Below are 288,358 nucleotides of genomic sequence, written 5' to 3' on the forward strand. Positions count from 1 at the left end.
ATATTCAGAAACAAATGTTATAAATGTCTTTACTTATAGCCCCTTGCATCTATGCGACCCCAACTTGGGAAGCAGGTTCAGAAGCAACATTGCCCTTGGTTATTATTCTAGCAAAATGCCACTCAAGCTCAATAAATTCATGGAAGTACCTGAGCACAGGACACCAGCATCCTGTCCATGGTTACAGTCACGTATTCCCCAACGCATTGCTGGGCACTGATGCAGGGTTGATTCATTCCCTGTACAGCGGACATTATCCAGCCAGATGGGACCAACTCCTGCTCCAAAGCGGGCTCCCCTTGCGGCTGATCTTGCCTCTCCACAACCCATCTGCTGGCAAACAACTCTGGCGTCATTAATGTCCCATTGATAATCACAAATGGTGCCCCACTGGCCATCATGGAACACTTCCACTCTCCCGCTGCAATTATTGGAACTGTCCATTAGCCTGATCTGAGCTTCGGCATTTGTCTCTAAAGTCGCACCTAAGGGAAATCAAATTTCAGAGTGAAATTCAGTAAGTGTACAGCTGGATGTGGGGAAGCAAACGAAAATGAAATTCAGCCATGATAGCCATTTTCTGATCAGAACGTCCACCAACAAAGTGTTAGTCTGCCCTGCAAGTGATTGTGCTCCTCTTGGAGGATCATGTTGTAGAGTTTAGGAGTACTCCTAGATAAAATAGTACTCTTGAACTTATATAGGGCAGGTATGGCCCAGAGTCCACTGCCTTGGTTAGGTTGGCGTGAAACATCTGCCATTCCTGTCACAGGTAGACCTGGCCTGACCTGGTTAATCATGTCTTTGTTACCTCTCAGTTAGAAGATAGTAACACATGCTATGTGGGGTCAACTGTTACCCTGCACATGCCTGATCTCGACTGATCTTGGAAGGATCAGGCCTGGTTGGTACTTGGATGGGAGACCACCTAGGAATACTGGGTGCTGTAGGCTTATATACCATAGTCTTTCGAGCTATGTGGGGCTGCCCTTGAAGACCTTTCGGAAGTAACTGGTATGTAATGCAACCACATTCTTGTCTGACTGCCAAGCATTGTCATAACATGACAAGAGTCCTTTACTGAGCTTTGCATGATACACTTTCACACACATTCCAGATGTTAACAGTTGCTTGCAGTGGTGTCACTATACCCTGTAGTGCAGATGTGCCCTGCAAAACTTAAAAGTGCTGTCTGTCCATCCGTCCGTCCATAGCTATGCTATTGCCTCTGAAACATCTGAGCAAGAAGGGGGCCAGGAAATGACTAGGAGCACAAACGGATGAACTTCCAAGGAAAAGGAAAGACAAAATAAGAGAGGGACATGAAAGAGGAGCCGGAATGCTTCAGGAAGAGCAGTCAATGTTCACCCATTTCCATGTTGGATTTAAAAATTATGCTTTTTGACAGGCATCATTATTTCAAAGAAAAATATACATTTAATTATTTACATTTTACATTGTATTTACATATTTACTTATTGTATTTATTGTATTTATTTACATATTTACATTTATACATTTTGCTTTCTTTGCAGCTTTGCTAACCTTTTATCCTGTTAAGGTTTCATTCTCTTTCTTGAGTGACTGTGATGTAAAAGCTACATAGCCAATCAGAATGTGTTGCGTGCTGACAGGGCAGCCCTGAGAACAAAAATATCCCTTTACCCAATATTAATTCATCTGTGGAACTACTTGCCACAGGGTGTTGTGATGGTCCTTGGTCCAGATCCTTTTAGGTATGAATTGGATAGATGTATGGAGCAAAATCCAACACAGGTTACAAGTCATATGCATAATGCATAATTCAAATAGTAGAATGCAAATGCTTCTACTATTTTTAGAAGTAGCCTATCTCTGAATGCCTAGATGCAAGGGAGTGGCAATAGCTTACAGGTACCTTGTTGTCTTAAGTGGTCCCAGAGGCATCTGGTGGGCCACTGAGAGATACAGGAAGTTGGATTCGATGGTCTCATGGCCTGATCCAACAGGGTTCTTCTTATTCTCTTAATTTATGTTCTTAAATGAAGCCAAGATCAGAGTGAGGGCATTGCTTCCTGTACAGGTCACAAGCAGATCTGATGCAATCAGAGATCACCCAATGAACATGTTTTATTTGTTTTATTGATTTGATTGCTACTGTGATAAGCTGCCTTTCCTGCTTTTTGGAATGCTGCTATTCCGCATGTGGCCTGTTAAAATGTGTTGCTGCTGGCAGTGAGTAACAAAGTCGAAACGGAGAAGCCCTGGGAGTTAGAGATGGGAAAACTGATTGAAGAAGAAGGAAGCTGCTTCTAGAAGCCTCAGGGAGAAAAGGAGAGTCCAACACAGGTGAAGAAGGTACTTTAACAGTAGCTCTGTAGAAGCACAAGGATGTTCAGCAGATGCTACTCTTTGGTTATTATCAGTGTATTAGAAGATGCACTCGCTAAAATTCCTGTCTTGTAGAAATAAGGATACAGGTATCCTATATTCCCTTTCATCTATTCAACTTAAAAGGGAGACTTCTGGAGCAAAGAGGCAGAGGACTAGGATGCTAGCTAGAGAAATCTCAGGGCAATCAGCTGATAGATGTTCTATCTCCTTTGATTTTGCAGCGCTGATAATGATGGATGGCTGCATTTCACAGTCTCTTTTTAATTTTTTTTTTATCCAGCAGGCAGGAAGTGTGCCTTGACCACAACTTTCTCATGTGTGAACAAAACCTGCAACATGCAGCTCTTTCTAGTGCATGAAAATGGAAGCATCTTCCCTAAGGCATCTTCAAAAAACAAAAGAGGCTCAACTTTCCATTAATTTCTATGAGAAAGCTAAAGGCTCATCTAGTCCAACTTCCTGTATCTCACAGTGGCCCACCAGCTGCCTCAGGGAACACACAACACTAGACCTACGTCCTGGTGTTCTCCCTTGGACCTGGCATTCAGAGGCAGACATGCTGAAGACATGCTCACTGGCCTTCAGGACCTCCAGAACTTTGAGGAAACTCTGAGAATGAATGAATGAAAGTATGGTGGGGAGGGACCCTAATGATTGACAATGTTTTGGACAGAGTGATGACAGTTGGGGGATGCCCACCAAGAGGACTCCCCTCCCTACACTATACTGTGAAGTTTTAGGAGGAAGGAATGGGGAAAAGGATGCCTCTCCATGAATGTCTCACTCTCAGGGCGTTGGAACAAAGTACTCAGTTTTAGGTCTGGAAGCTGGTCCCCAAGGTGAATCTTGCAGTGCTACAGCATATGCTGGAATCTTGCAGGATAGAGGGAAAGGGAGTTTCTGCCTTTTTCTTTCCCCAAAGCCACCTCTTCCCTGCAAGTTCCAAGTACTGCTACAAGACTCTTATTCCAGAGCAGGGGTGTCCAAACATTTTGGCAGGAGGGTCACATCATCTCTCTGACACTGTGTACACTGGGGCAGGGACAAAATAATTAATTTACATTTAAAATTTGAATAAATCTGCATAAATTTACATAAATGAATATATTAGAAGTGAACCTTATATGAATGAATGAATTTCAGTAGCTCAAAGCCTATAAAAGGCCTTGCACAAAGCAAGGCCAGCCTTTCCTTCACTGTCACTGCTGCATCACAGATGTGAAACAGCAAGTAGTGGAGGGAGCCCTTGTCCCACAGCTCACGTGAGAGGTCGAACAGTCGTCCTCAGCTGAGAGCGGTTGCATCGGGCCACTGCAGGCTCCAGCATGTCTCCAGAGGGCCAAAGGTTCATGGGAGATGGGGGGCTCTGCCGCAAGTCCCTGAGGGCCGCAAGTGGCTCCCAGACCGGGGTTTGGGCACCCCTGTTCCAGAGTCTGTGGAGTGCACAACAGAAAAAAAAACCAAAAACATACACACACACACACACATACACACACACACACACACACACACACACCTGTTAGGGATGTACCAGAAGGTTTTGTTGCGAGTCCCCACTTGTTTGATTGGTATTAACCAAGCAGTATGACTGTGTAAGCATTCTGGCAAACAGTAATTATAACAAAACAGTCATGCCATTAATTGCACGGGAAGTCACATTGGTTAACCTCAGGGATGGGAACTCAGGAATGGTGAGTCCAAGTTGCAAAAACACATGTTTTTTGCTGACTCGTGTGCACTCAAGTCACCTGCATCGATGACTCTAACACTGACTCGAGTTTGAGGCCATATACTCAGAATAGGGTCCCACATTGGATTGGAGTCTCTCTGTGTCTGGCTGTGCCTGCTTACTTTTTTGCAGCATGAAAGACCCCATGGGGCCATCATTCAGACCAAGCAGGCAGCAGGGAAGTCGATCCGAGAGGCAGGGAAGGGTTAACATTTTGCTTTTGCATCAAGTGGGGGGGGGAGGAGGGAGCAGACTCTCTTGTCCATCTCTGAAGGAACCAATGATAATTGGATGAAGAATGGGCAGTCTGATTTTTTTTCTTTGGATGAGGGATGGCAGAAGGAGCCCAAGGAGGTTCTTGCCTAAGAATTGACTAGAGAAGCCCAAGGAGGAGAAAAAAGGAAGGGGGGAAGGTGGATTGTAGTGATTATACTTTCCAACGTCATGGCTCCGGGGCTGCATTGCTACTTGGGAGGAGGAAGTTTCACTGAATGACCTGCACAAATGGGACTATTTCTGAGTAGAGCTGCAAAGGATTAGGTCATACTGGCAAGCCTTCCAGCTGCTGCTGCATGTAACCCTTCTCCCTCTTGCTGCTTCAGTCCCCACTCTCACTCAGTCCAACCCACCCCTTCCTGACTTGTTTACAGATGAGATGGGGACATCAGGGGAGTGTTTAAAGAGAACTCCAACATACACACAGACATAGATGTATACCGGCAGCAGCTCTGTTTTTTACCATGGAACCACAGCTGGCTTTTTAAAGGAAAGACTCGTGACTCAAATCTTTTTGAGTTGCCAAAATGCTCTGGATGATTCAGAAAGTCCACTCATTAGGACCCATTTTCAAGTTGAGTCAAAGTAGGTGGAAACTCGTGACTCGACTCTAGTCAAACTGCACTGGATTTGCCATCCTTGCTTAACATGAAGCTTAAATGAGATGAGAAGCTTCACTTACCCCAAAGACAGGCCTGGAGGAAAAGGATCATTCCCTTCTCCATCAGCTCTCTCCCAAGAGATCTCACCAATGAGGGGAAAATGCTGGCAGCAATCAGTCCCAGGGACCCAGCTAAGTGGAAAAAGAATCCTCACTTGTATAAGAGTGGACACGGTCTAAACACCGAGACTGCAGCTTGTCCTAATGCGACAGTTATGGAGGTCAATGCCCCGGGCAAAGGTTGGGGAGAAAAATGCTGGAAAGGGGCTGGGTGAAGCCTGGGAGGGAGCAGATTAATCAAGCTCAAATTGGCCAAAGGCTTAACTCTGTAGTTTACTCCATATGTTAACATTGTGTAACAAAGACTTTCAGAGCCCAACCTGTGGTCCGTGCTGTGCCTCCATGGTGTGGACCACAGTCGCAAATGTGCCGTAATGCACATTTGCCGGGCTTACTGCCGGGCTCCCACCAGAGGTTGCTCATTGCCAGCCAGAGCTGAGCCACCGCCCGGTAGGTGCCCAAGTTCCGCAGCTTGGTGGTGCCTGCGACCGCTGGGCTGTGGAACGGGGAATGGGGGCGTTCCTGGGGGTGTGGGAGAGGCATTCTGGGGAGGGGGGAGGTGTTCCTGGGGACGTTCCCGGGGGAGGGGGAGAGGTGGGTCCACGGAGCCGAGCTCTGCAGGATCCCAGGTGCTCGTGGAGGGCTGCACACCCTACACGAGCGCCTTCACTTTAGCAGCAACCAAACAGTCGCCACTAAAGTGAGTAGTCCCATTGCAGGACTGCTTCCCTTACTCGGGGGAAGTGGACGAACGTCCCCTTCTCCCAAGGAGCCTCCCGCGTTAGGGTGGGAGCCCTTTGTGGAGCCGCCATGTCCCACAGCTCCAGGCAGCTCAGGATTGGGCTGTCAGCCCCCAGTTATATAAGAACATAAGGAGAGCCCTGCTGGATCAGGCCCCAGGGCCAATCTAGTCTAGCTTCCTGTAACTCACAGCAGCCGACCAGATGCCTCAGGACATAAAACCATGAGATACTTGCATCTCACTGCCACTTACCTGCATCTGATTTGTTTCCAGCATCTGATCGTTATGACTGATTTGAAAAAAGACTTGTGCATTGAGCTCAGGTTAACAGATTTACAGATTAACCCTGTCAGCATAATCAGGTTTACAGATTAACCCTATCAGCATACTCAAGGCATAACTGGGGTTAGGATATAGATGGATAATGCAGAGTGCTTGTTTACAGGTGTCAAATCATTTAGAATAGGAAATTTTGGCATATTGTCAAATCATTTAGAATAGGGAACTGAAAGTCATTGTAACACAACGTTACACAAGAAGTAAAATGCAGTGTCAAGTTTTTGACAATTTATTGTCAATTAATCTCCTTCCTCCCAGGCTTTACCAGTCCCTTTTCAGCACTCTGCTCCTCAATCTTTGCCCACAGCCTTGATCTCCATGACTCTTCCAACAGGATAAGCTGCAGCCTCAGTGTTCAGACTGTGCTCACTCTTGTCCAAGTGAGGTACCTGCTTCCACTTAGCTGGGTCCCTTGCTGGGTTGATGGCTGTCAGCATTTTCCCCTCTCTGGTGAGACCAATAGGAAGAGAGCCATGGGAGATGGCTTCGATCCTTATCCTCCTGGTCTATCTTTGGGGTAAGTGAGGCTTCTTATCTCTTTTAAGTTTCAAGTTAACCAATGTGTATCTGCAGTTCCTGAAATTCATGGCATGACTGCTTTGCAAGAATCACTGCTTGCAAAATCTTACTGTTTGGTTAATACAGGTTAGGAGTCCTGGGTTCTGTTCCTGCCTCCTCCAGGCCACATCAAATGTCATCTACTCCACAGAAGAAGAAACACCCTCACAGTAGATCAGGAACATGAAGAGCTGTACCTGACCACTGAGGAGGAAGCACAGTCTCTATTTTGGGCTATGCCACTCACATTAATTCTAGCTGTATCTCTTCTGTGTGTTTTTTTAATCCCATTCACCTCTTTATATGACTAATAATCACTATTCAGCCCCCCCCCCCATTCAGAATACTCAGTAGTGTATCCATCCTAGGCTGCTACTGCTCTCACAGAACACATGAGAGGACAGCAGTCAGAGGGAACATTCCTGAATACCGCTCTCATGGGTGGGTAAATCTGCACCAGGAGGTCTCATTGAAATACACATCTGGAAAGGTGTAACAATTGAAGCTTCAGTATAATGGGAATCCTATCCCTGGCTTTTTTTTCTACACATGCCTGTTGAAGGGATGGGTAGGTTTGAGTTTCAAAGGGAGTAGCTCCACAATGGAAAAAAATGTCAAATACTGAAATTCTGTCCCAGTTGTAACAAATTGCCTGGTGGTTGAATTTAGGATATATTATAGAAATTATTAGGAAGTGGAGACTCTTTTGAAGCGTCTTAGTGAAGAGGCTTCAGTTTCCAGTACTAGAAAGAGCTGTACGTTGCTGCTTTGTTCATATATGAGGAAGTTGTGGCCAAGGCTCTCTTCCTGCCTCTTGGATAAAAAAAATTAAAAAAAGAGGCTAAGAAATGCAGCCCTGAGTAGGTTAAGAAAGGAGGCTAAGAAATGCAGCACTGACTGCAAAATCAAAGCAGGCATAACATCTACCAGCTGGTTGCCCTGAGATGTGTCTTGCCACCTTCCTAGTTCACTGTCTCTTTGCTCCAGAAATCTCCACTTTAAGCTGAATGGAAATCTGGTTCCTGTGTCCTTATTCATTGTATGACAAGGCAGGAATTTTAGCGGGTGTATCTTCCCACTTTGTTACTGTCAGCAGTGAGTTATCTCTATGCCATCAAATGAAACAATTTGGACTGGGGATGGCATACTGCTGGAACACACGTAGGCTGAGCTGCCACTTTTCTGCTGAGCCAATCCCACAGAGGTGTTGGCTGCCTCGGCTAGATGCTCTGCCCTCCCTGCTAGCAGATGCTTCACTGTCCAGGTGAAACAAGCCATGGTCTCTCTGTTTAACTCACTGGACCTCATGCTGCCCAGCTTTTTGATGTAAACCTTGCAGTAGTATCCATCCAGACCAACATGCTTTGGCCCACAAGATAACTCTGGAACGACTGGTGCGCCACCCACAGCTCCGGGACACTGATGTGCTGTTCCTGTTCCTCCTTGGACCAGGTGCCCTGGGTCATGGCTCTTGCCATGTGGGTTCCCCATCCCAGTAGGCTAGCATCTATAGTTATTACCATCTAGTCGGGATCCCCCATCTGGACCTCCTTGATCAGGCTCTGCACTCTGGACAACCATTTCAGCACTTGGTGCAGGTTGGCCGGGACTCGTAGAGTCATGTGGGCATGCCTCTATATCGCTGTCTGCCAGGGTCAGCCCAGGAGGGTCACAAACATGCTGTAAAGCACATTTGTGCCTCCTCTAGAGTTGGCTAGGCTGTGCAGGGAGGCCTACCGGCCCGCAGAGGCTGAATCCAACCTCTGCGTCAACTTGGGGATGGAGCCTTGGGTTGGCTAAGCTCAGCTGATGCAATGCTCTGGGGTGGGTGGGGAAAACGTGGGGAGGAGGTGGGAGGGAGGCATTCCGGGGCAGGGTGGGTGGAGGGCAGTCCTGGGGACAAGTAGAGTGGGATGCGGGTCTAGGAACTGGCTCTTATGCTGAATCCTAGCCCCTGTTCCTGAGTAGCATGGAGTAACTTCAAGCTGTTATTCTCTCCTCAGACTTATGCCACCTCTGGAGATGGCACAAGTCCGAGGAGACCCATTGGGGCTGCAGTGGCTTACCAGGGGGTGAGTTTCCCCTTGTCTCTGGCTGAGCCACTTCTGGCCCCAATCTTTCGCTGGATACAAGCCTGGTCTGCCTCTTCCAGCACAAGATAGGATTGCGCTGCATGTCTCACAAACTACAGAGCAAGAATGATCTTGGAGATCAGTGGACGTAAGATCTGGAGCCTGTCAGTGGCTATATATTGTATAATATGTCATTTCTGAGAAGTGAGTAAGGCATTGTCAATCATGAGCAAGGACACTTGGGAGAGGAAAGGCTCAGTTTAGCCTCAACTGGGCAAGATAACTTTGGGCCATAGCCATAGCCAACTTAATGTCTATACATTAAGTCGGAATAGGACCTTTCAAATGGAATGCAACTACTACCTCAGACTTGGTAAAGTCAGTGGGCCTCCTCCATCAGAAATCCTCTGCCATGTGTGAATTTCATTTCAGCTTGTTTGCACACATCCAGGAATTTGCTTGTTGACCTGTCACGTCCATGGCGGGCGGTGGACCCTTCCCTGGGGAGGTAGGTGATCGCGAGGGGCTTACCCGGTCCTTGGACGACAGTCGGCGGCGCGCTAACAGACGGGAGGCAGGTGCAGATGTTTGATACAGCCGGTTTAATAGGGTCAGTCGCTTTACATTCATCAGGGCTGTTCCTTCACAGCCTTACATGCATTATGCCGACTGGTGCCGTCGGCGCTGAATGGTCCCTGGAACAGGCCCCTCCCGTCCCTGGAGGTTCTCCGTACAAGCCTTCAGTTCTGGTTCCTGTGGCCCTAGGTCTGGGCTCTTGGGGAATACCCCCCTGCTGGCCTGGGTCAGGGTGTCTGACCTTGGGAGGGCCCCTGCTGGTTCTGGGCTGGTTCCCCAGCCAGCTGGTCCCCACTGATTGTGGTCCGCTTCAATCCCCCCTTCCCACGGTCCTGTTTCTCCGGAGGTCGCTCGCGGGGTCCAAGAGGGCCCTGGGCCAGGGAGGCTTTCCCTCCAACTTCCTCTGGTCAGGGTGGACCCCCGTCCCCTGCCTCTGGGGGTCTCCAGCCTTGCTCCTAGCCTGGGAGGCTGTTTGCCCTTTAGTTGTCCATGGGCCTTGCTCCCCTCTGGAAAGGAGCCACCCCCTCCTTCCCTTCCAGGCTCCTTATGAGGTCTTTTCCCTCTTGGGCTGGCCCCACCCTTCCGGCCCACGTGCCTGCCAGGTGTTCCCAGTGGGCCCTCATTCCCTCTCCTGGGTAGGTGCTCGGTGCTGGACCCCAGTCCTGCGCGCACTCTGGTTTTACTCTCGAGGAGGTCTCTACCCCAGAGGAGACCCCTACTCCTGGGAAGTTCCCAGCCACCTGGGCTGGATCCAGGTGACACACCCCCCCCCGCCAAGACCGGGGCCACAGAGTCAACTGGCCACGGGTTCCGGTTGTCCTGTCAGGAGAGAAAGTCAGCGTTAGCGTGCGCCCTTCCCTTTCGATACTGCACTTCGAAGGCATACGGTTGCAGGGACATGTACCACCGTGTCAAACGGGGGTTTGTGTCCTTCATCCTGTGCAGCCAGACCAGCGGGGCATGGTCTGTGACCAGGGTGAAGGGGGCACCCAAAAGGTAATACCGGAGGGACTGGAGGGCCCACTTGATGGCCAGGGCCTCTCTCTCAATGACTGAGTAGCAGCGTTCAGCAGGAGTGAGTTTTCGGCTCAGGTACATTACCGGACGATCGTAAGGGGGATCCCCTTGGGCCAGCACAGCCCCCAGCCCAACGCCTGAGGCGTCCGTTTGCACTATGAAGGGGTGGCCGAAGTCAGGTGCTTGCAGCACCGGTTCGGAACATAATGCCGCCTTGATGTCCTGGAAGGCCTTTTCGCAGGACCCAGTCCATTCTATCCGCCTTCCGGGCTTCCCTCTCAACAGGTCCATGAGGGGGGCAGCCTTCGAGGCGTAATGGGGGATGAAAGTCCGGTAATACCCCGATAACCCGAGGAATCGCTGGACTTCCCGGCGATTTCGGGGCCTTGCCTGGCCCCGCAGCGCATACACTTTGTCCATCACGGGCCGTACTTGACCCCCCCACCACATGTCCCAAGTATTGGGTCTGGTTCAGTCCGATGGCGCATTTAGCGGGGTTCGCCGTCAGCCCCGCTTGTCTCAGCGCTTCCAATACGGCTTCAAGGTCTCGCAGGTGCTGTTCCCAGCTTGGGCTGAAGATGATGATGTCATCAATGTACGCTGCCGCGTAGGCATGGTGTTCCCGCAGCACCTGGTCCATCAGCCGCTGGAACGTGGCCGCTGCCCCATGCAGTCCAAAGGGCATGCGTGTAAACTGAAACAGCCCTTGGGGGGCGGCGAATGCCGTCTTTTCCCGAGAGGACGGGGTCAGGGGAATTTGCCAGTATCCCTTGGTCAGGTCTAGTGTGGAAAGATACCGGGCACCCCCTAACCGCTCTAACATCCCTGGGACGGCGGGCATGGGGTAGGCGTCGAACCTCGACACCTCGTTAACCTGCCTGAAGTCAATACAGACCCGAGTCGAGCCGTCTGGCTTGGGCACCATGACCGGGTGGCTGCGCCAGGGGCTCCGTGAGGGTTCTATCACCCCCAGGAGCCTCATCGCCTCTACTTCATGGCGGAGGGTCTCCTCCAGATGTTTAGGCCACCGCCGGGAGGGTGCCCTGACCACCCGCCCTTCTTCGGTAGCGATATGATGGGATGCCAGGTGGGTATGCCCCAGGGTGGTCGAGAACACGTCCCGAAATCGGGTCTCAATGTCCCTTACCTGGTTGATTTGGCTGGTGGTCAGATCTCCTCCCAGCTTCACGGGGTGGATGCTTCCGGCCTCTGCTCCAGAGGGTCCGAACTCTTCCTCCTCGCCGAGGAGGCAATCCTGCTCCCGCCAGGCCTTCAATAAGTTTACATGATAGACCTGTAAATCTGGGTGGTGATCTGGCCGACGCAGTTCGTAATCAACCGGTCCCACCTGGCGTACCACTTCATATGGTCCTTGCCACTGAGCCAACAGTTTGGAGTCTGTGGTGGGCAACAGTAGCAGCACCCGATCCCCAGGATGAAAGACCCGGGGCCTGACCCGGCGGTCGTATTGGCCCTTTTGGACTAGCTGGGCCTCTCTCATATGCAGCCCTGCCCAGTCAGCCAGACGGGCCAGCCGTTCCCTCAGCTCTGCCACATACTGTATGTAGGACTTGGGTTGACCTCGGGGTTGCTCCCAGTCCTCTCGGACTAAGTCCAGCACGCCTTTGGGCTTGCACCCAAACAATAATTCGAACGGGGAGAACCCGGTGGAAGCCTGTGGTACCTCCTGGACCGCGAATAACAAGGGGTCTAACAACTGTGCCCAACTGCCAGGCTGCTCATGGACGAACCTGCGTAGCATCCCCTTTAAGGTGCTGTTAAACCGCTCTACCAGCCCGTTCGTCTGGGGGTGGTACACTGAGGTCCTCAAGGGCCTTACTCGGAGGAGGTCCCAGAGTTCCTTGAATACCCTGCTCATAAAATTGGTACCCTGGTCTGTTATCACTTCCTCTGGGAACCCCACCCGCGAGAAGACTCGTAAGAGCTCTCGGGCCACGGTTGGAGCCCCCGTCTTCCGTAATGGAACGGCTTCCGGATACCGGGTGGCATAGTCTACGATAACGAGAATGTGGGTAAAGCTGCCCTTGGCAGCTGGGAGCGGTCCCACCAGGTCAATCCCTACCCACTCAAAGGGGACCCCTACCACGGGCAAGGGGATCAAACCCCCCCCCGGGTGGTCCACGTGGTTGTACGCGCTGACATTCCGGACAACTAGCACAGTACCTTTGTACCTGACCGTGGATGCCCGGCCAGTAGAACCGCTGTGTCAACCGTTGCAGAGTGTTTCCTGCTGCCAGATGACCTGCGGTGGGGATGCTATGCGCTATTCGGAGTGCATAGGCCCGCAGGGACTGTGGCACTACCAATTGGTCCACCTCCCGGTTGGACTGGGGGTCACGCCCCACCCTATAAAGAATATCCCCTTTGAAAACGAATTTGATGCCCCCCTCTCCCGGGGGAGGGTTAGCTGCCTGGGCTAGTGCCGGCCCTAGCGTGGGGTCCTCCCTTTGTAGTTCCCGTAAGTCCCTGCTGGGGTGCAAAGGTTCCTCCATGGTCCTGGTCGCGCCGTCCCGTACTTCCTCCCCTAGTGCCCCTTCCTGGTCTTCGCCTTGTGGTAACAACGACTGGTAGCGAGGCCAGTCGCGTCCTATTACTGCCCCGTAATTGAGCTGAGGCACGACCCCGACTGGCAGGGACTGGCACTTTCCCCCGACCCTGATCTCCGCCCACCTCAGGCTATAGGGTCGGACATCTCCGTGTATGCACCGGACCATCAGGGTGTCCCCCAAGGGGGGGCCCTGGGCTTGCTGGACTAGGGTTCGGGTGCAACCCGAGTCTACCAAAGCCCACACGGGTTGCCCGTCCACCCATGCCTTCACCAGTGGGCGTGAGTCCTCTCGGGTCCCCCTTACCTGGGCAGCGGCCCAGGTGTCGGCGTGCGAGCAGTCCATCACTGGGCAGTCCCGCCTTATGTGGCCCGGCTGTCCGCAGGTAAAACAGATGACTGGGCTGGCCTGGGGGTGTGCACAGTGCGCTGCGCCTTCGGACCCTCGTTCCGGTCGAGGCCCAGCATGCAGAACTCATGTGGGTGGAAGGGGTGGCGGCACCCCGAGATGGCGTGTCCGTTGCTCGTCGCGGTGTCCGCCTCGAACCACAGATGCTGAGACGGTTGCTCTCCTGCTGCAGGGCCTTGGGCTAGTTCTGGGCTGTAAGCCTTGTACTCCGCTGGCGAAGCTGGTACTGGTCGCAGCGTCGTAAGTTTCCATCAACGTGATGGCTTTTTCTAAGGTGGCGGGCTGGTTGCAAAGTACCCAGTTCCGGGCAGCTTGCGGTAGGATCGATAGGAAATGCTCGATCATCACGAGCTCCGCTACCTCTTGTGCCGACCGTACAGCTGGCTTGAGCCATCGCAAGCCGTTGCTCCGGATGCGATTTCCCGCCAAACAGACACTGCCTCCTCGAGGCAGGTCGACTTCGCGTAGCCGTCGTCGATACGTCTCCTCGGAGATGTTCAGGGTCCCGAGTATAGTGGCTTTGACGGTGGCATAGGTGGAGGCCTCCTCGGGAGTGAGGGTATCCACGGCCTCCTGGGCGACCCCTGTAAGGCAAGGAGTCAAGATGGCCACCCATTGCGAGGGGGGCCAGGCCGCCGCTGCCGCGATCCGCTCAAACGTATTTAAATAGGCCTCGGGGTCATCCTCAGGCCCCATCTTCATTAGGCGGATGGGAGGGGTACGTTCAGGCCCTCCAGCGGGGACGGTCGGCATCGCCGGGGTTGCTGAGGTTGCCAGTCTTTGCAGCAGGGCCTGTTGTTGGTCAGCTAGAGCGGCCAGCAGCCGCTGCTGTCCCTCTGCCAGGCTCTGCTGTTGCACCATCCACCAATGCATCCACTCCGGTGGTCCCGCCCCGTCGGGCTCCCCAGGGCCAGCAGGGACGCTGCCCGCATTCTCCACCATTGTCACGTCCATGGCGAGTGGTGGACCCTTCCCTGGGGAGGTAGGTGATCGCGAGGGGCTTACCCGGTCCTTGGACGACAGTTGGCGGCGCGCTAACAGACGGGAGGCAGGTGCAGATGTTTGATACAGCCGGTTTAATAGGGTCAGTCGCTTTACATTCATCAGGGCTGTTCCTTCACAGCCTTACATGCATTATGCCGACTGGTGCCGTCGGCGCTGAATGGTCCCTGGAACAGGCCCCTCCCGTCCCTGGAGGTTCTCCGTACAAGCCTTCAGTTCTGGTTCCTGTGGCCCTAGGTCTGGGCTCTTGGGGAATACCCCCCTGCTGGCCTGGGTCAGGGTGTCTGACCTTGGGAGGGCCCCTGCTGGCTCTGGGCTGGTTCCCCAGCCAGCTGGTCCCCACTGATTGTGGTCCGCTTCAATCCCCCCTTCCCACGGTCCTGTTTCTCCGGAGGTCGCTCGCGGGGTCCAAGAGGGCCCTGGGCCAGGGAGGCTTTCCCTCCAACTTCCTCTGGTCAGGGTGGACCCCCGTCCCCTGCCTCTGGGGGTCTCCAGCCTTGCTCCTAGCCTGGGAGGCTGTTTGCCCTCTAGTTGTCCATGGGCCTTGCTCCCCTCTGGAAAGGAGCCACCCCCTCCTTCCCTTCCAGGCTCCTTATGAGGTCTTTTCCCTCTTGGGCTGGCCCCACCCTTCCGGCCCACGTGCCTGCCAGGTGTTCCCAGCGGGCCCTCATTCCCTCTCCTGGGTAGGTGCTCGGTGCTGGACCCCAGTCCTGCGCGCACTCTGGTTTTACTCTCGAGGAGGTCTCTACCCCAGAGGAGACCCCTACTCCTGGGAAGTTCCCAGCCACCTGGGCTGGATCCAGGTGACATGACCCCTTCTCTGAAATCTGATTTGCCTAGGTGTAACTCTGGAGTCAGATACTGAAGTTCCGATCAGGCTAGTGAACGGTTCCAGTAACTGCAGTGGGAGAGTTGAAGTGTTCCATGATGGCCATTGGGGCACCATTTGTGATAGTGACTGGAATCTGAAGGCTGCCACAGTTGTATGCCGTCAGATGGGTTGCGGAGTGGCAAGATCAGTCACAAATGAAACCCATTTTGGAAGAGGAGCTGACCCCATCTGGCTGCATTTGGTTAGATGCACAGGGAGAGAATCAGTACTCAATAAATGCTATATGTTTTCTTGGAGAGCCAAAGGCTGCAATCACGGAGAAGATGCTGGTGTAATCTGCTCAGGTAGGTTCATGATCTTGTAGAGGCTGATTATGCTTTACCAGACTGATTTCCTACGGCACGTATTTCTTCTGAACCTTCTCACCATGTGTTCCTAGAAGATGAAAGGGGATAGAAGTAAAATATGGAGTGTTCCTTTCTGAGAACTAAATAGCTAGTTTCACGTTGACACTAGGTTTGGGAGCAGGATGCTCTTGATTGGAACAGTATCAATGGCAGAGGTGTTGCAAGCCAACCAAGATAATTATTCTGCTGCTGTTGGTGTGCTTATCTGAGAGCCCAGTGATTCATGAGCATCCTTTCTTAAACACATGCATCAGAATAGGATCTCCAGTGGGATGGGCTCTTTCGATATTTTGATGCAAAGATGATATTATAATGATAATAATTTCAGCTTGTTTCGCCACATCCAGCTGTGTACTTGCTGACCTCCTCTCTGAAATTTGCTTTCCATTAGGTGTGACTTTAGAGTCAAACACAGACTCTATCAGGCTAGTGAACAGTTCCAGTAACTACAGCGGAAGAGTTGAGGTGTTCCATGATGGCCAATGGGGCACTGTTTGTCAGGATTACTGGGAAATACAAGAAGCCTTAGTTGTATGCCGTCAGATGGGTTGTGGAAAAGCAATATCAGCCCACAAACGCGCCTATTTTGGAAGAGGAACTGGTCCCATCTGGTTGGATAATGTCCACTGCACAGGGAAAGAATCAGCCCTCAGTCAGTGCCTAGCAAATCCTTGGGGATCCAACAACTGCAAAACCTTTGGCGATGCTGGTGTTATTTGCTTAGGTAGGTTTCAGAACCTATTGCAATTCACTGACATTCTTCCAGGTAAGTGTCCCTCATTCCATTTTTCTTCTGAATGTTCTCCCACACTGGTCTAGTTGATGCAGGAGGATACAAGAAAAAATGGAGCATTCTTATGGTATGAGAAAATGGTAGAACCAACATTCAAGCCTGCCTTTCATGCAGTGGCTTGTGGCAGTGCCTAGCTCTGTGGGTGGGAGATTGACGTTTCAGTGCTCCCTGTTTGCCACATACCTTTCAGCCCTCCATTCAGATCTCTGAGATCTAACGAGTGTCACTAACTCATGCAAAGGATTAATTCCATTTCCTTACCAGTATTGCTGCACGAGTTGCTGCGGTAGGTATGTTCAGATTGCTGTTTCTTCTGAAAGTGTTGCCTATTGCATGCAAGAGGATACAAGCAGTGGCATTACTATGTTTTGTGTCACCCAGTGCAGGAGGCCGGCACATCACCCCCATGATGGATCTCAGTCCCATTCAGTGGGCAGAGCAGTGCCCTGGGTGATGGGTGTGACGACAGAGTAGAGATTTTTCAATGTGGGTTGTTTCATTGCATTCTGCATGAAATTACGCATCAAATGATATATAACATGATGGTTTTATTCAAAAATAGTGACGCTACCGGATATGGCACACTCTTTTCTGACTTTCAAGTAATGAATCCGTAAGAGTTGCATTTTACACTAGGACTTCACCATGCTTGCTGTATGTGCACATGTGGGAGGTGTGCTTTATCTGTAACAGCGGTAGGGGTGGTGCTCGTCAGCCAAAAGAGGTGCTGTGCCTCTGCTCCTGACATCCCATTAACAAACCAGAGTGTCAGCCATGCATCATTGTGCTGACTCTAGATTGGACTGAACACCATAAAACAAATTGTTTTATGGTGTTCCAATTTGGATTAAAGCAATTAACAAGGATATTGAAACATCTTTTTTTTGCAGAATTCTAGGGATCCCAAATTTAATTCATGTATCCACAATTATCCTAGAATTAGGTATTCATTTACCAACAACTACAGCCTGGTTACTCACCTTTAAATATTGGCTTAAATTGTTTTTAAATTCTTATTCAGGTTCCTTTTTATATGATTTGTTAAGTGATTCTTATTCTTCTCCTTGGTTTCGGTTGATAGAAAATAAACTTGTTTCTCTTGATCTCTCTTTAGAATCCTTGGCAGATTTGAGTCTTACAAGAGCATATTCATTGATAAAAGACAAGCTCTTAGCATTTGAATTTAATTATTTAAGTATTAATCTTAACCCTATTTGTTCCCCTCTTTCTTTTGGCTTGGCCCCATCCTTTAATCATGTATCAAATTATTTTTATACATTAATCAACCCGTTACATAGGCGAGCCTTTATGTTAGCTCTTTTTAACATCTTCCCCTTGGCAGTTCATTCTGGCCGTTTTTTTAACATTCCACAGGAGAAAAGGCTCTGTCTCTTTTGTCATGAGTCGCCTGATTTTTTGTTTCATATACTCTTTTTTTGTCCAGTTCATCTTGACATTTGTAATCATTATTTAAATTCTTGGATTTCTCCTGACCTAACCCCTTCTGATATTACCCTCTCTAGGTTCATGAGTGATGTTTGTGAATCTTTAACCGCAGCTGTTGCTGGTTATTTATCCGAGATTCTTAAAATAACGTTGTCAGAATTTAAATAATTCTGGTATTTTGTTTTTAAGTTGTTGGGACGGTATGCAAGTTGTTGCGACAATTGTAAAGTATAAGTCTTAATTGTGTTGTGTTGATATGCCAATAAAGGTTTCAGACAGACAGACTCTAGATTGCTCCCAGATTGGCCAGTGTGGAAGTTCAGAAGAGCCAACAATATTTTCCACCCATCATAGGTTACCCAGTACAGAATTTTGCCACCAGACCTTCAGCAACCTATTGCCAATACTTTTGAGTGTACATGCTACTCTTAAGTCTTTTCTAGGAGCAGCAACCCTCTGACATTAGGTCAGTAGACTTCCCTGAGCAAGACACATTGTATCCTATCTGAATTTCATTCCAGATCAAGATGTTTCCTTGCCAACCCTCTATCTGAATACATAGGCACACCTTTAGAGCCATTCCCTCCACCTGAGATCAGGCTAGTAAACTGTTCTATTCACTGCAGTGGGAGAGTTGAGGTGTTCCATAATGGCCAGTGGGGCACCATTTGTGATTCTAACTGAGGTATCAAGGATGCCAGAGGTGTTTGTAAGGAGATGGGTTGTGGAGAAGCAAGAGTAGCTCCACTTCAAGCCTACTTTAGAAGAGGAGATGGCTTCATCTGGCTGGATAATGTCCAATGCAGGTCAAATAACTCCTAACAACAAATGGGCAGAAATTGAAGTTTCAACAGCAATGGTGACACCTTATCATAAATTATAGTGCCTGTCTGTCTGAACACAAGGGATTGCATTATGTGCCAGAAGTCATTTCTGAACAATATTCAAGGGCAGCTTCACACAGGGTGCATTACCTTACTACAACTGAAAGGTGACTAAGGCATGAATAACATTTTATGATCCGCCCTCGGAGGCTGATGGATTCAAATGGATTCCTAAGGGCTCTGGGGAATTTTCCTGCTGCCAGAGCTGGAGACCCACCCGGCGCTCTGGTCGATCTCTGGAATATGGAGATGGCCAGGGCCCTGGCTGAGATTGCTCCCGAGCGTCCTCTGCCCAGTCGCAGAGTCAGAGCGGCTCCTTGGTTTTCTGAGGAGCTGCGAATGATGAAGCGGCAGGGCAGATGTCTAGAGCATCAGTGGCAAAAGACTCGTACCGAATCTGACCGTACATGGGCTAGGCCCCAGTTGAGAGCGTATTCTAAGGTGGTGGTGGCAGCTAAGAGGGCGTGCCTTTCTGCCACCATTGCATCTGCAGAGAACCGTCCAGCTGAGCTCTTTCATGTGGTCCGTAGCCTTTTACATCTGGCCCCCCCACTGGTGGGGAGGAGCACACGGAGGCTCGCTGTGACGAGTTTGCAAAACACTTGGCAGAGAAGGTCGATCAGATTCGGCATGACTTGGATGCCCTGTGGGCATGTCTAGTGATGCCCCCGGGGCACCTGTCTTTCCTGCTATTTGGGATTCTTTTCAGCTTGTGGAGCCTGAGGATGTGGACAGGATTCTCTGGAGTGTGAGACCTGCTGCTTGCCCGCTTGACCCATGCCCAGCATGGTTAATTAGGGCTGCCCAGGAAGGACTGGCCGAGTGGACGGGGAGGGTGGTGAATTCATCTCTGAGGGAGGGGGTGCTCCCGCCTGCCTTGAAGCAGGCGATGGTTCGCCCCCTCCTGAAGAAGCCCTCCCTGGATCCCACTAATTTAAACAACTTTCGGCCGGTCTCAAACATCCCATTCCTGGGCAAGGTGATTGAGCGGGTGGTGGCGTCCCAGCTTCAGAGGGTACTGGAGGAAACGGATTATCTGGACCCATTCCAATCTGTCTTCAGGCCGGGGTTCGGGACGGAGACTGCCTTGGTCACCTTGGTGGATGACCTTCACCGGGCGATAGACAGGGGGAGTGCAACCCTGTTAGTCCTGCTGGACCTCTCGGCGGCTTTCGACACCATCGACCATGGTGTCCTTCTGGATCAGCTGGCCAGGTTGGGGCTTGGAGGCACTGTTCTGAAGTGGTTCCATTCCTTCCTGGCTGACAGATCCCAGAAGGTGGTGCTGCGGGACACCTGTTCAGCACCCCGACCTCTTAGGTTTGGAGTGCCACAGGGTTCCATCTTATCCCCCATGCTTTTTAACATCTACATGAAGCCGCTGGGAGAGGTCATCTGGGGGTTTGGAGTGGGTTGCCATCAGTATGCTGATGACACCCAGCTTTATCTCTCCTTTCCCCCTGATTCTGAGGAGGCGGTTGGGGTCCTGGATTGCTGTCTGGAGGCGGTTAGGGGCTGGATGTGGGCAAACAAGCTGAAATTAAATCCGGATAAGACAGAGGTGCTCTTGGTTTGGAAATCCACAGCGCAGGTACTGGACTATTGTCCTGCTCTGAATGGGGTTGCACTCCCTCTGAAGGAGCAGGTCCGCAGCTTGGGGGTTCTCCTGGATCCACAGCTGCTCCTGGAGTCCCAGGTGGCGGCGGTGGCCAGGGGAGCCTTTGCTCAGCTTAGGCTAATTCGCCAGCTGCGACTGTACCTGAGCTGCATGGACCTAGCCACAGTGACCCATGCCCTAGAGACATCTAGATTAGATTATTATAATGCGCTCTACGTGGGACTGCCTTTGAAGACAGTCCAGAAATTACAACTAGTACAGAACATGGCTGCTCGTGTGGTTGCCGGGGCACGTTGGTTTGACTCTGTCGAACCGTTGCTTTGGTGGCTACACTGGCTGCCGGTTCTGTTTCGGGCCCAATTCAAAGTGCTGGTTTTTGACTTTTAAAGCCCTTTACGGCTCAGGTCTGGGGTATTTGAGGGACCGCCTCCTTCCCTACAGTCCTGCCTGTGCTCTTAGATCATCTAGGGGGGCCCTTTTGACTGTGCCGCCACTAAGAGATGTGAGAGGGGCGGCGGCCAGGAGGAGGGCCTTCTCGGTGGTGGCCCCTGAACTGTGGAATACCCTCCCCTTAGAATTGAGAACTGCTCCCTTGTTGCTAATATTTCGGCGTGGACTGCAGACCTTTTTATTTCAGAAAGCTTTTAATTGTTGACAGGCTGGCTGGCATTCTTGCTTTTTTATATGAGAATCCTTGGGGTTTGTTTGTTTTTAGATCTTTAATTATTGTTAATTGTTTTAATGATTGTTTTTAATGTTGTATTTTAAATTGTTTGTAAGCTGCCTTGTGTGCTCTTTGGGCAAAAAGGCGGGGTATAAATTAATAACAACAACAACAACAACAACAACCATGTCTCAGATCTACCTGAGAAAGCAATGGCACATTTTCTGTGCTGAGCTAACCTATGTAAGAGGATTCTTATCCCATTTACAAATGAAAGTGTTCTCCAGAGGCCACTGCATCATTCAGGTGTATCTCAGGATGCTCTCATTGGTCAGGGTAGAAGGTGAAGGAACTATGACCACCTACTACCATTAATGAATATCCTTGGGAAGGACTGGTGTTGTTTGGGTCAAGCACAGACTGAGTGCCTCTGCCCATTAGAATGTCCACACAACCAGGTCAGCTCTCAGAACTTCATTGTATATTGACCCAAATAACAGAAGCAGACAAAGAGAATCACATCACCTCTCTGCCCAGTACTCCATTGGTTTACAGGTTGTTGTTGTTGTTGTTGTTATAGAAATTTATATCCCACCTTTCTCATACTGAAGCAAATGTCCAAGGTGGCTTACAAAGCTCCATAACAAAGTACACATAACACAATAGGCAAAAAAATATATATCAAAGAAAGCATTAAAGACGTTCGATTTAACAATAAAAACAGTCATCATGGACATAAGACAACGTTCCCATTGTTCAGTAGCAAGAGTGGGAGAAGCCATCACTACCAGCAATCTATCACAAGCTACCATTACTCTTGTAGTGTGTATGGAGACCCAAAACATCCAGCTGTTCACTTGCTAACCCATTATCTGAAATTTGATTCACCTAGATGTGAATGCAGAGCCAGGTACTACAACTGAGATGAGGATGGTGAATGGTGAAACTAACTGCAGTGGGAGAGTTGAAGTGTTCCATAATGGCCAATGGGGCACCATTTGTGGACATCGGTGGGATATCCATGACGCTACAGTTGTATGTCGGCAGATGGGTTGTGGAAAAGCAAGAGTTCCCCCAATTGCAGCCTACTTTGGATTTGGAACTGGCCCCATCTGGTTAGACTATGTTGAATGCACAGGAACAGAATCAGACCTCAGTCAATGTCTAGTGAAACCTTGGGGAGAGACGGACTGTTATCATTCATCCGACGCTGGTGTTATCTGCTCAGGTAGGTTCCTGAACTTATAGAGTTTGATTAGCAATTTACTTACCAGATACCTTTCCAATGGCCAATGTTCCTTTTGAATTTTCTCTCCCATATGGTATCTAGTGAATGCAAAAAGATACAAATAAAAGATGGAGCATTCCTTTCTGAAACTAGAACAACTCATTCCTAGAATTGTATATCAGACTATGATAATTGCAGTTTAAGGGGAGGGGCATGCTCAATGCCAGTGACCAAGATGGGGCAAATTGGCTGGGAGAGTGGTGCTTTCTCTATCCTTGGAATCCCATCTACAAGTAGAAGGGTCATCCAGATGCCCACTGCATCACTGAGGGGCCCTCTAGGTTTTAAGGGCCAGAGAAACTACCACCACCTGCAACAGAATCTCAGAAGGTGGCAGCACACAAATGGCCTTCCTACAAATACTTGCTTTATAACAGTGCTTGCTTTCAGTCTCCAAGACAACTGAGATTTAAAGCAAATATAATACTTTATCAAGATTAACTGCAATAGAACCCTTCCCATGTTGGCCTCTAGTTTTGCTAGATGAAAATGGCTAAGGTTGGGCTAAGGTGGTCTCCACCTACAATGGGTACAGCCCCCTTCCAGGCCAACCCTTAAAATCTAATCTTCAAATCCACAACTCATTGTTCTCTCTTTCATGCAGAAAGTCAATAATTGGTTTCCAATTCTTCATAAAATTTTCTGCTGATTTCTCTTTAAGTAAGGTTGTCAGTTTGTCCATTTCTGCAAAGTCCATAACCTTTGTCCACCATTCTTCTATTGGCGGAATATTGCGCATAAAGTCAGATAGCCTTCTTGATTGCACAGCTTTCAAAGGAGCCTTGGAGAACAGCATCAGTCCTCAGTGAATGCCCTGCAAGGATTACAACTACAATGAAGATACTAGTGTTGTATGTTCAGATAGGTTTGTGATTCTAGAGAGATGGATCGATACTGCAACGGCCTAAACCGGATCCTATCCCCTCTTTAGCAGACTCCCTGCCTCCTTTCTCCCCTTGAACAACTCCCAGCTAAAGAGTTTATGCAGGTTCAAGGAAACAATTGCAGATCAGGACACTTATGGAGGGGCAAGAGGATTTAAATCACCTTTCTCCTTCAAAGCCCCCCTCCAATCCCCCACCACCCCCTGCTGGGTACAGTGTGCTCCTTTTGGGCGCAGTTGCACCAGTAAGGGGGGGGGGAAGGCTAGGATTGGGCTATAAGATGATGAAATCCTCCCAAGGATTGCTGAAAAGGGTATTGTGTGAGTTCCTTCTCAGGCCACATGGGTGAAGTGGTTTTCCTAACCTTTTCTGTTAGATATGTCATCAGGGTTTGGTCAACTAGGGCACTCTGGAAGGGGTCAGGCCTATCAGATGACCCAACTAGCTACTCCAAATCCTGAACCCTCCAGTACAGGAGGCAATTGTAAGGTAAATACTAGAGGGCATTTGCCCCACCGCTGAGTCCAACACCCCACCCTGAGAACATCCTAGTAAGGCCCCTTGTATTGAAAATCCCTGCCTTTTCTCTCTTTGTTTGCCATTTTTCCCCCATCTATTATTGACATTTCTAGCATCCTAGAGGTTTCTGTGGTATCCTAGTATTTTTAAAATGCTGCTGAATCATCCAGATCCTTTGTTCTTGGTCTTCTTCTTCCCCAACTGACTGGTAAAAAAAGAACTGGGTTTTGAACCATTGGATTGTGGGTTTTTTTAAAGAGCAGTCCCACATACACTGTGTTGCAGTAATTCAGTTGAATGATGGAGGCATGGTGAACCATGGCCTGGTTTGCTTGAGTCAGATCCAGGTGCCGTTGACACATCAGCTTAAGCTGGCCAAAAGGAATCAGGCACAGTAGACAGCTGTACATAAAAGAGTGCAAATCCAGAATAACTGTCAAACTTTAAACCTGCTCCTTCAAAAGGGGTGGGGTGGGAATCTTATTCACAGCAGGCTGAAACACCATCAATCACAGTGCAATCCTAAAGCGCTGGCTTTGCTGGCACAGCCGCTATGCTGCACAAGCCGAGAAGGTTGCAAATGTGGCGTAAAGAAGGTTTGTGGCACCTGGAGAGCAAGCAGCACTGGCGGGGAGGCCTCCACTGTATCTTGCCTCCTGTCCTGGCCTGAACATGCTCAACAGGAGCATGGAGATCCCCAAGACTGCATGCTGGAGATCCCCAAGATCTAATGAGACATTCAGCTCCTTGCCCTGGGGAAAGCCACACCAGCAACAATGGGGCAATTTGGACCTGGAACTGCTAAATAGCTGGCAGAAGTCCACCATGCCTCCATCGGGGTATCGGGCCCACGACTGGGGCTAGAATACTGCATGCAGCAGCATTATCAATCCTGCTGCTCTCTGCTCTAATCTGCCAACCCCACCCCACCCCCATCGCTCCCCTCCCCCATACTGTTGCGCCCTTTCATAACCTCCCCCCCCCAGCATTGCTAGCAGCAACACATACGTGCTCTGGCACGTGCTGGATCCTGTACTGGTGCTGGCAGAAAGGTGAGGTGTTCCTGCCAGTGCTACTACTACACTGTTACACATTTTGTGACAGCTTGATCCAACGGAGTGCATGCTCCGTTGGTGCGGGGGGGGGGACAGGATGGGGGTGTAATTTGAGCAAGCTATCTCTGGCCCATAGTCACCACATAGAAATCCAAGAGCAAACTGGGTTGAAGAATACTCCCAATGTGTGAGTCTGATATTTCAAGGAGAGTACAACCCTTAGCATAGCAGGCTGGCATCCTAGCACCTAGTCCAAAGATTTTTTTATAAGAAAACCTCTATGATGCCTGAATTTAATTTCAGTTTGTTCACCTACATGCAACACTTATCGACTCACTCTCTGTGATGTGATTTACCTAGGAGCCACTTTGAAGTCAGACACTGTTTGGATTCGGCTTGTGAACGGTACAAATAACTGCAGTGGGAGAGTTGAAGCGCTCCATGATGGCCAGTGGGGCACCGTTTGTGATAATATATGGGACATGAGGGAAGCCAGAGTTGTGTGCCACCAGTTGGGTTGTGGAGAAGCAAGAACAGCCCCAATTGGAGCCCACTTTGGAGGAGGATCTGGTCCCATCTGGCTTGATATTCTCTATTGCGATGGAACTGAATCAGTCCTCTATCAATGCCTAGGAAGATTCTGGGAATCAAGAAACTGCGACCATGGAAAAGATGCTGGTGTTATATGCTCAGGTACTTCCATGAACTTGTTGAACTTGAGTGTCCTTGCCCTGAGCGGTTCTCATAGATTTATCACAGAGACCCACTTTTTAGAATGAGAATCTGTCAAGGCCTACCGGAAGTGATGTCATGACCAGAAGTGACATCATCAAGCGGGAGCATTTTTAACAATCCTAAGCTACAGTCCTACCCACACTTACCTAGGAGTAAGTCCCATTTACTATCATTGTTAATAGAATATACATAGTAGCTTCTTAAAAGTACAGGTCTGTAACACTTCCCCAAATGCAGTCACATACCATGGTAGCATCTAATATATTAAAAATAAAATATTGAAAAGAATGTGAACCCACTGAAATTGGTTCATAACCCAGCTAATGGGTCCCAACCCACAGTTTGAGAAACACTGCTCAATAGTGTCAATGGTAAAGAATTTACCTGCCACTTGTACATCCATGAGTAAAGTTCCATCCAGTGACCCTGATCTTTTAAAAGAAGTACAGCTCCTATTCACAGGCTAATAGACTTCTTTACCACCAGTCCCACTGCCTTATCTCCTCTCTCAGCAGTGCATCTTCCAATCTGGACAGCACAAGAGGGGATCATGTTCATCATCCAATCTGTTCTAGTCTGTTTGGATTAGTACCAATAGAAAAGGAGGTTGGAAGTGGCCATCTTCTTGAATGTGCTTCTAAGAATAGGATCATGTGAATCCCTCCTTCTTTACCATCTACACAGTCATGATTCTTGGCAGTCATGCTGAAGTTGAAAGATAAGCTTTCTTGCTTTGCCCTGCCGGCTTGCTGCTTCTTCTAGGCAAGCACTTTGGTCAGCCTTATGGCTGGACCCCAAGTCAGTACATCTGCTGTCTAGGCAAATGTTGGTCTTGGCCAAATTTACGTTCTGCTTTTCACACACAGTGAGCTCTACATTTGCTGAATGAAACTCTAAAATATGATTAACCTAGGTGGGACTTCGGAGTCTGATGATGCATTTGAGATCCGACTTGTGAATGGTCCAAGTAACTGCAGTGGGAGAGTTGAAGTGTTCCATAATGGCCTATGGGGCAACATTTGTGACGATCACTGGGATATCAAAGAAACCACAGTTGTATGCCAGGAGTTGGGGTGTGGTGAAGCAAGAGCAGCAACCTCTGGAGACCCCTTTGGAAATGGCGCTGGTCCCGTCTGGCTGTATAACGTTCGTTGCACAGGGAAAGAATCAAGCCTCAGTCTTTGTCCAGCATGGGCATGGGGAGAACATTCCTGCAATTCGAGAAGAGATATTGGTGCTGTGTGCTCAGGTAGGTTTGTGACTCTAAAGACATGGACACTTTATCAAATGACTTTCCTATGGATGGTATTTCACCTGAACCTTCTCTGCCATGTGGAGCTTTGTAGGTTCAAGTTCTATCAGTAAAAACACAAGGAGTTGCACTATCTACAAGGAATAATTCCGGAACAGTCTTTCAGGGCAGCCCCCAAAAGATCATTCTAGAACTAATTGAAAGGTTACCAAGGTATCAGAATCTTCACCAGAGCAGTGCTGTCTGCAGCAGAGACATTGTGTCACCACTTCCTCCAGAGGATGATGATGACAATGGCAGTGGTTTCTCAATCATGCTGCTACTCCCTTCATTCTTCTTTGGAGGCTCTTGTTCAGCGATGCCCCTCCCATTCATCCATGTTGAACCCTTCACTTGCTGTCCCTGTTTCTGAAATATGATTTACCTAATTGCAACTTTAGACACTGCCATTGGAAGTCAGACACTGCCATTGAAATCCAGTTTGTGAACGGTTCAAGTAACTGTAGTGGAAGTGTTCCATAATGGCCAGTGGAGCACCATTTGTGATAATCACACAGGCCAACACACATTTTGCTTCCTTAAACGTTATACCAATTCCTGGGTATATTTGGGGTGCCGATTCCAAAAATGGCATCTGTTCTTCCCTGTTGTTGGCATCCTTCAGTCTCGGAGGACTATGGTGTCACGCTCTGAATGGTGGTTCTGGAACAAAGTGTCCTCTCCAGTGCGCGAAGCCTGGGTAAAGTAGGTATGGAGGATGGGCTGTTACCCATGCAGCAAATCCCCCCTCTCCACGTCGCTGAAATGGTCCAATGGAAAGACAGAGGCCAATACGGTTGGTTCCAGCAGCGTCACAGGAGTTGCCAGAACGTGACTGTGTTCAGCCATGAACTGCCTCAGGGACTCCGGCTCCGGATTTTGCCTCGAGGTTGACTTCTGAAGCCTTTTCCATAACTGGATGTAGCCACAAGGCAGTGGAGGTTTGGGATCAGAGTTTTCCTTCTCTCAGATGAGCTGCCTTCCCAGGCTGACGAGTCCCATCTACCCGATGGCTGTTTAGTCGCCTCTTACGACAAGTACAGCCAAACTGAGGGCCTATTCTTATCCCCAGCCCCCAGGGGACAAGCCTACACCATGGCTTCCTCATGAGGAAGCTGCTTGAACCATTCACTAATGAGGCTATACTGTATCTCCAAAACTAGACATGATAGGGCAAAACGGATGCCATTTTTCGAATCGGCACCCCAAATTCATGTCAAACCACCATAAATTTTTGGGAAAAACTTTTCTGACCCTCAATTTTGTAGGCCTGTGTAATTTAGGGCGCAATCCTAACCCACTTTCCAGCACCGACATAAGGGCAATGCAGCTCTGAGGGAAGGGAAGAAACATTCCCTTACTTTGAGGAGTCCTCTGTGAGTGCCACCCAACTGCAGGATGCAGCACATATCCCATTGGCACTGCTATGCTAGTGCTGGAAAATTGGTTAGAATTTGGGCCTTAGGCAGTAGGGAAGCTAGAATTGTATGCCAGCAGATGGGTTGTGGAATGGTACAGAGATGGGGTATAGAGATGGGGTATAGAGCTAGAGGTATAGAGCTATGGCAGGACAGTGCTATCATAAGGTTGCTGAAGAGCTTGTGGATAATTCTAGGACTGGCCCTTACATGTCACATTGAGGTCTCTCTCTCTCTCTCTCTCTCTCTCTCTCTCTCTCTCTCTCTCTCACACACACACACACACACACACACACACACACACACACACACAAGTGAGACACCAGCCCCATTGTATACCCCACCACCACCAGCACCGATGCAGCCGCACCAAAAAGTCATACACTGCATCACGTAGTGGGGAGGGCAACATGAAGGCAAATGGAAGGTATGTATTACCTCCATGTAAGCCTTGGAGCCACCTATGGGTCTCCTTGTACTTATACCACCTCTTTTGGCAGCATTTTCACAACTGGACTCGTCATGATTCAAGTGTTCATCCCTCCTGGTCAGTCCAGCACAATAATGCCTGAAGTACATTCCGGAACGCATTCCTGAAAGGGCATCAAGGGTAACCCCACACTGAGAGATGACAAAGGCGTGTTTAACCTGGGTGGGTCTACCTGAGAAAGGAACAACAGAAGTTGCATGCCAGCCTAAACTGGGCAAGAAGATGCTGGCCCATGTCAAAACCCAGGAGCACAGTTTGTTCCAGGAGTACTCCCAATCTGTGCATCTGATCCTCTAGGGGAGCACAGTCACATTCAAGCAGACTTGCACATTGACAGTGTGCCTCTTGAGCAGGAAATCCTCTGATGTCTGAATTTGATTTCACCTTATTTCCCCACACTCAGCTGTGCACTTACTGACCATTTCTCTGAAACTTGATCTCCCTTAGGTGCGACTTTAGAGTCAAATACAGACCCTACGATCAGGCTAGTGAACGGTTCCACTAACTGCAGTGGGAGAGTGGAAGTGTTCCATGATGGCCAGTGGGGCACCATTTGTGATGATCAATGGGACATGAAGGAAGCCAGAGTTGAATGCCAGCAGACGGGTTGTGGAGAAGCAAGATCAGCCCCAAGGGGAGCCCAGTTTGGAAATGGAACTGGCCTCATCTGGCTGGATGATGTCCGCTGCACAGGGAGAGAATCATCCCTCAGTAAATGCACAGCAAGGCCTTGGGGATCCAATGACCGCAATTACTTTCAAGATGCCGGTGTTATTTGCTCAGGTAGGTTTCCAAACCTACAGCAGTTCATTGACATTTTTCCAGGTCAGTGGCATTCTCAGAGAGGGGTACAGTACTACATTTTGCAGGGTGCCTCAATGTGCCATGTAAACTGCCCTTCCCCTTTGCCGCCAGAGCCATTCTGGGCATTTCTGAACAAGGGTACATTTCTAAACAGGGTACGCTACTGTACTGCAGTTGAAAGGTGACAGGCAGCCCAATCCGATGCTGCCCAGAGCACGGGGCTGCCATGGTGCTAAAAATGGCTGCTGCTGCATCCTGAGCATACTTTGAGAGAAGGGGACTTTCATCCCCTTCCCCCGGGTAAGGCGAGTAGTGCCTCAATGGGGCTACTCGATTCTATGGCAACTCTTGGCTCACTGTAGAATCAAGAGCCTCTGTGTTGGTTGCTGAACCCAACACGGAGGCTCAGGATCCAGTGGAACAGAGCTCCACCTGTCCTGCCTCCCTCCAGCCCTACTCCCTCCCCCAAACGTCTCCTCCCAGCCTCCCCCCACACCCCCACCTACTGAGCAACCACTAAAGCACCAGTGAGCTAGCACAGATGCTCCACTGGTGCTAGGACCTCGCAAACATGCTTTATGGCACATTTGAGACAGTGCACGCTGGTGGTAAGCCAGTGTGCACTGTTTAGGATTGGGCCCAAATAGCACAATCATGTGCATGTCTATTCAGAAGTAAGCCCCATTGTCTTCAGTGGGGGTTCCTTTCAGGTGAGTATAGTATTTGAGGCTAAAGCATGGTGAAGAAGGTTGGGGCTATCTGAGACAGAAACAATACAGTTTGTATGTCAGCCTAATTTGAGCAAGCTATCTCTGGCCCACTGCGGACACGTAGTAACCAAGAACAAAGCTGGATGCAAAAGTATTCCTGATCTGTGAGTCTGATATTTCAAGGGCAGTAAAATTTGCTTTGCAGGCTGCCACACTGGCACTGAGTTAGTAAGTTCCTGATCAAAATTCTCTGTCATGTCTGAATTTATTCCATTTTGTTCGGCTACATCCTACACTTCGCTTGCTGACTTGCTCTCTGTGATGTGATTTACTTAGGAACTGCTTTGCAGCCAGACACTAATTTGGAGATCCGACTTGTAAATGGTCCAAGTAACTGCAGTGGGAGAGTTGAACTATTCTTTAGTGGCCAATGGGGTACCATTTGTGATGACAACTGGGATATCAGGGAAGCCAGAGTTGTATGCCAGCAGATGAGAAGCAAGAGCAGCTCCAGGTGGGGCCCACTTTGGACGAGGAAGCAGCTTCGAATGGCTGGATTTTCTCCGCTGCTCAGGGACAGAATCATTCATCCAAGCGTGCCCAGCAACGTATTGGGGATCACTGCAATGGAGATATGATATCTGCAATCAAGGCGGTAATGCTGGTGTTGTGTGTTCAGGTACTTCCATGAACTTTTTGAGCTTGAATGATATTTTGCCAGAATAATTACCATGGCAATGTTCCTTCTAGACGTGTTCCCCAAGTTGTAATCTCATAGGCACGAGGGACTGGAGGTAAAGTTGTAGCATTTGTTTCTGAATACAGCATAACCAAACTTTGGTACAGCATTTCATACTATGGTTTTTGCATGGCTTGTTCTGTAGGCAGGAGTGTGCCCTTGTCCTCTATAGTCCCCATGGTGAAAACTATACCTGCCACCTGTACATCTAGGAGCAAAGCTGCATCCATTAATATTCCCAGACTGTGACCCTGATCTTTTAAAAGGAGTACAGCCCCCATTTACACAGGCTGACAAGCTTCTTCACAACCAGTCTCGCTGCCTTATCCCCTCTCTCACTAGCATATCTTCCAATCCGGGCAGCACAAGAGGGGATCATGGTCAAAATCCAGACCTCTCTGGCCTGTTTGGCTCAGTACCAGCAGAAAAGGAGTTTGGAAGTGGGCCATCTTCTTGATTAACCTAGGTGGGACTTTGGAGCCTGACAGTGCCTTTGAGATCCGGCTTGTGAACGGCCCAAGTAACTGCAGTGGGAGAGTTGAAGTGTTCCATAATGACCTATGGGGCACCATTTGTGGTGATGACTGGGATCTCAAGGAAGCCACAGTTGTATGCCAGCAGATGGGTTGTGGAGAAGCAAGAGATGCCCCAGTTGGAGCTCACTTTGGAAGAGGAGACGGTCCCATTTGGCTGGATAATGTCCATTGCACAGGGAATGAATCAACCCTCCATCTTTGTCTGGCAAGGCCATGGGGAGAACATGATTGTAGTCACAGAGAAGATGCTGCTGTTGTGTGCTCAGGTAGGTTTGTGACTCTAAAGATATGGTTTGAGACTAAGTTGGAATATACTTATACATGCAGGAGCAAAGCTGCTTCCATGAATATTCTCAGACTTTGACCCTAATCTTTTGAAAAGCGTACAATCCCCTTTCATAGCAGGTTGACATGCTTCTTCACTACCAGTCCATTGCCTTATCTCCTCTCTTACCAGTGTAACTTCTGATATGGCCAGCAAGGGACTTCAAGTTCTGTCTGTCAGAACAACAAGGATTTGCCTTATGTATTAGGTATGAGTTCTGAACAATCTTCAAGGGCAGCCCCAAATAGAGTGTTTTCCATTAAGCTGAAAAGTTTCTAAGGCATGTTTAACTAGGGAGAGGACTGTCCAACCCAGATTGTGCAGTTTCTCTGCCAGCCCAATCTGAGCAAGAGGATTGTCACTCATAACTGCAACCTAGATATCCAAGAACAAAGCTGGATACAGGAGTATTCCTAAACTGATTCTCCAAGGTGAGTACCATCCCACCTGCAGACCATCACTGAGACTGAGAACAAACCTGCAAAAAGTCACATGGAAGTTAGCATTTCCCGTGTCGGTAACGAGCACATTTTGATGCAAAACCCATGTGGGTTGCCTTATGATTGCATCTACAAAGTGCAGGTTTATGCTATTCTTTACACAGTCAGTGAAATGGAAAAGTTTCATAACCTTTGTACTGTCCAATACTTATTACATATCTCTTGAACATGGGCAAATCCTTGGTGTAAACTCTCTCCCCTTCTGGGAGAGGTGCTGCTGGGTTACATGCAGACACAGGAAGGATGATTGACATTACTGAAGGAGGGACTACCACAGGTTTCCCCCAGAGATTAACCCATGGATTGAACTCCTGGTTGACAATTCCATATGGGTTGAAAGTGACAGATGTGCTATCCCACAGATTAAGTGCACATTGGGGTCAATAGGGCTCCTTGAATAGGAAAATCTCTTTCATGACTGAATTCCATTTCAACTTGTTGATTCACAACTAGCTCTTGTTTTTCTGACCCTCACTCTGCAATATGATTTACATAGGTGTGTCAAACGCAAGTACTGGAATCCGTCTTATGAACAGTCCAAGTAACTGTAGTGGGAGAGTTGAAGTGTTCCATGATGGCCAGTGGGGCACCGTTTGTGATAATAACTGGGACATGAATGAAGCCAGAGTCATATGCCAGGAGATGGGTTGTGGAGAAGCAAGAGCAGCCCAATCTGGAGCTGCCTTTGGGCATGGAACTGGTCCCATCTGGCTGGATGACGTCCACTGCACCGGAACAGAATCAGCCCTCAGTCAGTGCCCAGCAAATCGCTGGGAAGATCATAATTGCAACCATGGAGAAGATGCTGGTGTTGTTTGCTCAGGTAGGCTTGTGGCTCGAAAGAGATGGATTGTAACTTTGCCAGGCACTGGCATTGCTGGAGAGGGTACAAAACACTAAGTTTCTTCAGTCTTCTTTACTTATAAGCCTGACCACTGGTGTAAAAAGGCCTTCCTAGCCTCTAGAGCCAGCTGCAACTGCAAAAGCTCCAGGAACCCACCTACCACCCCCACCCCCGTCCAGGAATGCCAGTGTTGCAAAATAAATTGTCTATAGTTAACATTTCTCCTGAACCTTTCTCCCCCATGTGATGCCCAGTAGATGCAAGAGGATATGAGTAAAGATCATAGAATTATACAATTGTAAGGGTTCCACAATGTCATCTAGTCCAACCCCCTACCTCTACTAGGAAAACCTCCTAGACCATCTCTAGCTAGTGCCTGTTACGCCTCTGCTTGTAGATTCCTGTTGAGGGATAATCCACTACCTCCTTTGGCAATCTGCTCCATGGCCAAACCACCCTGACCATAAAGAATCTCTTCCCGATGTTCAGACGGAATCTTCTCTCTTGCGGTTTGTACCCAAATTTGTTCCTCCTTCCATACAACAGTCCATTAGGTATTTGAAAAGTGGTATCATATCCCCTCTCACCCTTCTTTTCTTCAGACTAAACATTCCAAGTTCCCTCACATAGTGCACTTGGATGGTGCATTTGACTGCTCCAGTTAGGGTGACAGAGGTGGAGCAATTCAGCTGGAAGAGTTGCTGTACCTCTGTGCTTGCATCCCATGTACATATAAGAGTGTATTCCCGACTGCCACTGCATTTTCAAGGGTCCTATAGTGATGCTCCTGGTAGTTAGTATGGAGGATGAGAGAAAGGGTTAACCCACCCAGAGCAGGCTGACATTCTGATTAACTGCTGATGCTATCCTACCTCTTTTCTCACCAGTGCATCTTCAAAACTGGCCAGCAGTATTGGTGTAGGAAGTTTTCCTATGAGACATTAGACTCAATATTTGAGAGTTTAAATGTGAACCCTCCATTCTCCTACATAAATATTTAACCCTGGCCTTTCTCATTCTCTATCATTTTTTTTCAGGCAATGATTTGAGTTCCTTTCATTGGTCTCCCTGGGTTCCTACTGCCTGTGTGTTGCTGGCACTGGTCCTTCTAACTATCGGAGGTATTATTTGGTATCGCCAATCTAAATGGAAAGGTATTCTAATGACTGGCCTGTTGAGAATGTTTTTTTTAAAATTATAATACATTGGCTAGAAATTACAGTCATACTGTATGTCAGTCGCTCCCAAATTGATGGGTCATGACCCACAAACTTGGAAAACACTTGTCCCTGATCTTTTAAGGGCAAGGAGGGTGGGAAGGCGGCAACACAAACCCCAGGATTGCATTGCTGCCAGAGGGGGGTTAACACTTACCTGGGGGAGAGCTGGCCTCAAAGGGGTGAGGGGAGCCCTGAAGACACCTTTGCAGGGCTCCCCAAGCCTCTGTAACGCTAAAAAAAAAAAAGCAATCGAAAACTACTTCCTGTTTTCAATTGAAAACTGGAAGTGGTTTTCGATTGTGTTTTTTACTTTAACAGAGGCTTCGGGTTTTCAATCACTGATTCATACATGAATTGATCACCAAAAATTAGCTATTGGTGGGTCTTTCACAGTCAACTAGCAACCTCCCTTCCTGCCTTGCTGGCTCTGCAAGGTATTCTGGAGCACTACTTGCCTTTTTCTGCCATTATTCAATTACCCAGCACCCCCCAATAAAGACACAGGCAAGGGCATATGGTACAAAGGGCCACTTTATTAACTATTTAAATATACTTCAGATTGCAACAGGGCCTAACAAATAAGTCATGCGGGTTCTACATGGGGGAAACGGAGCTGCCCGTCTACTTCCCCCTATATTGATTTGGGCGACCACACCAGACTCTGGGCAGCGTCAGTACAAGCCTGCTGCCCCCTTCATTGTCACCCCGAAGGGGCAGGGTGGCAGGCTAGCTCAGGCCACCTGAGCGAACCCGCGGTGCGCCTTTACCACCAGGCCGAGGTTCATCCAGCCTGCGTCACCCAGCCGGGAATGCCAGCATGACCAAGCGTGGAGTCCACCCGGCCCTTGCCACCCTGCGGTGTACACCAATATGACCTTACCTACCCAAAACCCGCACGACACCTGCCACCCGGGGGGTCAGCCTAGCGCTTGGCCCCACCGCCCCACACGGAAAGAAATTTCTGCAGGCCCTGTTGCAAATCACGAAGAAAAACATCATTGCCAAACACCGAAAGGTGTACTCCATCGCTTCTGAACAATTGGGGCACATCATAGCTGATGCCTGGGTGAGAAATGACACCGACTCCGTGACGGAGCACCGCCCGCCTCACATACGAATTTACTTTCTTCCTAGCCAGTTCGATCTTTTTAACATTAGAGGCATGACGCCAAACCCTGCGAGGCAAGAGGTCAGACCATAAGATGACCATCCCGCGAAAACGCAGACTAATGTGGAGAATATCGCTGCAGGCCTGAAGCCTCAAAGACAGAGTCGTCCTCTGGCCCAGGTCGTTCTCCCCCAAATGAATAACAATGATGTGAGGCGGGGCATGGGCATGCACAAACTCATAAAAAGCGGGAAGAAGCTGATCCCACAGCATTCCCCGCCGTGCAACCCAATGCACAGTAGCCAATGAACCGAGCTGCAGCTGTGTGCCAAAGCTACTGGAGGCCGCCCTCTTCCTTGCCCAGAAAACGATGGAGTGGCCGCAGATAAGGACCCAAACTGCTCCCGCCCTGGAACCTGTGGACAGGAAAAAACAGGAATCACAATTCCAGAAACATGCATCACTTAACTATACAGCACCTGGCGAAGCCAGTGCAAGAGAGCGCCCAACCGCTGTCACGGGACAAACCCGGAAATATAGCATGCAACACAGGAACATGTGGCAGTGCCACTATAAACACCTGGCAATGCCAGAACAAAGAGCGCCCAACCGCTGTCACGGGCCATGCCCGGAAATTTCATGTGGTATCTGCATCACCCCTCGCCCCTACCACCAGGGCGAGGGGGAAATAGCGGAGCCCATCCCACTCAGCGCTCGTCAGGCTCTCTGACGTAATATTTAAATGCCCAGGAGCGCCAACGGCCAATCCTCTGAATGTCCCGAGCTGGGAGGCCGATATCAGCTGCAGCCGATGCAGCCCCAATCCTGAAAGAGTGCAGGCCGTAATCTTCCGCCTGAAACCCAAGGTCCGCCACTGCCCTGCGAAAAAGGACCCTAAACTGAAAAAACGTAACAGGTGAGGCATCAACATGGCAGAACAAGGCACCCCGAACCGCAGGACGTGCAGCCAAGTAAGACCGAAGTGTCCTTACTGGGCACAAGGCTAGGTTCTGCGCCAGGCCCAGTCGCACTTTAAAACCCACCCCCCGCTGGTCGGTTTTCGAACGACGGAGAGTGATAATGACCACATCAGCCTTAATAAGTACATCCTGCAGCTGTAAGGCTCTCCCAGACTCGTCGCCCGCTGAGGCATATAAAACCTCACTGGGGCGGAAGGCACCAAAAAACATAATGATGCTGATGGTTCTAAACAACAAGGACTCATAAGGAGTCGAACACAGCACCTCAAAACGATTAATCAACCTAACTAAAATCCCAGGGGTAATGGGCTTACGCCGGTCAGGCGTAGGGGGACAGATCCTCTTCAAACCCTTGACCAACTTGCGTACCCTAAAGTCTGCAGTAGCATCAGCAAAACCTGAGGCCTTGGCACAAAATGCCAATGCCGCCAAGTACACTGATAAAGACCTACAAGCTACATTAATGCTATGCAGGTATAACAGGAACCGCATCAGGTGTTCCGGAGGAATAGGCCAGACTTGGGGTAAGGCCAGGGCTGCCCGAAAGGCCTCAAATTCCCTTGCCTTACTTTGATAGCTGTGACGGGTAGAAGGCGCGAGCGCAGACCAAATTACATGTTGCGCTCTGCACAGCCAAGGGTCCAAAGCCAAAGGGGCATCGAGTCGGGCTCCCGCAGTGCCCCCGGTGCCAGCTGACGGAAACGCTCCACCTGAAAACGAGATAGGGCGTTGGCTATGCCGTTGTCAAGACCTGGGACATGCTTAGCCAAAAACAAGATGTTATTTTTAAGGCAGTGCAAAACGAACACCCTCACCAGCCTCATAACCCGTGGGGACCGGGACGTCTGCTGGTTAATGACAAACACCACAGCTTGGTTGTCGCACCAGAAACGCACGGTGGAGTTGGCAAATTCCTCTGCCCATAAATGAACTGCCACCACAAGAGGGAAAAGCTCCAAAAAAGTCATGTCCGCTGTAACCCCCTCTGAAACCCATGCATCCGGCCAAGGGGCGGAACACCATCTCCCTCTAAAATAAACTCCAAACCCAAAACCACCCGCAGCATCAGAGTGAACTTGCAGCTCCGCCTCAAGTAAACACTCCTGCCGCCAAAAAGATACACCATTATAAAATTCCAAGAACTGTAACCAGGTTACCAAATCTGCCTTCATGTCCTGTGTGATCTGCAGGCGGTGGTGAGGCTTCTTGATACCCGCCATGCAATCACACAGCCTCCGCAAAAAGGCTCGACCAGGGGCAACTACCCTGCAGGCGAAATTCAAATGCCCCACCAGAACCTGCAAATGCCTCAAGGACAATTTCCGAGCCCGGAGGCCAGCACGAATTAACTGCTGCATCCTAACCAACTTATCACCAGGCAGTCTACTGCACTGCTGTACAGTGTCCAATTCAATACCCAAAAACGTAAGGGTAGTCGAGGGGCCCTCAGTCTTTTCATGGGCAAGGGGAACCCCCAACTCCTTGCACACAGCCACAAAGGTATGTAGCAGGTGCATGCACTGATCAGATCCGCCCACGCCCACGAAAAGAAAATCATCAAGATAATGGACCACTGAGGCGAGTCGTGCCCTGCTCACCACTACCCACTCCAAAAAGGAGCTAAATTTCTCAAAAAGGGCACAGGAGATTGCGCATCCCATTGGCAGCGCTTTATCCTGGTATAGGGAACCGTTAAACTGAAAACCAAGCAAACAAAAATCATCGGGTGGACGGGCAAGAGTCTGAATGCAGACTCAATATCCGCCTTGGCCATGAGGGCACCACAGCCACAGCCACGTACCACCCCGATAGCTTGGTCCAACGAAGTATAGCGCACTGAACAAAGGTGCGCAGGGATCCTATCATTAACTGAGTCCCCGTAAGGATAGAACAGATGGTGAATGAGACGGAAGGTCCCAGGGACCTTCTTGGGGACTACACCTAAAGGGGACACCTGAACCTTGTGAAACGGAGGAGACTTAAAGGGGCCCGACAAATGGCCGGCTCCCAATTCCTTATCTATCTTAGCTTGAACTATCCCCTCCATTCCCTTGACAGATGGGAGATTCCTGGTCCAGGTAGATCTGGAGGGAGGGGTCGCAGGAATCCGAAATCCTTTAGAAAAACCTTCCAATAATATCTGAGCATCTTGAAACTTCGGATACCCCTTCAAAAATGAAGCCAACGCCTCTACTCTAATCGGGGTGGGCCCCCTTTCCAGCTTGAGGGGGCTGACCGCCCCCTCTCTTGGCCTGCCCAGCTTGGGGCCTGGGACCCCTCCTAAAACCTGCCAACTTGGGGCACACGGACACTGAGTGCTGACCGTTGCACTGCCCACAGACATGTGCAAAAGTGCAGCCTGCCTTACTGCACCGCCCTGTGGAGTTAAACTCGTAGCAAGAGCGGGGGGGTTGAACCCAACGCACTCCTGACATCCCTGCCACTGGCCCGGTGGTGCTCCGAGCAATCAAATGCCCACTATCAGATCGGTCACCCAAATTGGACCGGGCCGGCAGGACAATTTGGTCCCACAATTCCCACTGTGGAACCCGCCAGTCAAGGGCGGGGTCGTGCGAAGCACGTAAACGAAAATGTTCATCATATGCAAGCCAGGCCGCGCCCGCATATTCACGGAAAGCCCTGTGGATAATATCCAGGTACTTAAAAAGCGCAGTTGCCCGTGCTGGCTGCATCTGAACAACTACTGCAGCATAAATAATGTATCCATTCAACCAGTTATTCCAATTCTTATCAATTTTCCGCCTTCATGCCACTTGGGGATCAGGCGCTGGGTCACCCACCTTCAGGGCTGGCTCAGGTTCCTTATGCAATAAAGTAAAAACATCAACAAACTCGCCCCTCCAAATTTTCTCTTTAACTGCCAAGGCAAGGTGACCACCCAAAGGCAGGGCCACATCCCCATAAGCCACTCGCGGACGCTGACCTGACCCTTCTGTGGCTCCCTGAGAAAAAACCCCATATGGGACATTGGCATAAGGGGCGAGGTCATATGGGACACCGGAGACTGGGGAAACCCCCATAAACGGCAGAGCGGCAGCCACGGTCTGCCCCACTTGGAATGCTGTCGACCCTGAGGAGATCCCAGGTTGCTGCCATATTCCTGGTGAATATGGAAAGGGGGGGACTTGCAGCACCTGAGAATAACCCCAAGTCGGCCAATACGGCAACGGAGTCGCAGGTGCCAACACTGGGGAAGTCACACCTTCACGCTCATCCCATACACCAGCCCAGGCTGAGCTATCCATCTGCCCGCTCTCACCCGTTGAAGGCATGGGTACTGCCTGGCAAGATGCTCCTTGCGAATGCTGCTGCTCCTCAGGGTCTGATGCCTGCACCTGAACAACAGGAGGTCCAGGCGGAGCGTGCCGCTCAACGGGTTTCTCCAAAGCAGTTAACCTGGAAGAGAGGATGTCCATGAGCTTTGCACCATGCCCTTTTCTGGTAGACCTTCGACTGGGGGGAGCACCTGATGCGCTACCACCATCTCCCAACCCAGCGTCACGCATTGCTTTCTCCTTCTCAAGAGCCTCCACCCGTGCAACCAGGGCCCGCAGCTCAGCTGTATCATTCTCCTCATCCGAGGAGGAAGCTGGTGCGGGATTGGGGGGGGTGCTTTGGGGCCTTCCCCCCAGATTTCTTGTTTCTCTTAGGCATAGTGACGATTGAACTGTGGGGGGGAAGCAGTGATAACTAACCAATCAACCTTATAATACTTACCACTAAGCTACTCTAATTCTCCCACGCCCTTGATCTTATTTTTATTCAATTTTAATTTCAAAATTTTTTTTTTGTTATTAATTTATATTTTAACTACAACTTCCTTAATTATGGAATTTGTTTTTTTTTAATTAAATTTTTTTAATTATTTATTATTTTTATTAATATTATTATTATTATTATTCTTCAATCTCACCTCTTTATTTATTTATCCAATCAACCTCTTGCTTTCTCCCCCCCCCTTTTTTTTTTTTTTAAACTAGCATGCAAATGACACAGCAAAACAGCTATCCAACATGCTGTCTCCCATTCAATTTTCAACCACAGCTGACTCTGCTTAGCTTTGCTCAATGTTGAGTGTAAAATACCACTCAGCCACCAGGCCTTACAGACAAGCAAAGGAAGCAAAATCCTGATAAAATGCCCTTCCCAGCTATGTGCTGGGGAGGAGGCTGGCAACCTCTGAAAGCCCCAAACACACGGAGGAAGGCGCAGAGAAAAGCTCCTGGTGCCTCTGCCGGCAGGCTCAAAAAGCAGCCTGGTAGGAGGCAGAGCAACCCCAAGGGCGGCAGGCACCAGCTGCAGCCAGGCACGCGCCCAAACCAAGCAGGCGACCCGTTTCACACAGGCACCCCAAACGACCAGCAGGCTCAAACACGGACCCGTGCAGAGCCGCCAGGCGCCCAAGCGCTGGCCACCCAAACTAGCCTGGGGAGTGGGGGGGGGGTCGGGCGCTGAGCGAGGGAGGTGGGGGGAGGTCGGGCGCTCAGCAGCTCCCGCTGAGCACTCTCGCTGAGCGCAGGCAGTAGCCTCGAGGAGAGCAGCCAAGCACCAGCCCCAAGGCACACCAAGCCCACCGGAGGCGTGGGCACACCAGCCGCACACACACGGCCAAAGAGGGGCGCAGCTGGACCGCCGCCCCTGCAAGGCAGCCCACCGCAACCCAGCCAAGAAGCCCAACCCAGGCGACACCACCAGCAACCGCTCGCTGCCCACAGGTAAGCTGAGAGGGCAGGCGGGCTCCCGCAGCCAAGTCTGCTGGGCTCGAGGCCCCAGCAACGTGGCCTGAGTCGGGGAGCAGCGTGCAAGAGGTCCTTCCCTGACTGCTGCCTGGTCCCAACTGCGCGGGCTTCTCCGAGCAGCCTGCACGTGGCCCCAGACCAATTAGCCCCCAGCCAATCGGCTGCGAGGCTGGCCCGTCCTGTGTCTCGTGAGGGGGCAGGGTAAACGCTGGTGGCGCGCTAATACACGTGCCACCAGAATTCTTTTTCAAACACTCCTAGAGGTTCTGTCAAGTGCCCCAGGGGTACATGCACCCCAAGTTGGGAACAACTGTTCTACTGGTATGTTGCTTACGGTGTACTTACTCTGATAGGTTTACAAAAAGGTTGTGAAGACCAACATTTAAAAAGTTAAAGAATAAAAATGTATCTTATGAACTTTTACTAAATTTTTTAATAAATTTGAGACTACAGTTCTTAGCTAACTGTTACCGGTAGGTTGTTTTTTCAGGATCTGGTCTCAGGTAAAATCAGACAAAACTATAATCAGATACCCACCCACCCCCCAAATTTAACCTCCCACTTATCAGAGGGTCATAGAAAATTCCATGATTTTGGCATAAACACCTGCCCTCATCTGTGAGATCGACTTATAGGTGAATGTCTGCGGTATTTACCTTGGGGTAAGCACCACTGACCTCAGTGGGACTCAGTTCTGAGTAAACATGTCTATGCTTATGCCAGAGCTATTCAAACACCTCAGCCTGACAGCCATGGCCTCTGCCCCCTTAAGGGGCAGGGGCAGGGGCAGGGGGGAGGCAGCAATGCAATCTCCAGCTCAGGGGGCTGCAGGGACTGGCATTTACTCACCAGTCCCTGCAGCAGCCTCCCTGGGGTGCAGGGAGCCCTGGCGAGTGTCTGCAGGGCTCCCCGCAGCTTAAAAAGTGAAAGCGGAAACCTTCCGGAAACCTCCAAACCGGAAACCTCCAAACCGGAAATGGAGCGGGATCGCTCCACTTTCAATTTGTAAGTTGCAGGGAGCCCTGCAGGTGCTCACCCAGGGCTCCCAGCACCACAGGCTGCTGCAGGGATTGATGAGTAAACGCCAGTCCCTGCAGCCCCCCTGAGTGACACGACCCTGTGGAGTGCATCGCTGCCTTCCCCCTGCCCCCCCTGCCTCCCTCCCCTCCCCTGAAAGAACTTACTGTGGTCCTCAAACTCCCTGACAGCTTGAGAACCACAGGCTTATGCTGTAGGTTCATGGTCAGATGATATATGACCAACTGGATGGTTTATGGCATGGTCTTCCTTCCCCTGTGGACATTTTCCCATTGTCTGTGTGACCTTTTGCCAGTGTTTTTTAAATAATAGTAATAGCAATGGAATCAAAGATTAATTTTGTTCTGGTTTAGTGCTCAAATGTGCTCATTCTTTATAGGGAGAAGGAGTTGTGAAATCCCCTTGGAAAAAATTACGATAATTGATGTAAGGATATTTTATATATTCTTTCTCCCGTTTTTCCCTGTGTCCTTAAAGACCTGACTGGGAAACAGAAGTCACCAGGTCTTTCCCTTCGGTACTACTGAGAGAAAGGTGGTCAGGAATGGGCTGAGTTCCATGCTCCTTTTTCATGTGTCATAAAATGTCATAAAATTTTTGCTGTCAGAAGATGAGCAGAGATCCTCTCCTCCAGATTCAGATGTATATTCTGCTTCTTGAAGCTCTTAGATCTATCTTTTAAGAAACTGTGCACATGTTTAGAGAACTATGAACAGAAAACTAAGAGAAACAGACATCCTATAAAGGCATTGAAATAATTTAAATTGTCCACATGGTATGCAGAGAATAACCCCAGGGGAGCCAGAGGCCAGGATCCCCCTGTTGGAAAGCATTGAGTGGGGCTGACTCCCTTTTCTCCTTCAGGAGAGGAAGAAACCTTCCAAATTACACAGCAGTGTAATTCTCATATGCATCCTGTCTTTGCTATTAGATAGAGGAATTCTTGTTGGACGTTAAAGCAGTGGCAGAAGTGAAATCACAAGTCATTTGGCCATCCAGGAGACTTTTTCTATGATCCATCTTTTCTTTGAGAATGAGCACACACACACACACACACACACACACACTTATGAACACACAAATGTTATCATGGTATACACATACAATGTGATACCTGTCCAGGGCTAAAGAGTCAAAACGTTGCCAGTTTCCTTTCTGTTGTTCCAGTGGTCTTTAACCCTTTGTTCTGCCACAACTGCCAATACAGGCATGTAGGCATACAAACATAAAGCATGAGACTGGGGACCCACCACTGGTCCCACCCGTCTCCTGGGACATAATCTGCCCACTCCCACCTCATCACTGCCAACCTCCCAACCCCGTCTGCCCCTTTCCCTTACCTTTTGTGTTTCCACAGCAACCCTGTGAGGCAGCAGCCTGAGCAGGGCCAGCCTTAGGAGCTCTGGGGCAAGACAATGAGAGGGAGCTGTGCAGGATTATATCAAGAGTTTTGATAAGGCCATACCATTATCCATGCCCTTTCTTGCACAGGCTTTGAAAAGTTACTGCGACCCCCCCCAACTGAGGTTTTGTGACCCCATTGGGGTCACAACCCACAGGCTGAAGAACACTGTGCTGTCCCTCTAGTCTATGATCACAACAGATGTACAATGAAAAGTGAAAAAGAGATCCAGAACCGTAGTAAGTCTAATGACCTTCCCTAAAAAATTATAGATATATTTTGTATCTATAGTAACTATAAATTCTTTGTAACTCCCTGAAGATGCTTTTCCACAGTTAAAAGAGAAACATTGGGACTAGATCCTACTGTGTATTTTAACCCGAGGCTTGAAGACTTGAGCAATGTTTTAAATTATTTTTTAGATTTATAGATATCTCAAGTACATGCAAGGGGGTGGGCGTCACATGGGAATTTTTTTATCAGTATTCTGCTAACTTCATTATTTCCTATGCAACTTGTCTAATATAGTTTTGTGTGTTTTTTCCCCTAGGGTGACAAGTGATTTGCAGTTACCTGAGTGAATTCTTGTGAACCATAGCCATGAACTCTCTCAAATGCCTTTGGATGATGAATTGATGAGTGCTCTGCTGAAGAAAGCAGTTAATTATGATGATGATGAACTGGGCTTGCTCAGTAGGCAGTTCATTAAAGGATATATCCTAAAGGTTGTAACAGAGTTATGCGAGTTCATGACATCTCATATCATACTACAGGTGCATGACATGACCTGTACCATCTCCCCAATAAAGAAAGAACCATGACTCACAGACCCAAGAATTAGAAGGATTCTGTCATCTGCAACTAGCAATGCTAGGCTAGCTCGTTTTTAAGAGCTCCTACCACTTTGTAATTATTATTATTTTTTTATAAATTTGATTTTGGTATCTAATGGATGTATTGCCTCAAGAGCTGGGTCCAGTTACAGCATGTAAAACAACCAGAGCACCACTGAGTGTGTGCTCATATTCCTATTATTTATCCTTATAATGAACAACTTGAGTTGCAGCTTGAAGGAGGAGAATTCATGAGAATTTAAGACATAGCCATGCTATTGCCATTTGTAACACTGCAGTGGTCCCATGTCCAGTCCCATAACTCCCAGAACACATTTACGGGCATCCAAATGGCCTTCCATGGGGACACTACATCTCACTAAGAACAACACAGGGTGATTTGAAGCTGAGGGAGGTCTAAAAAGGAGTAGGGTGGGAGAAGGGCAAAAATGACCAGAATTGCAATTCCAATGGATAGCTAAGAGGTGCAACACATTTTCAGCACCCCTCCTACCTGCCAGTTCTCTGCCATAAACACCACCTCACACATCACTAGTGTTTGCCTCCAAACATAAGTCTGGAAAATCACTATTCACCTGAATTGCATACACATGTGGGACAATCCCTTTCTGACCTTTTGGATTCTCCATCCAGGGAGCCACTCTATTCAGAATGGACTAACCAGTAATCCTGTCAGCATTTCTAGCCACCAACTGTTCCTCTTTTACCCTTTGACAGGCTGCAAGCAGCCTTAACACACAATGCAAAAGTATCTCTTAGGCCCAAATCCTAACCAACTTTCCAGCACTGGCATAGCAGTGCCAATGGGACATGTGCTGCATCCTGCAGTTGGATGGCAATCACAGAGGCCTCCTCAAAGTAAGGGAATGTTTGTTCCCTTACCTCGAAGCTGCATTGACCTTATGTCAGTGCTGGAAAGTGGGTTAGGATTGCGCCCTTAAATGGTTAACAGAGGCTTTCCCCCTCTGGCAGCCATTTCACATAGTGTCTCCATCCTTGTTACCACAGAAGGCTATTTTCTCTGTCTCTTAGGCGCATCTTCAACATAGGCATCTGAGCAACCAACACCAACAGGCAGTATCCAAGATGGGTTTCTGGGAAAGGTCAGCTCTCCTTCCCACTTTAGTAATCAGAGAGAATGAGGCCCCCTAAGGACCAGTTTGGACCATACTTAAAGTTGATCCAGTCCCTCATGGTAAACCAGAGGTGCACTCACAGAGTTTACCACTCCTGGTTCCTCTCCTCCTCTTCAGGGCATTTTGATTCTGCATTTCCCATACAGTGAAGAACTTACTTTAGGCTTACCAACCTTCAGAGGGGCATTTTGAACTAAACAGCTCCCTTCATACTCAATTAGAAAACAATGCCTCAAACTCTCTCATAGAAGTGGCAAGGCTGACAGTGAATGTAGAACCATTAAAACTCTAAGGGCAGACCAACCTATTACCATCCTTCCAGTGGACAAAGGGAACGCAACAGTAATTATGAAGATTGAAAACTATCAGGGAGATACCTGATCCTAAAACTTACGAGAAACTATCAAGAGAGGCAACCACCCCGGTGGTTCACCGGATGAATGAGCTCATTAAAACCTCAACTCTTGAACCTGATGTAAATAAAAGTAAATCTGAGGCATTATCCTCGTGCTTATATGGACTACCAAAAATACATACAAAGCAAATACTATTACTACATTTCATTGTCAGTGCTACTAGATCACTACGCAAAGTATCTGAGTACATTACTCCAACCACATGTGGTAAACACCACTACATATATTAAAGACTTTACTCATCTGATTGCAGCACTTAAAGAACTTTGTATTGGACCAAATGCCTAGATCAGTCGTTCTCACACATTTAGCATGGGAACCCACTTTTTCAAATGAAAATCTGTCAGGACCCACCGGAAGTGATGTCATGACTGGAAGTGACATCATCAAGCAGGAACATTTTTAACAATCCTAGGCTGCAATCCTACCTAGACTTACCCAGGAGCAAGTCCCATTTACTATCATTGTTAAAAGCATATACATAGTAGCTTATTAAAAGTACAGGTCTGTAACGTTTCCCCAAATGCAGTCACATACCAGAGTAGCATCAAGTCTGATATATTAAAAATAAAATATTGAAATGAATGGGGACCAACCTGAAATTGACTCGTGACCCACCTAGTGTGTCCCGACCTGCAGTTTGAGAAACACTGGCCTAGATTATTAGTCTTGATGTGGTATCATTATCCACCAGGGTACTGGTGATGTAGTCCTGCAATTGATAGGAGGATTCCCCCCCCCCCAAAAAAAATAAAACATTATAGAACTATTCAGGTATTGCTTGAAATCAACCTACTTTGTATGGGAACAGCAATACTATAAACAAAAAGAGCGAGTGGCTATGGGAAGTCCCCAAAGCCCAGTAGTAGGAAAGTAGTGGCAAACTTGTTCACAGGTAAGTTTGAAACCAAGGCTCTGAATACAGCACCGCAACAAACAACTATCTGGCTATGGTATGTAGATGACACCTTTGTGATATGGGATCAGGATGAGGCAGAGCTGAATAAGTTTCTGCAGCACATTAATAATATCCATCCATCTATAAAGTTTACTATGGAAAAAGAAAAAGAGGGATTGTTGATTATTAGACAGGAGGATCCCATGTTGCTGTGGGAAGGTATACATTGGCATTACAAAAAGGAGTATATATATATAAACCCGGGTAAAGGAACATGAAAGACATTGTTGCCTAAAACAGACTGAAAAATCAGCAATTGTAGAACACTCAGCGACAACAGGACATAAAGTGGATTTTGAACACATGGAGGTGTTATCTAAGGGCCCAATCCTACCCAATTTTCCAGTGACGGTGCTGTTGTGCCAATGGGGTATGCTGTGGTTAGGAGACAGTCACAGAGGCCTCCTCAAGGTATGGGAACATTTAGGGAGCCCAGGCCACTTTCCCCTTAAGGGGCAGGGGCAAGGGGGAGGCTGCTATGCGATCCCCAGGAGTGCATTGCTAAGGGGGCTGCAGGGGCTGGCATTCTTACCAGTCCCTGCAACAGCCTCCGGGGGGTGTGGGTTGCCCTGCAAGACTCTCCACAGGGCAACCCAAAGCTTCAAAAGTGAAAGTGGAGCGATTGCGCTCCACTTCCGGTTTTGTGGAAGAGGGGCACATTTGCTCCTGTTTTTAAGCCCTGGAGAGCCCTGCAGAAGGTCACACAGGGCTCTCTGCACCCCTGGAAGGCTGCAGCAGGGACTGGGGATTGCGGCACTGCCTCACCCCCCCCCCACTTACTCTCCTAGAGAGTTTGAGGACCACTGAAGTAATGCATCGTTACCAGCCCTGAAAAATGCTACTCAGATAGTAGGGAGCCAGTTGGGGTTAACAGCTGACAATGATGTTCCTAACTCAATAGGCAGTGAGCTACAACCTGTATAAGAACAGATTAGCTCCAGGTTCTAGTGCCTGAGGAAAACTGAGGATGCTTGCCAAAGCCGTGGGTGAAATATTAGGCATTCTGTTTCTTTAAAATTTTAGTTTTAATCCTTGTTTTTAGTATTCTATTTTAGTTGCAGTTGTTTTTAGTATTTCAGTTGAGTTGCTGCCTTAATTTTAATTTGATTTTAGTTCTAAGGTTTTAGTTTTTAGGATACTGTTTTTAGATTAAGTTTTAGCCTTTGGTTTTAGGCTTAGTTCTGGTTTTAGGTTTACTTTTTAGTTCTTTATTTTTAGATCGAGCTTTAGCTTATAGTTCTTAGTTTTAACCTTTAGTTTTAGCCAAACACAGGAGCATCTCTAATGTGCAGGTATGGCTATTCACATGATCAAACACATATATCTTACTCCTTCATGTCTTCCACAGTAGACCCCTGTCTCTTAAGACAACTCCTGGGGCTGTGACCTGATTCCTGTTATGCCCCAAGTGTGTGTTCACAAGACTCATCTGCAATCATCCCAAGTTCAATGCAGAAATCAGAGGGAAGCAAGTCATTTTGGGGAATTGAAAGTTATTACACAAGGTTACAAATGAAGAAAACTGCAGTGTCAAGTCTTGGCCAATGTTTGCTTGATTAATCTCCTCCCTTCCAGGTTTTACCAGCCCCTTTCCAACATTTCGCTCCCCAACCTTTGCCCACGGCATTGACCTCCATGACTGTGCCAACAGGACAAGCTGCAGATTCAGACTGCATTCACTCTGCCCAAGTGAGAATCTGGGTCCCTAGGACCAATGCCTGTTGGCATTTCTCCTTCTTTGGAGAGACCTCTAGGAAGAGGGCTGATGGAGATAGCAGTGATCCTTATCCCCCTGGCCTGCTTTTGGGGTAAGTGAAGCTTCTCATCTCCTTTAAGCTTCAAGTTAATCAATGTGTATCTTTGACCCTTCCTTGCAATTATTGGCATGACCACTTTGATCAAATCACTGCTTACAAAATCATGCTGTTTTGCTAATAAATGGGGACTCGCAACAAAAAACTTCTGGTGCATCCCCAGTTCCTAATAGGTGTTTTTCTGTTCTGCACTTCAGACACTTTGGAACAAGAGTCTTGTAGCAATACTTTGGGACTTGCAGGGGTGAGGTGGCTTTGGGGAAAGGAAAAGGCAGAAACCCTCTTTCCCTTTCCCCCACTGCTGTAAGATTCCAGCACATGCTATAGCACTGCAAGACAGTGGCAAACTCACCCAGTCCTGCACCCCGGACAAAGGTCCGTGATGCCGCTCCCGTGCAAAGCCACCCCCCCCCTCACCTGGAGCAAAATGGAGCCTCACACGGCTCCGGGACTGACCTTCTAAGGCTTCCCCGCAGTCTTAAATTATACTTCCAGCAAACCGGAAGCACCATTTCCAACTATGTTCAGAGCCTCAATGAGGCTTCCTGTGTGGTCCTAAAGGCATAAGGACTCTGCATTTGCCCCTTTCACAAAGTGCTATGTCCACTGCTGCTGCAAGGCTCAGCTTGGAGACCAGCTTTCAGTGCAGACTTTGAGTACTTTACTGCAACAAACTGGGAGTGAGACGCTCATGGAGAGGCTTCCTTTCTCCTTTCCTCCCTCCTGAAACCTCTCATTACAGTGCAGGAAGGGGAGCACCCCCTTTTTTGGTGGGCATCCCCCCAACCCTCATCTCTCCATCCAGGACATTGTCCATTGTTAGGACCTTCAACTGATCAAATGTTTCCCCACCCCATTTTAATTCTTTTTTTCTTGGGTGTCCAAAAATTCTGGAGGCTGCATGCCTTGTTGGATGGATTTTTAAAATTTTAAAATTCCTTTTCTTTGACTTTGGGGTATCCAGAGAGTTCCATGAATATATAGAAACCACTACTATATTCTTGGGCGCCTGCTCTCACTTCCAGATTGACAAGTAAGGGGGCATGCTAGTTTTATGTAGAGCAAACAAAGTGGTAGGAAGCAAACATGATAATGCTAAAATGCATTCCAGCCCTTAGCAGGAGTGCACCTGTTTATTGCTGTCAAGTCAGCATGGTAGTACTGTTCAGAAACCCTTTCCCATTCTTCTGAAGGGAATGCGAGATTTTTAAAAAGAATCTCACAGCATGCACTCCCCAATCCTAACCACCAATCCCAGGACACTTAATGCAAGCTGTTACATGCTTGAACAGTTCTATATTCTGCCTCTATTTACCCACAGCGATAAGAATCTGTGGGTTTAGGACTCACATGCTTAAGAATCTGTACACCCATGGTCTGCACAAATCTTATCCCCCCAGTCCATTTGCCCAATCTTATTTGTTTAATTGCCTGGGGGAGGGTGTCTAGTTCATCCTTTATATACAGTGAAACACTCATTTCCTAGAACCACCCCACTATTCAATTAAGCTACATCACCTGCAAATGCATGGAGGGCATATACATCTGAGCATGTATATATTTAAAGACTTACAGTTGCATCCCAGCTCCAATTCTGGGCATTACTGGTTACTGGTGGTTATTTATCCATTTGATAAATCTTGTCTTTTGCTCATCCAGCCAAGCAAGTTTGGACTTGTATCTATCTCTGAACCTGATAGTTCTAGATAGGCTCAGATAGGACCAAACCATTAGTTGTGCTATTAATATGTGCAGGATCTCCCAGGTTGTGTACTAGATTATGACAGTTTAGTAATATGACTGCCAGGATTCCTGGATGCTGCCCCCCCCCGCCTACTCCAGACTAAATCAAATGCCAACTACCCCATAGCTGAATAAACACCCTAGTTTAGGGTGTCGGGTCAAGAACAATGAGGTGTACATGGAGAATGCAGTTCCACTGAAAACTGAGCTATGCCATTCACAATAATTCTAGCAGTATCTATTCTGTCCCCCCGTTCCTCTTTATGAGATAATTAATCACTATTCCTACATGCTAACCTAGAACGCGCAGTGAGGGATACTGTGTAGCCTGCCTATTCCAGCTCCCTTCCTCTCTCACTGAATGTATGAGAGAGCAAGAGTCAGAAAGAGTATTCCTAAAAACCACCCTCATGCACGTGAACTATAAAGTCCCATTCAAATGCATGCCAAAATATGCACAAAAATTGAAGCTTCGGTGGTAACTGAAGTCTGTTTCTTAGCTTTCAACAATACATGCTGATTAAAGACTAGGGGTGGGGTTGTGTTTCAAGGGCAGCAACTTTGCAAGGAAAATTTGCAGAAGACTGAAATCATGTTTTAGCAAATTGCCCATGTTTAGAGGTGGGTGAGAACTGTTTGATTTGTTCATGGATCTCAGTGTTTTCCAAAGTTAGAAGTGCAGAAAGTAACATTATATGTTTCTTTTCCAAGGACACATTTTTATAAACTATAATTATAAATTTTAATCACTTTAAAAGTGTACTAGGTAGGTTATAGAGGTGGTATAGTGTCAGCAGAAGTTTTAGATCATTTTTTTTTTTTTGCAGATCCAGCAGATTTGGTTTTGTTTGTTTTACAGAAATGAGAAGTGCAGAAAGTTGTGTTATGTGCTTTTATTTCATTATTGCCACAATTAAAAAAAACCTCTACCCATGTTACAAAGTGAATTTGTGGCTATTTCTCTCAATAGTTTTTTTTTTCCCCCTTTGAATTGTAAGCAAACCAACAAAAACCTCTGATTGGAAACTAATAGGAGGTGGAGACTCCTTGGCCCTGAAGGCTCTTAAGTACAGCACATTTGATTTTTGTGCAGTAGAAAGGAAGCCATGTAGGGACTTTGTCCAGACTGAATGCTTCCTGGTTACAGGATTTGAAAAATAAACAAAGGAGGCCCAGGAATACAGCCCTCCATTATTATCTACAACGCTGACTACAAAACCAAAAAGGCATAAAGTCCATAAGGTGGTTGCCCTGAGATTTCTCTGTGGTTCTCACACATTTAGCATGGGGACCCACTTTTTCAAATGTGAATCTGTCAGGACCCACCGGAAGTGATGTCATGATTGGAAGTGACATTATCAAGCAGGAAAATTTTAACAATCCTAGACTGCAATCCTACTCAGACTTACCCAGGAGCAAGTCCCATTTACTATCATTGTTAAAAGCATACACATCATAGCTTATTAAAAGTATATGTCTGTAACATTTCCCCAAATGCAGTCACATACCAGGGTAGCATCAAGTCTGAAATATTAAAAATAAAATATTGAAATGAATGGGGACCCACCTGAAATTGACTCGTGACCCACCTAGTGGGTCCCAACGCACAGTTTGAGAAACACTGCTCTAACTAGCTTCCTAGTTCTCTCCTCTTTGCTCCAAAATATCTCCCTTTTTTAGGCTGAATTGATGCAAGGAAAAATAGAGCCCTCAACGTAGGAAAATTCTTTTTAGTTGCATTTCAAGGCAGGTGTTTTAATAGGTGTATCGACTCAGATGCTAATAACCAACAAGCAGCACCTGGCTCTGAGACTTCAGTGAGTGGCTTCCCTATGCCTGTTTGTCTCCCCATCTCTATTGCTCTGGCTTCTCCCCCCCCCCCCATTACTTCCAGGAGCAACTTGTTTTAGTTGCTTTCAGCAGACTTTCCAAAAGCTGTTGACAAATCTCATCAGGGGCTCTTGAGCAGCAGTTGTGGAATAAGAGTTCCTGGTTAACTGGTTAAAGGTCAGAAAGAAGGGAGTGTGAATAAATGGACAATTTTAACAGTGGTGAGGAAAAAAAAAACTGCGATCCCTCAAGGATCTATACTGGTATCTGTGGGTTTTTTTAACTTGTTTATAAGTGATCTGGAGTTAGGTATAAACAATAAAGTGATGGGCAGCCCAATCCTATCTTCCCCAGCACCTTTGGTTACAGCAGCACCAAAATGGCTACAGCTGTATCCAGTGGGGCCAGGAAGTCTCTGGAGGTCTTCTCGGGGAAGAGGAATTACATCCCCTTCCCCTGAGGAAAGCCCTATGCCCCACATTGGGGCTACTCAGCTATTTTGCTGGCACAGACTTGAGAAGCTCCATGTTGGGCTTTGCAGCCTGACACAGGGCATAGGATCTCGCAGAGGCATTCTCCATCAGTCCTGCCCCCCACCTGGGCCAGTACCTTCCCGGTCCACCCTCTCTCCACCCTGGAACACGTCCCCCACCCAAACACCGGCACTCCTTCCTCTCCAGGTACTGCAAACGTGCTTTACGATATGTTCGCGACACTCAGCGCTGGCAGTACACTTGTACCACCGGTGCTGCTGACATTAGGATCGGGCCAGCTTAGTGAACGGCCAGCCAAATGTGGTTCATTGTCAATAGTGATCCACCCTTGCAATAGTGATGTAAAGTGACGCAGCCTCGGTCAATGCATCCCAACTTGACAGATAACATTGATGGGGTCTGTGGTGTCTGTCACAAACCAGGAATTAGAACTTGGGGTTGTGGCAGACAGTTCAATGAAAACATTGACCCAGCGTCTAGCCACTATGAAGAAGAAAAATTCCACGCTAAAAGTGATTAGTGAAAGAATCAAGAATAACTGCTGACATTATATTGTCCCTATGTAAAACTGTAATGCAGCCATAAATGGAATGCTGTGTACAATTCTGTTTGCCCCACCTCAAGAACGAAACTATAGATGTACAAAAGAGGCAACCAAAAGGATTGGAAGCCTAGATCAGTGTTTCTCAACCATTGGTACAGGTACCTCCAGCAGTACTTGAAGTTGTGTCTGGCGGTACTCACACAACCCCTGCAGCCTGGCAGCGAGACCAGGAACACGACACAACAAGCAGTGGTAGGATCAACTTGGTGGGCAGAGCCCCAAAGTGTGCTTTTCTGCACTCGAAAAAGTCCTCCTGTCCTCCCTGAGCCTCTTACTAGTGTTTGTCATGTAGAATCTGGCCTCCCAACCCAGAAGTAATTGGCAATGATGTCATCGTCAGTTACTTCCAGCGGTACATCAAATCGGTGAACCATGTGAAGTGGTACAGTGAAGGACAAATGTTGAGAAACACTGGCATAGATCTGGGGTCTCTAAACTTTTAGGACAGAGGGCCACATCAAATGTTTGGCATGGTGTAGAGGGCTGGAAAAAATAAATAAATTTTAAATATAAAATTTAAATAAATACATTAGAAAGCCTCAGAAAGCTTAAGGCCTTCAGACGGCCCAAAAAGTCACTTCTGGTTTTTCAGGAAAACCAGGAAGTGGTGTTTTTAGGCCTTTCGAGGACATTCTGAGGGGAGGCACATGGTCTTCCTGGCACTTAGAACAGCCTCCAGATGCAGCTGGAGCTCTGGTCACATTCGGTTGAGTGGGCCACAGGCTTGCCGTGGGCCAGATAGAGGCATGTCACGGACTGGGACGGTGTTTGGAGACCCCTGACCTAGATCAACATCCTTATCAGCATTTGGGGCTTTTTTTTAGCTTGCTGAGAAGGTGAGTGAGGCTTATAAAATTCCTCATGCTGGCTTCTCTCACAAACCAGGTCTCATTCAATGAAACTGAGTGGGCGGGCAATTTAGAATGGGCAAAAAGATTTATGCCTTCACACAGCCCATAATTAGTCGGTGGAATTCATTGCCACAAGATGTGGTCATGGACATTAGCTTGGATGGGAGGATTGGGCAAAAACATGGAGGACAGGTCTATCAATGGCTACTAGTCATGATGGCTGTGCACTACCTCCAGGTTAAGCTGTTATTTGCTTCTGAATGAGGAAGAGCAATGGCAGGAGAGAATTCCTCTCCTGCTTGTGGGGTCCCCAAAGGCAGCTGATGGACTACTGTGGAAAACAGAATACTGGACTAGATGGGCCTTTGGCCTGATCCAGCAGTGTTTTTCTTATGCAATTATCTCTCTTACATATGAAATTCACATATTCTTTTGACTTTGAGCAACACTTATGCTTGCTGGGTGCTGTTACTGTATTGTGAAACAAGAGCTGTTGCCCAAGCAAGAGGTCATTGTTGAGAGGCTAAGTGGGGCTATCAACGTTATGTCCTTCGAAATATTCATGGAAGAGCAATAATTTGGAGAACTAGAACTTGCACTTGAAACAAGCAGTGCTGAAAGAGCAAAATAAACTGAGGACGCAGGTTAAAAAAATGCAATACTCATGTTCAAAATGGGAACTGAGACTGCAGTCCAAAGACTGCTGAATACACTGGGATTGTGATGCAGCCTGGTCTTGGGGAGAGCTGCGCAATGCGCACATGATGCTGAAACTGCTGTGCTAATGAATTTTCCCCCCAAGGTTATGGGAATGCTTCCCAAGCAACAACTGCCACTCTTCGGGCTATTTATATTTATCATAGAATCATAGAGTTGGTAGGGACCTAATAGGTCATCAACTCCAATCCCCTACCTGTAGCAAGAAATTCTCCTAGAACATCTCCAACAGCTGCTTGTTGAGCCTCTGCTTGAAGTTCTCTAGTGAGGGAGAATCCACCACCTCCCTTGACAATCTTTTCAACTGCCTAACCACCCTTACCGTCAGGAATTTTTTCCTGATATCCATCCAGAGTCTCTTCTCTTGCAGTTTGTACCTGTTGGATCTAGTTCTTCTTTCAGAGGCAGTTGAGAATAAATTTGTCCCTTCTTCCATATGACAGCCCTTTAGGTATTTGAAGCGAGCTATCATATCCCCTCTCAATCTTCTCCAGGCCGAACATAACAAGTTCCCTCAATCTTTCCTCATACAGCTTGTTCTCCAGCCCTCTGATAATCCTTGTCGCTCTCCTATGAACCTGCTCCAGTTTGGCTGCTTCTTTCTTAAGGTGAGGTGCCCAGAATTGGGCACAGTACTCCAGGTGAGGTCTAACCAATGCAGAGTAAAGTGGAACCACGACTTCTTGTGACTTGGAAACTACGGTTCTACTAATGCAGGCTAAAATTGCATTAGCCTTCTTTGCAGCCACATCACACTGCTGACTCATGTTCATCTTGTGATCCCTCTCACAGCTAGTGCTGCCAAACCAAGTATCTTCCATTTTATACCTTTGGTTTTGTTTTTTTGTTTTTTTTGGCCTAAGTGCAGAACTTTGCATTTGTCCATGTTGAGCTTCATCATTTCAGCCCAGTATTCCATTTTGTCTAGGTCTTCCTGAAGGCTTCTACTGTCTTCTGTTGTGTTTGCTACTCCTCCCAGCTTGGTGTCATCTGCAAATTTGATGAGGCCCCCTTGTATCCATTCATCCAAGTCATTGATGAAGATGTTAAAGAGAACTGGGCCCAAGACAGAGCCCTGGGACACCCCACTCAAAACTGTCTTCCAGGTTGATGCAAAGCCATTGACAAACACCCTTTGGGTATGGCTGTCCAACCAGTTGCAAATTCATCTAATGATTGTATCATCTAGCCCATATTTTACAAATTTGCTGATTAGGATGTCATGTGGGACCTTGTCAAATGCTTTACTGAAGTCAAGGTGGTTTACATCCACAGCATTCCCACCATCCAGTAAACTAGTAACCCAATCAAAAAAGAAGATGAGATTTGTCTGGCAAGATTTATTTTTGTCAAATCCATGTTGGGTTGTATTGATCATTGAACTGTGGTCTAGATGTGCGCAGACTGTGTGTTTTCTAATTTGTTCTAATATCTTCCCTGAGATGGAAGTCAGGCTGACAGGTCTGTTATTTCCTGGGTCTTCTTTTCCCCCCTTTTTAAAGATTGGGACATTAGCCCACTTCCAGTCCAGGGGTACCTAGCCTGGGTACGTAGGAATCAAATATAATTGATCATTGAACTGTGGTCTAGATGTGTGCAGACTGTGTGTTTTCTAATTTGTTCTAATATCTTCCCTGAGATGGAAGTCAGGCTGACAGATCTGTTATTTCCTGGGTCTTCTCCCCCCCCCCTTTTTTTAAAGATTGGGACATTAGCCCGTTTCCAGTCCAGCAGTACCTAGCCTGAGTACCTAGCCTGGGTACCTAGGATTTATCAAATATAATTGACAAAGGCTCTGCAAGTACATCTGAAAGTTTCTTTAGTACTCTAGGATGTAGTTCATCTGATCCAAATGACTTGAATTCATTTATGTCAGTTAAGTGGTTTCTAACTAATTCCCAAACAGTTCCCTATCTGTCCTAATCTGTAGACTTGTGCTGTCCAGGTTTTCATTACCTCTGTGGGGATGGAAGCATATCCCTCCATTAGCCAAGGATCCAGCATTCACATTTGCACAATCTTCCTTCCAAGAGAAGACGGATGCACAGTAGGAGTAGGATTTATCCCATAGAAGAGACTCATGCAAGGGTTTCTATCAGTATTGTTCTTGAGCAAGATTTTGAGATTACTCACCAATATCCCTGGCCACAGGAGTCTTCCCAGATCTTGACTTCTGGATAAAGAATTATCCCATCCTATTGTAATTTCATTCCAGATTGTTCCCCCACATCCAGCTTTATAAAAATTATTTAATTTACTACATTTATAGCCCACTTTTCTCTCCAAGGTGCACCCAAACAGCTTACAAACATTAAAACCATATTTAAAACATTAAGGGAAATCCTAACCAACTTTTCAGCACTGACACAGCTGTGCCAATGGGACATGTGCTGAATCCTGCAGTTGGATGGCAGTCTCCGAGGCCACTTCAAGGTAAGGGAATGTTTGTTTCCTTACCTTGGAGCTGTACTGCCCTTACCTCGCTGCTGGAAAGTTGGTTAGGATTGTGCCCTAAGCTATATATAAATAATAATCTTTATTTACAATTATTAAATATTTTTATTATACAAAAAATTATTATACAATCTGTATAATTATTTACAATAATCTTAAACTTTAAAACAACCTTAAAATCATAATAAAACACAAAACCAGCAACATCAAGAAAAGGCAAAACTTTTAAAATCTAAAATAGTAAAATAAAAGACCCAGATTTAAAAAATATCTTTACGCCCTGCCAGAAAGCCTCTAAGCTCATAAACTGAGAGGGGAAGCTCATAAACTGAGAGGGAGGGAGTTCTATAAAGTTGAAGACACTAATGAGAATGCCATATTTCTTGCTGCTGCCCCTCCCACCTCCATAGGTGAAGATCTATAAAAGGCCTTCTCTGATGACTGGAGGGGATGAGCTGGATTGTACAGAAGAAGCCTGTAATACCCTGACCCTAAGTCATACAGAGTTTAAAGGTTAAAACCAGCATCTTGAATTGGGCCCAGAAATGAATTGGCAAGCAGTGCAATAGCTGGAACAATGACCTAACAGAGTCAAATTGCCTACCTCCAGCCACCCCATTCTGCATTAATGGAAGTTTTGCAACAATTTTCCAAGGCAGCCCCATTTACAGCATGTTACAATAGTCTAATCTTGTTGTCACCATGGCATGAATTGAGTCCAGATGTTCCTGGTCTTTACCGACTAATTGTTCTGAATCCTGGTTTGCGTAGGTGCAACTTCAGGCGCTGCACTTGAGATCAGGTTGGTGAACGGTCCGAATAACTGCAGTGGAAGAGTCGAAGTATTCCATGAAGGGCAGTGGGGCACCGTTTGTGATGATCACTGGGACATCCAGGAAGCCAAAGTCGTATGCCGGCAGGTGGGATGTGAAGCAGCAATAGCAGCCACAAACGAAGCCCGCTTTGGAAGCGGAGCTGGCCGCATCTGGCTAGACGATGTCCAATGCACAGGGACTGAAGTGGCCCTCAGCCAATGTCCAGCAAGATCATGGGGAGTAAATAACTGCAATCACAGAGAAGATGCTGGTGTTGTCTGCTCAGGTGGGTTCATGAATCTGTAGGGATTTAGCATATATCAGATAAATAATATTTCCTATAGTCAATATTCCTTCTGAACTTTATCCCCCTCTTGTCCCTTGCGGGTGCAAGAGGATACAAGTAGATGATAGAACATTCCTTTTAAAATCAAGATAATGCAATCCTAGGCTACTTAAATGGGATTAAGCTCTATGAAACAGCATAGGTAAACATGCATCAGATTGCACTGTAGGGCTGTCGCAGTACTTGCTCTATAAGGAGGTTGGCACAGTGAACTGCTGTGCCAATGCTTCAGGCAAGGCTCGGAACAGAACTAACAGCCCAATCCTGTTGTATAATGCATGTCGCTATTGTGCACGCTGGAACCACCAGTGCAAATAGCTGGAGGCTCTGCAGTCCCTCCAGCAGCTTCCAGAGTGGGTAAGGCAGTGGCAGGGGTGATTCATGGGTGATTTGGGGGAGGATCAGAATTGGGATTGGGAACAGGGAGGCCAGGAGGTGTTTTGAGAGTGGGAGGGGTGGACCTTGATGACACTGGCACATGTCAGATCCTATCCCCCTTTTCCCAGCTCAGTGCACATCCTCCCTGACCTTGAACTTACACCAGCAAAATAGCTGCCATAGGTTCGGGGAGACCTAGGGACAACCAGGTGGCCTACAGACAGGTAAATAAAAGTATTTTTTTATTTTGGCAGCATGGTCACATCATGTAGGATGGTAAGGTAGTATTGGGCCATTAGTTAGAGCAGAGCGGTTCAACTTTCGGCAGGCTGGGGGCCGCGTGACCCCCTGGCTGTGCCAATCTGGAAGTAATTGTCAGTGATATGATGTGTCACCTCCAATTACTTCTGTATTCTGAGCCCACTTATGAAGTGGGAGGAGGCAGTGGGGGGCTGCAGCTGAGCACCAAAAGAGCTTTGTGGGCTGCATGAAACCCATGGGGCCTCCTGTTGGACCACCATGAGTTAGAGAGTAACGCACAGCTTCCCCAGTTTTCAGAAGGGTTGCCAGAGGCCTTAGAAAGAGCAGCATTTACTGGTTAGCAAGTGCACACCCTTTCCTGCTTTTCACATTCCCTTTATTGAACTAGTGTATGAATGGGTAAAACCTTGGTAGTGTGTATCCACTGCTACTATCCCAGACCACTCAGGGGAGGGTGCCTGGGGGGAAAAAAACTTTCTCAGAACTCTGGACCCCAGAGGTTCTTATTAAAAATCATCCCACAGTCGTGTCTGCAAAGCAATGAGATGTGACAACCAATGAATTACCTATGAACATGGACCAGGCAGACCAGGAGTCAAAATATAACTAGTTTATTAAAAGTCACCCTAAACAAAAAGGGATTAAACAAAATGGAAAAAAGAAAGGCAAGTAATGGTTGGACTAGATGAATTATTAGGCCCCTTCCAACTATATGATTCTATGATAATAAAGGTACAGCAGGGTGATGAAAAATGCTTGGTGGGAAGCAGGAAGAAAAGGTTTTCCCCACAAAGGAAGAAATAACCATTAATGATCGTCAGGTGGAGACAAAATGCTTTTGGGTTTCACACCTCACTGGAGACATTGTAAACATACTAGAAAGATTGCAAATAGAAAAAAAATAAGACACCAAAGTCCTTACCACACTCCTACATGACAAAGAATCTCCTGTCCCTTTTGCTCGTATTTGAGCAAGTGGGTGATCCTGTATGAGCTCCCAGGAAATGGGTCACTCAGTTGACTAACATAGAAACACCCCCCCCCTTCCTATGGTCTTGGAAATTTATAATTTGGCTATATTGATGTCATCAGGTTGATTGATTGGAGGACTGGAATCCTCCAGTCCCACCCCTTGGGCCCAGATAGACAGGATAGCTACCAATTGCTAAGTGAAATTTCAGCAGGGAGCTAGCCTACTCAGATGGGAAGACAAGCTGAACAGACATCTAGCATATTGCAAATAGCATTTGCCAAAGAAAGGACAAAGGCTACCTGTAGAAGATATCCCAGCAGCTCAATGGCACAGAAGCAGTTAGGCAGTTAAAAACTATCCAAAAGACAGAAAAAATAGCAAAAAATAAAATAAAATAAGGGGAAGAACCAGGGGGAAATGTAGGGGATCCACACAGCCTTGCATCCCAACTGCAAGTGAGAGTGTCCTCCAGAGCTCACTGCATCCTTGAAGGGTCTCCAAAGATGTTCCTCTTGACCAGTGTGGTGGGTTAGAGGAGCTACCACCACCTGCCACTCATCAAATTATCACTGAAGGGCAGAAATGTCATCCAGGTCAAAGAGTGAGCCAGGACCTTGCAGTGTTCATGGCCACTCCAAGGCCATGACTGTTCTTTATCAGGAGGCAGCAGGGGGTACCTTGGGTGAGTTGGGGCCTAGTAGTGTCCATGGCTACTGTGTCCTTCTTATCAGGAGCAGCATGGTGTCCCATGGGGAAGATTGCATTATTTTAAACCGCTGTGGCCCTGGACCCCCTTGAACTGAGGAGAGCTACAGCTCTGCATAGATAATTTATTAAAGTCAATGCTTTCACAGTCATGTGGGGAGGTCATGTTGCATCATGGACCCCACAGCCTGTAGTTCTTTAATGAGAGTATCTTCTTCTGGTCCTTCCAGGTATCAGCGAGGGTCCCATCAACATTGGTGGCCCAACAGGGTTTCCCCTGACTGGTGAGTATGGGTTGTGGCTGAGGAGGGTGTGGAAAGAGGCCATCCCTGGGGTAAGGGGTGTTTGTGCTCCTGAGGTTGTTCCACTGGTCTCAGCCCCACCACCAAAGGCCTGTTCATGCGCCACCTTCCCCTGGGATGGCTCATGCCCTACAGGGGCTGCCTGCCCTGACAGCCTGCCCTGAGTCTGCCCTTGGCCTAACTAGGGTTGCATCCCTGTCTAGTTTCCCAGGGCCAAGGTCTACCCTGGCCAAGGGAAGGCTGGACCTGTTTATCCTGGCAGTTCACTCCTGTCTGTGTGCCTGCTGAGTGAGTTGAATAGTGACCTCTCTTCTCGGCCACCCAGTCCTATTTGAAGCCAACAACTTGGGCAGAAGGCCCTGCCCCTGCCAGTCCCATCCTGGCCTCAGCCCTCTAATGGGGGCCAGCATGAACAAAAAGCCGGGAGGAGCTATGACCTGCTATCTACTTCTGCTCCCCCTCCCAGCTGTTCGGTGGTCATATTGAACCGCACTCCAGGATCAATCCTGGAAGGAGGTTATCAGTGGCACCATCGCCTCCCATACCCAATTTGTCCTCCCCTGCTCTTCTCCGCTCTCCCTCACCCTGTTTCATTCCCTCTCTGGCCCCATTCCACCCTCCAAACACTCCTTTCACCTTCACTGCTGACTTACCTTCATTGGCAATTGGTAGGTGACCCTCCAGCAGTTATGGGAAGGTGCAGGCCTTCCATCTGGAGCTCCCAGCATGCACTGTGTAGCATGCTGTCAGAGCACCTTTTGAGACAGGTGTTGACTGCTTTATGTCAGTCAGCACCAACAGAGGGGTGCAGCAGCCACAGACCATTCCAATGGAGACCTCCGCCCCGCTTACAAGCGGCACAGAAGACTTCAACGAGGCCTTGGAAGTGGCATGCAATTCCTCCGAAACTGAAGAAGGCATATGCGGTGCCCAAGATCGCTGCTGGAGAGGCAGCGAAGTGCCAGACTGGACCACCCTGATCTCCCCTCCTCCTTTATAGGAGAAGAGTCAAGGGGTGCCCTAGGAAGGCAGTGTAATGGGAGTTGTGACTCATGGCATGCTGCCTCTCTAGGGCTCCCGTTTCCTATCCTCCAGAGGAGATGGGATGGTGCCCGAGAGAGGCAGTGTGCTAGGAATTGCAGTGCTGCCTCCCTAGGGTGCTCTCTCCACTCCTCCGGAGAGGAAACAGGTGCCCTAGAGCATCTGTGCAACTCCCGACGTGCTGCCTCTTTAGGGTAAGAATATAAGAACAGCCCCACTGGATCAGGTCATAGGCCCATCTAGTCCAGCTTCCTGTATCTCACAGCGGCCCACCAAATGCCCCAGGGAGTACACCAGATAACAAGAGACCTCATCCTGGTGCCCTCCCTTGCATCTGGCCTTCTGACATAGCCCATTTCTAAAATCAGGAGGTTGCACATACACATGATGGCTTTGAACAAAGGGTACCCAGCAGTGATCTTGGGTGTCCCTCCTCCATTGGGAGGAGGGGTTTTTTTTTTAAAGGGTCAGAAGCTAGCAGAGCTGCCTGCTTCTTTCCCTTTAAAGAAAAAAGGCAAATGGGCAGCAGGGGGGGCGAGGCTTGAGGAGGTGCCCCTCGGAGGGTTGGCGCTTGGCACATTTGCCCCACTTGCCCCCCTCCAGGTGCGCCACTGGGTACATGTTTGTAAAGCCTAGCACCAGGAAGTCAGACGTTGAGCAGGTAAACTATGAAACAGAGGAAGACTTCAAGGAAATCTTCAAAGGATCTTCAAGGAAAGCCTTAAACAGACTTTTGGCACAATTCTAATAGGACCTTATGCTGCAAGCAATGAAAGTTCTAGCAGAGTAATGTCCTTTAGAGTTGTCAAAAATATGACACACCATGTAGCATGGCCTGGTTACTGCTGCAGACAACAAGTGTCTGGGTCCACGTGGAATGGGGAGGAGACTGGGGCGGGGAGAAGGATGGACTGAGACCATGAAGGGGGCGATATTGGTGGCAGCAGCACTACCGATATTCTGTCCTATTCCTGGATTCAGGCATCCACCTTCCTGGGTCCACTTGGACTTGCACCAGCTATACAGCTGGCTCAGATAGACCCAGCAGGGCGACCAGGGCTTACTCCTGGGCAGAGGCACAAATTTTCACTTACCTCCATGAGGCCTTTAATGCTTGAAACTCCTCCACGGAATGCAGCACGTGCCCTGTAGATGCTGCTGCATTGCTGCACAGGGAATTGGGTAGGATCTGGCTGTGCATTATAGGAATCAGTTTTAAAGGTGATGCATGGCCCTATTCTGCCTTCCTCCATTAATGACGATGCAGCCATGATGTTAAACCTGAGGAGATAAAAAGAATGGGGAGTGGGATTGGAAAGAGGGGATAGAGTCTTGGCACACACTGGTGCTGCCTGGACCCACTCCAACACTCTCTGCCCCCTGTTTGTATAAAGAAGACTTATCAAGCTGCAAACCTGATCCTTCCTGGATCCTTCCACATCGCCCAGAACAGGCTGGCATACCAGTGGTGAGTCAGCTGATGTCCTGGGCAGGAAACCTCTGTTGCACCTGAAAGTCATTTCAGCTTGTTTGTCCCCATTTCTGAAATTTGGTCACCCTAGGTGCAACGCTGGAACCAGAAAGTGCAATGCAGATTGGGCTGGTGAACGGTTCAAGTAACTGCAGTGGGAGAGTGGAAGTGTTCCATAAAGGCCACTGAGGCACCATATATGATGACAACTAGGATATCAAAGAGGCCAGAGTTGTATGCCAGCAGATGGGTTGCGGAGAAGCAAGATTAGCTGTGGCCCGAGCTGCCTTTGGCAGAGGAACTGGCCCCATCTGGCTGGATGATGTGCTATGCAAGGGGACAGAATCAGCCCTCAATCAATGTCCAGCTGGATCATGTCCAGCAACCCCATTTTGATCTTCCTAGATGCAGGCATATACATGTAAAATATAGAACCTTTATTTCAGAATACACCTGTACGCAGTAACTATGGCTATATTTCTTAGCCAGGCCAAAGATGAAAACTTGGTTTTTGTGGGGAGTGCCACACCATCCAGAACAAGTTCGCACAGCGGCAGTGAGCCAGAAGGTCTCCTGAACGGGAAACCTGTGTTACATTTGAATGTCATTTCAGCTTATTGCCTTCATCCAATCTTTCACTTGGTGATCAATTTTTGGAAATTTGGATATCCTAGGTGTGATGTCAGAACCAGAAACTGCAGCACCAATCAGGCTGGTAAATGGTTCAAGTAACTGCAGTGGGAGAGTTGAAGTATTCCATAATGGCCAATGGGGCACCATCTGTGATGACAACTGGAACATCAAGAATGCCAAAGTTGTATGCCAGCAGATGGGTTGTGGAGATGCAAGAGCAGCCCTACCTGGATCTTCCTTTGGCAGAGGAACTGGCCCCATCTGGCTGGATGATGTGCTATGCAAGGGAACAGAATTAACCCTCAGTCAATGTCCAGCAAGAGCTTGGGGAGCACATAATTGTAATCATGGAGAAGATGCTGGTGTTCGCTGCTCAGGTAGGTTCTCAGAGGCTGGTTGAGATTACTTCACAAGACAAATATCCTGTGTTCAGTTATTCTTTAGAAATCCATCCCATGCTTGTTGTTATAGGGGATGCAACCGAATGAAAAGGTGAACATTTATTTATGTAAACAATATTGCTAATAATTAAGTCTGCGTTTCACAGTGACTAATGACTGTGCTTCCTCTCTTGATGGGCGTGTGTGGAAGCAAAGACTTATCACCTATCTTGGAGCCCTTGCTTAACTAGTTTAGAACTGCAAGGTCCAAGAACTGGCTCTGACAAACTCTGGAGGTGGTGATCAAGAATTAAACAGAAACTCTTTGCTAGCAGTCGACAAACACCTTGGCACAGAATCCATGCATATTTGAATAGGCAAAACTCTACCTTCTCTCCATTTCATTTAAATGTATTTCCATGTATTCAACAATTTGCACAATGACACAATTTCTGCAATTGGATTTATCTAGATGGAACTTCAGAGTCAGACCCTGCACTTGAGATCAGGCTGGTGAATGGCCCAAATAACTGCAGTGGGAGAGTTGAGCTGTTTCACAATGGACAATGGGGCACTGTTTGTGATGATAAATGGGATATCATGGATGCCAGAGTTGTATGCCAGCAGATGGGTTGTGGAGCAGCAAAAGCAGCCCCTGTTGGAGCCCACTTTGGAAGAGGAGCTGGTCGCATCTGGCGAGATGATGTCCAGTGCACAGGGACAGAATCAGAGATTGGTCAATGCCCAGGAAGTCCTTGGGGAGCAAATAACTGCAATCATGGAGAAGATGCTGGTGCCGTCTGCTCAGGTAGGTTGACAAAGTTGATATAGAAGTTGATTGACACCCCTTCATTTAATCTATCCCTACAGTCCATATTTCTTCTGAACCTTCCTCTCCCATGGGGCCCTACCAATACACAATTATGCCAGCCAAAGATGGAACATTCTTTTCTCAAAATGTGGGCCTGCACTTCATTGTACTTTTACCATTGGTGAGGTGGTGGAATCTGATCTGCAGAGTTGTGCTGATTTTCCACTTGGCATTTTTAACAAAATGAGATTGTTCTGCTGAGGTCATTGCATCATTGAGAGATATCTATGGAGGTGCCCAATAATGAGTGTGAACAGCCGGAGGAGCCATCACCAATATCATCCAATTTAACCACTGGATGGCGGGCTATATCCTGTGAAGGATGCATTAAACCAGTGGTTTTCAAACTAGGGTGTCACGATGCCCAGCCTGAAGGCCCTGGCCTCTGCCCCCTTAGGGGGTGGGGGGCAGGGAGGAGGCAGCGATGTGATCCCCAAGATCACGTTGCTAAGGGGGGCTGCAGGGATTGGGATTTACTCACCATCCCCTTCAGCAGCTTTCCTGGGTTGCGGGGATCCCTGCCCAAGCATCTGCAGGCTGCCCAGCTCGTCAGAAGTGAAAGTGGAGTGAACACACTCCACTTATGGTTTTGTCGGGGTGGAGCGTGATCGCTCCACTTCAACTTGTGAAAACCTGGGGAGCCCTGCCGATGCTCACACAGGGCTCCCCGCACCCCGGGAAGTTTGCTGCAGGGACTGGTGAGTACATCCCAGTCCCTGCAGCACCCCATTAGCTCTTCCCCCTCCCCCCACCAAGACTTACTGCAATTCAGACTCTCCCTGAGAGTTTGAAAACCGCTGCATTAAACTGATCAGCTCCCTTGAACCTTCTGTTATGGTACAATTGGTGGTGAAAATTAGTCAAGAGACTAGCACTTTCATTTTGTCACCAGGACTTCATCTACATAGGAGAAAATCATTTACAAGCACTTCCAGCATCACTGGACAACTAGAGGGGCTGTTCCCAGGGCTTGGTGGACAGTATGGGAGGATGCAGTGTTATGCTTCGAGTGTGTGTCTGCGTGTGGGGGGGGGGGGGAATGAGCTTGAGCGCACAGGACATTCTCTTAGAAAACCACCTGACCAAAGAAAGTTCTATCTTATCTAAATTTCCTTCCAGATTGTTCTTCCATGTGTAGCTGCTTACTGACTAACCAGTTGTTTTTTGTTTTTTTTTAATTCTTTTTTACATAGGTGCAGCTTCAGAGTCAGACACCATGCTTGAAATCAGACTAGTGAACAGTTCAAGTAACTGCAGTGGGAGAGTTGAGTTGTTCCATAATGGCCAGTGGGGCACCGTGTGTGATGATAAATGGGATCTGCAGGACGCCAGTGTTGTTTGCCGGGAGATGGGTTGTGGAACAGCAACAGCAGCCCTGTCTGGAGCACAATTTGGAAGAGGAACTGGTCCCATCTGGCGGGATGATGTTCAATGCACAGGGACAGAATCTGCTCTCAGTCTATGTCCAGCAAAATCTTGGGGAGCAAATGACTGCAATCACGGAGAAGATGCTGGCGTTGTCTGCTCAGGTACATATTGAATCTCTAGAGGCTGATTGACAGTACGTCACCAGATAAATGTCTTATGTTCAGTTATTCCTTTGAACCTCCTCCCACGCATTCACTAGGGCAGTGCTACAGTGTGATTTTTTTTTGGAATAGTTGCTGACTGGCAAGCCATTGGCTGCATGCTGTCGCTCCTGCCCCTTCTGGCTTCCAGCTTCTCAACGTCCCCCGAGGTTTGCTGGCAGACCTGGACACATGTCAAGCCTCTGGATAGTCTGTTCAGAATAGCCATTGTAGCAGATTTGCCTATTTCCACCCCCCCCCCCCCAAATGTACCATGGACCAGTTCTCTATATTACTGCTCCGAGGCACGTGGGGGGAAAATTGCTGGTCTGCTACAACACATTCTTTGAAAAGCAAGGATGTAAGAAGATAGAAGGAAAGGATGGAACAATCCTTTCTGTAAAAGGTAACACTAACCATTAAGCCTCGATTGGACACAGGAACTTTGCCTGTGCTTGCTCTGTGGATGGGTGTGTGTTGAAGTTGTTCTATACCAGTGGTTCTCAAACCAGTGGGTTGTGACCCACTAGTTCATGTAAAGCTTCCCCGTCCCTTTAAGGGGAGGGGGAAGGGGAGGGAGGAAGTTACACAATCCCTAGGATCACGTTGCTAAGGGGGGCAAAGGGATCCTGGGGTACGTTAAGCATCTAGACACAACAGGGAGATAGACTGGATATATGAGACCGGGGACCAATCCTTTCCAACTTTCTAGCACTGATGCAGCCATGCCAATGTGGTTTGCACTGCATCCTGAGGAGGGAGGCCAGTCACAGAGGCCCACTTAAGTTGGGGGAATGTTTGTTCCTTTACCTTGGGACTGCATTGCACCTGCATTGGTGCTGAAAGGTTGGTTAGGACTGGGCCCCAACAAAGTTGAAAACCTGGTTTTTCCTGGGGAGTACCACACCACCCAGAACATGTTCACACATCAGCAGTGAGCCAGAAGGCCTTCTGACCAGGAAACCTCTGTTAAATTTGATGTCATTTCAGCTTATTGCCTTCATCCAATATTTCACTTGCTGATCAATTTTTGGAAATTTAGATACCTTAGGTGTGATGTCAGAACCAGAAACTGCAGCACCAATCAGGCTGGTAAATGGTTCAAGTAACTGCAGTGGGAGAATTGAAGTATTCCATAATGGCCAATGGGGTACCATCTGTGATGACAACTGGAACATCAAGAATGCCAAAGTTGTATGCCAGCAGATGGGTTGTGGAGATGCAAGAGCAGCCCTACCTGGATCTTCCTTTGGCAGAGGAACTGGCCCCATCTGGCTGGATGATGTGCTATGCAAGGGAACAGAATTAGCCCTCAGTCAATGTCCAGCAAGAGCTTGGGGAGCACATAATTGTAATCATGGAGAAGATGCTGGTGTTCGCTGCTCAGGTAGGTTCTCAGATTACCAGAGGCTGGTTGAGATTCCTTCACAAGACAAATATCCTATGTTCAGTTATTCTTTAGAAATCCATCCCATGCTTGTTGTTATAGGGGATGCAACCGAATGAAAAGGTGAACATTTATTTATGTAAACAATATTGCTAACAATTAAGTCTGCATTTCACAATGACAAATGACTGTGCTTCCTCTCTTGATGGGCGTGTGTGGAAGCAAAGACTTACCACCTGTTTTGGAGCCCTTGCTTAACTAGTTTAGAACTGCAAGGTCCAAGAACTGGCTCTGACAAACTCTGGAGGTGGTGATCAAGAATTAAACAGAAACTCTTTGCTAGCAGTCGACAAACACCTTGGCACAGAATCCATGCATATTTGAATAGGCAAAACTCTACCTTCTCTCCATTTCATTTAAATGTATTTCCATGTATTCAACAATTTGCACAATGACACAATTTCTGCAATTGGATTTATCTAGATGGAACTTCAGAGTCAGACCCTGCACTTGAGATCAGGCTGGTGAATGGCCCAAATAACTGCAGTGGGAGAGTTGAGCTGTTTCACAATGGACAATGGGGCACTGTTTGTGATGATAAATGGGATATCATGGATGCCAGAGTTGTATGCCAGCAGATGGGTTGTGGAGCAGCAAAAGCAGCCCCTGTTGGAGCCCACTTTGGAAGAGGAGCTGGTCAGATCTGGCGAGATGATGTCCAGTGCACAGGGACAGAATCAGAGATTGGTCAATGCCCAGGAAGTCCTTGGGGAGCAAATAACTGCAATCATGGAGAAGATGCTGGTGTCGTCTGCTCAGGTAGGTTGACAAAGTTGATATAAAAGTTGATTGACATCCCTTCATTTAATCTATTCCTACAGTCCATATTTCTTCTGAACCTTCCTCTCCCATGGGGCCCTACCAATACACAATTATGCCAGCCAAAGATGGAACATTCCTTTCTCAAAATGTGGGCCTGCACTTCATTGTACTTTTACCATTGGTGAGGTGGTGGAATCTGATCTGCAGAGTTGTGCTGCTTTTCCACTTGGCATTTTTAACAAAATGAGATTGTTCTGCTGAGGTCATTGCATCATTGAGAGATATCTATGGAGGTGCCCAATAATGAGTGTGAACAGCCGGAGGAGCCATCACCAATATCATCCAATTTAACCACTGGATGGCGGGCTATATCCTGTGAAGGATGCATTAAACCAGTGGTTTTCAAACTGGGGTGTCATGACGCCCAGCCTGAAGGCCCTGGCCTCTGCCCCCTTAAGGGGTGGGGGGCAGGGAGGAGGCAGCGATGTAATCCCCAGTATTGAGTCTCCAAAAAGGGGCTGCAGGGATTGGGATGTACTCACCAGCCCCTTCAGCAGCCTTCCCAGGGTGCGGGGAGCCCTGCGCACGCATTCTGCAGGGCTCCCCAGCTCGTCAGAAGGGAAAGTGGAGCCAACACACTGCACTTCTGGTTTTACTGGGGTGGAGCGTGATTGCTCCACTTTCACTTTTGAAAGCCTGGGAGCCCTGCCGATGCTCACACAGGGCTCCCCGCACCCCAGGAAAGCTGCTGCAGGGACTGGTGAGTACATCCCAGTTCCTGCAGCCCCCCCCCTTAGCCCTTAGCCCTTCCCCCCACCCCCACCAAGACTCTGGTTCAGACTCTACCCGAGAGTTTGAAGACTGCTGCATTAAACTGATCAGCTCCCTTGAATCATCTGTTATGGTACAACTGGTGGTGAAAATTAGTCAAGAGACTAGCACTTTCATTTTGTCACCAGGACCTCATCTACATAGGAGAAAATCATTTACAAGCACTTCCAGCATCACTGGACAGCTAGAGGGGCTGTTCCCAGGGCTTGGTGGGCAGGATGATAGGATGCACTGTTATGCTTCAAGTGTGTGCTGGGGGGGGGGGATTTTAGCACACAGGACATTCTCTGTGTACCTGTAATTCCTACCTGTCTGCTAGGGCCAGAATAATATAACAGCAGAAAATTAGTAAACCACCTGACCAAAGAAAGTCCTAATTTATCTAAATTCCATTCCAAATTGTTCTTCCATGTGTAGCTGCTTACTGACTAACCAGTTGTTTTTTGTTTTTTTTTTAATTCTTTTTTACATAGGTGCAGCTTCAGAGTCAGACACCATGCTTGAAATCAGACTAGTGAACAGTTCAAGTAACTGTAGTGGGAGAGTTGAGTTGTTCCATAATGGCCAGTGGGGCACCGTGTGTGATGATAAATGGGATCTGCAGGATGCCAGTGTTGTTTGCCGGGAGATGGGTTGTGGAACAGCAACAGCAGCCCCAGCTAGAGCCCACTTTGGAAGAGGAACTGGTCCCATCTGGAGGGATGAGGTTCAATGCACAGGGACAGAATCTGCTCTCAGTCTATGTCCAGCAAAATCTTGGGGAGCAAATGACTGCAATCACGGAGAAGATGCTGGCGTTGTCTGCTTAGGTAGATATTGAATCTCTAGAGGCTGACTGACATTACATCACCAGATAAATGTCCAATGTTCAGTTACTCCTTTGAACCTCCTCCCACGCATTCACTAGGGCAGTGCTACAGTGTGATTTTTTTTTGGAAGAGTTGCTGACTGGCAAGCCATTGGCTGCATGCTGTCGCTCCTGCCCCTTCTGGCTTCCAGCTTCTCAACGTCCCCCGAGGCTTGCTGGCAGACCTGGACACATGTCAAGCCTCTGGACAGTGTGTTCAAAATATCCATTGTAGCAGATTTGCCTATTTCCACCCCCCCCCCCAAATGTACCATGGACCAGTTCTCTATATTACTGCTCCAAGGCACATGGAGGGAAAATTGCTGGTCTGCTACAACACATTCTTTGAGAAGCGAGGATCTAAGAAGATAGAAGGAAAGGATGGAACAATCCTTTCTGTAAAAGGTAACACTAACCATTAAGCCTCGATTGGACACAGGAACTTTGCCTGTGCTTGCTCTGTGGATGGGTGTGTGTTGAAGTTGTTCTACACCAGTGGTTCTCAAACCAGTGGGTTGTGACCCACTAGTTCATGTAAAGCTTCCCCGTCCCTTTAAGGGGAGGGGGAAGGGGAGGGAGGAAGTTACACAATCCCTAGGATCACGTTGCTAAGGGGGGCAAAGGGATCCTGGGGTACGTTAAGCATCTAGACACAACAGGGAGATAGACTGGATATATGAGACCGGGGACCAATCCTTTCCAACTTTCTAGCACTGATGCAGCCATGCCAATGTGGTTTGCACTGCATCCTGAGGAGGGAGGCCAGTCACAGAGGCCCACTTAAGTTGGGGGAATGTTTGTTCCTTTACCTTGGGACTGCATTGCACCTGCATTGGTGCTGAAAGGTTGGTTAGGACTGGGCCCCAACAAAGTTGAAAACCTGGTTTTTCCTGGGGAGTACCACACCACCCAGAACATGTTCACACATCAGCAGTGAGCCAGAAGGCCTTCTGACCAGGAAACCTCTGTTAAATTTGATGTCATTTCAGCTTATTGCCTTCATCCAATATTTCACTTGCTGATCAATTTTTGGAAATTTAGATACCTTAGGTGTGATGTCAGAACCAGAAACTGCAGCACCAATCAGGCTGGTAAATGGTTCAAGTAACTGCAGTGGGAGAATTGAAGTATTCCATAATGGCCAATGGGGTACCATCTGTGATGACAACTGGAACATCAAGAATGCCAAAGTTGTATGCCAGCAGATGGGTTGTGGAGATGCAAGAGCAGCCCTACCTGGATCTTCCTTTGGCAGAGGAACTGGCCCCATCTGGCTGGATGATGTGCTATGCAAGGGGACAGAATTAGCCCTCAGTCAATGTCCAGCAAGAGCTTGGGGAGCACATAATTGTAATCATGGAGAAGATGCTGGTGTTCGCTGCTCAGGTAGGTTCTCAGATTACCAGAGGCTGGCTGAGATTCCTTCACAAGACAAATATCTATGTTCAGTTATTCTGTAGAAATCCATCCCATGCTTGTTATTATAGGGGATGCAACCGAATAAAAAGGTGAACATTTATTTATGTAAACAATATTGCTAACAATTAAGTCTGCATTTCACAATGACAAATGACTGTGCTTCCTCTCTTGATGGGTGTGTGTGGAAGCAAAGACTTACCACCTATTTTGGAGCCCTTGCTTAACTAGTTTAGAATTGCAAGGTCCAAGAACTGGCTCTGACAAACTCTGGAGGTGGTGATCAAGAATTAAACAGAAACTCTTTGCTAGCAGTCGACAAACACCTTGGCACAGAATCCATGCATATTTGAATAGGCAAAACTCTACCTTCTCTCCGTTTCATTTAAACATATTTCCAGGTATTCAACAATTTGCACAATGACACAATTTCTGCCATTTGGTTTACCTAGATGGAACTTCAGAGCCAGACCCTGCACTTGAGATCAGGCTGGTGAATGGTCCAAATAACTGCAGTGGGAGAGTTGAGCTGTTTCACAATGGACAGTGGGGCACTGTTTGTGATGATAAATGGGATATCACGGATGCCAGAGTTGTATGCCAGCAGATGGGTTGTGGAGCAGCAAAAGCAGCCCCTGTTGGAGCCCACTTTGGAAGAGGAGCTGGTCAGATCTGGCGAGATGATGTCCAGTGCACAGGGACAGAATCAGAGATTGGTCAATGCCCAGGAAGTCCTTGGGGAGCAAATAACTGCAATCATGGAGAAGATGCTGGTGTCGTCTGCTCAGGTAGGTTGACAAAGTTGATATAAAAGTTGATTGACACCCCTTCATTTAATCTATTCCTACAGTCCATATTTCTTCTGAACCTTCCTCTCCCATGGGGCCCTACCAATACACAATTATGCCAGCCAAAGATGGAACATTCTTTTCTCAAAATGTGGGCCTGCACTTCATTGTACTTTTATCATTGGTGGGGTGGTGGACAGAACATTCTCTGTGTACCTGTAATTCCTACCTGTCTGCTAGGGCCAGAATAATATAACAGCAGAAAATTAGTAAACCACCTGACCAAAGAAAGTCCTAATTTATCTAAATTCCATTCCAAATTGTTCTTCCATGTGTAGCTGCTTACTGACTAACCAGTTGTTGTTTTTTTTGTTTTGTTTTGTTTTTAAATTCCTGTTTACATAGGTGCAGCTTCAGAGTCAGACACCATGCTTGAAATCAGACTAGTGAACAGTTCAAGTAACTGTAGTGGGAGAGTTGAGTTGTTCCATAATGGCCAGTGGGGCACCGTGTGTGATGATAAATGGGATCTGCAGGATGCCAGTGTTGTGTGCCGGGAGATGGGTTGTGGAACAGCAACAGCAGCCCCAGCTAGAGCCCACTTTGGAAGAGGAACTGGTCCCATCTGGAGGGATGAGGTTCAATGCACAGGGACAGAATCTGCTCTCAGTCTGTGTCCAGCAAGACCTTGGGGAGCAAATGACTGCAATCATGGAGAAGATGCTGGTGTTGTCTGCTCAGGTAGGATCTTGAATTACTAGAGGCTGACTGGGGTTTCTTCACCAGATAAATATCCTATGTTCAGTTATTCTTCAGAAATATTTTCTCATGCTTGTTCTGTAGGAGTCACTGTATCATTGAGGTTTCTCTTTGGCAGCTCCTACTGGCCAATGTATAGCATTAAAGGAATCACTGCCCTACAACATGAATATGATTGGTTTGGACAGGTTTGGCCCAGATAAACACTCTTTTACTGCCAGGGTCCCTTGTAAGGCTGCCCAGCCCCAATGACCCTCAGAACCTCTCTTTATTGTGGCACTAGTGGGATAGGTTAGCCGAGAAAACACACCTGCTCTCTGGCCAGTAACCATCTACTTATGAAAACATCCTTTATTGGCTGAGCTTCATTTGACATCTGGGTTCCTGTTCCTATTGGACAATGCCAATTGTGGGAGGAGACATGTCCACCCATCACATGGTACTGTTATGCTTGGAGTGTAAGTGTGGAAGCTCAACGCATTAAAGGTGGCCCAGTGCCAGTCTAGGTTCTGCACACTATTCTTACATTGATGGCATTACACAATGTTTCAGCACTGAGATGCTCCTTTTCCGAGTCACTGCCAAGCATGAACTCTGTGCAACAGAAGGTGGCAGAAAATGCAAGAGCCCTGATTTAGAAGTTGTGAGCAACAAGTCCTAGGTTATAGTCATCAATTAGATATTTTGGAGCAAAGCAGGACCCAGAAGACCTCCCAGTTTGCAGGCCTTATTCTTCAAGTTTACTACAGCTATTTGCAGAACAGGTTGAGTCAGTAGACCTCCCAAACTGAAAACTCTGCTGTGTCTGAATTATTTCAGCTCTTTTGCTTTCATCCAATCCTTCACTTGCTAGCAACTTGCTGAAATTTGGTCACCCTAGGTGCAACACTGGTACCAGAAAGTGCAGTGCAGATCAGGCTGGTGAACAGTTCAAGTAACTGCAGTGGAAGAGTGGAAGTGTTCCATAATGGCCAATGGGGCACCATATGTGATGATAACTGGGATATCAATGAGGCCAGAGTTGTATGCCTGCAGATGGGATGTGGAACAGCAATAGCTGCCCCAGGTGGAGCTCGCTTTGGAAGTGGATTTGGCCCAATCTGGCTGGATGATGTCCACTGCACAGGAACAGAATCAGACTTCAGCCAATGTCCAGCCAGATCTTGGGGAATACATAACTGCAATCATAGAGAAGATGCTGCTGTTATCTGCTCAGGTGAGTTCATGAATTAGGAGAACTAAATCATTTAGTACTCAATCGTACTAAAGGCTGATTGAGATCCCTTCACCACATAAATTTCCAATGTTCGGTTATTCTTCAGAAATCAATTCCATGATTGTTGTAGGGGATACAAGAGGAGAAAATGAAAAGGTGAAACAATTCTTTCTGTAAACAATAGAGCTAATGGTTAAATCTGCATTTCACAATCTCAAATTTCTGTGCTTCCACTGTGGATGGGTGTCTGCAGAGGTTCACTGACTGAACTTTACCACTTATCTTGGAGCCCTGGCTTAACTGGTTTACTCCTGCAAGGTCCAAGAATGCCTCCAACACACTCTGGAGCAGTGATGAAAAGTTAAATAGAACCTCTTTCCTGGAAGCAGGCTAGCACCTCGGCACTGAGTTCATACATTTCTGAATAGGGGAAACTCAACATTCTTCCCTTTTCATGTAAACTTGTTTTCCAATATTCAACAATTTGCACAGTGATACACTTTCTGAAATTTGATTTACCTAGATGGAACTTCAGAGTCAGACGCTGCATTTCAGATCAGGCTGGTGAACAGTCCAAGTAACTGCAGTGGGAGAGTTGAAGTGTTACATAATGGCCAGTGGGGCACCATTTGTGATGGAAACTGGGATATCAAGGATGCCAGAACTGTATGTCAGCAGCTGGGCTGTGGAGAACCAAGATCAGCCCCAATTGGAGCCCACTTTGGAAGAGGGTCTGGTCCTGTCTGGCTGGATGATGTCCAATGCACGGGAACAGAATTAGCCCTTAGTGAATGCCCAGCAAAACCTTGGGGATCAAATAACTGCAATCATGGAAAAGATGCTGGTGTTGTCTGCTCTGGTAGGTTCATGAATGTAAAGAGGGTGACTGACACTTTGACAGATATGTTTGCTATGGTAAATTATTCCCCAGAAACTTCATCATGTGGGGCATTGTTGATGCAGTAGGATACAAAAATGGATGGAACTTTTGTTTCTGAAAATGGTAGAGCTAACCTTTATACCTGCATTTCACATTGGGCCCATCACAATGCATATTGTGTTTACATGTGAGTGTCCATGTGCACATATGTGTGTGTGTGTGTGTGTGTGTGTGTGTGTGTGTGTGTGTGTGGATGGTATGCTCTCCCTTTATCCCATATCTCTCAGCCCAGAAGCTGATTTCAAACTGGTGTGTGAGAGCAAGAGAGAGGAGAGACATTTGGGTCCAGGAGGCATTCGTGGGGGTGGATGGAGGGAGACTTAATTTTCATTTTCTGGGCTGCACAACACTGGGACACAAAGAGGAATGAGAAGTCAGGGTAGCCAAGATAGATTGGAACTGGCTTCCTTGTCCAACTCAGAAGGAGCAAACCATCCACTGGCCGAATAGATTGCCATATATATTTTTTTTTCAGTGTGCAAGGGAGGAGAGAAGGAGGAGCCTAATTGCAGAGAGGGGTTCTTGCTGTCTGGATACAAGCTCAGGGAGGGGGCAAAGCCTAGGGAATGAGTGAAGACAAATTGAGAATGAATGAATGTGCATTCTCCTTCACTACTATCCTCCACAGTCACCTTTAAGGAAGCCTCATTGACAGCAATGAGACAGCCCAATCTTATGCTTGTCTACTCAGAAGTATGTCTCACTGAATTCAATGGGACTTGCTCCCAGGTAACTATGCATCCTCCACAGTCACCTTTAAGGAAGCCTCATTGACAGCAATGAGACAGCCCAATCTTATGCTTGTCTACTCAGAAGTATGTCTCATTGAATTCAATGGGACTTGCTCCCAGGTAACTATGCATAGGGTTGCACCCTTAGCCTGCAATCCTAAACACACTTTTCTGGGAGTAAATCCCATTGAACATACTGGGGCTTACTTCTGAGTAGACATGGATAGGCTTGTGTTCGCCAGACTTCTAAGTACAGCTGCAAAAGATTGGGTTGTAAGCGTGCCAACTACTGCAGGCAGCGCACTCACCTGCCCGCCAGCCCACTGCTTCTGTCCCTTCACTTGCGCTGCCTCCTGCCTTGCTGATCTGGGGTGTCTCCTCCCTCCCTGTCGGTCTGTGCTCAGTGCTCTTTCTGAGAGTAGAATCAGGAGTCGTGATGTGAACAGGGTTTCGTGGCTGGGGTTCATAAGGAACCAATCAGCTCTTTCTGCACTGCTCCCCTCACTCGAAGAACAGCAGAGCTTTGTTTGCAGATGGGATGCAGACATAAGGGGAATGTTAAATGAGAAATCCAGCATGCACACACACCATGCTGGCAGCTCCTTTTTTTTCACAGAGCTGCCCCTGATTCATTTGCCAAAAGGGTTCTGACTCCAATCAAATGGACGAGTTCCCATGGTTGCCCATTAAGAGTCATGAATGGGTGGAGTCAAAGGAGATGGGCCAGGGCTAGACTCCAGTCAAGCTGTGGTCGATTAGCACATCCCTGCCATGTTCTGCCTGTTGGATGCAACATTATAATGTAAAAAGTAGCAGATTCATCTTTGATAATGTAATCGCTAGTACTGCCTTTCATACCAGCACCTTTACACTGCTTGCTCTGTGTATGTATGATTCATTACTCCTGTAAGAGTGGCAGGGATAATGCATAGTGTTCTCTTGCATCAACCATGTGGTGCATAGTTGATGCAAAAAGAAACAATGAGAAGATGGAACATTTTTTTTCTGAAAAAAAAGCAGAACTAACCTTTATACCTGCATTTCAAGTGGTGACAATCCAAGTGCTTGTTCTGTGTCCGTCTGTGTGTTCTTGATAATATTCATGGTGACAAATGAAGCGTGAACAGAACGGTGAGAAGTGGTGGAACAAGCAATATGGTGTTCTCAGATGTTAAAGCACAGCAGAAACACAGGGAGGAAGGCAGCCCTTAAAACAGCAGACTTGCACCCCAGCATTGTCAGAAGGTCTCCTGAATTTTTGTTGAAATTTCATTAAAGCTGGTTTGTCCCCATATAGCATGTATTGATACACTTCCTGAAATACGATTTCCCTAGGTGCAACTTCAGAGTCAGATGCTTCATTTCAGATCAGGCTCATGAGTGGTCCAAATAACTGCAGTGGAAGAGTTGAAGTGTTCCATGATGGCCAGTGGGGCACCGTTTGTGATGATCAATGGGACATGAAGGAAGCCAGAGTTGTATGCCAGCAGACGGGTTGTGGAGCAGCAAAAGCAGCCCCAGTTGGAGCCCACTTTGGAAGAGGAGATGGTCCCATCTGGCTGGATGATGTCCACTGCACAGGGTCAGAATCAACCCTCAGCCAATGTCTAGCAAAACCTTGGGGATCAAATAACTGCAACCATGGAGAAGATGCTGGCGTTGTCTGCTCAGGTAGGTTGATGATGTTATACAGTAGAAGCTGATTATTTCACCTAATAGACCTCAGTGGCTGATATTTCTTCTGCATGTTCCTTTCTGAAAATGCAATAATCGACTTTTAATACTACAGTTCAGCTAAGACAGTTACAGTCCTTTTTCTACTTGAGAGTGTGGCCTGCATTTCATTGTTCTAGTTCCAGTGGCGGGATGGTGCAGTTTGACCCAGGGAGTTGCTCCTCCTCTGCCTTGCTTCTTGACAGAGATAGGAGCATACTCCAGAGGTCACGGCATCACTGAGGCTTCTCGAAGGAAGCTCCCCCTGATGGGTGTGGAAGGCAAAAGGTGCCACCTTTGCCCACCAACAATCAAAGTATAATTCAAGTGCAGAGCACTGAATGGGGATCATGTATCCTGTGGATACAGCTCCCCACACCTTCTATTATGGCACCAGTGATCGTGGAAGCTAGCCAAGAGTGTTGCATTTCCACTCTGTCACCTCAGGGCCCTGGACCCCACCTATACATGGGGAAATCATTACAAGCACCTCCAACATTGGGGGCATCTAGGGGTTCCCAGTGCCACTGCAACACAGCCCCAAAGTAAGGGCACAAAGATTCCCTTGCCTTGCCTTGACTTTTTTTTTTTAATTTTATTCTATTACATAAACAGAACAAAACACAAACACAAAAAAGAGAGTGTATTACATTGATACATGCTTATGAGTTACTTAAAAAAAGGGGAAAAAATTTATACATATACACGACCAGAGTATCTGCATATCAACAGTTCTTGCAGCTCATGTTATTATATCTAGGAATGGCCTCCAGATATCTTCAAATATATCCATACGCCTTGCCTTGTCTTGAGCAGGCCTCCATGATTGAACCTCATTGCCGAATGCAATTGATGCCCCGTTGGCACATCAGCATCAGTGCTGGAAAGTTGGATAGGACTGAGCCCTAGGTAGGATGGAAGGATGCAGTGCTGCCAAGCATGCCTGGAGTGTGTGTGTCTGTGTGGGAAGTTAAGCACACCATGCACAGGAAGTGCAAGACTTTCTCTGAATGCATACTATTCCTATCTCTGTGCTAGTGCCAGATTAACACACCAGTATGACATCAGTAGAACAAAATTTGATCTCTAATTTTCATTCCAGATTGTTCTTCCACATGCACTTGCTTACTAAACATTCTTTTCTTTTTTAATTCTAATTTAATTTTAATTTAATTCTAATTTAATTCTAATTTAATTTTACATAGGTGAAACTTCAGAGTCAGGCACTGTGCTTGAGATCAGACTAGTGAACAGTTCAAGTAACTGCAGTGGGAGAGTTGAGCTGTTCCATAATGGCCAGTGGGGCACAGTTTGTGATGATAAATGGGATATGCAGGAAGCCAGTGTTGTGTGCCGGGAGATGGGTTGTGGAACAGCAACAGCAGCCCCAGTTGGAGCCCACTTTGGAGAAGGATCTGGTCCCATCTGGCGGGATGAGGTCCAATGCATAGGGACAGAAACATCTCTCAGTCTGTGTCCAGCAAGACCTTGGGGAGCAAATGACTGCAATCACAGAGAAGATGCTGGCGTTGTCTGCTCAGGTAAGTACTTGAATTTCTAGAGGCGGATTGAGATTTCTTCACCAGATAAATGTCCCATATTCAGTTCTTCAGGAATTTTTCTCATGCTTGTTGTATAGGAGATGCAAGACGATAGAAGGAAAAGATGAAACATTCCTTTCTGTAAACAAAAGAGTTGAGAAATAAGTTTGCATTTTACACTGGGACTTAGAGGATGTGTTGCAGTGAGCTAGCAGCCCAATGCTCAGCGTGACTATCTCCCAAGGCCAGACCGCAGTACTCCCGGGAATGAAGACGACACACGGCAGATGTCCTCCACCAAATGTCCTTTACTATGTACAGTATATACAGATCAAGGCAGACTTGTTAAGCAAACAGTTAAGCACGCGAGTCACGAAACACACTGATGTAGCCTTCGGCACAAAATCCACTCTGCATCTTCCACACGGGAGCTTGCCCTGGCTGGAGTATATACTCGCTTCTGGCTGATGAGCCATTATCAGAGCGAGCCATTATCTGCTGATGTGCTGAGTCATTGTGGGGTGACATACCAGGTGACAGTCCCTGCTGCCTTGGTGTTGCATCAGCCACTCCCATGATGCTATGCTCAGTCAGGCCAAGACATCAGGGCCTGGTTCTATCCAGCCTGCAAATTACCAGCAGGCCTGGGGATGCTATCTTAACAGGATGCTTTCTCTGTGGATGGCTGTTTGTAGGTTCAGTAACCCCCTTTTCCCCCTTATCATTGAACTCTGACTTAACTGCTTCAGGACTCCAAGGTCCAAGGGCTGGCTCCAACACATTCTTTAGATGGAGACTGCAGTTCTAGCCACACTTACCTGGAGTAGGCTTCACTGACTATAATGGGACTTACTTCTGAGTAGACATGCAGCTGATTGGTCTCTACTTCTACTAACCCACAAGGAGATCAGTGTCCTTGCATGATTTTCTGAAATGGGTATGTTATAAGCTAGGGGTCATATTTCTTTCAAACTTGTGGTGCCTGGTTGATGCAAGAGGCAACAAAATTGAAGATGGAGCATTCCCTCCTGGTAACAGCACAGCTAGTCTTTGACTGCTTTTCACTCTGGGAGTGTGAGAGTGCTCTGTGTGCATGTTTTTGTATGTATGGAAATGTGCTTTGCTGTTTTTAGTAGCAGTAGCAGGAGAGGTGCATGCTGCATGAGGGAGTAGTTCGGTCTGTGTGCCTGAAATCTCATCTAGGCAAGATGTGGGCCCCAGTAGATCACTTTATCAATGAGGTTCCTCTTTGGCTGCTCATACTAGCCAATGTATAGCATTTGACGAATCACTGCCATCCATCATTATTATTATGGGAAAAATTTTGGCCAGATAAGCACTCCCTGACTGCCAGTATCCCTTGTAAGGCTACCCAGCCCCAATGACCCTCAGAATGTCTCTTTATTGTGGCACTAGTGGGATAGGTTAGCCGAGAAAACACACCTGCTCTCTGCCCAGTAGTCAACTACATATGAAAACATCTTTTATTGACTGTGCCTCATTTGACATCTGGGTACCTGTTCCTATTGGACAATGACCATTGTGGGAGGAGACATCTCTACCTATCACATGCTATTGTTACGCTTGGAGTGTGAGTGTGGAAACCCAATGCATTAAAGGTGGCCCAGTACCAGTCTAGGTTCTACACACCATTCTTAGATCGATGGCATTACACAGTGTTTCGGCACTGCAATGCTTCTGTGTCGCTGTCAAGAATTACCTCTGTACAACAGAAGGTGGCAGAAAATGCAAGAGCCCTGATTTAGAAGATGTGAGCCACAAGTCCTAGGATATAACCACCAACTAGATATTTTGGAGCAAAGCAGGACCCAGAAGACCTTCCAGGTTGCAGGCCTGATCCTTCAAGAGTCCTACAGGCATATGTGGAGCAGGTTGGCACTGAGTTGGTAGGCCTCCCAAACTGAAAACTCTGCTTTATATGAATTGTGTTTCAGCTTTTTTTGCTTTCATCCAATCTTTCACTTGCTGGCCAGTTTTCTGAAATTTGGTCACCCTATTTGATCAGGTGCGACGCTGGAACCAGAAAGTGCAGTGCAGATCAGGCTGGTGAACAGCTCAAGTAACTGCAGTGGGAGAGTGGAAGTGTTCCATAAAGGCCAATGGGGCACCATATGTGATGACAACTGGGACATCAAGGAAGCCAGAGTTGTATGTCAGCAAATGGGTTGTGAAGAAGCAAGAGCAGCTCCAGTTCGAGCCTACTTTGGAAGAGGAACTGGTACCATTTGGTTGGATGATGTCCAATGCACAGGTTCAGAATCAGACCTCAGCCAATGTCCAGCAAGTCCTTGGGGTGTGAATGATTGCAATCATGGAGAAGATGCTGGTGTTATCTGCTCTGGTACGTTGACTAGTGAATAGAGGTTGACTGACATACCTGATTAATTTCTTATCATCATATGCCCTCTGAGCCTACATCCCCATGTCGTGCCTAGTGGATGCAAAAATATGCAAATAATGGCCTAATCCTAAAGGACGTGTCCACTGACGGAACAAGTGTTCCCACCAGCACAGACTGCCTTATGTCAGTCTTAAAACAGTCTCTGGCAGTGCGTGAAGCTGTGTGCTTCCAGAGATTTGGAGGGGGTGTTGCAGTTGCCTCACATATGGTGACAGCTCAAGATTGGCCCACTGTCCCAGGTAAGGTGGTCAAGGAGGCCAGATGGGACAGGGAGGAGAGAATGAGGGGAGAGGGAGGTTGGAACTGGATGGTGACAGGGCCAGGAGGAGGGTGGATTGGTTCCAGGAAGGAGGAGGGCAGCACAGAGCACAGAATCCAATCCTCCTTCCTGGATCTGACCCTGTGGCCCGTCCATACGAACCTGAATCAGCAATTTCAGTTACCACTGCGTAAGGGTACAAATGTTCCCTTACCCATAGGAGACATCCATGACTGCCCCCTGCCACCATTTGATGCAGTACAAGGCTCTTTAGGGTAGCTACGTGAGCTGGAAGGGGAAGAATAGGATAAGGCTGTAAAACATGGAACATTCCTTTCTCAAGATCGAGAACCAAACTTAACAATATTTCGCAGTTGAACTTGTATAGTATGTATGTATGTATGATATGTATATGGGAGCAGCGTATCATGGGTGTCTCAGCGAGGGAGTTTGTTTCAGAGCCTTCAGGAAAGAGGATCCAGCATTGTTCTCACCACTCACAGCTCCATGGTGTTACAAAGTGGTTCAGCATGGGTCCTGTTCATTTATCACCGGACATGCTTTTGACATCTGTATGATGTGCGTACCTTGAATATTTGTTGCGTGTGGAGGGACTAATAGTGCAGCGCCATGGAGTGGCATGTAATAATACAATAATGAACAGGGGGCGCTCACTACGAAAAGCAAAGTAATATGTCTAGGAATCACTCACATACCTAGAATGGAAGCCTAAGCAGTTCCTAAGTAGAAAGTGGAAAAAAGAGGAAATCTTTTCAAAGTGAAAAGAAGTGCGTAATGGTGCAAATAGAGGAGGAGAAAAGAAGAAGGAGCAGTATGTATGGAAATCAGGAGGGCAGGGCCTAGGAGAGGGGGGCAAAGAGGGTAATTTGTACCCAGGCCCAGCGTCAAAAAGGGGCCCTGAGAGCCAAAGGAGGGGGCCCAGAAATTTCCTGGGATCTTACTTTTCTCCAGTCTGTTCAGACTTGTTGCCTTCATGGGATGCTGGGGACACTATCACAAGCATGCAGCTGCAGTTACTGGCAAACCATATACAGGTTGAGCCTCATTATTCGCGTGGGTTCCATTCCAAGCACTCACATGGATGGCAAAAAACACACTATAGCAAATCAATTAAAAAAACAAAGTTTCTTTGCTCCAGAGATTTAAAAACAGCCATGCTGACCTTTAGGATGTAAGATAAGAGTCATTAAAAGTCATCAATCCTCCTCCAATCACAAAGGTGGTTCACTCAGCCCCTCCCTTCACCAATGCAAAGTGATCACCTTTCTTTCCAGTGCTAAGGGGGAAGGGAGGGGTCTGCTGGGGAGAGAAGGACTGATGGATAGCCAGCCAGCTGCCCCCCCCCCTCTCATAATAAGGAGGCTATTGTTAAATGACTGTTCAGTTTTTAAAACTGATTTTAAAGGGATGCATTTTTCCCCTTCTCCAGGGATCAGCACATTCCTTCTCATTTGCAGTGGCCATTCGTGTTGAGTCAGATCCGTGTGTAAAAAATCCGTGTATAAATAGGCTGGACCTGCATGCTTAGGAGTGTGTTTGGTTCTCCATATTACTGTATCTATCTGGCGATGCCACATGGGTGGGTAGACCAGGGCTCAGAAGACTTTTCCAGCTGTCTCCACCCTCCCCCCATCCTGTTTTGCCCGTCCCTGCCCCCATTCTGTTTGCCCATCACCACCCTCCCCCGCTCTGTTTCACCCCTCTCCCTTTGCAAAGGGGCCCCAAAGAAATCTTGTACCTCCTGATAAAATTCTTCTCAGAGGCCCTGCAGGAGGGTTATCCTGGGAAATTGAGGGTTCCCAAAAGCTAACTAGCAAAAATGAAGCTTGGATGAGGAGAAGCTCATGAAGTCTAATGCCTGTCAGTCAGAACACAAAAGGCTGTATTTTGTACCAGAGGTAGTTTCTCAAGGGTCTTCAAGGGTAGCCCCCCCCCATGTCCAGATCCACCTGATACAGGAGAATCTGCGTAAGCTGGATGAAAGGACACTGACTAGAGGTACCATATAGACATTGAGAGCAAAGCTAGATATAATTAGTCCTCCAAAGCTGCAAACCTGATCCATCTAGGGCAGTATAACCACATTCACATCAAGCTGACTGGCAGTAGACCTGATCAGGAAAACTCTTGTCTCATTTGAATTGCATCCCAGCTTCTTGATCCATGTCCAGCTGTTCACTTGTGAACATATTCTTTGAAATTTGGTTTCCCTAGGCATGGCATCAGAATTAGTACCTACAGTGCAGCTCAGGCTGGTGAATGGTCTAAGCAACTGCAGTGGGAGAGTTGAAGTGTTCCATAACGGCCAGTGGGGCACCATTTGTGATGATAACTGGGACATCAAGGATGCCAGAATTGTGTGCCAAGAGACAGGTTGTGGAGATGCAAAAACAGCCGTGGTTGGAGCCCAGTTTGGAAGAGGATCTGGTCCCATCTGGCTGAATGATGTCCAATGCACAGGGACAGAATCAACTCTCAGTCAATGCCCAGCAAAACCTTGGGGAGCAAATAACTGCAATCATGGAAAAGATGCTGGTGCTATCTGCTCTGGTAGGTTAATAATTGTAGAAAGGGTGACTGACATTTTGACATATACATTTTATGGTCAATTATTCTTCAGAAATTTCACCATCATGTGGTACATTGTTGAAGCAGTGAGATACAAAGAATGGATGAATTTTGTTTCTGAAAATGGTAGGTTGCATTTCACATTGAGACCATAACAATGCATGTTCCTTGTACATGTGATGTTAATGCGCATGTGTGTGTGTGTGTGTGTGTGTGTGTGTGTGTGTGTGTGTGTGTGGAGGGTATGCTGCCCTCCTTCCCCTTTATCCCATGTCTTTCAACCCTGAACTAGGAAGTCCAAGAACAACCATTAACCCGCTCTGATTAATTCTACTATTCCTCAAAGAGATGAGTGTCTTCACGTGAGTTGTTCATAAGGTATGATGGGAGCCAGGTCAGTCTTCTGAACCCTCACCCTATGTACCACAGATGGGCAACTTGAGTCACCAAAAACACATTTTTGGTGATTTGTGTGGACTCAAGTTCTGCATGTTTTGGAACCAGAAGTGACTTGGGAGGAAATGGGGATTCCACTCCCCTTGGTGTCTATGTGTGTGCGCTTGCTTACATTTTTTTTTTTTTTTTTTTTTTTTTTGCCTTCTGCAACACCCTGAAGTACTTTGTGGGAGATCCCTGAATCTCAGGAGATTGCCTGAGAGCAAGAGAGAGGAGAGTAGTTTGGCTCCAGGAGGCAGGGGAGGAGGGAGGAAAGGAGGCTTAATTTTCATTTTTGGAGCTGCACATGGCTGGGACACAAGGATGAATGAGAAGAGGGTGGTGCAGCCAGGACAGGGGGGAATGGACTTTCTTGCCCATCTAAAAAGGAGCGGACAATCCATTGGCTGAGCAGATGGCCATATATTTTTCGGTGGACGTGGGAGGGAAGAAAGAGGAGCCCAATGGAATGGAGGGAGTTCTTGCTGCCTGGGTACAAGCCCAGGGAAGGGCAAAGGCTATGTTGCAATGAATACTCCACTCACCAGTATCATCCACAATCACCTATGAGGAAGCCCCATTGACAGCAGTGAGACTTCTAAGTACAGCTGCAAAGGATTGGGTCATAAGCCTGCCAGCTGCTGTGGATGACGCATCTGCCTGCCCACCCACCACTTCTGTCCCCTTACTTGTGCTGCCCGTCCCCTCCGGCCTTGCTGAGCTGGGGCACTTCCTCTCTCCGTGCCTCCCTCCCTGCTCCCTATAGGTTCATTAGTGCTTGGTGCTCGTTCTGAGGGCAGAATTGGAGTCATGATGTGAACAGGGGTTCGTGGCTGGGGTGCATAAGGAACCGATCGGTGCTTTCGCTCACTTGAAGCACAGCTTTGTTTACAGAGCTGCCTCTTATTCATTTGCTGAAAAGATTCTGACTCCAATCAAATGGAGTCCCAAAAATGCTCTGGACGAATCCCCATGGTCTCCCATTGAGACTTGTGCACAAGTTAAGTTAAAAGGGGACAGGGCTAAACTCAAGTCTATCTGCGGTGGATTGGCACATCCCTGCTACGTTCTGCCTGTTAGATGCAAATGTATAATGTAAAAAGTAGAAGATTCATCTTAGATAATGAAGTAGCTAGTAGTGCCTTTCATACCATGATTTATTACTCCAGTAAAGGTGGCAGGGATAGTGCATGTCCTCTAAGAGAATTGAGAAGATGCTGGTGCTCTCTTGCATCAACCACGTGGTGCATCGTTGATGTGAACAGAAACAAAAGAAGGATAGAACATTTGTTTCTGAAAATAGTACAACTGTTTTCACCTGCATTTTCTGCTGTTACAATCCAAGTGCTTGTTCTATGTGTATGTGTGTGTTCCTGATAACGTCCATGGTGACAAATGAAGCATCAACAGAACCTCAAAAGGAACAAGCAATATGGCATTCTTACCAGATGTTAAAGGACAGCAGAAGCACAAAGAGGGAAGGAGCAGGATGTCACCTCAGGATTGTCAGTAGGCCTCCTGATGTGGGAACTGCTGTTGTGTCTGAATTTCATTGCAGCTTGTCTGCCGCCATCCAACCCTTCATGTATTGACCCACTCCCTGAAATATGATTTCCCTAGGTGCGACTTCAGAGTCAGGTGCTTCATTTCAGATCAGGCTCGTGAGTGGTCCAAATAACTGCAGCGGGAGAGTTGAAGTATTCCACAACAGCCAGTGGGGCACCATTTGTGATGATCACTGGGACATGAAGGAAGCCAGAGTTGTATGCCAGCAGATGGGTTGTGGAGCAGCAGGAGCAGCCCCAGTTGGAGCCCACTTTGGAAGAGGAGATGGTCCCATCTGGCTGGATGATGTCCACTGCAAAGGGTCAGAATCAAGCCTCAGCCAATGTCTAGCAAGACCTTGGGGATCAAACAACTGCAACCATGGAGAAGATGCTGGCGTTGTCTGCTCAGGTGGGTTGATGATGTTATACAGTAGAAGCTGATTGAGATTATTTCACCTAATATATGTCAGTGGCTGATATTTCTTCTGAAAGCTCCTCCACCATTGGAGCCTGGTGATTACAAAAGTATGGAGCCAACAGTGGAACATTCCTCTCTGAAAATGGAGTAATCAACTTTTAATACTATATTTCGCTAAGTCCTTTTGTCTACTTGAGATAATAGCTTTATTAAGAGCTTATAAATATATAAATAAATAACTTATTAAAAACGTATTAACAAACAAACAAATAAATAAGAAGTTAAGTTAGTTAACCCTAAAAATGCATTGAACCAGGGAAGCAAAGAAGATAAGAGTACAGCTAGGCTGCACTCCTATCCACACTTTCCTGGGAACAAGCTCCATAGAACACAATGCAATTTACTTCTAAATAGACATGCATAGGATTGCACAATTATTTAGCAATGTCCAATTGTACAACAGGGATTATCTCTCTGTTATCACCACCACAACAGATTTTGGTGCCTCACGGTGCCTTACAGTCATATACCTTCTTAAAAATGATATCTGAACTGGTCCTAAGACATATCCAATAAGATGGGAAATGAAGGATCTTGAAATAAACATATGGTCTGTATTCCATGATCAAATCCAAATTTGAGCAAAAGCAAGCAACTCGTTATTCTGTAGGGCTCTGAAATATAGTACAGAGTCATGTATTCCAGAAAGAAAAGAAAGGAACTCTGACAACAAAAAACAAGCACCATACATAAGCACCATATAGATCAAAAGTATTAATAAGCTGAGTAGCAGAAACCGCAAGACTCATTTTGAAAGCAGTTATTTTCTTTTCTCCCATGAACCCCCTTTTCTGAGAAGGAAGGGACTTTGCTGAGCAAAGAAGCCCTTGACTGCCCTCCCACAGAGAGTGGCTGTGGGGCTCCTTTACTTCAGGAGAGAATAAGGCAAAACTTGTGGTCCTACTTGCTCCTCTGGTTGCTTGCAAAGGGCTTAGAAAGTTTACTCAGCTCCCTCCAGTAGGCAAGGAAGAAGGGGGTGGATGCTTGTTCACAAGGCATTGTGATCCCTCAGAGAAATATTTTTCTGTCTTGGAAGCATCCTAATGCAGGGGAAGGGAGTCATAGGTGCCAGGAGTGAGGCAAAAAGACACTCTGTTCATGCCTAGAGGAACAGCTTGCATTTTGATTTTGCACATTCTGCTGAAGACTGAGGCAGTCCTATCCACACTTACCTGGGAGTAGGCCCCACTGACTATAATGGGACTTACTTCTGAGTAGACATGCATAGGATTGGGCTCTAAGTCACTGGGTGATTGCATAGCTGAGTTAGAAAGTCAGTCAAGAAAAATCTAGGCATGCATTCTAATTTACACATAGTGACCTTAAGCAGCCTGGGAATCATTCAGTTGGTCAATCAGTGGGTCTGCAAAGGATCTCCCAGCAACCCCCTGTTAGGTGGAACAAGTAGCCTCTTTCTGCCTATCCCCCCCACCACCACTAATGCAACAGCTGTTCATCAGTAGTTGGGGAGTAATTAATAATCCAGGAGTGTGGGCAGCTTAGCTCATGATTGGCATGATCTAGTCTTCATCATCCTGCAACCCAGTTCTGTTGAGAGCAAACAGAGAGTTCTGCCGTTGCTTTTAAATGGATTGTGTCCTAAACTTGAAGGGAAGTGCAATTTTGCACACAGCAGGATAAGAAAAAAATTCTCCAGGAGGAGAAGCAGCATGACTCAAGGTGGGGGGGGGGCACCTTGGCTTCTTCTCATTGATTGTGTGTGTTTGAGAGAAGTACTGTGTGGGGCAAGCAAGCAAAGCAGGAGAGAGATAGAACAAAGAATTGCTGGTGGGGAGAGAGGCCAGAAGGCAAAAATATGGGAAGGGGAGGGGAGAGCTGAACCTGTCCTGAACAAAGCACTACTATAGCATCAAAGTTCTTTTGAACTTTTGGGTGCAGCCCGCACAGTGGCGTCACTAGGATTCGTGTCACCCGGTGCGGGAGGCCTGCGTGTCACCTCATGTAGTGGGCGTGGCAACACCCCAGGTGGTGAGTGTGGTGATGTGCCATTGCCCCGCCCCACTGGTTTTTTGGCTGTACCTTTTGTTAGAACACAGATATTTCAATGTGGTTTGTTTCATTGCATTCTGCAAGAAATTACACATTGATTGATATATAACATGATGGTATTATTCCTCCAAATTCTGATTTTAGCGATTTTGAAAACTTGTAGAGTCACACACACACACACACACCCCTCTGTGTCAACTTACTAACAACTTACTGCAGCAGTTCTCAAACTTTTAGCACTGGGACACACTTTTTATTAGAATGACAATCTATCCAGGACCCACTAAAAGTGATGTCATGGCCAGAAGTGACATCATCAAGCAAATTAAAATAAATAATTATAAATAATTAAATTAAAATAAAAGAAATAATTAAATAAGGGAGAGCCAGCCCTGTTCCACCAAGTGAATCTACTCTGAAGTAAGTCCTATTGTGGTCAATGGGGCTTACTCTCAGGAAAGTGTGGGTAGGATTGCAGCCTCTGAGCCCAATCCTATGCATGTCTACTCAGAAGTAAGTCCCATAGTGGTCAATGGAGCTTACTCTGTTGTCTGCCTGCAGTAACAACCCCCCAAAAAGAACCAGTGAGATTTCCAGCCCTCCCCGGTGCCCAGTTTAAAGTTCTTCTATTTCAGGCATATCAAGATAAAGACCCACCTGGCTTTACAAGTGCAAAACAGAAAACATGCCCTTACCAGCTCAAGCCTCTTTTTTGTCCTTCTTAGTGGGAGGGGGGGAAGCTGCCTTCTGGTGCATTTGTTGCACTCCAGCTCCATCGGATTGGGACCATTCTGGTGTCCTCACATTCCCTTTGCCTGGCCTGACCACCAGCCAAGGCATGCTTGCCTACTCACAAGTAAATGCGACCATGAGGCTGCTCCGCTTTCCATAGGGCTCAATAGGCTCGCAGCTGGGAGGGGGGACCTCCTTCTCGGGTGTTTTGGGGGCTGCATTCATTGGATCAGGAACATTCTGATGTGCTTGGAGCCCTCTCAGCCTGCCCTTTCCGACGGACTAAGGCATGTTTGCCTACTCGTGAGTAAACGTGACCACGTGGCTTTGATTCAGGCTCAATAAACTCACAGCTGGGAGGGAGGGACATTCTCTGGTGTTTTTTGGAGGCTGTATTCTTTGGATCAGGACCATTCTGGTGTCGTTGGATTCCTCTCAGCCTGCTCTTTCCGCTAGACTAGGCAAGTACACCTTCTCATGAGTAAACGCGAGATATGGCTCACTTTCACTTTCCATAGGGATCAATTCATTTTTTCTTTACGGTTTTTTAACCATAACTTTTGAAGGAAAGGAGCAATTTCACTCCTGTGTTTTGCATTGCATTCCGCTGGACATTCCGCATCCAACGGTTTAAGGCATGACGGGGTAGCTTCCTAAAGCCACAATTTTAGTCCGTCACCCCCCGCTGGCGCGTCACCCCCTAGTGACTCCAATGAGCCCACACCATGTGCTGCTGGAGGTCCAACTACCTGGGCTGAATGAAGCTGAAAGGGGAAGAGGCGCTCTGGAGCCAGGCAAGTCATGCGTGCTGCCTTTAGCTTCCTACAAGGGCTTGCTCACGCTAGGCAGCCACTGAAGCCGGCTTGGAGCCTTGCTGCCTGGAAGTCAATGCTATCTTGCAAATGATCTGCCAGCCTAGTGCAGGACCTGTAATGGGAGTGGCCTCAATTTTGGGAAGTCACCTTAAGGCTGGGCATGAACACACCAGTATGACGTCACTAGAACAAAATTGTGTCTAACCTAATTTTCATTCCAGATTGTTCTTCTACGTGCGGCTGCTTACTGACCAAACATTAAAAATAAATAAATCTGATTTACGTAGGTGCAACTTCAGAGTCAGGCACTGCGCTTGAGATCAGACTAGTGAATGGTTCAAGTAACTGCAGTGGGAGAGTTGAACTGTTCCATAATGGCCAGTGGGGCACCGTGTGTGATGACAAATGGGATATGCAGGAAGCCAGTGTTGTGTGCCGGGAGATGAGTTGTGGAACAGCAACAGCAGCCCCAGTTGGAGCTCACTTTGGAAGAGGAACTGGTCCCATCTGGAGGGATGAGGTCCAATGCAGAGGAACCGAATCAGCTCTCAGTCTATGTCCAGCAAGACCTTGGGGAGCAAATGACTGCAATCATGGAGAAGATGCTGGTGTTGTCTGCTCAGGTAGGATCTTGAATTACTAGAGGCTGACTGGGGTTTCTTCACCAGATAAACGTCCTATGTTCAGTTATTCTTCAGAAATATTTTCTCATGCTTGTTCTGTAGGAGTCACTGTATCATTGAGGTTTCTCTTTGGCAGCTCCTACCGGACAATGAATAGTATTAGAGGAATCACTGCCCTACAACATGAGTATGATTGGTTTGGACAGGTTTGGCCCAGATAAACACTCCCTTACTGCCAGTGTCCCTTGTAAGGCTGCCCAGCCCCAATGACCCTCAGAACCTCTCTTTATTGTGGCACTAGTGGGATAGGTTAGCCGAGAAAACACACCTGCTCTCTACTCAGTAACCATCTACATATGAAAACATCCTTTATTGGCTGAGCTTCATTTGACATCTGGGTTCCTGTTCCTATTCAACAATGCCAATTGTGGGAGGAGACATGTCTACCCATCACATGGTACTGTTATGCTTGGAGTGTAAGTGTGGAAGCTCAACGCATTAAAGGTGGCCCAGTGCCAATCTAGGTTCTACACACCATTCTTAGATTAATGGCATTACACAGTGTTTCAGCACTGAGATGCTCCTTTTCTGAGTCACTGCCAAGTATGAACTCTGTGCAACAGAAGGTGGCAGAAAATGCAAGAGCCCCGATTTAGAAGTTGTGAGCAACACGTCCTAGGTTATAGTCATCAATTAGATATTTAAGCAGGACCCAGAAGACCTCCCAGTTTGCAGGCCTTATTCTTCAAGTTTACTACAGCTATTTGCAGAACAGGTTGAGACTGAGTCAGTAGACCTCCCAAACTGAAAACTCTGCTGTGTCTGAATTATTTCAGCTCTTTTGCTTTCATCCAAGCCTTCACTTGCTGGCAACTTTCTGAAATTTGGTCACCCTAGGTGCAACACTGGTACCAGAAAGTGCAGTGCAGATCAGACTGGTGAACAGTTCAAGTAACTGCAGTGGAAGAGTGGAAGTGTTCCATAATGGCCAATGGGGCACCATTTGTGATGATAACTGGGATATCAATGAGGCCAGAGTTGTATGCCTGCAGATGGGATGTGGAACAGCAATAGCAGCCCCAGGTGGAGCTCGCTTTGGAAGTGGATTTGGCCCCATCTGGCTGGATGATGTCCACTGCACAGGAACAGAATCAGACTTCAGTCAATGTCCAGCCAGATCTTGGGGAATACATAACTGCAATCATAGAGAAGATGCTGCTGTTATCTGCTCAGGTGGGTTCATGAATTACTAAAGGCTGATTGAGATCCCTTCACCATATAATTTCCCAATGTTTGATTATTCTTCAGAAATCAGTTCCATGATTGTTGTAGGGGATACAAGAGGAGAAAATGAAAAGGTGAAACAATTCTTTCTGTAAACAACAGAGCTAATGGTTTAATCTGCCTTTCACAATGTCAAATTTCTGTGCTTCCACTGTGGATGGGTGTCTGCAGAGGTTCACTGACTGAACTTTACCACTTATCTTGGAGCCCTGGCTTAACTGGTTTACACCTGCAAGGTCCAAGAATGCCTCCAACACACTCTGGAGCAGTGATGAAAAGTTAAATGGAACCTCTTTCCTGGAAGCAGGCTAGCACCTCGGCACTGAGTTCATACATTTCTGAATAGGAAAAACTCTACCATTTCCCCTTTACATTTAAACTTGTTTTCCCTTATTCAGCAATATGCACAGTGACACACTCTCTGAAATTTGATTTACCTAGATGGGACTTCAGAGTCAGACCCTGAATTTGAGATCAGGCTGGTGGACGGTTCAAGTAACTGCAGTGGGAGAGTGGAAGTGTTCCATAATGGCCAGTGGGGCACCATTTGTGATGATATCTGGGACATCAAGGATGCCAGAATTGTATGTCAGCAGCTGGGCTGTGGAGAGGCAAGATCAGCCCCAGTTGGAGCCCGGTTTGGAAGAGGATCTGGTCCCATCTGGCTGGATTCAGTCCAGTGCACAGGGACAGAAACAGCTCTCAGTCAATGCCCAGCAAAACCTTGGGGATCACATAACTGCCATCATGGAGAAGATGCTGGTGTAGTATGCTCAGGTAGGTTCATTTAAAGTATCTGTCAACGTGTCATGCACCCTCTTTACATTTCCTATGGTCAGTTAGTCTTCAGAAACTTCACCATTATGTAGTGTATTGTTGATGCAGTAGGATGCAAAAAAGGATGGACCTTTTATTTCTCAAAATGGCAGAGCTAACCTTTATACCTGCATTTCACATTGGGACCACTATGTGTTCTGTGTGCATATGTGTGTTCAAGTGCACATATATGTGAGTGTGTAGAGGATGTGGAGCCCAAAATGGGTGGAGCCCATTTTGGATCTGGTCCCATCTGGCTGGATGATGTCCAATGCACAGGGACAGAAGCAGCCTTCAGCCAATGTCCAGGTAGACCTTGGGGAGCAAATGACTGCAATCATGGAGAAGATGCTGCTTTTATCTGCTCAGGTAGCTTCTTGAATTACTAAAGTCTGATTGAGATTTCTTTACCAGATAAATTTCCTGTATTCGCTTATTCTTCAGAAATCTGTTCCATGATTGCTGTGGGGGATGCAAGAGTTTGAAATGAAAAAGTGGAACAATTCTTTCTGTAAACAATAGAGCTAATGGTTCACAGTGACAAATGATTGTGCTTCCATTGTGTATGGGTGGCTGCTGAAGCAGAGTTTTGCTAACCAATATTGCCACTTATCTTGGAGCCCTGGCTTAAGTGATTTATACCTGCCTGGTCCAAGAATGCCTCCAACACACTCTGGAGCAGTGATGAAAAGTTAAATGGAACCTCTTTCCTGGAAGCAGGCTAGCACCTCGGCACTGAGTTCATACATTTCTGAATAGGAAAAACTCTACCATTTCCCCTTTACATTTAAACTTGTTTTCCCTTATTCAGCAATATGCACAGTGACACACTCTCTGAAATTTGATTTACCTAGATGGGACTTCAGAGTCAGACCCTGAATTTGAGATCAGGCTGGTGGACGGTTCAAGTAACTGCAGTGGGAGAGTGGAAGTGTTCCATAATGGCCAGTGGGGCACCATTTGTGATGATATCTGGGACATCAAGGATGCCAGAATTGTATGTCAGCAGCTGGGCTGTGGAGAGGCAAGATCAGCCCCAGTTGGAGCCCGGTTTGGAAGAGGATCTGGTCCCATCTGGCTGGATTCAGTCCAGTGCACAGGGACAGAAACAGCTCTCAGTCAATGCCCAGCAAAACCTTGGGGATCACATAACTGCCATCATGGAGAAGATGCTGGTGTAGTATGCTCAGGTAGGTTCATTTAAAGTATCTGTCAACGTGTCATGCACCCTCTTTACATTTCCTATGGTCAGTTAGTCTTCAGAAACTTCACCATTATGTAGTGTATTGTTGATGCAGTAGGATGCAAAAAAGGATGGACCTTTTATTTCTCAAAATGGCAGAGCTAACCTTTATACCTGCATTTCACATTGGGACCACTATGTGTTCTGTGTGCATATGTGTGTTCAAGTGCACATATATGTGAGTGTGTAGAGGATGTGGAGCCCAAAATGGGTGGAGCCCATTTTGGATCTGGTCCCATCTGGCTGGATGATGTCCAATGCACAGGGACAGAAGCAGCCCTCAGCCAATGTCCAGGTAGACCTTGGGGAGCAAATGACTGCAATCATGGAGAAGATGCTGCTTTTATCTGCTCAGGTAGCTTCTTGAATTACTAAAGTCTGATTGAGATTTCTTTACCAGATAAATTTCCTGTATTCGCTTATTCTTCAGAAATCTGTTCCATGATTGCTGTGGGGGATGCAAGAGTTTGAAATGAAAAAGTGGAACAATTCTTTCTGTAAACAATAGAGCTAATGGTTCACAGTGACAAATGATTGTGCTTCCATTGTGTATGGGTGGCTGCTGAAGCAGAGTTTTGCTAACCAATATTGCCACTTATCTTGGAGCCCTGGCTTAAGTGATTTATACCTGCCTGGTCCAAGAATGCCTCCAACACACTCTGGAGCAGTGATGAAAAGTTAAATGGAACCTCTTTCCTGGAAGCAGGCTAGCACCTCGGCACTGAGTTCATACATTTCTGAATAGGAAAAACTCTACCATTTCCCCTTTACATTTAAACTTGTTTTCCCTTATTCAGCAATATGCACAGTGACACACTCTCTGAAATTTGATTTACCTAGATGGGACTTCAGAGTCAGACCCTGAATTTGAGATCAGGCTGGTGGACGGTTCAAGTAACTGCAGTGGGAGAGTGGAAGTGTTCCATAATGGCCAGTGGGGCACCATTTGTGATGATATCTGGGACATCAAGGATGCCAGAATTGTATGTCAGCAGCTGGGCTGTGGAGAGGCAAGATCAGCCCCAGTTGGAGCCTGGTTTGGAAAAGGATCTGGTCCCATCTGGCTGGATGCAGTCCAGTGCACAGGGACAGAAACAGCTCTCAGTCAATGCCCAGCAAAACCTTGGGGATCACATAACTGCCATCATGGAGAAGATGCTGGTGTAGTATGCTCAGGTAGGTTCATTTAAAGTATCTGTCAACATGTCATGCACCCTCTTTACATTTCCTATGGTCAGTTAGTCTTCAGAAACTTCACCATTATGTAGTGTATTGTTGATGCAATAGGATGCAAAAAAGGATGGACCTTTTATTTCTCAAAATGGCAGAGCTAACCTTTATACCTGCATTTCACATTGGGACCACTATGTGTTCTGTGTGCATATGTGTGTTCAAGTGCACATATATGTGAGTGTGTAGAGGATGTGGAGCCCAAAATGGGTGGAGCCCATTTTGGATCTGGTCCCATCTGGCTGGATGATGTCCAATGCACAGGAACAGAAGCAGCCCTCAGCCAATGTCCAGGTAGACCTTGGGGAGCAAATGACTGCAATCATGGAGAAGATGCTGCTTTTATCTGCTCAGGTAGCTTCTTGAATTACTAAAGTCTGATTGAGATTTCTTTACCAGATAAATTTCCTGTATTCGCTTATTCTTCAGAAATCTGTTCCATGATTGCTGTGGGGGATGCAAGAGTTTGAAATGAAAAAGTGGAACAATTCTTTCTGTAAACAATAGAGCTAATGGTTCACAGTGACAAATGATTGTGCTTCCATTGTGTATGGGTGGCTGCTGAAGCAGAGTTTTGCTAACCAATATTGCCACTTATCTTGGAGCCCTGGCTTAAGTGATTTATACCTGCCTGGTCCAAGAATGCCTCCAACACACTCTGGAGCAGTGATGAAAAGTTAAATGGAACCTCTTTCCTGGAAGCAGGCTAGCACCTCGGCACTGAGTTCATACATTTCTGAATAGGAAAAACTCTACCATTTCCCCTTTACATTTAACTTGTTTTCCCTTATTCAGCAATATGCACAGTGACACACTCTCTGAAATTTGATTTACCTAGATGGGACTTCAGAGTCAGACCCTGAATTTGAGATCAGGCTGGTGGACGGTTCAAGTAACTGCAGTGGAAGAGTGGAAGTGTTCCATAATGGCCAGTGGGGCACCATTTGTGATGATATCTGGGAAATCAAGGATGCCAGAATTGTATGTCAGCAGCTGGGCTGTGGAGAGGCAAGATCAGCCCCAGTTGGAGCCTGGTTTGGAAAAGGATCTGGTCCCATCTGGCTGGATGCAGTCCAGTGCACAGGGACAGAAACAGCTCTCAGTCAATGCCCAGCAAAACCTTGGGGATCACATAACTGCCATCATGGAGAAGATGCTGGTGTAGTATGCTCAGGTAGGTTCATTTAAAGTATCTGTCAACATGTCATGCACCCTCTTTACATTTCCTATGGTCAGTTAGTCTTCAGAAACTTCACCATTATGTAGTGTATTGTTGATGCAATAGGATGCAAAAAAGGATGGACCTTTTATTTCTCAAAATGGCAGAGCTAACCTTTATACCTGCATTTCACATTGGGACCACTATGTGTTCTGTGTGCATATGTGTGTTCAAGTGCACATATATGTGAGTGTGTAGAGGATGTGGAGCCCAAAATGGGTGGAGCCCATTTTGGATCTGGTCCCATCTGGCTGGATGATGTCCAATGCACAGGAACAGAAGCAGCCCTCAGCCAATGTCCAGGTAGACCTTGGGGAGCAAATGACTGCAATCATGGAGAAGATGCTGCTTTTATCTGCTCAGGTAGTTTCTTGAATTACTAAAGTCTGATTGAGATTTCTTTACCAGATAAATTTCCTGTATTCGCTTATTCTTCAGAAATCTGTTCCATGATTGCTGTGGGGGATGCAAGAGTTTGAAATGAAAAAGTGGAACAATTCTTTCTGTAAACAATAGAGCTAATGGTTCACAGTGACAAATGATTGTGCTTCCATTGTGTATGGGTGGCTGCTGAAGCAGAGTTTTGCTAACCAATATTGCCACTTATCTTGGAGCCCTGGCTTAAGTGATTTATACCTGCCTGGTCCAAGAATGCCTCCAACACACTCTGGAGCAGTGATGAAAAGTTAAATGGAACCTCTTTCCTGGAAGCAGGCTAGCACCTCGGCACTGAGTTCATACATTTCTGAATAGGAAAAACTCTACCATTTCCCCTTTACATTTAACCTTGTTTTCCCTTATTCAGCAATATGCACAGTGACACACTCTCTGAAATTTGATTTACCTAGATGGGACTTCAGAGTCAGACCCTGAATTTGAGATCAGGCTGGTGGACGGTTCAAGTAACTGCAGTGGGAGAGTGGAAGTGTTCCATAATGGCCAGTGGGGCACCATTTGTGATGATATCTGGGACATCAAGGATGCCAGAATTGTATGTCAGCAGCTGGGCTGTGGAGAGGCAAGATCAGCCCCAGTTGGAGCCCGGTTTGGAAGAGGATCTGGTCCCATCTGGCTGGATGATGTCCAGTGCACAGGGACAGAATCAGCTCTCAGTCAATGCCCAGCAAAACCTTTGGGATCACATAACTGCAATCATGGAAAAGATGCTGGTGTAGTCTGCTCAGGTAGGTTCACGAATGTAAAGAGGGTGACTGACACTCGGTAGATACCTTTCCTGTGGTCGGTTATTCTCCAGAAACGTCACCATCATATGGTTCATTGTTGATGCATTAGGATAGAAATGGTAGAGCTAACCTTTATACCTGCATTTCACATTGGGACCACTGCATGTTTTGTGTGCATATGTGTATTCAAGTGCACATGTGTGAGTGTGTAGAGGGCGTGCTGTAGTTCTCCCCCAGTACTGCATCTAGTACTCTATTTTCAAATGGGAATATATTTTATAGGCACCTGTATCATCATGGGAGTTCTAGATCATCCCATTGTTCACAGAGCAGGTGGGAGCAGCATTTGATCGCAAGCAGCCATCGCATGCTATCGTGACTCTTGGAGTGTGTGTGTGTATGGACCCAAAGCACCATGGGCAGTCCAATGTGGATTTCTGTCATAGGACTTTCAACACCTGGTGGCAACATTGTTCGATATACACTCTGTTCATGTCTATGGTGACAAATGAAACATCAACAGAACCTCAAAGGTGGTGGTGCAAGCAATATGGCGATCTTAAGAGAAGTTAAAGAACAGCAGAAACACAGAAAAGGAGGCCATCCTTTCAGTAGCAGGCTGACACCCCAGCCCTGTCAGTAGGCCTCCTGATGAGGAAAATCTGTGCTTTATTTGAATTTCATTGCCACTTGTTTGCCCACATTCAACTCTTCATGTATTGACCCACTCCCTGAAATATGATTTCCCTAGGTGCGACTTCAGAGTCGGATGCTCCACTTCAGATCAGGCTGATGAATGGTTCTAAATCAGGGTTTCTCAAACTTTGAGGGAGCGTTACTCCCTCAGTAAGTTCTTGAGGGGGAGGGGCTAGGGCAGCGCTGCGATCCCCAGGATTGCACCACTAAGGGGGGGGCGAGGGGGATGCTTGTGACTTACTTGGAATGGTGTAGGGCTGCATCAGGCTGTAGGAGGTACAGAGAGTCCTGCGCAGCCCTCCACAGTGTTCCCCAAGGCTTGGAAACTACAATAGAGATGCAGCGGAATCTCCTGCACCTCTGTTTTGCAGGAGGTGCTTTGTGCCTGCTTCTACTGAAGCTTCTAAACCTCGGGGAGTGCTGTGGAAGGCTGCACAGGGCTCCCTGCACCTCCTGCAGCCCTACACCATTCCAAGTAAGTCACAAGCACCCCCGTTGCACTGCTTAGTGGTGCAATCCTGGGGATCGCAGTGCTGCCTCCCTTCCCCCGTCCCTTAAAGGAACGGGGGATGCATTACACCAACTGGTGGGGCACAACCCACCAGTTTGAGAACCACTGGTCTAACTGCAGTGGGAGAGTTGAAGTGTTCCATGATGGCCAGTGGGGCACCATTTGTGATGATGAATGGGACCTTAAGGATGCCGGAGACATATGCCAGCGGATGGAGCAGCAAGAGCAGCTCCAGCTGGAGCCCATTTTGGAAGAGGAGCTGGCCCCATCTGGCTGGATGATGTTCAATGCACAGGGACAGAAGCAGCCCTCAGCCAATGTCCAGCAAGACCTTGGGGAGCAAATGACTACAATCATGGAGAAGATGCTGCTGTTATCTGCTCAGGTAGCTTCTTGAATTACTAAAAAGTCTGATTGAGATTCCTTCACCAGATAAATTTCCTGTATTCGCTTATTCTTCAGAAATCTGTTCCATGATTGCTATGGGGGATGCAAGAGTTTGAAATGAAAAAGTGGAACAATTCTTTCTGTAAACAATGGAGCTAATGGTTAACTCTGCATTTCACAGTGGCAAATGATTGTGCTTCCATTGTGTATGGGTGGCTGCTGAAGCAGAATTTCGCTAACCAATTTTGCCACTTATCTTGGAGCCCTGGCTTAAGTGATTTATACCTACCTGGTTCAAGAATGCCTCCAACACACTCTGGAGCAGTGATGAAAAGTTAAATAAGTAGAACCTCTTTCCTGGAAACATGCTAGCACCTTGGCACTGAGTACATACATTTCTGAATAGGAAAAACTCTACCATCTCCCCTTTACATTTAACCTTGTTTTCCCTTATTCAGCAATATGCACAGTGACACACTCTCTGAAATTTGATTTACCTAGATGGGACTTCAGAGTCAGACCCTGAACTTGAGATCAGGCTGGTGAACGGTCCAAGTAACTGCAGTGGGAGAGTGGAAGTGTTCCATAATGGCCAGTGGGGCACCATTTGTGATGATAACTGGGATACCGAGGACGCCAGAATTGTTTGTCAGCAGCTGGGCTGTGGAGAGGCAAGATCAGCCCCAGCTGAAGCCTGGTTTGGAAGAGGATCTGGTCCCATCTGGCTGGATGATGTCCAGTGCACAGGGACAGAATCAGCTCTCAGTCAATGCCCAGCAAAACCTTGGGGATCACATAACTGCAATCATGGAGAAGATGCTGGTGCTATATGCTCAGGTAGGTTCATTAATGTAAAAAGGGTGACTGACAGTTTGATAGATACATTTTTATGGACATATATTCTCCTGAAACATGTCCACTATGTGGTGCATTTTTCATGCAGTAGGATACAAGGATAGAAAGTTTGTTTATGAAAATGATGGCGATAACTTTTTATACCTGCTTTATACATTGGGACCATCACAGTGCTTGTTTTGTGTGCATGTGAGTGACCATGTGCACATATGTGTGAGTGTGTGGAGTGTGTACTGCAGTTCTCCCCCTTTATCCCCTATCATTCATACCTGATTAACTGGTTCAGGAGTCCAAAGTGCAAGAACCGCCATTACCCCACTACAAACCCCAAGGATTAATACTACTACTCCAAAATGAGGTTAGGGCCCTTATATGAGTTCTACAGAAGGTTTGGTGGGAACCAGGTCAATCTTTCTTCTGAACCTTCATACTATGTAGTGCTTGTTAGATGTAAGAGTATACAGTGGCCCATCAGTACGCACAGAGGAACTGTTTCAGGACATACACAAACACACACTCCCTCCCACCCATGGATTCCAAATTCCTTGGGTTAAATACACACAACCGGAAGTCTCATGTGCAAACTAGAAGTGTCTTCGGATAACGTCATTAAGCGTCTGAGTCCATTAGAAGGCCAACCTAGCCTGGTCAGCTCCCTGAATCTTCCATTAGAGTGGCATTAATTGCAGAAGTTTGCCAAGAGAATCATGTAATTCCTAGTGCTCAGGACTCAATCTGTATAAGAGAGGATGTCTTGCAGGAATCTGCGTTATGATAGGACATACTAGGGGTTGCTTCCACTGCTTTGTAACATCACATCAGCTTGGGCCTGGACCTTCGAAGCTTCCCCAGCTTTCATAAAACCTTTTAAAGGCATGAAAATGTCACTTTCAGTGTTTCTGAAATCACTGGAAGGGATGTTTTTTCTCCTTGTAAGAGTCATTCTGAGCTTGGTAGAGGCTGTGGATGGATGCACGCGGTCTTTGCTATGTTCAAAAGACTGTCTGGAGGCAAGTGCAAGGGGTACGCGGATAGTGCAGACCGAATCTATGATTAACTGAAACGGCGGATATGGGTTCCACGGATACAGGGGGCCCTCTGTACTTATGTTTCAGTGTACAGAGAATGTACGTACTTCAGTCCTCCCCCAGTACAGCATCTAGCACTCTATATGCAAATGGGTGCATACGTTAGAGGCACCTGAATCATCATGGAAGATCTAGGCCATCCCATTGCTCAACAAAGCAGGTGGGAGCAGCCTCTGATAGCAGGCATCCATCACATGCTACCGTGATTCTTGGAGCGTGTGTGTGTGTGTGTACAGAGTGTGTAAGCAAAATGGGCAGTCCAATGTGGATTTCTGTAATAGGATTTTAAGCACCCGATACCAACATTGTCCGAGATATACTATACTCCTAGCTCTGAGCAATCACAAACTGTTTAGCTACCAAGAAGGCTCATAGTAACACATAAAGCATCAACAAAACTTCAAAAGGTGGTGGAGCGAGCAATAAAAGGTGGTGGAGCAAGCTGAAGCACAAAGAGGGAGGCCGTCCATTAAATAGCAGGACTATTTAAAGTACTGTCAGTAGGCCTAACAGCACTGTCAGAACTGTCAGTAGGCCTCCTGATGAGGAAAATTTTGCTTGATCTGAATTTCATTGCCACTTGTTTGCCCACATTCAACTCTTCATGTATTGACTAACTCCCTGAAATATTTCTCTACTTGGAACTTCAGAATCAGATGCTCCATCTCAGATCAGGCTGATGAATGGTCTAAATAACTGCAGCGGGAGAGTTGAAGTGTTCCATGATGGCCAGTGGGGCACTGTTTGCGATGATGAATGGGACATGAGAGAAGCCAGAGTTGTATGCCAGCAGATGGGCTGTGGAACAGCAAGAGTAGCCGCAACTGGAGCCCACTTTGGAAGAGGAGTTGGCCCCATCTGGTTGGATGATGTCCAATGCACAGGCTCAGAACCAACCCTCAGCCAGTGTTCTGCAAGACCTTTGGGCGCAAATAACTGCAATCATGGAGAAGATGCTGGTGTTGTCTGCTCGGGTAGGTTCCTGAAGTTATAGAAGTTGATTCACACTTTGTCAGATACATTTCCTATGTCTCCAGAATTTCATATGATGCATTGTTGATGTAAGAGGTCACCAAGAAAAGATGGAACATTTGTTTCTGAAAGTGGTAGAGCTAACCTTTGCACCTGCATTTCACATCGGGACACTCAAAGTCCTTGTTCTGTTTGTGTATGTGTGTTGATGTGTACTTATGTGTGAGTGTATAGAGCAGGGATATCAAGCTCATTTCATACAGGGGGACTAACAGCATTCATTGCACCTGCTGAAGACCAGAAGTGATGTCATTGGGCAGGAAGTGAAGTCATTAAGCAGGTGATTACCAGAAATAAGCATTTTGTTCTCACCTAGCGATGCATTAACAGCAAATGACAGAAGAGAAAATATGCAAATTGTGATCTACCATAAAGTAACTTCAAGTCAGCAACTTGATTATGCCTCAAAGAAGCAAAATGGAACCTTCCACTGAGTTAACAGTGCAGTACACAGCAGTTGCAGACCTGGCCCCTGTGCCGCCCTGGGGCACAGGACTGCAACATGCCTCTATGTCTGCAAGACCGGCCCTCCTGAGAGGAGGTTTATCAGCCATACAGAGCTACAGGTGACATCCCTGGGCACTCTGAAAGCCTTCTGAGTCCTCCAGACTTAATGGTATAAAGTACTTTTGGTTTTCCAATGAAAACCAGAAGTATGATTTAACCGTGCTCTGGAGGCCACAGAAGGCTCTTGAAGCACCTGGGGATGCAGTGCAGGGCCTCCCCAGCCTGTGTGACAACTCTGGAGGGTGGGCACAGGTGACAGCAACAGTGGTGTGGTGGCAGGTGTGGGTATGCCACCTCCACAGGGCCCACAGGCATGGCACCCTGGGACTTTTGCCCCTCCTGACCTCCCCAGGACCGCCACCAGTACACAGTGATGGTTTCATACAGCCTGTTTCACTTGTTCTGCATAAGATACAACATACAACACATTCTTACTGAACAGTGGGAAGCAGAACAAAAAGTGGTATCTGAATTAATACAACAACCCAGCTCCAGAATTTCCATTGGCTGAAAGACACTAAAATTCATATATTCCACATAATTTCCTAAGCACAAAAATGTGCAAATAAAATGTTATTCATCCTTCTATGAAATCTCAATTCCCAGCAAACTGGTTTCGCTTTATTAGCACCAAGAATGCTCAATTTCAAGCTCTTGGGAGACTGTCCTGCCTTTAAACGCCCCCACCCTCTTTGCTGTTCCTCACTGAAAGACTGGAGGCTTTGACACTAGGACAGAAAACTAGTTTGCTCAGGTTGCAATCTTATCCTGCTTACCTTGGAGTAAGTCCCATTGAAATAGTTCATGAAGTATTAGAAGTTGATTCTCACTTTAACCAATATATTTATTATGGTTTCCTGTGGATCATCATGTGGTGCATTGTTGATGCAAGAGAAAGTAATGCACCACATTTTTTTCTTCAACAATTATTTATTGAACACAATGAAACTTACACACTAGAAAGAATGATGTTTCTTCTACACTCCCTATTTTTCCACATAATCTCCGTCCAGTTCTATGGCCTTCCTCCAGCGAGACACAAGGGCATGTATGCCCTGTCGGTACCACTCCTTGTTCTGGTCACGAAGCCATTTCTGCACTGTGCGAATCACCTCTTCGTCATCCTCAAAATGTCTTCCGCGAATGGCATCCTTTAATGGCCCAAACAAGTGGAAGTCTGAGGGAGCTAGGTCAGGGCTGTAGGGTGGATGGGGTAACACAGTCCAACCCTGTTTAGTGATGTGTTCCGAAGTCCTCAAACTTGTGTGAGGCCGAGCGTTATCATGTTGAATCAAACATTCACCTGGGTTGTTATGGTGCCGAAGTCACTGGAAGCGCTTCTTGAGTTTGGTGAATGTCTTCACATAAGCTTCAGAATTAATGGTGCTGCCTCTTGGCATCACATCAATGAGTATGACGCCCTCACAGTCCCAAAACACAGTGATCGTGACCTTACCGGCGGAAGCAGTTGCTTTGAATTTTTCTTCTGTGAAGATTGAGGATGACGCCATTCCATCGACTGTCATTTTGTTTCGGGCTCCAAATGGTGAACCCAGGTTTCATCACCTGTCACAATCCTGGACAAAAACGCTTCCCCCTCATCTTCAAAACGTTTCAGCAACTCAGAACAAATGTTTTTTTCTGAGAGATTTGTGGTCCACCGTAAGACAGCGCGGAACCCATCGTGCACACACTTTTGAGTAATCAAGAGCACAGATGATTGTATCCACACTTCCTTTGCTGATTGACAGCTTCAGCGCCAACTGCCTAGCCGTTACGCGTCGGTCCTCATGAATGAGCACATCAGCAAGCTGCATCTTGTCACGTGTGACAGTCGTGGATGGCAGCCCCGAACGCTGCAAATCTTGGAGCTCTGCCGAACTGCCTTCTAATGGCCTCACCCTCTGTGCCCAGCGACTAACCGTACTTCTGTTGACTGCAGATTCTCCATAAACTGTACACAAACGTTTGTGAATGTTCCCAACAGTTTCTTTCTCCGCAGTGAGAAATTCAATGACAACATGCTGCTTGTAACGTACATCACTTACAGACGCCATTTCGAAACACTGCTGCAGCTATGCTATCTGTCTGAAGAAACCAAAAATTTGTGTGCGCACTCCTGAAAATTCAAATAATGTATATCTAAAGTTTCGCATTCGTACCATTACCGTAGGCTGAGAAAAAAAATGTGGTGCATTACTTTCTGGGCGACCCTCGTAGTAGAGTTAACCTTTATAGCTGCATTTCACACTGGGACCATCTCAGTGCTTGTTCCGTGTGTATGTGTGTGTTTAAGTGCATTTATTGTATGTAGAGGGTGTGCTGCAGTCCTCCCTCAGAAGAGCATCTTGTACTCTGCAAATGGGAGCATGCGTTAGAGGCACCTGTACTATCATAGAAAATCTAGGCCATCCCATTGTTCAAAGAGCACATGGGAGCAGCATCTGATAACAGACACTCATTACATGCTACTGTGACTCTTGGAGTATGTGTGTAGTGACTCAAAGCACCATAGGCAGTCCAATGTGGATTTTTGTCATAGCATCTGGTACAAATATTGTTAGATATATACACACTACTCCTAGCCCTGCACAATCACAAACTGTCTAGAATGAAGCATTAACAGAACCTCAAAATATGGTGGAAAAACCATGTGGTGTTCTTACCAGATGACAAAGGACACAGGGAGGGAGGCCGTCCTTTAAATAGCAGGCTGACATCACAACCCTGACAGTAGACCTCCTGATAAGGAAAACCTCTGCTTTGTCTGAATTTCATTGCCACTTTTGCCCACATTCAACCCTTCATGTATTGACCCACTCCCTGAAATATGATTTCCCTAGGTGCGACTTCAAAGTCAGATGTTCCATTTCAGATCAGGCTGGTGAATGGTCTAAATAACTGCAGTGGGAGAGTTGAAGTGTTCTATGATGGCCAATGGGGCACCGTGTGTGATGATGAATGGGATATGCAGGAAGCCAGTGTTGTGTGCCGGGAAATGGGTTGTGGAACAGCAAGAGCAGCTCCAGTTGGAGCCCATTTTGGAAGAGGAGCTGGCCGCATCTGGCTGGATGATGTCCAATGCACAGGGAAAGAATCAAACATCGGTCAATGTCCCGCAAAACCTTTGGGCTCAAATAACTGCAATCATGGAGAAGATGCTGGTGTTGTCTGCTCAGGTAGGTTTTTGAATATATATTTAAACTTGCTCTAGTGTGAACACTAAAAAGATCTTGTTCTTATTCACAGTGCAGGTATAGGCTGTTAAGTTCTATTCTCTGCTCTGTGGTGCATACCTATACAGACATTGTTGAAAATTGTCAAAAAGGCGATATTCATATGAATAACAGTGAAAAGAGCAAGAAGAAGCATTTTTCATTATAGTTATGCAATTATTCCAAAATCCAGACAGATAAAATCCAGGCACCTTCCCATCCCAAGCAGTCTGGATAAGGGATACTCAACTGTAGTATACCAGGCTTTTCACCAGCAGTTCTAAGACCACAACGAATACTTGCCCTTTATTTTTCATCACAAGGCAAATGAAATCCTCAAGGGTTACCGCAGGAATTTTTCATGGATTATTTCACACTCAGCCAGGGTCATGGGCCAGCCAGGTAGGGCAGTCTAATAAAAGGGCTTGTGTCCATTTTTAGGGTTCAACTGGCTAGACTCATCCCTAAACTGTAAGTATAAATGCCAGTGGTATAGCACCACATGTGCTATACCATCCCATCTACAAATATGATAGCACCTCATCTACAAATACAAACATCCTCCAAGATCCCTTGTGAGATGCATTCTAGCATTCTGGAGATTTCACCTAGATACACTAGCCATTAGCTTGTACTGTTGATTTTATTTATTTATTTTTCACATTTTAAGGAGCTCAAGGTAGTATCTGACTTCCTTCCCTCCTTTTGTTCTCACAACAGTGCTCCTCCAGCACTGCTGCTGGGTGTAGCAGTGCACCTAAAATGGCCACAAGCGACGCACTGCACATGCCATGGAAAACCATTTTATAACTGCAGAACTGACAAAAGGACTCAAAGTGTTAGAAGTTGGGTGGATGTCAAGGAGCACAGCTGTATCTAGGAGTACTTCCAAACCATGAATTTGGTCCTTCAAAAGACTGACTCCCTTGAAATTTCATTCATTCTGCATGAATTGTGCATTGAGAGCAATAGCTGGATCATGAGGCCACTTGGCCAGGATAACCTCTGTTTTGTCCAAATATAGTTTCAGTTTGTTCACCCACACCCAGCCCTTCACTTGCTGATCCGCTCTCTGAAATTTGACTTACCTAGGTGTGGCTTCTGACTCAGACACTGTAGTTGACCTCAGGCTGGTGAACAGTCCGCATCGCTGCACTGGGAGAGTTGAAGTGTTCTATAATGAACAATGGAGCAGCATTTGTGATAACGGCTGGAGCATCGAGGATGCCAGAGTGGTATGCCGACAGTTTGGATGCGGAGAGGCAACATCAAGCCAAGGTCACATGCTATTTGGAAGAGGACACACACACATCTGGCTGGATGATCTCAGATGCAAGGGAACAGAATCAGCTCTTAGTCAATGTCCAGCAAAGTCTTGGGGGAAAACTAACTGTACTAACAGAGAAGATGTTGGTGTTGTGTGCTCAGGTAGGTCCACGAACCTATGAAACATTCTACATGATCAGCGTAGCCACATGGACAAAGAAACTTGAATTGGCCTACTCCTGTACCTGTAACAGCAGTCTGATATACTAAAATCTACAAGCTTTTGATGGCATGAAGCAGAACATTACCTCCTGATAATGTTGATAAATCAAACTTCTGGTTCAGAAGAAGAAACAATGGGGGCGGGAATAAATGACAATCCTTGTCATGATAAAGTCAAGAGAAGTTTAATGCTGCAATCATACTTAGTTGGAAGTAGGACCGATTGAACTAAATGTGACTTACTTCTGAGTAGATATGCAATAGGATTGGGTTGTTTACCTATTACATTTCATGCAGAGAACATTAGGGGTGCCCATTGGTCTTGGAGTGATGGAAAAAAGGAACCAGATAGGGCTTATTATGTTCTATATTCATTTATTCTCAAACATAGTCAGTTCTCATTATCCACTAGGTTTAGGTTCCTGGAAACCCTAGTGAATTTGCAGATAATGAACCATTGATCCTATGAGGTCAATGGGGTTAGGTACAAGGGGTACCCTGGGGGGAGAAGTGGTACCTTTCCTGCCATCAGAAGAATCCAGCAGAGACTAGCAGGAAGCCAGCAGAGGGCAGCAGGAAATGCCAAAATGTCTCTGAATGCTGCAGAGACTTTCCAAAGGCTGCTGGGGGCTTCAGAATGGCACTTGCAACCAACACAGACCTTATTTAAAATGACCGACAGAAACTCTAAAGGGATCTGCGCTGGTCACATGTGCCATTCTGAAGCTCCCTGCAGCTTCCGGAAAATCTCTGCACAGGAGATAACGAGGGCACAGATAATGAGAGAAGGTAGCAATTCTGCTCCTCACAGATAAGAATTCACAGATAGCAAATTCACATATAAAGAGTACTGAAGAGAACATGAAAAGAATAATGGACCAATAGGAAGGGCATAGGAGGGCAGCCCCATTTTGGAGTTTTCCCTTCCTAGAAACAGTGGAATATGCATTGCGGGATGGCCTTTGTCAGGGAGCCAGATCTGTTATCGCCGCAGATGAACAAATGAAATAACAAAATGCAAAATTTCTGGTCTTAGAAATGAAAACCAGTGCTGCAGTGGAATGAGCATGAAATATGCATATTCTTCATGAATGTTTCTTTTGAATGCATTGGTGACCACAGGCATTTAATTTGGTAGGGGAAGCAGGGGGATAGAACTAAAAAACTTTCAGTTATGAAAAAGGAATTAGACTTTAGGATGTAATTCAAAGCTATGTTGAACACAATGGAACCTGTGATGATAATATGATGATGATAACCATAGTGATAATATGTTTTGATATAATTATAGCCAGCTAAACCTTACCCAGCTCTTCACTTGCTGACCTCCTCTCTGGGAACCTTGGTTTATCTAGGTTCAAATTCAGTCCCATATGCTGCTGTTGAGCTCAGGCTGGTGAACAGTTCAAATAATTGCAGTGGAAGAGTTGAAGTGTTCCATAATGGTCAGTGGGGCACAGTTTGTGATGATAACTGGGACATCAAAGAAGCCAACGCTGTATGCCGTCAGCTGGGCTGTGGAGAAGCAAGATCAGCCCCAGGTGGAGCCCATTTCGGAAGTGGAGACGGTCCTATCTGGTGGGATGATGTCCACTGCACAGGGACAGAATCAGAGATCGGTCAATGCCCAAGAAGTCCTTGGGGAGAAAATAACTGCAATCATGGAGAGGATGCTGGTGTTGTCTGCTCAGGTAGGTTTATGAGTCTGCAGAGGTTGAGTGACTCAGTACTGATGTCCCATGGTCCATGTTTCTTTTGATCCTTCCAAGTCCTCAAAGGCATCACCCTTCCTAACCTCATAGCTCATTAATCTCCTGTCTTCATTCTTCCAGCTTGAACACCATTAACCATGCAAAAGTGGTCTGCTTCCACAACAACTTTTTTTCTCTTACTGTCCTTTGTGCTTGGAACTGTCTCACAGAACAACTACAGGAAGCTCCTAGCTCACTTCCTTCAAATCCCTTCTTAAACTCACCTTTTCCACAATGACCATGCCTCCCAATCACCATGCCTCAGTCCTCCATCACTTCTCACCACGTGTGTGAAAATTTCTGGTTGGTTGATTGATTGATTGATTGATTTCACCTATGCTGGAGCTTTTCAGCACTCTTTTGGCTTTGGGGATGTCTCCACTTCTGAGACATTCAGATGCAGGAGTTATTCTCCTTTATTGTCAACTTGTTTTTTCCTCCCCAGCTGACTGGTAAAGAACCTGGCTTTCATCCAGGTTCAGTGGCATCACTAGGGTTTGCACCCCCGATTAGGGAGGCCAGTAAGTCACCCCATGACCTCCTCCCATGCAGTGGGTGGGGCAATGCCCAGGGCGATGGGCATGGTAATGTACCATCACCCTGCCCCCTGCTGGTTTTTTGGCTATAACTTTAGAATAGAGATATTTCGACAGTTTGTTGCATTGCATTCTGCACGAACTTGCTCATCAATTGATATAGAACAAGATGGTATTATTAGAAATATCAAGATTTAAAAAAATTTTGGCAAGTAGGGGTGTCACCGCCTCCCTGTACGCATTACTTGGGGCAGCCTACACCCTCTGCACCCACCTAGCGATGCCACTGGCCTTCTTACCCAGCTATGAAGCCCATCTGATTATGAAGAGTGGAAAATGCAGGAGCTCAAGTTACACTTCCCAAATGGTACCCAACCACACAGGATATAATAATAAATAATAATAATACAGCTATTTCTATACCGCCTTTCTTGGTCCTCAGATTTCTCCTTAGACTTTATTCAAGGCGGTTTACATAGGCAGGCAATTTAAATCCCCGTGGGGATTTTTACAATTTGAAAGAAGGTTTCTATCTTTCAAGAAACCACAACATTCAGATGTTTCTTTCTTGATCTGGTCGCACATTCTGGCCTCCATCCTCTCATGTTCAGAGCAGATGGAATAGCTCGGCTCAGCTTGTTAGCTGCTTCAGGGTCGCAAGGTGCCGGTGGCCTTGAACTGGCGACCTTTGGATGTTATCTTCAGGCAAATGGAGGCTCAACTCTCTAGTACAGACCCAGGAGGCAGGACAGGACATTACAAGTACCCCTTTGTGCACTTACTTAGGTTTGACATCACAAGTAACTGAAGCTTCATGGGAGGGCTCGCCAGCTTGTCTTGCTGCAAATGTGGGTGCCAACACCAACACCTAGAATAGTATGAATAAGTAGAGTAGGGATTGTAACCACTAAGTCATATCAGGGTTATTGTTATGTATTCCTCTTATCTTTATCATTTTTGTCAAACTTTGCTGCCCTACTGGCTCGCCTTTTTCTAGATGATCAATTTTTATCCCTTGCATTCCTCTTCTACCCCTTATTGTGATTATTTAGCATTTTAATACAGTGGGCCCTCCATATCCACAGATTCAGAACCAATGGATTTCATCATCTGCAGATTATGAACCCACTGCTGGACCTCATTGAAGTCCTCCAGAAGTTCACTTTAAAAGCCTCCAGGTGGCATTCTGAAGCCTGAAGAAGCAGCGCAGAGCCTCTGTGGGCTTCAGAAGATCTCCGGGCATACCTGGAACCTCATTCCAGTCACATTCAGATGGTCCAGGTGGCCCAAATCCAGGGATTCAAACACCCATGGATTTCAGTATCAACATGGGTTCTGCTTGTGGAACCCCCAGAGATAATGAGGGCCACCTCTAAATCACTTTGACTTTTGTGGCTTACCAGCATAGTCTTGATGGGCAGCCTAATCCTGAGCTCCCATGGCAGAGGGAGCACCGAAAATGGCTGCCACCACATCTGTGCATCCATGGCATCTGCAGGCAGCACCTCGGGAGAAGGGGATTTTTGTCCCCTTCCCCCAGGTAAGGAAAGGAGCCCCGCAATGGGTTTATTTGATTCACTACCAACCAGAAAGTCAGCCTCCTTCCTACCTCCCTCCTGCCCCCGCTTTCCTCTCCATGATTTGGCGGTCCGTGTGACCACTGGGTGGCGGAGGCCGGGCGCCTACCCAGCGCTAGCCTAGTGCCAACCAGTGCTGGGCTAGCAAGTGTTAGGCCTTGCAAACGTGCCTTATGGCACTTTGCGACAGTGTGTGCTGGCAGTAAGCCAGCACGCCAAGTCCAGGATTGGGCTTTCAGACAGGAGAGCGTGTGTTGCTTGCATTCCTTTATTTTATTACTTGACTTTAAAGAGACCTAGGATATTGGGGGCTTTCCTCTCAGTCTGGGAGATAAGTTTTCTCAAAGAGTCTCCTTCCACCTAGGCCTTCTGCATTTGGATGGTTGCAGAGAAGTTTCCCCAGTCTGGTCAATCTGACTGTAAGCCACAGAAAATGAGATGGATGTCACCTTGCCATGCCTGGACTGATACTCCTTGCTCCATTGATAGATAGACATTTTCTTCACTGAGGAATAAAAACTGCTAGCCACTGCCCATTACCCAATCCAAACAGTGTCCATTAATGAGGAAAAAAAAAGGCAATTGCATGTGGGAGAGAGAGTAGTCATAACAGAAGGTTCTTCAGGCCAATCGGACCCACCTCACCTATGCTATCTATTCCAATTGGCAGTGGCTTCCCAAAATGTCCAGTAATTAAGTTTTACAGCTACATTTTTAGACATCTTTGAACTGGATAGTTACAGCATTGCATCTTTCCACTTACTTGGCAAGTTCTCTATTGCTAAACCTGAATTTCAAAGCCAGTGTGATTTGGGGAGAATATGAAGAAACCATTAATTTTCCATGTGTTCTTGTGTTTCAGCCTCACCTAAAAAGGAAGAAGCGCCTTACTCCAAGCATCATACCTCAGGTAATAACTGCATTATAGAAGAATCAGACATGCTGTTAATAATTCATGTCACGTGCTGCCAAAAAAAACCAAAAAACATTTCTCACTCCTCCCGCAACAAGTTGGTTTTGCTTTCCTCCTTGAATTTTTTTTACATTTGCAGGAGTTTTGCCTGCCTCTGCACCACCTGAATCCCACCCCTGAAGGTCACCAATGTGTGCATGCAGACAGCCTCCATGGATGAGGGACAGATGGATGGAGTGGGCACCCCCCAACCCCATTCCTTTTACTTATAAGTGCAGCATGTAGCCTCTTTACTCCATGCAGCTTCTCTTTGAAGTGAACGTGAGCTGGGGATGCTGGAACCCAGCATCAACTGCGTGCATTACAAACAGAAGCAGAGCAGAGCAGGGGAGTTGCACATCATGCTTGTTTTAAGGAAAAGTGGAAGAAGGAGGGCAGGCTCCAAATCACCTTTTTGTACCTACTTGACGTTTGGTAAGCACCAAGGAGGTAGGGAGACGCATGCTGGAGCCCCCAATGGAGTGGCAGCTTGGAGTAGTGCACAGATGAGTTGGGGACTCATTCGTTTGCCGCCTCTCCACAGGTGCCACTCCAAATGACAATTTCAAATTGCTGTATGGCAAAACCAGCCCTGTGTGTTTGGGTCTTTCTGCAACCCAGAGTAAATGGGATCAATGACTAAGGCTGAGCATTACCTGATACACAAAGATTGTCCGTCCTCACCACAGATTGGGGAGCTATTTGCCAGGGTCTATTATTTGAACGCCTACATAGCATTGTGGTTTAAAAACAGAACTGCAAATTAGTTCCAAGTTCGAACTTCATCTTTTCCCCTGAAGGCAAGCCAGTCCCTCCATGGCTCTGCTCCCCAGCTTTAACAGAGACTGTAATAGTGCTTATATTACAGAGCTGTAAGCATAGCATCTAAATAATACATATGAATTGTTTTACATGCTCAGAAAGAGCTAGGCAAATGCTGTGGAGTATTCTTAATTGATTAATCAAGAGGTATTCAGTAATGCAGAAAAGTTAAGAGGAAGGACTGAATCTCATGGGTGTTCCCCTTATTAGAAGATTTAAGGGAATTAATCACATGCACACACCCTACACACACATAGCACAGTTGAATTTTATGAATTATCTGCTGCAACAAGGACACTATAAGCAAAGTCATGCAGACAGAGCAGAAAAATCAAGAAACTAACAGGAAGGTTAATGGGATATAGGAAAACAATCAATGATCTCAAACCAAACAAGAGGTTACAGCTCCCCCTAGTGTTGAGGGCATCCATTTGCACGCTCTGTGAGCACTGTATATGTACGCTAGCGTGGCTCTGCTCCTGTGCTGGGCTTCTCCGCCACCCAAAACGTCCCAGCTCCTGATTAGTCCAGCCTGGCAACACTCCCCGTATTTCAAGCAAAAGTCTGTCCCAACCCTGTGTTTTTGAGATAATTTACATGGAGGAGCTGAAGGATCAAACAGGCGACACTTGACATGCAAATCAAGAGTTCTTTCTCGGAAGCAAGAGAAGGTTCAACCGAATGTGAGAAAACGACTAATTTTCCATTCATTTCTTTAAAGCCTCACCTAGGAATGTGGCAGTTCTGCCTAACGAGGGAGGCGGAATGCAACAGCCCAACACAGAACCACACAACTCAGGTAATGAAAAGGAAGGGGCTGTAGATCATTCCACTGGACACCTACCCCTCACCTCTCTTTGTCCAGCAGCACTGGGTGGGAGTGTCTCGTGAAACACTCAACATAGCAGTTTCAGTGTGACTCCTCCCCTCCCCCCACCATTAATGAGATAAACATTGAGCCCAGACATTGATTACTCTGTATTATTTCTTCCTTTCAGTCAAGGCTCAGGGTTCCTCACCTCAATCTCCCTGGTTTTACGCCTTCTTGGTGTTGTTGGCAGTGGCTGTTCTAACTATTGGAGGCATTCTCTGGTATTTCAAACCTAAAGGTACTGTAATCTATATAATTGGCCAGTTGAAATGTGTTTTATTTTAATTGCCTCGGTGAGTTACAATCTTACAAGTTACAAACTTACCATAAGTTCCAGTCTTATGCAGGCGTGGTGCTTGCTGTGCAGTCGGCCCAAAGTGGTGCGGGCAGGCTCCGGCTTAGAGGCTGCCCACTCTGGAGCAGAACTGTAGCCAGAGAGGGTTGTGATGCAATAAATACAGCAGGCGCCACAATGTGCCGTGTAAGTGGCCTTTCCCCCTTGTGGTTGTAGCCATTTGGGGCAGCAATGGCAACACAGCCCCAAATGGCTCCAGTGGAGAGGGAGAGGGAGAGGGGCTGCTTACCCAGCAGATTGCAGCACCTGCTGCTCTTAACCTGCTGCCCCCCCCAGCTACGCTTCTGCTCCAAACCGTTCTGTGTTTGATAATAATAAAAATAATGAGGAGGATCTTCCTCCTCTCATCACCCTCATCATCACAGTATTGAAGTTGCTTTTAAATCGTGTGGTGGCTGCTCGTGTGGTTGCCGGGGCACGTCGGTTTGACTCTGTCGAGCCGTTGCTCCGGCGGCTACACTGGCTGCTGGTTCTGTTCCGGGCCCAATTCAAGGTGCTAGTTTTGACTTTTAAAGCCCTTTACGGTTCGGGTCTGGGGTATTTGAGGGACCGCCTCCTTCCCTACAATCCTGCCCGTGCTCTTAGATCATCTGGGGGGGCCCTTTTGACTGTGCCGCCACTAAGAGATGTGAGAGGGGCGGCGGCCAGGAAGAGGGCCTTCTTGGTGGTGGCCCCCGAACTGTGGAATACCCTCCCCTTAGAATTGAGAACTGCTCCCTCGTTGCTAACATTTCGGCGTGGACTGAAGACCTTTTTATTTCAAAAAGCTTTTAATTGTTGACAGGCCGGCTGGCATTCTTGCTTCTTGCTTTTTATATGAGAGTGCACGGGGTTGGTTTGTTTTTAGATTTTTAATTATTGTAAATTGTTTTAATGATTGTTTTTAATGTTGTATTTTTAAATTGTTTGTAAGCCGCCTTGTGTGCCCGTTGGGCAAAAAGGCGGGGTATAAATTAATAAAATAATAGTAAAAAATAATAAATTTCATTTCAATTTGAAGACTACTTTTATTGTTCTAACTTGTTCGTTTTCCATAGGGAGGAAGGTACATGACATCCAATTAGACACAATGAAAATACTTGATGTAAGGATTTTAAATACATTCTCTCTTTTTTCTCTCTGCTCTCCTTGCGTTCTCTGGATCATGTAGTCAAATAATATCAGGGCTGACAGAAACATTAGAATTTCTTTTCTGTACTAGAAATGGAAACAGGTGGCCAGGAATGCGTGGAATTCCATGCTTCTCTTTCAAACTGCATAACACAGCATTTTTTTCTTTTTCCGATCAGGAAATGACCAATGGTCCCATCCTCTGGGTATAGATATAAATTCAGCTTCTTGGAACCTGTGGCTTTCATAAGAACCTGTACACTTCGGTTCAGCGAGCAATGACCAGGCAGCTAAGGTCCAAATCCTAACCAACTTTCCAGCACTGACATAGCTGTGCCAGTGTGGTCTGTGTTGTATCCTTCAGTTGGGTGGCAATCATGGAGGCCTCCTCAAGGTAAGGGAATGTTTATTCCCTTACCTTGGACCTGCATTGCCCTTACCTCACTGCTGGAAAGTTGGTTAGGATTGTGCCCTAAGAGAAAAAAGCCATCCTCCAGAGGTCCTGAAACACAGCAACCCCTTGCTTTAACAGACTTCTGAAATTCAAATTCAATAGGCATCAGAAATAATGGATGGTATCCAATATCTGCAGAGGTTTGTTGAATGCTTACTTTACAGAGCTCCTTCAGAAGGTAGGTGAGTAGGGGCTTGAGGCAGGCTTGCTTTGCAGAATTCCTTCAGCACTGGCTTTGGTGCTAGAGCTCCTGCTACCTGCCTTGCCCTTAACCAGGACACTCTAGTAATGGAGATGTTCTTACACTTCCTCAGGCCACTCCAACAATAGAGACATTCCTTAAGAAGAAGCATGTCTTCATTCCTAGAGCACATTGCTCAATGGCAGAGCGGGAAATGGGCATGGAAGTGTCTGGACCAAAGGAATAGTGGTAGATAGCATGTCCCGTTCCCCTTCCAGCACCTTTTCCCTCCTATTAGTCCATTAAAGTCCACTATAAGTCACTTGCCTGTAGTGCATGGAAAGAGTAGTCCAAGAGATCCCATGGGCATCGGTTCAGAGACCAGAAACTCCTTGTTAGAAAGCATTGGGTGGGGGGCAGTTGCCTTTTTCTTCTCTAGCAGAGAAAGACACATTCCAGAAAGCCATTTTATTCTGATGAATTTTTACATGCTGCCTCTGCTATTAGGCTGAGAAATTCTCCTTGGACATTAAAGTAGGGGAACCATAGAAGGGAAGTCACAAATCACTTGCACATTGAGATGACTTTTTCCAGGACTGCAGGATCAATCTGTATTCACTTGGGACCTGAGCACACAGGCACTCAAGAACACACCTACATTAGAAATTTCATGGATGCACATACCATGTAGCATCTGAACAGGGTCACATAGTCAGAACTTTGGCAGTTTTCTCTCTGATGTTCCTCTATTTTCTCATCACAACTGGTGTATAATGAAAGGTGGCCCCAAATTGTAGTAAGTCCAGTGACCTTTCCTAAAGATCTATAGATATCCAAAAGACAGGGAGAGAGGCTGGATGTCACATGGGAATATTTAATCAACATTCTGTTTCCGTCATTATTTCCTATGCAACTTCTTTAATACAGTTTTGTGTTTCCTTCCTAGGGTGAAATGTAATTTGCAGTTCCAAAACATCAATAGCTTTGAGTTTTGTTTTGTTTTTCAAAAACATTCTGGATGATGAATTGACATGCGCTGCGCTGAAGAAAGCAGTTAGTTATTATGGCAACAAACTGGGTTTGTTCAGTACTCAGTTGGTGGAAGGATATACCCTAAATTTTGTAATGGAGTAATGCAGGTTTATTACATTCGACATGGTATAAGAACCACAAAGAAGAGGGAATCTTGACTCACAGACCCAAGAGCTACAGAAGAATTCTGGAATCTGCAGCCAGAGCAGCAAGAGGAATCTTATCACTGTCATAGTTCTTCTTAAAAGAATATCTATTTAATAAAGTGTGTGTGTTATTCAGTTAGATATTGGCACCCCATGGATGTGCTTCTCTAATCTCCATCTCAAGGACTGGGTCCAGTCACATCAGACTGGGCTCATTTTCCCATTATTCATCTTCATAAAGAACAACTTTGCTGATGGCAGCAATTTCTTGTTGCAGGAGGAGAGTTCATGAAGACTTGGGACATAGGTGTGCTGTTTCCATTTGAAAGGCTATGGAGGATCCCTGTGTCCCAGTGCCCATATAATTTCTAATTCCCAGAAACGGCAAGTCGTGCATTTGTGTGCGTCAAAGTCAACATGCTGGATCCTGATTTGAAGGGGATGAGGACACCAAAATGCACTTAGTGCAGATCGCAAAGACCTTTGTCATCTCAGGAGTTATGTCAGATGGCTGCTTGTTTAACTGCTCTGGCTACTGATTCATTGCTGGGCACAAGAGCTTTAAAGCTTGTGGCAGCTTAGGACCAGGGTACTGGAGGAACCCGCTTGTCTGTATGAAACAGCATGTCCCCTGAGGTCATCTGAGGGAGCCATGCTATGAATGCCATCTTTGGCAGAAGCTTCACTGGCAGCAACAAGGGGTAGGGCCTTCTCCATGGCAGTGCCATTATTATGGAATTCTTTTCCAGTTGAATTAAGGACACACCCTATCTACTAGCTTTCCAGCAGGCTCTAAAAGCTTTCCTCTTTGGTTTAGTCTTTCCTTTAGTACTGCTGGTTTGGTTTGTGCTCTAGTTACTTTTGGCCCAATCCTAACCAAGTGATGCATCTGTAGAACATGCATTCCACCAGCAAGCACTGACACAAAAAAGCACTTTACAGCGGTGTTAGTAGCCAGTGCGCTGATGGGAAGGCCATCAGCACCAGTGCTTGCAGGATCACCCACCAGAGCAGGTGACTCTGGTGCAGGGGTGTGAGAAGGATGGGGACGGGATAGAACAGGGTGGGGCACCTTTCTGGGCCAAATCTGCTTGCATAGATCAGACTTGCACCAGCAATATGGGATGTTAACTATGTTTAATGTTAATTGCTGTTTTTTGTTTTTTTTTACTTCTGGTCTTTTATAAATTTTTGTACTGCTGTTGTTATGACTTTATGAATTTTATAAATCGCATTAGGTGCCCCAGTAATTAGGGGCAAGGACAGGGTGTAAATATTTTAAATGACTAAGGATGCAATCCTAAGGGCAATGCAGCTCTGAGGTAAGAGAACAAACATTCCCTGACTTTGAGGAGGCCTCTGTGAATGACACCCAACTGCAGGATGCAGCACACGTCTCATTGGCACCGCTATGCCAGTGCTGGAAAGCACTGACATAAGGGGTCAGGACTGCGCCCTAAATGTGACCCAATCCTTTCCTACCATTTGCATACCTCCATCCACTCCAAATACAGAAGACCTTATCCTCAGAATGGACTAACCAGAAACTCTGCCTGTGCTCAGAGTCTCTCCTTACTGTAGTAACTGTTGATTATTCAATTGTTCGAAAGTTGCCCACACAGTTTGTTTGTTTGTGTGTGTGTGTGTGTGTGTGTGTGTGTGTGTGTATTCCAGACTCAGTTTCAAGTGTCTCCTTACACCAGTGTCTAAATGCCTGCAGATCACCCCCTTTGGATTCCTCTCCTCTGGCTTGGCAACCAACCCTTCCCTGGGAAATCAACTCAACAAACCACAAGATCCTCAACACACCCCTTGATTACACAGGCTTACAAAATTGAGGGTCAGAAAAGTTTTTCCAAAGCTTTGTGGTGGTTTGATAAGAATTTGGGGTGCCGATTTCAAAAATGGCGTTCGTTTTGCCCTATCACGTCTAGTTTTGGAGATATAGTATAGCCAAACACATTAGTGAATGGTTCAAGCAGCTTCCTCATGCCATGGTGTAGGCTTGTATATAATACCACAGGAATAATCTGCAATTATCCCAAGATCAATGCAGCAAAGTATAACCAGTCATTTTGGGGAACTTGTTGACACACAATTTCACAGATGAAGAAAGCCTTGAATGAAGTTGGCCTTTGGCCAACTTAAACTTGACCAATCTCCTCCCTCCCAGGCTTCGCCAGCCCCTTCCCAGCATTTCACTTCCCAACCTTTGCCCAGGGCATTGACCTCCATGACTGTCCCATCAGGACAAGTTGCAGCCTCAGTGTTCAGACTGCGTTCACTCTTGTCTAAGTCACTTCATTGCTTCGACTAAGCTGGGGCCCTTGCTGGGTTGATGGCTGTCAGCATTGTCCCTTCTTTGGTGCAACCTATTGGAAGGCAGCTGTCGGAGATGGCTGTGATCCTTATCCTCCTGGTCTGTCTTCGGGGTAAGTGATTTTCTTGTCCCCCTGCAAGTTAGCCAATGTGCATCCTTGACATCCCCCTTAAACTCAGGCATGACTGTTTTGCTAGAATCACTGCTTGCAAAATCTTACTGTTTGGTTAATACAGATCAATCAAGCAGAAATTCACAACCAAACCTTATGATGCACCCCCAGTTTCTAGCAGGTGTTCTTCTGTTCTGTCCAGTCAGCCTGAAACAAGAGTCTTGTAGCAATACCTGGGAACTTGCAGAGAGGAGGTGGCTTCAGGGAAAGGAAAAGGCAAAAACTCTTTCACTTTCCCCCACTCCTGCAAGATTTCAGCACGTGCTATAAGGCTCAGCTTCGAGAGGAGCTTCCAGTACTGACCCTGAAGACTTTATGGGAGTGAGATAGTCAGGGAGAGGCACTCTTCTCTTTTCTCCCTTCTGAAATCTCACAGTATAGTGCAGGGAGGAGAGTCGGTTTGATGGTCATCTCCCCACCCCTCATCACTCCCTCCAGGGCAGATATGACTTTAGCCATATATCAGTTCACTCAGTGGCGTCACTAAGAGGGGCTGGGGGGGTAAGTTGCCCCGGGCTCCACATGTCTGGGGGAGGCTGTCATGCTGGACAAAACCAAGAGGGTAGAGGCCAGCATGTATCTTCCTCAACAGTGCCGGGAAAAAGATGAAGGCCTCCAGAGGCTTAGGAGGTGACTGGGGGCTTCAGGGGGTGAGCAGGAGGGGACTTCGGGGTGGGGGGGGAGCCATCAGAGCAAGGAACAATGAGCAGCAAGGGACCGTCAGCACAATCCTATGCATGTCTACTCAGAAGTAAGTTCCAATGTGTTCAATGAGGCTTACTCGCAAGAAAGTTTGTATCGGATTGCAGCCTATGTTTGCTGCCACTTGCATAGAGTGCCTCTTGCATAGAGTTCCATTTTTTTTAAGAGGCTGCTGCAGAGGCAAAAACAGCCACTTGTCACCCCTTGCTCTGGGGTCCTGATGTGGGGGGCACCATAATTGTCAACTTTACTCTGGGCACCAGAGTGGCTAGCTACACCACTGAGTTCACGTGCACTACTTAGACTCCACTTGGCAGGCAGAGCTCCAGGGTGCCATTTTTGCGCATTTGAAGAAGCCCTCCCACCCACTCTGAACCTCTTACGGGTTTTTGGTGCATTGCGTCAATGTCTTGCAGGCCTCCCAACCTAGAAGCAACTGGTGATGACATCATTTTCAGTTACTTCTGGTGGTGTGCATGATAGGCCAGTGTGCACAAAGTGGTACATGGTGAGTGGAACATTGAGAAATGCTATTCTAAAGTTCTTTGGAAGTATCAATCGGCATGTGGATAGATGCAATCCAGCTGACTTGGGGCCCAATTTTATCAGGTCAGCACTGGCCCTCTGCTGGCACAGCCTGCGCCAGGCAGAGGCTCCCACCTGGAGCTACAGGCAAGCCCTGGGCGGTGAAGTGGTGAGTGGTTTCCAGGGCGGAGATGTTCTAGGATGGAGGGAGGGTGATGGAAAGGTGGGAGGGGGAACAGGGTAAGAGGGGGTGGGACCAGCAGGGCAGAGCACCACCTGATCCAGAACCCCACATTGGTTTCCTGGGCTGCTTTACTCTGCTCTGGCTAAATAGCCAGTGCAGACTTGAGTAGTCTCATTGCGGGGCCTCCTGCCTTACCCGGGGGAAGGGGATGAATGGCCCCTTCCCTCGAGGAGCCAACAGTGGCTACCTGGTGGCCACTGAATGCAGTGGTAGCCATTCTGGCACTGCTGCTCCTTTGGGCACTGGGCAGTTCAGGATTGGACTGCCTGACTGTCAGACAATATTTTGGTCTCTCACCAAATGCTCTTGAGTAAACTTTGCATCCCTTGAATCAGAGGTCCCTTTATGGATGGCTAACTGGCTAAAAAACAGGAAGCAGAGAGTAGGAAGAAATGAGTAATTTTCACAGTAGAGAAAAGTGGATCTGTATTAAAACTCATGTTTTTTAACTGACTCATAAGAGATCTGGAGGTGGCCATTTGCAAATAACAACACAGTATTCAAGGTGATTACAACTAAGGCCCAAATCCCAACCAACTTTCCAGCACTGGCATAGAGGTGCCAATGGGTCATATGCCATATCCGGCATTTGGGTGGCACTCCAGGAGACCTCCTCAACTTAAGGGAATGTTTGTTCCCTTACCTGGGAGCTGCATTGCCCTTATGTCGGTGCTGGAAAATGGGTTAGGATTGCGCCCTAAAGCAGATTGGGAAGAGCTCCCAAAAGGATCCCTCCAAACTGAATAAATGTGCAACCAAATGACAAATGTGGTTCAATTTCAAGTATAAAATGATGTACGCTTGAACAAAACATTCCAACTTCCCTCATTGGGTTTGTGTTGTTGGTGACAGTGGCCTTTCAATGAATCTGTTGGGTGGGAGACTTAGAATGGACAAGAGAAAGTACTTCACTGTATGTGGAATTCATTGCCACAAGGTGTGGTGATGGCCACTAGCTTGGATGACTTATAAAGGAGACAACCACTGATGGCTACTAGCCTTGATGGCTGTGCACTACCTCCAGGTTCAGCAGCAGTAAACCTCTGATACCAGTTGCAGGGAAGCAATGGCAGGAAGAGAAGTGTGCCCTTCCTCTCCTGCTTGTGGGTTTCTCACAGGCTGCTGATGGGCCACTGTGGAAACAGAATGCTGGACTAGATGGGCAGGAAGGTAGAGCCTCCTTTTGCCTGAAGATAACATCCACAGGTCACCAGTTCGAGGCCACCGGCACTGTGAATGGTGAGACCTTGAAGCAGCTGACAAGCTGAGCCAAGTTATTCCACCTGCTCTTTGGTGTGAGCGAAGAAGCATCTTGGCTGCCCTCCATGAGAGAGATGAAGGAGCTGCTTGTCAGCCTGTGTGGGAGGCAACTGGAGGCCAGAAGTGAGACCAGACCAGGAAGATTCATCTGAAATGTTGTGGTTCTTGAAAGATAGAACCTTCCTTCATTTGTAAAAATCCCTATGGGGATTTAGAACAGCCTGCCCATGTAAACTGCCTTGAATAAAGTCTGAGGAGAAATCTGACGACCAAGAAAGGCGGTATATAAATACCTGCATTTATTATTATTATTATTATTATTTTTATTATTATTATTATTATTATTATTATTATTATTATTATTATTATTATTAGATGGGCCCCTTTGGATCAATCCAGCAGAATTTTTCGTCTGCTCTTTTCTCTCTCACAAATGAACTTAGCACGTAACTTTGGCTTTCAGCAACATTTATCCTTCCTCAGTGCTGTGGTTGTGCCGCCAGGTTTGTTTATCAAAGCAAAGGTTCCTTGTTTAGAGGTTCAGTAAAGCTATGAACATGATAACTCGCTGAATTATTTCTGAAAGTGGCTTATTTGGAGAACTGGATCTTGCATTCGAAACAAACAGTGCTGAATGAGCAAATTCAGCGAGGACACAAGTTTTTAAAAAATGCTTTCTTCTTACCAGAGACAGGAACTAATGCTGCAGCCTGAAGAATGCTGAAGAAACTGGCAAAGCAACAGAACCTAATCTTGGGGAGGGGAGCTGCACAATGCCTGCTTGATACTGCAAACTGTTGCTTGAATTAATTTACCCCCAGGTCATGTGAATGCTTCCCAGGTTCCAAGACATTCCTATATGCAATCCTTAAATGAATAACGATACAGGCACTGAGAGTGGGGCTGCACATGTTAGCAAACATAATCACAGCAGTTACCGTACATGGTCCCCTGAATGTACGTGCGTAGATTCTTTCTACCACCCACTGGCTAGCCGACATTCAAAGAAGAAATCAGAGCACTAAATAGACCCAAATACTTAATACAAGTTCTACTAGGGAATGGTTAACAATAATAATGGAGACATTCATAAAAGAAAAGCAATATAATGGAAACAAATGGAGCAATTGATCAATAGGAATCATCAAAACAAAAACTGCCCAGTATTTTTATTCCGCCTTTCTTGGTCATTGGATTACTCCTTTGACTTTAATTCAAGGCGGTTCACCTAGGCAGCCTTTCTCTTCTACAATAAGCAGAAGTTCTATCTTTCAAGAACCAAACAACATTCCAGATCAGGGGTGTCCAAAATTTTTGGATGAATGAATGAAGGTCTTGCAATTGCTATAAAAGGCCTTGCACAAAGCAAGGCTGGCCTTTCCTTTGCTGCCACTACTGCATCACAGACATGAAACAGCAAGCAGTGGAGGGAGCCCTCATCCCACAGATCATGCAAAAAGGTCAAACAGTTGCCTTCATGCTGAGAGCAGTTGTGTCGGGCCAGTGCGGGCTGCAACAAATCTCTGGAGGGCCTGAGGCTCATTGGTGACTGGGGGCTCCCTGAGGGCTGCATTAAGAGGCCTCGAGGGCCCCATGTGGCCCCAGGGCCGGGGTTTGGGTACCCCTGTTCCAGATGGATCTTTTAACAGTCTGGTATCAATTCTGACGTCCAGTTGCCTCCCACGCTGGCTGACAAACAGCTCCTTTTCTCGCACTAAAGGAGCAGCCAAGACGACGTCTTCACTCACACCAAAGAGCAGGTGGAAAAGCTCAGCTCAGGTCCTCCGTTGCTTTTCAAGGTCTTGCCGCTCATGGAAGCGTCTGGTGATCTCAAACAGGTGACCTTCAGATGTTATCTTTGGGTTTAACGGCAGCTCTTCCCTCTAGACCAGGGGTGTCCAAACTTTTTGGCAGGAGGGCCACATTCTCTCTCTGACACTGTGTCGGGGGCTGGGGGAAAAAAGAATTAATTTACATTTCAAATTTGAATAAATTTACATAAATGAATATATTAGAGATGGCACTTATAGGAATGAATCTTAACCCTATAAAAGGCCTTGCTCAAAGCAAGGTCAGCCTTTCCTTCACTGCCGCTGCTGCATCACAGACATGGAAACAAGCAGTGGAGGGAGCCCTCGTCCCAACTGAGAGCAGTTGCTGGGCTCCAGCAAGTCTCCAGAAGGCCAGAGTTTCATTGGAGGGCTCCCCGACGGCCTGATTGGGAGCCACCGAGGGCCGCAAGTGGCCCCCGGGCTGGGAATTGGGCACCCCTGCTCTAGACTAGACCTTCTGCCCAATCAAAACAATAATATACCAGAAAAAAAGAGCATCAGTGAAAACACATCAGCAACACAAAAACTGCCAGAAGAAAATGATCAGAGGAATAAGCAAAGGTGGTCAAAAAAGTCACGTTTACAGCTTCTACTGAAAGCTATCTAGGAGAGAGGGACAGTTTCACTTACGGCAGGAAGTTTGACATGGTGGGAGCGACAGCTGGAGAGCTGTGTCACATCTCACTGCCAAACAACAGCTGCCAGATGGCAGAGAAGGCAAGAGACCCTCACAAGTAGATGTTAATGAACAGCAGATTAATATGGAGAGAGGCAGTGCTCTAAAGACTTTAGGACTAAGACATCTGAGGTTGTAAATGTCATAACCAGCAGATTGAATTGCTCATGAATGGACAAGGAATGAAGCTTGGATAGCGAGGACAAAGTGCATTATGTGCTTGATAATGTTTCTGTGGGATCTTCAAAGGCAGCCCCATACAGCATGCATTACTGTATCTCATTGAGAGGGGGATCATGCCTACTTCCACTTGAGACTGAAATGGGCATGATTGGAACACCAGTTTAATTTTGGCAAAAGGACTCAGGGCCGTAACAATCGGCCACAAAGTTGGATCCAGGAGTACTCCCAAACCGCAAATCCTATCCTCAGGGGGTGTGCAACCCCATTTAGAGCAAGCGGATCCACCAGTAGGCCTCCTGACTAGGAATAGCTTTGCCTAATCTGAATTTAATTTCACCTTGTGTGCCACAAGCAGCCCTTCACTGGCTAACCTGCTCTTTGAATTCTGGTTTCCTTAGGTACAGCCTCAGAATCAGGCACCGTAACTGATATCAGGCTGGTGAATGGGCCACATCGCTGCGCTGGGAGAGTCGAGGTGTTCCATGATGGCCAGTGGGGCTCCGTTTGTGGTGATAACTGGGACATGAGGGAAGCCAGAGTTGTATGCCAGCAGCTGGGCTGTGGAGCAGCAAGTTCAGTTCCGGCTAATGCCCACTTTGGAAGAGGGGCTGGCCCCATTTGGCTGGATAATGTCAAATGCAGGGGGACAGAATCGGCCCTGAGTCAATGCCCTGCAAAGCCTTGGGGAGAAAGTAACTGCAATCACCAAGAAGATGCCAGTGTTGTGTGCTCAGGTAGGGTTGTGATCCGATATAGGTTGAGTGACACTGTACCAAATATATTTGCCATGCTAAATATTTCTCCTGAGCTTTCTCCCCAATAGTAATGGCTACTAGTATTTAGCAGATTAGTGGATAAGATATAGGTGAGCAATATGTTGTTTATTTATGTAAAGTCTACTAACCCTTAAGGCTGTAATCCTGAGGCCATAAGGGACTGTCACAGAGTCTGCATTTGAGTAGGTGGAGAGGTGTCACTTCCCCTTTACCCTGCATGAGGAAGTTCTACCTTGATGCCTCTAGGTCAGTGATTTTCAACCTTTTCCATCTCATGGCACACTGACGAGGCACTAAAATGGTCAAGGCACACCACCGGTTTTTTGAAAATTGACAAGACACACCATGCTGCCAGTGGGGGCTCACATCTCCCATTGGCCCTATTAATAAATGACCTTCCCCCAGATTCCTGTGGCACACCTGTGGACCACTCGCGGCACACCAGTGTGCCACAGCACAGTGGTTGAAAATGGCTGCTCTAGGTCATGATTGTAAAATCTGCCATCAATCCACAGCAGGCTGACACACTATCAGCGAGTCATTCAGCCTCCTGACCAAGAGAACTTTTTTCTTGTTCAAATTTAATTTGAGTTGGTTTGTCTGCATCCAGCTTTCTGCTTGCTGACCTACTCTCTGAAATTTGATCTCCCTAGGAGTGGCTTCAGACTCAGACCCTGCAGCTGAGATTAGGCTGGTGAACGGCCCACATCGCTGCAGTGGGAGAGTGGAAGTGTTATATCATCGTTTCTGGGGCACCATTTGCGATAACGGCTGGGGCATCGAGGAGGCCAGAGTCACATGCCGACAGCTGGGATGTGGTGAAGCCAAATCAGCTGAAAGTGGTGCACAATTTGGAAGAGGCGACAAGCCCATCTGGCTGGATGATCTCAGGTGCAGGGGGACAGAATCGGCTCTTAGTCAATGCCCAGCAAGCGATTGGGGAGAAAACAACTGCACCCACAGACAAGATGCAGGTGTTGTGTGCTCAGGTAGGTTCATGAACTGATGGATCGTTTGACATGATCAGGGTTTGCAGTTGCCTTTATTAGCAGTCTAATATCCTGGAATCACTTTAATATGCTTTATTAGCCTAATTTATTAGCCTAATTTATTAGCCTAATATACTTTACTAGCAGTCTAATAAGCAGTTTAATGATTACACATAATAATAATACTACCCAATTACAAGAATAATAATACTCTTATTAATACTCTTATTAATTAGCAATCTGAATTTTACTGAATATTCAGCTATCTGAATAAATTACTGGGATTTATTATTTAAAGGCTGTGATAATGAAGAGGGAGGAAAAGCAATGCAAAAAGCTTTCCCAAAAAAAGTATTAGGGATACTGTGGCAAAGTTAGCACCTGCTTTATGGGGCATGAGGAGGTACAGTGGCTGAGTGGTTAAAGACACTGGACTGTTGGCTGAACAGTCAACAGGTGGGGGTGTTCCTGGACAGGGAGGAGGATGGCAGGGGGATTTTCAGGGTGGGAATAGGAAAGGCAGGGGATGTTTCAGAGGAAGGAGCGGGTGGATCCTGGCAGCATCAGCTTGTGCCAGAATCCTATCCCTGGAACTTCACCCCAGAATGCCTTCTGCCTCTTCTCTGATTCAATGCCATCAAAATGACTGACATAGATCCAAGGAGATCTATAGGTGATAATAGCCCATCAGGGGTTTTACTTACCTGGCTGTCCGATCCTCATCACCACCATAGTATGCAGTGTGCACCATTATGGAGTGGCTTACTGCTATAGTTACTCATAGATATTGCATGCTGTTACTCTCATTTACTCTCACCACTGTTTCTTCCTACCAGTTGTTATCCAACCCAGAGACTATGTGTAACAATCCCCTTCTCTCACACGCTAACCCACTTGTTAAATTTGGTTTAATTAGGAGGAGTTTGGGGCTCAGATCCTTCAGCTACAAACCCAGAGATCAGGCTGGTGAATGGTCAAGCTCGCTGCACTGGGAGAGTCGAATTGTTCCATGATGGCCACTGGGGTACCGTTTGTGATGATGGCTGGGATATCAAGGAAGCCAGAGTTGTCTGCCGTCAGCTGGGCTGTGGAAAAGCAAAATTTGCCCCAGATAGAGCACGATATGGAAGTGGAAGTGGCCCCATCTGGCTGGCTGATCTCAGCTGCAATGGAACAGAATCAGCCCTCAGTCAATGCCCAGCACGTGACTGGGGAGTGAATAACTGCAGACATAATGAAGATGCTAGTGTTGTGTGCTCAGGTAAGTTGAGCACTTACTCGAGTTGGTGAATTGGTGAATCTCCGAGTCAGTTCACAATACTTTTGACATGGATAGAATTGCCAAGTATCTAGAAAGGAAGCTGGCCTGGCCTGCTCCTATGCAGAGAAAATAAATGCATGGCATCAAGAGAAGCATATCTTGGTAGGAACATCTGGGGATCCAAGTGCTGCTTCTATCACAGGACAGACATCAATAAACATTCTTAATGCTCCTAAGTAGTGTTCTAAAGATAGTGTTTTTAAGTCCAGTTAGTTAAAAACAAGCAACCCCCCTTTTGTTTACAACAATGTTATGGCTTCTATTTTCAGTTTCAATTTTTAATCTATTTTTACAAGGAAAACAACAGCAACAAAACAATATTTGTAATTATTTGAACAAAACTAACAGCCCAATCCTATCCAATGCTGGAGCAGCAGGGCCACCAGCCCAGGTTGTTGCCAGCGTTCGATTCAAGCAGGTGGGAAGTCTTTTCAGGGAAAGGGAACATTTGTTCCCTTATCCCGTGTAGTGCCCCAGCCTGCTCAATGGGGCTACTTTAATCTGTGCCTGCTATTTAGTTGCCACAGAGTTGAGTAGCCCTGTGTAGGGCTCTCAGGCCTGGAATTGGTACTTGCCATTTTTAAATTCAAAATGTTTGTGATACTTTTAAATTCAATAAATATACAAAACAGTACAATTTTATGTGCTAAGTTATACATAATAAATGTTGTGTTCCTAAATGTTTTGAAGTATACTGGTAGTACATTCAGGAGAGAGATTCTCAACTTAAAATAAACTGGGTGGTTTATTAAAGTTGCTGCATACAGAATTTCTAAAGTTCTCTCCATCTCTCTCATAGACATACACACAATTGTCTGCCACGTCACTTCCTGATCATCCATTTTCTTCCTTCTTTCTACTGCTTCTTCTTCCTCTTATATAAGTATACACTTATTATTACATTCTCCTTTCAACAGTTCAAAACAAATTGGGAACTTATTTCAACTGGTTGGAGCTAACAGTTAGTAGCATTCATTCCCTTGGAGTTACCAAGCCTTTCCCACTGAATGTTCTGAATAGTTTCTTAATGTTCTAGAGCAGCCAACTGAGAGTGCAGTAATCTAACTGAGCGGTGATGAAGACATTACTAGCCATTTTCAGGTCCACTTGAGACTAGGTTGTGATCCTAGCTGAGAGTCAGCCCCATTTAGTTCAATGGAACTTACTGCTGAGTAGACATGTATAGGGCTCTGCTGAAAAAAAATGATGCAGTTCATGCGCTAGCCTAAGCTGGGCAACAGCATTCAGAATCAGGGCACCTGAACCTCCAGAAGCAAAACTATCTTCAAGAGTACTCCTATCCTTCACACTTGGTCCATCAAGGGGAGTATAAGTCCATCCAGAACAGTTCGACACACTGAGTCAGTAGGTCTTCTGAACAGGAGAATGTCTGAATTTCATGTTATTTTGTTTGCTCATGTATAGTCTTTTATGTTTAGACCCACTCTCTCAAATTTGATCTGCCTAGGTGTGGATTTCATCTCAGATACTGCAGTTGAGGTCAGGCTGGTGAACGGTTCAAGTAACTGCAGTGGGAGAGTTGAATTGTTCCATGACAATCAGTGGGGCACGATTTGTGATGACGGCTGGAGTATAGCGGAAGCCACAGTTATATGCCAGCAGCTGGGCTGCGGAGAAGCAAGATCAGCCCCAGTTGGAGCCCAGTTTGGAAGAGGAGACGGCCCCATCTGGCTGAATGATGTCCAGTGCATAGGAACAGAATCAGCCCTCAGCCAGTGCCAAGCAAAGCCTTGGGGAATAAATAACTGCAATCACGGAGAAGATGCTGGCGCTATCTGCTCCGGTACCATAACCCTATAGTTTGCTTTACCAAATAAATTTCCCATGTTCAATGTTTCTTATGTGAATCTTCTCTGCCACGTGGTGTCTATTATATAAGAAGATACAAGAACAACATGGAACATTCTTTTATGAAAATACAACCTTTAAGCTTTCGTTTCTAAATCCCAATCAACTCACTGGATCTGTCACAAAATTTGTTCATGGGGTTGGAGTCTTTCAGCCCTGATTTAATTGATTCAGGCCTCTAATCTCCAGCAACTACTACCAGTCCTCTCTCTATTTAGTGGCACTTTGAGACTGATCGCTCCACAATCCAGTCAACAATCCCAAAATTTTGTCTGCTGCATTTTGACCTCTTCAGTATAAATCCCCCAATTTAGCTTAATTCTGGGCCAAGCAAGCCCAGGCTCGAGAGTCCATATGCGTAGTGGTAGACACATGTGTATGAGAGCAGTGTTGGCACCAGCACATAGACCACAATACCTTTATGCGATTATTGTGATTCACAGCACAATCCTAACTTGCTCTGGAATGGGCAGGCCAATTGGCCTGCCCTGTATCCAGCATGAGTTTGGGGCTGAAAGCGGCTTGGCTTGGGGCAAGGGGAATCGCTTCCCCATAGCCTGGATAAAGCCACAGTAGCCCCAATAGGTCTACTTGGATCTGTGCCACCTCTTTAGGTGACACTGATCCAAGCACCCCAGAGTTGCACTGGGCTGCCCAGGAATGGAGTCAGGATCTGGCACGTGCCAGATCCTGGCCCCACCCCCTGCTCTCCCACCACCTGCCCATGGACCCACCTATGCCCACCCTCTGCCCTGAAACACCTCCTCCCCACCTTCCCCTGACCCCATGCCAGCCGCCGCAGCTTTACTTGCCTCTCTTGTCGTGGAGGCTGAATGCAGCCTCCGCAAGCTGGCACACATCCTTAGTACTGGCCTGGCTGGCACTCAAAGAGGTGCAAATGTGCTTTACAGCACGTTTGTGACCCTCCAGGGCTGGCGCAAGGAAACTTAGAATTGTACTCTCAGACACTTAAAAACTCTCATGGCTTTCAGTTGCCCTGTCATCATCTCTGACCATGTCTGAAAGCTCAGTAACAAATTGCCTCTCTGTCATTTAGACTAGGAATTGTAAAGAAGCAAAGTTCTGAAAGTCCGGCCTTTGGACATTTTCCTTTCCTAAACAGGTTGTGAATCAAATAGCAAACGGGCAGAATCAGGGGTCAGAGAAATACTGATATTATAACCTGGCCAACACTAGACGATAATGAGTTTAAAGAGTACAAGAGATTTGTTACTGGGCAAAATAACCCTAAATCAACCCAAAATAACCCTAAAACAAATATTTGTGCTTGGGATGATTAATCATTTCTGTTTCTGCTGCTGGTTCAAGCACCGCATATGTTGCTACAAGGAAAGGCTGTGATCGACTCCAGCTGTCCTGCAGCTGTTTTCAGACAGCAGGCTTCATAACTGGTGGGATTCTGTGCAAGCTCTTCTCATATCCTTGCCCTTAAGCCTTTAGTCAAAATCCTTTTATTGGTCATTCTGGGAAAGACTATTCTCCCCCCCCCCCGCCCCTCATTACAAACACCAGGTCACCTCTACACACAAAAAAAGCAATGTTGACACAAAAGCTTCTGGGATGACTGTCACATTTCATTCTATAGGACTTACTATCAGGAAATGTCTGCGTGTGTTTGAGCCCAGAGGATGAACAGCCTCACCTGAGACACTAGAACTCCCCCTTTTCTCCAGACACCTAATGGAGTCTAAGACATTATCCTGCTTTGCTTCATGCAAGGAGGGACAGGGCAAAAATGCCCTCATCTTAGGCAGCAAAGGGGTACTATTAATGAAATAAGATTAGTGACCCAATCCTATTCCCCCTCCCTGCCACCAGAACTAGCATTCTAGCTGAGGGGCATGCTTTCCAGATGTTGCAAATGATCTCCCAGGAGCATGGAGCAGCTTGGATCAGCACTACACGTGCAGAAGATGGAGCACCCGCCCAACAAGGTAGTTTGGCAGGAGAGGTGAGACAGCATGGGGGAGGGAGAAATACAGCGGAAGAGAGATTTGACTGAAAGTGGTTTGGGAGCATCCGTATGCACCTATGATTATTCACTAGAGATGACAAGACCCAACCTGTGTTATCATCATTACTTCATTTATTCCAAACTGTCTCTGAAGACAGGCCCTCGAGCTGAGGGCTGACACAACCAGATTCCTGACTGTACTAGAAATCTCTGCTAACATGAAGTCACTGCCAAGTCAGACACTGAGTGGGAACTGAAAGCGGTTCCACCAAAAAAAAAAAAAAAAAAAAAAAAAAAAAGAGTGCTATTTCAGTTACCAATGAATGCTGGATTAGACATATCCCTCCCTCAGCGTGCACCGGCAGGGACCCGGCATTTTGTCTTCCGGCCTGTGTCTCCACAAGTGTCCCAGCAGGACAGCTGTAGCTGAAGCTTCATCCAAGTGAGGAATCTGCTCCCACCTAGCTGGGTTTGTGGAACTAATGGCAGCCCTAATCCTTCCCTCTTTGTTGAGATCTTTAGGAAAGGAGTTGAGAGCAATGGCGATGATCCTTATTTTCCTGGCCTGGCCTTCAGGTGAGTCAGCCTTCTCTTCCAAGTGGCATATTAATAAATATGTACCATCTCTCCTCTGGCAATTAAGTGACTAGCAGCTCTTACAAAATCATACTGCCTGACTTTTGGAAATCAAGCAGGTGGAAGTGATAAAATTTGCTGTGTTTCTTCCAGTGTTTTACTGGGTAGAGCTTTTCGGAGCTCCAACTACCCTTTGTAGCCCTAAAGGGTTTAGGACAGATGCCTGAGCATTTTATTGCAGTTCATCAGGGTATCTTTTTATGACCCTTCCTTCCTGAAAAGCCCCTCTATAATATAGGGAGGGTAGCTTTTGAACTTCATGGCATGTGTCCACATGATCCTAATCCTCACCTCCTGGCCACTTACTATGCACTGGCAGGGACTTTAAAAAGTCCATCCTCCCTCTTCTCCTCCATTCCCCCCTTTTTACTGTCTGACACTTCAAAATTCCATGGCTCAGTCGCTCTCAATGTTCTGTAGGTCCGAGAAGCTCTCAGGTTTTTACTGGGCCATCTTGATGAGTGTGTCTTTTTTAAAGTCTTAAAAAAAAAATTAAAAACTAACTTCTGCATATTTAGGAAGTCCCCAGCATTGCAGAAACTTCCATATTTTTAGTGACCCTGTTTCACTTTAAAAGAGAGATACCAGAACACTAAAATTCAGTATTAGAGAGAATTAATCATAAGTTAGCAATATGACTCAGTCAGCATTCCTCCTTTTCCCTTCTCCAAAGTATCTCAGATAGCAGTTTTCCTATAATTTTCACACTAACATTAAATAAAAATGTAGTCCAAATGTACCTGAAGAAAATGCACTCTACTCCCTGTCTGAGGCCAAGACTCACCCATCAATCTTGTTCTAGAACCTTCCATTTGGATTTGCAGTCTTTAACAAGGGGAGCATTGTAACCACCGTGTGATTTTCAAACTCTGGGTTCAAAGTAACAATGCTTTCTTTGGAACAGGAAAGGAGGGGTGAAATGGTGAAACACAGGTTTATGTCCAACAAGCCATGGTTGAACATGCTGAATTTGTTGGTCTCACAGATGGATGTAACTGCACACAAGCACTCTCAAAGCAGTCAAGATACTGAGATGCATGCCAAAAAAATCTACAACACATTCACAAAACTCCTGCTGCGAATAGGAAAGAAATTAAATCATGCTACTTGCAAATCTCACCTGCAAGAAGCATGATTTCACCTGCAAATCGTTACTGATTATTTTTTCCCCAGCTCATTTTCATGTACAGCAGTCAACCTTCTTACTGAGAAACACTCTCACATTTGCCCCAAAGCTTGTGAGTGGAAAAACAGATGGTTGTATTTATTCCCTTTCCCTGCATATTTTAAATGCCATTGGTCATCTAAGAGACTCCCCAGAGAAAGTCTGGTAACAGCTGACAAATACAAATTGACAAATTTTGACAAATTTTGGCATCTGCTACTGCTGACTAAAGTCTACATCACAAGAAAAAAATATTCCTTGCTTCTGAGAGCTCATAACCAGATTGTATGTGTTAGATCAGCAGTGTCAAATTTATTTCATATAGTGTAGAGAAAATAAGCGCAATAATGGAAAAGATGCTGCTGTTTTCTGCTAGGGTCAATTCATGGGTTGGTTCACAGGATTGCCAGCTAGCCAGAGAAACATATTTCCTGGTCTTTTCCAGTGCCTTTAACTGCAATTTGTGTTGCGGTAATCAGCAAGAATTTGCAGGGCACAGACGGAAACATTATTGGGTGCTAATGTCTGCACATCAAGGGATAGAAGAGAAGCCATTAAACAACCCTACACATGGTGAAGTCATCCCAAGTTTAATTCATGATACCTTTTGCATGGCCTCTGAAAAGGGGGTACATTGTACCTGGGCCCAGGGTCCAATAGGAGGCCCGGGTGCCAAATTTGTACCTGGGTCCAGGAAGCCATTGTACCTGGGCCCAGGGAGCCAGAAATTTCCTGGGAACTCAGCTGGCCTCATAAAGACTGAAAGATGGAGGCTGGGTCAAATATGAGGCCAGGTCTACCAGGTTGATAGACATGGGCTCCCCATCAGGAAGCCCAGTAGACCTGGGCTCTGGAGATTTTCCCAACTGTAGCTACCCTTCTCTACCCTGTTTTGCTCCTCTATTTCCCCTTTGCAAAGGAGGCCAACATAAACTTTGTACCCCCAGATAAAATTCTTCTTGGAAGCCTTGACCTTTAGTGTGGCGAAAATCTCTTACGAGTGTGCTCCCCCGTGCGGCATGGTGAAAGGCTTGTGAAGGAGCTCCTTATGGTGTTCAGAATACCTCAGGAAGACAATTGTCTTCTCATTCCTTCCCCTGAATTCTACTAGTACAGCAGCTGACTTATGCAGAGTTGTTCCTCTGGAACAAAGGTATTAACTAGGAGCTTTCTTTATACACTGAATGAACAAAATGGCTCTTATTGTAACACATGCTGTGCTTCACTAATGGCTAACTGTACCCTGGGAATGCAATGCGTCCCTGTGTTCAAAGACATGTGAACCTCCCTGTTAGTAGTGGTCATTTCTATCCCCAAATGCTCCCTGAGGCATCTGGTGGACCAGGAAGCTGGACTACATGGGTCTGTGGCCTGATCCAGCAGAGATCTTCTTATGGGTCTGGGAAATTTGTATCACATAGTGACTCATCCAGCCTGCAGACACTGATACTAATTCTGCCAATGAGTTGAGGCAACAAATGCATTCCCCCCCCCCAATTCATATTAGCAAGCCCTTCTCGCCTTCTTGGAGATTTTACTTGAAAGCCTGTGACTTTGTGGTGCTTCTATGATATATCTTTTACCATTTCAGAATCAGCAGATCTGAGACTAGTCAATGGTTCTCATCCAGGAGGGTGTTCCGGGAGGGTGGAAGTACTTTATCTCCAAGAATACGGAACTGTGTGTGATGATGGCTGGGATCTAAAGGAAGCCGCAGTAGTGTGTAGGTTCCTTGACTGTGGGACGGCCATATTTGCTGCACGCAGAGCTCAGTTTGGAAACGGATCTGGTCGCATCTGGCAAGATGATGTGAAATGCACAGGAAATGAATCTTCCCTCTCTGATTGTGATTCCAAGCCTGTGGGAAGTCATGACTGTGAACCTGAACAAGATGCTGGCGTTGTGTGTTCAGGTAATCAATGTTGATGAGACACTGTACATCAGACAGAGTTTTTGGAAAGGCAGCTTTTTCATTCCTGCTTGCAGCCCTTTCTCCCAAATATTCCTGATCTTTAGGAACATTAAACTACTTTTAAAATTCAGTCCCATATGCTGTTTGAAAAGTCTTCTCCCGATGGTGGCGGCTTTGGCAAGATGATAAACAAGATGGTCTTGTGTAAGGCAAGATCACCTGACACGTCAGCCATGAGCAAGGTCCACCACTGTTTTTGCATGCCACCATGCATGTAGAGAAGAAGTATTGGTTTGTGTACAATTAAAAGAGTATGCATATACCCAAAGCTGGCGCCAGTGACTGACATTGAGCAGGGCCCACTGCTGGTCCCTGAATCCACCCCTGTGCCTACAACTTTCATGCAGTGGTGACACAGTGAGTTTCAGGGCTAGTCCAATAGAAGAGTGTCCATGGAAGGCAGTTTTCTCTGGGCCTCCTGAACCTTGAACCAGTCCTGTACATGTTAGTATCAGATGCAGGTACAGAGGAATCAAGTGGGCCAAGGCTCAAGGCAGCAGTATGGTTTTACCATCTGCCCTCCATTAAGACTGAATGTCAAAGAGAGAGAGAGAGAGAGAGAGAGAGAGAGAGAGAGAGAGAGAGAGAGAGAGAGAGAGAGAGAATTCCCTGCCAGCCTGTTGTTTGTCTCTCCCGTAAACTCTACCATGTTGCACGTTTACCATGGGGATCATCTGTGCCGATAATTCAGTCTCACTTGGTCAGTGGAGGATTAGCTCAGCATTGTGCCACATGTGCAAACACACTCAAGTGATCAGGGCTGTGTTCACTCCAATCCTGAGAACTGCCTCGATCACATCCCCTTCCTATGGGGACCTTCCCCTGACCAAGAAATGAACAAAGAGCATCATTTCTTCACGGGGGTCATTGTAGTCCCAATGCAGCCCTGACAGGAAGCAGACAGTCTCCCAGGGCCTGGTTTTCCCCAGCTGCCTCTGCCATGAATTCCTTTTCTGCTGCTCCAAATGAAGTGGCTGGGTGTCTTGGGGTGGGGTAGTGGTGGAAGCAGCTTAGAGCACCCAGCAATTGCTCTCTCTGCTGCCACCTTGCAGTGATCTGTCCCAAGGCAAACCTGGGTGAGAGGCAGCAATGAATGCAAGAAGACTTGGGTCCTTTTGGACATTTTGCAGGTGATCAATATGATTCCTTGCAAAACTTCAGAGATTTAGGCACATTTGGCCAGAATGCGCACAAATCTTTGAGCCCTTTCAGGGCAAGCCAGGGGATACTTACACGGCCTCATCAGATTAATTTATAAGTAGAAGTGTCTGTTTACTATAAGATTCTATTACAGCCTACATTTTAATGAGCACAGTGGGCTTACTTCTGAGTAAAATAAACAACACTGTTTTCAAACACCTCTGTACATGAGATACAACTTTTTTCCCCCCTCATCATCATTTACTGTTTTATTCTCAGATAATCTTAGACTGGTAGGTGGTCCAAATCGCTGCAGTGGGAGAGTTGAGGTTCGAACACCACCTAGCAAGGAGTGGAGAACTGTATGCGACCGTACCTGGGACATAAAAGATGCTGAAGTCACGTGTAGACAACTGGGCTGTGGCAAAGCCACATCAACCCCAGGTGGAGCTCATTTTGGAATGGGATCAGGTTCCATCTTGTTGGATGTTCACTGCAGTGGCTCCGAAAGTGACATTGCACAGTGTGCAGTACACACAGAGGGGAACAATGGCTGTCACCATGGACAAGACGCAGGAGTTATTTGTTCAGGTAATCTTCAATGGCAACTTTATCCTTGTGAAAATGAGAACAGAGAATGATGTGCCAAGGAATAGAGCAGTGTTTGCCAAACTATGGCTGATGGACCGGATCTGGCGCAATGCTGAAGCCCTCCCATCATGAGCAATGCTTACTGTTCCACCACACTGTTCACAATCAGCCCACCCAGTCTTTACAGCATGACTCTCTGTGCAGTTGCATCTGCACAGAAATCCAGGCCCAAAGTCTGCTGGGGCAGTGGGCTACAGACCCGACTGCCCAGAGTGTTGCTCTATAGAGATCAGATGAGCTGATTGTGAGCGGTGTGGAGAACAGTATGCACTGCTCTGAACAGGGAGGTCTTTTTTGCTTCACAGCAGTCATGAGCTAGAATAGAGTGATGAGATGCAAAATCACTGTTGATTGTAACGGAGAAATTGGGGGAACAGGAAACCCAAGGTGCCTTGAGTCACTGTTTGCCTCCACATGTGCCATGCATCTGAAACTGTTCTTAAAGTGACAGGTAAAAGACAGCAGGTATACCAGGTGACACCCAATTTTAAGGTTAGTCTTTCAGATCTGAGCTTACTAGAGTCAAAGCTTGCAGACAGCACTGAGCTTCCCTTGATTTCATCTTTTATTGCCTTCTCTCACCGGGGACTTCAGGACTGGAGATGGGCCTGCATTACCCTCTGTTTTGTTTTCACAGAGCTGGCAACAATTGTGGCTAAGCTCTTAGACAGAGAGTTGCCCTTCCCCAGAGTCAATGGGAAAGCTTCTAATCATATCCTTACACCTGTAATGAATGATGTTCATACTTTACAGAACCATCAACCATCAACATAGCTGAGGTCAGACTGACCGGCGGTTCAAATTCTTGTGCGGGTAAGGTGGAAGTGCTTTACCAGAAGCAGTGGGGAACTGTGTGCAGGGATGACTGGGACCTGCAGGATGCCAGTGTTGTATGCAGGCAGCTGGGCTGTGGCACTGCCTTGGAAGCTCCACAAAAAGCAGGCTTTAGAGACAGACCTGGCCTCATCTGGCTGAGCAATGTGACCTGCATGGGAAATGAAAAATCCCTTCAAGACTGCAAGGGACGTCTTACAGGAGAACATGAATGTGATCACTCAGAGGAAGCCAACGTGGTGTGCACATTAGCAGGTACTTCTCTTTTAGTTAATATACAAACTCTGTGTATGCATCTAACAGAGCTCCAACTATTATTCATAACAAAAGCGGTCTTGAGAAGCTGTGATTCTAAGCAGAGGAACAGAGAGTAAGGAAAAGATGCCGATACTTTATCCCCGATAGCCATTTTTTAACTTAGCACAGTGTTTCTCAAACTGTGGGTCGGGACCCACTAGGTGGGTTGCAAGTCAATTTCAGGTGGGTCCCCATGCCTTTCAATATTTTATTTTTAATCTATTAGACTTGATGCTACCATGGTATGGGACTGCATTTGGGGAAATGTTACACACCTGTACTTTTAACAGGCTACTATGTATATTTTTTTTTAACAATGATAGTCAATGGGACTTACTCCTGGGTAAGTGTGGATAGAATTGCAGCCTAGGATTGTTAAAAATGTTCCTACTTGATGATGTCACTTCCGGTCATGACATCACTTTGGGTTTGTCCTGACAGATTCTCATTCTAAAAAGTGGGTCCTGGTGCTAAATGTGTGAGAACCACTGGGCCTTAGCATATTTCCAGCTGTGAAGTTTGAGGTGCACATGCGCTATTGTAAACAAACATTTGGAACCCTACAGGAGAAAAGTTGTTGGGAGTAATTCTGAGAACAAAAAAAATTAGTGGGAAAAAGGTGAAGAGCCTTTGAGAACTATCCTATCCTCCCCCCTGCTGGTGCAATCATGCCAAAAAACGGTGTGCTGTATCTAGCAGGGGGATGAATCAGGAGGCTTCAGAAGCAAAAGAACATTTAAATCCCCTTACACCTCTGCAAGCCTCCTACTCCATAATGGGTCTCCTTGGAGCTGCACTAGCGATTTCACTAGTGCAAGTCTGAAAAGGTTGGGGAAGCTGCAGAAAAGGACGATAGGATCTGTCACAAGCCATTGCCAATGAATTCACCCCCTCACCACCCTGTTCTGTCCCCTCCCTGACCAGTTTTGCCCCTGCCCCTGTTCTGCCCTTGGCCATCAAATTACCAGCTCTGACTGGAGGCAGAAGAGCTGATGATGCGGGCGAAAAGGTGCCAGCCATTCTACCAACATCCCAGCATCACACTGCTGAATGCGCTGCCAGAAAGTGGTTTCTGGTACTTTTTCAGCAGCTGGTACTGGCAGAACATACATTTTGCCAATTCTCATCACCCATAGGTTTGGACTGTTCCCATGTTTTCTGTGTTCAATATTTCTCCCCTTCAAAGCTCTCAAAACAGCCAAAATGGCTGCTGATGTGGTATAGTTCCATTTTCTCTGTGTAATCATGTGCAGTTTATTGTCAGTGTCTTTGTAAGGGTGCCAGTAATATGTGGCATCTGAGGGTATCTGAACACAACCTGCCACTGGAGACTCTGATTACAAGCAAAGATCAGTAATGTAGGAAGTGACAAAATCACACAGATCACAGGATGAGCAAATCCAATAAGAAGCTCCCACACCGACCCCTCATTTCTCTTTGGGCCAGCACTGCTGGTGAATTCATCACATCACATGTTAGACCAACAACGCCCCCCCCTTGCACACTCACACACAAAAGGTTTGCCTTAAACCTTTCTCATTCTCTGTCATTTCTGTTTTCCAGGTTACAGTCCCTCAAATACTTCTCCCTGGTTCCTAGTTTTCTCACTGGTGTTTGCTATTGTCCATCTTGTTCCTGAGGTCACTCTCTAGTATTTCAAACCTCCAGGTATAGTAAATATGTTTGGCCTGCTAAATACCCAGTTATTACATTAGGTACATATTTAGGTCCTCCATTCAACTTCTTTAAAAATGGTGATGATACAGGTCATGTTTCCAAAAACAGGAATTATTCTATATACCTGAATTGTACTTTACAGATATTATGATTTCCAAATATGAATTCTCCATTCCATTTGTGAAAATGGCTCAGATTTTTAAGTGTTGATTTGTTTCCAAAAGAGAACCCGGGTTCAAGCCTGTTTATGCCTGTAGCCCTAGAAGCCAGTGGCCACTCTGTCCTCAAAAGAAGAGGCCAGTCCCAAGCTGATCCTTCAAAATAGGATCATTATTTTGATCCTATTTATTATCCCGTTTATTATAATTGAATGAAATGCACTAGGCACTTATCTTCTTTGGGGGGGGAGCAATGGCATTCCTCAGAATATACAGAAATATTGAACACCAATAATACTATTGAACACATTTTGTGCTTCAGTCCATGGGTTAAAACATGTTAGGGAATTGTCCTGAAACAAGTTGTTACTGTCCTTTTAAATAACATGATTTTTTTTTTTTTTAAGGGAGAGATAGACCTTAAGCTTTTTCTATTTTCAGTCACCATCTTTAGGTTGTGTTTATACTTCCTGATTTGAATCCCTTTACCATTTCACAGAGGGGAAATTTCCAAAATCATAAAGTAAGAATTTGAACGAGGCCTCAGAGGCCATCTAGTCCAGTTTATTGCAGGGAAATCTGGAGCCATCACATGGTTTTCTAGCCTCTGCTGGAGATTTTAAAGCAGAAGCTAGTTGGGGTACTCTGTTGGGGTGGTCTGGTTCAGGATGTCCTTGCAGTGAGCAGGGGGTTGGCCAAGGTGACCTCTTGTAACTCTGTGATTCTGTTATCGTGAGAAAACCTGCATCTTCACTCACCAGTCCAGTGATTAAAGGATTCCTTCAGTCTTTCCATTCTCACTTCCTCAACAGCCTTGTCACATGGGCACATTGCCAAGCTACAGAGAAGGGGTTTTCAAGTTCCCAAATCTCCAACTTGAACATGAAACTTTATTATGCCCAGAAACAAAGGAGAAAAGAAACTCAAGAAAAGATTAGTTTTGTTTTGTATTCACACTTCCTATTTAATCCTGCAATACTTTATCATTATTTGGCAAACTGGAGGATGTTGATCGATATAATGTCCCCACATGTTGATTCATTCTGAATTGCAGAATGTGTGTTCAGAATACTCTGGAGCAATGTGATATACAGGGAATTCTGGTGGGACAAAATGGTAATGACACCAAGAGGTGGCTGCTTAAAAGAGTTTAGTTGATCCTTTTAAGCGCTCAGTTGTTTCTAAAAGAAAAGGGCTTGTGTTCTGGGACTTTACAGATAAGCCCTCCAAATTACAAAATGGGAGTCCAAATGAAACAGATTTTATTTCAGTGGCAACTTGGAGAACAAACAGCTGCTGCGGAGGGAGATTTTCGGGTGGGGGGAGATTTTCAGTAAGAAAGTGGCAAGGGACAAAGTTAAAATCTCCACCAAATGTCCCCAAAGGCATCACCCAAGGAAGATGAATGCCTAGTCCGAGTGTGTTTGGTCCAATCATCATGTAATAAAAGTCTCCACCAATCACATCACCAATCACCAATCCAAACTGGGTCCTCTTCAGCTACTATTTGGAGGGAGGGAATATGAGAGAGACAACCTTGGGTTTAATGCCTTCAGATTTCCTCACTATCAGCATACTATATACAATTTGTATTATAGAACTTGTGATTGCTTTCTAGGGAGAAACACAATTTCCCGACGCTAGGCTTCAATAGCCACAAATGATTTCCAACTTCTATGTCTCATCATCTTGCAAATCATTTTCATCTCTACAAAAAGCAAAATTCTACAGGATGAATTTATGGAGGCTATGCTGAGCACAGCTGTTAATAAATATGGTTGCAAACTGGGTTTGCTGTGCAGTAAGTTATTTGAAGGACACCCTAACTTTTTTTATCTGCTTACCGGCATACAACCAAAATGTATACCTTTCAGGAATCTTTTCAGTTGCAGTACTCATTTTGTCATCTTGATGAAATTTAAAATATATTTTCTGTTGAACCAGTGGCGTTGCTAGGGGGGTGCAGGTGGTGCGGGTCACACTGGGTGACACACACTGAGGATGATGCGCTAAAATCACAGTGGTTAGCAATAATACCATCATGTTATATACTGTTGGATACGGAGTTTACAGCAGAATGCAATGAAAAAAAAAAACAAACCCAGAGTGAAATATCTTTTTCTATCAAAAGTTATTGCCAAAACACCAGAAAACAAGAAATGCATAGAGCCCTATGGAAAATGAAACTGAGCCATAGCATGTGTTTACTCATGAGTATGCAAACTTGCCTTAGTCCATGGGAAGGAGCAGGCTGAGAGGAATCCAACAACACCAGAATGGTCCTGATCTAATGAATGCAGCCCCTCAAAAACACTCCAGAAGGAGGTCCTGCTCTCCAAGCTGGCAAATGTATTGAGCCCTATGGAAAGTGAAACTAAGCCACATTGTCACATTTACTCGCAAGTAAGCAAGCGGTCAAGTCAGGCAAAGGGGAATGTGAGGCCACCAGAATGGTCCCAATCTAATTGGATTTGAGCTCAACAAAAGCTCCAGAAGGCAGCCCTCCTCCATAAAAAGAATAAAAACAGAGGCTTCTACTGGTAAGGTGAACTTTTTTCTTTTTGAGACTTGCAAAGCCTGGATCCAGTCAGTGATGTTATTTAGACATAAGAACTTAAATTGAACTTGGCACTGGGTATGGCTTGAATTTTTCTTGGGGGGGGGGGGAAGTATTGCAGGCAGCCTACATATTCACCAAGAGAATATTCACTTGGTGGAACAGGGCTGGCTTCTCCTTATTTAATTATTTGTTTTACTTTAATTTAATTATTTATAATTATTTATTTAAATTTGCTTTATGATGTCACTTCCGGCCAAGACATCACTTCTGCTGGGTCCTGGACAGATTGTCATTCTAAAAAGTGGGTCCCGGTAATAAAAGTTTGAGAATTTCTGCAATAAGGTGTTAGTAAGTTGACACCCTCGAGGGAGGGTGTGTGTGTGTATGACAGCACTAGTGACCAAAATCACAGTTTGTAAGAATAATACCATCATATATACCATATATTAATATATACCATATATCAATCAATGCACAATTTCATGCAGAATGCAATGAAACAAATTGCGTTGAAATATCTTTGTTCTACCAAAAGGTACAGCCAAAAAACCAGTGGGTGGTGGGGCAATGGTAGATAACCACACCCACCACCTGGGGTGTTGCCCTGCCCACTGCATGGGGTGACAGGGTGATGCGAAGCCTAGTGATGCCACTGTATGTTGCTATGATTTTTATAATTTATAGTGCTGCTTTAGCTAATGACTTTGAGTACATACTAGTAGGTTCTATCTGACTGTAAACTGCTCTAATCATTTTAGAGACAAACCAAGAATAAGTTGCCGTAAACATATGTGGCAATGGGGGCGATGCAGATTATTTTCATTCATTAGATATAGGATTGGATGTTACATTTGCACTCTGTGAACAGGAGTCTATGGAAGGACCCATGATGTTTGCATGACAGCAAAGGTACAGTGATGAAATTGGAAGTGCAGAAGTTCTTCCTCATGTCCCATATCTAAGCCACACCCCCACGAAAGCCACACCCCTATGACCAAGAACCCAAGTAAGATTTTTTCCAAAGGATGGGTGGGATTGCAGGGTATTATTTTATTTTTAGTTATTGACAAGAGAAAGACACTCCCATTATCCAATTATTCACTGCCCCTCTTCTTGCTCTGGGGCAGGCAACATTTGCTTATCCCACATAGTACTCTCGACCTACAGCTGGTGTAGTGTAGTAGCTAAAAGACGGAGCTGCAAATCAGGAATAGCACAACACAATAAGATAGTTCCTCTGCACTTACATACAGCTACAGCCTAAGCTAGGGAGAAATTTCCTAGGAGGAAATGGAGCAGTGATCCATCTAACTTTCTAAGGCAGTGGTTCTCAAACATTTTAGCATCAGGACCCACGTCTTTGAATGGCAATCTGTCCTGAGCCACTGGATGTGATACCATTAACCAGGAAGTGATGTCCTGGCTGGGACATAATCAATTTAGGCTTCAAACGTAAGTCATGATCTGCCAAAGGTCCCATTACATAGCATGCTCATGCTGCTATTTTGCATAGCTCAGAATTCAAACATTCCAGCTTGGAAGTCAAAGCAGAACACAGACTGGGATCCTTTGCCAGCCACACAGCCCTCCCCCCTTTCCTGTGTCCTATCTTCCTACCTATTCAGAGCAAAGCATCATAGCCTCAATCCCTCCAGGAGCCCGCTCTGCCCAGCAGCTCTGTACCCTGTATTTTCAGCTCTATTTTCAGGGGCAACCAAACTACATGCTACGCGACCCACCTGAAATTGGCTTGCAACTCACCTAGTGGGTCATGACCCACAGTTTGAGAAACACTGTCCTAAGGGTTGCGTGCATATGTGTGCCTTTGTGTGTGTAGCTGCAAGCAGAAGAAGAGATAAGATGGAAAGGGGAGGGACAATTAATCCTAGTGAAAAATAAACCGGACAAACACACTCACAAGAAGTGGCACACAGCTCTAGAAATCTGTCAGGAACACAAACCTTTAGAGGTAGATAGAGATTCCTGAAGAGGCAAAAGAATAAACACTAAATCTTTGTGGTCAGTATGAATATGCAAGAGCGATGGGGAAGGAATGGAGGCAAGGGAGCAGAGAAGGCTTTCCCATGGGAAGATTTTCAGGGGGAGGGTTTTCAATGGGCACTGAATTGCAGCTTACCCAGTTCAAGGAGGGGGGAATGGGTAGGAAGCAACCAGAAAGAGGGGCAGTGCAGCTGGTTACTTCTCCTGGGACTGGGTGCCTGATTGCATAGCAATTTTTGTGTTGCTGATGAGATAGGAGCAGCTAACTTAGCGCAAATGGGTCAGCCTCCAGGGCATCAAGAATGCATGCTTTGGGTTCATCACCAGCCCACTCAAAAGGGAATTTTTGTCATAGGCACATATAGAATCCTGTTGAGCTTTTAGATGTCATCTATTCTGTCTTTTGTGCCTAGATACCACCTGGCGGGTGATTCCTGCTTCTCTGGTACCTGGTTGGACAATTCCTTTCTGTGCTGAGAAACTGGCCAGTTGAAGTGGTAGATTCAGGTCACAGATTTGTGGGGGGCACCCATATCAATCTGCCTAGTTGCTCCACACTGAGCCTCCTTCTCTTTCCACTCCTTGAACTGGAAAAGAAAGAGGAGAGAAAGGTTCGGCCAGGCCCTGCACAGAGCGTATTTCTACACTCACCTACCTCTGTACAGAGAAATGGAAAATGAAAGCACAAGTCTAAGTTAATGATCACTTAAATTATTACTTTCTCAAAGGCTAAAGGTGGTTCTGAAAGCAGACCAAGAGGCAGCAGTAAATGGTGTATCCGAACTTGCTGATCAGGTAGGAAATTGTCTTTTAAGAAACACAGTTCATTATTCTATATATTGGCATGTGTTTTCTTAATTGAAATTGGTGATTTAGGCTGCAGTCCTATACACACTTACCTGGGAGTAAGGCCCGTTGAATGTAATGGTGTTTACTTTTGAGTAAACCTTTACAGTTAAGGAAGATCTTTGCTCACCTGTGTTCAAGAGACTGACCTGAGGGTAGCAAAATTCTAACCCACAACAGAAACATGCTTCAATTCTACATTTCAGGAGTGATTCTTTTCAGGAAATGTAAATGGGGGGGATGTTTAAACAACATGCTCACTTCAGCTGAGATCTTTCCCAAAGCTTGTGCTTTGTTCTGATTACTGCAGCATTGATTGTTTATGGGCATAAATTGGTTGTGTCTGGCAGTTTCCATTTTATACCACAAAATGATATTTATTCCCTGGCTGGCACACAATTCCACTGGATTCAGTTTTACTTGAGTAGCTGTGATAATTAGCTGAAATGACATCTACACACCATCTAGTACGGTATAGTACTTTGAGCAGTTTACAGATATGAATGTTTGCTGAGCTGGTGCTTTCTACAAAACATTTGCTTTAACTAAGGCTGCAGTCCTATCCACACTTTCCTGAGAGTAAGCCCCATCAAACACAATAGGACTTACTTCTGAGTGCATAGGACTGTGCCCTCAATCCACATGAGTTGAGGAAATTGCAATAGGGACATCTGTCTTTTGTAGATGTATCTACAGGGTTTTAATTCAAACGAATTGTGTTCCTTGTACATTGAAACAGAAAGCAATCTGACCAACAGCATATCAAATCTTCAGTTTAGTTGTTCTTACACACAGAGGTGTGCAAATTATGTGGATCAATTTTTAAAGACATCTTCCTTCAAGCTGAGTAGCCCTTAAGTTAAACCTGAGCATCTAAAGGCAGTCCTCAAAGGAACCCATACACCCCCTTGGTCTTTTAGCCCCAGTTGTCTTCCTTTGTGAGCAGGGGGCAACACTGAATTTGGGATCAATATAACATCACCACTTAATAGAATACATGCTTTAAAATTCTAAATCTATGTTCCTTATCTAAACTGCAGAATGCAATACAAGTTGAACACATGATTACAGACACAATCCACTTTCCCAAGTGGTGAGATGTTCCAAGAGTGTGGCTTCCATTGGAGAAGACAGTATTGAAGACATAAGGTGCCTTTGTGTTTGTTATGTTTATAAATGCACAGGTTGAGCTTTGGTTGGAGGTAGATAGCAGAGCATTCCTTACAAGCAAAAGCAGAGTCAGGCTGCAATCCTATGTGCACTTTCTTGGGGTAAGCACCAGTTTCTAGAGAGCGGCTTTGCATCCTAAGGTGTTGTAGCCTTTGTCTTTCACCTTTAGCTTCCAGTTCCAAGACAGTTACAGAACAAAATCATCTCAGATCAAAATCATGCCTCAGAAACTACCAGCAAAACCCATGCCTTATTTGTTCTTTCCATTGGCCACAAGGGTGAGGAGAACTACCTTACACTTGCAGCTTCCTCCCCTCAAGTGGGTGTACCTACAATTTACCAGCTTTCCAACTGAGCCTCCCAATCCTTTAAGGAAATTTCCCGTTAAGAAAGGACCATTAGCAATTGTTACCGCCTTAGGCTGCAATCCTAACCACACTTTCCTGAGAGTAAGCCCTGTTAAACAAAATAGGACTTACTTCTGAGTAGACCTGGTTCGGATTGTGCCCTTAGTCAAATCCCAGGCATTGTCTCAGGGCAAGCTCATTCACAAACGCTATGAAGCTGCCTTACATATTGAGTTAAGTCATTGGTCCATCTAGCTCAGTATTGTCCAAACCGATTAGCTAGTGACTTCCAAGGTTTCAGATAGGGGTCTTTCTCACCCCTCCCTGGAGATGTCAGGGATTGAAATGAGAACTTCCTGCATGCAAAGCATGTGTACCATTGAGCTACAGCCCTTCCTACTGTAGGAAAAAGGAAGTGGGGCTAACAGATCAAGGAAAAGTGTGCTTACATGGAGACTAATGCTGACTGAGCACATGTGAGATTGTACATGTTTACTGCTTACTTGGTGCAGAAGTTAAGGTGGGCACCAAGAGTGGCCTGAGAAGATGTCATTTAAATTGGGCCTATCCACCACCACCCCACTAGTTACCTCCCCTTTGCGTGCACACCCTTCCAGGCCTCAATCTAGTCTTCTCCCCACCCCAGTCTCCCTGTTCCTCCCCTTCCCTCTTCTGCCATACCCTGCCCCCCTCCCACCCCCTTTGCTGACTAGCCAGCTCCTGGGGACATGGATGGAGGCCTGGTGTGCTGCCATATAGTTTGCAGCAGTATCTTCGCTATGCAAAACAGTGTGTTGCATTTTGTGACAGCCGTAAAGGACCTTACGTTGCCAGAACATCGTTTTGGCAACGTAAGGCCGTCATTGAATTGGGCTGAATTATTTGTAAATCACATGATCGTTTGTCACTTTGGGATGGTGTATATCTGTTCATCATTTGTTGGCCTCAATGTAAAATGCCAACATCCATGCTCAAATGAACATTGAACATTTAAACATTGCAGAAAGCCATTTCATATCACTAGGCATAATTTAAAACACAGTGTTTTCATGGAAACAGCTCCAAAGATGAGCAGTCAAAAGGAATCTGAGGCTGCAATTCTACACACACTTTCTTGGGAGTAAACCCCACTGAGCACAATGAACTTAACTTCTGAGCAAACATGCTTAGGGTGGTGCTCTAAGTACATGAATGAACCAGCTCTGAATGCATTATAACTGATCAGGTGAAAGCATTCTGTATGAGATGGTGTGTGGTGATCTGAAAGTTCTATCTGTGATGTATGATCAATGATTGTTGAACTCCCACATGTAGGTTCATCATTTGCTCTTAAAGTCATGTGAGTAGCACACATGCCTGTTTGAATTGGACCTAGGAATGCAGTATGCCCCCTGTAAAAGTGTTGAATCTTTTCTTGTAGATGAACACTAAGGATGAGTGTATTTTTTCTAGCCTACTCCCTACTGAATTCACTGGTTCTTTAAGGATTTCAATGCTCATTGCATATATGCTTCATATGTGGCATCATTTACAATGGCTCTTTTACTCTCTGATTCTCAAGAAACAGGTCTTGGTGTAGTCCTGTCCTTATTTCCTGATCCATGTGTTTCTCCGCAACTGCTGTTTTCATCTGGACGGTTCTGCAGATCTCCCAGGTGGCAGGTAAACTAATTTTATGTATGCAGTCTACAGCAGCAACCAATTCTGTATTCAAGTAATACTCCTGCATTTTAACCCAGAAAGGTGAGGCATTGCTCCTCTTATAGCACAATCCTATACATGTTTATGCAGAAGTAAGTCTTATTATGTTCAATGGAATTTACTTCCAGGTAAATATGAATAGCACCTTTGTTTGTAAACAAACAAAAATAATTCCCTGTTTTAATACCTGGCACCAGAGCCAGCTTAAAGCCAATTATGCCCTACACCTAAGAGGGCCCTGCACTAGGGTAATCTACTCTAGTATGCAATTTTATATTAAAACATGCATAGATCCATTTGGTCCATTAACTCACCTGCACTTTTCAAGTGCATATTTTGATTGCTCTCCATTCTGCCACAGAGATATAAAGTCTATATTTTATTTATAACGCTAAGATTCTACGGACCTTGGCTGTGAATCTGGGGCTCCACAAAAGTGTTTCCAATTGGGCCCAGCAGCTCCTAAGGCTGGCCCTGCCTGTCACCTAATTCTGAGTAGATTGATAGGGGAAGTTTAGATAGACTACATTATCCACAAAGGTATGGGAAAAATAAGTTGTGCCAGCTTGTATGCATATAATAAGTATTTAAAATAGTGCATCATTGTGACTGCTTTTCTGCTGACATGGTAGATACCGGAGATCAAAGAAGCTCTCAGCCAGGATTTTAAAAATCTGTTCTCATGACAACTCTTTAGCATAAACCCAGTAGTTAAAGTCTGTATCACAGTTGCCAAGCACTATCCTTTGCATAGCAAATAGACAGGGCCATTGCAACCTGGACAACTGTGTCCTGGTCAAAGGTGTTCCAGAATCTGCTTCTGATAAACCCTACCATTGTTACTCCCTGAAGGTCACTTTGCAATCATTCCACCCAAAAACCCTGTCATTGGATTCCTCGGGGAGGATGTGATCCTGCCCTGCCAGCTAATCACTGCTAGCAATCCTGAAAGTGCCAGCATCAGGGTCCAGTGGACATTTTCAACCTTCTCAGAAAAAATTGATGTGAAGTCCTATTATGGAGCAAAGAAGGAAGAAACGCAGGACAGAAGATACCAGAATCGAACTGAGCTTTTCTATACTGAACTGAGGACAGGAAACATGTCCCTGAAGCTGAAGAATAGCCGGCTGTCTGACCAAGGAAAATACAGCTGCACTATCACTCTGGGAAAATGGCCTGAAGAGGTCGATGTTGAACTGAAGTTGGCAGGTGAGCTCATTTTTATCCTAAAAAAATGGAGCATTATGAGACCGACTAGCTGGGGACTTGCAAGGAATTTCTGAGAGCCTTTCATCCTTCCTGCTCCTTTGAAAGAATGGTTGTGGTGAGGAGAACAACAGACTTTCAAGACACAGGTGTAGTTTACTGGACATTAGGAAAAGTCCCAAAATATTTCAGGCTCTTCCGTTATGGGACTAAAAGACTGACATGAAAAAACAAAGTTGATGCATATATACCAGTGTTTCTCAAACTGTGGGTCAGGACCCAGTTTCAGGTGGGTCCCTGTTCATTTCAATATTTTATTTTTAATATATTAGACTTGATGCTGCTCTGGTTTGTGACTGCATTTGGGGATATGTTACAGATTTGTATTTTTAACAGGCTACTCTGTCTATGCTTTTAACAGTGATAGTCAATGGGGCTTCCTCCTGGGTAAGTGTGGGTAGGATTGCAGCCTAGGATTGTTAAAAAAATTTCCCGCTTGATGATGTCACTTCTGGTCGTGACATCACTTCTGAGGAGTTCTGACAGATTCTCATTCTAAAAAGTGGGTTCCCGGTGCTAAACGTGTGAGAACCACTGATATATACAATAATAGAGCAGAGCGCTCTGCTGGTGGCCATTTTGGGAGTGTTGCCACAAGAAGTGGAAGTACTCCCTGCCCATCTCTAGATCCCACTGCAGCCACTAGAGCAGGTAAGGCAGCAGTGGGGGTGGGAAGGGAGTGAAACTGAATGGAGAGAAGGGAGGAATGGGAGTGGGGAGGCTACAGGTGGAGGTGGATCCAGCAGTGATGGTGCACACCTGATCTGACCCTCCTTTTCTATGCCCCCTGATCTGATCCTCCCTGCCCCCTTTCTCTCAGACTTGTACCAGTTAAAGAGCCAGTACAGGTCCGAGGAGACCCACTGCAGAGCAAGAGGTTTATAGTAGTTTGGGAAGCACTAAGTCTTTGCAGGTGGGAAGAAGGCAGCGCCACAATCCCCAGGATTGAACCACTGCCGGGGCCAGGGGGGAGGTTTTTCACTTACCTCCCTCTGTGCTGGCCTCCAGAGGATGTGGGGAGTATGCAGACTCCTCTGTAGGGCTCTCCAAGTTTTAGAAAAGTTAAAAAATATGGATTGAAAACCACTTCCAGTTTTAGACTGTGAGCTTTCCTAAGGCTTGGGGACCTCTGCAGAAGTGTCTACAGGACTCACTGCACCCCCTGGAGGCCAGCAGGGGGATGTAAGTGGAAACCCCCCCCCCCATTCCCAGCAACAGTGTAATTCTGGGGGTGGTGTTGCTGCCTCCCTCCCTCCCTCCCTCCCTCCCTGCCCTTTAAGGGTCCAGGGAAAAAATTTCCTAGGCTGGTGGGTCACCATCACTTTGAGAACCATTGGTCTAGATAGACTCTGGAGTAGTGGAAAAAATAAATTGTTGTGTTTTTATGCAGCCAATGGAGTAGAACCCACCATTTCCTTGGAGCTTTATCAGGACTGGGGAATTGGCCTCACCTGCAGCTCTCAGGGCTGGTATCCAAGGTCCCCAGTTCTCCTCTGGATGAACAGCGAAGAGAGAAACCGAACTGAGAAGGTGGAATCTTCAAAAACAGAGCAGGAACCAGGAGGGACCTTCAGAGTTTCTAGTTCCATAACAATAGAGCCAGGAGGTGACAATGGAGTCTCCTGCAAAATCATCAACAGTGTGTTGCAGTCAGAGAGTGAATCCAGAATCCTGATCTCCGGTGAGTAAAACGAGACAAAGGGTTGCATCCTACTAAAATATGCTGCTTAATGTTTAATATGCTGCATGTGTTTGCAAGTTTTCCCATTGTTTCCGTATCTGTACCCATCTGAGAAGCAGGTGAATATGTTTTGATTGCTTATTTCTGTAGATATTCGCCTATGAGGAGAGAAATTTTAACCAAAAAATTAAGCGTGGATTATCTCCTTGTCCAGGTCACTCAGGGGGTCAGGGCAGTTTGGGGGTGTTGTGGCAGTCAGGAAAAGCCCAGAGGAGCGACAGGCACAGGTTCATCCTGTACAACATCACATTCCGGCTGGCCTCTACCAACAGCTCCATCCTAAGGGATGTGCAACTAGCCAGCATGTGATTCAGGTCTTAAACCTTCCATCTACAGACTCTGTACAACTTTAGATCGTAAACAATTCCCATCACTTCCTCTCTCCTCCATCCCTCCTTCTGGGCTGTTTCCATTACACAGAAGGAGAAATGGCTCACATTATTGCACAAGCACCTTGTCTTCAAAAGCAGTGATGCAACTCAGATTCTTTCCCCCCTTTCAATCAGGCGCTGGGGCAATCAGGCACCAGAGTGAGTTGCAGCTCTTCCTCACAAGCAACCTTCACTAAATTTGCACCCCCCCCCCCATGCTGACTTACCTGAGGGTCATGGGACGTTCCATGATTTTTGACTGCAAACCTACCCTCAGCTTATCTGTGAGATTACCTTAATAGGCAGGTATCTACTATACTTATTACTTGCTCAGTTTTTTCTCATTTTTGTGAGTTGCACCCTAGCTTGATGCTTTCCTTTAGAGGCCTGGTTGCCTCTGTTTTTTTAAGAGCTGTTTTTTTTCTGATTCTGGTGCTCCTTGAGTCACTTGTGGCAAGAAAGATAGGGTACAAGTGTAATAAATGAATTAATACATCTAGGTTGAGTGAGGAAGGTAGACCTTGTGACAGGGAAATATTTAGGGATAAATTTGTTTTGCTACTTGAGGATTTTTTCAAAGAAAATGTAACGGAGATTTTAATCTCTTTCAGATGTTTTTTATCCTACCACCAACCCTTGGCTTCCTCCTTTCATCATAATTTTATTGATTGACCTGTGCCTTGTGGCTTTTGTGGCTTATAAACTGATAGGTAAGTGTTATAAATATAATATTTTGAGCAACTTCTGAAATCATAGGTATGAGGTGTTGAAGAAGTCTTCTGTTGTAGAGTATATGACTACGCCGATGTATTTTTGATAATTTGCTCTACTTTTGTTTCAGAGAGCTATCAGAATATATCTCCGTCTGGTGAGTAATTGACAGTGACGTACTTTATACAAAGAAATGATGGCATATTATATCACTGTAATGTTATGTTCACTGTAATGTTATGGTTTCTTCAATACTCTCAATGAGGAGAAAGGAGGTTGACCTTTCCACAACTTACTGTACAGCAGCATTTCTCAAAGTGTGCTCCTAGGAGACCTAGAGCTCTCTGAGATCACTTCAGGGGTTCCACAAGCCACTCCACCTTGTAAGTGGCTGCCATCTGCTTGGTGCTGCCCCATTCCGCACATGCATTGGCACTCTGGGGATGTCTGAGCATGCACTAACAGGGCTCCCTGAAACTTAATTTGGGAGTGTCAAGGACTCCAGAGAATGAAAAGTTTGAGAACTGTTGCTCAGTATTCCTGCAGATTTGAATTTGATACCCCATAACAATTTTTAATTAGAATAATCAGGCTGAGAAGTTACTAAAAACAATATTTCTAAGAATGGCTTCCTATCTTTCAGCAAAACCCACTCCTCCAGACTAGCTTAGCCTGAATTATATGTTAGAAAAGGCATTTGCTCTGGAATTATATGTTGTTCCTAACAGGAAAATACAAACTTAAAAGATGCAAATCAAGAAGCAGTCAGCTGGAACGCTAAAGGAGGGAGACAGCCAGATTGCTAACAGGAAGCACAAAGCTTCCTGCTTTCTTTTAGCTTTCTCTTAGGGCCCAATCCTATCCAATTTTCCAGTGCCGGTGCAGCTGTGCCAAGGGGGCATGCATTGCATCTTGCAGTGGGGTAGCAGTTACAGAGGCCTTCTTAAGGTATGGGAACATTTGTTCCCTTAACTTGGGGCTGCATTGAGGCTGTACCAGTACTAGAAAATGGGATAGGATTGGGCTCTTCATCTCCCTCCTCCTCAAACATCTTTATGCATTGGAAGCTGCCTTCCTCTGAGTCAAACCATTTGTCCATTCACCTCAGCATCATCCTCACTGACTGGCAGCAGCCCTTCCAGGGCCTCAAGCAGGGCATTGATACTGAAATGTTCTGCATGTAAAATGTGTGTTCTGTCACTGAGCACTGGCCCCTCTCTACCATGTATTACTTCAAACTGCAAGTAAGGGATTATATCAGCGGTTCCCAAACTTACTGGGGTCGCCCCCCCTCCCCCACGGCAGCCTCTACTTCTCAGTTTAGCTGGGTGCTGCCAACTTGGACTGTACAAAATCTTGCATGACCCAAAATGGCAGCCTCCAAGTCTTGTGAGATCTTGCATGATCCAAAATGGCAGATTTCGTGTGATCCAAGATGGTGGCACTCATAATAGCTGGTAGGAGGGGTCACCAGGGACATCTCACAACACCCCTATGAGTGCCCCTGACTGGAAGTGGGTCAGGATCACTACTTTCACTTTTTACAAACTGTGGGGAGCCCTGCAGAGCACCACCCCTCCCCTTCCCAGTCTGGCAGAAGGTAAAGGAAGTTTAAAAATAGCCCCTTCCTCCACAGTGGCGCAGCTTCCCCTCTCCCCACAAAGACTTATTTTGGGAGATGTACTCCCAAGAAATTTGAGTACCAGTGATCTATATGATTGTAGCCTGTGTCACTTTGCCCTGTACCACAATTTGCTGCTACTGGCAGGAGGAGGGGAAATTCCCATATTCTGATGCCACAGCATTGTGTATGTTGTCCTGAATGATCTGGAGTGGGAATAAAATGTACATTAGGTTTTTTAAAAATTTTTTTATGAGGCAGTACTTGTTCAACAACCTGCAGTACCAGCAGAATATGTTCAATAAATAAATGAAAATTGTTGATTTTTTTCCTTGCAGTGAAGAAGAAGAATGTCATACAAATTGGTAAATATAATTCTAAAATTTGTATGTCTTCTACAGTACTGTATGTGGTATCACAAACTTCTGCATTCATTTAATCCTCCTTCACTTAATCATTCCTCTTGAACTGCCTCAGCTTGGAGAGGTAGTTACTTGGCAGCCCAACAACCTTGCTGGAGAGCCTTGTAGACTCTAAAATGGAAGAGAGATTTTGAAATCAATAAAAGTTGTTGGCATTATGAGTTGATACCATTTCACCAAGGCTGCAATCCTAACCACACTTTCCTGAGAAAAAGCCCCATTGAACAAAATAGGACTTACTCCTGAGTAGACCTGGTTAGGATTGCACCCCAAGCAGGTAACTGGGTCAATTTCTAGACTTGGTGTTTCAGAGATATTCAGAGCTATTGCACAGAGCAGCAGAACTGGACAGGGATGGGGTGGAGCAAAGAACAAGTCCTCTTATAAACTTATAACATTTTGATCTGCCATAGAGCTGGTTAGGCCTGCTATGTCTTATATCAGGGGTCTCCAAACTTTTTGGCCAGAGGGCCGCATCAAATATCTGGCGTGGTGTGGAGGGCAGGAAAAAAATTTAAATATAAAATTTAAATAAATAAATTAGAGATGGAACTTAGATGAGTGAATAAATGAATGAATGGGCTCGTTCGTTCAACCTGTCTGGTCCTCAGAACACCTTCCAGACACAATCAGAGCACAGTTCTGGTCATGTTCAGTTGAGTGGGCCAGAGGCTTTCAGGGGACAAGAGGCTGGCCGTGGGCCGGAAAGAGACTTGCTGTAGGCCGCATCTGGCCCCCGGGGCGGGGTTTGGAGACCCCTGTCTTATATATTTGATACTAATACAGAATAATACATTTGTAGCTGACAAACAGGAGGGACTTTTTTCTTTGCTATGTGTAGGGAAAGCCTATGCATTTCCCTTTAGTTACTTTGGTTCAAAATGGTTTACAAAATGATTGGCATGTGCATATATAAAATTCTGATAAAATGTCCACTGTCACTGTTTGCAGAACGGCTTCATCTAGAAGGTGCAATAGGTAAGAAGGAATTGTTCCCCTGCTTTCCGCTTCTTTCATTTATTTATACACATGCACATACATGCACACACACAGTTTTTCTACGTTTTCAAGCATCTGAAAGCATCTTTTTCTGCTGGAAAGATTCATCAACTCCTCCCCATTGTAGGCTTTTCATTTTACTCAGCTCAAGTGTTCTGGCAAACAATTTCAAATGGCAGAATAATTGTAAGAGATGAGTTATTTGTGGTGCTTTCAAGACCCTCCAGACAAATGTTCACAGGTTGGGAGGGATTTGGATCCTAGAGGATAATGGTCTGTAAATCTGGGCTATAAGGCTCTGAACTATAAATTGTAAGCAGAAAGACTGAAATGAATATTTAGTCTTCAGCAAAGAAAATTAAGGAAGAAGAGGGATGCTGAGACTTCTACACTGGAAGAGTAAAGGGAAGGAATACAGTACTCCTGTATCACACTGCTTAACATCTGAGCCCCCTCAAAGTTGTGAGCCAGAAATTCACAGATTGGACATGCAGCAAATTCCAGTAACAGAGATTGCTACAGATGTACTTTGTATGCTTCCAAATTGTATCTTGACTTGAGAACAGCTGCTTTAGTTGTAAAATAATGAAAAGCAATTTGCAAGTAAAGTATAATTGTCTTTGAATGATTCACAGCCTAACCCTAAGCTGCTCTGGCCCAGCAAGGACAAATGGCCTGCATGGCATCCTATGCAGTTTAGGAGGAGGCTGGAGGTCTCTCTGAGGTCAGGGGATATTTTTCCCTTTACCCTGAGTAACACCCAGCCTTTGGGGTTTCTCAAATCCTCACCAGCTGTATAGTTGGCGCAAATCTGGGAAGCCTACGTAGGGCTGCCTGACCCGGGAACAGGATGCGGAATGTGCTGCTGCCACTAATTCCACCCCCATCCCAGGTGAGATCCTCCCCTGTTCTGCCCTTCCCCACACAGAAGTTTTGCCCTCCCCATCTCCAAACCACCTTCCTGCTGACCTTTCTCACCCCCTGCACCGCCCAGAATGAATGTACCTGTGCCGGCCAGCACAGGGAACAGATCTGCTTTGCCAGCCCAGCCAGCTCTAGAATAGCCACAAACATGACACTCTGGGTCAGCACGGGGACGGCCTCAGCTGGCCCCAGCTACAGCTAGGACTGTGCCATTATGCGTTTCCATCTCTGCTATCTCTCAAAGTAATAAGGCTGTTGAAATTCACTGGAGCCTGGTAGAATTTTACAGTATCTGATAGAAGACTAAGTTGTAACCTGTCTCAGTTTAGATATGTGTGAAGGAATGTTGACAACTCTGATACATATTGTCCCTCTTTGTTTACCATTGTAGAAATGAACAGACACACACGCCAAGCAGGTGAGTATGAGAATAATTTGTCAAGGAATGTCTGTTATTTTGTCAAACTGCAACCTGCAGCCTTATGGGCTCTACACCAATCACTTGGTATCACCCATTGTTTTGAATATTTCAATTGTTTTGTGTGGAAGAGACAGCCAAAGTGAAAGGCCCACATGCTATGGACTGAGAAGCAATGGCAAAATGCATTATCATTCTTTGCAGTAACTTTGTATGAAGATATGCAGAGGCTACAAAGAGCAGGGATCATGAGTGGTTGTCGTAGTTGTCAAAGGCTGAGGTAGCCAATCCTACCTAACTCCCACTGCACTGATGCAGCCATGCCAGTGGAGCGCATGCTGCATCCCACAGGGGAGTTTCAGGCCCCAGAGGTCTTCTCTGGGTAAGGGAACATTTGTTTCCTCACCCAGGTATAAGCCTCCCTCACCTGCATGGGTCTACTTGTAACTGCACCAGCTACTTTGCTGGTGCAAGTCTGATTGGACTGGAAAGGTGGATTGAGGCTGGGAAAGGGGATTGGATGTTGGTACCACTACCCTAAAGCTGTGTTTCATGATAGTAAACTCTGCCATGCACCTACCCAATCCTGGATTTGGCCAAAACTGTGCACAATCCATAACATTGATCTGTTTAGAAGTGGGCAAATCAACCTGGTAAATACTGGGATTAATTGTACTACCTGTGGTGTCATAGAGAATGCTGCACATGCACAGATGCTTCCTGTGCCAGTATAACAAATAACATTATTGTATTTCTCTGTCCATCAGCCATTATGATTAAATTTGTTATGGAAACCTCCCACAAAGAAACTGCCTTAGCAATTTTCTAGTAAATCTCTGGCATATACTCGCACAGTCTTGCCATAGGTAGGGGAAGAGGTTCACTGCCAAATTTTACCTGTGACAACATTCAGTAGCATCTCTAGTGGCCCAATCCTATCCCACTTGTTTATGTGATGCAGCTGTGCTGCTGGAGCTCACGCTGCATCTTATCATGGGTGGGACCACCAGATAACCCAGGAGAGGTAAGTAAAAATATGTTTACTTACCTCTCCATAGGTTTCCTGGCCATCACTGAGTCTCCTCACACCCACTCCAGCTATTTAGTTGTCATACAATCAAAGAGCTTCAGGAGGCGAGTCTACACCTGGAAGGGGGATGAGATCCTAACATGCACTGCTGCCATTGAAATCCATGCCAAACCTTTCCTAAACTGCCTCTGGCTCAGTTTGGTCTCCACCCCAGTTCTCCCCTGAACTGACCCCACCTTTACTTTCCTGCTTTAGCAGGACATCTGGGAGCCACTGGAGCATGCACCAAGCCTCTAGCCACTTGCACCAGCAGCTCTGTAGCACATGATAACACAGTGTTTATGATACCACACTTGCATTTCTTATGGTGGTTAATCAGGAGATGCACTGCTGTATATACCCAATAGGATTGGGCTGCCTGTCTGCCATTGATATGTCATGTGACACATGACCTCACTGTGGGATGAAAGCCCAAATAGTCATGTCCTTGGGTAATCAGATGACTGCTTGTCCGAGTGGCCGACTGTACTGAACTCATTCTGTGGTCAACACTGATTGCAGTCCTGTTTCAGTTGCTCCAATCCCTTCCCCCTTAGTCATTCATTTCTTTGCAAGCTCTCTCAATTTTTCATTGTGCTAATCAAAGTCATTCTTTTACAGGTGGATTTGAAGAACAAAAACAGCTGATAGGTGAGTCGAGGACTCATGTCTGATTCTGGGGGTGGGGGATAGGGATTGAATAAGTGGATGAGAAGGCATCAGAGGACAATACTGGCAGCCTGTAGGGGAGGGCAGGGTATTGAAGAATTTGAATATGAATGTTTTTGCCAACATTCATTTCATGTCTAAACAGCACCATTTTATAATATTTATTATTTTAAACATTCTTCTATTTCCCTTCCTCCAAGGAGCTCAGAGTGATAAACATAGTTCCCTCCTTTTGTCCTTTTGATGTAAGTGAGGCTAAGGGACCAAACCTCTCTGGGCCTAGTGCCTGCACTGAGCTCCAGCAGCAGCACTTGGTATTGTAAATGTGCTGAAAAGCACATTTATGGTATCTGCTGAATAGCGAGTGCTGGCATCAGGCCAGTACCAGTTGGTTCTGGGCCAGTGCTAGATGGAGGGCACTACAGGGGCACTTTAACACATCACACCACTGGGCGATGGTATGGGTTTTCAGGGCAGGGGAAGGCTTTCCACAGCGGGGAGGTTGGGGGAAGGTGAGGCAGGAGAGTGACTGGTGGAGACCTGCTCTTCCGGATCCTGTCCTCTGTGTTGGACCGAAAAGTCCAACATGGAGGTTCTTCAGTCTGCACATTGATGGCCTGGAGTTTTCCTCGGGGGAAGGGGATGAAAGGGGGGATGCACCCAGCAGCCCAGCTGGGGATAGGATTGCGCTGCCTGAGACAGTGATTTCCCCAAGGTCACCCGGGACGTTCTATGACTGACTGCGGATTTAAACCTTTGCATCCCAGGTTTAAGTTCACCTCTTGAACCACTACACCATCCTAGCTCTGTCAAATTCTGACAAATAAATAAGTCTCATGCTGGTATCCTACAGTACATGTCTAAAGAAAAGAAAATGCATATATTTTGAAAATAATATCCCTAAGTGGAATATCCTTCCATTTCAGACCGGGTCAAAGTTGAGCTTGGTAAGCCATATTTTTTTTCTTGACAATTATTCTTCTGTCCTAGAAAATGATTCATTTTGTATTATTGGGTAAACATGAGTTCATTCAGTTCATAAGCACACTGGGCTGTTCCATGATTTCATACATATTTTTTGTGGTTCACTGTTCTCTGCAGCTGATGCATTTTTCTTTTCTATTTATAGATTTTAGAAGAGCTCAAAGTTATGCAGGTAATGAAGCTACAGGATGCCATAACTCAATAGTGTGAAAGGCCATAATTAGAGCCAATTCATATAGGCATGTACATAATTCACAAAATGACTCCTCATTTGCAGAGACAATGCAACTGTATATGTTAAACTGTCTCCATGGAAATATACTGTGCTGAATTCATCTCAAGAGATAGGAAAGCGGGTTCTACAAGTGCTGAATAGTGGTAGCTTTTCACTCATGCACATCACCACTTGAGGATGCAGTGGTGGAGGGGTGAACTGGCAATACAGTCATTGCAACTCTTAATGAGGTCTTCTCACTTGCTATGCTCCCTTTCAGACTCTGACCATTTGATGTGCTCTCTCAGTTCTGGTGAGCATTGGTCCATATGTATAAACCAATAAGATCTGTTGTAGAGAATTTTGAATACCAATTGCAAGTGGTCACCTGCTCACCAATCAGAACTGCAGGTTGACTATGACTTCTGGACCATCGCGATTGTCCTTGTACACTCAAACTTCCACAGTTCCTTTCACTATGAGTAGCTGGTGTACATTACTGTGACTGACAAAACTCTGCCTTCTCTCTCTCTCTCAGCACAGCCTGTCAGCCCATACAATGCATCTGTTTTTTTCATGAACCAGCTCAGCTTTAACCTGAGATGCTGTTTAGAGAAAAGGTCACCTCTGAATCCAGTTTCTTTTCAAACAGATACTGACCTTACTTTGTTCCTCCCTCTCCTCTTCCATAGCTGCTGTTACTTTGGATCCCGATCATAAACACCCTGAACTCATCATCAGTGAGGATCAGAAAAAAATCCGACTTCAACCATCTACAGCAGAAAAACCTGTAACTTGTTCTGGGACTCCGGTGGTGGTGGGGAAGGAGGGTTATGAGGCTGGGAAGCACTATTGGGAGGTGAAGGTGGGAGGCAGGCTGGACTGGGAGCTGGGGGTGCTGACTCAGGTTGCAAGAGACAAAGTCAGAAAGGAGAAGTTTTCTGGACCTCTTGGAGAAGGATGCTGGGCTCTGAGAAGTTCCAGAGAAGGCTTCTTTACTCGTCAAGATGGGGAAAAGATAAAAAAGAGGGACGTGGTGCCCCATAAAATGATTGGTATGTTCCTGGATCAGGAGGAAGGAAAAATCACATTTTATAATGCATACGTGGGGTTCATGATACATTCTATCCCCATTCAGTCAAATGAGAGATTGCACCCATTCTTAAGTTTTGTCCAAGCTGCAGAGGATGCAGATCAGAGTCCATTGGAGCTCATTCATTGTAGAGCCCCTGTCCCTTTGAAGGCTCTCTAATAGAAAGAAAAGTTATTTGGGTTTGCATCTTTACTGGGGATGAAAAATACATAGGGAATTCCCAAGGAGATGACAGTAAAGTAAGTATACTAAATGTACTAGAAAGATTTGTTTAACTTCTCATTGAGGTTTTTTTTTTTTACATTACATTTGTTACTTGCTTAAGAAGAGACATCATGTTACACTCCTGAATGCCACATTATTTAGAGATGTATAAGCAACCCCACTGCTCACCTTGAAAATAAAAATGAATTGAGTATTTTGACTGAACATTCAAGAAACCTCTGGGAGTCTCAAGACCTAGGATCCCAATCAGGAAATGGTGCTTTGCTCATCATTGGCTGCTAAGGAGAGGCCCATTGGGAAGCCATTTGCTACCACCTTCCCCAGGATAAGTCTGAGTCTGTCTGAGGGTTAAAAAGGCTGGCAGGAAGGAGGTAGTATCAGCAGAGGCAGGATATGCATCCCAATATGAGGCAGGACCAGGATAAAGACTATGCATGACTCCAGTTGAAGCTGTTCTATTTGAACGGGGTATGTGTGTGTGTGGGGGGGGTTGTTTTGTTCTTTTTTTTACCCTCCCCCCTTTTCAAATAATTTCAAACTTTGTCCCTAATAAGAATAATACTGAGATATCTCCCCTTCTCCCAATTCTGCACTTGCCCTCAGCCAGCATAGTGCCTTGAAATTTCTTCCACCACACAAAACTGCTTTTACAAGGGGGTAGAGGCTGCCATTATTGTTTATTTTCATTTTGTTTTGTGATGAATCTCTAATCTTCATAATTTGTACTGTTTGACACATTCAAATAAAACCTAATTTAAAATGATCAGACTTGATTTTTTCAGAGCACCTGATGTTTGCCCTTGCCCTCCTTGGCTAATGAAAGCTGCTGGGGCAGGGAAAGTGGAACTGGTTGAATGGATGCGGAGGGTGATTAAATACGTCTTTTTGCGAGGGTATATGCCCTGACCACGGGCTTGCAGGCTTTGGGAATGCCAAGGAAATGACATGACAGATGCAAGGTTAACTTACGAGGAGTTCTTTATTTTAAGAGTCCCAAGCACTGGAATGGGCAGCATCAAAGTCACAAACACACTTGATGGAGAGTTCAATTTGAAGGGCAAAACAAAGCAGAAAGATATATACAGTCTTGGGAACTAGAGTCAGTGACTCGGACTTGAGTTGTGAATATTTGTGATTTGGGATGTCTCAGTGACTCATGTATCACATGCATGGAAGACTGAAAAACACTCGATTCAGGGACCCCCTGAGTCGGCACTCATCCCCACATGTGCTGACTTGAGTCTGCCTGTATCTGGGGTTGCTTGCTTACTGTTTTTGTCGCATGGAAAACCTCATGCAGCCAGCATTCTGACCAGCAACCAGAAGGCAATTCCAGCCAGGAGGCAGGAAAGGGTTAATGAATCGAATGGGAGGGGGGAGTGAGCTCTTGTTCCCAATCTCTGATAAGAAAGAAGGAATGGATGATCACTGGACAAAGGATGGGCATTCGAATATTTTTATTGGCTGAGGGAGAGGAGCCCAAGGGGGGTTTTGCTTTACAATTGGCTGCAGAAGCCCAGGAAGGTGGGACATTCTGTCTGATTCTGCTTTCCAACCTCGTGGCTTCTTGGCTCTGTTGTTACTTGGGGGAGCAAGCCCCATTGAATGATCAGCTGCAGCAGGACTACTTCTGAGTAGGGCTGCAAGGATTGGGTCAACTTGGTAAGCCTCCCAGCTGCTGCTCCTGACCCTCCTCCTCCCTCTCTCTGCTTCTGTCCCGGCTCTCACTCAGTCCTTCCCACTCCTCCTGCCCTGTTTACAGATGGTCAGGGATAGCAGGGGAGTGTCCAAAGAGAGCTCTGACACTTACGCACACCCACAGCAGCAGCCCCGTTTTTCCCACGGCTGGCTTTTTTTTTGGGGGGGGGGGGACTTGATTAATCCATTAGAGTTGCTAATGGGTGACTAGGAGACTCAGAAAGTACCCCCATTATGACTCTTTTTTGAGTTGAGTCACAGGTGCAGTGACTGAGCAACTTGACTCATGTCAAGCCACGCTGGGTTTTCCCAACGCTGGGTATATATACATAGGTTGTTTATTATCAGAGTTGTAACTGGTTACATAAAATGCAGCAATGATGTGGATGGAAATACAAAAGGTGCTTAGAAGTCAAGCATGGCTGAGCTGCTCTGCTGATAAGACTGGCTACATGGCAGGGAATGAACTTGCGGGAGAGGTTATTGGCAGGCAAAGCAACAAGCAAGCACAAGTCCTTTGACTTATCTTCTCTGCTTGGAATATGCCAGAACTTTGCTTATGCTCAGATATGCTAAGGCCAAGGCACATTTTGCAGCCTGGAGGCCTACATTGATATGAATTTTTGAAATTCAATAAAAACAAACAAAACAGCACATATCAAGGAGAGGTTTGGTGATTCCATGGAAGACTAAGAGCACAGTCCTAAGTGCTTGGCTGGCACAAGGGCCTGGGGATGTCGCAAACATGCCATAAAACATTCGCAACTACTCCTGAGTCAGGGAGGCCAGCGTAATAATGCGCACTGGCCTCCCAGTGCCATATCCCCATCAGGAAGGGTATGTTTGCCTGGGCAGGCTGGCGCAAGGGGTTGGCGAGGCTGGAACAAAGGTGTTTAAGGCAAAACCAGAAGTGATGTTTAAAGGCCTTATAAGGTCTTTGTAGGGCTGGGGAAGCTCTCCCAGGCCCTCCAAAGGCCTTATAAGACCTTAAAATTTCACTTCATTTTGAAGCAAAACCAGAAGTGACCTTCTAAGGACTCCCAGTGGCCTTAGAAGGCTTTCTGGAGCCCACAGAGGCATCCAAGAGACTCAAAGAGCCTCCAGAGGTGACCAAACTACAGCTCCACCAGCATAGCTAGGGTCTGCGCCAGGTTGGGCCGAATCTGGCTCAGCATGGGTCCTGGGGACCCGCATTGAGCCGGATCCACGGACACAAAATCCACAGATAAGTAAGGCTCAACCCATAAGTCCACACATAACCCACAGATAAGTAGGCAGTTGGCCTGCCTATTCCAGTGCAGGTTAGGATTGGGCTAATTGGCTGCAATCCTATCCACACTTACCTGGGAATAAGCCCCATGGACTATAATTGCACTTCCTTTCAAGTAGACATGCATAGGATTGGGCTCTAATGTCCAGAGATTTCATTAACACTGGTAATGTTTTGCTATATACTGAAGTAAATCAGAAACATCAAGTGTTATAGTTTCCTTTTTCTTCCCCAATACTTCAGTTCACGGTTGCAGCGGGTAATGACATGAATGTTAATCCCTATGCAGAGTTAATAGAAAGTGGGGGGGGGGGGGAGGAAATTTGACACAATAGCTGAACTAGATGGGGCTTTGGCCTGATCTAACAGGGCTGTTCTTATGTTCTTATCAGGAAGAGCAGGGCTTCAGGAAGGGTCTGGGAAGCCTGCAGTCCCCTCTGTGGGCCTCCCTAATGGTTGAAATAGCTGTGATTGGGGATTGGCGTGCACTTCCAATTTAGCATCAGGACAGCCTGCAGAGGCGGTTGCAGGCCTCCTGGACCCTCCCAGATGCCAGCATGACTCCCTCCCCCAGTAGGAATACAAGCCCCTGGGTCCCCAAGCTGCTGCAATTGCTGCGGTACTTTGGGGCAGCACCCCAGCCCCAGTCCACACTCCCACTAAGACTTATAGCAGTTCTCAAATTCCCGGAGAGTTTGAGAACTACTGCTATATATTATATATCCTCTCTAGTATATGGCTCCCTTGATCCACCTGTGACTGAATCTATGGTTTGACATTTGAGTTATCATTTTGTATAGACTTTTGTAGAAAAGTTTTGCATCTTTTGTTTATAAAAATGATTAATACACTTAAATTTAAAAACAAACAAACTCAAAAATGAATTTTCAACACAGTTTATTAGTACAAAAGTAATGTCACTAAATGGTTCATAAAAAATATAATCCAAATCAGCCCATTTTCACTTGTATCCAAAGAAATTTATTTCTGATTACAAATACAATTCTATATACGTGTTCCTGGATATATATCCTAATTGAACTCAGTGAGGTTTATTTCTGAATAGACATGCATCAGATGGCACTATAGATGCCAATGAACTTGTTAGTCATGACTAACTTCATGGTGCTTAGTTAGGATTCACTTTCTTTGGATACAGGCTTTTTGGAACAACCATCCTGATCAAAGTAAAGACCTGCAATGTTCAAAAGCAATCCATGGGCTTCTAGATATCTTTCTTATCCCGCAATCACATCTTATTCTTTAAACCATGCTGGAATTTCCAGGGGATGGCTATCCAGCTCTGAAACCACGGAGCCTACAGAGAAGAAGGGATAAAGTTTCTTCTCAGAAGAAGGTAAGGTAGAAGTATGCAACTTCCTTCTCCTGTTGACATCATAAAAAGACAGACTTCTCTCTGGAATATTTAAGAACATCCCTATCTTAGTGGGTTTTCCACTTGCTTCCAGACGGGTCCAGGGGTCTGTTCGAGCCCAGTAGCCTTTCTTACCATCAAGCCCTATGACCCAGTAGCCATTCTGGGGGGCCAGTGTGATCCTCCCTTTTCTAGAAATGGATTCAGAAGCAACCCCCAAGTCCCAAATTGTTTTCTGTCCAACTTCCACCTCCCAGTAATGTTTGCCTTTGGCAAAGCCCTCTCTTGCCAGGACAAACATGTGAGAGTCAAACCTCTCCTCAGTGTTAGGAACCGGTAATACTTCTCCTGTGTCCCTCACATATTTCCCTTCTTGAAACACTTCCAGTCTTGGATGAGCTGTATTGGGGTCCAAAATCACATCCACTGCAAAGGGGGGGGGGGTAATTCAAAAGCACGAAAGGGTTAAAGACAGTGTTGCCACCTTCTGGATCATACGCTGTAGTATCGACACATGTCATGACTGCATGTTATTTACAAGGCAGATTTGTCTTAAATCTGATAGAACGAAAGGTTTGTGATAACGGTGAAGCAAGCCTTCCTTGGCTTGAAGTTGAATCTCCCTTCTGCCATGAACACACAAGGTGGCCTTTGGCAAGCCACTTCCTCTCAGTCACCCTCCAATATGGGAATAATAATACTTTACAGGATTGGTGCAGGGACTCCATCAAGATAATATGTAAATATGCATGCCTTTATTGTACAGGGCCAGTTTCTCTCTCTCTCTCTCTCAGTGTGTGTGTGTGTGTGTGTGTGTGTGTGTGTGAAAAAGCACCATTAACCTACTTCTTCAGGCTCATCTTTTCATTGATACTTCAGTTCTTACAGCAGATGGCAGCCCCAGAAATCCCCTTAAATCATCACATACTGTTGGTCTGAGTGGTCTTCAGTGTAAAACAATATGGTAGCCGCAAGACACTGAGAGAAGCATTGTTGCTGCATGCTATTGTGGCAGGGGGATCAGGAGGCTTGGCAGAGGTAAGGGAAAACCTTTTTCCTTACTCTTCCATACTCCCCTTGATCTCTAATGGGTCTCCTCTGATGTGCTCCAGCTCTATACTCTTTTCGTTGAAAAGCTCAACTATCCTTGTTGAAAAGTGGTATATAAGTATGATAATGATAATAATTGGTGATGATGATAGCTGGTGCAAGTCCAAGATAACAAAGGGAGCATGTTGGGATGGATGGATGGATGGATGGATGGATGGATGGATACATACATACATACATACATACATACAAAGAAAGAAAGAAAGAATGAAAGAATGAATGAATGAATCCTGGCATGAATCACCTGTGCCAGGATGCACCCCTTCCTACTCTGACATGCCCCCACCCCTACCCTTTATCTGTCTCAGTCTGTCCACCACGCCCTGTTCCTCCCATTCTGCCAACTTATCGACATTGGTACATGTGCTTCTATAATGGCATCTGTGATACCGTAAAGTGCATTCCACTGCCAGAACAGTAGTTCTAGCGGCAGAGTCAAAGAATATTGTTAAACTAAATAATAGATATTTGCTGGGAACAATTTCCCCAAGTGCCCATTTTGTTTTAGTGTCATTTTGCCAATTAATTTTTAAAGCAGTCTCACCTCGATAGAAACGGGCGTCTAAGAATTCTGTAAACAAAGGAATGGAGAAAAGACTGTCATAAGCAACAATGCAGTAAGTTTGCTCCATGCACACAACAGCCAGCAATTCAGACACAAGAACTCTAGACACCAGTTCTGGCTTATTGCATACTCCATTCATTGTGAGATGGAGATCTTATAATTGAATGGAGCACCAATATTTGTGCAGTCCACTCTTCCCAGGGACTAGAGGAGCAGACGCCAGCACATCACCAGGTAAGCGGAGATGGCATTTGGCATGCTGCTCAGGTGCTGTGAGGCCTTTGGCTGAACCTGTCAGCAAACACATAGAAGCCTCACTCCCAGACACAGCATTGGTGTTTAGGTGCATGGAAGAAGGGCGCAGGCACATGCCAGCCAACTATCCAGGTAAGTGAGTGCAGTGCACGTCTGAAAGAACTTTCCATAAACAAGATAAAGAGCAAGGCGCAAAACATCCAATTTTCTTCCCCAGTACTCCTCCAATTCAAAACTATACCCTGGTCCGCCATGAAAAGAAATGACTGTATTTGTGGCCAACTTCCTCCACCCAGCTCTTAATCAACCTAGAAGGTGTGAACATAAGGACATAAGAACAGCCCCACTGGATCAGGCCATAGGCCCATCTAGTCCAGCTTCCTGTATCTCACAGCGGCCCACAGTGTGCTTTGTGTAATGACAACTCATAGAGGAAGGAGTGGGGATTGCTGCATTCTGATCCTTGGAGTGCAGCCATTTGACTTCCTCAATTTCCTCCATCAGATGCTTTTAGAGAGCCTTTTGGGGGAAGGAGCAAGACTGCCCTTTCCTCTGCATGGGCTCTTTAAACAAAGGAGGAAATGTAGAGCACTGTAGGAGCAATCTCACGCACTTCATATTTCCAGCTTTGATTCAAGAATCCATGCAAAAGATGGGTGGTGGTGGAGCTTTGAGCAGCTTCATGCACCACAATAGCTTCAGATCAGTGGTGTCGCTAAGGGGGTGCGGGCTGCACCAGGTGACACGCACGGGGGGGTGACGCACACTGGGGGGGGTGACATGCCAAAATCGCAGTGGTTAGGAGTAACCCCATTATATTATATACCGTTGGATGTGGAATTTCGAGCGGAATGCAATGCAAAAAACCAGAGTGAAATGTCTCCTTTCTATCAAAAGCTATGGCCAAAAAAAAACAGAGAACAAAAAATGCATGGATTCCTATGGAAAGTGGAAGTGAGCTGTATTGCACGTTTACTCACAAGTAGGCAAACTTGCCTTAGTCCATCAGAAAGGGCAGGCTGATAGGAATCTGAGGACACCAGAATGGTCCTGATCCAATGAATGCAGCCCCAAAAACACCTGAGAAGAAAGTCCCTCCCTCCAAGCAGATGAATGTATTGAGCCCTATGGAAAGCAAAACTAAGCCTCATGGTCGCGTTTCATCGCGAGTAAGCAAACATGCCTTGGCTGGTGTGGAAGATCAGGTGAAGGAGAGTGCAAGGCTACCAGTATGGTCCTGATCCTATTCACCTGGAGCGAAACAAATGCTCCAGAAATCACAGTTTGGAGGAATAATACCATCATGTTATATATCAATCAATGCGTAATTTCATGCAGAATGTGTTCTATCTTTGTTCTATCAAAAGGTACAGCCAAAAAACCAGTGGGGGCAGAGTGATGGTACACCATGCCCACCACCTGGGGTATTGCCCCACCCACTGCATGGGGGGTGATGCGCTGGCATCCTGCACTGGGTGACGCGAACCCTAGTGACGCCATTGCTTCAGATGGGCCTGGCAGCATTTATAAGTAAACTATGAACAGATATAAAAGTTCAAGCACAGGTGAAGCTTAAGAAGCCAGGCAGACATCGGCTTCATAACCATGGCAGAATTGCTGAAACTGCCCAGAATTGATACACACTTACCATTTTCTCTTCTGAGCTTTTGGCATTCTTCTGCATCACAATTCTGTTCTTCTGCAAAGACATTGATGAAAAAGGAAAAAAGAAACCATCTTGTCAAACTCAGTATACGCGTGTATCAAGAAACTAGGCAGAATGAGCCGTAATTGTGTTGCCCATTAGAATTCAAACACCAGAATAAACCCAGCAGCCTGTCCCAGCAAATTATGGCTACTGCTCAGTCCTCTGTACTGCCCAATCTTCTGGGCTTCTGCACTGCCAGAACTTGTGTTTCAATGGTGCAGGGTGCTTTCCAGCTAAGTGACATGCCACTCCGCACAGCCAGGCTGCCAAAGGAAATGGTGAGTGGCTGCATGCTAGCAGCCTGCCAAGCAGCCCTGGTGCCGATTACTCAGCACCAGGGACAGGCAGGTAGTGGGGGTGGGCAGGTGGAGAGGAATGGGGCGGAGACCAAGGTGGGGAATGGAGTGTGCCAAGAGTTGGAATGGGGTGGTAATGGTGCCAGCAGCAGCACCAATATCCGATCCCCCTTCCCGGCCTCCATCCCCTTTCCCAGGTCCACTTGCTCTTCTGCCAGCAAAATTGCTGTTGCAGAACCAAGAAGACTGTTTCAGGCAGTGAAGGCTTACTTCCAGACAAGGGAACAATAACGTTATGTGTTTGCATGCTCAGAAATACAATATCAAAATGCTGAATAAAGGATCCTCCATCTGCCTGAAGATAACATCCGAAGGTCATCAGTTCGAGGCCACCCGCACCGTGCGACCCTGAAGCAGCTGACAAGCTGAGCCGAGCTATTCCATCTGCTCTGAGCGTGGGAGGATGGAGGCCAGAATGTGAAACCAGATCAGAAGGAAACATCTGAATGTTGTGGTTCTTGAAAGATAGAACCTTCTTTCAATTGTAAAAATCCCTACGGGGATTTAAATAGCCTGCCTATGTAAACCACCTTGAATAAAGTCTGAGAATAAATCTGACAACCAAGAAAGGTGGTATATAAATACCTGTATCATCATCATCATCATCATCATCATCATCATCATCATCATCATCATTTTAATAATTGCCATATAAACATATAAGTTATAATTTAATATCACATTGCTTGGCCAGCCAAAGAATGCTGGAATGTAGCATTTAACATTTAACCCTGGAGTAAATAAGAAGTCAAAGAGGAAGGTGACATTTGAGAACCCAGTGGTCTATCTGCCCCATGATAATGACAGAATTGGTGAAACACCCCAGAAATCACTTTGTGCTTACCAATTTTACTTCTCTGTTTTCTTTCTCCTTCATCATCATTCTTCTCTTCTTCAGCAAAGAAATGGACAAAAACAAACTGTTACTGTCTCTTCATATTCAACATGTACACAAAGACCTGTTTTCTTTGATATCCTTCTAATCTGAATATACAATTTAAAATATCTCAGATTGCACCATAATTCATAGTTAGTGTCTGAGTTCAAGCATAATATGAAAACATGATCGTTGGCTAACCATGGTTAAGAACTCATGTCATGGTCTGAGCTTCCAGGATACTGCATAGTTGTTTACAAAAGATTGTTGGGATGCAGCATTTTACCTCTGAGTAGATAAGAAGGTTGAAGAGGACGTGAAGATTGACAACCCTGTGGTACATCTGCCCCATTATAACGACAGAATTGGTAAAACACCCCAAAAATCACTTCATACCTACCAACTTGAATTTCATGTTTTTGGAGTTCTTCTCCACCATTCTTCAGTTCTTCTTCAAAGTAGTGGATGAAAAGCAAAGTCAGACAGTGTCAGTTAGCATATGTGCATATCAGGTAACCAGGAAAATAGTGAAATGCATCAGAAATCACTTCATACATACCAACTTGAATTCTGGGTTGCCTTTCTTCTTCATCATCAGTCTTCTGTTCTTCTGCAGAAAAATGGATAAGAAACTGTTGCAGTGCCCTCACACTCAGCATGAACACACACACACACCTCTGCATTTTTTGGGTGTTATCCTTCAAATCTAAAGATTTGAATTAAGTTTAAAATTTCAAATCTAAGGATCTGAATTAAAGCCTACTTCTTTCTACATTGTAAATATCTGTCTTAATATTCATATTTACAAATATAAATATTTATAAATACAAATATTTATATTAATATTTATAATGCTATGCAATATTTTCAATGCTTTTCTGCTCTGAAGTTGGCTGGCAAATGAATGTTGGGATGTCACATTTAACACATAACCCTGTAGCAAATAAGAAAGTCAAAGCAGGAGGTGACGTTTGAGAACCCAGTGCTCCACCTGCCCCATTGTAATGACAGAATTGGTGAAACATCCCAGAAATCACTTTGTGCTTACCAATTCTACTTCTCTGTTTTCTTTCTTCTTCATCATCATTCTTCTCTTCTTCTACAAAGAAATGGACAAAAACAAAAGGTTACAGTCTCTTCATATTCAACATGCACACAAAGACCTGTCTTCTTTGATATCCTTCTAATCTGAATATATAATTTAAAATTTCTCTCCTCCACTCACCGCATCATAAATCCCTGTCTTACTGTTCAATTCTATTGGGATCTTACACTGGTGGAACTGGTTCAGTCACTGTTAACTGTCTTAGGGCAGTCATAAAAACCATTTCAGCAGTGCAAGGAGTTGCATGATGCTGGAGCAGTGGTGTGGAGTCTTCCCCACCATGCCAGACAATCATCAAGAAAATGCCAATCCAAGTAGGATGGCAGGGGAGGCAGGACACAGCAGGAGAAGGGTGGGGGAGGGTGGAACTTGGGGAGGGGAGCGCATAACAGGGAGACAACAAGGGGGGGTGAGGTGGGGAAGGGGGTGGGTTTTCTGGCAGCAGCAGCCACTAAATCCAAAATCCACTTTTCAGAGCGCGATACCATAGTCTTTCGAGACTGAAGGTTGCCAATACAATACAATTACCAGACCCAATACTGTGACCTAGGTCCACAGGGACCTGCACTAGTAATTTTGCTAGTGCAGGTATGAGTAGACCCCTCCACACTGAGGATGTTTACCCCTGGGAAAGGGAAACACTTTCTTATTGAGAGGAGACCTCTGCAACTGCTCCCCACAAGATGAAGCACAAGCCATTTTGGCATGGCTGCATCGGTGGAGGGGGGGCAGAGAAGGATAGGATTGGGCTGTTAATATTGATACTGACAATTTCAGCAGGTGGCTAAAAATGCACCCTGGAAGGCAGCATTGGAGTAATCAATATTGTGCATTTATAGTTCAGATTCCAACTAATATTCATTAGAGCAATGATGCTTCATAGGTTTTCTCCTCAGAGTCCAAATCAGGGAGGGTGACAGCAACCTTATGTACATGTCCCCGAACATTCCCCCCCTGCATTCTCATGATTGTTTCTGTTGCTTCATTATCTACAGCCCCCTATTATATCAGGGAATGTACAGGGAGTAGAAGTTGCATGCTCTCCACCCCAGTTCTCCCCCCAACTGACCCCTCCTTTTCCTGCATTAGCAGGACATCTGGGAGCCGCTGGTGCATGCACCAAGCCTCTAGCCACTGGCACCAGTAGCTCTTTAGCACACAATAACAACACAGTGTTTGTGATGCCACACTTGCGTTTCTTATGGTGGTTGATTGGGAGATGCACTGCTGTATATACCCAATAGGACTGGGCTGCCTGTCTGCCATTGCTATGTCATGTGACACATTCCCTCATTGTAGGATGAAAGCCCGACTAGTTGTGTCTTTGGGTAATCAGATGACTGCTTGTCCACATGGCTGACTGTATTGAACTCATTCTGTGGTCAACACTGATTGTTGTCCTGTTTCAGTTGCTCCAATCCCTCCCCCCTCTCTTTTTCACTCATTTCTGTGTAAGCTCTCAACTTTTTGTTGTGCTAATCAAAGTCATTGTTTTACAGGTGGACTTGAAGAACAAAAACAGCTGTTAGGTGAGGCGAAGACTCATGTCTGATTCTGGGGGTGGGGGGATAGGGATTGAATAAGTGGATCAGAAGGTATCAGAGGACTATACTGGCAGCCTGTAGGGGAAGGCAGGGTATTGTAGGATTTGAAAATGAATGTTTTTGCCAACATTCCTTTCATGTCTAAACAGCACCATTTTCTATATTATTTTTAATGTTCTTATACTGCTCTTCCTCCAAGGAACTCAGGGTGATATACATAGTTCTTTCCCTCCTTTAGTCCTCACAACAACCCTGTGAGGTAAGTGAGGCTAAGGGCCCAATCCCGACTGGGCCTAGCGCCAACACTGAGCTTCATTGGCAGCACTGGGTGTTGCAAATGTGCCATAAAGCACATTTATGGCACCCTCTGAGTAAGGAGCGCTGGCATCAGGTCAGTGCCAGTTGACGCTGGGCCCAGTGCTGGATGTAAGGCACTGTGGTTGTACCCAATGGTAAATCACATCGTTAGGCAATGGTGCAGGTTTTCAGGATGGGGGGAGACGTTCTTGGGTGGGGGAGGGTAGGGCAGGGGAGTGACCGACCCGGGAGAGGCAAATAATGGAGCCCTGCTCCACCAGATCCAGTCATGGAGGTTTTCAGCCTGACATGGAGGTTCTCCGGTCTGCACCAGCAAAATAGTTGAATGAAAGTTCCCTTCCCATGAGGAGACTCCGGTGGTCTGTTTGGGCTGCTGCTCAATATACCCAGCTACCCCACCAAGGATAGGATCAGGCTGCCCAAGACAGTGTCTTAGCTAAGATCACCCAGGAAGTTTTGTAGCTGAATGGGGTTTTGAATCTGGATCTTCCAGGTTTAAGTCCACCTCCTGAACCACCTCCTGAACCACTTAAACCTCCAGTTTTAAGCCCACCTCCACTACACCATCTTAGCTCTGCAACAGCCTGACAACTAAACAATCTCATGGTGGTATCCTACAGTACATGTCTAAAGAAAAAAAATGCATATGTTTTGACAATAATATCCCTAAGTGGAATATCCTTCCATTTCAGACCGGATCGCAAATGAGCTGGGTAAGCCATTTTTTTTCCTTTATAATTATTCTTCTGTCCTAGAAAATGATTTATTTTGTATTATTGGGTAAACATGAATTCATTCAGTTCATAAGCACACTGGGCTGTTCCATGATTTCATACATATTTTTTGTAGTTCACTGTTCTCTGCAGCTAATGCATTTTTCTTTTCTATTATAGAATTTAGAAGAGCTCAGAGTCATGCAGGTAATGAAGCTACAGGATGCTGTAACTCAGTAGTGTGAAAGGCCATAATTAGAGCCAGTTCATAAATGCATGTACATAATTCACAAAATAGGAAAGTGGGATCTACAGCTGCTGAACAGTGGTAGCTTTAGTGGTGGAGGGATAAACTGGCAGCACAGTCATCACAACTCAAATTAAACTTTCTCTCTTGCTCTGCTGTCCCTTTTTAATTTGTCCCTCTCAGACTCTGACCAATCATTTTATGTGTTCTCTCAGTCCTGGTGAGCATTGATCCATAGTTCTAAACCACTAAGAACTCTTGGAGAGAATTTTGAATGGCAATTGACAGTGGTCACCAATCAGAACTGCAGGTTTAGTATGACTTCTGGACCATCAAGATTGTCCTTGTACACTCAAATGTCCACAGTTCAGTTATCTATGAATAGCTGGTGTACACTACTGTGACTGACAAAACTCTGCCTTCTCTCTCCCTCAGCACAGCCTGTCAGCCCATACAATGCATCCTTTTTTCATGAACCAGCTCAGCTTTAACCTGAGATGCTGTTTAGAAAAAAAGGTCACCTCTGAATCCTGTTTCTTCTCAAGCTGATACTGATCTTCTTTCTTTGTATGAGAATGTCACAGCAGCAATGTCCTGATTCACTTGTTGGTCTCAGCATTGTGTTAATGAGTGATGATGAATGTAAAGTGCCTTCAGCATGTAAGAGAAGCACTAATTGTTTGTTGTTCTTATTTTCTCCCTCCCTTTCCTCTTCCATAGCTGCTGTTATTTTGGACCCAGATTATAAACACCCTGAACTCCTCATCAGTGAGGATCAGAAAAGAATCAGACTAAAACCATCTACATCAGAAAAACCTGTAACTTGTTCTGGGACTCTAGTGGTGGTGGGGAAGGAGGGTTATGAGGCTGGGAAGCACTATTGGGAGGTGAGGGTGGGAGGCAGGCTGGACTGGGAGCTGGGGGTGCTGACTCAGGTTGCAAGAGACAAAGTCAGAAAGGAGAAGTTTTCTGGGCCTCTTAGAGAAGGATGCTGGGCTCTGAGAAGCTCCAGAGAAGGCTTCTTTACTCGTCAAGATGGGGGAAAAAATCATAAAGGTGGAAGTGTCCCATAAAATGATTGGTATGTTCTTGGATCAAGAGGAAGGAAAAATCACATTTTATAATGCAAACGTGATGTACATGATACATTCTATCTCCATTCAGTCAAATGAGAAATTATACCCATTCTTAAGTTTAGTCCAAGCTGCAGAGGATGCAGATCAGAGTCCATGGAAAGTCATCTATATTTTTTCTCCACTAGATGTCTCTCTACTTCATGGTATCCTTATCCAGTGTTTGAAATATCCCTTACAGTCTGTAGATTATTCTTCCTTACTTGTTGATTGCAGCTTAAAAAGGCAGCGAGGCCATCTCAGCAGGTCGCTCTGAATTTCCCAAAGTTATTATTTCCTTAATTAGTCTTATCTTTAGTCTTTCAAATTGTAAATCACAGCGTCTTTGATGCGGGTTTCTGAGGGAACACCGAGCCCATCTCTTCACTTCCTCCTCTCTCCACCGAGAACAAATTCCCTCAGTCTATTAAGCAACTGTATCTTCTAAATAACCCGGTCTTCAAAGACATCAAACTGGGAGATTACTCACTCCTTGACTGAAGAACTGAGAAACGGCCCCAAACGTTTTTTTCCTTCCTTTGGAGCTGCAGTCCCAGCGATAGGGGAAGAAGGAGGGGAGAAACCAGGCTGTCTCTGCCAGAAATGGCTGACAGAGTTCCTTCGATTTGTTGCTATGAAGACAGGCTTTGCCCCACTCCTGGGGTTGCTTTCCCCAAGAGTTAGCTAGCCTCCAGTCTCAAGCACTTTCCTGGCCTCTCCTAGCCAGAAAAAGCCCCTCCAAATCCTTGGAGGAGTTTACAAACCAGAGGGAACGACGGAGCTCTAAAAGCTGCGTCTTGTTGCCTGGGCTGTAGCTCCTCCCCCCAGTAATTATTGTTTATTTTCATTTTGCTTTATAATAGATCTCTAATCTTCATATTTGTACTGTTCTACACATTCAAATAAAACATAATTTTAAATGGTCAGCCTAGATTTGTTCAGGGCACCTGACACTTGCTGTTGCCCACCCTGGCTAATGAAGCTACTGGGGCTACTTACTTTGGATCCAGATTATAGACATTCTGAATTCATCATCAGTGCATATCAGAAAAGGGCCCAATGTTTTAAATTGTGTTCAAGCTGCAAAAGATGAAGAGTCCATTAGAGGTTATCCATGTCAGAGTCCCTATCCTAGGCTCTTTGAGAGGAAGACAAGTTCTCCAAGAGTTCACTGAAGAAGAAAGAAGATAATAATAAAGCCATCTGCCACCACCTTCCCCAACGTAAACCTGAGTCAGTTTGGGAGTAAAAGAAGACTGACAGGGAGGACATAGGAGCAGTGGAGGGAGTGCGCATCCCAAGCTAAGGCAGGACCTAACTGAGGGAGGACAGTTCCTGAGACGGAGTTTTTTTGCATTTTTCATCCCAATCTTAACTAACTCCCCACATGGTGATGCAGGGGTGCCAACACTGTGCCTATTGTATCCTGCAGGGGAGTTTTGGCCTCCAGAGATCTCCTCAGGATAAGGGAACATTTGTTCCCTTGCCTTGGGATAAACCCATGGCCAGCTGCCAGGTCTATTTGGACCTGTGCCAGCAATATCTCTGGCACAAGACTGCATGGACCCAGGCTGGGAGATAGAGGCTGGGAAAGGGTTAGGATTTGGTGGGTGCAAAGGCAAGAGATTTGGATAAGAAGGACAAAGGATTGAATGGGTGAAAGTCAGGGCCTTACAACGTGAAATTTGCTCTATTAATGATTTCTAATGGGAAGTTATTGATGTTGTTGATTCATCTAGTGGCAGCTGGGCAGAAACATTAATAGGAATGATGATCTTGTTAAAGGTCCATTATCACCTTAACTTGTAAGTTGGCATGCTCCAGCAGTTTCTGCACCTAAAGAGGCCGTGGCACTGTGGTTAGTATCACCTGGACCACCAGAGATGAAATATGCTGGAACCAGTTGCCACCAGTGGACTGGAGGTCTATTTAACAGGTTGTCTCTCCCCAGGTCCTTGTTGTCCACCTAGGCAAGAATGCTCTATGTCAGAGGACATATTTGTTCTTGATATGATGGATGTATAGAGACCTCACCACTATTGGGAGTTAGATCCCAGGAGTTAAATCCACTAGTTGGATTGCTTGCAGTGGAGTGGATGGAGGGAAGTTCCAGAAGCAGGGCCAGTGAACAGAGGCGAGAAGTAAGGTCTACAGGGACCTGGGGAAGTTGGTGGTGACACTAGGCAGGATGGTTATTTGCCAGCTACCTATTTTCTATTCACAGCAACTCTTTGGGAGGATGGAGTCCATTTTTCTGTGGTTGGCAAAGACTTACAATTTGATGGATCTCCAGCAGGCCCTGGGCTTCCTATTGGGAGTGTACAGGGTGGGGGAGGCTAAGATACAGGTCAGCCCCCCATGTGGAGGAAATAGTGCAGGACAGGGTTTAGGATTTGGATTTAGTGTCTACCTTTAGGTAAATGATAGTCAGAGGGAAAACCAGAATCGGTCTCAAGAGGCTGTCTGGCTTGGGCATACAGGTGGATAATCCCTTGGACTTGAATTGTGAGGTCTTCCTTAAAAGCCATCTGGCTTGGGCTACACAGAACAACAGCTTCCTTGGCCCTCTTTCATAGGTTTGGAGCCAGGGGATTTCACCCAACAGAGTCTTGGCAGATTAGCTGTCTCCTTCATGGTAGGTGGCGCACTTTGGGGTATGGTATGATGCAGATATTAATTGTTTTTTGTTAATAAATGTGGCCCAATATCATTCCAAAGTCACTTTGTTTTGTGTCATTTGGTGGGATCTTGAAAAACAAAGAATCATCTCTCACACCTTTTAGAAATATTGCAAGCTAAATCTTGCACCTGGAGTGAGACCATTCAAAGGAAGAAGCAAAAATAGCATTCAACTGAGATATAGCTTCAGCTGATATAGCATCAGGTTATAACTATATTCTGGGTGCAAAAGACCTTCAGTTAAGGTGCTTATGAATTCACACCCGTATCAAAGAGCATGCAAAGGATTAGCTAAGGTGATTAGCTAGTGCCTTAACTTCTGCACTGTGTAGACAGTAAATATATGCTGTAGTTTCACACATTGTGTTCCCTTACAATTTAGGCTCTCTCTGTTTGTATTTCTCCTTGGTCTTTCATCCCCATTAAAAAAATGTAGATCATCAGTATATTGCTATGCAATCATTGCTTTCATACTGCCATTGATACCCATTTAGCACTATATATATAGATGCCTCCCCAGTGCAGCTGGAACTCAGTTGAGAGTTTAATTGCCAGCTTCATGCAACTGGCCCACTATTATTACACAGGACTAAGGACTCAATTCTTTCCAACTTTCCAGCGCTTATGCAGCCGGGGGCCAGTGGGTGCTCCCTTCATCCTGCAGTTGAGATGCAGTCACAGAGGCCTCTTCAAGGTACGGGAACATTTGTTTCCTTATCCTGGGGCTACATTGTGGTTGCACCAGTGCTAGAAAGTTGGATAGGACTGAGCTGTCAGTCTTCTACTCTAAAACAATGAATGTGTGTTCTTTCAGAGTGTGCATTAAGTGGGATTTGTGTGGGCATACGCTTGGGCAAAAGAAGTGCTCTGCACAAATTTCATTTTTCTTCTATTCAAGAGTGTGTGTCTCAACTGGCATGAGTGAGCTTATGGCTATGGTTTCGCTATGTTTTTACCTGACATACTAAAGCATCTTCAGTGACTTGACAAAAGAGGATGTTCCTTGATGCCTAGAAAGCTGATCTGTTACCAAAGGGGGCTGTTTTGTTTAGGGGAATTATTACACTGCCCTTATTGGAACCTTAGGGAAGAGACTGAGAGAAAGATAACTTTTAATAAAAGATTATAGTTTTATTACAAAAGCACAAAGGTAAGCATAATGCACATGGAGAAATGATAAGTGTATGTTTCTTGGTCTTAGTACTTAAGTGTACCTAGCTTTCATGGTGGTCGCGTATAAAGAGTATTTGGTGCATCCGAGGAAATTAGAAAATGGAAAGGTTGTAGGGAAGGATTTTAGGGGTCCCTGGTCTGCCAAAGCAGCTGCTAACTAAAGATGGGGAGAGAAGGGGAGAAAAGGTGGGGGGGGGGGAGAAGGGAAAGAGTTCCAGGCGCAAGATAGTTACCTGTCCTGTAGAGCAGTTGGAGGGGGGGGGAGAGTCCTGTGAAGAGGACCCTCTGACACAACACGGATGTGTTGGTCCTTGGAGAGAGAGTCAGAGCGAGCATGTGAGAGGAAGCCCTCACTTAAAAGGGGTTCTGGCAGTGCTGAGCTGGATGGTAGCTTGATTACTACCACACAGCAGGGTGCTTGGAGTGTGTAAAACATTGAAAGGATCAGGATGTCAGTTATCAGCAAAATTCAATGGGGTCAATGGCTGGCTTCCTAGATGGGGGAAACTTACACAATACAATGAATCAGCAACCCAAGAAGGCAGTTCAAGTTTGCATACAGCACTTAAACAGTGACTGGGTTAAAACAATACAATGAATACAGTAATGTAGGAGACACTTAAAACAATGATTTAAGATGCCAGACTTCCTCCCATAATGTGTGACCATGGGGAGGTGGTGGTGGTAACCATGAGCTTATGACTTGACCAGAGTTTTGGAAATGTGGCCTGTGTGAGAAGTTTAGCCTGCATGATATTTTAGTCCTTAGTAACATGACCAGATATAGACCAAATCACAACTAAAAGGAAAAAGGGGATTTTCACGTAACAGATCAGGGCCAAGTTGCCCCTGCTACTGCCAATTTGATGCCACCCCAGAGGACACGGCAATGAGGGGCCTTTCATTTTGTGAGTCAGAAGTTGTTCAGCCCCCTCCCCCGTAAACAGTACTTCCTGTAAACAGTACAAAAAAAAATGATAAAATCTGAGCATTTATTTTCCAGTAATTAATCATTCTTTTTCACATGGCACACAGAGGACAAGATCTTGAGGAGCTGGTTGAATTCAGTTATTATCTCAAATCACTATAATTCATCCTCCTTCCCTCCAAAGCCCACATGGATTTTCAGAGGCCAGAAACATTATCCGTAACCAAGTTCAAAGGCTTATAAACACTACATTCCTGTCATTATGAAGAGGTAGTTGACACAGATAAAGATTTGTCAGGTGGGTCTTTGGCAATTTATCCCTTTTAATTTACAGAAGAGGCATCCAAACAGCTGATCATGAGAGTGTGGAGCTGTAGAAGTAGTAGAAGAATCTGGCTGACTTTATATGATAAAGACTTCAGGGGAAATAGGGAATTTCATACTGAAAGAAAACCAACATTAGCCTTCAGGATGACCAAGGCACCCAGGCTTTTGTTGCTATTGTGGCTGCTTCAAGCACCACATGAGACACACACTGTAGTGTGCAACATGAGGGATCTCCCTCAGATCCCACACAGATATTATGAGATAGGGAAAATCATCATTGGTGGGATTGCATCTCAGTTCTTCTCCTTTTCTGGCCCTCTCACTTTCTGTCAGCACCCCAATGAAGAACTTGTTGAAATAAAGAAGTAAGGATATTTTTCCCCATTGCAAACCCTAGGAAGCATTACAATCTCTACAAACAGAACACCCAAGCAAAATTCTCTGAAGGAAAAGAGTCTGAGACAACGCAATTTCCTTCTGGGGTGGTCAGAAACTCATCCCAGTGAACTCAGTGGGACTGGGTATAAATAGGGTTGAAGCATTTAAAAATAAATTGAAATAAGTTATTTTAGGATGCATGTAAGTGTGTTTGCAAGCTGAATAAACTGGGAAACACTGGATGTTTTTGCTCAAGTTGTTTTGGTTGCCATCAACTTGATATCAACTTTGTTTTCCTGTTACATTGCATATGTCTTGGCTTTCTACCAGTTCTCTCAAATTAAATCCCTCTCTTTCTGTTCAAACCATTTTTGCCTAACATTGCATAGACACAGCAAGCATCAAACGTGCACCTGTGGGCTGGGCAGAAATGGGTTAATTACATTTTCAGCCTTTGCAGTGCTTCTCATGAGGCTTTAGTTTTCTCTGATCTTACTGTTTCAGTGCCTTATCAGTGAAAAATCAGCATGTCTTCTCCTTGATATATGCACTAAGGGAGATCAACATGAATTCCAAGATCTTACCAAATATTAGCCTGGGATACAACATATATGACAGTTACATCAATGCAAAGATTACTTATATGAAAACCATGGAACTTCTATCAAACCAAGGAAGGATTGTCCCCAACTACAACTATGACACAAGGGAGAAACTGGTAGCTGTCATTGGGGGAAGTGACTCTGAGACGTCTCTTTCCATGGCCACCATTTTAAATGTCTACAAGATTCCGCAGGTATGAGGTGTCTAGTAGTGATTCTACTGTTGAAGAATCAATATAGGTTGCAATTTTATGCACATCTACTGCGAGTAAGACTCATTGAATTCAGTGGGGCTGAGTGGACATGCATAGGATTGCTCTATACGTATTGCTCCTTTATAATAATAAGCTATGCTTATTTTTAGTTCTCTATTAAGTATCTGAAAGCAACACGCTCTCCAAAAAATTAAAAACAAGAGAGGCATTGAGTGCAAGCTTGTATGCAAATGAAAGTTATTACATATTAACAAAATGATCTGAATTTCACTGCAGAGTTTCATTTTTTTAGTCATGACAACCAAGCGCATATGTGTAAACTTTTGTTTGTATTAACAATTTTATTATTATATAAAGAAAATAATTCACAAATTTCAAAGAAATACACAAAATTAGCTATTATACATACACACACACACGCACGCACGCACGCACGCACGCACGCACGCACACGCAAACACTTACCAAGAGCTAAACATAAGGGGGGAAAAAGTTTAACCCAGCTTTTGTCAGAAGGCAAAATATATAAAGTCCTCAGATAGTCAACTTCTCAGTTACATAGGGTTTTATCTTCAAAACCCCAAACTCAGTATTCAGATCATTATTCAAAAGAGGGGGAATGGGTTTCCTAGGACTAAATTTTGCTTATAATTCCAGTACAGTATACTAGTGTTTCTCTACCAGTGTTACAGGTATCACTGGTGGTACTTGAGGTGTTGTCTGCTGGTACTCGCTGGTCTCCTGCAAACCCACCATCCAGCAGTGAGATCAGGAATATGACACAACAAGCACTAGCAGGTCCATTTAGATTTACACATATATTTCATTTTGCATTTGCAAATCTTTTCATTTTCAGGATCAGGGAAAGATTCTTTTCTGCAGATGGAAAAAAATACATATGCATATTTATTTATTTATTTGCTTAGGTTGTTTATTGCTTATTTACTGCAAATGAGCATGAGAGGGTCAAAATGCATTCCTTCTACCATATGGTCCCTAGTGCAACGCATATGTACCAAGGCATTGCCCAGTTGCTTCTGCATTTCCAGTGGAAGTGGGTTGGGGTCATTGCAACTGATTCTGATAAAGGAAAAAGCTTTGAAGAGACTCTGATACCAACGCTGTCCCAAAGTGGCATCTGTGCTGCCTTCACAGAGAAACTGCCAACCCTCCATCTATCTGGCTCTCCTGATTTCGGAAGAGACTTTCAAGGCAGGTTACTGAAGTCATCTCTTTCTCTGAACTCAACCAAAGCCAACGTATTTATTGTATATGCCGACACTCAGACCATGTGGGTGTTGAAATGGCTGCTAGATGTGGCAGAAATTGAGATGGTATCTATAAGTAAGGTGTGGATTATGACAGCCCACTGGGATTTTCCATCTCATGCCTTTAACAGGGGTTTGGAAATCCAAGCTTTCCATGGGATTTTATCCTTCACAATTCATTCCAAAAAGGTGCCAGGATTCCACCCTTTTCTTAAGCGACTACAAGCTGTGTGGCAATTAGCAGATAAGATAGTAACGTATTTCTGGTATCAGAGATTGACCTGTTTTGTGCTAAATTTCCATGAGCAGGAGAACAGTAAAAAGTGTACTGGAGAAGAGAGCTTGGAGAGTCTTTCTGGGTCTTTTTTTGAAATGAGCATGACTGGCCAAAGTTACAGCATCTACAATGCTGTCTATGCCATAGCACATGGCTTACATGCCATGTATTCATCTAAACCCAGACACAGGCCAATGGAGAATGGAGGCAGATGGAAGTCTCTTAATGTGCAACCTTGGAAGGTAACATCTCTATCCAAAGTAGTCCTTTAAAAAGAAAATATTTATAATAATTTAATTATGATTATGCTTTTCCTAGAGTGCTCTTTTTTCTTTTTTTTAAACTAATTGTTAGCCAATGCAGGGCCCAATCCTATCCAATTTTCTAGCACCAGTGCAGTCGCAATGCAGCCCTAAGGTAAGGAAACAAATGTTCCCTAACATTAAGGAGGCCTCTGTGACTGCCTCCCCACCAAAGGATGCAGCGCACACCCCATTGACATGGCTGCACTGGCCCTGGAAAACTGGATAGGATTGGGCCCACAGCTAGCAAGAGTAAAAATATAGAACTAAAATAACATGGAATAAAATAAGCAATGAACTTATACAATAATGAAATCATCGATTATCTTAAAGAAAGGAGACACATATATCTGAAAAATGGAAACATACATTGGACTATAAGAAAAAAAGTAGAGGTATTATGGTTGGCAACCTTCAGTCTCGAAAGACTATGGTATAAGCCTACAGCACCCGGTATTCCCAAGCGGTCTCCCATCCAAGTACTAACCAGGCCTGAGCCTGCTTAGCTTCTGATCAGATGAGATTGGGCATGTGAAGGGTAACAGTTGACTCAACACAGCAGATATTGTAACGTGTTTCATACAGGGGGCTGAATAGCATTCATGATGCCTGCTGAGGGCCAGAAGTGATGTCATAAAGTAGGGTGTGATATTAACCAGATGATGGCCAGAAATACGCACTATTTTCTCACTTAGGAACTCATTAGTTGCAAATGATAGAAGAGGAAATACAGAAAACTGGATCATATTTTCAAGATGTGGGAGAGCCCAATGATCACACAAGCAGCCCTTTCAGTAGTGACGCCTCAGCATTGCTCATCAGATGGTGATGCTGGAGGAGCCTGTTGAAGAGCTTCTGGGGCCACATCTGGCCTGCAGGCCTTGTTTGACACCCCTGCTGTAACCAAAACAACCAAAGGCTTGACAAAGTCTTAACAACCACCACTAACAGATCACAATTCATCATGTTCTTTCCTGGGAGAGGCCACCTTGCGTTCAAGGTGCAATTCCTGCCCTGTTGAATTTCTTATCTCTTTTTTCACCCTGACACATGCTCAGAAAATCTGTGTGAAAGATCAAATATATTTCTCACCCTTCATTAAATGTTTATCTCTTCCTTTTTAGCTTCACCAGTTCCTGAGGAAACCATCATTTAACAACAGTGTAGGGGAAGAGGTGTCCTTTGATGAAAATGGAGAATTGACAGCTGGATTTGATATTACAAACTGGCTTATTTTCCCAAACAGGTCCTTCTTCCGAGTAAAAGTAGGAAAGATGGATCTGCAGGCTTCACCAGGAGAACAGTTAACCATTGATTTAAAGCGCATGACATGGAACAGTTTGTTTCATCAGGTGGGATCTCTTTGTATCTTGTAGGGTGCAAAGCCCAACCAGGAAGTCTTCCTTGACTATTTCTTGTATCCTTATATTTATGTGATACATTGATTTTAAACTGAATTTAAATTAACTAATTTAGGGCCAAATCCTATCCAACTTTCTAGCCCTGGTGTAGCTGTGTCAATGGGGTGTGCACTGTATCCTGTGGTGGGAGGGTAGCTATGGAGGCCTCCACAAGCTAAGGGAATGTTTGTTTGTTGAATGAATGTTTGAAAGCTAAGGGGCTGCATTGCTGCTACACTGGTGCTGGAAAGTTGGACAGGATTGGGCCCTTACAGTACCATCCTAGCCATGTCTGCTCAGAAGCAAATCCCACTGAGATCAGCAGGACTTACTCTCAGGCTGCAACCTGTGGCTGAAATCCTATACTCCCTTTCCTGTGAGTCAGCCTCAGGGAACATAAAATTTATTTATTTATTTATTTATTTATTTATTTATTTATTTATTTATTTATTTAAGGGTCTTATATCCCACCTTTCCACCCTGGATCTACACCTTTCCACAACTGGATTGCAGATTAAAAGTTCTTTCATTAAAAAAAAAAAATATACTTACTTCTGAGTAGGCTTGCATAGAATTGTGCTGCAAGATATCATTTTGTAATCGTTCTTTCTCTGAACAGGGGCCACCTTCTTCTGTGTGCAATGAGAGATGCCATCCAGGTTACAGCAGAAAAAAGCAGGAGGGGAAGCCATTTTGTTGCTAGGATTGTACTCCATGTCCTGATGGGAAAATTTCAGTCCAAAAGGGTAGGAGACATTGTGCCTCTCTTATCAAGCACTTCAACAACACATCGAAGGCATGCTCTTAACTGTGTCTTTTGTGCCCATCCTTGTTTCAGACTGCTTGGTCTGCTGTTTAGGCTGTGTTCTGCTTTGGTTCATTTATTCGGGTGATTATGCTGTTGTTTTTTGCATGTATTCATCATTGTTATTCTTGCAGCTACTGTGTTTCATATAAATCCCAGGAACACTTCATCAGGAAAAGGTGGACTTTCAGGTGCCCCCCCCCCCAATTAGGCTTATCTCCATTCTCCCCACTCTAACCCAAATGGCTGGGATAAGTTAAGAACCCCCTTTCTACCATATGAACCTACCAGAGCATTGAGATTGTCATTAGAAGCTCAGCTCTCTATACCCCATCAACTGGGATATGGCAGACAGGAGATCTTTTTGACATCTTGATGCCTATGTTTCGGAATACCCTCTTGAAGAAGCCCCATTTGATCCCATTGCTATTGGCCTTTCTGCAATTAGATACGAGTTTGATGTTCTGGAAGCAATGGCTTGGACCCAACACAGTTGCGTGCCTGCCATAGGCTGACGTGGGGCAAATGCCCCAGCGCCAGCCTCTAGGGCCCCGCGGAAGCTTCTCTGAGGCTCCCGACGGGGGTGGAAACTGTGCTTCCGGTTTGCCGTAAGCACAGTTTATAGCGCTGGGGGACCTCAAAGAGGTTGCTCTGGCATGGGAGGAGGTCGCGCAAGGCTCCGTGAGCCTCAGGTGAGTGGGGGGGCAGATTTCTGCCTGGGAGGGGTGGCAATAGCATGCGGGGGAGCGCCATTGTGGAGCGTTGCCCCGGGCACGGGGCTGCAGAGGTCCGTGGCTGACCCAAGAAGCTACTTGGCCAAATCTAGCAGAATCTTTCTTTCTTTCTTTCTTTCTTTCTTTCTTTCTTTCTTTCTTTCGGGTCACAACTCACCATGCTATATCCCAAACCATTTTTCAAACAGTCCTCCTGACTTTCAAAAGTAATTTGTGATGCAAAATGGGAATCGGTCACTCCAAGGGAAGAAGTCAGAGAGCTTCCACTTGACACACCCAAGCATATCTCTGGATCCAAGTCTAGGATTAAAATAAGTGAACACAAAGTGCTATTCAGAACTGTGGTTTTGCAATTGATGATTGAGCATTGATTATGACTGTCCCAGCATCCATTTTTTTAAAATTTCTTTTAATTTTTAACTCAGTGCATCTAACTGGTTTCACTGGGTGATGAATTGATATGAGTCCTTGGTTGACTTTTTACATGGAAAGGAAGATAATAAGTTTTTGTGAATTAATGAATTAATGTTAATTAATAAATGTGAGTCTCTAAAATGCACACGTCCTGTTTTGCAGATGTGGATGACTGTTTCGAATGCCCAGAAGGTCATTATCCAAACAAGGACCGGGATCGATGCCTTCCCAAGCGAATGAACTTCCTATCTTATGATGGAACTTTGGGGATCACTTTCATTGTTTTGACTTGTTCCTTTGTGCTGATTACAGCAGTGGTGCTTGGAATATTCATTCTGAACCAGGACACTCCCATTGTCAAAGCCAATAATCGGGATCTCACTTACATACTCCTTGTTTCCCTCCTGTTCTGCTTCCTCTCCACTTTACTCTTCATGGGCTGGCCTGGGCCAGTCATCTGCCCTCTACAGCAAATGGTCTTTGGCATCATCTTCTCAGTGGTTGTTTCTTGTGTCTTGGCTAAAACCATCACTGTAGTTCTGGCTTTTATGGCCACTAAGCCAGGATCTAAAATAAGAAACTGGATTGGGAAAAAAGTAACCAACGCCATTGTTCTTGCCTGCTCCCTTATTCAGGCAGCTATTTGTACTGTCTGGTTCTGCACTGCTCCTCCATTCCCCAATCTGGACACAAACTCCCTGGTTGAAGAAATGGTGGCAGAGTGTAATAATGGGTCGGTTGTCATGTTTTATTGTGTTCTGGGGTACATGGGAGTCCTGGCTCTTATCAGTTTTATTGTGGCTTTCTTGGCCAGGAGGTTGCCCAACACATTTAATGAAGCCAAGTTCATCACCTTCAGCATGTTGGTGTTTTGCAGCCTTTGGGTGTCTTTTATTCCAACCTATTTGAGCACCAAAGGAAAGTATACAGTGGCTGTGGAAATCTTCTCCATCTTGGCTTCTAGTGCTGGGTTACTGGGCTGTATTTTTGCCCCCAAATGTTATATAATTGTTCTAAGGCCTGAACTGAACAGCAAGGACCATCTAATCAGGAAAAAAATTAGGAATCGGATGGGATCAAAATGTGCCATCGGTTTCTTTTTATTCCATATAATTCCCATATATGGCAGGTGCGACTAGGAAAAAAAATTGGGAAGGGAGCACAACACACACATACACACAATCCCTTTACCTATATTGGGACTGGCATTGGTACAGCTTCCTCTTGTGGAGTGCAACACAGATGCTGCTAAACACTCCAGTGAGGTGGCCTTCCCTGTTCTCCACAACTGTTATCAGCCAGGCGATGTCACTATCGGTGGCATAGTTTTTCAGACCGTAAACAACCATCCCACTCAGGGTGACGGAAGACAGAGAAATGAAGCAAGGAGTTGCTTCCTCCCCATGCTACTCTCTCCTCTGGCAAGTGTGAGGACTGTCAGTGACCAAGCAAACCGCTCCCCAGCTGGGGTGAAAATGACCCTGCATTTCTGATGACCCCTTGCATCTGCCCAGCTGCACCTGAGGGCTATTTGACCAATTTGGCCAAACTGGGCCCCCTGCTGGATGGCAGCTGGAACACCCGCAGCAGCAGCTGGTACCTCACTCTTTAACTGATGAAATAGTCCATGCCAAGCTGTGACGAAGAGAGCACGGGGAGCGGAGTGGCGCCACTGGTGACCCTCCCTCCTACCTGCCCCTGGGTCCAACTGGCCTGAAATTGCCCCCCCCAAGCCGTTGGCAGAGATGCTGCTGCCAGGCGGTTCACTGCTGCTACTCATCCTGGTGATTAAGGGGGTCCCATGGGGTGGGGAGTGGGGCACCTGCAGGGGTGGGAGGACCTTGCAGAAGGGCCCTGCAGCTCCTAAGGCTGGCCCTGAACTAGGTCATGACTGTATGAATGGTTTTGACGTGATCTCAGGGTGGAGCAAAACACCACCTTGAGGCTGCGGTTTTCAAACTCTCCGGGAGTTTGAAACCCGCAGTAAGTCTTTGCGGGGGCAGGGGGAGGCAGCAGGGGGGAGGCAAAAGCGGAAGCGGAGCACGATCGCCCCACTCTCCCTTTCCCTGACCTGGGGCGCACTACAGGCGCTCGCGCAGGGCTCCCCGCACACAGGGACAGCTGCTGCAGGGACTGGAGAGCGCATGCCAGTCCCCGCAGCCCTGTCAGAAGGGAAAGCGGAGCGATCGTGCTCTGCTTCCGGTTTTGCAGAGCGGGGCGCGATCGCTCCGCTTTCACTTTTCCTGACCTGGGGAGCCCTGCCAAAGGTTGCGCAGGGCAAGTGCACCCAAGCCCCTGCAGCCCCCCTGAGCGGCGCGATCCTGCCTTCCCCCTGCCTTCCCCCTGTCTCCTGGCTGCCCCCACCCCTTAAGGGGGCAGAGGCCAGGACCCACAGGCTGGGGCGTCGCAACTTTGTATACCACTCCCTTGAGGCTTTTGCAAAGGAGAATGTCGTCTTTCCCAGCACTGCCCTGGAGATTGTCACACACGTTATACAGCACATTGTACTGAACTAAGAGTTAGAATCATGTCTTGGCATCGGTATTTGCTATAAAATAATTCACTAAAAACCACCACGTCTTTCCCAACATCACCCTGGAATTCCACATCAGTGGCAGCTGTTTCAATACAATGTGCCTATCATACAACAATGCAACTTTCTTCCACCTGAAACAGACTCAAACCTAACTACAAAGGAGATATTCAGAGCAATCTTATCTGTCAATATGTCTTTGACTTAGTTCTGACACATTTCATCAAACTGTAATCCTCTTGAGCACTGACAAGATTTTCCACATAGGTGGCTGTGGTCATTTGTGGAGAATATAGTTTTAACAACCCATTCACATTTCTCTTATTACAGAGGTGGTCTTAGGGTTTAGAGGCAGCGGATGGTGTTACTGCAACAAGAAAACAAACTTGTTCACTGTTTGACAATCTGTTCCAGGCCAGCAACAATCTTTATAGATCATTCACTTGTAGAGAAAAATGTTGTATTGTTAATTTCTTGTAATGTGAATAGCCAGCAGCACTTGAATAAAAAGCTTCTTTGTGGCATCAGAGATCAAAGTTGTATGAAAAGTTGCTGCTGTTTGCAAATACATCTTAATGCACTTTCATTTTAAGTCTGATAGTAATAGCCTCCTTAAAGAGGCCGTATTGAAATGGTGTCATAGAAGAACTCACCACAACAATCCAAAGTGAAATGTCGGGATTTTATTTTGGGCAGACAATATGAGCTCACCTTGTGATTTCCCAGAATTTAAAAAAGGGCACTTTACTAATAACACATCTTTACCTTTAGAATTGTTTGTCTTTTCTTTATCAGAAGCAAAGGAAATGGCCAACCAAGGCTTTAAGACAGAGCCCAGATCTTAGGATTATCTCAGGTTCCTGAACTGCACCTCTCACAACTCGTAGGTTTCAGCAGATAGAGGATATAGGGAAATATCTGCAAAACGCCTGCAAAACAGGCTCTGCAGTTAGGGCTCTGCAAAGCTCTGAAATTAGGTTGGCTAGCTGGCTACAAATGTTACTATTATTTGAACATCAGACACCTATGAGCAACAGATTATTAAAAGTACAACCATAACAACAACAACAGTGGCACCACTAGCAGCTTTTCTCCTGTAGATTCTAAGAATTGGGAGAATCAGCTTTATAATAACAGCACAAAGAAAACACAGGAGAAAAATACATGATCACATCATGCAGAGGTTCATTGATTACAGCCACCAACTTCCACCTGCTTTCTGTGGGGGGAGGGTGTTAGCAAGAGACAGGCAGGACAATATGGTGGACTGGCACAGAATAGTCTGCCATCTGCCCAAATCTGCCACCTGAAACAGCCACTTCACCTGGCTTCATGGGCAGGCCTGCCTCACCTGAACCCTCAAAATCTACCAGTGGAAGTGGGACACATGTCCATTTGGTTTGTTCCCCAAATAATAGATTTGGATTGGATTTCCTGTCTTCGGCCATTGGATGGGCTACAGGCGTACGAGATGGCTCAGGGACACATTTCTTGGGGTAACCAGTCAAGAAGAAAATACTCATGCAAGAGATCATGCTAAAGGAAAGATACTGGCAATCTGCACCTGTTGCAAAACCCCAAAGAGATGCTGCTTTGGTTCTACAAGCCAGGAGGCGTAGTGTTTTGGGAGTCAGGCATGGAACAGCCGTGTTCAAATCTTTGCTTACCCATGATGCTCCCTTGGTGACTTTGGGCCTGTCACTTTCTCCCTACCTCACAGAGTTGTTGTCAGGACAAAGGGAGGGAAGGAACCTTGTACAGCACCCTGAGCTCCTTGGAGGAAGCTTGGTTTTCACGGGCAGAAAGGTTTGACTGCAAGTGCCAGGATGAGATAAAGCCCAAGTCAACATAGTTTGCACCTGAATGACACAGCAACCCTTCTCAAGATGATGGAACTTCACTAAATGGAAGGTGGGGAGGGGCTAGAAATGACTCCAAAAGGTGAAGAAATGAGAGAGCTATAGGGTGCAATCCTAACTTGTCCCTCGGGCCGGCCTGGGAGGGTCGCAAACATGCCATAAAGTCAGGCCAGCACTCTACCAGTCCTGATGTGTCAGCTGTGGCCACATCCTATCCCCCCTTCCAGGCCTCAAAGCCCTACATTGTTCTCCTTGGTCCTGTGCCAGCTAAATAGCTGGCACAAATCCGAGTAGGCCAATAGGGGCTGCCTGGGTCTGACACAGGGTAAGGGAAGCATTATTCCCTTACCCCAACGAGACTTCCCGCTGCCTCCTTGGCCCTGTGGGATGCAGTTTAAGTAATGGGGACAGCCATTACTGTACTGCAGAGCAGTTTCCTTCATAGGACTGGGCTGTTAGTCACCTATTACAGGTAACCTGCCTCTTTCAAATGTTAATGCTGGATGTTGCAGATCTGAGGAGCCCTATACAGCAGGGTGGGGCTTTACCTGAGAAAGAGGAGAAATAGCCCCTTACCCTGAGTAGACCTCCAGCATCTCCTAACCTGCACTGGATACAGCACAGGCTGCGCCAGCACAGGTGAGAAATGGGCTATCTTCTCACTTCTCACTAGCAGTAAAAATATCAGTAAAAATTTCACACCATCCGATCAAGAGCTTGGAAGGTCCCTAAATTAAAAGAGACCTGCCCAGGTAGAGTAAGACAGTAATGAGTGCAGCTGATGAATGAGGTAAGGTGTATTTGTGCTGTGCGCTGCGAGAGGCCCACCAAGCCATGATGAAAATCACGATGATATCTAGCTAAGAAAGAATTAGCTCCTAGGAAGATCTTTCTCTCCATTGCCTGGGGAATGCTGAATTTTTAGTAGAAAATTAAGTCAGGAAATCCTGTTTTTACTCTATTTTAAATTTTACCTTTGAAGCTTAAAAAATACAATTTGATTACCACTTTTTCCAATGTTCCATTTTATTCATCCTCAATAAATGGTTTCCTTTCATTGATTACAACAAACCCATCTAATGCTTCAACCCAAAGAGCAACTGCAATCATGTCTCAGTGTGCAGGCACCCGATTTTCCAGAAGGAAACATAGTCCTTCTTAGTACTTCCATTGCTGCACCTGCTGAGGATGATCACAACAAACTCAGCTGCAGTAAACTAAAAATAATGATTTAGATGACATGCACAAAGGATAGCAGGAGGGAGAGACAGAGAAGCAAGAAGTTCTATAAATACACCCGCTTCGTGGTTTTTCCACAGTACTGTGAATTATTGCCATTTCAAACACACACATTCTTATTTGTTTCTTTTTGTTAACTCCTTTTTACAGTTTAGCTCAGGCCTCATCGCAATTATGTAACATTTAGGGGCAAAGATACAGCCCAGTAACCCAGCACTAGAGGCCAAAATGGAGAAGATCTCCACAACCACCATGTACTTCCCCTTAGTGCTCAGGTAGGCGGGAAGAAAGGACACCCAAAGAGTGCAAAAGACCAGCATGCTGAAAGTGATGAACTTGGCCTCATTGAAAGTGCTGGGCAACTTTCTGGCAAAGAAGGCCACAATGAAGCTGATGAGAGCCAGGAGACCCATATAGCCCAGAACACAGTAGAACATAATGACAGACCCTTCGTTACACTGCAGCACCATTTCCTGAGCCAGAGACTGAGCGTCCACATCTGGGAAGGGAGGAGCAGTGCAGAGCCACACTGTGCAGATCCCTGCTTGTATCAAGGTGAAGAAAAGAACAACCCCGTTTGTCAGTCTTCTCCCCACCCATTTCCTCATCCTGCTTCCTGGCTTGGTGGATGTGAAAGCCAGAATCACAGTGAGGGTTTTGGCCAAGACAGAAGAAACTGCCATGGAGAAGACAAGGCCAAAAGCTGCTTGGCGTAGAAGGCAGGTCAGTGTTTGAGGCCGACCGATGAAGAGGAGAGAACAGAGGAAGCAGAGCAGGAGAGAGATGAGGAGAATGTAGGTAAGATCTCGATTGTTGGCTTTGACAATGGGCGTGTCCTGGTGTTTAATAAATATCGCCAGCACCGAAGCCGTTATCACAGAAAAAGAGAGAGATGAAAAAGCCAGCATGATTCCCAAACGTTCTTGAAAGGATAGAAAATTTGGAGTTCTGGGTTTGCATTGATTGCGATCTCTGTTTGGATATTGATCTTCGGGGCATTTGAAACAGTCCCCCATATCTGAATAATAGGATAGGTCTCACATTAGTTTCTCAAACATGTCATGATTCATCCTCTGTCAATTTACCATTATTTTTATTATTTTAAAATGTGTATAAATACACTTTTGCTTTTATTTATTTATATTCCATAATGTGTTCTGAATAAATTTGATGAAAAATGCACTGCTTATGTCTGGAGTTTTTCTTCCCACAAAACAACTTCTTAAGAATACAGGTTAAAGTATTCTCAACTCACATAAATATTGGCTGAGAGCACAATCCTAATGGGCAGCCCAATCCTGAGCTGCCCGGGGAGCCCCAGCTCGGTGGCACTGAGAGGGCTGCCGCCGAATCCAGCGCCTCCCACGCTACAATGGGAGGCACCTTGGGAGTAGGGGATGTTTGTCCCCTTCCCCCGGGTAAGGGAGGCAGCCCCACAATGGGACTACTCTCTTTAGCAGCGACCAAAAGGTCACCGCTAATGTAAAGGCGCTCATGTAAGGCACGCAGCCTTCACGAGCACCTACGATCCTGTGGAGCAGAGCTCCGCAGATCCTCCTCCCGCCCCCCCGGCATGCCTCCGGCACGCCTCCTCCCCACGTCAAACCAGTCTCCCCTCCCTCTTCCCCGCGTCATGCCAGCCTCCCTGCCCCCCTCCCTGTGTCACGCTGGCCACCCCCGTCCCCAGAATGCCCCCATCCCCACGCCCATTTGCTGTTCCGCAGCCCAGCGGTGTCATCCACCACCGGGCCGCAGAAGTTCCACCGCAGCCCCGCGCTAGCCCAGCACAGCACAAAGTAGCTTTACATCTGCCCAAGTCTCCCAGTCAAAATAGCCACTTCACCCGGCTTCATGAGTGGGCCTGCCTCATCTGAACCCCTAAAAGCTACCAGTGGAAGTGGTGACACATATCTATTTCGTTTATACTGGCAATTTGCACCTATAGCCATCCTCCAGGAGATGCTGTTTTGGTTCTACAGCTTTTTCCTGACATGTGGTTTTCATAGCCAGAATGGTTTGGGTCTGAGTGCCAGTGTTGGATAAAGCTTCAATCTGCATGACTCGTAGATTAGTAGTTTACCAGAATGACTGGTAGAATCACCAGAATGACTCAGCAACGCTTCTCAAAATGCTGGCATATCCTAAATCTGAAGGTGGGGGTTTGAAATGGACCCAAATGGTAAAGAAATGAAAGAGTTTTGGAGGCATCCCGTTTTATACTCTCCCACAGAACTCTTGCATCTATAAACAACATGAGAGTCTTAACCCCCATTTTTTTTTTCAGACATGATTTCAGCGGCGTCGCTAAGGGGATGCAGGTGAAGCACACGGAAGGGCGGGTGATTTCACTACAGATAAAAAATTTTAAATCTTGGTATTTTCAAATAATGTCATCATGTAATATACCATTTGGTGTGCAAATTAATGCGGAATACAGTGAAACAAACTTAGTGATGTCACTGCATGATTTCAATGTTCTACTATTTGCAAAAACATATGAAGCCCATGTAGACAGTGATTCTGTGAATGTTACTAAGAGTTCACAGCAGTTCACCATTTCTTTTACCTTCCTGGTTAGAAATCTTTCCATCTGGACAGGGAATGCAATGATAACAGCAGAATGGCTCCCCTTCCTTTTTTTGGATGCTGGAACCTGGAAGGCACTTGGTGTTACACACAGCCAGAGGCAGCTCCTACACAGGAACAAAAAAAGGAGCCTGGAATTCATATACTCCACTCTCTTAGCTCCTGAGTGTATAGTTTATTTTTTTAAAAAAATCAAAAGGCAGAGGTTGCAGTTTTGACCTATTTGTATGGCAATTCTTAAAAACAGCAGTAAAGCTGAGCATTTTATAGCATTTTCTGAGTGTTGAAAGTGCCTCACATCTATGACAGTCAGCTCTTGTTATCCGCTGGGGTTAGGTTCCTGGAAAAGCTAGTGGATACCGAATTAGCAGATACCAAATCACTGAGCCTATGGGGAAAATAGGGTTAGGTTCCAGGGAACCATCTTCAACATATACTCTATGAACTTTATGAATCTAAATCTGAACTTGACATCTGTGGGGCTGGGTGATAGAGAGGGCTCTTCAACTTCTCCAACATCTGCTTCCTCACTGTGCTGGATATGCTAAACTGCAGGGGTGCCCAAACTCCAGCCCGGGGACCACTTGTAGCCCTTGGGGGACTCCCAATCCAGCCTGCAGGGAGCCCCCAGACTCCAAATGAGCCTCTGGCCCTCTGGAGAATTGATAGAGCCCATGCTGGCCCGATGCAAGAGCTCTCAGCGTGAGGGTGGTTGTTCGACCTCTCGCGTGAGCTGTGGGACGAGGGCTCCCTCCGCTGCTTCCTGTTTCACATCTGTACTGTGGCTGCAGTAGCAAAGGCCAACCTTTCTTTTTGCAAGGCCTTTTACAGGCCTTGAGCTATTGCAAGACCTTCATTCATTCATTCATTCATGTCAGTTCCATCTCTAATATATTCATTTATATAAATTTATTTATATGTGAAATGTAAATTAATTCTTTTTTTCCCAACACAGTGTCAGAGAGATGGTGTGGTCCTCCTGCCAGAAAGTTTGGACACCCCTGCATTGAAGGTTGTGGCAATGGCAATTTATCTGTGCCGGTGATTTGTACTGACCAACAGTCCTTGCTATCCCTCAACTTGTTGAAGATTGCTGACTCAACAATGAGGCTCAGAGATCAGCAGTGGGGAGGGGGTTGCTTCACCCGTCCTCCACCTTCACCTGTCTCTTGGTTCCTTCCATGGGCTTGCCCTAGTCCCAGAGCAGATAGCAGCCCTTGGGCAGCCAAGCCCCCCCGCCCCCCGAGCGCCCTGCCATAGTATTCACAGATAACGAGAACAGAGTTGCAGTTAATGAGAAGTGGGTGGCAATTCTGCCTCTTGCGGATAAGCAAATTTGCATGTATCGAATTGATATATAAAGAGGACTGACTGTATCTTAATGGAACAATTAATGCAATCTTATAGCAACTCTATAAGGTGAGAAAATACTATGTCCATATTATTCCAAGGTGGTAGTCATGGGGAAGATTCAGTCATGTTGAGTGCTCACCCCTTCATGTGCTTCTCTGCACTTTTTTAATGTGTGCACAAGGCTGCCACCAAATTGCACCACTACCAAGAACAGAACACATTCTAGTTCAGCTTTGAAGCGTTGTACCTAAGAAAATTACAGTTGGGTTCTACCTGCTTGAACACACCATGCCATGTGATGGCTGAATTGTTAATGGTGAACTCTTTGCCAGCTGAAGCCTGGGGATCCATCTTTCCTACTTTCACTGGTGAAAGGGATTTGTTTGGAAAGAAAATCCAGTTCATAATATCAAATCCTGCAGCTATCTGACCATTCTCATTAACATATACTGTGTCTCCAGCACCGTTGTTAAATGAGGTACTCCTCAGGTAAGGGTGAAGCTGGGTTGAAAGAAAAGGAAATGCAGAATTTAGCAACTGTGGAAAAAAGGGCACCAGCTATATGTTTCAAGAATCTTCTGTCTCAGATTTAGGGGCATCAATGTTTGAGCATGTTTTTTATTTTTCTATCTAAGGGCAGGTAACAGTTTAAAATGGAACTGTTTCAAGTCTGGCTCTGAGAAAAGGTAGGGAGAAAGGCCAAAGAGAACATGAAGGTCAAGAAACTGAAGACTTTCTGATTTGTCATTATCCTTTAAAGCATAGCCTCAGAATCTGTGAGGTGCACATCCTCAGGGAGGCATGAGATAGCTTGACAGGACAGCTCTGAGGAGTTTCATAGAAACCACTTTCTCAGCCCCCCTAAGATTGGCCAAAAAAGGTGGTAAAGGAATGGGCAGAAGTGGTAGGGTGGGACAATTTGGTAAGGAGGGGAAATGATCCTCTTAGCCAAGCCAGGGACCCATGCGGTATAGCCTTTCCTGATTCCAGTTGGGTAAAGGGCAACCAAATGCTGCACGGAGAGAGGAAGGTAAGGGTCCTGGGCAGGAACCCAAGGAGAGAAGACCTGTGGGACAGAGGTGGTTTTGCTGAAGAAGCAAAGGAAGAGGGAAGCTCAGAGAGGACCCATGAGAAGGCTCAATGCCACTGCCAACTTGCCCGACTGTGGTGCAAAAAAAGACAGCAACAGTTCATAACTCATCACCTCTGATTCATTCATCACTGCCAGGAGTACACACCATGTCCTTCCCATCCTTCACAGCCAGCTGCGAAGAGGGAGAGGGGGCCAGGGCTTCCACTAAGCTGAGTCAAGAATGACATAGCTGGCTGTCAAAATAACACCCATGGAGGAGATTGTTCGTAGGAACACATCCCCAGATGAGAAGTTGTACAGGGGTGGCTACTGGATGGGAGGGTTGGGAGAACATGAAGACAAGTGAGGTCATTCATATTTCTAGGGTTGTTGGTGCAGTTTCTGGACACTATGCTCATCCGTGAGCCTATCCACACAGTATCCTCTTGGCCTTTTGGATGTGACAATATACCTGCCAAGGCTGCAGTCTGAAAGCCTCCAATCTCTCTTCATTTCTCATTCTATTGTGCTTTAATCTGGAGGAGGAGGAGAAGGAATCCACAGCATGTGCCAAGGCATAGACAGCATTGTAGACACTGTAGCCTTGGCCTGTCATCCTTTTTGCTCTGATTTCCGCTAGAGCGTTCACCAGTTTTTCATCTTCACTACAGATTACTTTGCTCTCCTCAAAAAACAGTTCTCTCAAACAGTTGAATCGCTTCTTCCAGAAGAATGTACTAAAAGCTTCTCCTTCCGGGGAGTCAGGATGTAGAAGCTGAAGGAAATGCTGGAATCCCAGGACATCTCTGGAGAGTATTGCAAAAGATAAAGTACCATGAAAGAATTGTGCATTCAGGTTCCTATAATGTAGAAGTGAAGAGACATCCCACGGGGCTGTCATAATCCATACCTTCCCGATGGGTGCCTTTATCATTTGTTGAGCTTTTGCTATATCCAGAAAAATATATAATATCAGCAATGTTTGGCTATTTGCATTTACGAGGATGACATTGGTCTTTTTAAAACAATGGACTAGATTTTCCAGTTGTGTTAGTGAATATTCGTCTTCTACAGCGAAAAGGACAAAAGACATTCTTTCAGTGAAGGCTGTACAGATTCCACTCTGAGAAAGTTTTGGTGACAAACTCTGCATGAAATATTCTCCATCGTCGTCATTCATTGCAATAATCCCCACCCAGGTCCATTCAAAATGCAGAAGTAGCTGGATTATGGCTATGTGCTGATATTCTGCTTTGGGGGCCATGCCATACACAGAAGAGAACAAGCTTTTGTTGGTCCTCATTCTGGCAAATAACGCATAAGTGACCTAAAGAAAAATGAATTTAAATTTTTAAACCAGGGCAGCAACAGTATGTGTGCTCATGAGTCAACAGCTTGCTGACCTGGAATGTTCTACCCCAAATGGCTAGATTTGGTGCATTCTATAGTGAAACCATCAAATTTTGCTCAAAGCAAATATTTATACCTTTAAGCATTAAACAGAGTCCAGTAGGAGCAGCATTCCATTAAACGAGCAGCAGTAGGAGTCTTGGCGGGCAGAGCTCCAGCATATGCACTTTTCTCATGCTCAAAAAAGCCCACTTGTCCATCCTGAGCCTCTTACTGGTGTTTGTTGTGTTGTGCCTGGCCTCCCAATCTGGAAGTAACTGGCGATGACGTCATTGCCACTTTGTGGTGGTATGTCCAGTAGGGGAACCATGCAGAGTGGTACAGTGGGGGACAAATGTTGAGAAATGCTCTCCTACACTACTGTATGGCATGTAGAATGTGCCATCAATCTACTACCAATGATTTTGTCATATAGGACACGTAGGGACAATGGCCAAGGTTCTCGACCCTCATGCTGCAGAAGCAATTTCTCTGAATTGTGAAGGTGAACAAGGGACTATGTAGCTCAGGTTCAGTAAACTTGTTCAGTAAACGAGGGACTATGTCATTGAGGCACAGAAAGAGGGCACAGAGAATATTCAAAGGAGGCTTCAGGAGCACCACAGTATTTATTTAGCAACTCAGTAGCACTGAGTAACAGATTTTCTGGTTCTGGATAAGGGGAAGGTGGCAAAAAAAGAATTTCCAATGGAACACTCAAAAGTGAGGTGTCATGAGAAACACAGAAAAAAAAAAAAGTTTGACTTTTTACATCCAGCCTGGATTTGATGTGGCTCTGGCATCAACTTTGGTCATGTGACATGCATATCTGACGTGGGATCCTGCTTCTCAGGCCCTTGTCCTCACTGGCAGACCCCTACCACATGCTCTCCCATCTACCCAGGAGGCTGAGAGACAGTCCATATGCTAAAAAATGAATAGCAATTACACATCAGTTGAGCTAGTCAAGCAAGCAGCAGAATACCTTTCTTGAATAGATCTTCCAAGAAAGCAAGAATTTCCTTGAGTGGAGCATGTATGCTCACTGCTTTTACAAGCATACAGAGTATGGCTAAGCTGGAAATTTTCAGGTGATAACTTTTCGGTTGCAGTATGGAGTGATTTTGATGTTTAAACCAGGGGTGTCCAAAGTTTTTGGCAGGAGGGCCACATCATCTCTCTGACACTGTGTCGGGGGCCGGGGAAAACAAGAATTAATTTACATTTAAAATTTGAATAAATTTACATAAGTTTACATAAATGAATATATTAAAGATGAACTTATATGAATGAATGAATGAATGAATGAATGAATGAAGGTCTTGCAATAGCTCAAGGCCTATAAAAGGCCTTGCACAAAGCAAGGCTGGCCTTTCCTTTGCCGCCGCTACTGCATCACAGATGTGAAACTGCAAGCAATGACCGGAGCCTGTTAAGGTTTAAGGGGGGCTTGTATAAAATTATAAGAGGATTGGTGTAGGTTCCCAGTCTTGTCCCAATATGAGCAGGTTGCAAGAACAACACTTCAACTACAGCAGAGTACTTTCAGCAGTTGTATTGGTCAAGGGATATCACATATAGAGTAGTCATTTAACAGTCCAAGAGTCAGCACGGAGAGCAGTCAGTTCCAGTATAACAAATCCAAATCAGTTCCAATAATACACAGTCAAAGGTTCAGTCCATAAGTCAGTAATACCACATACATACAGTATCCAGCCTCTTCAGTCACTGGCAGCAGTCTCACAGTTACTCCATCAACTCCACTACTGCTGCACTTGAGGCTCCTCCTGACTATCTTCATATAGTCAGCTCAGCCAATCAGTATTTGGCTTGGTCACACCCAGGGTGTGCCTCTCCCAGGTGCTTGCTGATTCTGCTGAATCATTGCTCTGCACCTGCTCCCTGAACCAACATGTAAGCTTTGGTTCTGCATCACTCAGAACTCAAGCTGACAGAGCCCGCATCCCACAGCTCACGCAAGAGGTCAAACATTTGTCCTCACGCTAAGAGCAGCTGCGTCAGGCCAGTGGGGGCTCCAACAAATCTCCGGAGGGCCAGAGGCTCAGGGGAGACTGGGGGCTCCCTGAGGGCCGCATTGAGTCCTCAGGGGCCGCAAGTGGCCCCAGGGCCAGGCTTTGGGCACCCCTGGTTTAAACTTTGGAAAACCCAATTTCCTGTCATCTAGTAAGTCTTTCTCTGCATGACCACTAACTGGCAGGTTTGTTGTTGTTGTTTTGTGCACAGAAGTAAAGGGCAAAGCGATATATAATGATGTACCATCATTCTTTAACTTTAAAGGCTCAATGGTGACCTTCAATCTGAGAGGTTTTCCAAAGAGGAGTGCCACTGATGAATTATCACCACCAGGCAGCGGGGAGTAGGAAAATGAGCTCATAGTGTTTTGTTCCAGTCTCAGTATGGAGTAAGGAAAACTTTCTATATATACCTGTGGAATCTTGTAGATGCTTGATAGTGTGTTGATGTGGAGGGAAGTTTTATAGTCATGTCCCCCGATGACAGCTATCAGTCTCTTCCGGAGGTCACAGCTGTAGTTGGGGACAATGCTTTTCTGCATGGGGAAGAGGCTCAGGGTGTTATGATAAGTCATCCTTGCCTTGAAATAGCTGTCGTAGATCTGCAACCCTATGCTGAAATTTGCTAAGATCTTAGAATTCTTCTTGATCTCCTTCAAAGCATACACCAAGGAAAAGATGTGCTGATCCTTGTTCACTAAGATACTGAAACAGGAATTAAATGATTGCAATCATCACAAGTCCCTTGCCGTATTTTTCCAATCTTGCTAAAGTAATTGCATCAAGGCATCCCATTTTATACATCACCATGGGGTATAGTTAATAAAATTAGAAAGCAAAGCATATTATAATTAGTATTGGAAGCAATATCGACAGCTGATAAGGTAAATGAATGGCACAAAAAAAAACCCAAAAAAAACCAGGAAGAGCTAGGATGGTGTAGTGTAGTGTTTGGGAGGTAGACTTAGACCTGGAAGATACAGGTTCAAATCCATGAAGCTTCCTAGGTGACCTTGGGCCAGTCACTTTCTCTCAGCCTCACCTACCTCACAGGGTTGTCATGAGGACAAAAGGAGAGGGGAACAATTGTGTACACCGCCCTGAGCTTTGAAGGAAGTGAGGTATAAAAATGGGGAAAATAAAATTAATTAATTAAATACATAAATGAATAAATATAAAAACCAAGTGAAACCATGGTAGAAAAGACTGAAGGGCATGACGAGAGAGAGAGAGAGAGAGAGAGAGAGAGAGAGAGAGAGAGTTACCATAAAATTGGAAGATATTGGTGATGAATGGAGGAGAAATACAGTGTGAATAAAATGAGTATAGCCAATAGAAGGAAGTGCAGATACCATTTTTAAATAACATTTTAGAAAGCCTTTTTGTAATTGCAAAGTAAGAAAATAAAATTCTTTAAAACTGTCAGCATGTATTATGGAATTGCAATTGTTAGGACATTGCTGTATATATGTATGTACATTATGGAACATGTTTATTAAGGAATAAAGAGAGAGTTCATGGTTGGGTACTAGAGCACAGAGAAGAAAAATGAAGTGTTGCAATGATAGGAAAAGAAGTACAATATGAACAAAAGTGAGAATATCCTGTTGCCAGAATAGGATCTAATCTTTAAGCCAAGTTACATGTTGGTAAGAAATGCCTATTTATTTATCAAAGGAAATGAACTACAGGTGTGCACCACTTAACGCTGCCAGGATAAGTTCTCCTATCCCTGTTGTTATGCAATTAGGTCATTAAGTGAACATTCAGTCCAATCCATTGTCTTTTTTGTGTAAACAGACACTCCCTGCCAGACAATAGCTGGCTACACAGGTTACTGGATATAGATTGCCTCTTCTTTACATTAAGAGCTTCTCTGTTGTGTAGACAGACACTCTGCTTCAGGCTATTGGAGACATGATTGCCTCATTAAGAGCATCTTTATTGTGCTCTGACCACCGTCATATATTAGACCTGTTAAGTGAATGGTTGTTAAGTGGTGCATGTCTGTATTTTCTAAACATTCCATCAAGTATCATATATTTGTAGTTATTAGAAAACCATTGTGTGTGTGTTTATGGAACAATATTTGCTTACCTCAAATTATACACAGATGGCAGCGTAGGGTGTTGACTAAAGGATACAGAATATGAAAATGCAGTGAGCTGAGAAACAATCCCACCGATAATGAGATCCCCTGTCTGATAATACTCATGTGGGATCTGGAGGGGATCATCCATGCTGCACATAGCACTAGGTTTTTTGCACTCTATTTGCAGCAGCAGCAGCAGCAGCAACAAAAAGAGAAGCAACCCCAAAAATGAAGCTGTCATCTTGAAAGCAGATCCTGTTTTGCTGTCAGAGAACCTACTCTTCCCCCTGCCCCAACTAACCTATTTTCTTCTAGTGAGAACCTGGCTCCACAATCCTGAATCATTCAATGACTTGTTTCTCTTGACTCTGATGATATATTAACACCTCAGTGTTAAAGAAGAAGGAAAAAAAAACTCCTGTTGATGGTGCCTTGCTTGCCTCTGTTCCATCCTCCAAGCTTGTAATTTCAAAGAGGTCTTTTATAAAAGTCAGTGTACTGATCATACTTTTGGTTTCTGCAAAGCCATGTCTGCTTGAAAGAAAGGGAATGAAATACTGTAATTTGAAATAATTATAAGCTTCAGAATGGTCTCCCCAGAGGTATTATGTTCTCTGTGACATGCTGGACAATAAATCAGGGAAAGAAAACATTTTTTATTTTTGCAAGATTCCAATTGTTTTCTGTTCCTTTGAAGGAAAAGAGGGAGCCATACATGAACTCTAATGAACATGACAATGAATATCGGCCAAAAAATTAGGCCCAGGGTCTCTGCCCCCAAAATGTTGGGCATCACTGGGATGGAAATGGCACTTCTAGAGCCGTCCTCTCCATCTTAAAAGGGGGAGGGAGATCTGTACAGTAGAGAACAGTAGGAGGAAGGAGGAAGGCTGCCATCTCTGGTTCCCTGGCAGGGCTGGCCATGATGTTACTAAGGCTGACATAAATGTTGTTTGTTTTTGGATAGACTCTAGGGCTGCTGCAGTGTTGGAGGAGACACTGGCCTGAACTGTGTCCCTGATGGTATTGGTTAGCTTCCCCCCATCAATAGCACCAGCCCTGTGGGGCTGGCCATAATGGAGAGACCAGATGACGGACAGAACCAAATGGCAGACTCACCACATCTTCACTGCATGTGCTTGTGCTAAGACAGGGGTGCCCAAACCCCGGCCCACTTACAGCCCTCGAGGACTCCCGATCCGACCCTCAGGGAGCCTCCAGTCTCCAATGAGCCTCTGGACCTCCGGAGCCTTGCTGGAGACCGCATTGGCCTGATGCAACTGCTCTCAGCTCTCAGTCAACTGTTCGACCTCTCACGTGAGCTGTGGGACAAGGGCTCCCTCCACTGCTTGCTGTTTCACATCTGTGATGCAGCAGCAACAGCAAAGGCCTTTCGTGCAAGGCCTTTTATAGGCCTTGAGCTATTGCAAGACCTTCATTCATTCATATAAGTTCCATCTCTAATATATTCATTTATTTAAATTTATTCAAATTTAAAATGTAAATCAATTCTTTTTTTTCTCTGGCCCCAGACACAGTGGCAGAGAGATGATGTGGCCCTCCAGCCAAAAAGCTTGAACACCCTTGTGCTACGATTTGGTGATGTGTGCAACATACAACACCACAGTCATTGCCAGCGGCATGGACTTTTACCAAATGAGAGAGAGTTGGGCATCTGTTGGATTACCAACAGAGTTATAGGTGCTAACACAGCAATATGTGGGGACTAATGTAACTGTGGGGACAAATGTATAATAAAAGGCATGCGAATCAAGAGTATAACCAACAAAATCATGGACCAGCAGCAAGAACACAAACATGTGTATATGCAAAGTATCAGCAGAATACCTTTGCAGATCTGCTGAGAATTTCCTTGTATCAAACGGGTCCATTCTGCCTTTTCAAGCATACAGAGCACGGCTGAGCCAGGTTTGTAAGGGAATAGGTCTGGCTCCAGCGTGCCTTTTCACTTTTGCCACCAGCAACTATCAGTAGCATTGAGAGCAGTCTACCTCAGGGTGACCACAGACTGGCAGCTGCCAATCATTTTGTACAGAGGGAAAGGGAAAAATGATATGTAATGGTTAGAGGTGCTTGAAAATGATTTTTTTTTTTTGCAGATTTTGTGACTTAAAAAAATGAAAAAGGCAGAAAGTGGTGTTTTGTGTTTTTTATTCTCATTCCAAGTTTTCATTTTTATTAATCTTAAATGCTGTGAGTTGATGACATTTCAAAAACATATATACCTATTGGTTTCTTTCCATTAGCTGCTTTTTACAGTTCAGTTCAGGCCTCATCACAAGTGATGAACTTGGCTCACTTGCAAGTGCTGGGCAACCTCCTGGCAAAGAAGGCCGCAACAAAGCTGACAAGAGCCAGCAGACACATATAGCCCAGAACACATTAAAACATAACAACAGGCCCTTTGTTACACTCCAGCACCATTTCTTGAGCAGAGACTGAGTGTCCACGTCTGGAAAGGAGGAGCAGTGCAGAACCACACCGTGCAGATTCCTGCTTGAATCAGGGAGGAGGAAAGAACAACTCCGTTTGTCGGTCTTCTCCCCACCCATTTCCTCATCTTGCTTCCTGTCTTGGTGGACTTCAATGCCAAAATCACAGTGAGGGTTTTGGCCAAGACAGAAGAAACAACCGTTGAGAAGGTAATGCCAAAAGCCGTTTGACGTAGAAGGCAGGTCATTGTCTGGGGCCAACCAATGATGTGGAGAGAGCAGATGAAGCAGAGCAGGAGGGAGACAAGCAGAGAGTAGGTGAGATCCTGGTTGTTGGCTTCCCTTGTGTTTCATGAAGATTCCAAGCACCAAGCTGTGATCAGAGAAAAAGTCAGAGATAAGAAAGCTAAAGTGGTTCCCAAAGGTTCTTGATAAGATCAAAAGTTTGGAATTCTGGGATTGTATTGATTGTGAACCATATTTGGATATTGATCTTCTGGGCATTTGAAACAGTCTCCCATGTCTGAAAAATAGAACAGATCCCATCTTAGTTTCTCAGACCTGCCGTCATATATTCCTAGGATTCCTTCAGGGTGGGAATTAATATGATTTGGTTTTATCTGTATCCCAAAGGATCTCCTCTATGGTGAACTCGTGCAAGGAAAGCGCCCTACAGGTAGACCACAGCTGCGATACAAGGACATCTGCAAGAGGGATCTGAAGGCCTTAGGAGTGGACCACAATAGGTGGGAAACCCTGGCCTCTGAGCGGCCCGCTTGGAGGCAGGCTGTGCAGCATGGCCTTTCCCAGTTTGAAGAGATACTTGGCCAACAGACTGAGGCAAAGAAGGAAGGCCCATAGCCAGGGAGACAGACCAGGGACAGACTGCACTTGCTCCCGGTGTGGAAGGGACTGTCACTCCCGAATTGGCCTTTTCAACCACACTAGACGCTGTTCCAGAACCACCTTTCAGAGCGCGATACCATAGTCTTTCGAGACTGAAGGTTGCCAACATGAGTTAACCCAAGGGGTGTGGTAGAAGATGTTGTTCCTCAATTATTTGTACAAATTTCTGTATGTTGACCACAAAACTAGAATGACACCAGCAAATCCATAAATGAATTTCCTTTTTTTCCCCTTTTCCTTTTAGGATTAAATACAGGCGCTGGGCACCAGGATGCAGGTATCTTGTGATCTGGGTGCTCCCTGGAGCATTTGGTTGGCCGCTGTGAGATACAGGAAGCTGGACTAGATGGGCCTATGGCCTGATCCAGTGGGGCTGTTCTTATGTTCTTATGGGGCGCAAGATCCAAATCACAAGTCACATAGAAGGCAAAAGGATTTAACCATTGTAACATGCCATTTTTGTAATTGATTTTGCTCACAAATTTGCACTTTGCAACAGTGTAAGGCCTAGGTGGGAAGCCAGAGTCTTCTTGCTGGCTCTGGTGGAGTGACCAAGGCTTGCTAGAGCAGGTAAGTATGGCACAGGGGCAGGGAAGGGCAGGGGATGGGAGGGGAGATGATTGAACAGGACAGTGATAGGGATGGGGTAGACAGTTCAGTCCCTTGAGAGGGTGGAATTGGTAGCACCAGTGCACACCATATCCAAATCCCTTTCCCAGGCCTGATCTGCCTGCATGAATGAACACAAACTTTTGCCAGTAGGTGCAGGTCCAAGTTGACCTGTTGCAGCTTCTGGGGCTTACCCAGGGGCAAGGAGACAAATGCCCCCTTACCCCGTGGAGTCCTCCAACAGTCAAAAATCCCCTGCAGGACGCATTTTATCCCAAGCCAGTGTCACTGCACCACTGCACAGGGAATTAGGTAGGATTAGGCTGAAAAACATCAATCAACACCATGGTCCAGATCTGGATAGTGACTCCCACTGGCTGCATCTGGCTTCTTAGACGTGTTAAGAAATCCAGTCATAGATCTCTTACCATCACATGGAATGTGGTTCTTGGATTACGGCTGGCACATACCCGGCATTTGTGGTCACTAAAGAACAAACTGCTGGTAGTTCAAGCAACAACTAAGGGCCCAATCCTACCCTGCGCTGGAACAGGAAACCCAAGAGGCTCGTGCTGTATCCGGTGCTGGATAGGGGCCCAAAGTGGCTTGCCGTGCAAGCTGCCATGGAGACTGGATTCAGCTCCGTGCGCTGGCATGGCTTGCTTGTGAGGAGGCGCAAACGTGCTTTATGGCATGTTCTTACCCCCATACCCCCAAATAAAGAGACCAGACTTCGGCTTGGATAGAAATGGGCCACTTTATTAAAACTTTAATTGCAGCAGGGCAACCTTCAAACCAACATGCGGAGCCATATGGGGGAAGCAGTCCTAGGCGTCTACCTCCCCCTGCAACTCATAGGGCGTACCTCCTGGCTCGAGGCCCCAGCTGTCAAATAGCCCGCCTAGGCCTTTCAACGCCACCCCCAAAGGAGGCAAGACAGCTGGACTTCAGACCAGCCGCCAGAGCGTCACTGGCCTGACAGCCCAGGCAAGGGGTTTGCCTGCCTGCCTCCTGGAGCCGGTCAGGCATCCTGGGAGCGGTTCAGGCTCACCCTTCACCCTGCTGCCTTGGATGGGCACCGAGCCAGATACCTACCTACCTACCCCGCCCCGCACGTATCCTGCCACAGGGGAGGACAGCCTAGCACTTGTCCTCACCGCTCCCCACAAGAAGAAAATCCTTCAAGCCGTGCTGCTGATCAGCTAAAAACAAATCATTACCCATCGGGGATAAATGCACTCTGTCGCCGTGGAACAGGGCAGGCTGCCTGAACCCAATAGCAGGGTGCCGAATCACGGCCCCGCCCTGCTCCACTACTACCCTCCCCAGGTAAGCGTTCACCCGCTTTCTAGTGACATCTATTCTATGAACACTCCGCGCCCCACACCAAACACGTCGGGGAAGGAGGTTGGACCAGTGGATGGCGATCCCCGGGAACCACATTCTGAGCAATGAGAACTCCCTACGGGCCTGGAGCCTCAACGACATTGACGTCCTCTGGCCCAGGTCGTTCTCCTCTAAATGTACCACGATTACCTGGGGCAGGGGGTGCAATTGCAAATAATCAAACAACACGGGCAGGAACTGTCCCCAGCGCATGCCCCTTCTGGCAGCCCAGGTGACATTGGCCAGGCCGCCCAGCCCCAGCTGGGAACCAAAGCTGCCTGCCAGCGCTCTCTTCCTTGCCCCAAAGATAATTGAATGGCCGCAGATCAGGACCCTCACCGGACTCGACCAGGGCGGACCTGTAACAGAAAAGGTAACGTAAGCAACAGGTCAACTGTAACGAGATGCCAAAGGCAACACCAAGGCTGGCTACGCCAGTCAACACGCCCACCTAACCACTAGGGGAGCCCGATACGCACTCCTACCCCACAACCGGTGGGCCTCAGCGAACATAATATCTAAAGGCGGCCGAGCGCCACCGGCCAATTCTTTGGATAGCTCCAGCCTGGAAACCCAGTCTGGCAGCAGTAGACGAGGCACTGATCCGAAAAGTGTGCAGGCCAAACTGCCATGGTGCCACTTCAAGTCTGCGCAAGGCAGTGTTAAAGACGGCCCGAAATTGATACACTGTCAGAGGAGAAACATCCTGGTGACAGAAGAACGGCCCCTCTCCCCGAGGAGCCACACAGCGGTACTTCACCACCGCCTGAACTGGGCAAATCTCCACACAGGCTGCCTTTTTCAGGTGGACCCACTGGCCCTTTCCCCTCTGATCCATTTTAGAGTACCTTAAAAACAGAGGGAGACGGTTAACTCCCAACTGACAATCGCCCCAACGTAAGGCCCTGTTCCCAGGTAAGATTTTGGAAGCAGACAGCACCTCACTGGGACGGAAGGCCCCAAAAAACAAAACCAGGCAACAAGCCTTAAATAACATAGCCTCGTATCACGAGGCGCAGTGCAGATTGAAGTCGGCACATAAACCCCACAAGAGATCTGGGTTGATCGGTCGCCTGGCATCCCGGGTAACAGGAAGACTCCTCCTGATCCCTTCCAGCATCCGCCGGACCTGGAAGTCCAAGATGCTATCACTCCAGCCGAGGGCCTTGGACTGGAAAGACATGTAGTTGGCAACCTTCAGTCTTGAAAGACTATGGTATCGCGCTCTGAAAGGTGGTTCTGGAACAGCGTCTAGTGTGGCCGAAATGGCTGATTCGGGAGTGACAATCCCTTCCACACCGGGAGCAAGTGCAGTCTGTCCCTGGTCTGTCTCCCTGGCTATGGGCCTTCCTTCTTTGCCTCTTTGCCTCAGTCTGTTGGCCAAGTATCTCTTCAAACTGGGAAAGGCCATGCTGCACAGCCTGCCTCCAAGCGGGCCGCTCAGAGGCCAGGGTTTCCCACTTGTTGAGGTCCACTCCTAAGGCCTTCAGATCCCTCTTGCAGGTGTCCTTGTTTCGCAGCTGTGGTCTACCTGTAGGGCGCTTTCCTTGCACAAGTTCTCCATAGAGGAGATCCTTTGGGATCCGGCCATCATCCATTCTCACGACATGACCGAGCCAACGCAGGCGTCTCTGTTTCAGTAGTGCATACATGCTAGGGATTCCAGCACGTTCCAGGACTGTGTTGTTTGGAACTTTGTCCTGCCAGGTGATGCCGAGAATGCGTCGGAGGCAGCGCATGTGGAAAGCGTTCAGTTTCCTCTCCTGTTGTGAGTGAAGAGTCCATGACTCGCTGCAGTACAGAAGTGTACTCAGGACGCAAGCTCTGTAGACCTGGATCTTGGTATGTTCCGTCAGCTGCTTGTTGGACCAGACTCTCTTTGTGAGTCTGGAAAACGTGGTAGCTGCTTTACCGATGCGTTTGTTTAGCTCGATATCAAGAGAAAGAGTGTCGGAGATCGTTGAGCCAAGGTACAGAAAGTCATGGACAACCTCCAGTTCATTTGCAGAGATTGTAATGCAGGGAGGTGAGTCCCCATCCTGAACCATGACTGGAAAGATAGCACAGCCAGATAAACGGAAATGGAGCATGCAGATAACTTCCTACCCTTGAGGGTGATTACAAAACGCATCAAATGATGCACTGGAACAGGCCAGGCATCCGCCAGAGCGCTCTGCCTGTGAAAAACTAGGAACTTGTGAACTTTCCTTCTGTAACTAACCCTGGTAGAAGCTGCTAAAGAGGCCCAGATCAACTCCAAACCCGTGGCCTCCTGTCGCATCAGACTGTACTTCCAGCTCAGCCTCAATGAACTTCCCTTCCCTCCAAAAAGAAATACCATTGAACCACTCAAGGAATGAACACAAGTCACCTGGTATGCCATCATTCATGGAGCTACCCTCCGGGAACGAGAGATGATGTATCATCCTGAACTCACCTGGGGATTTCTTTGGAACTACCCCCAGAGGTGAAACCCTCAGGTTACGAATAGGGGGAGACGAAAAGGGACCTACCACCCTACCAGCCTCCACTTCCTTTGCAATCTTCTTTCTAACAACATGCTCCAAACCTTTAACTGAACGCAAATTCTTAGCCAGCACAGGCTCAACAGGCCGTGCTGCCGGAATTCGGAAACATACAGAAAAACCTTCCACCAAACGGGCGGCTGCAACTCTGTCTGGGTAAAAACTCAACCACCAGCACAACCAGGGCAGCTTAATCGGTGTTGACCCCTTTGTTATTGGGAGGGGGGATGGAGGGAGCACCTCCTCTGCGGCCAAGCCCGGGCTGTTGCCCTGAGCCCGGACCGCCTCCCTTGGGTCCCCCCAGCTTCAGGCAGGAAGACACTGGGTGTTTGGCCCCGCACAGGCCGCACGCGTGCAGGAAAGTGCAGTTATTCCTACCACACTTGCCCGAGGTGTTATATTCAAAGCATGTTTGCGGGTTTTGAACCCACGCGGCACCGTTAGGTGCCTTGTTGGGTTCAGACTTGGTCCTGGCTATGAGGTGACCGCTATCCGAGCAATCACCCCAAGCTGGCCTGGATGGAAGGACCAGCTGTGTCCACAACTCCCATTGCGGGACGCGCCAATCTAGCGCAGGGTCATGCAAAGCACGTAAACGAAAATGCTGGTCATAAGCCAGCCAGGCCGGGCCAGTGTAGTCTCTGAAAGCCCTGTGCACAATGTCCAGATATTTGAAAAGGGCAGAGGCACGGTTGGGATACATCTGCAGAATAAAGGAAGCGTAAATTACGAAACTGTTCAGCCAATTGGCCCAGTTCCTATCAATCTTCCGCTTCCTTACCAACTCTTGGTCCCTCACCGGCTCGCCCACCTTCGGGACCAGCTCAGGTTCAATCTGGAGAAGGCTGAACATGTCCACATATTCACCCTTCCAGATCTTTTCGTTGACCGAGAGGGCCAAGTGGCCCCCCAACGGCAAGGCAATGTCACCATACGATACGCGGGGGTGCTCAACCTGTTCCCCGAAAACACCCAGAGGCATGCCGGAGGCCGCCCCAGGCATCATCATATTCCCCAAAGGGGGGAAAGCAGCATTTCCAAACACCCCAGGAGCCCAACCCGGGGGCGGAGGGGCAGGAGCCCCTGCTGCCGCACCAGGAGCTGGGGCAAATCCACCTGCAGCTCCAAGCTGATGGGAACCCCTTAAAAAATATGGGTATGGTGCCGCACTGTGCCCACGGACATCCATGCCCACCCAGGGCTGCGGAGGGCACTGCCATGCCCTCCCTCTCATCCCATACTGAACCCACACTGCTTCCTGCATCCAGCATTGCCTCAACTGCAGGGCTGCACGCCCCTCTGCGCTGCATGCGTGGCACCTGTGATCTCCACTTCCGGGACGGGGTCCCTCTGGGCGGATGATTCAGGAGCACACGCTTCCTGGAAGATAAAAGCTCACTGAGGTGGGCTCCGCGCCCCTTCCTGGTGGACCTAGGGAGTGGAGTCGTTACCCCAGATACCCCACCCCAACACCTTTACCAGCCCCCCAGAGTGTCTTTTCCACTCTCTCTGGCCTCAAAACACGCAAGCAGCGCTCTCAATTCGCCATAATCCTCCTTGCCTTCAGATGATGACCCAGGAGGGAAAGGAGGAGGAGCTGGTCTTTTGGGAGCCTTGCCACCCCACTTCTGACTCTTCTTACCCATGCTGTATCTGAAACCAAATGTCCCCCCTCCAAGTGCTAGATTCACAGAGGATACAAGTGCCCAAGGGCACAAAGTCGATGGAAGGAGGCAGAAGCCCCACTCCCAGGTGCTCCCTCGCCGCCTTCACCGCTCTGCCACAGTCTCAGTGTGCGGTTTCTGGCTCCTTGCCGACCAACAGGGCTTCCCCGACACTCTCCGCTACTCGGTCCCGACCTCTCCCCTCACAGCAAGTTGCTGCGCCCTCCAACGAAGGGTTGGAGGCTCCTCTGCCTCATCGCCGCCTGCCGGGGCTTGCCCTCGCCACTCCTGAGAGCGCTCCAGCGCTGGCAGGGCCCCTGCACTGGCTCAGTTCGCTCCCTTCAGGACACACCTGTCTCTGTTGCTGCCTGGGAGCGAACTGAGCCCAGCCCGTGCTCGCGCTTGGGCAGGTGCTCCTGGCCCCGCCCACCCCTGGCCACGACAACCAATCGCGGCCAAGCCTCAGCCCAGCTGTACGAGGCTGGGGAAGGGGGCAATCTGGCGCTGGCACCAATCTGACACCAACAGCCTTTCTCTGGATTGTGCCCTTAGTTAGAAAATGATGTTTGAGGCACATGAAGTGACTGTTTATAATGCAGCAGAACTGAACCACCCTGATCAAAGCAGACAAATCAGGGCAAAAGTACAATGGAAGAGAAAAAGTTCCTGAAGAGAGACTTCAGTCCTAAGGATATCCAAATCTTGGGCTCCGGGCCTGGGACCAATACTTTCAATGCTATTTTCAATCATTGAATTCCAGTGTGGCACATTCCTGTACCACCAAGGAGCCAGAAATCGTTGTTGTAGGATCTGACAAACATGTTTCCTTCTCCTGTTCCTTGCATATGGTGCAGTGAGACCATCACACTTTGAGGAGGTAATTTTGAACCCTATAATCATTTCAGACGACTGATGTCTTATTTTCATAGCCTGCAAAGATCTCTTGAGGCCAAACTTAGGATCAATAAGTGATGTTTATAAACAGCTTGGAGTAAAGTAAAAGAGACATTTCATCTAGGTAGGCACAACTCCATCTGAAGAACTATCTCTTTGACAAGTTAGGAGCAAATTTATTACTGAAGGTAGGAGGACTTGAAAGCAGAGAATTGGAGCCAGGTTCAAACTGATTTCAGTGAGTTCCATGGGAGGAAATTAGAGTTGTGTCAGGATAAAGGGATCCTTGTTCAAAATGGCAGACTTATGTCTGGGGCTCTTGCTCTTGCTCTTGTTGCTGCCTCAGACTGAGTGCAAAGAACATGGTGTTATGTGCTCCATGGATGATCCCCTTCAGATCCCCCATGAATATTATCAGCCAGGTGATCTGATCATTGGAGGGATTATTTCTCAGCTGACTGCAATTCCAGGTCCTGTTTTGTTCAACCAGCATCCTAATTTGACAGTTATTTATGACTTCCGGTAAGGGAATATTAATCTTCAATGTACACAAAACTCTCTTCTAATATCTTCAGTTACATGATGCAGGATGGCGTATTTGGAGACATGTTTACAAACTTGCCCTTTTCTTGTAGGAGTCAGTGGTCCTGCGCCAGCAATTTGCTGGCACAGAGCCAAGACGTGCACCCATGATAGAAGAGAAAGGGAGAGGTATAGGATTCAGTGGCAGCCAGGGAACCAGCCCAGTCCCTCACTCATTCTGCCTCCATCCCTGCCCACAAACCCCCTGTTCCTTCCCCTTCCCCTCTCCCTTCCTCCAGCTGCCTGCCACCACTGCCAGCTCACCAACTCTGGTGAGTGGAATGTTGTCCCCGGTCAGTGCACTGGGCTGCCAGTTGTAATGCTGGTGGCCTCACAGTACTCAACGGTGGAAGTGACATTCTACCCGCATCCTCCTCTTCAGGATAATCTGGGCTATCAGATACCGTTTCAAGGACTGGTAACTCTCAGTTTTGTGTGGGCTTACCTTAGCCTTCAATGAAAGAGAGGAATTTAAAAATTAATACTGGAAATGCAGTTTGCTTGGGCTGATTGTTACAATAACATGGTTAGCATTTGTGCCAGAATCATACACACAGCTTCCTCTGAAGTCTGATTACACAGGTCTACAAAACTGAGGGTCAGAAAAGTTTTTCCCAAACTTTTTGGTGGTTCGATATGAATTTGGGGTGCTCATTCCAAAAGTGGCATCCATTTTGCCCTATCGTGTCACGTTTTGGAGATATAGTATAACCTCATTACTGAATGGTTGAAGCAGCTTCTTCATGAGGAAGCCATGGTGTAGGCTTCCTCATGAGGAAGCTGCTTGAACCATTCACTAAAGAGGTTATACTATATCTCCAAAACTAGAGGTGATGGGGCAAAACGGATGCCATTTTTGGAATCAGCACCCCAAATATACCCAGGAATTGGTGTAATGTTTAAGGAAGCAAAATGTGTGTTGCCCTATGTTACTGGTCACTGTTACTCACCTTAGGTTTAAGGGAGAGAATCTTGATAAAGTGTAACAGAGGAGAGATACAAACTTCTGGCTGCTGTGGGGCTAGGTGGGGCTTTGGGGAATGCATTGTTTTTAAACTGCATGAATGAATACCTCATAGGCAGAGCCCATTCCAGGCAGGGAACTCCATTCCTGCCTGCCTGCCTGCTAGCCAGATGAGACTGGAAAAAAGCAAAAACCCAAAAGAGTGGAAGGAGGAAGGCATGGCAGTGAAACAGCTCTAAGGTTCCGAGAACAGAATGAAGCCCCTCCAGCATTCAAACAGAAGTGTGGGAGTGTTCGCAGCTATGAGGAGGGTTGGATGGAGGTTCTTCATTCAGGGATGAAGAACAGTGCACAGAAAAAGCCTCCCCCCAATACCAAACATGATTGTCCAGACTGGTGACCCATCACTATTGGGATCCTTACTCTCTGTAGACTGCCTCCACAATGATCATTCATTAAAGTGAGTGCTTGTAGACAGGTTTCAATTCATGCTGAACACATTATTCTCTATGAGAAAGCCAGCCTTAACTTGCACTTTTTTATATAGCATTTTTTATCTCTTCATCGTTCAGTATACTACCTGACCATTATCAAGACATCTTCTCCTTTGCATACTCCGTGAAGGAGATCAAGGAAAGTTCCAAGGTTTTAGCAAATGTCAGCATTGGACTCCACATCTATGACAGCTACTTCACGGCAAGGATGACTTATCACAACTCTCTGAGCCTCCTCTCAGCTCAGGACAGGATTGTCCCAAACTACAACTGTGATCTCAAGAAGAGACTGATAGCTGTTGTTGGGGGACTTGACTATAAAATATCCTTCCATATTTACACAGTATCAGGTATCTATAAGATTCCACAGGTATGTTCATTGTTCATTGTCCATTCTGATCCCAAATACAAACAACTTGTTTACCTCCCCCCCCCCCAATATTTGGTGCTGATATGGGGATAAGGAAATTTATTGAGCAAAAATAAGGAACGAGATCAAAATAGCATATGTTGTACCTGCTGCACTTATCAAAATTTGTTTCTTTCTCCTTAGGTCATCTACAGTTTGCTTCCAGCAAAAATGAATGACAATATCTTATTCCCTTTTATATATGTGATGGCTCCCAAAGAAGAATATCAATACCCAGGGATTGTCCAGCTACTTCAGCATTTCCAATGGACGTGGGTTGGGATCATTTCAATGGATGATGATAATGGAGAAAATTTCAGGCAGAGGTTAATACCAATGTTGTTCCAGGGTGGAATTTGTATGGCATTCATTGAAATGATGCCATCTACTCTCTCCACTACACACCTGAAGCACTACTTAAAAACAAGAATGGAACATGTAATCCATCTTTTTAAAAAGACTGATGTCATTCTCATAAATGCATATATACAAACACTGGGATAGGTAACACTCTTACTAGAAGTGTTAAAAAATCAAAATATGAAAGAAGCACCCATAGGTAAGGTATGGATTATGACAGCCCCATGGGATTTCTCTTCTGTTGTATTGTACAGAGATCATGAAATACAAATCTTTGGTGGTGCTTTATCCTTTGCCATACACTCCAGAGAAGTGATGGGATTCCAAAATTTCATTCAAATCCCAAATCCTCACTCCTCAGAAGCTGATGGTTTTGGTACATTTTTCTGGAAGAAGGCATTTCGCTGTTTAAGACAACTCTTCAGTGGGAAGAGAAAAGAAATATGTACTAAGGGGGAAAAGCCACAATACCTTCTAGGGAATGTTTTTAAAACCACTGGCCAAAGCTACAGTATCTACAACGCTGTCTACGCCATAGCACATGCTTTAAAATCCTTCTTCAGACCAAAACACAAAGGAAAGAGAAAGGAAGACAATCTAGAGGCTGTAAGAGTGCAACCTTGGCAGGTAGTTGTTATATCCGACAGACTGATAGGTGAACAGGTTCATGTATGAAGATAGTATCCAGAGAGAGCACCAACAACTCATGGGTTGCAACACAACCTGCCTTTTCCTCACATTCTTCAACCTCTCCTGTATCCATCTGCTTCCCCTTTCAGATGTGCAATTTGGGAATTTCTTTGACTGTTCTCCACATCTTAACTCCATTGTAGCTATTGCCAGCCATGTTCACTTCTAAGAGTTATGTGGGTGTGATCCTTTGGAGACAGTCAATCCTGCATCTACATCTTGGTCCATTCAGACAAAAACAGAAAGATACTAGCCCAATCCCATGGGTCTTTCAGGGCGTTGGACTTTGTGATCTTCTGTCATAAAAGGCCAGCAACAGTGTGAACTTCATACTGGTGCTGGTCCATTTGAGGTGGATCTCAGTGGCAGCACTGGTATCCTATCCCCCTTTCCTGACCCAGGCCCACTCCCTGATGCTCTTTGGACTAATGCTATTTAAACACACTCTTTGGACTATGTCTACCATGAAGTAAGTAAAAAATATTTTCATGTGGCTGCATCACAGAATGATGGAAGATAGAATTGGGGAAGACGTGTAATAAAATTGAGATTAAGCCATTTCTGCCCAACGTGGCATATACACAACAGGGACTGAATGTGTACACCTGTGGGCCGGGCAGAAATGGGTGAAAGACTCTTGAAGGATGAAGTTGGGCAGCAGCGTAGTCGGGGGGGGGCGGCATGATAAGTACTGCAGGCGCCACAACACACTGGAAGTAGCCCCTCCCACTCCCCATCGGAGCCATTCTGGGCAGCAGTGGCAACATGCAGGCGCTTGCAGAACCAATGGCGTCTCCTGAGCCTTGCTGTCACTGCTCGGAATGGCTCCGATGGGGAGCGGAAGGGGGCACTTGCACAGCGTGTTGCAGCACCCCCAGTACCTGCCATGCTGCCAGTCCTCTATCTCAGCCACTGATGTTGGGCTCCTCTGTCCTTGTTCTGCCAACTCTTCATTTCCCTTTCTTTTAAACCAGCTTCACCCTTATCTGAGGAGCACTTCATTCAACAATGGTGTTGGGGAAACAGTCGTTCTTGATGAGAATGGTCAATTTTCTGCCCCATTTGATATTATTAATTGGAATGTGCTACCCAACAAATCCTTTTCAAGAGTGAAAGTAGGAAGTATGGATCCGATGACATCATCAGGCAAGGAGGTCCTCATGAACAACTCAGCAATCACATGGAATGGCGCGTTCAAGGAGGTAGGCTCAAAACAATGTTCCAGGACAATTGTCATTATCATAACTGCGTGATACAGTATGGCCCTGTGCAAACATTTCAAATGTGCGTAAAAGTATGCATAAAGGTACCCCAGAATTGTTTTGTCTTAGCCCCACTTCCACCAATGATTTGTGCATGCTGCCCCCATACACCCCCCTTGCTAAGATCGCCATTAATCTGTAGCAGCTGACACGGAGCCGATGGAGAAATTATCCCCATGTCTGCCACTCTGGGACAATATGGGAGTGACAATGCTTACCGACTGAACAGGATTGCAAAAATACACTTCAAAATACTGCAAAATACACTTCGATATATGCCAAGTGCTTTGCACACTCAAATACGAATTCTACATACACTTTTTATTGTAAAAAAATGTGCAAATGGACCATTCTATGCCTTACAAACAGTCCTCTCTCAGGTCTATGAGGCCAGACTTTTAACTCAACAGCCTTTTCACAATGTTTGATGATTTTGTGTACAAATGACTCTCAAAGGAGAGTCATGAGAAGAGAGGAAATGAATTTCTTGTTTCTTGGCTAGGTGCTGCCCCACGCTGTGTGCAACGCCAACTGCCTCCCGGGTTACCATATCCAAAAGAAGGAGGAGGAGCCTTTCTGCTGTTACAATTGCATTCCCTGTCCAGATGGGAAGATTTCTAACTGGAAGGGTAGGCAAAATCATGTACATGCTCTGAATTGTCAGAATTTGGCCAAGTCCCATTTTCAAACACATTTTGGTTGAACTCACTCAAATGAATCCTTTATTACACCTTTCACTCCCATGTTCCTTTTCTGGCTGAATTCCATAGTTATGATGTTGACCACTACAAAGGATCCCTGCACATGATTGTTGTTTCCCCTTCTGCACATATGACATGTGTTTTTAAAAGTACTGATAGTAACACCTCAACCTGTGGTGTTCTGGTTGCGGATTATCCACAGTGGATTATGTTATCTTCCTCCCCATGACTCAGTAAACATTTGTGTGATCACAGAACACAAAAAGAAATAATCTAAAGAAAATTATTTTGCAGGAAGAACACCAGACCTGACAAAATTTGTATATTCAAATGAAATTTAAATAAAATATACTGCAAGCACACATGCGCAGTATATACTTATCTTGAACAATTTATGATAAGACAAAACATAGCATGTTTGAGAGGCTAATATGGAACCCATCCTGTGTTTTCAGATATGAAGGATTGTTTCAAATGCCCAGAAGATCAATATCCTAATATGGTTCACAATCAATGCAATCCCAGAATTCCAAACTTCCTGTCCTATCAAGAACCTTTAGGCATCACTTTGGCGTTTTCCTCTCTCTCTTTTTCTATGATGACAGCTTTGGTGCTCGTGATATTCATTAAGTACCGGGACACGCCCATTGTTAAAGCCAACAACAGAGATCTCACCTGCACTCTCCTCATCTCTCTCCTGCTCTGCTTCCTCTGCTCGCTCCTCTTCATTGGTCAGCCTCAGAGAGTGACCTGCCTTCTACGTCAAACAGTCTTTGGCCTTGTCTTCTCCGTGGCTGTTTCCTCTGTCTTGGCCAAAACTCTCACTGTAATTCTGGCTTTTGTGTCCACCAAGCCAGGAAGCAGGATGAGGAAATGGGTGGGGAGAAGACTGACAAACGGGATTGTTCTTTCCTCCTCCCTGATTCAAGCAGGGATCTGCACGGTGTGGCTCTGCACTGCTCCTCCCTTCCCAGATGTGGACACTCAGTCTCTGGCTCAGGAAATGGTGCTGCAGTGTAACGAAGGGTCACAGATCATGTTTTACTGTGTTCTGGGCTATATGGGTCTCCTGGCTCTCATCAGCTTCATTGTGGCCTTCTTTGCCAGGAGGTTGCCCAGCACTTTCAATGAGGCCAAGTTCATCACTTTCAGCATGCTGGTCTTTTGCAGTGTTTGGGTGTCTTTTCTTCCCTCTTACTTGAGCACCAAGGGGAAATATATGGTGGTTGTGGAGATCTTCTCCATTTTGGCCTCCAGTGCTGGGCTACTTGGCTGCATATTTGCCCCAAAATGTTATATAATTCTGATGAGACCTGAGCTGAACTCTAGGAAGAAGATAACGAAAAGCAAAGAATAGGATTCTCAGTATTTGAACCGTTGTCAGGAACCAGACAGTGCTTAGGCCTGATTTAGCCAGAGTGCTGATTTTTATTTTCCATTTTAGATACTTCTCTAGCTTTCCTTTACTATGGTTTTGAAGAATTTCCTATTATTGATCATTGTTGAGTGGAATATGGAAACAAGAGAGATGCCTCAAAGGCTCACTGTCGGAGAGCAGAGGATTGTGTTTAGAGAAGTTAAAGTTAAGGCAAGGCCAATAATATAGAACAGTGGTCTTCAACCTTTTTTGTGCCGCAATCTCAATAAACAAACAAAGAATGAGACTGGTCCATTGGTCCCACCCCCCTGCCCCATCACTGCCATATCTGGTGGTGATCACCATATCTGCCCACTCCCTGCCCCATCACCGCCCATTCCCCACCTCCCAGCACTGTTACTGTAACCAAATATTCTGAAGAAAAGGTTATCATGAATCTTGTCACTAGTGAAAGCTTTTTTAGCACAAGTGCTAAGAACCTGAGCAGTCCTGGGACACAATCTCCTAGTACCTGAAGGGGTATATTAGATGCCCCCCTTTACCTGGAGGTCCTCTAGTCTAGTGGTCTTCTATCTTTTTCATTCCTATAAATTGCCATGACCCCACAACTGAGGCTTTGTGACCCCATTGGGTTGCCAACCCCAAGGTTGAAGAATATCGATATAGAAGGACAATACCGATATTGAACAAAGAAGGAATGCAGCATGAAGCCTTCTTGTCCCAGAATAGAGTCACACTCCACCCATCTGAAGATCCTGCCCTCCCTCCACCTGATAGCTGTTCTGGATGTGTGAAGCACCAATAGGAAGAAGTGGAAAGGAGGCCTTGGGCAGGGTGGCAGAGTCTTACACACCTAGGTTCAGGATCTCTCTCCCTCCATCTGCAGAGAGTTCTGTCTTGAGCATGCAGCTGTGTAATCCCTCCTGCAGCAGCCACAAGACTTGGAAATATTGTCTGCATGTGTACGTACATGCACTTGTCTATGGGCCCATAATAGACTCTCACTGGTCGAACTTTTTATGTTTTTGATTTGTGTGATCTGTCTAAATAAAGCTGCAATGGTCATTTGAGTCTGAGCATATTTCTTTCCCCCTAGGACAGGAATAATCCAGCCGTCTCTCTTAAAGAAACTGGCTGCTTCTGTGTAGTGCCAATGAAATCTTTGGGACTATCCTTTCCATGACCCAAAGGGGTCAGGGGCCAGGAAAAAAAAGAATTAATTTACATTTCAAATTTGAATATATTTACATAAATGAATATATTAGAGATGGAACTTACATGAATGAATGAAGATCTTGCTGTAGCTCAAGGTCTATATAAGGGTCTATAACCCTTTCCTTTGCTGCTGCTGCTGCATCACAGACATGAGACAGCAAGCAGTGAAGGGAGCCCTCATCCCACAGCTCATGCAAGAAGTTCAACAGTCGTCCTCACGCTGAGAGCAGTTTCGTTGGGCCAGCACAGGCTCCAACAAGTCCCTGGAGGGCCAGAGGCTCATTGAATTCCGGGGGCTTCCTATGGATTGGATTAGGAGTCCCTGAGGGTCGCAAGTGGCCCCGGGCCAGGGTTTGGGCACCCCTGATCTAAGAGATTCACAGCACAATCCTATCTTCTTCATCGACCAATGAAGCCAATGTTATGTTGGCTGAAGGTGTCACAAACATGCCTTAAAGCACATTGGTCACACCTTGGGAGTAAGCAGTGCTGGTGGGGAGGCTTTGCTGCCCAGTCAATGCTGGAACCATCACTACGCATCCACACTGAACTCCAGCCCTTTGTGTGCAGGGGAAGGGCAGGGATGGGATGGGGGTGATTGGATGAGTCCTGGGAGAGGGTTGGTAACAGCGGCAGTGCCGTATCCTATCTCCCTGGTCATGAACACCACAACGAAACTATGAAAGGATGCAGCTATTGAAGTCCCACTTTGCCGAGTCTCTGTGACACCACCATGGAAAAATGACATGATGCAACCATTAAAGGAAGGCTACCCTGGGGGCTGGGGATAAGAATAAGCCCTCAGTTTCCAGAAATCCAGTCACACATTTCTGACCGTCACACCTGTGAAATCTGGCACATAAAAGGCATCTGTGGCCACTAAGGGACAGGTTGCTGGAGTTTCAATCAACATCAGAGCTAGAGCAGGAAGATTAAGGCACAGGAAGTGGCTATTAGTAATGGTAGCTGAACAGAACCTCCATGAGCTTATCAGACAAATTAGGGAAATAATGCCATGGAAGGGAGAAAGGACTTGAAGTGAGACATCCATCCCAAGGATGTCCAAAAATACTTGGGAGTGTTTCAATGCAGTTAGTTCTTTCATAACTTTGAACTAACTTCTTTCATCACTAACTTATTTCATCGCTTTGAAGTCGTGTGTGGCACTTTCCGGTGCCACCAAGTCGGAGGGAAAAGATGGGCTAAACATGTTTTCTTTTGGAAATTTTGCCACAAGGCCCTAACACTTTGGGCAAGTAATTTTGAACCCTATAATTATTTCATATGACACTGAATCATTCCCCTTTTTCAAAACCCACATGGATTCACACCCGCAATAAAGACACGAGACTTCGGCTTGGATGAAAATGGGCCACTTTATTGAACATTAGCTGCAGCAGGGCAATAACACTGAACATCAATCATGCGGGGCCATATGGGGGAGACGGTCCTAGCCGTCTGCCTCCCCCTACGTTCTCATTGTGTGTTTTCCGCCAACTTCTTGATAAATTCTGTTTTTCTCTGACCTTCATTTCTGTCTTGGACATTATTCTTCACCAATGACTTGTTATTTCATGCTATAATAATATAATAATATAATAATATACAGTATTTATATACCGCCTTTCTTGGTCTTTATTCAAGACTTTATTCAAGGCGGTTTACACAGGCAGGCTTATAAATCCACGCAGGGATTTTTACAAATTGAAAGAAGGTTCTCTCTTTCAAGAACCACCACATTCAAGATGTTACGCTCCGAGCTGGTTTAACATTCTGGCCTCCATCCTCCCACGCTCCGAGCAGATGGAACAGCTCAGCTGCAGCTTGCCAGCTGCTTCAAGGTTGCACGGTGCCGGTGGCCTCGAACCGCCGACCTTGTGGATGTTAATCTTCAGGCAAATGGAGGCTCTACCGTCTAGACCAGACCTCCTCCTGATAGATATGTCTATCTTCCCATCTTCTTCCAAACCCTTCAAATTTTTTCCACTGCTCCTTGGGAATGGTTTTCTTCTTCTCTATTTTCTTATAGATTCCAGTAAACTAAATGCACATTTACTTTATCGCTCTCAGAGGTTGTTTCTTAAACTCATATTGATGTGTTTTAGGCTGAAATCCTATTCTGTACACACTTTCCTGGGGAGTAAGCCTCACTGAATCCAGTGGGACTTATTTCTGAGTAGAAGTGGATTGTGCTGCTGCTATCATAGCTATATCAAGTCTATCCCACAGAAGTGGGAACGTATACAATGGCATGCCTTGAACTATTGATAGATCAGGAAGGAATGTGTGAAGTGCATTAAACCATTTTTTAAAAAATATCCAATAACTCTTATCTCAGAGCTACACCCAATCACTATCAGCACATCTTTTCCTTGGCATATGCTGCAAAGGAGATCGAGGAGAACTTCAACACCTTAACAAATGTCAGTGTCGGGTTCCATGTCTATGACAGCTACTTTCAGGCAAGGATGACATCTCACAACACCTTGAGCCTCCTCTCCAGCCAGAAAAGGATGGTCCCCAATTACAACTGTGACCTCCGGAAGAGACTGATAGCTAGGTGTGGCAAAGACTCAGAATATGATAGAGGCACCCATGGGTAAGGTGTGGATTATGACAGCCCTCTGGGATTTCTCTTCCATTTCATACACTCCAGAGAAGTGATGGGATTCCAAAATTTCCTTCAAATCCTAAATCCTCAGTCCCCAGAAGACGGTATTAGTACATTCTTCTGGAAAAAGGCATTTGGCTGTTTTGAGCAGGGTTCAGATGGGGAGATCAAAGAAATCTGTACTGGGAAGGAAAAACCAGAGAACTTTTCAATGGATGATTTTAAAATGACAGGCGAAAGCTACAACATTTACAATGCTATCTGTGCCATTGCACATGCTTCCTATTTTTTCTCCTCCTCAAGATCAAAGCTCAAGGGAATGAGAAATGAAGACCACCTGGAGGCTCTGAGACTAAGACCTTGGCAGGTAATTTCTCACATCCAGTAGGCTAATCTGTGAACAGGCTCATGTGTCAATAACGAGTCCAAAAACAACAGAAGTTTAATAAACTTTCCCTGGCCCTCAACTGTGTCTCCCTGTTGTTCCAACCAGCAATGTTATCCCTTATCAGAGGTATGTTAGTGTGATCTTGTGGAGACTGTCAATTCTGCATCAGCCTCACAGGCCATTAATATTTGGAGAAAACAAAATAGTGGCCTCCTTCAGTTTCTCAAAAGAATGTGGTCAGTTAGCATTATTCGTGTTGGATAACTGGCAACCACTGATGTAATCTGTCCTATAAATGAACTCTGGTTGCACAGGCCTACAAAACTGAGGGTCAGAAAAAGTTTGTCCCAAAATTTATGGTGGTTTGATATGAATTTGGGTTGCTGATTCCAAAAATGGCATCCTTTTTGCCCTATCACGTCTAGTTTTGGAGATACAGCATAGTTTCATTAGTGAATGGTTCAAGCAGCTTCCTCATGAGGAAGCCATGGTGTAGGTTTATGACACATAATTCTAGTATCCATTTCTGCTTCTTTCATCAAAGCTACATTCCCTTTGCTTTTGAGTTAGCTTCACCCTTACCTGAGGAGCACCTCGTTTAACAACGGTGTTGGGGACACAATATCTCTAAATGGGAATGGCGAATTGGCTGCAGGATTTGATATTTTAAATTGGAATCTGTTACCAAACAAATCCTTTGCAAGAGTGAAAGTGGGAAGAATGGGTCCCCAGGCCTCATCAGGCAAGGACTTCATCATGAACAACTCAGCAATCACATGGCATGGCGAATTCAAGCAGGTGGGGACTGTCCATTTCTAGAATACAGTGCACTCATCAAATACCTGATGGGCAAATGGGTACAAACTGCAAGAGAAGAGATTTTGGTTGGATATCAGGGAAACATTCTGGAGAGTAAGGGCAGTTCAGCAGTGGAACGGTTTGCCACGGGAGGTGGTGGATTCTTCCTCATTGGAGACCTTCCAGAAGAGGATTGACAGGCATCTGCTGGAAATGTTCTAGGAGAATTTTCTACTACAAATGGGGGTTGGACTAGATGAAACTGTAGGTCCTTTCCGACTCTAAGATTCTTTAGTTTGATCATATAGCCCTGTGCCAACACTTCAAGTATGTTTAAAAGGGGCCCCCTGGATTGTGCTGCCTTAATCCCAAACCTCATGCTCCTCATTCAAATCTACAAAAAGAGTTTGGGTGCTGTAAACATGCCAGAAAGCACGTTGATGGCACCTGGAAAGTAGGGAGTGTTGGCGCTAGACCCGCACCAGTCAGACACTAGGCCCAGCGCCGGCAGGAGGAGGACACACTGCCACCAGGGGTAAGCGAGACCGCTGGGCGGTGGTGAGGCCTCTGAGGGGCAGGGGGAGGATGGGCAGAACAAGGTTGGAGTGGGGGCAAGAACTGGGTTGGGAGGGGGGTGGCAAAGCAGGCAAAGTCCTGCTCCTCCAGATCCTGAACTCCTTATCAGGCTGAAAAGCCCAACACAGAGCCTCTCCAGTCTGCACCAGCAAAATAGCTGGCGCAGGCAGGAGAAGACCAAGTGCAGCCCCTGCACCCTCACTAGGGACTGTTCAGGTTTGCAAGGGGACCTTTGGGTGTGTCCCAGTTTCAAGGCAGAATGCAAAGAAAAAATGGCATACACAGCAGAGTTCTTTTAGCTTTCAGCAGCTGTATTATAGCAAGAAGAATAGTCAAAACACTGTCCAAGTCATACACGAAAGATCACAGCAGTCCAGTTTACCTTATCCGAATCAGTTTCCAAACAACACAGTCAGTTATCAGTCCAAGGTCAGTCACAGCAGAAACTCAGTTCAACACAGTCACGGGCAGCAGTATCTCGGTGTACAAACCTACTACTGCATTTGTGTATCAGCAGACCAAGGCTTAAGTATTCTGAATACCCAATCAGAGTTGGCTCAGTTTAACCCAGGCTGTGGCAGGCACAGGTGCAGAGTGACTCACTGTCCCTCAGCTGCCTGCAACTAGCCATAAACCAAAATGGTCAGCTTGGTTTCTGACTCAGCACAGTCAGAGAGCTAACAGGGACGAAAGTCCCCTTCCCCTGAGGAGACTCCTGGCAACTTCCCGGCGCCTGCTGGATACAGCAGGAGCTGCTTTGGATCAGAAGTGGCTCAGAACTCATCTCCTTACCCCAGGGTAAGCCACCACAACCCCAATGGTTCTCTCAGGCTTGCAACACCTCTGGAGATGGCATAAGTCTGAGGAGAGCAGAGAAGCTTTCAACCACACTGCGCTGCTTGGGAATGGGGGCTAGGATCCAGCATATCTGCCAGGTCCCAGCCCCGCCTCCCACTCCCTGCCCACCCCTGGGACCGCTCTCCTCCCACCCTCCCTCCTGCCTCCTCCCCACCTCCTCCCCTCCCTCCCCAGACCCTTGCATCGGCCAAGCTCAGTCGACGCAAGCCTCCCCATAGAGGTTGGCAGTGAGGCTGGATTCAGCCTCCACGGGCCGGCACGCATCCTTGCGCTAGCCCAGCCGACTCTTGAGGAGGTGCAAAAGTGCCTTACAACACATTTGCGACCCTCTTGGGCCAGCACAAGTTCCTTGCACCGGCCCAAGAGTGCCTTAGGATTGCACCCTTACTTACTTACTCTGCTGCACCATTGTCCCCAGTTAACCTATTTGGAAAGAACCCAGGCCTTTGACTGCTACAATCCCAAATGGAATCAGGGGAGCCTGTTAAGGCTGGGAAGGAAGCCTTAACCTTAAGCCTGGGAAGGAAGCTCCCTCTTCCCACCCTCAAAACAATCCCTGTGTGAGCCCCAATCCCTGTGTGAGCCACCCCTGAATTACCCAGGAAGGCGAGGTTCACTGTCATCAAAGGCCTATAGGATTGGGCTGTTACTGAACCTACAGCATTTTTTGTAAGATGACAGCATGCAGCACAATCATATGTGTAAAGCAGGGGTGCCCAAACCCCGGCCCGGGGGCCACTTGTGGCCCTTGGGGACTCCAAATCTACAGTGAGCCTCTGGCCCTCCAGAGACTTGCCGGTGCCTGCACTGGACCAACACAACTGACCTCAGCCTGAGAGTGACTAAGAACATAAGAACATAAGAACAGCCCCACTGGATCAGGCCATAGGCCCATCTAGTCCAGCTTCCTGTATCTCACAGCGGCCCACCAAATGCCCCAGGGAGCACACCAGATAACAAGAGACCTCATCCTGGTGCTCTCCCCTACATCTGGCATTCTGACTTAACCCATTCCTAAAATCAGGAGGTTGCGCATACACATCATGGCTTGTACCCCATAATGGATTATTCCTCCAGAAACTCATCCAATCCCCTTTTAAAGGCGTCTAGGCTAGACGCCAGCACCACATCCTGTGGCAAGGAGTTCCACAGACCGACCACGCGCTGAGTAAAGAAATATTTTCTTTTGTCTGTCCTAACCCGCCCAACACTCAATGTTAGTGGATGTCCCCTGGTTCTGGTATTATGTGAGAGTGTAAAGAGCATCTCCCTATCCACTCTGTCCATCCCCTGAATAATTTTGTATGTCTCAATCATGTCCCCCCTCAAGCTTCTCTTTTCTAGGCTGAAGAGGCCCAAACGCCGTAGCCTTTCCTCATAAGGAAGGTGCCCCAGCCCCGTAATCATCTTAGTCGCTCTCTTTTGCACCTTTTCCATTTCCACTATGTCTTTTTTGAGATGCGGCGACCAGAACTGGACACAGTACTCCAGGTGTGGCCTTACCATCGATTTGTATAACGGCATTATAATACTAACCGTTTTGTTCTCAATACCCTTCCTAATGATCCCAAGCATAGAATTGGCCTTCTTCACTGCCACCGCACATTGGGTCGACACTTTCATCGACCTGTCCACCACCACCCCAAGATCTCTCTCCTGATCTGTCACAGACAGCTCAGAACCCATCAGCCTATATCTAAAGTTTTGATTTTTTGCCCCAATGTGCATGACTTTACACTTACTGACATTGAAGCGCATCTGCCATTTTGCTGCCCATTCTGCCAGTCTGGAGAGATCCTTCTGGAGCTCCTCACAATCACTTCTGGTCTTTACCACTCGGAAAAGTTTGGTGTCGTCTGCAAACTTAGCCACTTCACTGCTCAACCCTGTCTCCAGGTCATTTATGAAGAGGTTGAAAAGCACCGGTCCCAGGACAGATCCTTGGGGCACACCGCTTTTCACCTCTCTCCATTGTGAAAATTGCCCATTGACACCCACTCTCTGCTTCCTGGCCTCCAACCAGTTCTCAATCCACGAGAGGACCTGTCCTCTAATTCCCTGACTGTGGAGTTTTTTCAGTAGCCTTTGGTGAGGGACCTTGTCAAACGCCTTCTGAAAGTCCAGATATGTAATGTCCACGGGTTCTCCCGCATCCACATGCCTGTTGACCTTTTCAAAGAATTCTATAAGGTTTGTGAGGCAAGACTTACCCTTACAGAAGCCATGCTGACTCTCCCTCAGCAAGGCCTGTTCGTCTATGTGTTTCGACCTCTCACATGAGCTGTGGAATAATAATAATAATAATAATAATAATAATAATAATAATAATAATAATAATAATAATACAGGTATTTATATACCGCCTTTCTTGGTCTTTATTCAAGACTTTATTCAAGGCAGTTTACATAGGCAGGCTTATTAAATCCCCGTAGGGATTTTTACAATTTGAAAGAAGGTTCTATCTTACAAGAACCACAACATTCAGATGTTACTTTCTTGATCAGGTTTCACATTCTGGCTTCCATCCTCCCACGCTCAGAGCAGATGGAATAACTCGGCTCAGCTTGTCAGCTGCTTCAAGGTCGCACTGTGCCGTTACCCTCGAACTGGCGACCTTCGGATGTTATCTTCAGGCAAATGGAGGCTCTACCCTCTAGACCAGACCTCCTGCCCAATGAGGGCTGCTTGCTGTTTGACATCTGTGATGCAGCACTGACAGCAAAGGAAACAATGGACTTGCTTTGTGCAAGGCCTTTCATAGGCCTTGAGCTATTGCAAGACCTTCATTCATTCATGTAAGTTCCATCTCTAATATATTCATATATTCAAATTTTATTTCCGGCCCCTGACACAGTGTCAGAGAGATGGTGTGGCCCTCCTGCCAAAAAGTTTGGACGCCACTGATGTAAAGTGTTTTGAGCACTCTGAGTAATTTGAATGGTGTGTATGCTTGTGATTGTCAAGAGAGGACAAATGACCCAAATATATTCCATGCCGTATTAACAATCCTCTCTCAAATCTACGATGCAAAAATTGAACAGCCTTTTCAGTACCTTTGATAATGTTTACAAATTGCATGCAAGAGGGGTACTGGGAATGGAAGAATTGAATTTTCTGTTCCCCCACTCCCACCCACACCCCCATCCCCACCCCCAGATAGGTGCTGCCCCGTGCTGTGTGTAACAACAAATGCCTCCCAGGTTACAGCATCCAAAGAAAGAGGGGGAGCCATTCTGCTGTTACGATTGCAGTCCCTGCGCGGATGGAAAGATTTCTAACCTGAAGGGTCAGCAAAACCATGTGCATGATATCACTCTTTCAAGAGTGTCTTTCAAGAGTGTCTGGTTAAGCTTGGTTCCTGTGGAAGGGATTACTCTTCCTCTCTGGTGGTCTAAGGAACATTAACTTGTTACTCTGGCAATCACCACCTAAGGACTCCCATGGCATTCAGCATCCAGTGGCAATCAGAAACTCCCCACTCTCTGTTTCCTTTCCAGGGCTTCTCCATTTCATTCTCCCTGAGTGCAACCAAAGCTTGCAAGTCACTGCAGTCTGGCCAGTTAAGCTTTGTGTACCAACCTTCACTGTACCCCTTCTCCTTCTGGGAGAGCGACATGGCTCCTGTCCCCTGCTTCTCCCTTGGATTAACCCATTTCTGCCCAGCCTACAGGTGAACACATTTGATTCCTGTTGCACATATGCAGCATTGGGCAGAAACAGCTTAAGGCTACTACCTCTCTGCAGGATTTTACTCTACTCACTTGGATTGGCTCTTTTGCCCAGCAACTTGACATTCTCGAGTCATGCAGAAAAGGGATGGTCATCTTCATCTCTACACAACCTGAGTATTATCTTTAATAATAGGTGAAAATATAATTCACAGCATGTTTGAGAGGCTAATATGGAAACTGTCCTATGTTTTCAGATATGGTTGATTGTTTCAAATGCCCAGAAGATCAATATCCCAATACAGATCATAATCAATGCATTCCCAAAATTCTAAACGTTCTATCCTATCAAGAACCTTTGGGCATCGCTTTGGGCTTTTCATCTCTTTTTTTCCCCCCTGATGACTACTTTGGTGCTGACGATATTCATTAAGTACCGGGACACTCCCATTGTCAAAGCCAACCACAGAGATCTCACCTACATTCTCCTCATCTCCCTCCTGCTCTGCTTCCTGTACTTACTGCTCTTCATTGGTCGGCCTAACGCAGTGATTTGTCTCATACGCCAGACAATTTATGACCTTGTCCTCTCCACAGTTGTTTCTTCTGTCTTGGCCAAACGCCTCACTGTGGCTTTCATGTCCACCAAGCCAGGAAGCAGGATGAGGAAATGGATGGGGAGAAGACTGGCAAATGAGGTGGTTCTTTCCTCCTCCCTGATTCAAGCAGGGATCTGCATGGTGTGGCTCTGCACTACTCCTCCTTTCCCAGATGTGGACACTCAGTCTCTGGCTCTGGCCAAAAGTTTATAAGCTTAATAGGGAAAATGTTCACATGCTTAAAACTAATATCCAAATCACTGTCTCTCTGAAACTGCAGACTGGCAGTTTTCTAAAAATAGCAAGGTTTCAAGGAAGCTCTTGGCAGCATCCCAAGGCATCTAGTAGATAACAGCAGAACAATACACCCATTGAGTACAAGGCACCTTGTAAATAGGGAGGATGCTGGAATTTCCCAGCTCCCTGCATGTATGTCAAGCAAAACAGAGAAGCAGTTTGCCATTTTTAAAAATAATTCATTCAGGCTTCTCTTTAAACCAAAAAACAGGGTCATATACATATGTTGAACACTGGGAGAGCTGTTTAGAAGGTATTGTACCAAAGTTTCATACAAATGCTAAAGCATTACAATGTTTGCATGCTTGCCAAATATTCTTCAATGCCCTAATAGTTACTGTCTCTGAAATGTAATCAACATATATATAAAGACATGGTAGCATTAGAAGTGAGTTTTAACTGTCTGAAAGTTTAATAAAAGCATAAAAATACATAGAAAGGTGAAAAGCTATTTCCAGCTCAAAACAAAGGTCTTTCTCTCAGGGAGACTTGGAATGTGGGAAAAACAACTTCTCAAAGATAACACTCTTGTCTTGGCAAAAGCATTCGCTAAGCCTGTATCTCTGTGAGACCTTGAGGACTCCAAGTCTTGCAGAATTTGAACAAGAAAGTAGCATCTCAGATAAGACTTGACAGCAGCATATGGGCAAAGCAAGAGGGAAAGTACATGGACTTGCAACATTTGATGGAGATGCCTTAGCAAGGACAGCGTCAGGGCTTTTTTCTAATGGAATGCGGGGGGGGATGGAGTTCCAGCACCTTTTTGCAGGGGCCCCTCCCCTTCGGAGGCATTCCAGGAGAGGTAGGGAGCAAAACAGAGGCATTTGCTGGGTGGGTGCTGAGGGGTGCAGGGTGGGTGGGCACCTGGCCCCTGCCTGACCACACAACAACCCACTCCTGCCCCCTTCTCCAAGCTCTCACCTGAGTCCAGCCTGCCTCCCCTCCCCTGGCATTCTGCTTCCCCGCGCAGCTTCCAAGCTAGTGGAGGGCACGGGGGACATGCGCCGATGCCAAGGAGGAAGACAGACAGCCGGCCAGGCAGCCAGGGAGACGGGCTGCAGCACCCATGGAATGCCCAGGTACTGGCTTGGTAGAGGAGGAGGGGAAGGAAGCTGGCTGGTGCAGCCCCCGTGCCAATCTGCAGCATGAGTCTAGGTGTGTCTACTCAGAAGTAAGTCTCATTGTGCTCAATGGGGCTTGCTCCTGGGAAAGGGTGCATAGCTGTGCAGCTTGAAAGCCCAAGCCTATGCATGTCTACTCAGAAGTAAGTTCCATTGTTTTCAATGGGGCTTACTCCCAGGAAAGTGTCATAGCCTTGCAGCCTGAGTAGACAGGCAGAGGAGGGGCTCTGAGGCTGCAGTCCTCTCCACACCTTCCTGGGAGGAAGCCCCACTGCCTCTAATGGGACTGACTTCTGAGTAGACAGGCACAGGATTGCGCCCTGAGGCTGCCATCCTATCCTCAGTAAGCCCCATTCATTATAATGGAACATTTCTGAGTAGACAGGCACAGGATGGGATTCTAAGGCTGCCATCCTATCCACAGTAAGCCCCATTCACTAAAGTGAACTTCTGAGTAGACATGCATAGGATTGGGCTCTTAGGCTGCAATCCTAGGCACTTTCCTGGGAGTAAGCTCCATTGACTAGAACGAGACATACTTCAGAGTAGACATGCCTAGGATTGGGCTCTTAATCCTGGCAGAGAGATATATCTGCACCCGTTTTCACTTGCTAAGGGCAGGTGAAAAGGGGTTCTATTTGTGTACATGCTGTCCAGCCTTGCCAGAGATCCTCCTCATCCTTCCCCCACAAGCATGCCCTCCACCAGCCGGCCAGCGTTTCCAGCTCCTCTCCAGCAATGCACAGCAGCTGCTCAGGGCAGCAGAGAACATAAAATTGAATGCTAAGCGCCTTCCCAAAGACACAGAGTGTTCTGATATCTGAATTAAAGCATATTTAATTGCTTGTTTGCAAACGTAGCTGTTTCTATGTGCACCAAAGGACCCCTCTCATGTAAGAATTTCTTTTTTGTTCTTACTCCCACAGTTGCTTAGAGTAATTTTACTACATGGAACTCATGCAAGCCATTTTTTGGAATCCATTCACTGCTTCCTCTCCTCAAAGTAGTGCCACACTACATGCTACATGCTACAAGTGCACCTGTACAGTATTTTTCCCCATGTGTAGAAAAAGTAGCTAGGGGGAAGGGGATGTGTGGATTGACAGCCCAATCCTATGCATGTCTACTCAGAAGTAAGTTCATCTTTGGGGTGGAAGCACATAAAAATATTTTATTTCTCCAATAAAAAATGTTCTATAAATAAATAAATAAATAAATAAATAAATAAAAGATTAACAAGTTGTGAGTTCCTGCACCTTTTCCCCCCCCAAAAAAGCACTGGACAGCATTATCTGTTGGCACCAAAAAGCAGGAAAAATTGGAATGTTATGAGGCTGCAGTACACGGACTTGCAACATTGTAGTAAGGGAAAGTCTTCCTTGGCAGGCTGAAATAGAGTTTTAGCTAGTGAGACACAGATAATAAGATAAGCAGAGACATTCTTGAGAAAGTCCCTGTTTGAGAGTTTGCCTGACATGAAATGTAATTTGGTTAAAAGTGAATGAGAAAAGACTTCTTAAAAGCAATGCTTTCTTTACAATAAGAGTTTGGTTTGTCTTGTATTAAAGTATACCACTATACATCCCTTGACAGGTACTCAAAGGCACATATAGAATCAGAACATAGAAGAGAGGCAAGTCAGAGGACTTAGCTTAACAAAGGTTGGCAGAAAGCCCCACAGTGTCTGGTAAGAACAAAGGAAGAATGTAGAAAGATAAGCAGGTGGCTCTAGCCTAGGCCATCTAAGTAAAGGATGCCAAGAAATAGGTACAAAGGACATGCCAAAAGGCCAGTTCTGAATAAAATTGAGGTTACAGAGCACTCTACTGGTTGTTGAAAACAAAGTTTTCTATATGTTTAAATGTATGGTATTGCCTTATTTGAAACCTGTAACTTGAAGCTCACCAACCAAATGTTTGTAAGGCTATCTCTGACCAACCTAGAGAAAGCCCCATCTATGACGTCAAACTCCAGGCAATGAAAAGTGTAAAACTCCTCAAACAAAGGACCCAAAATGAAATATAAGGGACAGGCTCAGATTGGAAAAATCACTCTCACTGCTTTGGACTGGAGTCCCTGAGATGCCCATTGCTGGCAACGAAATAAAGCTTGTAGATGATCACGACTCTTGCCTACTGAGTCTTGCTTTTGAACCTTGCAATACCTTGCAAGACAGAGGTCAAGGGAAAAATGATGTGTAATGATTAGAGGTGCTTGAAAATTATTATTTTTTTGCAGATTTTGTGACTTAAAAAAAATGAAAAGGCAGAAAGCGGTGTTTTGTGTTTTTTATTCTCATTTCAAGTTTTCATTTTTATTAAATGCTGTGAGTTGATGAAATTTCAGAAACATATATACCTATTGGTTTCTTTCCATTAGCTGCTTTTTACAGTTCAGTTCAGGCCTCATCACAATTATATAACATTTCGGGCAAAGATACAACCCAGTAGCCCAGCAGTGGGGACCAAGATGGATAAGACCAACACAACCACTATGTACTTCCCTTTTGTGCTCAAGTAAGTGGGAAGGAAGGACAACCAAACAGTGCAAAAGACCAGCATGCTGAAAGTGATGAACTTGGCCTCATTGAAAGTGCTGGGCAACCTCCTGGCAAAGAAGGCCACAATGAAGCTGATGAGAGCCAGGAGACCCATATAGCCCAGAACACAGTAGAACATAATGACAGAACCTTCGTTACACTCCAGCACCATTTCCTGAGCCAGAAACTAAGTGTCCACATCTGGAAAGGAGGAGCAGTGCAGAGCCATACCGTGCAGATCCCTGCTTGAATCAGGGACAACTTGAACGAACAACCCCATTTGTTCTTGAAGGAACAACCTGCTTGAAAGAACAACCCCATTTGTCGGACTTCTTCTCCCCACCCATTTCCTCATCTTGCTTCCTGGCTTGGTGGACTTCAATGCCAGAATCACAGTGAGGGTTTTAGCCAAGACAGAAGAAACAACCATTGAGAAGGTAATGCCAAAAGCCGTTTGACGTAGAAGGCAGGTCATTGTCTGGGGCCAACCAATGATGTGGAGAGAGCAGATGAAGCGGAGCAGGAGGGAGACAAGCAGAGAGTAGGTGAGATCCTGGTTGTTGGCTTCCCTTGTGTTTCATGAAGATTCCAAGCACCAAGCTGTGATCAGAGAAAAAGTCAGAGATAAGAAAGCTAAAGTGGTTCCCAAAGGTTCTTGATAAGATCGAAAGTTTGGAATTCTGGGATTGTATTGATTGTGAGCCATATTTGGATATTGATCTTCTGGGCATTTGAAACAGTCTCCCATGTCTGAAAAATAGAACAGATCCCATCTTAGTTTCTCAGACCTGCCATAATATATTCCTAGGATTCCTTCAGGGTGGGAATTAATATGATTTGGTTTTATCTAATTACCCCAAGGGGTGTGGTAGAAGATGTTGTTTCTCAATTATTTGTACAAATTTCTATATAGTGACCACAAAACTAGAAAGACACCAGCAAATCCTTAAATCAATTTCCATTTTTTTTTCTCTTTTCCTTTTAAGATTAAATACAGGCGCTGGGCACCAGGATGCAGGTATCTTGTGGTCTGGGGTGCTCCCTGGGGCATTTGGTGGGCCACTGTGAGATACAGGAAGCTGGACTAGATGGGCCTATGGCCTGATCCAGTGAGGCTGTTCTTATGGGGTGCAAGATCCAAATCACAAGTCACATGGAAGGCAAAAGGATTTAACCATTGTAACATGCCATTTTTTGCAATTGATTTTGCTCACAATTTGCACTTTGCAACAGTGTAAGGCCCAGGTGGGAAGCAAGAGCCCAACTAGCTGGCTCTGGTGGAGTGACCAAGGCTTGCTGGAGCAGGTAAGTATGGCACAGGGGCAGGGAAGGGCAGAGGATGGAAGGGGAGATGATTGAACAGGACAGTGATAGGGATGGGGCAGACAGATCAGTCCCTTGAGAGGGTGGAATTGGTAGTGACTCCCACTGGCTGCATCTGGCTTCTTAGACGTGTTGAGAAATTCAGTCATAGATCTCTTACCATCACAAGGAATATGGTTCTTGGATTATGGCTGGCACATACTGGGCATTTGTGGCCACTAAGGAACAAACTACTGGTAGTTCAAGCAACAACTAAGGGCCCGATCCTACCCTGCGCTGGAACAGGAAAGCCAAGAGGCTCGTGCTGTATCCAGTGCTGGATAGGGGCCCAAAGTGGCTCGGTATGGCACTCTGGCCCATATGGGTCTCCTCAGACTTGCACCACTTCTGGAGGTGGAACAAGTCCAAGGAGAGTGGAGCAGCTTGAAGCTGCTCTGAATTTCCTGGGAATGGGGGTTGGGATCCGGCATAACTGCTGGGTCCCAGCCTCGCAACCCACTCTCCACCCATGCACCCCCGGGGCCGCAACCTGCCAGCCCTCCTCCCACATCAGAACGCTCCCTCCTGCCTCCTCCCCGCCCATCCCAGAGCCTTGCATCAGCTGGTCCGACACAAGACTCGCCGTGCAAGTTGCCACGGAGACAGGATTCAGCTCCATGCGCTGGCATGGCTTGCTTGTGAGGAGGTGCAAACATGAAGTGACTGTTTATAGTGCAGCAGAACTGAACCACCATGATCAAAGCAGACAACTCAGGGCAAAAGTACAATGGAAGAGAAAAAGTTCTTGAAGAGAGACTTCAGTCCCTAAGGATACCCAAATCTTGGGCTCCGGGCCTGGGACCAATACTTTCAGTGCTATTTTCAATCATTGAATTCCAGTGTGGAACATTCCTTTACCACCAAGGAGCCAGAAATAGTTGTTGTAGGATCTGACAAACATGTTTCCTTCTCCTGTTCCTTGCATATGGTGCAGTGAGACCATCACACTTTGAGGAGGTAATTTTGAACCCTATAATCATTTCAAATGACTGATGTCTTATTTTCATAGCCTGCAGAGATCTCTTGAGGTCAAACGTATGATAATAAGTGATATTTATAAATAGCTTGGAGTAAAGCAAAAGAGACATTTCATCTAGGTAGGCACAATGCCATCTGAAGAACCATCTCCATGACAAGTTAGGATCAAATTTATTTTGGAAGGTAGGAGGACTTGAAAGCAGAGAGTTGGAGCCAGGTTCAAACTGATTTCAGTGAGTTGTATGGGAGGAAATTAGAGTTGTGTCAGGATAAAGGGATCCTTGTTCAAAATGGCAGGCTTATGTCTGGGGCTCTTACTCTTGTTGCTGCCTCAGATTGAGTGCAAAGAACATGGTGTTATGTGCTCCATGGAAGATCCCCTTCAGATCCCCCATGAATATTATCAGCCAGGTGATCTAATCATTGGAGGGATTATTTCTCAGCTGAGTGCACTTCCAGGTCCTGTTTTGTTCAACCAGCCTCCTAATTTGACAGTTATTTATGACTTCCGGTAAGGGAATATTAATCTTCAATGTACACAAAACTCTCTTCTAATATCTTCAGTTACATGATGCAGGATGGCATATTTGGAGACATGTTTACAAACTTGCCCTTTTCTTGTAGGACTCAATGGTCCTGCGCCAGCAATTTGCTGGCACAGGGCCAAGACGTGCACCCATGATAGAAGAGAAAGGGAGAGGTATAGGATTCAGTGGCAGCCAGTGAACCAGCCCAGTCCCTCACTCATTCTGCCTCCATCCCTGCCCACAAATTCCCTGTTCCTTCCCCTTCCCATCTCCATTCCTCCAGCTGCCGGCCAACACTGGCAGCTCACCAACTCTGCTGAGTGGAATGTTGCCCCCGGTCAGTGCACTGGGCTGCCAGTTGTAATGCTGGTGGCCTCACAGTACTCACCGCTGGAAGTGACATTCTACCGGCATCCTCCTCTCCAGTATAATCTGGGCTATCAGATACCGTTTCAAGGACTGGTAACTCTCCATTTTGTGTGGGCTTACCTTAGCCTTCATTGAAAGAGAGGAATTTAAGAATTAATACTGGAAATGCAGTTTGCTTGGGCTGATTGTTACAATACCATGGTTAGCATTTGTGCCAGGATCATACACACAGCTTCCTCTGAAGTCTGATTACACAGGTCTACAAAACTGAGGGTGAGAAAAGTTTTTCCCAAACTTTTTGGTGGTTCGATATGAATTTGGGGTGCTCATTCCAAAAGTGGCATCCATTTTGCCCTATCGTGTCAAGTTTTGGAGATATAGTATAACCTCATTAGTGAATGGTTCAAGCAGCTTCCTCATGAGGAAGCCATGGTGTAGGCTTCCTCATGAGGAAGCTGCTTGAACCATTCACTAAAGAGGTTATACTATATCTCCAAAACTAGTCGTAATAGGGCAAAACGGATGCCATTTTTGGAATCAGCACATCAAATATACCCAGGAATTGGTGTAATGTTTAAGGAAGCAAAATGTGTGTTGCCCTATGTTACTGGTCAGTGTTACTCACCTTGAGGTTTAAGGTGATTCATGCTGATCTCATTATTCTCTATGAGAAAGTCAGGCTTAGTTTGCACTTTTTATATAGCATTTTTTACCTCTTCATCATTCAGTTTAGTACCTGACCATTATCAAGACATCTTCTCCTTTGCATACGCCGTGAAGGAGATCAAGGAAAGTTCGAAGGTTTTAGCAAATTTCAGCATTGGACTCCACATCTATGACAGCTACTTCACGGCAAGGATGACTTATCACAACACTCTGAGCCTCCTCTCAGCTCAGGACAGGATTGTCCCAAACTACAACTGTGATCTCAAGAAGAGACTGATAGGTGTTGTTGGGGGACTTGACTATAAAACATCCTTCCATATTTACACAGTATCAGGTATCTATAAGATTCCACAGGTATGTTCATTGTTCATTGTCCATTCTGATAACAAATAGAAACAACTTGTTTGCCTCCCCCCCCCCCCCAATATTTGGTGCTGATATGGGGATAAGGAAATTTATTGAGCAAAAATAAGAAACGAGATCAAAATAGCATATGTTGTACCTGCTGCACTTATCAAAATTTGTTTCTTTCTCCTTAGGTCATCTACAGTTTGCTTCCAGCACAAATGAATGACAATATCTTATTCCCTTTTATATATGTGATGGCTCCCAAAGAAGAATATCAATACCCAGGGATGGTCCAGCTACTTCAGCATTTCCAGTGGACGTGGGTTGGGATCATTTCAATGGATGATGATAATGGAGAAAATTTCAGGCAGAGGTTAATACCAATGTTATTCCAGGGTGGAATTTGTATGGCATTCATTGAAATGATGCCATCTACTCTCTCCACTACACACCTGAAGCACTACTTAAAAACAAGATTGGAACATGTAATCCATCTTTTTAAAAAGACTGATGTCATTCTCATAAATGCAAATATACAAACACTGGGATGGGTAACACTCTTACTAGAAGTGTTAAAATATCGAAATATGAAAGAAGCACCCATAGGTAAGGTTTGGATTATGACTGCCCCATGGGATTTCTCTTCAGTCGTATTATCCGCAGATTATGACATGCAAATCTTAGATGGTGCTTTATCCTTTGCCATACACTCCAGAGAAGTGATGGGATTCCAAAATTTCCTTCAAATCCCAAATCCTCACTCCTCAGAAGCTGATGGTTTTGGTACATTTTTCTGGAAGAAGGCATTTCGCTGTTTAAGACAACTCTTCAGTGGGAAGAGAAAAGAAATATGTACTAAGGGGGAAAAGCCACAATACCTTCTAGGGAATGTTTTTAAAACCACTGGCCAAAGCTACAGTATCTACAACGCTGTCTACGCCATAGCACATGCTTTAAATTCCTTCTTTGGACCAAAACACAAAGGAAAGAGAAAGGAAGACAATCTAGAGGCTCTAAGAGTGCAACCTTGGCAGGTAGTTGTTATATCCGACAGACTGATAGGTGAACAGGTTCATGTATGAAGATAGTATCCAGAGAGAGCACCAACAACTCATGGGTTGCAACACAACCTGCCTTTTCCTCACATTCTTCAATCTCTCCTGTATCCATCTGCTTCCCCTTTCAGATGTGCGATTTGGGAATTTCTTTGACTGTTCTCCACATCTTAACTCCATTGTAGCTATTGCCAGCCATGTTCACTTCTAAGAGTTATGTGGGTGTGATCCTTTGGAGACAGTCAATCCTGCATCTACATCTTGGTCCATTCAGACAAAAACAGAAAGATACTAGCCCAATCCCATGGGTCTTTCATGGCGTTGGAATTTGTTATCTTCTGTCATAAAAGGCCAGCAACAGTGTGAACTTCATACTGGTGCTGGTCCATTTGAGGTGGATCTCAGTGGCAGCACTGGTATCCTATCCCCCTTTCCTGACCCAGGCCCACTCCCTGATGCTCTTTGGACTAATGCTATTTAAACACACTCTTTGGACTATGTCTACCATGAAGTAAGTAAAAAATATTTTCACGTGGCTGCATCACAGAATGATGGAAGATAGAATTGGGGAAGACGTGTAATAAAATTGAGATTAAGCCATTTCTGCCCAACATGGCAAATACACAACAGGGACTGAATGTGTACACCTGTGGGCCGGGCAGAAATGGGTGAAAGACTCTTGAAGGATGAAGTTGGGCAGCAGCGTAGTCGGGGGGGGGGCGGCATGATAAGTACTGCAGGCGCCACAACACACTGGAAGTAGCCCCTCCCACTCCCCATCGGAGCCATTCTGGGCAGCAGTGGCAACATGCAGGCGCTTGCAGAACCAAGTGCCGTCTCCTGAGCCCTGCTGTCACTGCTCGGAATGGCTCCGATGGGGAGCGAAAGGGGGCACTTGCACAGCGTGTTGCAGCACCCCCAGTACCTGCCATGCTGCCAGTCCTCTGGCTGAGCCACTGATGTTGGGCTCCTCTGTCCTTGTTCTGCCAACTCTTCATTTCCCTTTCTTTTAACCCAGCTTCACCCTTATCTGAGGAGCACTTCATTCAACAATGGTGTTGGGGAAACAGTCGTTCTTGATGAGAATGGTCAATTTTCTGCCCCATTTGATATTATTAATTGGAATGTGCTACCCAACAAATCCTTTTCAAGAGTGAAAGTAGGAAGTATGGATCCGATGATGTCATCAGGCAAGAAGGTCCTCATGAACAACTCAGCAATCACATGGAATGGCGCGTTCAAGGAGGTAGGCTCAAAACAATGTTCCAGTACAATTGTCATTGTCATAACTGCGTGATACAATATGGCCCTGTGCAAACATTTCAAATGTGCGTAAAAGTATGATTAAAGGTACCCTAGAATTGTTTTGTCTTAGCCCCACTTCCGACAATGATTTGTGCATGCTGCCCCCGTACACCCCCCTCGCTAAGATCGCCATTTATCTGTAGCAGCTAACACAGAGCACATGGAGATATTATCCCCATGTCTGCCACTCTGGAACAATATGGGGGTGACAATGCTTACCAGCTGAACAGGATTGCAAAAATACACTTCAATATATGCCAAGTGCTTTGCACACTCAAATACGAATTTTACTTACACTTGTCATTGTTAAAAAATTTGCAAATGGACCATTCTATGCCTTACAAACAGTCTTTTCTCAGGTTTATGAGGCCAGACTTTTAACTCAACAGCCTTTTCACAACGTCTGATGATTTTGTGTGCAAATGACACTCAAGGGAAGTAATGAGAAGGGAGGAAATGGATTTCTTGTTTCTTGGCTAGGTGCTGCCCCATGCTGTGTGTAACGCCAACTGCCTCCCGGGTTACCATATCCAAAAGAAGGAGGAGGAGCCTTTCTGCTGTTACAATTGCATTCCCTGTCCAGATGGGAAGATTTCTAACTGGAAGGGTAGGCAAATCATGTGCATGCTCTGAATTGTCAGAATTTGGCCAAGTCCCATTTCCAAACACATTTTGGTTGAACTCACTCAAATGAATCCTTTGTTACACCTTTCACTCCCATGTTCCTTTTCTGGCTGAATTCCAGCGTTATGATGTTGACCACTATAAAGGATCCCTGCACATGATTGTTGCTTCCCCTTGTGCACATACAACATGTGTTTTAAAAAGCACTGATAGTAACACCTCAACCTGTGGTCTTCTGGTTGTGGATTATCCACAGTGGATTATGTTATCTTCCTCCCCATGACTCAGTAAACATTTGTGTGATCACAGAACACAAAAACAAATAATCTAAAGAAAATTATTTGGCAAGAAGAACACCAGACGTGACAAAATTTGTATATTCATATGTAATTTAAATAAAATATACTGCAAGCACACATGTGCAGTATATACTTATCTTGAACAATTTATGATAAGACAAAAGTTTACATGTTTGAAAGGCTAATATGGAACCTTTCCTGTGTTTTCAGATATGAAGGATTGTTTCAAATGCCCAGAAGATCAATATCCTAATATGGTTCGCAATCAATGCAATCCCAGAATTCCAAACTTCCTGTCCTATCAAGAACATTTAGGCATCACTTTGGCGTTTTCATCTCTCACTTTTTCTCTGAGCACAGCTTTGGTGCTCGCGATATTCATTAAGTACTGGGACACTCCCATCGTCAAAGCAAACAACAGAGATCTCACCTGCACTCTCCTCATCTCTCTCCTGCTCTGCTTCCTCTGCTCTCTCCTCTTCATCGGTCAGCCTCAGAGAGTGACCTGCCTTCTACGTCAAACAGTCTTTGGCCTTGTCTTCTCTGTGGCTGTTTCCTCTGTCTTGGCCAAAACTCTCACTGTAATTCTGGCTTTTGTGTCCACCAAGCCAGGAAGCAGGATGAGGAAATGGGTGGGGAGAAGACTGACGAACGGGATTGTCCTTTCCTCCTCCCTGATTCAAGCAGGGATCTGCACGGTGTGGCTCTGCACTGCTCCTCCCTTCCCAGGTGTGGACACTCAGTCTCTGGCTCAGGAAATGGTGCTGCAGTGTAACGAAGGGTCACAGATCATGTTTTACTGTGTTCTGGGCTATATGGGTCTCCTGGCTCTCATCAGCTTCATTGTGGCCTTCTTTGCCAGGAGGTTGCCCAACACATTCAATGAGGCCAAGTTCATCACTTTCAGCATGCTTGTGTTTTGCAGTGTTTGGGTGTCTTTTCTTCCCTCTTACTTGAGCACCAAGGGGAAATATATGGTGGTTGTGGAGATCTTCTCCATTTTGGCCTCCAGTGCTGGGCTACTTGGCTGCATATTTGCCCCGAAATGTTATATAATTGTGATGAGACCTGAGCTGAACTCTAAGAAGATGATAAGAAAAAGCAAAGTGTAGGATTCAAAGTATTTGAACTGTTGTCAGGAACCAGACAGTGCTTAGGCCTGATTTAGCCAGAGTGCTGACTTTTTTATTTGCCATTTTAGATACTTCTCTAGCTTTCCTTTACTATGGTTTTGAAGAATTTCCTATTGTTGATCATTGCTGAGTGGAATATGGAAACAAGAGAGATGCCTCAAAGGCTCACTGTAGCAAAGCAGAGGATTGTGTTTAGAGAAGTTAAAGTTAAGGCAAGGCCAATAATATAGAACAGTGGTCTTCAACCTTTTTTGTGCCACAATCTCAATAAACAAACAAAGAATGAGACTGGTCCATTGGTCCCACCCCCCTGCCCCATCACTTCCATATCTGGTGGTGATCACCATATCTGCTCACTCCCTGCCCCAACACCGCCCATTCCGCAACCCCCGTGACACCCTCCCAGCACTGTTACTGTAGCCAAGTATTCTGAAGAAAAGGTTATCATGAATCTTGGCACTAGTGAAAGCTTTTTTAGCACAACTGCTAAGAACCTGAGCAGTACTGGGAGACAATCTCCTAGTGCCTGAAGGGGTAAATTAGAAGCCCCCCTTTAACTGGAGGTCCTGTAGTCTAGTGGTCTTCTATCTTTTTCAATCCTATAACTTGACATGACCCCACAACAGAGGCTTTGTGACCCCATTGGGTTCCCAAACCCAAGGTTGAAGAATACCAATATAGAAGGACAATACCGATATTGAACAAAGAAGGAATGAAGCATGAAGCCTTCTTGTCCCAGAATAGAGTCACACTCCACCCATCTGAAGGTCGCATGTGTGAAGCACCAATAGGAAGAAGGGGAGAAGAGGTCTTGGGGAGGGTGGCCGAGTAGAAGTAAAAGGTCTTCCACACCTAGGTTCAGGATCTCTCTCCCTCCATCTGCAGAGAGTTCTGTCTTTAGAATGCAGTGTGTAATCCCTCCTGCAACAGCCAGACTTAGGAATATTGTCAGTGTGTGGACATACATGCACTTGTCTATGGGCCCATAATAGAGTCTCACTGGTCGAACGTTTTATGTGTTTGTTTTGTGTGATCTGTCTAAATAAAGCTGCAATGGTAATTTGAGCCTGAGCATATTTCTTTCCCACTCGGACAGGAATAATCCAGCCTTCTCTCTTAAAGAAACTGGCCACTTCTGTGCAGTGCCAACGAAAACTTTGGGACTATACTTTCCATGACCCACAGACCCCATTCATAACTCTGTCAACATTTGCATTGTTGTTAAGCACTGAGGGCAATATGGAAACAGAAGTGTGAGGGTATAATTACAGGACCTCCTTCATTTCTTTTTCTTTCATCCTAGCTTTCCTGTACCCTTTCCTCTATGACAGTGGTTCTCAAAGTTCTTACCTTGGTGACCTACTTTCCTGTCCGCAGAGGGTCCTGGGCCCATGATATCTAGGACGCTGAGAGACAATATGGGGAAATATGGGGTGTGAACCTGAAGCCACTTCTGGGTCATGCCAGACTGCAACCCACATAATTGTCTGTGTTGCATTGCTGAATGCCATGCAGGTAGCTTCTGCAAGGCATTCTGGGGTGAGACATGGCCAATGGCATGCGCTGTGGATCAGCTCAACCAGGAAACTGCTTCCAGTTGTGGCATTCCCAAGACCCAGGAAAAATCATGCCATGGTCCAGTTTGAGAAACAATGCTCTAAGACCTTTTTTTGGCTTGCATATCCCCAATAGACACAAGACAAGCTGCTTATTCAGTGGGGTAAGATAGTGTGTGGCCTCCTCATCCCTCAGTAGGCCCCTCAGAAGCCTCTTAGAGGCACTTCCAGTTTGCCAAAAGCATGGAAGTGCCTGTCAGAGACCTTTTGAGATGCAAGGAGGCCACCTACGGTCTCCCTGCATCTCAGAATACCTCTGGATATGTCAGAGATCTGCTGTGCCCTCTCCAAATGTGGGTTCAGCACCCCCTTTTGGTTCAAACCATGGGTGCCAAACTCCCAGATAAGAAGGGTCGACCAGTATCACCTAAGACAGGGGTGTCCAAACTTTCTGGCAAGTGGGTCACACCATCTGTCTGTCACTGTCAGGGGCCAGGAAAAAAAGAATTAATTTACATTTCAAATTTGAATATATTTACATAAATGAATGTATTAGAGATGGAACTTACATGAATGAATGAATGATCTTGCTGTATCTCAAGGTCTAGAAAAGGCCTTGCACAAAGCAAGGCCAGCCTTTCCTTCACTGCTGCTGCAGCATCGCAGACATGAAACAGCAAGCAGTGAAGGGAGCCTTCATCCCACAGCTCATGCAGGAAGTCCAACAGTCGTCCTCACACTGAGAGCAGTTCCGTTGGGCCAGCACAGGCTGCAGCAAGTCTCTGGAGGGCCAGAGGCTCATTGAATACCGTGGGCTTCCTATGGACTGGATTAGGAGCCCCTGAGTGTCGCAAGTGGCCCCGGGCCAGGGTTTGGGCACCCCTGATCTAAGAGATTCACAGCACAATCCTATCTTCTTCATCGACCAATGAAGCCAACGTTATGTTGGCTGAAGGTGTCACAAACATGCCTTAAAGCACATTGGTCACACCTTGGGAGTAAGCAGTGCTGGTGGGGTGGCCTTGCTGCCCAGTCAATGCTGCATTCATCACTATGCATCCACACTGAACTCCAGCCCTTTGTGTGCAGGGGAAGGACAGGGATGGGATGGGGGTGATTGGATGAGTCCTGGGAGAGGGTTGGTAACAGTGGCAGTGTCGTATCCTATCTCCCTGGTCACGAACACCACAATGAAAAGATGAAATGATGCAGCTATTGAAGTCCCACTTTGCTGAGTCCCTGTGAAACCACCATGGAAATATGACATGATGCAACCATTAAAGGAAGGCTACCCTGGGGGCTGGGAATAAGAATAGGCCCTCAGTTTCCAGAAATCCAGTCACACATTTCTGACCGTCACACCTGTGAAATCTGGCACATAAAAGGCATCTGTTACCACTAAGGGACAGGTTGCTGGAGTTTCAATCAACATCAGAGCTAGATCAGAAAGATGTCTTGAAGTGAGACATCCATCCCAAGGATGTCCAAAAATACTTGGGAGTGTTTCAATGCAGTTAGTTCTTTCATAACTTTGAACTAACTTCTTTCATCACTAACTTCTTTCATCACTTTGAAGTCCTGTGTGGCACTTTCCGGTTCCACCAAGTTGGAGGGAAAAGTTGGGCTAAACATGTTTTCTTTTGGAAATTTTGCCACAAGGCCCTAACACTTTGGGGAAGTAATTTTGAACCCTGTAATTATTTCATATGATACTGAATCATTCCCCTTCTTCAAAACCCTCATGGATTTCTGGAGACCAAACGAATGATCAATAAGTGACTTTTATGAACCACTCAGAGGAAAGTACCAGAGAGGGGTCATGTAGGCAAAGAGCTCTGCATCAGAAGACATTTCCCCATTGCAGATCAGGAGCAGAGACCTGTTGAAATAGATCAGTCTGAGTTAGACTGGGGAGCGGGATTGGATTCTGTGTCAGGAGATCTGCCTTTAAGATGGGAGCCTTCGTTTTGGGGTTCTTGCTCTTTCTGCTGTTGCTGCCTCAAATTGAGTGCCAAGAACTTGGTGGTCTGTGCACGGCGGACGATCCCCTCCAGATTCCACATGAATATTTTCAAGCAGGGGATCTCATTATAGGAGCAATTATTCCTCAGCTTACTGCATTAAGAAATTCTATACTTTTCAATAAATGCCCTCTGTTCAAACATATCTATTATTTAAGCTAAGGAAGCAATATTCTTTTTTTTCTTTTTTTTAAATATATTTTATTTATTCATTACAGATACAGGAAAGGAAATAGGTTTAACTTTGGGTAGGGTACAACACAGGTTACACATAAGGTTTGGCCCCAGATTCCAACATACATCATTCACTTAACACAGAAAAAACACAATAATCATCAATACAAAGGTTCGCATATTTATCAATATAAAAAATTGATTTTTATGAAACACTCAATTTTATCTAACTAAATTTATCTACCCAATCATAAAAAAAAACTTCCAATATTTTCTTTCTCTATCTAAATCTCTCTCTTTCATTCTTTCTGTTAAAACTTCCATTTCTGCTACTTCATAAATTTTATCTATTAAATCTTCTTTAGTTGGTGCATCTATAGATTTCCATTTTTGCGTAAACAATATTTTTGCCGCTGTAACAATATGTACAATAAGGTGTTTCTTAGATTGGTCTTTAATTTCTGATGTCACATTTAGGAGGAATATTTCTGGTTTGAATGGTAATACACAATGCAATATCTCTTGCAACACTTTATGTATCATTTTCCAATATTTCTTTGTTTTTTCGCATGTCCACCACATATGATAAAAAGTTCCTTCTAGCTCATTACTTTTCCAACACTTATTTGATAACCCAGAGTACATTTTTGCTAACTTCTCTGGTGTTAAATACCATTGATAAAACATTTTATATAAATTCTCTTTAAAAGATACTGCTTTAGTTATCTTAATATTTGTATTCCAAATTTGATTCCAATCATCCATTGATATATTATATGCAAAAAATTTTGCCCAATGCACCACTGCATCTTTAACTATCTCATCTTCCATTCTCATCTCCAGGAGAAAACTGCACATTTTTCTTATATACTTCCCCTCATCAATCAAAAATATTTTATCAAAACTTATATCTTCTTCATATAGACCTATTTTTGGGTCTTCTCATAATCTTGTTCTTATTTGCATTTCATTCCACCAGTCCAGTTTTATTCCTTTCTCTTCTAACTCAGACTTACTTAAAATCTCTCCTTTATTATTCAGCAACTCACTATATGGTTTATTTTGATCTTTTTAAATCCAGTTCGGATTGGTTGCTATTTCGAGCGGTTTTATCCATCTAGGTAATTTAGAATATATCTTATATTTTATCTGATCCCATATCCAAATTAAAGATCTTCTTAAAACGTGTTGTTTAAAATATCCATGCTGTTTAACTTTATCATAAAAGAGGAACGCATGCCAGCCTATTTGTAAATCGGGTGCTACTAATGTTAAAATTTTTGCGTTCAATAAAAGTCCCCAATCTTTTATCCAGTTTAAGGCTGCTGCTTGATAATATAATTCCAGTCTGGTAATCCAAATCCTGCTTTTTTTATCTTCTTGCAATAATTTCAGTCTTATTCTTGGTTTTTTACCTTGCCAGACAAATTTTGTAGTAATTTTGTTCATTTCTTCAAAAAAAGATCTCTTCACAATAATCGGGAGAGTCTGAAATAAAAACATTAATTTTGGTAATATTTTCATTTTCAACAAAGCTATTCTTCCCATTAGGGATAGTTGCAGTTTATTATATTTCTCCAAATCTTTTTTTATTTCTTTCATTAATTTGATATAATTGTCTTCCATTAATGTACTTGTCTTTTTTGTAATTGTAATTCCTAGATATTTTACTTTGTTTGTTATCTGTAGTCCAAATGCCTTTAGTCATTGTCTTTTATGTTTTTAAGTATCATTTTGGTCTTCTGGTAATTTATTTTTAAGCCTGCTACTTCTCCATATTGTTTTAAGTCTTCTATCAAAACTTCCATGGAGTTGTGCCCAATGTGTTTGTCACACATTTGGGCAGAAGTGCCCAAAACATCATGTACAAGGGACATGTAAAACATCATGTACAAGGGATTCCCATGAAGTTTGGTTAGTTTGTCCCTTGGCTTTCATGGCTCCGCTGCTTACACAGTGTCTTAGCACCCTTTAGAGGGAGGCATCTCCCCCAGCGAGGTGTTGCTACATGTTTAATAGCAGGTGTGGTAGCCCTGTGCAGATAGGCACGGATGCAGGGGCCTTTGGTTGAGGCTAGAGTCTGTGCAGTTATTAACCCACTTAGTGGGTGAGCTGCCTCTACTCTTTGAGGGGGGGGGGGGTCCTGTCAATAATCTGCTTAAGGGGCTTGCTCCCCTTACTCTTTGAGGCTGGGGTGAGGTCTTTTAGTAACCTGCTTAACAGGCATGACAGTTCTGCTGCCCTGTGCAGATACGCCAGATGCAATGACCTTTGCCAAGGCTAGGGTCTTTTTAATTATTAACCCACCTAATGTGGGTGTGCTCCCGCCTAACGGGTGTGCTGTCCCTACTCCTCAAAAGTGGGGTGGTGCCTTTAGTAACCTGCTTAACAGGCATGGCAGTGCTGCTGCACATTTACGGGCTCCTATGTGGTCCCTTTGCCCTGTGTCTGCCATGGAACAGTATTCCTTTTTGGTGCCTTCAGGAGCGGGCCCGCTATTTCGACATTTGGATCGTTTCCCCCCTCATGATTTATCAGTTTCGGGCCATTTTTTAAGAGGCATTGGCTCACTTGGGTTTGAGGCCAGAACTATTCGGGCTTCATTTGTTTAGAATTGAGGCAGCATCAGCAGCAGCTCGCATTGGTTTTTTGCCCCAGGAATCAAGCGCATCGGCAGATTGCGTTCTGGTGCGTTTAAAAGCTACGTTCGTTATTATGATCTATGCGATATTGATCTTCTGGGCATTTGAAGCAGTCTTCCACATCTGAAAAATAGGTCTCAGTTTAGCTTCTCAAACGTTCCTCTATCAAGGAATCATTATAATTATTTTACATGTGTGTGTACACATTGTAGCTTTTATTGATTTGTACTCCATAATGTGCTATGAAAGAAAGATGCACTGCTAATGTCTAGTATTTTTTCGCCCCACAGAACAACTTTCTCTATAATACAGGCAAAAGTATTATAAATACTGACTGAGTCACTTGTTCATTGGAAGAAAATATGACACACTGTTGAACATTTCTATCAGAAAACCTACAGATGGAGGTGCTGATATCAGGAGAGGGACAATTCAGATAGGGCAATGAGAAGCTCCCAGTTGAAGCTTGCTATAATTCGATCAAGTGTAGAAGATTCTGGATTGTTGCTGTAGTCATTTGAGTTCATACTCAGCTCAAGCTAAGCTGACATCTGGGCCTAATTTTCACGATGGCTAGTTAAATCCTAGCTAAACTAGGGCTGCACTGTGCTTAGTGACAGTGTTCCACTATTATAAAATGGCTTTGGGAGTTTTGTTGCAAATATCAATGGTGCCGGAGGTTTGCCACCACACACAGTACTCCCAACATCAACAAGCCAGTGGCGGGGGCATGGGTGGGCAGAACAGGGTGGAAAGGGGTGGGACTCTGTGGGGATTAGAGCCTCCTGGGGTCATGGCAGGGGTTGGACAGAGAGTGGGCTTCAGTGGCAAAGGTGCTGCCAATATCCTTCATTCTGTCTGGTCCTCAACATGCCCCCTTGGCTGCACTGCCACCCACACTGTCCCAGCTCTCCTGCTGGATTCAGGATCCACTGCAACTTGCGGCAGGTACTAGTGAGGATTTGGTCCAAACACACACATGCCCAGCACCACATCATCAGCTAAGCTGACTGAAAGGGAAGGATTCTGAGAGCTGAATCTCTTTGCTCCCAGAGGTGGTGGATCATGAACAGATGTCTTCAGCAGCAGTGTCAGAAAAGTAGGAGACAATTGACACCACCAACTTCCACCTGCTTTCTGTGGGGGGAGGGTGTTAGCAAGAGACAGGCAAGACAATATGGCGGACTTGCACAGAATATTCTGCCATCTGCCCAAATCTGCCACCTGAAACAGCCACTTCACCTGGCTTCATGGGCAGGCCTGCCTCACCTTAACCCTCAAAATCTACCAGTGGAAGTGGGACACGTGTCCATTTGGTTTGTTCCCCAAATAATAGATTTGGATTGGATTTCCTGTCTTCGGCCATTGGATGGGCTACAGGCGTACGAGATGGCTCAGGGACACATTTCTTGGGGTAACCAGTCAAGAAGAAAATACTCATGCAAGAGATCATGCTAAAGGAAAGATACTGGCAATCTGCACCTGTTGCAAAACCCCAAAGAGATGCTGCTTTGGTTCTACAAGCCAGGAGGCGTAGTGTTTTGGGAGTCAGGCATGGAACAGCCATGTTCAAATCTTTGCTTACCCATGATGCTCCCTTGGTGACTTTGGGCCTGTCACTTTCTCCCTCCCTCACAGAGTTGTTGTCAAGACAAAAGGAGGGAAGGAACCTTGTACAGCACCCTGAGCTCCTTGGAGGAAGGGTGGTGACATAAAAATGTGAAAAATATCTCCCCTCCCCCTTCCCCGCATCATGCCAGCCTCCCCACCCCCCTTCCCGTGTCACGCTGGCCACCCCGCTGCCCAGAATGCCCCCATCCCCACCCCTGTTTGCCGTTCCGCAGCCCAGCGGTGTCATCCACCGCCGGGCCGCAGAAGTTCCACTGCAGCCCGGCGCTAGCCCAGCACAGCACAAAGTAGCTTTATGTGTGCCCAAGTCTCCCAGTTGAAATAGCCACTTCACCCGGCTTCATGAGTGGGCCTGCCTCATCTGAACTCCTAAAAGCTACCAGTGGAAGTGGAGAAACATATCTATTTCGTTTATACTGGCAATTTGCACCTATAGCCACCCTCCAGGAGATGCTGTTTTGGTTCTACTGCTTTTTCCTGACATGTGGTTTTCATAGCCAGAATGGTTTGGGTCTGAGTGCCAGTGTTGGATAAAGCTTCAATCTGCATGACTCGTAGATTAGTAGTTTACCAGAATGACTGGTAGAATCATTCTGGTAGATTCTGGTAGAGTCACCGGAATGACTCAGCAACCCTTCTCAAAATGCTGGCATATCCCAAATCTGAAGGTGGGGGTTTGAAATGGACCCAAATGGTAAAGAAATGAAAGAGTTTTGGAGGCATCTCATTTTATACTCCTACAGAACTCATGCATCTATAAACAACATGAGAGTCTTAACCCCCTATTTTTTTTTTTCAGGCATGATTTCAGTGGCGTCGCTAAGGGGATGCAGGTGATGCACATGGAAGGGCGGGTGATTTCACTACAGATAAAAAAATTTTAAATCTTGGTATTTTCAAATAATGTCATCATGTAATATACCATTTGGTGTGCAAATTAATGCGGAATACAGTGAAACAAACTGCACTGAAATATATCTATCAAAAGTTATAGGCAAAAAAACAGCAGGGCAGGGCAATGGTGCATCACCACACCCACTTCCTAGGGTGTTGCCCTGCCCACGGCATGGGAGGAGGTCCATCATGGGGGTGACATGCTGTCCTCCTGCTCTGGGTGATTCAAACCCTAGTGATCTCACTGCATGATTTCAATGTTCTACTATTTGCAAAAACGTATGAAGCCCATGTAGACAGCGATTCTGTGAATGTTACTAAGAGTTCACAGCAGTTCACCATTTCTTTTACCATTCTGGTTAGAAATCTTTCCATCTGGACAGGGAATGCAATGATAACAGCAGAATGGCTCCTCTTCCTTTTTTTGGATGCTGTAACCTGGAAGGCACTTGGTGTTACACACAGCCAGAGGCAGCTCCTACACAGGAAAAAAAAAAAAGAGCCTGGAATTCATATACTCCACTCTCATTAGCTCCTGAGAGTATAATTTATTTATTTTTAAAAAATCAAAAGGCAGAGGTTGCAGTTTTGACCTATTTGTATGGCAATTCTGCAAAAGAGCAGTAACGCTGAGCATTTTATAGCATTTTCTGAGTGTTGAAAGTGCCTCACATCTATGACAGTCCGTTCTTGTTATCCGCTAGGGTTAGGTTCCTGGAAAAGCTAGTGGATATCGAATTAGCAGATACTGAATGACTGAGCCTATGGGGAATATAGGGTTAGGTTCCAGGGAACCATCTTCAACATATACTCTATGAACTTTATGAATCTAAATCTGAACTTGACATCTGTGGGGCTGGGTGATAGAGAGGGCTCTTCAACTTCTCCAACATCTGCTTCCTCTCTGTGCTGGATATGCTAAAATGCAGGGGTGCCCAAACTCCAGCCCGGGGACCAATTGTAGCCCTTGGGGGACTCCCAATCCAGCCTGCAGGGAGCCCCCAGACTCCAAATGAGCCTCTGGCCCTCTGGAGAATTGCTAGAGCCCATGCTGGCCCGATGCAAGAGCTCTCAGCGTGAGGGTGACTGTTCGACCTCTCGCGTGAGCTGTGGGACAAGGGCTCCCTCCGCTGCTTCCTGTTTCTCATCTGGGCTGCGGCTGCAGCAGCAAAGGCCAACCTTGCTTTTTGCAAGGCCTTTTACAGGCCGTGAGCTATTGCAAGACCTTCATTCATTCATTCATGAAAGTTCCATCTCTAATATATTCATTTATGTAAATTTATTCAAATGTGAAATGTAAATTAATTCTTTTTTTCCCAACACAGTGTCAGAGAGATGGTGTGGCCCTCCTGCCGGAAAGTTTGGACACACCTGCATTGAAGGTTGTGGCAATGGCAATTTATCTGTGCCGGTGATTTGTACTGACCAACTGTGCTTGCTATCCCTCAACTTGTTGAAGATTGCTGACTGAACAATGAGGCCTCAGAGATCAGCAGTGGGGAGGGGGTTGCTTCACCTGTCCTCCACCTTCACCTGTCTCTTGGTTCCTTCCATGGGCTTGCCCTAGTCCCAGAGCAGATATCAGCCCTTGGGCAGCCAAGCCCCCCCGCCCCCCCAGCGCCCTGCCATAGTATTCACAGATAACGAGAACAGAGTTGCAGTTAATGAGAAGTGGGTGGCAATTCTGCCTCTTGCGGATAAGCAAATTTGCATGTATCAAATTGATATATAAAGAGGACGGACTGTATCTTAATGGAACACTCACAGCAACTCTATAAGGTGAGAAAATACTATGTCCATATTATTCCAAGGTGGTAGTCATGGGGAAGATTCGGTCATGTTGAGTGCTCACCCCTTCATGTGCATCTCTGCACATTTTTAATGTGTGCACAAGGCTGCCACACAATTGCAACCACTACCAAGAACAGAACATATTCTTGTTCAGCTTTGAAGCATTGTACCTATGAAAATTACAGTTGGGTTCTACCTGCTTGAACACACCATGCCATGTGATGGCTGAATTGTTAATGGTGAACTCTTTGCCAGCTGAAGCCTGGGGATCCATCTTTCCTACTTTCACTGGTGAAAGGGATTTGTTTGGAAAGAAAATCCAGTTCATAATATCAAATCCTGCAGCTATCTGACCATTCTCATTAACATATACTGTGTCTCCAACACCGTTGTTAAATGAGGTACTCCTCAGGTAAGGGTGAAGCTGGGTTGAAAGAAAAGGAAATGCAGAATTTAGCAACAGTGGAAAAAAGGGCACCAGCTATATGTTTCAAGAACCTTCTGTCTCAGATTTAGGGGCATCAATGTTTGAGCATGTTTTTTTCTTCTATCTAAGGGCAGGTAACAGTTTAAAATTGAACTGTTTCAGGTCTGGCTCTGAGTAAAGGTAGGGAGAAAGGCCAAAGAGAACATGAAGGTCAAGAAACTGAAGACTTTCTGATTTGTCATTATCCTTTAAAGCATAGCCTCAGAATCTGTGAGGTGCACATCCTCAGGGAGGCATGAGATAGCTTGACAGGACAGCTCTGAGGATTTTCATAGAAACCACTTTCTCAGCCCCCCTAAGATTGGCCAAAAAAGGTGGTAAAGGAATGGGCAGAAGTGGTAGGGTGGGACAATTTGGTAAGGAGGGGAAATGATCCTCTTAGCCAAGCCAGGGACCCATGCGGTATAGCCTTTCCTGATTCCAGTTGGGTAAAGGGCAACCAAATGCTGCACGGAGAGAGGAAGGTAAGGGTCCTGGGCATGAACCCAAGGAGAGAAGACCTGTGGGACAGAGGTGGTTTTGCTGAAGAAGCAAAGGAAGAGGGAAGCTCAGAGAGGACCCATGAGAAGGCTCAATGCCACTGCCAACTTGCCCGACTGTGGTGCAAAAAAGACAGCATCAGTTCATAACTCATCACCTCTGATTCATTCATCACTGCCAGGAGTACACACCATGTCCTTCCCATCCTTCACAGCCAGCTGCGAAGAGGGAGAGGGGACCAGGGCTTCCACTAAGCTGAGTCAAGAATGACATAGCCGGCCGTCAAAATAACACCCATGGAGGAGATTGTTCGTAGGAACACATCCCCAGATGAGAAGTTGTACAGGGGTGGCTACTGGATGGGAGGGTTGGGAGAACATGAAGACAAGTGAGGTCATTCATATTTCTAGGGTTGTTGGTGCAGTTTCTGGACACTATGCTCATCCGTGAGCCTATCCACACAGTATCCTCTTGGCCTTTTGGATGTGACAATATACCTGCCAAGACTGCAGTCTGAAAGCCTCCAATCTCTCTTCATTTCCCATTCTATTGTGCTTTAATCTGGAGGAGGAGGAGAAGGAATCCACAGCATGTGCCAAGGCATAGACAGCATTGTAGACACTGTAGCCTTGGCCTGTCATCCTTTTTGCTCTGATTTCCGCTAGAGCGTTCACCAGTTTTTCATCTTCAGTACAGATTACTTTGCTCTCCTCAAAAAACAGTTCTCTCAAACAGTTGAGTAGCTTCTTCCAGAAGAATGTACTAAAACCTTCTCCTTCCGGGGAGTCAGGATGTAGAAGCTGAAGGAAATGCTGGAATCCCAGGACATCTCTGGAGAGTATTGCAAAAGATAAAGTACCGTGAAAGAATTGTGCATTCAGCTTCCTATAATGTAGAAGTGAAGAGACATCCCACGGGGCTGTCATAATCCATACCTTCCCGACGGGTGCCTTTATCATTTGTTGAGCTTTTGCTATATTCAGAAAAATATATAATATCAGCAATGTTTGGGTATTTGGATTTACGAGGATGACATTGGTCTTTTTAAAACAATGGACTAGATTTTCCAGTTGTGTTAGTGGATATCGGTCTGCTACAGCGAAAAGCACAAAAGACATTCTTTCAGTGAAGGCTGTACAGATTCCACTCTGAGAAAGTTTTGGTATCAAGCTCTGCATGAAATGTTCTCCATCGTCGTCACTCATTGCAATAATCCCCACCCAGGTCCATTCAAAATGCAGAAGTAGCTGGATTATGGCTATGTGCTGATGTTCTGCTTTGGGGGCCATGCCATACACAGAAGAGAACAAGCTTTTGTTGGTCCTCATTCTGGCAAATAACGCATAAGTGACCTAAAGAAAAATGAATTTAAATTTTAAAACCAGGGCAGCAACAGTATGTGTGCTCATGAGTCAACAGCTTGCTGACCTGGAATGTTCTACCCCAAATGGCTAGATTTGGTGCATTCTATAGTGGAACCATCAAATTTTGCTCAAAGCAAATATTTATACCTTTAAGCATTAAACAGAGTCCAGTAGGAGCAGCATTCCATTAAACGAGCAGCAGTAGGAGTCTTGGCGGGCAGAGCTCCAGCATATGCACTTTTTTCATGCTCAAAAAAGCCCACTTGTCCATCCTGAGCCTCTTACTGGTGTTTGTTGTGTTGTGCCTGGCCTCCCAATCTGGAAGTAACTGGCGATGACGTCATTGCCACTTTGTGGTGGTACGTCCAGTAGGGGAACCATGCAGAGTGGTACAGTGGGGGACAAATGTTGAGAAATGCTATCATACACTACTGTATGGCATGTAGAATGTGCCATCAATCTACTACCAATGATTTTGTCATATAGGACACGTAGGGACAATGGCCAAGGTTCTCGACCCTCATGCTGCAGAAGCAATTTCTCTGAATTGTGAAGGTGAACAAGGGACTATGTAGCTCAGGTTCAGTAAACTTGTTCAGTAAACGAGGGACTATGTCATTGAGGCACAGAAAGAGGGCACAGAGAATATTCAAAGGAGGCTTCAGGAGCACCACAGTATTTATTTAGCAACTCAGTAGCACTGAGTAACAGATTTTCTGGTTCTGGATAAGGGGAAGGTGGCAAAAAAAGAATTTCCAATGGAACACTCAAAAGTGAGGTGTCATGAGAAACACAGAAAAAAAGTTTGACTTTTTACATCCAGCCTGGATTTGATGTGGCTCTGGCATCAACTTTGGTCAAATGACATGCATGTCTGACGTGGGATCCTGCTTCTCAGGCCCTTGTCCTCACTGGCAGACCCCTACCACATGCTCTCCCATCTACCCAGGAGGCTGAGAGACAGTCCATATGCTAAAAAATGAAGAGCAATTACACATCAGTTGAGCTAGTCAAGCAAGCAGCAGAATACTTTTCTTGAATAGATCTTCCAAGAAAGCAAGAATTTCCTTGAGTGGAGCATGTATGCTCACTGCTTTTACAAGCATACAGAGTATGGCTAAGCTGGAAATTTTCAGGTGAGAACTTTTCGGTTGCAGTATGGAGTGATTTTGATGTTTAAACCAGGGGTGTCCAAAGTTTTTGGCAGGAGGGCCACATCATCTCTCTGACACTGTGTCGGGGGCCGGGGAAAACAAGAATTAATTTACATTTAAAATTTGAATAAATTTACATAAGTTTACATAAATGAATATATTAAAGATGAACTTATATGAATGAATGAATGAATGAAGGTCTTGCAATAGCTCAAGGCCTATAAAAGGCCTTGCACAAAGCAAGGCTGGCCTTTCCTTTGCCGTCGCTACTGCATCACAGATGTGAAACTGCAAGCAATGACAGGAGCCTGTTAAGGTTTAAGGGGGGCTTGTATAAAATTATAAGAGGATTGGTGTAGGTTCCCAGTCTTGTCCCAATATGAGCAGGTTGCAAGAACAACACTTCAACTACAGCAGAGTACTTTCAGCAGTTGTATTGGTCAAGGGATATCACATATAGAGTAGTCATTTAACAGTCCAAGAGTCAGCACGGAGAGCAGTCAGTTCCAGTATAACAAATCCAAATCAGTTCCAATAATACACAGTCAAAGGTTCAGTCCATAAGTCAGTAATATCACATACATACAGTATCCAGCCTCTTCAGTCACTGGCAGCAGTCTCACAGTTACTCCATCAACTCCACTACTGCTGCCCTTGAGGCTCCTCCTGACTATCTTCATATAGTCAGCTCAGCCAATCAGTATTTGGCTTGGTCACACCCAGGGTGTGCCTGTCCCAGGTGCTTGCTGATTCTGCTGAATCATTGCTCTGCACCTGCTCCCTGAACCAACATGTAAGCTTTGGTTCTGCATCACTCAGAACTCAAGCTGACAGAGCCCGCATCCCACAGCTCACGCAAGAGGTCAAACATTTGTCCTCACGCTAAGAGCAGCTGCGTCAGGCCAGTGGGGGCTCCAACAAATCTCCGGAGGGCCAGAGGCTCAGGGGAGACTGGGGGCTCCCTGAGGGCTGCATTGAGTCCTCAGGGGCCGCAAGTGGCCCCAGGGCCAGGCTTTGGGCACCCCTGGTTTAAACTTTGGAGAACCCAATTTCCTGTCATCTAGTAAGTCTTTCTCTGCATGACCACTAACTGGCAGGTTTGTTGTTGTTGTTTTGTGCACAGAAGTAAAGGGCAAAGCAATATATAATGATGTACCATCATTCTTTAACTTTAAAGGCTCAATGGTGACCTTCAATCTGAGAGGTTTTCCAAAGAGGAGTGCCACTGATGAATTATCACCACCAGGCAGCGGGGAGTAGGAAAATGAGCTCATAGTGTTTTGTTCCAGTCTCAGTATGGAGTAAGGAAAACTTTCTATATATACCTGTGGAATCTTGTAGATGCTTGATAGTGTGTTGATGTGGAGGGAAGTTTTATAGTCATGTCCCCCGATGACAGCTATCAGTCTCTTCCGGAGGTCACAGCTGTAGTTGGGGACAATGCTTTTCTGCATGGGGAAGAGGCTCAGGGTGTTATGATAAGTCATCCTTGCCTTGAAATAGCTGTCGTAGATCTGCAACCCTATGCTGAAATTTGCTAAGATCTTAGAATTCTTCTTGATCTCCTTCAAAGCATACACCAAGGAAAAGATGTGCTGATCCTTGTTCACTAAGATACTGAAACAGGAATTAAATGATTGCAATCATCACAAGTCCCTTGCTGTATTTTTCCAATCTTGCTAAAGTAATTGCATCAAGGCATCCCATTTTATACATCACCATGGGGTATAGTTAATAAAATTAGAAAGCAAAGCATATTATAATTAGTATTGGAAGCAATATTGACAGCTGATAAGGTAAATGAATGGCACAAAAAAAAACACACAAAAAAAACAGGAGGAGCTAGGGTGGTGTAGTGTAGTGTTTGGGAGGTAGACTTAGACCTGGAAGATCCAGGTTCAAATCCATGAAGCTTCCTAGGTGACCTTGGGCCAGTCACTTTCTCTCAGCCTCACCTACCTCACAGGGTTGTCATGAGGACAAAAGGAGAGGGGAGCAATTGTGTACACCGCCCTGAGCTTTGAAGGAAGTGAGGTATAAAAATGGGGAAAATAAAATTAATTAATTAAATACATAAATGAATAAATATAAAAACCAAGTGAAACCATGGTAGAAAATACTGAAGGGCATGACGAGAGAGAGAGAGAGAGAGAGAGAGAGAGAGAGAGAGAGAGAGAGAGAGAGAGAGAGAGAGAGAGTTACCATAAAATTGGAAGACATTGGTGATGAATGGAGGAGAAATACAATGTGAATAAAATGAGTATAGCCAATAGAAGGAAGTGCAGATACCATTTTTAAATAACATTTTAGAAAGCCTTTTTGTAATTGCAAAGTAAGAAAATAACATTCTCTAAAACTGTCAGCATGTATTATGGAATTGCAATTGTTAGGACATTGCTGTATATATGTATGTACATTATGGAACATGTTTATTAAGGAATAAAGAGAGAGTTCATGACTGGGTACTAGAGCACGGAGAAGAAAAATGAAGTGATGCAATGATAGGAAAAGAAGTACAATATGAACAAAAGTGAGAATATCCTGTTGCCAGAATAGGATCTAATCTTTAAGCCAAGTTACATGTTGGTAAGAAATGCCTATTTATTTATCAAAGGAAATGAACTACAGGTGTGCACCACTTAACGCTGCCAGGATAAGTTCTCCTACCCCCGTTGTTATGCAGTTAGGTCATTAAGTGAACATTCAGTCCAATCCATTGTCTTTTTTGTGTAAACAGACACTCCCTGCCAGACAATAGCTGGCTACACAGGTTACTGGAGATAGATTGCCTCTTCTTTACATTAAGAGCTTCTCTGTTGTGTAGACAGACACTCTGCTTCAGGCTATTGGAGACATGATTGCCTCATTAAGAGCATCTTTATTGTGCTCTGACCACCGTCATATATTAGACCTGTTAAGTGAATGGTTGTTAAGTGGCACATGTCTGTATTTTCTAAACATTCCATCAAGTATCATATATTTGTAGTTATTAGAAAACCATTGTGTGTGTGTTTATGGAACAATATTTGCTTACCTCAAATTATACACAGATGGCAGTGTAGGGTGTTGACTGAAGGATACAGAATATGAAAATGCAGTGAGCTGAGAAACGATCCCACCGATAATGAGATCCCCTGTCTGATAATACTCATGTGGGATCTGGAGGGGATCATCCATGCTGCACATAGCACTAGGTTTTTGGCACTCTATTTGCAGCAGCAGCAGCAGCAACAAAAAGAGAAGCAACCCCAAAAATGAAGCTGTCATCTTGAAAGCAGATCCTGTTTTGCTGTCAGAGAACCTACTCTCCCCCCTGCCCCAACTAACCTATTTTCTTCTAGTGAGAACCTGGCTCCACAATCCTGAATCATTCAATGACTTGTTTCTCTCACCTCTGATGATATATTAACACCTCAGTTGTAAAGAAGAAGGAAAAAAAAACTCCTGTTGATGGTGCCTTGCTTGCCTCTGTTCCATCCTCCAAGCTTGTAATTTCAAAGAGGTCTTTTATAAAAGTCAGTGTACTGATCATACTTTTGGTTTCTGCAAAGCCATGTCTGCTTGAAAGAAAGGGAATGAAATACTGTCATTTGAAATAATTATAAGCTTCAGAATTGTCTCCCCAGAGGTAATATGTTCTCTGTGACATGCTGGACAATAAATCAGGGAAAGAAAACATTTTTTATTTTTGCAAGATTCCAATTGTTTTCTGTTCCTTTGAAGAAAAGAGGGAGCCATACATGAACTCTAATGAACATGACAATGAATATCGGCCAAAAAATTAGGCCCAGGGTCTCTGCCCCAAAAATGTTGGGCATCACTGGGATGGAAATGGCACTTCTAGAGCCGTCCTCTCCATCTTAAAAGGGGGAGGGAGATCTGTACAGTAGAGAACAGTAGGAGGAAGGAGGAAGGCTGCCATCTCTGGTTCCCTGGCAGGGCTGGCCATGATGTTACTAAGGCTGACATAAATGTTGTTTGTTTTTGGATAGACTCTAGGGCTGCTGCAGTGTTGGAGGAGACACTGGCCTGAACCATGTCCCTGATGGTATTGGTTAGCTTCCCCCCATCAATAGCACCAGCCCTGTGGGGTTGGCCATAATGGAGAGACCAGATGACGGACAGAACCAAATGGCAGACTCACCACATCTTCACTGCATGTGCTTGTGCTAAGACAGGGGTGTCCAAACCCCGGCCCACTTACAGCCCTCGAGGACTCCCGATCCGACCCTCAGGGAGCCTCCAGTCTCCAATGAGCCTCTGGACCTCCGGAGCCTTGCTGGAGACCCCATTGGCCTGATGCAACTGCTCTCAGCTCTCAGTCAACTGTTCGACCTCTCGCGTGTCGACCTCACAGACCTTCGCGACCTCACAGAATGTCACAGATGTGTCGACATTCACATCTGTGATGCAGCAGCAACAGCAAAGGCCTTTTGTACAAGGCCTTTTATAGGCCTTGAGCTATTGCAAGTCCTTCATTCATTCATATAAGTTCCATCTCTAATATATTCATTTATTTAAATTTATTCAAATTTAAAATGTAAATCAATTCTTTTTTTTTTCTCTGTCCCTGGACACAGAGGTAGAGAGATGATGTGGCCCTCCTGCCAAAAAGCTTGAACACCCTTGTGCTATGATTTGGTGATGTGTGCAACATACAACACCACAGTCATTGCCAGTGGCATGGACTTTTACCAAATGAGAGAGAGCTGGGCATCTGTTGGATTACCAACAGAGTTATAGGTGCTAACACAGCAATATGTGGGGACTAATGTAACTGTGGGGACAAATGTATAATAAAAAGCATGCGAATCAAGAGTATAACCAACAAAATCATGGACCAGCAGCAAGAACACAAACATGTGTATATGCAAAGTATCAGCAGAATACCTTTGCAGATATGCTGAGAATTTCCTTGTATCAAACGGGTCCATTCTGCCTTTTCAAGCATACAGAGCACGGCTGAGCCAGGTTTGTAAGGGAATAGGTCTGGCTCCAGCGTGCCTTTTCACTTTTGCCACCAGCAACTATCAGTAGCATTGAGAGCAGTCTACCTCAGGGTGACCACAGACTGGCAGCTGCCAATCATTTTGTACAGAGGGAAAGGGAAAAATGATATGTAATGGTTAGAGGTGCTTGAAAATGATTTTTTTTTTTTGCAGATTTTGTGACTTAAAAAAATGAAAAAGGCAGAAAGTGGTGTTTTGTGTTTTTTATTCTCATTCCAAGTTTTCATTTTTATTAATCTTAAATGCTGTGAGTTGATGACATTTCAAAAACATATATACATATTGGTTTCTTTCCATTAGCTGCTTTTTACAGTTCAGTTCAGGCCTCATCACAATTATATAACATTTCGGGGCAAAGATACAGCCCAGTAGCCCAGCAGTGGGGACCAAGATGGATAAGACCTCCACAACCACTATGTACTTCCCTTTTGTGCTCAAGTAAGTGGGAAGGAAGGACATCCAAACACTGCAAAACACCAGCATGCTAAAAGTGATGAACTTGGCTCACTTGAAAGTGCTGGGCAACCTCCTGGCAAAGAAGGCCGCAACAAAGCTGACAAGAGCCAGCAGACACATATAGCCCAGAACACATTAAAACATAACAACAGGCCCTTTGTTACACTCCAGCACCATTTCTTGAGCAGAGACTGAGTGTCCACGTCTGGAAAGGAGGAGCAGTGCAGAACCACACCGTGCAGATTCCTGCTTGAATCAGGGAGGAGGAAAGAACAACCCCGTTTGTCGGTCTTCTCCCCACCCATTTCCTCATCTTGCTTCCTGGCTTGGTGCACTTCAATGCCAAAATCACAGTGAGGGTTTTGGCCAAGACAGAAGAAACAACCGTTGAGAAGGTAATGCCAAAAGCCGTTTGACGTAGAAGGCAGGTCATTGTCTGGGGCCAACCAATGATGTGGAGAGAGCAGATAAAGCAGAGCAGGAGGGAGACAAGCAGAGAGTAGGTGAGATCCTGGTTTTTGGCTTCCCTTGCGTTTAATGAAGATTCCAAGCACCAAACTGTGATCAGAGAAGAAGTCAGAGATAAGAAAGCTAAAGTGGTTCCCAAAGGTTCTTGATAAGATCGAAAGTTTGGAATTCTGGGATTGTATTGATTGTGAGCCATATTTGGATATTGATCTTCTGGGCATTTGAAACAGTCTCCCATGTCTGAAAAATAGAACAGATCCCATCTTAGTTTCTCAGACCTGCCGTCATATATTCCTAGGATTCCTTCAGGGTGGGAATTAATATGATTTGGTTTTATCTGTACCCAAAGGATCTCCTCTATGGTGAACTCGTGCAAGGAAAGCGCCCTACAGGTAGACCACAGCTGCGATACAAGGACATCTGCAAGAGAGATCTGAAGGCCTTAGGAGTGGACCTCAATAGGTGGGAAACCCTGGCCTCTGAGCGGCCCGCTTGGAGGCAGGCTGTGCAGCATGGCCTTTCCCGGTTTGAAGAGATACTTGGCCAACAGACTGAGGCAAAGAGGCAAAGAAGGAAGGCCCATAGCCAGGGAGACAGACCAGGGACAGACTGCACTTGCTCCCGGTGTGGAAGGGACTGTCACTCCCGAATTGGCCTTTTCAACCACACTAGACGCTGTTCCAGAACCACCTTTCAGAGCGCGATACCATAGTCTTTCGAGACTGAAGACTGCCAACATGAGTTAACCCAAGAGGTGTGGTAGAAGATGTTGTTCCTCAATTATTTGTACAAATTTCTGTATGTTGACCACAAAACTAGAATGACACCAGCAAATCCATAAATGCATTTCCTTTTTTTCCCCTTTTCCTTTTAAGATTAAATACAGGCGCTGGGCACCAGGATGCAGGTATCTTGTGATCTGGGTGCTCCCTGGAGCATTTGGTTGGCCGCTGTGAGATACAGGAAGCTGGACTAGATGGGCCTATGGCCTGATCCAGTGGGGCTGTTCTTATGTTCTTATGGGGCGCAAGATCCAAATCACAAGTCACATAGAAGGCAAAAGGATTTAACCATTGTAACATGCCATTTTTTGTAATTGATTTTGCTCACAAATTTGCACTTTGCAACAGTGTAAGGCCTAGGTGGGAAGCCAGAGCCTTCTTGCTGGCTCTGGTGGAGTGACCAAGGCTTGCTGGAGCAGGTAAGTATGGCACAGGGGCAGGGAAGGGCAGGGGATGGGAGCGGAGATGATTGAACAGGACAGTGATAGGGATGGGGTAGACAGATCAGTCCCTTGAGAGGGTGGAATTGGTAGCACCAGTGCACACCATATCCAAATCCCTTTCCCAGGCCTGATCTGCCTGCATGAATGAACACAAACTTTTGCCAGTAGGTGCAGGTCCAAGTTGACCTGTTGCAGCTTCTGGGGCTTACCCAGGGGCAAGGAGACAAGTGCCCCTTTACCCCGTGGAGTCCTCCAACAGTCAAAAATCCCCTGCAGGACGCATTTTATCCCAAGCCAGTGTCACTGCATCACTGCACAGGGAATTAGGTAGGATTAGGCTGAAAAACATCAATCAACACCATGGTCCAGATCTGGATAGTGACTCCCACTGGCTGCATCTGGCTTCTTAGACGTGTTGAGAAATCCAATCATAGATCTCTTACTATCACATGGAATGTGGTTCTTGGATTACGGCTGGCACATACCCGGCATTTGTGGTCACTAAAGAACAAACTGCTGGTAGTTCAAGCAACAACTAAGGGCACAATCCTACCCTGCGCTGGAACAGGAAACCCAAGAGGCTCGTGCTGTATCCAGTGCTGGATAGGGGCCCAAAGTGGCTTGCCATGCAAGCTGCCCTGGAGACCGGATTCAGCTCTGTGCGCTGGCATGGCTTGCTTGTGAGGAGGCGCAAACGTGCTTTATGGCATGTTCTTACCCCCAAATAAAGAGACCAGACTTTGGCTTGGATAGAAATGGGCCACTTTATTAAAACTTTAATTGCAGCAGGGCAACCTTCAAACCAACGTGCGGAGCCATATGGGGGAAACAGTCCTAGCCGTCTACCTCCCCCTGCAACTCATAGGGTGTACCTCCTGGCTCGAGGCCCCAGCTGTCAAATAGCCCGCCTAGGCCTTTCAACGCCACCCCCAAAGGAGGCAAGACAACTGGACTTCAGACCAGCCGCCAGAGCGTCACTGGCCTGACAGCCCAGGCAAGGGGTTTGCCTGCCTGCCTCCTGGAGCCGGTCAGGCATCCTGGGAGCGGTTCAGGCTCACCCTTCACCCTGCTGCCTTGGATGGGCACCGAGCCAGATACCTACCTACCTACCCCGCCCCGCACGTATCCTGCCACAGGGGAGGACAGCCTAGCACTTGTCCTCACCGCTCCCCACAAGAAGACAATCCTTCAAGCCGTGCTGCTGATCAGCTAAAAACAGATCATTACCCATCGGGGATAAATGCACTCTGTCGCCATGGAACAGGGCAGGCTGCCTGAACCCAATAGCAGGGTGCCGAATCACGGCCCCGCCCTGCTCAACAACTACCCTCCCCAGGTAAGCGTTCACCCGCTTTCTAGTGACATCTATTCTACGAACACTCCGCGCCCCACGCCAAGTGCGTCGGGGAAGGAGGTTGGACCAGAGGATGCGCAAGGCCTTTTATAGGCCTTGAGCTATTGCAAGACCTTCATTCATTCATATAAGTTCCATCTCTAATATATTCATTTATTTAAATTTATTCAAATTTAAAATGTAAATCAATTCTTTTTTTTCTCTGGCTCCGGACACAGTGGCAGAGAGATGATGTGACCATCCTGCCAAAAAGTTTGAACACCCCTGTGCTACGATTTGGTGATGTGTGCAACATACAACACAGTTGTGTGCGTAGAGACCACAGTCGTTGCCAGCGGCATGGACTTTTACCAAACGAGAGAGAGTTGGGCATCTGTTGGATTACCAACAGAGTTATAGGTGCTAACACAGCAATATGTGGGGACGAATGTAACTGTGGGGACAAATGTGTAATAAAAGGCATGTGAATCAAGAGCATAACCAACAAAATTAAGGACCAGCAGCAACAACACTGTATATGCTGTAACAGTACATATAACATGTAAGATATATGCTGTAAAAGTATATATGCAAAGTATCAGCAGAATACCTTTGCAGATCTGCTGAGAATTTCCATGTATCAAACTGGTCCATTCTGCCTTTTCAAGCATACAGAGCATGGCTGAGCCAGGTTTGTAAGGGAATAGGTCTGGCTCCAGCGTGCCTTTTCACTTTTGCCACCAGCAACTATCAGTAGCATTGAGAGTAGTCTACCTCAGGGTGACCACAGACTGGCAGCTGCCAATCATTTTGTACAGAGGTCAATGGAAAAATGATATGTAATGGTTAGAGGTGCTTGAAAATGATTTTTTTTTTTTTTTTGCAGATTTTGTGACTTAAAAAAATGAAAAAGACAGAAAGCGGTGTTTTGTGTTTTTTATTCTAAGTTCTCATTCCAAGTTTTCATTTTTATTAATTTTAAATGCTGTGAGTTGATGACATTTCAAAAACATATATACCTATTGGTTTCTTTCCATTAGCTGCTTTTTACAGTTCAGTTCAGGCCTCATCACAATTATATAACATTTCGGGGCAAAGATACAGCCCAGTAGCCCAACAGTGGGGACCAAGATGGATAAGACCTCCACAACCACTATGTACTTCCCTTTTGTGCTCACGTAAGTGGGAAGGAAGGACATCCAAACACTGCAAAACACCAGCATGCTAAAAGTGATGAACTTGGCTTCCTTGAAAGTGCTGGGCAACCTCCTGGCAAAGAAGACCGCAACAAAGCTGACAAGAGCCAGGAGACCCATATAGCCCAGAACATTAAAACATAACGACAGTCCCTTTGTTACACTCCAGCACCATTTCTTGAGCCAGAGACTAAGTGTTCAAATCTGGAAAGGAGGAGAAGTGTAGAGCCATACCATGCAGATCCCTGCTTGAATCAGGGAGGAGGAAAGAACAACCCCGTTTGTCAGTCTTCTCTCCACCCATTTCCTCATCTTGCTTCCTGGCTTGGTGGATTTGAAAGCCAGAATCACAGTGAGGGTTTTGGCCAAGACAGAAGTAACAAACATTGAGAAGGTAATGCCAAAAGCCGTTTGACGTAGAAGGCAGGTCATTGTCTGGGGCCAACCAATGTTATGGAGAGAGCAGATGAAGCAGAGCATGAGGGAGACAAGCAGAGAGTAGGTGAGATCCTGGTTGTTGGCTTCCCTTGTGTTTCATGAAGATTCCAAGCACCAAGCTGTGATCAGAGAAAAAGTCAGAGATAAGAAAGCTAAAGTGGTTCCCAAAGGTTCTTGATAAGATTGAAAGTTTGGAATTCTGGAATTGTATTGATTGTGAGCCATATTTGGATATTGATTTTCTGGGCATTTGAAACAGTCTCCCATGTCTGAAAAATAGAACAGATCCCATCTTAGTTTCTCAGACCTGCCATAATATATTCCTATGATTCCTTCAGGGTGGGAATTAATATGCATTGGTTTTATCTAGTTACCCCAAGGGGTGTTGTAGAAGATGTTGTTCCTCAATTATTTGCAGAAATTTCTGTATATTGACCACAAAACTAGAATGACACCAGCAAATCCTTAAATCAATTTCCTTTTTTCCCCATCTCTTTTCCTTTTAAGATTAAATACAGGCGCTGGGCACCAGGATGCACGTCTCTTGTGATCTGGGGTGCTCCCTGGGGCGTTTGGTGGGCCACTGTGAGACACAGGAAGCTGGACTAGATGGGCCTATGGCCTGATCCAGTGGGGCTGTTCTTATGTTCTTATCTTTAATTTTGATATGGGAAGAGATAATGTGGTGATGGCGACTGGCCTGGGCGTCTTTAAAAAGGGATTGGACAAGTTTCTGGAGGAAAAATCCATTATGGGGTACAAGCCATGATGTGTATGCGCAACCTCCTGATTTTAGAAATGGGTTATGTCAGAATGCCAGATGCAGGGGAGGGCACCAGGATGAGGTCTCTTGTTATTTGGTGTGCTCCCTGGGGCATTTGGTGGGCTGCTGTGAGATACAGGAAGCTGGACTAGATGGACCTATGGCCTGATCCAGTGGGGCTGTTCTTATGTTCTTATGGGGCGCAAGATCCAAATCACAAGTCACATGGAAGGCAAAAGGATTTAACCATTGTAACATGCCATTTTTTGTAATTCATTTTGCTCACAGATTTGCACTTTGCAACAGTGTAAGGCCTAGGTGGGAAGCCAGAGCCCACCTAGCTGGCTCTGGTGGAGTGACACAGGGGCAGGGAAGGGCAGGGGATGGGAGGGGAGATGATTGAACAGGACAGTGACAGGGATGGAGTATACAGATCAGTCCCTTCTGAGGGTGGAATTGGTAGCACCAGTGCACACCATATCCAAATCCCTTTCCCAGGCCTGATCTGCCTGCATGAATGAACACAAACTTTTGCCAGTAGGTGCAGGTCCAAGTTGACCTGTTGCAGCTTCTGGGGCTTACCCAGGGACAAGGAGACAAATGCCCCCTTACCCCGTGGAGTCCTCCAACAGTCAAAAATCCCCTGCAGGATGCATTTTATCCCAAGCCAGTGTCACTGCATCACTGCAAAGGGATTTAGGTAGGATTAGGTTGAAAAACATCAATCAACACGATGGTCCAGATCTGAATAGTGACTCCCACTGGCTGCATCTGGCTTCTTAGACGTGTTGAGAAATCCAGTCATAGATCTCTTACCATCACAAGGAATATGGTTCTTGGATTATGGTTGCCACATACTGGGCATTTGTGGCCACTAAGGAACAAACTGCTGGTAGTTCAAGCAACAACTAAGGGCACAATCCTACCCTGCGCTGGAAGAGGAATGCCAAGAGGCTCGTGCAGTATCCAGTGCTGGATAGGGGCCCAAAGTGGCTTGCTGTGCAAGCTGCCACGGAGACTGGATTCAGCTCCGGGCACTGGCATTGCTTGCTTGTGAGGAGGTGCAAACGTGCTTTATGGCATGTTCTTCTCTGGATTGTGCCCTTAGATAGAAAATGATGTTTGAGGCACATGAAGTGACTGTTTATAATGCAGCTGAACTGAACCACCAATTTGTCCTGACAAACCACCTGATTTGTCTGATCAAAGCAGACAAATCAGGGCAAAAGTACAATGGAAGAGAAAAAGTTCTTGAAGAGAGACTTCAGTCCTAAGGATATCCAAATCTTGGGCTCCGGGCCTGGGACCAATACTTTCAGTGCTATTTTCTATCATTGAATTCCAGGGTGGCACATTCCTGTACCACCAAGGAGCCAGAAATAGTTGTTGTAGGATCTGACAAACATGTTTCCTTCTCCTGTTCTTTGCATCTGGTGCAGTGAGACCATCACACTTTGAGGAGGTAATTTTGAACCCTATAATCATTTCAGACGACTGATGTCTTAGTTTCATAGCCTGCAGAGATCTCTTGAGGCCAAACTTATGATCAATAAGTGATGTTTATAAACAGCTCAGAGTAAAGTAAAAGAGACATTTCATCTAGGTAGGCACAACTCCATCTGAAGAACTATCTCCATGACAAGTTAGGAGCAAATTTATTTTGGAAGGTAGGAGGACTTGAAAGCAGAGAGTTGGAGCCAGGTTCAAACTGATTTCAGTGAGTTGTATGGGAGGAAATTAGAGTTGTGTCAGGATAAAGGGATCCTTGTTCCAAATGGCAGACTTATGTCTGGGGCTCTTGCTCTTGCTCTTGTTGCTGCCTCAGATTGAGTGCAAAGAACAAGGTGTTATGTGCTCCATGGATGATCCCCTTCAGATCCCCCATGAATATTATCAGCCAGGTGATCTGATCATTGGAGGGATTATTTCTCAGCTGACTGCATTTCCAGGTCCTGTTTTGTTCAACCAGCCTCCTAATTTGACGGTTATTTATGACTTTCGGTAAGGCAATATTAATCTTCAATGTACACAAAACTCTCTTCTAATATCTTCAGTTACATGATGCAGGATGGCATATTTGGAGACATGTTCACAGACTTGCCCCTTTCTTGTAGGACTCAATGGTCCTGCGCCAGCAATTTGCTGGCACAGGGACAAGAGATGCACCCACGATAGAAGAGAAAGGGAGAGGTATGGGATTCAGTAGCAGCCAGTGAACCAGCCCAGCCCCTCACTCATTCTGCCTCCATCCCTGCCCACAAACCCCCTGTTCCTTCCCCTTCCCATCTCCCTTCCTCCAGCTGCCTGCCACCACTGCCAGCTCACCAACTCTGGTGAGTGGAATGTTGCCCCCGGTCAGTGCACTGGGCTGCCAGTTGTAATGCTGGTGGCCTCACAGTACTCACCGGTGGAAGTGACGTTCTACCGGCATCCTCCTCTTCAGTGTAATCTGGGCTATCAGGTAACGTTTCAAGGACTGGTAGCTCTCAGTTTTGTGTGGACTTACCTTAGCCTTCATAGAGAGGAATTTAAAAATTTATACTGGAAATGCAGTTTGCTTGGGCTGATTGTTACAATAACATGGTTAGCATTTATGCCAGGATCACACACACAGCTTCCTCTGAAGTCTGATTACACAGGTCTACAAAATTGAGGGTCAGAAAAGTTTTTCCCAAACTTTTTGGTGGTTTGATATGAATTTGGGATGCTGATTCCAAAAATGGCATCCGTTTTGCCCTATCGCATCTAGTTTAGGGGATATAGTATAACCTCATTAGTGAATGGTTCAAGCAGCTTCCTCATGAGGAAGACTACACCATGGCTGCTTGAACCATTCACTAAAGAGGTTACACTATATCTCCAAAACTAGACGTGATAGGGCAAAACGGATGCCATTTTTGGAATCAGCACCCCAAATATACCCAGGAATTGGTGTAATGTTTAAGGAAGCAAAATGTGTGTTGCCCTGTGTTACTGGTCACTGTTACTCACCTTGAGGTTTAACAGAGAGAATCTTGATAAAGTGTAACAGAGGAGAGATACAAACTTCTGGCTGCTGTGGGGCTAGGTGGGGCTTTGGGGAATGCATTGTTCTTCAACTGCAAGAATGAGTACCTCATAGGCAGAGCCCATTCCAGGCAGGGAACTCCATTCCTGCCTGCCTGCCTGCCTGCTAGCCAGATGAGACTGGAAAAAAGCAAAAACCCAAAAGCGTGGAAGGAGGAAGGCATGGCAGGGAAACAGCTCTAAGGTTGCGAGAACAGAATCAAGCCCCTCCAGGATTCAAACAGAAGTGTGGGAGTGTTCACAGCTATGAGGAGGGTTGGATGGCGGGTATTCATTCAGGGATGAAGAACAATGCACAGAAAAGGCCCCCCCCCCCATTACCAAACATGATTGTTCAGACTGGTGACCTATCAGTACTGGGAGCCTTACTCTCTGTAGACTGGCTCCACAATGATCATTCATTAAAGTGAGTGCTTGTATTCAATTCATGCTGATCCCATTATTCTCTATGGGAAAGCCAGCCTTCGTTTGCACTTTTTTATATAGTGTTTTTTTTTACATCTTCATCATTCAGTATAGTACCTGGCCATTATCAACACATCTTCTCCTTGGCGTACGCCGTGAAGGAGATCAAGGAAAGTTCCAAGATTTTAGCAAATGTCAGCATTGGACTCCACATCTATGACAGCTACTTCGCGGCAAGGATGACTTATCACAACACTCTGAGCCTCCTCTCAACTCAGGACAGGATTGTTCCAAACTACAACTGTGACCTCAAGAAGAGACTGATAGGTGTTGTTGGGGGACTTGACTATAAAATATCCTTCCATATTAACACAGTATCAGGTATCTATAAGATTCCACAGGTATGTTCATTTTTCCATTCTGATCCCAAATAGAAACAATTTGTTTACCTTCCCACCCCACCCCATATTATTTGGTGGTGATATGGGGATAAGGTAATTTATTGAGCAAAAATAAGGAACGAAATCAAATTAGCATATACTGTACCTGCTGCACTTATCAAAATTTGTATCTTTCTCCTTAGGTCATCTACAGTTTGCTTCCAGCACAAATGAATGACAATATCTTATTCCCTTTTTTGTATGTGATGGCTCCCAAAGAAGAATATCAATACCCAGGGATTGTCCAGCTACTTCAGCATTTCCAATGGACGTGGGTTGGGATCATTTCAATGGATGATGATAATGGAGAAAATTTCAGGCAGAGGTTAATACCCATGTTATTCCAGGGTGGAATCTGTATAGCATTCATTGAAACGATACCATCTACGTTCTTCTCCAAAGACATGAAGCACTACTTAAACACAAGATTGGAACATGTAATCCATCTTTTTAAAAAGACTGATGTCATTCTCATAAATGCAAATATGCAAACACTGTCATGGGTATTAATCTTACTGAAAGTGGCAAAAAATCAAAATATGAAAGAAGCACCCATAGGTAAGGTATGGATTATGACAGCCCCATGGGATTTCTCTTCAGTTGTATTGCCCAAAGATTGTGACATGCAAATCTTTGATGGTGCTTTATCCTTTGCCATACACTCCAGAGAAGTGATGGGATTCCAAAATTTCCTTCAAATCCCAAATCCTCACTCCTCAGAAGCTGATGGTTTTGGTACATTTTTCTGGAAGAAGGCATTTCGCTGTTTAAGACAATTCTTCAGTGGAAAGAGGAAAGAAATATGTACTGAGGGGGAAAAGCCAAAATATATTCCAGGGAATGATTTTAAAACCACTGGCCAAAGCTACAGTATCTACAACGCTGTCTACGCCATAGCACATGCTTTAAATTCCTTCTTCAGACCAAAACACAAAGGAATGAGAAAGGAAGACAATCTAGAGGCTCTAAGAGTGCAACCTTGGCAGGTAGTTATGATATCCAACAGACTGATAGGTGAATAGGTTCATGTATGAAGATAGTATCCAGAGAGCGCGCCAACAACTCATGGGCTGCAACACAACCTGCCTTTTCCTCATACTCTTCAACCTCTCCTGTATCCAGCTGTATCTCCTGTATCCCTTTCAGATGTGCAATTTGGGAATTTCTTTGACCGTTCTCAACAACTTAACTCCATTGTAGCTATTGCCAGCCATGTTCACTTCTAAGAGTTATGTGGGTGTGTTCCTTTGGAGACACTCAATCCGGCATCTACATCTTGGTCCATTCAGACAAAAACAGAAAAATACTAGCCCAATCCCAAGGGTCTTTCAGGGCGTTGGACTTTGTGATCTTCTGTCATAAAAGGCCAGCAACAGTGTGAACTTCATACTGGTGCTGGTCCATTTGAGGTGGATCTCAGTGGCAGCACTGGTATCCTATCCCCCTTTCCTGACCCAGGCCCACTCCCTGATGCTCTTTGGACTAATGCTATTTAAACACACTCTTTGGACTATGTCTACCATGAAGTAAGTAAAAAATATTTTCATGTGGCTGCATCACAGAATGATGGAAGATAGAATTGGGGAAGACGTGGAATAAAATTGAGATTAAACCATTTCTGCCCAACATGGCATATACACAACAGGGACTGAAGGTGTACACCTGTGGGCCGGGCAGAAATGGGTGAAAGACTCTTGAAGGATGAAGTTGGGCAGCAGCGTAGTCGGGGGGCGGCGTGATAAGTACTGCAGGCGCCACAACACACAGGAAGTAGCCCCTCCCACTCCCCATCGGAGCCATTCTGGGCAGCAGTGGCAACATGCAGGCGCTTGCAGAACCAATGGCGTCTCCTGAGCCTTGCTCTCACTGCTCGGAATGGCTCCGATGGGGAGCGGAAGGGGGCACTTGCACAGCGTGTTGCAGCACCCCCAGTACCTGCCATGCTGCCAGTCCTCTGGCTGAGCCACTGATGTTGGGCTCCTCTGTCCTTTTTCTGCCAACTCTTCATTTCCCTTTCTTTTAACCCAGCTTCACCCTTATCTGAGGAGCACTTCATTCAACAATGGTGTTGGGGAAACAGTCGTTCTGGATGAGAATGGTCAATTTTCTGCCCCATTTGATATTATTAATTGGGATATGCTACAAAACAAACAAACAAACAAATCCTTTTCAAGAGTGAAAGTAGGAAGTATGGATCCGATGACATCATCAGGCAAGAAGGTCCTCATGAACAACTCAGCAATCACATGGCATGGCGTGTTCAAGGAGGTAGGCTCAGAACAATGTTCCAGGACAATTGTCATTGTCATAACTGCGTGATACAGTATGGCCCTGTGCAATCATTTCAAATGTGCGTAAAAGTATGCATAAAGGTACCCCAGAATTGTTTTGTCTTAGCTCCACTTCCACCAATGATTTGTGCAAGCTGCCCCCATACACCCCCCTCGCTAAGATCGCCATTTATTTGTAGCAGCTAACACGGAGCAGATGGAGAAATTATTCCCATGTCTGCCACTCTGGAACAATATGGGGGTGACAATGCTTACCGACTGAACGGGATTGCAAAAATACACTTCAAAATACTGCAAATTACACTTCAATATATGCCAAGTGCTTTGCACACTCAAATAGATTGATACGAATTTTACATACACTTCTCATTGTAAAAAAAAATGTGCAAATGCACCATTCTATGCCTTACAAACAGTCCTCTCTCAGGTCTATGAGGCCAGAATTTTAACTCAACAGCCTTTTCACAACGTTCAATGATTTTGTGTGCAAATGATACTCAAGGGAAGTAATGAGAAGGGAGGAAATGGATTTCTTGTTTCTTGGCTAGGTGCTGCCCCACGCTGTGTGTAACGCCAACTGCCTCCCGGGTTACCATATCCAAAAGAAGGAGGAGGAGCCTTTCTGCTGTTACAATTGCATTCCCTGTCCAGATAGGAAGATTTCTAACTGGAAGGGTAGGCAAAATCATGTGCATGCTCTGAATTGTCAGAATTTGGCCAAATCCCATTTTCAAACACATTTTGGTTGAACTCACTCCAATGAATCCTTTGTTACACTTTTCACTCCCATGTTCCTTTTCTGGCTGAATTCCATAGTTATGATGTTGACCACTGCAATGGATCCCTGCACATGATTGTTGTTTCCCCTTGTGCACATACGACATGTGTTTTAAGAAGCACTGATAGTAACACCTCAACCTGTGGTCTTCTGGTTGCGGATTATCCACAGTGGATTATGTTATCTTCCTCCCCATGACTCAGTAAACATTTGTGTGATCACAGAACACAAAAACTAATAATCTAAAGAAAATTATTTAGCAGGAAGAACACCAGACCTGACAAAATGTGTTTATTCATATGTAATTTAAATAAAATATACTGCAAGCACACATGTGCAGTATATACTTATCTTGAACAATTTATGATAAGACAAAACATAGCATGTTTGAGAGGCTAACATGGAACCCATCCTGTGTTTTCAGATATGAAGGATTGTTTCAAATGCCCAGAAGATCAATATCCTAATATGGTTCACAATCAATGCAATCCCAGAATTCCAAACTTCCTGTCCTATCAAGAACCTTTAGGCATCACTTTGGCGTTTTCATCTCTCACTTTTTCTCTGAGCACAGTTTTGGTGCTCGCGATATTCATTAAGTACTGGGACACTCCCATCGTCAAAGCCAACAACAGAGATCTCACCTCCACTCTCCTCATCTCTCTCTTACTCTGCTTCCTCTGCTCTCTCCTCTTCATCGGTCAGCCTCAGAGAGTGTCCTGCCTTCTACGTCAAACAGTCTTTGGTCTTGTCTTCTCTGTGGCTGTTTCCTCTGTCTTGGCCAAAACCCTCACTGTGATTTTGGCTTTTGTGTCCACCAAGCCAGGAAGCAGGATGAGGAAATGGGTGGGGAGAAGACTGATGAACGGGACTGTTCTTTCCTCCTCCCTGATTCAAGCAGGGATCTGCACGGTGTGGCTCTGCACTGCTCCTCCCTTCCCAGATGTGGACACTCAGTCTCTGGCTCAGGAAATGGTGCTGCAGTGTAACGAAGGGTCACAGATCATGTTTTACTGTGTTCTGGGCTATATGGGTCTCCTGGCTCTCATCAGCTTCATTGTGGCCTTCTTTGCCAGGAGGTTGCCCAACACATTCAATGAGGCCAAGTTCATCACTTTCAGCATGCTGGTGTTTTGCAGTGTTTGGGTGTCTTTTCTTCCCTCTTACTTGAGCACCAAGGGGAAATATATGGTGGTTGTGGAGATCTTCTCCATTTTGGCCTCCAGTGCTGGGCTACTTGGCTGCATATTTGCCCCAAAATGTTATATAATTCTGATGAGACCTGAGCTGAACTCTAGGAAGATGATAACGAAAAGCAAAGAATAGGATTCTCAGTATTTGAACTGTTGTCAGGAACCAGACAGTGTTTAGGCCTGATTTAGCCAGAGTGCTGACTTTTTATTTGCCATTTTAGATACTTCTCCAGCTTTCCTTTACTATGGTTTTGAAGAATTTCCTATTATTGATCATTGCTGAGTGGAATATGGAAACAAGAGAGATGCCTCAAAGGCTCACTGTCGGAGAGCAGAGGATTGTGTTTAGAGAAGTTAAAGTGAAGGCAAGGCCAATAATATAGAACAGTGGTCTTCAACCTTTTTTGTGCCACAATCTCAATAAACAAACAAAGAACGAGACTGGTCCATTGGTCCCACCCCCCTGCCCCATCACTTCCATATCTGTTGGTGATGACCATATCTGCCCACTCCCTCCCCCAACACCGCCCATTCCCCACCCCCGTTACACCCTCCCAGCACTGTTACTGTAATCAAATATTCTGAAGAAAAGGTTATCATGAATCTTGGCACTAGCGAAAGCTTTTTTAGCACAACTGCTAAGAACCTGAGCAGTCCTGGGACACAATCTCCTAGTACCTGAAGGGGTATATTAGATGCCCCCCTTTACCTGGAGGTCCTCTAGTCTAGTGGTCTTCTATCTTTTTCATGCCTATAAGTTGTCATGACCCCACCACTGAAGCTTTGTGACCCCATTGGGTTCCCAACCCCAAGGTTGAAGAATACCAATATAGAAGGACAATACCGATATTGAACAAAGAAGGAATGCAGCATGAAGCCTTCTTGTCCCAGAATAGAGTCACACTCCACCCATCAGAAGATCCCACCCTCCCTCCACCTGATAGCTGTCCTGGATGTGTGAAGCACCAATAGGAAGGAGTGGAGAAGAGGTCTTGGGGAAAGTGGCAGAGTCTTACACACTTAGGTTCAGGCTCTCTCTCCCTCCATCTGCAGAGAGTTCTGTCTTGAGCATGCAGCTGTGTAATCCCTCCTGCAGCAGCCACCAGACTTGGGAATATTGTCTGTGTTTGGACGTACATGCACTTGTCTATGGGCCCATAATAGAGTCTCACTGGTCAAACTTTTTATGTGTTTGTTTTGTGTGATCTGTCTAAATAAAGCTGCAATGGTCATTTGAGTCTGAGCATATTTCTTTCCCACTCGGACAGGAATAATCCAGCCGTCGCTCTTAAAGAAACTGGCTGCTTCTGTGTAGTGCCAATGAAAACTTTGGAACTATCCTTTCCATGGCCCACAGACCCCATTCATAACTTCATCAACATTTGCATTGTTGTTAAGCACTGCGGGCAATCTGGAAACAGAAGTGTGAGGGTATAATTACAAGACCTCCTTCATTTCCTGTTCTTTCATCCTAGCTTTCCTGTACCCTTTCCTCTAAGACAGCGGTTCTCAAAGTTCTTACCTTGGTGACCTACTTTCCTGTCCGCTGAGGGTCCTGGGCCCATGACATCTAGGACGCTGAGAGACAATATGGGGAAATATGGGGTGTGAACCTGAAACCACTTCTGGGTCATGCCAGACTGCAACCCGCATAATTGGCTGTGTTGCATTGCTGAATGCCATGCAGGTAGCTTCTGCAAGGCATTCTGGGGTGTGACGTGGCCAATGGCGTGCGCTGTGGATCAGCTCAACCAGGAAACTGCTTCCAGTTGTGGCTTTCCCAAGACCCAGGAAAAATCATGCCATGGTCCAGTTTGAGAAACAATGCTCTAAGACCTTTTTTTGGCTTGCATATCCCCAGTAGACACAAGACAAGCTGCTTATTCAGTGGGGTAAGATAGTGTGTGGCCTCCTCATTCCTCAGTAGGCCCCTCAGAGACCTCTTAGAGGCACTTCCAGTTTGCCAAAAGCATGGAAGTGCCTGTCAGAGACCTTTAGAGATGCGAGGAGGCCACCTACGGTCTCCCTGCACCTCAGAATACCTCTGGATACATCAGAGATCTGCTGTGCGCTCTCCAAATGTGGGTTCAGCACCCCCTTTTGGTTCAAACCATGGGTGCCAAACTCCCAGATAAGAAGGGTCGACCAGTATCACCTAAGACAGGGGTGTCCAAACTTTCTGGCAGGTGGGTCACACCATCTCTCTGACACTGTCAGGGCCAGGAAAAAAAAGGAATTAATTTACATTTCAAATTTGAATATATTAACATAAATGAATATATTAGAGATGAAACTTACATGAATGAATGAAGATCTTGCTGTAGCTCAAGGTCTATAAAAGGCCTTGCACAAAGCAAGGCCAGCCTTTCCTTCACTGCTGCTGCAGCATCACAGACATGAAACAGCAAGCAGTGAAGGGAGCCTTCATCCCACAGCTCATGCAAGAAGTCCAACAGTCATCCTCACACTGAGAGCAGTTCCGTTGGGCCAGCACAGGCTCCAGCAAGTCTCTGGCTGAAGGTGTCACAAACATGCCTTAAAGCACATTGGTCACACCTTGGGAGTAAGCAGTGTCACAAGGCCCTAACACTTTGGGCAAGTAATTTTGAACCCTATAATTATTTCATATGACACTGAATCATTTCCCTTCTTCAAAACCCACATGGATTTACCCCCACACCCGCAATAAAGACACGAGACTTCGGCTTGGATGAAAATGGGCCACTTTATTGAACATTAGCTGCAGCAGGGCAATAACACTGAACATCAATCATGCGGGGCCATATGGGGAAGACGGTCCTAGCCGTCTGCCTCCCACTACGTTCTCATTGGGCATAAACCTGGCTCGAGGCCTCAGCCGACAATCGCCAGCTGAGGTCTCTCAACACCACCCCCAGAGGGGGCAAGGCAGCCGGACTTCAGGCTAGCTGGCCGAGCCACGCCATCCTGCCAGTCCAGGCCAGGGGTTCGCCTGCCTGCCTCCTGGAGCCGGTCAGGCATCTTGGGAGCGGTTCAGACTTACCCCTCACCCTGCTGCCTTGGATAGACACCGAGACAGGTCCCTACCTACCCAGCCCCGCACGTACCCTGCCCACACTGGGAGTGACCAACCCAGGTTAACCTAAAAAAACCGCACCGCCTGTTCGCCAGTCCGAGGTAGGCGAAAAAAACGGCCAACCAAGGTCCAATCAGGCTGACTGCAAAAAATTCCTACCCGGCCCTCGGAAGCGACCAGCTAATCCCAGACTGGTTAATATGGCGGTCGGGCGGGGTTGCCAGCCGGGAGTGCTCTGAGCCCGACCGGAGTGCATGCTCCGCGTTTAGGGCTTTGGTCCCGCCTCCCCAGCCACGAGAACCAATCGCGGCTCAAGCCTCAGCCCTGTGCACGAGGCAGGGAGGGGGAATCGGCTGCTAGCACCTGATTGACGCTAGTAACTTTTCTGGAGACCAAACATATGATCAATGAGTGACTTTTATGAACCACTCAGAGGAAAGTACCAGAGAGGGGTCATGTAGGCCAGCAGCTCAGCATCAGAAGACATTTCCCTTTGCAGATCAGGAGCAGAGACCTGTTGAAATAGATCGGTCTGAGTTAGACTGGGGAGCGGGATTGGATTCTGTGTCAGGAGAAGACCTGCCTTTAAGAGGGGAGCCTTCATTTTGGGGTTCTTGCTCTTTCTGCTGCTGCTGCCTCAAATTGAGTGCCAAGAACTTGGTGGTCTGTGCACGGCGGACGATCCCCTCCAGATTCCACATGAATATTTTCAAGCAGGGGATCTCCTTATTGGAGCAATTATTCCTCAGCTTACTGCATTAAGAAATTCTATACTTTTCAATAAATGCCCTCAATTCAAACATATCTATTATTTTAGGTAAGGAAGCAATATTCTACAATGTACACAAAACCTTCTTCTAATATCTTCTATTATATAAAGTTTGATAGTGTATTTAAATAACTGGCTTATTTACTCCTTTTTTAGATAAAAATGTTTTCCCCGTATCAGCTTATTAAATACGGTATATGCAATACTTTCAGCAAAATATCCACACTTTTTACTGTGCGTTTTCCACCAACTTCTTGATAAATTCTGTTTTCCTCTGACCTTCACTTCTGCTTGGACCTTATTCTTCACCAATGACTTGTTATTTCATGCTAAGTCTATCTTCCCTTCTTCTTCCAAACCCTTCAAATTTTTTCCACTGCTCATTTGGAATGGTTTTCTTCTTTTCCATATTCTTATAGACCGTGCTTTTTTGGGGGGAAAAAAAAAGTGCAGGAACTCACAACTTGTTAATCTTTTATTTATTTATTTATTTATTTACAAACCATTTTTTATTGGAGGAATAGGTAATAAGATACAACACGTGATTAACACCTACAGAGAGGATAACAAAATGGCATTCAACACTATTGAATACAGATATATTAAAAATAAAAATTTGAAATGAATGGGGACCTACCTGAAATTGGCTCATGACCCACCTAGTGGGTCCCAACCCTTAGTTGGCAACCTTCAGTCTCAAAAGACTATGGTATCGCGCTCTGAATGGTGGTTCTGGCACAGCGTCTAGTGGGTCCCCACCCACAGTTTGAGAAACACTGTTCTAATGTAAAATGCACTAAAATACACTGTGCCTACAATGTATCAAGTTAACCACTCTTTGCTATTGGCAAAAAATAGTTCAGGACGATCTTTAATCTATATCAAAGACTTGCAAAACTGAGGGTCAGAAAAACATTTTATCAAAATTTATGGTGGTTTTTTTTTATGAATTTGGGTTGCTGATTCCAAAAATGGCCATAGCATAGGCTTCCTCATGAGGAAGCTCCTCAAACCATTCACTAACGAGACTATGCCATATTTCCAAAACTAGAAATGATAGGGGAAAACTGATGCCATTTTTGGAATCAGCACCCCAGTGGCATCACTAGGATTCGCGTCACCCAGTGCGTCACCCCATGCAGTGGGCGGGGCAACGCCCCAGGTGGTGGGCGTGGTGATGTACCATCACCCTGCCCCCTCTGGTTTATTGGCTGTACCTTTTCTTAGAACACAGATATTTCAATGTGGTTTGTTTCATTGCATTCTGCATGAAATTACGCACAGATTGATATAAAACATGATAGTATTGTTCCTCCAAATTCTTTTAGTGATTTTTGAAAACTTGTAGAGTCACACACACCCCTGTGTCAACTTACTAACAACTTATGGCAGCAGTTCTCAAACTTTTAGCACTGTGTTTTGCCAGATTCCAAGCCCAAGCTCTGCCTGGAGAATTATGCAGAATTTAAACAAATTAGCTCCCCTTCTTTCCCCCCCAACAAATGACCCTGGTTCTGCCTTGCAGTCCCGCTAGCTACATCCAGGGTAGCTCGCCTGTTCAACCTGCAGAGGTCCTCTCTCCTGCCAGCAGCCTCCCACCACTACAGCAGACCCTTGGTCCTCAGCAGGTCTTAGGCACAGCAGCCACACACCAAACTCCAGCGTCTCCAAAGTCCAGTCACCAATCAGTCCACCAGCAGTCCATTAGCCATCAATTCCATTAATCCAGTCTTCCCTGCCTCAAGCTTTCCTCCTTCTGCTGCCCACAAACCCTTCCTGCCTCAGGTGCTCCTTATATCCCTGAGGACCCTATTGCCTTCAAGTGGCTGCAGCTGTGCAGCACACTCCCTGGAAGCCCAGGCCTTACCCTTAAAGGGGCCACTGCTGACACCACAGCCTACCTCCTTTCCAGATCTACTGAGATTCCAATACACACCGGGATCCACTTTTTAGAATGACAATCTGTCCAGGACCCACTGGAAGTGATGTCATGGCCAGAAGTGACATCATCAAGCAAATTAAAATAAATAATTATAAATAATTAAATTAAAAGAAATAATTAAATAAGGGGGAGCCAGTCCTTTTCCACCAAGTGAATCTACTCTGAAGTAAGTCCCATTGTGGTCAATGGGGCTTACTCTCAGGAAAGTGTGGGTTGGATTGCAGCCTGTGAGCCCAATCCTATGCATGTCTACTCTGAAGTAAGTCCCAATGGAGCTTACTCTGTAGCCTGCCTGCAATAACCCCCGCCAAAAAGAATCAGTGAGATTTCCAGTCCTTCCCAGTGCCCATTTTAAAGTTCTTCTATTTCAGGCATATCAAGAAAAAGACCCTCCTGGCTTTGTAAGTGCAAAATAGAAAACTTTCCCCTTACCACCTGAAGCCTCTTTTTTGTCCTTTTTAGTGGGGGGGGGGAGAGGCTGCCTTCTGGAGTATCTCCAGCTCCATGGGATCGGGACCATTCTGGTGTCCTCACATTCCCCTTTGCCTGGCCTGACCAACAGCCAAGGCACGTCTACCTACTCACAAGTAAACATGACGTGAGGCTGCTTGCTTTCCATAGGGCTCAATAGACTGCAGCTGGGAGGGAGGCAGGGACCTCCTTCTCCCTTTTGTGTTTTTGGGGGCTGCATTCATTGGATCAGGACCATTCTGACATCCTTGGAGTCCTCTCAGCTGCCCTTTCTGACCAACTACTAGGGAGTAAACATGGCCACATGGCTTCCTTTCTGGCTCAGGCTCGCAGCTGGGAGGGATGGGACCTTCTCCGGTGTTAACCCCTGCTAATTGGTTAAGAGGCACTTTTTCAAGTGGGTGCTCCTTTTTTAGCAGGGGGAGAGTAACTGGCCCACCTCACCCCAGCACTGTCTGTTCTAGTGGCTGTCTGCTGGTATTCATTTGCATCTTTTTAGATTGTGAGCCCTTTTGGGACAGGGAGCCATTTAGTTATTTGATTTTTCCCTGTAAACCGCTTTGTGAACTTTTAGTTGAAAAGCGGTATATAAATACTGTTAAAAATAATAATAATTTTGGGAGGCTGCATTCATTGGATTGGGGCCATTCTGGTGTCCTTGGATTCCTCTCAGCCTGCACTTTCTGACAGACTATGGCAAGTGTGCCTACTCACAAGTAAATGCACACTACGGCTCACTTTCACTTTCCATAGGGCTCCATTCATTTTTTCCTGCAGGGGACTGCTTAAAAAAAGGTGCAGGAACGCCGTTCTGGTGTGTTCTATTACAAAAAAAGCCCTGGGTATTGTAACACAGGAGATACTGTAACGTGTTTCATACAGGGGGCCGAATAGCATTCATGATGCCTGCTGAGGGCCAGAAGTGATGTCATAAAGTAGGGTGTGATATTAACCAGATGATGGCCAGAAATATGCACTATTTTCTCACTTAGGAACTCATTAGTTGCAAATGATAGAAGAGGAAATACAGAAAACTGGATCATATTTTCAAGATGTGGGAGAGCCCAATTATCACACAAGCAGCCCTTTCAGTAGTGACGCCTCAGCATTGCTCATCAGATGGTGGTGCTGGAGGAGCCCGATGAAGAGCTTCTGGGGCCACATCTGGCCTGCGGGCCTTGTTTGACACCCCTGTTGTAACCCAAAAAACCAAAGGCTTGGCAAAGTCTTAATAACCACCACTAACAGATCACAATTCATCATGTTCTTTCCTGGGAAAGGCCACCTTGTGTTCAAGGTGCAATTCCTGCCCTGTTGAATTCCTTATCTCTTTTTTCACCCTGACACATGCTCAGAAAATCTGTGTGAAAGATCAAATATATTTCTCACCCTTCATTAAATGTTTATCTCTTCCTTTTTAGCTTCACCAGTTCCTGAGGAAAACATCATTTAACAACAGAATAGGGGAAAAGGTGTCCTTTGGTGAAAATGGTGAATTGACAGCTAGATTTGATATTACGAACTGGCTTATTTTCCCAAACAGGTCCTTCTTCCGAGTCAAAGTAGGAAAGATGGATCTGCAGGCTTCACCAGGAGAACAGTTAACCATTGATTTAAAGTGCATTACATGAAACAGTTTGTTTCATCAGGTGGGATCTCTTTATATCTTGTAGGGTGCAAAGCCCAACCAGGAAGTCTTCCTTGATGCTTGACTATTTCTTGTATCCTTATATTTATGTGATACATTGATTTTTAAACAGAACTTAAATTAACTAACTTAATGGGGTGTGCACTGCATCCTGTGGTGGGAGGGTAGCTATGGAGGCCTCCACAAGCTAAGGGAATGTTTGTTCCCTTGCCTTGGGGTTGCATTGCTGCTACACTGGTGCTGGAAAGTTGGACAGGATTGGCCCTTACAGTACCATCCTAGCCATGTCTGCTCAGAAGCAAATCCCACTGAGATCAGCAGGACTTACTCCCAGGCTGCAACCTGGGCTAAAATCCTATACTCCCTTTCCTGTGAGTTATCCTCAGGGAACATAAAATTTATTTATTTATTTATTTATTTATTTATTTATTTATTTATTTATTTAAGGGGCGTATATCCCACTTTTCCACCCTGGATCCACACCTTTCCACAACTGGATCGCAGATTAAAAGATCTTTCATTTAAAAAAAAATACACTTACTTCTGAGCAGGCTTGCCTAGAACTGTGCTGCAAGATATCATTTTGTAATCATTCTTTCTCTGAACAGGGGCCACCTTCTTCTGTGTGCAATGAGAGATGCCATCCAGGTTACAGCAGAAAAAAGCAGGAGGGGAAGCCTTTTTGTTGCTAGGATTGTACTCCATGTCCTGATGGGAAAATTTCAGTCCAAAAGGGTAGGAGACATTGTGCCTCTCTTATCCAACACTTCAACAGCACATCGAAGGCATGCTCTTAACTGTGTCCTCTGTGCCCACCCTTGTTTCAGACTGCTTGGTCTGCTGTTTAGGCTGTGTTCTGCTTTGCTTCATTTATTCGGGTGATTATACTGTTGTTTTTTTTGCATGTATTCATCATTGTTATTCTTGCAGCTACTGTGTTTCATATAAATCCCAGGAAAAGGTGGACTTTCAGGTGCCCCCCATTAGGCTTATCTCCATTATCCCCACTCTAACCCAAATGGCCGGGATAGGTTAAGAACCCCCTTTCTACCATATGAACCTACCAGAGCATTGAGATTGTCATTAGAAGCTCAGCTCTCTATACCCCATCCACTGGGATATGGCAGACAGGAGATCTTTTTGACATCTTGATGCCTATGTTTCAGAATACCCTCCTGAAGAAGCCCCATTTGATCCCATTACTATTGGCCTTTCTGCAATTAGATACGAGTTTGATGTTCT

At 45.8% G+C, this 288,358-nt stretch overlaps 3 protein-coding genes and 1 long non-coding RNA gene across 7 annotated transcripts; 2 read left to right on the forward strand and 2 right to left on the reverse strand.

Annotated features, from left to right (window-relative positions):
* The first annotated feature begins 18,991 nt into the window (after positions 1-18,991).
* On the forward strand, positions 18,992-143,886 carry LOC136653183 (uncharacterized). Its single transcript, XM_066630092.1, is given in 52 exon segments — positions 18,992-19,173; positions 19,805-20,062; positions 24,702-24,767; positions 27,198-27,253; positions 29,152-29,487; positions 30,555-30,711; positions 30,713-30,905; positions 31,444-31,759; positions 32,815-33,141; positions 42,298-42,317; positions 58,339-58,642; positions 61,250-61,303; positions 64,508-64,843; positions 65,319-65,654; positions 66,929-67,246; positions 68,355-68,672; positions 69,168-69,491; positions 70,817-71,134; positions 72,214-72,558; positions 73,041-73,376; positions 73,782-74,117; positions 75,016-75,351; positions 75,875-76,210; positions 78,358-78,693; positions 79,941-80,276; positions 82,303-82,638; positions 85,193-85,528; positions 87,602-87,937; positions 91,851-92,186; positions 93,084-93,419; positions 93,912-94,247; positions 95,141-95,476; positions 96,370-96,705; positions 97,598-97,933; positions 98,827-99,162; positions 101,258-101,593; positions 103,350-103,673; positions 107,082-107,417; positions 108,546-108,881; positions 110,297-110,632; positions 120,902-120,921; positions 125,726-125,730; positions 127,078-127,376; positions 128,072-128,407; positions 129,351-129,668; positions 131,215-131,532; positions 136,168-136,176; positions 136,965-137,285; positions 138,765-139,076; positions 139,890-140,225; positions 141,831-141,935; positions 143,721-143,886. Coding segments are annotated over 51 exon segments (13,971 nt in total). The 3' UTR covers positions 141,920-141,935; positions 143,721-143,886.
* A 3,459-nt stretch (positions 143,887-147,345) lies between these two features.
* On the forward strand, positions 147,346-164,101 carry LOC136652051 (butyrophilin subfamily 3 member A2-like). 2 transcript variants are annotated; one of them, XM_066628882.1, is made up of 14 exons: positions 147,346-147,458; positions 148,550-148,658; positions 150,588-150,688; positions 151,580-151,936; positions 153,384-153,674; positions 154,717-154,815; positions 154,947-154,973; positions 156,776-156,802; positions 157,811-157,837; positions 159,174-159,200; positions 160,891-160,920; positions 161,865-161,885; positions 162,068-162,094; positions 162,829-164,101. In XM_066628882.1, the coding sequence occupies exons 3-14, from the start codon at positions 150,628-150,630 to the stop codon at positions 163,386-163,388; spliced, it is 1,554 nt and encodes a 517-aa protein (XP_066484979.1). In that variant the 5' UTR covers positions 147,346-147,458; positions 148,550-148,658; positions 150,588-150,627; the 3' UTR covers positions 163,389-164,101. The 2 variants fall into 2 exon arrangements, with proteins under 2 accessions (XP_066484979.1, XP_066484980.1); XM_066628883.1 differs by lacking the exon at positions 147,346-147,458 and having other exon boundaries at positions 148,490-148,658.
* Positions 164,102-168,911: 4,810 nt separating this feature from the next.
* On the reverse strand, positions 168,912-178,763 carry LOC136654290 (golgin subfamily A member 6-like protein 1). 3 transcript variants are annotated; one of them, XM_066631243.1, is made up of 8 exons: positions 178,707-178,763; positions 173,717-173,767; positions 173,228-173,278; positions 173,069-173,119; positions 172,636-172,683; positions 171,376-171,426; positions 169,452-169,478; positions 168,912-168,999 (listed from the first exon to the last, which is right to left on the reverse strand). In XM_066631243.1, exons 1-8 carry the CDS (start codon positions 178,726-178,728, stop codon positions 168,935-168,937), a joined length of 366 nt encoding a protein of 121 aa, XP_066487340.1. In that variant the 5' UTR covers positions 178,729-178,763; the 3' UTR covers positions 168,912-168,934. The 3 variants fall into 3 exon arrangements, with proteins under 3 accessions (XP_066487340.1, XP_066487339.1, XP_066487338.1); XM_066631242.1 differs by lacking the exon at positions 178,707-178,763 and adding an exon at positions 177,778-178,458 and having other exon boundaries at positions 173,069-173,116; XM_066631241.1 differs by lacking the exon at positions 178,707-178,763 and adding an exon at positions 177,778-178,458.
* A 46,451-nt stretch (positions 178,764-225,214) lies between these two features.
* On the reverse strand, positions 225,215-233,578 carry LOC136652039 (uncharacterized). The gene is made up of 3 exons (XR_010794556.1): positions 233,279-233,578; positions 231,299-231,369; positions 225,215-226,650 (listed from the first exon to the last, which is right to left on the reverse strand). It is a non-coding gene; the product is annotated as an uncharacterized lncRNA (long non-coding RNA).
* Between the last annotated feature and the right edge of the window lie 54,780 nt (positions 233,579-288,358).

This window comes from Tiliqua scincoides, chromosome 5, assembly GCF_035046505.1.
Source record: "Tiliqua scincoides isolate rTilSci1 chromosome 5, rTilSci1.hap2, whole genome shotgun sequence".
In the NCBI taxonomy this organism is placed as follows: Eukaryota; Metazoa; Chordata; class Lepidosauria; order Squamata; family Scincidae; genus Tiliqua; species Tiliqua scincoides.

Bases quoted from the DNA above. Each gene is read 5' to 3' on its own strand.
- LOC136652051 (XM_066628882.1), top strand. From the start codon at position 150,628: ATGTGTTTCTCCGCAACTGCTGTTTTCATCTGGACGGTTCTGCAGATC. The intron at 157,838-159,173 runs GTAAGAAGGAAT...TTACCATTGTAG, and splicing joins TCATCTAGAAGGTGCAATAG to AAATGAACAGACACACACGC. The intron at 159,201-160,890 runs GTGAGTATGAGA...ATTCTTTTACAG, and splicing joins CAGACACACACGCCAAGCAG to GTGGATTTGAAGAACAAAAA.
- LOC136654290 (XM_066631241.1), bottom strand. From the start codon at position 177,826: ATGGACTCTGATCTGCATCCTCTGCAGCTTGGACTAAACTTAAGAATG. The intron at 173,120-173,227 runs GTATGTATGAAG...ACTACTTTGAAG, and splicing joins GCAACCCAGAATTCAAGTTG to AAGAACTGAAGAATGGTGGA. The intron at 169,000-169,451 runs GTGAGACTGCTT...GACTTGCACCAG, and splicing joins AGACGCCCGTTTCTATCGAG to CTATCATCATCACCAATTAT.